At 41.8% G+C, this 288,358-nt stretch overlaps 1 protein-coding gene across 2 annotated transcripts; it reads left to right on the top strand.

The window, feature by feature from the left end:
• Positions 1-50,630: 50,630 nt before the first annotated feature.
• Positions 50,631-271,558, top strand: MAMLD1 (mastermind like domain containing 1). Of its 2 annotated transcripts, none has more exons than XM_056538824.1 (5): positions 50,631-50,858; positions 178,144-179,841; positions 260,377-260,517; positions 265,586-265,667; positions 268,913-271,558. In XM_056538824.1, the coding sequence occupies exons 1-5, from the start codon at positions 50,805-50,807 to the stop codon at positions 269,929-269,931; spliced, it is 2,994 nt and encodes a 997-aa protein (XP_056394799.1). In that variant the 5' UTR covers positions 50,631-50,804; the 3' UTR covers positions 269,932-271,558. The 2 variants fall into 2 exon arrangements, with proteins under 2 accessions (XP_056394799.1, XP_056394800.1); XM_056538825.1 differs by lacking the exon at positions 50,631-50,858 and adding an exon at positions 131,171-131,455.
• The last annotated feature ends 16,800 nt before the right edge of the window (positions 271,559-288,358 follow it).

The raw sequence follows: 288,358 nt of genomic DNA, 5'->3' as shown, positions 1-288,358 counted from the left end.
TATATTTTTTACATTTAAATTGTAAATTTCAAATCGATGAACCTAAAAAGTTTTATTTAATGTGCCAGCAGCATAAGGAGACCACATGGCGGTACAGTGACACAGCCTGGAGGTGGCGGAAGTATAAGGAGACCATATAGTGGCTGAATGACACAGCCTGTAGTTGGGGGAAGCATGAGGAGACCATATAGTGGCTGAATGACACAGCCTGGAGTTGGCAGCAGCCAGAGCAGACCATACAGTGGCTGAATGAAACAGCCTGGAGTTGGCGTCAGCATGAGGAGACCATATAGTGGCTGAATGACACAGCCTGGAGTTGGCGTCAGCAAGAGCAGACCATACAGTGGGTGAATGAAACAGCCTGGAGTTGGCGGCAGCATGAGGAGACCATATAGTGGCTGAATGACACAGCCTGGAGGTGGTGGAAGCATGAGGAGACCATATAGTTGCAGAATGAAACAACCTGGAGGTGGCAGCAGCATGAGGAGAACAAATGGTGGCAGAATGAGACAGCTTGGAGCTGGCATTAGCATAAGGAGAACATATGGTGACAGTATGAGACAGGAGGTGGCATAAGCAGCATCAGGTGGCATAAGCAGCATCAGGAGACCTGAAAGTGACCCGGTGATACAGTGGAGTGGTGGGTGGCAATACCGTACCCAGTGATGAAGGTGGGTGAAAGACATAGAACTTGGCATCAGAAGTGTTGCATCAGGCGGGTGGCAGGATCAGAATAGTAGCTGAGGCAGGTTGGCAGAAGAAAACAGTCTCCTTTGTAAGTGTTAGTGTGCACAAGTAAGTATTAAGGATATGCATTATGTAAAATGTAACTTTTAATAAATTCTTAGGATAAAATATATGCACCTACACCACCAAGTATTGATGTGATGCAAAGACCTCTAAAAGGTGGAAGAGAACAACATATGGTTCATTGTAACGGGTGGAGGTAAAAACTTCCCCTGTAAGGCCCTACTCTCGCATTATTAATTCCCTTCTTGGCAAATGTTATTAGCCCTAAAAAGGGCCACCCCATACAGGAACCTCTCCCTATTTCCACCTGAAAACACTGCCATTTCCCATGGTTTTTAGGGGGAAATAGGTAGAGGTTCCTGTGTGGGTCTGCCATTTTTAGTAAAACTTTCCTCGAAAAGATGCACGGGAACAACATATTGTCCATTGTAGCAGGTGGGGGTAAAAAAATTCCCCTGTAAGGCACTACTTTCGCCCTATTAATTCTCTTCTTGGCAAGTGTTACTCACCCTAAAAAGGGCGGCCCCACACGGGAAACTCTCCCTATTTCCACTTAAAAAACCTGGGAAATGGCAGTGTTTTGTAGGTGGGAATAGGGAGAGGTTCCTGTGTGGGGCCGCCCTTTTTAGGGCGAGTAACACTTGCCAAGAAGGGAATTAATAATGCGAGAGTTGGGTCTTACAGTGGAAGGTTTTACCCAAACCAGTTACAATGGACCATACATTGTCACCTTCCACTATTTAGAGGTCTTTGCATCACATCAATACTTGGTTGTGTAGGTGGCACGTGGTGTTTTTTGCACACCTTTCCTTTTGTTTGATTTCAAAACAAATTTGGATCCATATATTTTATCCTAAGAAAAGTTACATTTTAGCTAATGCATATCCTCAATACTTACTTATGGTCTGATGCAGAGGAATGTCTGTAACTGGGGAGCAGCACCTTAAATATGTTTTGCACTATCCATATTTGTGAAGTGCTGGTGTGGCACCATAGTCAATCTACTCTGATGCATCAGGCATTGGTGGGTGGAAATCCTGGCTGATCCATGCCTGATTCATCTTCACAAAGATCAGTCTCTCCATATTTTTCATGGACAGATGAGTTCCCCTTGGGGTTACTAAACACCCGCTCTGATGGCACACTACAGGCCGGGCCGGACAGCTTTTCCAGGGCAAACTCTGCTAGTTGCGGCCACAAATCAAGTCCAGGTATGCCATCACCTGCTGGTTCAGGTCCTGCTCCAGGTCTACCTGCTGCTGATGAGTTGCTTCACTATGCGGATCAAGAAAGCTACTCATCAGCGACTGTAGACTCAGGCTGCTGCTGATGGAGCTGGTACTGCTCCTGCCACCCCACCCCTCCCCAGCAGCCATGGCAGTGGAAGGTGAGCGCAGAGGGCCCCCCAAGTCAGACCTGCGAGAGGATGGACAATGGAGCAGATAGGCATCGGCCAACTGACTACATAGGATGTCTCTGTAGTAGATCAGTTTGTCCTCCCTCTCAGTGGGTGTAAAAAAGCCCCCCATTTTGTACCGGTAGCAAGGGTCCAATAAGGTGGAGAGCCAGAAGTCATCCCGCTGCCGAATGGTGACAATTCAGCGGTCACTAAACAAGCAAGTGAGGATGTATCGTGCCATTTGTGCAAGTGACTAGGAGGGACTCCCTTCCTCCATCTCCACTGCATACTGCCATGGTGTGTCTGGATCCTCCGTCTTGCCTTTCTCATAACCCTCTAGCTGCTCCTCCTCTCCAGTCAGATTACTAGAAAAAATGCCCATTTGGTGAAACCTAAACTGTACTCCACTGTGCCCTTCCCCCCTTCAGTTCAGCCCCCCCCCCCCCCCCCCACAGGGCTCATGTGGCCGTGAGATGTAGGCACCATGTGGAAGCAGTGGAATGACATTGTTCATCCCGTAATCCTGGAGACTGGCTAATAAGGTGGCTTCCTCAAAGGGCCTGAGCAAACGGGAGGTGTCACGTATGAGCTGCCACTGGTTGACATTGAAGTTACACAAGGGAGTCCCCCTATCCGCTTGGTCCAACAAATGGAGGGTGGAATTTCAATGTGTGGAAATGGTGCAAATCAGACTATGTTGGGGGATACCGTTTTGATGCTGTTTCCTTCCCATTGTTAGGATGTCTTGCAGATGGGGGGCACACTTCAGGAACTGCTTGACAACCTGATTGAACACATCTGCCATGCAGGGCGCATGTCTCAGGCTTCCTTGTCGCAGCGTAGACAAGATGTTCTTCCCGTTATCAGTCACCATGGTTCCCACTTCCAGTTTTCGTGGAGTAAGCCATGATTCGATTTCTTGATGAATGACTTTTAGAAGTTCCTCCCCTGTTTGACTAAGTTCGCCAAGGCAAACCATGTGAAGAACAGCGTGACACCGTCGTGCCCTGCACACATGGTATGCTGGAGGGGCACTGAGACTTGTCCATACCGTAGAGGCTGAGGATACGGTGGAGGATGAGGAGGCGGAGTCACACTGTCACAGAACCAACGGCCTGAGAGCGTGGAGGCGGAAGTGGCGTGACCTGTCCAAGTTGCTGTTGTGGCTGTGCAGGAACCACATTCACCCAGTGGGGCGTAAAGGGCATGTATTGTCCCTGACCGTAGTTACATCTCCACACGTTGGCGCTGCCGTGCACTTTGGTACACACCGACAGGCTCAAGGACTGGCCCACCTTCTGTTCCACAAAATTGTGCAGGGCTGGTACTGCCTGCTTCGAAAAGAAATGACGGCTTGGAACTCTCCACCTCGGATCGGCACAAGCCATCAGTTCTCTTAAAGGTGCAGAGTCCGCCACTTGAAAAGGGAGGGACTGCAGCATCAGCAACTTGGACAGGAGCACATTCAGCTTCTGTGCCGTTGGATGAGTGGGCACATACTTTTGCCTCTTGGACATGGCTTCGCCGATGAATTGCTGGTAGAATGACTCACTCGAAGTAGGAGGAGCAGAAACATCTGGAGCGACAGAAGATGGGTATGACACACAGCTCCCTTCGGCTGAGGTGGTGGAGCCTTGGCTGTCTGAAACAGGGGGCGGCATGCCACTGGGTGATGCAGCAGGCTGGACCACCACATCGGAGCCACGGTTCTCCCAGGCCACTTTATGGTGATGCTGCATATGTTGACGCAGGGCCATGGTGCCAACATTGGGACCCTGGCCACGCTTCACCTTCTGCCGACACATCTTGCATGTGGCCAGGTTAACATCTTCCGGATGCTTGATGAAAAACTGCCACAGCGGCGAGTAGCTGATTTTTCCACCAACAGTCCGCACTGATTGACTGCTACTGTCGTCGACTCCAGAAACCCCTGTCCCACTACTTCCCGGGAAGGTAGGCTGCCGCAAAGCAGATGGTCTACCCTGGGCACGTTTGGCTCCAGACTTTCCACTTCTGCCACTATGCTAACTGGCAACCATGCTACCACCTTGCTGGCTCAGCTGCTCCCTTACGGGCAACCTGCAACCCTCTTCTCCTGATGGTGATGAAGCCCCTTCTGCACCCAGCTCCCAAGTGTGATCGACTTCATCTTTGAGTTGTGTCTGCATGTCACTGATGCCCTCCTCAGGTTCCTCAACAGTGTCTGCCTGAACGCTCGCAACACCACCTTCATGCCACTCTCCTCATCCCTACTTGCCCCCCTAGCAGAGGAAGCAGTGGATGTCTCCTTCACTTCTTGGCTGGGCAGTAGCTGCTCACTGTTCTCTAGTATATCGTTCTCACTAAATAGTGAAGCTGAACCCACAGCATAAGATACTTATGTTGGGGAGGGAACAGCATAGGACAGAGGCAATGGGAGGACAGGGACTGCTCCCGGGCCATGCCAACTGAGGGTTGTGTCTGAGGCTGGCCTTTTACAGTATCTAGGCCCTTAAGACTTTAACAGGAACAAAATGGTACACCACTTAGATGTACGTATGTGGTATGCACTTATGAGGGGAGGACAATGCACTCCAGTACGCTTAAAACAGTTTTTGTCTACAACACCAGCAGGAGTCTACTTATGGCTAGCCTTTCACAGTATCTAGGCCTTTAGGACTTTAACCGGAACAAAATGGTACACTACTAAGTTGTACATATGTGGTATGCACTTATGAGGGGAGGACAATGCTCTATAGTACACTTAAAACAGTATTTGTCTACAACACCAGCAGGTGTGTACTTTTGGATGGCCTTTCACAGTATCTAGGCCCTTAAGACTTTAAAAGGAACAAAATGGTACACCACTTAGATGTACGTATGTGGTATGCACTTATGAGGGGAGGACAATGCACTCCAGTATGATTAAAATAGTATTTGTCTACAACACCAGCAGGTGTGTACTTTTGGCTAGCCTTTCACAGTATCTAGGCCTTTAGGACTTTAACCGGAACAAAATGGTACACTACTAAGATGTAAATATGTGGTATGCATTTATGAGGGGAGGACAATGCGCTCCAGTACACTTAAAACAGTATTTGTCTACAACACCAGCAGGTGTGTACTTTTGGATGGCCTTTCACAGTATCTAGGCCCTTAAGACTTTAACAGGAACAAAATGGTACACCACTTAGATGTACGCACAGGTTACACTTAATAGAGGACAATACGCTTTTAGTGCTCTGCTCAAACTAACTGGCTGGCTACTATTAGCTTTTCAGTTGTTGTACACACCAGTGCTGCAGCACACAGTCTCTCTTTACTACACCCAAAATTGCTCTCTCTCTCTCTCTCTCTCTCTCTCTCTCAATCTCACTCCCTTCTCTATCAGTGCTTCTAGGCTAGGTTTGGGCTTGAGGTGAATCACTGTGGTAAAAAAAAGCCTTTCTGTGCAACACACTGCTCTCTGCCCCCCCTCTCTCTCTCTCTGCAATAGAATGGTGATGTGACTGGGAGGTGAATCGCTGCAGAAAAATGCTTTTCTGTGCAATACACACTGCTCTCAGTCCTTCTCTCTCTGTAATAGAACACTGATGTGACTGGCCGCAAGACGGCTGCCGATTATATAGAGCTGTGACATCACAGGGGTGGCTGGCTGCTGATAGGCTGCATGCTGCATGTGATTCAGGGTCATCCCGCTGGCCCTTGTTTCCGCCTTCCCAGGATTCCTTTCCCCATGTCCTCACATGGTGACATGGCTTAAAAAGTCACCATGAGCTGGTCAAACAATGCCACAATGTACTATAAAGTAAAGCACCAAGGTGTAGCAGTATATAACATCACCATTAACATTACCTTAGACAATAAGAAGAAGGAGAGGAGAAAAAGACTACATAACAAGAGTATTAATGAGGGAAAGATTTGAGTTGTTGATTTATGTTTTAATATCCATAACAAAATGGAACATCCCTATAAAATTCACCCAAACTGCTTTGTGTACTAAGTGCAGAATCCAACATCCATTAAAGGGGAAATCTAGAACTAGAAAAGATAAAAATATAGTTGCTTGCTTTGCAGCTCTGTTCCATTGAAGTAAATAAAGCCGAATTGTAATACCACAGTAAACCTGAGGACTGATGTGGTGCTGTTTTTGGAAGAAAGCAACTATGTTTTTCTAATCCTGGGTTACCCTTTTAATTTATATTATGGACCTATCTTTGGTAGCCCTATACTTCTTCCTATACTTAAATTAGAGGTACAGTTTTGGCCCATAGAAGGCTATAGGAGCCCTGTTAAGAGTTTATATAACAATGGTCCATAAAACTGCTATGTTGAGCGTTTGGCATTTTAATCTGTCAGTGCAGAACAGGGGTTTTCATTTCTACTTGGCTTCAGCTTAAAGTGACTTTTTAAGATGGAACTTCACAGTGCTGTAAATACATTTAATAAATAGAAAAAAAATATACATTTGGTGCAAACATTTGCACTTTGGTGGCTTTTTCATACCCACAGTTCTAGAGTAAACCTGTTCCTTCACTTATTTTTATATACAATATATAACTATGCCCTATATATATCAGCCAAATGTATATTAAAAGTGAAAGCTGTTATGTACAAGAACTTGAACATAAAAATAAAGAATCATTCTTAAACTGACAGAGGGGAGTTGGAGGAAATAACTTTTTAAAGACAGTGTCTATGGAAAGGTATGGGGGAAGGGAGGATGATTTAGGTATCTAAGAAGGAGAGGGTGTGCAGGAGGAATGAGATAATGAAAAGGGCTGTGTAATTGTATGGTTAGGCTTTGTGTATTATTGTTTAATGCGAAATAGCAATCCACACATTTCCACTATTAGGCTATACAGGCTATGCTCAATACAAATCTTATGGCTAATAATGGTGTAAGCCACTTATTTAGTAGTTTTCTGTTTTCTGCTAATTCCTCCAAATGAGATCTAAACAGTGACTAATTGTGGCACCAAGAAGGAGACAACAGGGTCACACAGTATCGTACTCTCTGACCTTCTCCATTCACATGTCTTCATCCTCCAGGAGATGCAGATGACACACTGTGACAGGTACTCTCTATAGTGTACAAAGTGGTTTTATGTAATTAAATCTGTCTCTATTTAAACCAAACAACAGTAGATAAAAATAACTAAAGTAATAGCTTAAATTAAAATCATCAGATTATGAAATGTAATTCTAATATGATCAGCAAGCCAGGTCCACACGATTTCTAGTTAGGATTTAAGATGATTTTCCTTTTCCAATAGAAAATCGCTTATTCATTTAGCAGAATTCTCTTTGGAAGATTTAATTGGTCATGTTCTTTGTCCCCAAGATTTGGTAGGTGACACCAACAATGTCTGACATGTTTGTTGACTCATGGGCATAGCTATATAGGTTTAGGGGGTTATCACATGGGCCCTGTGGTGCTCAAAGATCCAGAAATAAAAAATAGGCACCAGTATTAATAATGGCACATAATAGGTGGGAGGCCATATTGCAGATTTGCATTGGGGTGAAGGAGCCTCAAAATACACCCCTGTATCTTCTTCTGTCACAAAAAGCATAAATACTTGACCGGTGAAGTAACATTTTTATCTGGGTTTACAGCTGTTTACACTACATATATTTTTATTTAACTTTAATGTTTTGTGGTCACTAATTGTGCATTTATTTTAGTTCTGTCCTACTCTAACCTGTAAATTAGCATACGATAAACTAAAACAGGGCAGTTCACTCACACCAGAGAAGTTATAATGGCGGGCGGGGGGGGAAGCCCTGAAGCACGGAGCAGCACTTAAAAGAAAGGACATATTACTTTGAGTATTTCTCCTGCTCCCACTTAAATCGAGCAGGATTTTGGGCAGTGACCCCATTCTGAGAATTCGGCAAGTAGTCCGCCAAGCAATACAGCATGTTTTTAGTATGTGTAAACATACCCTGGTAGGGTTGTCATTGTCAGCTCATTTTCACTGCAGTGGCTGCTGTCCATGTCCAATTACTACATAAAAGGGGTTGTCAAGATGAGATAGCAATTTTAAAGAAACACTTAACTCATAAAATGCACAAAATTATCCCAGCTATTCCAACATGAATCTTCTAGCGAGAAAACCTTCATAGAAGGTATGTAGGTTTTCTCGCAAGTAGAATTTTTATTGTTCGATTCTGTTCGAAAAACTATATGTCATGGTTGATATCATAGTTACATAGTTACATAGTTACATAGTTAGTACGGTCGAAAAAAGACATATGTCCATCAAGTTCAACCAGGGAATTAAGGGGTAGGGGTGTGGCGCGATATTGGGGAAGGGATGAGATTTTATATTTCTTCATAAGCATTAATCTTATTTTGTTCCAGGAATGTATCTAATCCTGTTTTAAAGCTGTTAATTGTTCCTGCTGTGACCAGTTCCTGAGGTAGACCGTTCCATAAGTTCACAGTTCTCATGGTAAAGAAGGCGTGTCGCCCCTTGAGACTAAACTTTTTCTTCTCCAGACGGAGGGAGTGCCCCCTCGTCCTTTGGGGGGGTTTAACCTGGAACAGTTTTTCTCCATATTTTTTGTATGGGCCATTAATATACTTATATACGTTTATCATATCCCCCCTTAAACGTCTCTTCTCAAGACTAAACAATTGTAACTCCTTTAATCGCTCCTCATAGCTAAGATGTCCCATTCCCCATATTAGTTTAGTCGCGCGTCTCTGCACCCTTTCCAACTCCGCAGTGTCCCTTTTATGGACAGGTGCCCAAAACTGAACAGCATATTCCAGGTAAGGCCGTACCAATGATTTATAAAGGGGGAGTATTATGTCCCTGTCCCTTGAGTCCATGCCTCTTTTGATACATGACAATATCCTGCCGGCTTTGGAAGCAGCAGCCTGACATTGCATGCTATTCTGTAGTCTGTGATCTACAAGTACACCCAGATCCTTCTCTACCAGTGACTCTGCCAGTTTAATCCCCCCTAAGACATACGTTGCATGCAGGTTATTAGTACCCAGATGCATAACTTTACATTTATCCACATTGAACCTCATTTGCCAAGTGGATGCCCAGACACTTAGTCTATCCAAGTCATCTTGTAACTTATGCACATCCTCTATAGACTGTACTGTGCTACAAAGCTTGGTGTCATCTGCAAAGATAGAAACAGAGCTGTTAATACCATCCTCTATATCATTAATAAATAAATTAAACAACAGCGGGCCCAGTACAGAACCTTGGGGTACACCACTAATAACCGGGGACCAATCAGAGTACGAATCATTGACCACCACTCTCTGGGTACGATCCATGAGCCAGTGTTCAATCCAGTTACAAACTAAAATTTCCAAACCCAAAGACCTTAACTTACCTGTCAGACGTCTATGAGGGACAGTATCAAATGCTTTAGCAAAATCCAGAAACACTATATCCACAGCCATTCCTCTGTCAAGGCTTCTACTCACCTCTTCATAAAAGCAAATTAGATTGGTTTGACAACTTCTATCCTTAGTAAACCCATGCTGGCTATCACTTATAATACAATTATCCCCTATGTATTCCTGTATGTAATCCCTTATAAGTCCTTCAAACAATTTACCCACAATGCACGTTAAACTTACCGGTCTATAGTTTCCTGGGGAAGACCTAGAGCCCTTTTTGAAGATTGGCACCACATTCGCCTTGCGCCAGTCCCTTGGCACAATACCAGACACCAGAGAATCTCTAAATATCATGAACAGGGGTACAGATATTACTGAACTTACCTCTCTAAGAACTCTTGGGTGTAGTCCATCCGGTCCTGGGGATTTGCTTACATTTATATCACTTAACTTACCTTGTACCATCTCTACATTAAGCCAGTTCAGTACATTACATGATGTGTTACCAGCACTGACCTGGCCAATGTCAGCTCCTTCTTCCATAGTGTATACAGAACTAAAGAACCCATTCAGTAGCTCCGCCTTCTCTTGATCGCCTGTGACAACCTCCCCATTATCATTATTAAGGGGTCCTACATGCTCTGTCCTTGGTTTTTTTGCATTTATATGTCTAAAAAAATATTTAGGATTAGTTTTGCTTTCTTTGGCCACCTGTCTCTCATTTTGAATTTTTGCTGTTTTTATTACATTTTTACAGATTTTATTAAGCTCCTTGTACTGTTTAAATGTTATAGCTGACCCATCAGATTTGTATTTTTTGAAGGCTATTTTTTTGTTGTTTATTGCTCTTTTAACATCATGTGTCAGCCATGTAGGATTTAGTTTTAATCGTTTATATTTGTTCCCCTTTGGTATATATTTAGCTGTATAGTTATTTAGAGTTGATTTAAAGATGTCCCATTTACCTTCTGTATCAGTATTTGACAACACCTCCCCCCAGTCTATGTCCTGTAGTGCAGATCTCAGCCCAGGGAAATTTGCCTTTTTAAAGTTATATGTTTTTGCCTTCCCCGCCTGTCTTTGTTTTCTACATTTTAAGTCAAAAGTAACTATATTGTGGTCGCTATTACCAAGGTTTTCCCGCACAGTTACATTACCAACCAGCTCTGCGTTGTTGGAAATGATCAGATCCAACAAGGCATCACTTCTTGTTGGGTCCTCCACAAACTGGCCCATAAAATTATCCTGCAATAAATTTAGGAATTGTCCCCCCTTTGTAGTTTTAGCCAACCCCGGACCCCAATCTATATCTGGATAGTTAAAATCTCCCATTATTACCACTGTACCTGCCCGGGCGGCCCTCTCTATTTGTTTATGAAGCTGAACTTCTATCTCTTCAGTGATATTAGGGGGTCTGTAGATTACCCCAAATATTATTTTTTCAGTATTTCCCTCCTTTTGTAATTCTACCCACAGTGATTCCACATCCTCAGAATCATCACACACTATGGCATCGTTCACACTGACTTTCATACCACTTCTTACATACAGACAGACTCCACCACCTTTTCTGTTCATTCTATCCTTGCGAAACAATGTAAACCCCTGCAGATTGACAGCCCAGTCATGCGAGGAGTCCAGCCATGTCTCAGTGACCCCAACTATATCAATATGTTCCTCCAGTATCAAGGCCTCAAGCTCCCCCATTTTATTTGCTAGGCTTCTGGCATTTGTGAACATACACTTTACATTTCCATCCTTTATGTTATTGGGGTTAATGGGATTCAAGGGTGTAAGTTTTATTTTCCTATGAAGCTTATTCCTATTAACTATTCTAACCCCTCCCTCCGCTCCACCCCCAGGTACATTTATAATTCCCACCTCTCTATCTACACTATCTTCCCCCTCTTTGCTGTAGGTTCCCTCCCCCCAAGTCCCTAGTTTAAACACTCCTCCACCCTTCTAGCCATCTTCTCCCCAAGCAAAGCTGCACCCTCCCCATTGAGGTGCAGCCCGTCCCATGATTTGTAGTGGTGAGATATTTGGGACTCGGATCTTATGGGGTTAATCCCTTAGGTGTGGTCATCACACCTGTTCCATTTAGCCCTATATATTTTTCCACCTCCCCACTACCCATCATGCATCTGATGAAGGGTCACATGACCTGAAACGCATCATGCTGGACGTTTCCTGAGATTTATTCCACTGTTATGGTTGTCTGTCGATGTTTTAATCTGGATGAAAATAAAGGTGAAGTTCTTTTTATCGCTGACTTGTGCTGTTCTATATCAGATTTGTAAATTATTCTATCTAAAAATCTTAATCCCTCCAGTACTTATCAGCTGTTGTATACTACAGAACCAGTCTGACCACAGTGCACTCTGCTGACACCTCTGTCCATGTCAGGAACCATCAAGAGCAGAGAACACTGTGGTCAGACAGAAAAAAATTCAAAAAGAAAAGAACTTCTTCTGTAGTATACAGCAGCTGATAAGTACTGGAAGGATTACGATTTTTAAATAGAAGCAATTTATAAATATGTTTAACTTTCTGGCACCAGTTGATTTAAAAAAAAATGTTTTCCAATGGAGTACCCCTTTAATCCTAATTTGTGTCACATTACAATGAAACTTGAGAAAAATATAAAGAAATCTTCTCTATCTGTCCTATAGACCGGCCATGTCTCTTCCATCTCCTCTTCACTGTCTGCTGTCTGGCTTTAAAACAATGGGGCAGATTTACTGTAGCTCTCTAATTCTTAGACAGTGTAAACTCAGACGAGACAGTCTAAGAATGCGCCAGATTCATCACAGTGTATCATGCTGTTTGGTAATTCTGCCAACTATTAGCTGGCCTAAATAGCAACAAAATCTTGCCAAATTCTGGTGCATTCTTTGGCACATAGTGACCCAGATTTATAAATCTGTCTGTTTTTGCCCATAGTGACCAATTACCACTCAACTTTCATTTCTTTTTGAGCTCTGGTAAAATGAAGGCTGATCTGTGATTGATTGTTATGGATCAATCACTCGAGTTTTGTCCCACAGAGGGGGCACACTCCTCTTGACATAATAAACTTAATGAAAACATAACAAATGTGGTGTGAATAACGTAAGACAGTTTTTGGTGAAAATTACGCTAGGATTTTGGCACATTTGTATAATAGTAGTAGATTTGTCGCATTAGGTGCAGGAAGAAAAAAACATTGGTATGATCTGCTCCTTTGGTACCCCCACCCTATTGACTAAGCCCCTCCTATGGTCTGTTGCCCATCTAAACTTGGAACAGATTGGTAGCAAATTCACGATCCATGAAAATTTTGAGAAAATGGTTAAATCTATACATATAATTGTTTGAGGGGGGGGGGTTGTTTTGTTCTTGTTTTTTTCCTTTCTCTTCTATATAAAGCCATCACCCTAATGGGTAAACAAAACATATTTAATTCTCCATGAGTTTCTATGTAACTGCTTGTTTGAAAAGCATTCAGAAAATGCAGACTTGCAAACATTGACCGGAATTTTATTTTTACAATAAAGATCCAGGTAGCACAGACAACAATAAATATATAAATAAATACATAAATAAATATGTGTTGTCCCGGTACAGGACCTTGTCCTGTCCCTGTCTAAAGTACCCTCAGTTAGAGTCCCTCCATTCCACAGGGCAGTACTGCAGGGCTTGCCCCTTGGTCACCTCGCATAAATGTATTTCTGTATAGTGTACAAAAGTATAGGACCTACCTAGGTCATGTGATATATTACAATGGTTGTACAGATATTTAGGACCTTTCTGGGTCATGTGATGTACCCAAAGTTCTCTGGGTTCAGGACCTACAAGCTTTGCAGCCAATGGGATTAGTCCAGCCCCCTAGTATATAAGTATGTAGTCACTAAATTCATTCTCTTATCTCTCCCGAATCCAAAGCAAGCACAATCAGCATATATCAATTCATCTTAACTAGGCCAAAGCCTAAAGAACCAGCAGCCACTAAAACCGTGAGTTATAAAGCTCTTTTTACTAAATCCTTGTGACTACTATTCAACTTAACTCATACAATTAGTAGCACAGTGGCCTGCTTAAAGCTAAAGACTATTAGTCCCTGCAAAGCCTGTGAGGAACCTGCATCCCGGTTACCTCAAGAGAAACTGTATGTTTATAAAGACTGTTTGCATAAGAAATTCTGTAAAAGTTCCAGTTATCTCATAAAATCTGCTGTGGACATTCCGTTTATTATCCTGCTGTTTGTGGACCGGTTGTCGGCAGGGCCTTCTATGCAAAACAACCGCACCCTGGCGTCACGACAAATTAAGGGTTAATACCACCAGACCCTGCTACATCATTACCTCACCAAACTCACCACAAATAGATACATAAATAAATAATTAAATAAATAAATAAATACATAAATAACCACACAAAGCTCCCATATTTAGACTTTCCCTGTACCACATGGGTCAACAGTAAGGCCAGACAAACACTCAGATTGCCTTCATGAAAAATAGTAACCAGTTATTTGTAGAATAAATGCTGGTCAGATGGAATAATGATGGCTTTAATTACTGTTCTCTCAAATATTGTATTTTGTGTCTTTGACTTTCAAGACAGTTTTATTATTCAGCAGATGCAGTTACAATTATTCATCATTATAGCCATGAAAATGCAAGAAGTTTGACCTGCAAGCGTAGACGTCTTGGTAATGGTAACATCAGAATTTACAGAGTTTCTCTTTTTTTGTCAAGTTTCGCTGTGTCTTCAACTTGTTGCCAAATATAATTATTTGGTGATGTGTTGTTGTGTGTGTGTATAGAGACATAATTGAGTAGCGCAACCAGAGTGAGTATATTATTTAGCACAACTTATTGTGATGTTTGCTCTGGGTTTTCCACAGAGCTCCAGTTAAACTCACAGATAGCTTTCACAATACACAAAGACGCAGCCCCCCAACAATTAAAAAGACCAATTCAGCTCTGCTACATCTGTACATAGACATTGTACACATAGATTTAAACACCATGTTTAAAGTATATAGTTTAACAAAAGTATCTCAACCAGACATTTGATGCAAGCAGTCTTGTAAATACTGTAGTACTTTAAAACAAGATTGGATACACAGGGAAAGAACAATAGGCACTTTGAAGGCAACTAGTAACTTGAATAATATCGTGAAACCGTAACTTAGGCTTGCACATTCCTTACTATTCATTGACACTGCGTATTCTCGCCATGGTAACGCCTCAATCACATGATACATTGGCCATTTATGCAGTACAAAAGGCCTACTGAATAGACCATGATCCACCATGTCATGTGAACTTTTAAGTGTTTTACAATACTGAGCCAAACTTATCAATTGGATCAAGTAATCATTGTTAAGACCGGGAGCATAAAATTGTGCTTCTGTACTTACTGTGCCATCTTGTTTCGGGGAATTCATCACGGACATCTGTTTCTTCAATCCATAAAGAGTTCAACTTCTTTTAAAATCAGTTCACATTTTAATGAAATTTACATTTTTGGCTGCCTAACAAGTAGCACCTGCCTTTGGCGATGAAGGAGTTAACGTGGAGTCTCCCTAAGCTTGTGTCTAAAGTGGTAATTGCCGATGGTTAATGCCAACGTTAGTTTTTTTTTCGTTCATATATTTATGGATATGGAAAAAAAATCTCTTAAAAAGCTATGTGATTGACTTCAAAGCACAGACTTCACTGGCAGATGAGAACCACCTGACCCCAGTATACTTTTCAACAATTCTTAAAATTAACTCTAACTTCACAAGCACCCTGTATTCCCCATTGTTATAAACAATAGCTGATAAATGAATATGCTACTATCACAGTATCACAGATTTTAATAGCTGCCTTATCGAAGGCTCCATGCACACAGACATGTTATGGTAATGTCTTGTACAAAGCCATAAAAGTCCCTCATTTATGTCTCTACCCCATATGTCATAGATTTCATACATTGTTTTTTCCGATAGATTCTGTTTAATGCCTTTTTGCATTACTTCTAGAAGAGTAAAGCACCATATGGTACACAATGGAGTCAGTATGCCAGCATACAGCTAAACTAGGAATCCGTATAGCATTTGTGGACTGTAATACCAGTTCTCTGCACATGCATAGGGCCATAGTATTTAAATCAGAAACGTCAAAACTTTTCACATGCCTCTACGACAAGTTTTGATTGGTCATGGTCTAAATGCTGAGACCTCTGCCTATCTTTAGATATAGCCTGGGGAAGTGGGTGCTATGCTCATTCTTTCCCAAATCTGACAGTGTGACCAAGATGAACGTCTATAGAAAGTCTATGGTACCGACCCTTGTCTTACTTACAGAGCAGGGGGACTTTTTGTCCTCTGTTTTACCAAAGAAACCAGTGCCTTGCAGTGACTTCTTGCCAAATGTGTTGTTCACATATATGTCTATAGCGTTCCTGCTATCTCTGCTCACTGAGTCTCTGCTTCGGGCTCTTTTGTTGTGATGCTAGGCTATTATCCTGATTCCTGGGTTTTTTTTCTTACTAGAATTACAAATTTGTCGCACATCTCAGGGAAAAGGTGGTACATCGATGAAAAGTGGCACATTGCTCTCCAATCGAGTTTAAACAGACCCATTAACAGAGACATTTTGATAGAAAATAAAAATGCAATCATTTTCACTACCAACACAATTCTGTAGGATCTTTCTGAACACTTAGATTTGTGTGTGTGTGGGGGGGGGGGGGGGGGGGGCGGACGACTACATTAAAAAACTGTTGTGTAGGTTTCATTGATAAATTTGTAGGGTTTTGAGAAAAACATGTTCACATGCCCACTTTATTGCGTTAAAAGGGCAATTTGTGTGGTATTTAGGGTTTCTTCTTGTAAACTATTGCAAAAATGTCTGCCAAAATAGTGTCAAAGCCGACACTAAACTATCAGGATGGGAATAGTAAATCTGGGTCTTGATGTGTGTATAATAAATATGTCACCCAGAGTCTACTCTGAGGACTTTGACTTTGAAAACTTCTTCCAGCAGGGTCCATTCTGCCTTAGTGTGATGAAAGATGAGGAAACGTAATCCAAGCAATAGAGCCTGCTACTCAATGTACCCAATGTACATGAAATCTACACTTTAGTGTCTGTAGCTATAGCAAATACAAAAATCCTTACCAGGTAGGTACTATCATTCAAATGTGAAATAAATAAATAGAAAAGACAGATGGCACTCACTCGTCCATAGTGTGCAAATCTTCCCCTTATTTAAAGTGCATTTAAAGCTTCCATTCGGGCTGACAGGTTTAACAATTGCATATTGCTGTTTAACATTGCCCAAAACTAAAACCTTAAGGGTATGTTCACACTGCGGAATTCCCACGGAATTCCGAGAGTAGAATTCCACACAGTAAACAGTAGCATTAGTGTGAATGGGTCTTCCGCGAGACCCACTCACACTGCGGAACTTAAGCGGCAGACAATTCCGCTGCTGAAATTGTTCCGCGCAAAGAAAGAACATGTTCATTCTTTGCATGGAATTCCGCGAGTACTGCATAGCCGTCAATGGTGACGGCGCAGTGCCCCACGGTCCTTCCGCTGAAGTATCTTTGGCGGCGGTCTCCTGACGGAATCACTGCTCACGGAATTCTGCATCAGGGATTCCGCAGAGTGAACGTACCCTTAGGGTGCATTCACACATAGAGAGTTCGGTGCAGAAATTATGCTGTGTTCAATCATTTAGTTACATTCAAATCTGCAGCAGCAGATCCTGTATGTGTGTACGAACCCTTATTGTGTGTTCACATGTTCAGGTTTTTAATTGCAATTATTTAATACAAAACCAGGAAAGGATTTGTATTAAATTTTCCTGACTTTGCAATTAATGATTGCCATTAAAAACCTAAACACGTGAACATACCCTAATGGTCCTTTGGATAAACCATCAATGTTTTATTGATTGAGGTCCAACTCAAAGCTTCAACAGAACAAAAAGAAATTATGTTACAGTGTACAACACTAAAAAGAAGTTCTAGCTACATGAACAATAAGAATGATAATACTATTTATAATTTAATGAAAACACAATTTTGTTTATGTGTACAAAACACAAAAACATGTTAGAGCAACCTAATGATAATGGAAATACTATCACTGAAATGTGCAATACACAGTCACTGGCTCCTTACAATAATCTCTCAGGCTCACCAGCCTCTGTGACTGTCTCAGTCTCCCGAGTGACACTCTCTAAGGGCTTCTATCCGCTGGTTGTGTGCTTGCAGATCAACATCCTTACATAAGTATATGACCCAATTAGAATTCTATACCTCCACCTAAGGACTCACTTAATATACTGTATAACCTTATAAGGACAATGTAAAGATCTATTGTCATTAAAGGGGTATTCCCTATCCACACCAATCACAAGGGAGGTCCACTGTCCCTTAAGTGAATGGAGTGGCAGCTCAGAAGTTTGACTGCCACTCCAGTTATTCTCTATAGGACTTCCAAATGCTGCCAAACATTGAACTACTCTTTCACACTACCGCTGAGCACCGCTAAAGGGACTTCTGTTATAAAATGACAGGCGTTTAGCAAGAGAAAAATTACAGCATGTTCGGTATTTTTCTCCCGCTACCTACTCCAAAAAAACGGACACCCAACGGACTCCATACAAAGTCAATGGGATCCATCAGGACCCGTTGGTGCCCGTGGTCCTCCAACCCATTCAGGGTCCATTAAGCACAAGAAAAAGAGCCTAAGAGGATGGAGCATGGCGGTAATGTGAACCCCACTGATCAGCTAGCTATTATCCTGTGGATATGGGGTTACTCTATATCTTGGTATAATCCCTTAAAGATCAAAATCAGTAGGTCATTGTAAAAATTGACATGATAGTGAGTTTAGGGGTCCCGACCTTAAAGGGGTACTCCGGCCCAAGACATCTTATCCCCTATCCAAGGGATAGGGGATAAGATGTCTAATTGGGGGTGTCCCTCTGCTGGGGACCCACGCAATCTCTCCTGCAGCACCCACTTGTCATCAGCCTCAAGGAGCGAAGATCAATCCGTGTCTGATGACTCACGATACAGGGGATGGAGTATAGTGACATCATGGCTCTGCCCCCTCAATGCAAGCCTATGGGAGGGGGCTGACGGCCCGGAGCAGGCACAGAGCGATCTTTGCTCAATGAGGTTGATGACAAGTGGATGCTGCAGGAGAGATTGCGGGGGTCCCCAGCAGTGGGACTCTGCTGCAGTGGAATATTCATGCAGAATATTCTGTGTGGACATTACGCACAAGTTACGCCCCTATGAACATACCCTAACAGACATGAAAGTATTCAGCCACTGTTTGGTCCATGAGGCAATATATACTGTGTAGAACCAATGGCAGCAGAGTTTAGACACACAGTAGTCTATATTACTGATCTATACCACACACATTCATTTTATATCAAAGTATAATATCTTCATAATATCACTAAAAATTTACCGTATATACTCGAGTATAAGCCAAGTTTTTCAGCACGATTTTTCGTGCTGAAAACACCCCCCTCGGCTTATACTCGAGTGAACTCCCCCACCCGCAGTGGTCTTCAACCTACGGACTTCCAGAGGTTTCAAAACTACATCTCCCAGCAAGCCCGGGCAGCCATCGGCTGTCCGGGCTTGCTGGGAGTTGTAGTTTTGAAACCTCCGGAGGTCCGCAGGTTGAAGACCACTGCGGCCTTCAACATCATCCAGCCCCCTCTCACCCCCTTTAGTTCTGAGTACTCACCTCCGCTCGGCGCTGGTCCGGTCCTGCAGGACTGGAGAGGAGGTGGTCCGGTGGGATAGTGGTTCCGGGCTGCTATCTTCACCGGGGAGGCCTCTTCTAAGCGCTTCGGGCACGGCCTCAGAAGAGTCACGTTGCCGTGACAACGACGCAGAGGTGCGTTCATTGCCAACGTACTTCTGCGTCGTTGTCAAGGCAACGCCTCTATTCCGGGCCGGAAGCGCGGAGAAGAGGCGCCCCCGGTGAAGATAGCAGCCCGGACCACCTCCTCACCGGACCACCTCCTCTCCGGACAGCCCTGCAGGACCGGACCAGCGCCGAGCGGAGGTGAGTACTCAGAACTAAAGGGGGTGAGAGGGGGCTGGATGATGTTGAAGGCCGCAGTGGTCTTCAACCTGCGGACCTCCGGAGGTTTCAAAACTACAACTCCCAGCAAGCCCGGACAGCCGATGGCTGCCCGGGCTTGCTGGGAGTTGTAGTTTTGAAACCTCTGGAGGTCCGCAGGTTGAAGACCACTGAGGGCGAATGATGAGAAGAGGATGATGAAGGGGGGGTGTGGGGATGATGAAGGGGGGTGGGGATGATGAAGGGGGGGGGGTGTGGGATGATTACAAGGGGATGATGAAGGGGGGATGTGTGGGATGATAAGGGGATGTGCGGGATGATAAGGGGATGATGAAGGGGGGATGTGTGGGATGATGACAAGGGGATGATGAAGGGGGGATGTGTGGGATGATAAGGGGATGATGAAGGGGGGATGTGTGGGATGATGACAAGGGGATGATGATGAGGATGTTAATGACGGGTCTGGATGATGACAGGGGGGGATGAGGTATTTCCCACCCTAGGCTTATACTCGAGTCAATAACTTTTCCTGGGATTTTGGGTTGAAATTAGGGGTCTCGGCTTATACTCGGGTCGGCTTATACTCGAGTATATACGGTAAATCAAAGAGTCAGATGACAAATAACTTCTTTCCTATAACTCCTGAAAATTTGTAAAAAAAAAAAAAAAACTATAAAAAGTCTTAGATAGAAAGTCCTTCACACATCTATGTATTAATGTCTGGTGGATCTCACAGAACATTTTGTTAGTAGAACATTACTCCAATATTTTTTCAGTGTATCTGACAGAATTATTATCTAACAGAGTCTGACATCCTAAGTCTGAAGATGAGGTAATTAAAAGAAAGCCCAGGATCTCAGCTTACAGTGTTTGTTGGAATTTACCAGGCAGCTTTCAAAAACCATTAAAACGAATGGCGTGTCTAACAATTCTCAGTCATCAATCATTAAGACTGAAGTCAAGAGAATTGTCCATGACACTCATTTATTTTGTTGTTTAAAGAAACGTAGCAGCACACGGTGTCAATATGCCTGTGTGAGATCTGAATAAGAACTGAGCCAAGGTGTCTCACCAGCTGTTGTACTACAACCCCTGAGATTGATGGGTGGAGAATGCTTATGGTCAAATCCACATCTGTGAGGATAGTACACTTCGCAGGATCGGATCAGGTACACTATTGGAATAAAAGGTAATTTCATAAGAATGCCAGTGGCAATTACAATATAAACACTAGGGAAAAGAATTCCAAGCAATCCCGATTGTATTTGTTGTTGATTGATCATAAAGCATATACAACACCCATTCCCATGTTAGGCAGCTATAGTATGGAGTATGTATGGAGTACAGCCCAGAATGTTGTGTCTAATCTGAATATTTTGGGTGTTTTCCTTTCATCTACTCCTCATTTTCTCACAACATGTTTGCTTAGTCAGCAAGCTCTACCTGGTGTGAGCTCCTTTCTCTTTTCAAAAGTGCCTAAACACTTTAGTCAGCAATCATCTGAACCCGCCAGCTTTGGCACGATAGGCCAACTCTCTAATATGCATGTGTAGTTCCCTGGGGCAGACACACTGGTACCTGTAATCCCTTGTGTCTAGGAGCAGTGATGGTTACAGAGGGAAGGAGTGGACAGTTGGACCCCAGTGTTACCAAAAGTTACCATAACAGATTGTAGTGTACAGAGGGTCTATGTCCCTGTTAAAGATGAACTGGATGGTGGTGAGCAGAAGGCCCATGGAGTTATGTGTGCAGTAGAAACCATGACACTGGGATTCAAAGGGTGTTTCAGTATAACAGGTTTTTTACTTAACTACGTCCACATAGTGGGGACACATATCTTGAACATTGCCAACAAAGAACAGTACCTGAGCTAGTAGAAAGCAGAAGGATGATACTGAAGGAGAAAACCCATGATGTAAAAACTTCATGATATGTAAGCTGGAGGTGTTCTAGGTCAGGCTGAAGGCTCGTGAGCTAGTCCAGGGCTGCGAGGTCCTTGTACAACTTCTCCTCACAAAGTACTTCTGCCTGTCCATAAAGACACACACTACCCTCCTCACTCCTCTATCTCCTGAACTCAATGTTAGACTGCCTTTGACTTCCTCCTAAAGAGAGGCTAGAATAAGATTAAGCTGCATTTCCTTCTAATGAGTTCCTATAGTTTGAGTGTAGGTAACCATTTCTCAACCATAGCATTTACCTGAATACTAATTAAAGTGACATTGTTACATTTTAAAGTATAAAACAGAATAAAGCATAAAGGCACATAGAAATCATAGTGGGACACTACACTTCCTTACTTCTCCTGTCTAGTATTTATTGTTTTAGACAATTATTGCTAGACAGATTTTTTTTTAGTTACTGAACACTTAGAGAGAGCCTGCAAGCTGGGAGGAAAGGTAAACTGCGGATGGGAGGTGTGGAGGAAGTCACTTTCCCCTAATAAAATACACCATAATCTTTCATCATTACATGGACTATTAATTTAAAATAAAAAAATTATATTATATTTGTTGGAATTCATTTATAGTAACAACAGTTAATATTTATGATATGAGAGAGAAAAAAAACAGACATCGTCGAAACATGCACCTTGATCTAAGGCTTCTCAGCAAAATTTATTAAACTAACAGGTTGTTAGTGTAGTTTATTATACTGAAGTGCAAGCCCGCTAGCCACTTTACGGCTAGCGGGCTTCCCATAGACATAGACTCCCGAGACTCCCATTAGACATGGCGCCGCAGCAGCAATGTGCACACAGTGCAGCACCAGGGTGAACAGGTCACAAAGATCTCTTACCATGTGCTCCCAGTCAAGGACTGGTGGTGCAGCGCCATTTTTATGCTAGGAATGTTAGAGGCCCGCTACTTACAGGTGGCCGTGACGTGGCTAGCGGGGCTTGCACTTCATAATCATAAAGTACACTAACGACCCGTTAGTTTAAAAAATGTTGCTGAGAAGCCTAGATCCAGGTTCATGTTGTAGATGTGCGACCATGTCTGTTTTTTTTTTCTCTATTTGAATTCACATTGTGTTTTCTATCCCCTTCTTTTTTTGTTTTTACTTGGTCAGCACTCTGCCCCTCCCAATCAGCCCAGGCCTATATAGATTGGTAGGATTCTGCATATGGCTCTATTTTATCTGGCAGTATCCCAGTCTTTGACTGGGAGCACATGGTAAGTGAGCTTTGTGACCTGTTCATTTTGGTGCTGCACCGTGTGGCGTCTATTGCCGCCATGGTGCCATGTCTGTGGGGAGGTGCGGCCCAGGGTCTAGTTCTTGCAGCATTGGGGCTGCTCCTCCAGTGGGCCATTCCCCCTGTGGGCATTGGCGTTGTGGCGGTGGTGGTCGTCGCTTGGTGCAGCACCCTTTTATGCTAGGCATATTAGGGACTTGCTACTTACAAGTGGCTGTGACGTGGCTAGCGGGCTTGCACTTCATGTTCATAAAGTACACTAACGAGCTGTTAGTTTAATAAATTTTGCTGAGAAGCCTTAGATCAAGGTACATGTTGTAGATGTGCGACCATGTCTGTTTTTTTTTCTCTATTTGAATTCTGATAATATGTATGATATACTAGCTGAGTACCCGGCGTTGCCCGGTTTTCCTTCCTAGTCCTTGTTGGGGTGGAAAATAAACAAAGGAGGAAGCTTTTGACTTCATATCCCATCCTCATATACTGTTGTCATATCACAACCCCACATCCTGACCTCCTATCCCGTCCTCCTATCTCGACCTCCTGTCCCGACCTCCTATCCCATCCTATCCCGACCTCCTATGCCGACCTCCTATCCCAATCTCCTATCCCGTCCTCCTATCCAGTCCTCCTATCCCCACCTCCTATCCCCACCTCCTATCCTGTCCTCCAATCTCAAGCTCCTATCCCGACCTCCTTTCACGACCTCCTCCTATCCCGTCCTCCTTTCTCGACCTCCTATCCCGTCCTCCTATTCCATCCTCATAACTCGATCTCCTATCCCGTCCTACTATGCCGTCCTCCTATTCCGACCTCCTATCCTGACCTCCTATCCCAACCTCCTATCCCGTCCTCCTTTCCCGTCCTCCTATCTCGACCTCCTATCTTGACCTCCTATCCCGACCTCCTATCCCGACCTCCTATCCCGTCCTCCTATCCCGTCCTCCTATCCCGACCTCCTATCCCGTCCTCCTATCCCGTACTCCTATCCCGTCCTCCTATCCCGTCCTCCTTTCCCGTCCTCCTTCCCATCCTCCTTTCCCGTCCTCCTTTCCCGTCCTCATATCCAGACCTCCTATCCAGACCTCCTATCCCGTCCTCATATCCCGACCTCCTATCCCGACCTCCTAAGTCGACCTCCTATCCCGACCTCCTATCCTGACCTCCTATCCCGACCTCCCATTCCGTCCTCATATCCCGACCCGAAATATGTGTACCAGGTATTGAAATAGCTCCAGCCGTACGGAAATGATATGGAACATATATTTCCCATTGATTTGCATGAGACAAAAACCCTGACCCTCACAAATGGGGGTAGTTAAGGGTTAAATTAACTATCCTATATTTTAAGTGGACATATAAGTAACATGCGACCAAGTATTATCGAAATATCTCCAGCCGTTTGGAAGTTATGCGGTAACATATATTTCCCCTTGACTTGCAATTTGGGTGAGTAAGGGTTAAATCACCTATACTATGTTTGTTGTTGACATATAAGTAACATGTGTGCCAAGTTTCATGTTAATATCTTCCGTTTGAAAGTTTTTGTGGAACATACACACATACATACATTCACACACACGTTGAGTTTTATATATATAGATTTAACCTGTCCAGGACCAACTGCATACAGGTACGCCCTCGAGTCCTAGTACTTAAGGACCAAGGGCGTACATGTACGCCCTGGTCCCGTTTACGGGATTTAAACCATTCTCACCAGCAGAGAACAGGTTAAACCCAGTGGGTCTCGGTTGCTACGGGCAGCCAGGACCCACCGCTTATGCTGGGCACTGCCGATCGGGACGATGCCTGGCATTAACCCTTTAGAAGTCGCGATCAAAGTTGATCGCAGCATCTAAAATTAAAGCATTTGGAACTATATATCTTTAAGCCAGAGCACCACCGATTCATCTACATTAGCCTTGAGTCTTCACATATCTATCTCACATATCTATCATAGTCCAAAGTGGTCTCAAAATATACCCCGCAGTAGCCGAACCACATTCTTGCTATTGTGTAAAATGAAAGTATAACTATCCCGGCAGCTCAGCAGAGCTGATCGGGACTATCACGACAAAATGGCGATGTCCCGATCAGCTTACTGGACAATGGGAGGGTCTTCATCTGCCTCCTCATCATCCATTCGGCGATCTGCTGCTCCAAGCCCACTCAGCAAGCTAGAGCAGCAGGGTGCCGAGAACACTGATCAATCCTATGCTATGGCATAGCATTGATCGGTGTAAGCAATCAAAATACTGCATGTTGTAGCCCCCCCTCTGGGGGCTAAAAAAATAAATTAAAAAAAGTGTAAAAAAAAAGTCAATAAAAGTGAATTAACCCCTTCCCTATGAAAAGTTAAAATCATCCCCCTTTAACCATTTTTTAAATAAAATAATGTAATAAAAAATAAAAATAATCATATGTCGCACCGCCACGTGCATAAATGTCTGAACTAAAACCGCACTAAACCGCACCATCAATGGTGTACACATAAAAAAATACCAAAGTCCAAGATTGTGCATTTTTGCTCACTTCATATACCATAAAAAACTAATAAAAAGCTATCAAAAAGTCCCATCAAAACAAAAATGGTACCGATAAAACTACAGACGACGGCGCAAAAAAGAGCCCTCATATAGCCCCATATGTGGAAAAATAAAAGAGTTATAGGGGTCAGAGGATGACCAATTTAAACATACACATTTTGGTGCATGTAGTTACAATTTGGTGCAAGTAGTAAAATAAAACAAAACCTACATAAATTGAATATCTTTGTGACCAAATGGACCTACAGAATAAACATATGGGGGGAGATTTATCAAAACCTGTGCAGAGGCAAAGTTGCCCAGCTGCCCATAGCAACCAATCAGCTTTCTTTTTACTTTCTTAACAAGGGTTATGCAAAATCGATCTGATTGGTTGCTATGGGCAACTGGGCAACTTTGCCTCTGCACAGGTTTTGATAAATCTCCCCTATGGTGTCATTTTTACCGAAAATTGCACTGTATAGAAACGGAAGCCCCCAAAAGTTACAAAATGGAGTTCTTTTTTTTATTATTTTTTATTTCACCGCACAAATATATATTTTTTTGTTTTGCAGTAGATTTTGTTATAAATTATTGATGTCATTACCAAGTAAAATTGGTGGCGCAAAAAAAAGCCCTTATATGGGCCTGTAGGTGCGAAAGTGTTATGATTTTTAGAAGGGGAGGAGGAAAAAACGAAAGTGCAAAAAATTGAAAATTGGCCTGATCCTTAAGGTCAAAATGGGCTTGGTCCTTAAGGGGTTAAAGTAAATGAAAGAATATATGTTTACATAAATATTAATTAATAAATATACATGTGTGCTTTTTTTTCTAGAATTGTTTCCATATTTCCATATACAGTATAGATAAGTAATTCATGAGCACAGCAGTTTGTGAATAAATCCAATAGAAATGTGAAGTCTCAACAGACAATAAATCAATTATGACATATTCTAATGTTATTATCTGTGTTGCTGTGTACTAACAGTATGACTGCCAGACTACTGTTTTATGCCACAACTTAAGTAGAAAAACACAAGAAAATAGATGTTACTTACGTTATGGTTCTAATACCCTTGTAAAACAAATTGACATTACAAAAGGAATCATAGGACCTTCATTATAAATTGAAGAATTACCGAAGGGTATGTCCAAAAGTATAGGATTTCATAGGATAGGTGTCAAGGGACCCAATTGTGCCACCTTCTCAACATTATAGTCAATGTTATTTGCTGGCAAAGAGTGCATCACATATGCAGCTGTTATGATCTGCCACACATGCTGTCAGTGAGCACATGGCCCCGTCTCCTTCTGCTGCCAGCAAGGCTGGGATTCGCATCGCGGGACGCACCCGCATGCGAATCCCAGCCCGTCACTCCCCTCCTGCTCCTCCTACCTCCTCCTCTGCCTCTCTGCCGGAGCTCTGAGATTTAAAGGGCCAGTGTACCCCTTAACCTCTTAAGGACCAATGACGTTGTGGAACGTCATGGCACCCTGGGCTTTAAGGACCAATGACGTTCCACAACGTCATGGCGTTTTCCGGTCCCTGCCGCTCGCCGGGCAGAGATCGGAACCGGATGCCTGCTGAAATGCTTCAGCAGGTATCCAGGGCAAACGCCAAGGGGGGCCATGTAGGCCCCCCATGTCGGCGATCGCCACAAATCGCAAGGGAAATCGCCCTTGCGATCTGCGACGATACCGGGCTAATCGGGTCTCTGGGACCCGACCGCCCGGTAATTTTGCATGATCCCGGCTGTCACAGACAGCCAGGACCATGCTAATGTATAGGAGCGAGGTGGCTAACCAATCGCAGGGGGGGGGGGGCGGTTACTTCCTCCCGCCCTGCCCGGCCCCTGGAAGTCCGGAGAGGACGGGAGGAAGACCGGAGGATGCGGCGGGGGACGGGGGAGTGCTGGGGCCCGGCCCCGGTACTTTCCTCGTCCCTGAAGACCCGGATCCCGGCGATGAAGACGGCGGCGGCGACAGGTGAGTAGATCTTCAGCTGCGGTCGGGCCCTTTACAGCAATGCACGTCACCGTAAAGCGACATGCATTGCTGTATTGGGACCCTGTATACTACAACTCCCAGCATGCCCAGACAGCCCTTGGCATCTGGGCATGCTGGGAGTTGCAGTTTTGCAACATCTGGAGGTCCACAGTTTGGAGACCACTGTGCCCTTCCAGATGTTGCAAAACTACACATCCTCAGCATGCCCTTACTGTCCAGGCATGCTGGGAGTTGTAGTTCTGTAACATCTGGCCCTTCAGATGTTGCAGAACTACAACTCCCAGCATGCCTGGACAGTTTTGGCATACTGGGAGTTGTAATTTTGCAACATCTGGAAGGGCACAGATTGGGAACCACTGTATTAGTGGTCTGCAAACTGTAGTCCTCCAGATGTTGCAAAACTACAACTCCAAGCATGCTGGGAGTTGTAGTTCGGCAACATCTGGCTCTAAAGATGTTGCCGAACTACTACTTCCAGCATGCCTGAAAATGTTTGGGAGTAGTGGTTTTGCAACAACTGGAGGCACACTGGTTGGGAAACATTGTCTGTTTCCTAACTCAGTGTTTCCCAACCCGTGTGCCTCCAGCTGTTGCAAAACTATAACTACCAGCATGCACTGATAGACTGTGCATGCTGGGAGTTGTAGTTTTGCAACAGCTGGAGGTTCCCCCCCTGTGAATGTACAGGGTACATTCACATGGGCAGGGGGCTTACAGTGAGTATCAGGCTGCAAGTTTGCGATGCAGGGAAACTCGCTGTAACCTCCCGCCCGTGTGACTGTACCCTAAAAACACTACACTACACTAACACAAAATAAAATAAAAAGTAAAAAACACTACATATACACATACCCCTACACAGCCCCCCTCCCCTCCCCAATAAAAATGAAAAACGTCTGGTACGCCACTGTTTTCAAAATGGAGCCTCCAGCTGTTGCAAAACAACAACTCCCAGTATTGCCGGACAGCCGTTGACTATCCAGGCATGCTCAGAGTTTTGCAACAGCTGGAGGCACCCTGTTTGGGAATCACTGGCATAGAATACCCCTATGTCCACCCCTATGCAAATCCCTAATTCAGGCCTCAAATGCGCATGGCGCTCTCACTTTGGAGCCCTGTCGTATTTCAAGGCAACAGTTTAGGGCCACATATGGGGTATCGCCGTACTCGGGAGAAATTGCCTAACAAATTTTGGGGGGCATTTTCTCCTTTCACCCCTTATGAAAAGGTGAAGTTGGGGTCTACACCAGCATGTTAGTGTAAAAAAATAAATTTTTTACATTAACATGCTGGTGTTGCCCCATACTTTTCATTTTGACAAGAGGTAAAAGGGAAAAATGCCCCCCAAAATTTGTAATGCAGTTTCTCCCGACTATGGAGATACCCCATATGTGGGCGCAAAGTGCTCTGGGGCGCACAACAAGGCCCAGAAGGGAGAGTGCACCATGTACATTTGAGGTGATTTGCACAGTGGTGGCTGATTGTTACAGCGGTTTTGACAAACGCAAAAAAAAACACATGTGACCCCATTTCGGAAACTACACCCCTCACGGAATGTAATGAGGGGTGCAGTGAGAATTTACACCCCACTGATGTCTGACAGATCTTTGGAACAGTGGGCTGTGCAAATTAAAAATGTTGTACAGCCCACTGTTCCAAAGATCTGACAGACACCAGTGGGGGGTAAATGCTCACTGTACCCCTTGTTACGTTCCTCAAGGGGTCTAGTTTCCAAAATGGTATGCCATGTGGGGGTTATTTTGCTGTCCTGGCACCATAGGGGCTTCCTAAATGCGACATGCCCCCCGAGCAAAATTTGCTCTCAAAAAGCCAAATATGACTCCTTCTCTTCTGAGCATTGTAGTTCGCCCCTAGTGCGCTTCAGGTCAACTTATGGGGTACCTCCATACTCAGATGAGATAGGGTTACAAATTTTGGGGGGTATTTTCTGCTATTAACTCTTGCAAAAATGTGAAATTTGGGGGGGAAACACACATTTTAGTGAAAAAATTATTTTTTTTACGTATGCAAAAGTCGTGAAACCCCTGTGGGGTATTAAGGCTCACTTTATTCCTTGTTACGTTCCTCAAGGGGTCTAGTTTCCAAAATGGTATGCCATGTGGGTATTTTTTGCTGTCCTGGCACCATAGGGGCTTCCTAAATGCGACATGCCCCCGAGCAAAATTTGCTCTCAAAAAGCCAAATATGACTCCTTCTCTTCTGAGCATTGTAGTTCGCCCGTAGTGCACTTCAGGTCAACTTATGGGGTACCTCCATACTCAGAAGAGATGGGGTTAGAAATTTTGGGGGGTATTTTCTGCTATTAACCCTTGCATAAATGTGAAATTTGGGGGGAAACACACATTTTAGTGAAATTTTTATTTTATTTTTTTACATATGCAAAAGTCGTGAAACACCTGTGGGGTATTAAGGCTCACTTCATTCCTTGTTACATTCCTCAAGGGGTCTAGTTTCCAAAATGGTATGCCATGTGGTTTTTTTTTCCTGTTCTGGCACCATAGGGGCTTCCTAAATGCAACATGCCCCCCAAAAACCATTTAAGAAAAACGTACTCTCCAAAATCCCCTTGTCGCCCCTTCGCTTCTGAGCCCTCTACTGCGCCCGTCGAACAGGCTGCTATTCCTGTGAAACAACTAAAGGGTTTAAATTCTGACTGAATGTCATTTTGAATACTTTGGGGGTGCAGTTTTTATAATGGGGTAATTTGTGGGGTATTTCTAAGATGAAGACCCTTCAAATCAACTTCAAACCTGAACTGGTCCCTGAAAAATGGTGATTTTGGAAATTTTGTGAAAAATTGGAAAATTGCTGCTGAACTTTGAAGCCCTCTGGTGTCTTCCAAAACTAAAAACATGTCAATTTTATGATGCAAACATAAAGTAGACATTATGTATATGTGAATAAAAAAAAATTATTTGGAATATCCATTTTCCTTACAAGCAGATAGCTTCAAAGTTAGAAAAATGCACCATTTTAAATTTTTTCATCAAATTTTGGAATTTTTCACTAAGAAACGATGCAAGTATAGACAAAATTTTACCAATAACATAAAGTAGAATATGTCACGAACAAACTATTTCGGAATCAGAATGAAAGGTAAAAGCATCCCAGAGTTATTAATGCTTAAAGTGACAGTGGTCAGATGTTCAAAAAATGCTCTGGTCCTAAGGTGTAAAATGGCCTGGTCCTTAAGGGGTTAATTAACATCTGTCAGCTCAGTTAATAAATTCCTCCACTTCCCACACTTCCCTGCTGGATCTAGTGCCTGAGAGAAAACGTTTCTGAGTATTGCCTTGCCGTGTATCGTACCCGTTGCACCTTGACCTGACCTTGTTCCTTTGCCGCCTGCCTTCTGACCACCTGCTACGTTCCTGACTACGCTACTATGCCCCTTCCCTGACCTTCTGCTATCCTGACCACGAATTACCGTATCCTACCTGTGCCTCGAATTTCCTCAGCTTCCTGTGTGGTTGAGCCGTGCCAGGGGTAGCGACCTGGGTGTCACCTGCCGTAGCAAGTCCATCCCACTTTGCGGTGGGCTCTGGTGAAAACTTTGCTCCCTGGTACGGTCCTTGTCATCAGCCACACAGGTCCAGCGGATCCACTACCACCAGTGTGTTCCTGTCTACTGAAACATGAGTGTTACAGCAGCCATATTCCTCTGATATCTGGAGCTGCCATATTCCCTCAAATATATCATAGACTTTGGAGTGGCAGTACACATGTTCAACTACCATAGCATTCAAACTCATCATACCTGTGGTCTTGTGGCCTGGGGAAAACATGGATCAGGATAGCAGATTCTTGAGAACATTGGTCCTTCATTGATCTGTCATTTCCTACCTATCCAGTGAAAAGGAGATAATTGCTCACGGTTGGAATACCCCTTTAAAATGCATGCTTGACCACCAGATAACTGCTGCACAGCAATGAAGGCAGGTTGGATGTTTATGTCCATCCAATTTTGAGCAATAAAAGCTAAATAATAAGCTCTTCTGACACATATTAAGTTTTATATAAATCTTTTAAACGCCCATGTCTTATATATGTGCATTATATGGCTGTGGATTAGCTATAGCAGGGGGAAAAGAAAAAAAGCAGTGGTACAGGAGTTCTGGGGTTACTTGCACTAGAGTGGTATTCCTTTAAACATGTTTCTGCTAATACTGCCAACAGATTAGTGGCTTAGGCCTGCTACTGTGACTGTGATCTTTAAACTGGAAAGCGGTCATGTGGTTAACCATTTAGAGTCGTAGGGACTGGTAGCTCATTGCTTTGGATTGAAGTTAATCCTAGGAAGACATGAGAGCCTCTAAGTTCAGTGGCTCTATATAGTATATTAATAGAGGCTGATGCATACAGACTGTTACTGGTTCTAGTAGGATTTTTATTGCTCCTTTTGAAACTTCTGCATCATAGTGTGTGCCCTCTCAAACATATGAAGATTGTGGAAGCAGAGAAGGTCCTCTAGAGCTCCAAGTCAAAAAGATACAGACACATTAGGGCAGATTCATCAAAACCTGTGCTGAGAAAAAGTTGACCAGTTGCCCATAACAACCAATCAGATTGCTTATTAAATTTTTTAGAGGCTGGTTGGTTGCTATCGGCAACTGGTCAACTTTTCCTCTGCACATGTTTTAATGAATCTCCCCCCAATGTGTCTGTATATTTCAGACATTGTGGCAAGGGTCTTTCTTCAGGGGGAAGGCTGCAAACACGAGGGTAATCCTGGACCCCAGGGCACTCTATAGTATAGGTGTTTGGTGAAGGTGTGCCCTTGATGTAAGGTCCGAATAAGTTTGATCCAATGCAGGTGTGAACTGGGACCATAATAATTTAACTGAAGAAAATTTCTCTGTGTAAGCCAATACAGGAAACAGTCTCTTTAGGCACAGAATAATGGCAAATTTTGTGTACAGAAGTAGGTTAAAATCCTTATTGGTAGATTTTAGTAAAAGTAGTTTTTGTCAGTCTCTAAATTTTGTGTTGCTTTAGAGATACAGTCTGAGAATAGATTAAAGGGGTACTCCAGTGAAAAATTATTATTTTTTTATATCAACTGGCTCCAGAAAGTTAAACAGATTTGTAAATTACTTCTATTAAAAAATCTTAATCCACCCAGTACTTATCAGCTGCTGAAGTTGAGTTGATCTTTTTTGTCTGACAAAAGTGCTCTCTGCTGACACCTCTGTCTGTCTCAGGAACTGTCCAGAATAGGAGCAAATGCCCATAGCAAACTTCTCCTTCTCTGGACAGTTCCTGAGACAGTTCCAAAAGAACAACTTAAATTCAGCAGCTGATAAGTACTGGTAGGATTAAGATTTTTTAATAGAAGTAATTTACAAATCTGCTTAACTTTCTGGAGCCAGTAGTTATGAAAAAAAATATATGTTTTTTTTTTCCGGAATACGCGTTTAACTCTACTGAGAGGGGTCTCCACAGGTTTGCTCCCTGTGGTGAATGCATAGAAACCTTTTGTTACTCACAGTTAGTTGTGCTACAATACTTTATACAAGGGCAAAGGATGGTAAGGTCCTGTGAAAGTAGAAGAGCACTTGTTCAGCCTCTTCTGCAGAGTAAGCTGCATCCTTTTTTTGCAAACCCACCTCCAACCATACTGCTGATTTGGCCCAAACTGAAAACCATGATTGGCCAGTATGAGAATCACCCAGTACCAACCTGTGAGTCATTCCAGGCCTGTAAATTGAACTTACCAAATGTCTCTAACAAGTGTAAGGATTCCTCCCTGGAGATAGCTCTGGGATCGTCCTTGGACAGGTTGCAGGATAAATAAACATAAAACAGGAACAAATAAAACCCTAGACTGTCTAGTCATTAACTAAACAAATCATCATGCCCTGACTAACAACTGGTGAGCTTTTCTCAGCCAGTTACATTTATGCCTCCTGCAACCTCTACTCACTCACAGCTCAAGCTGTGTGTTCCTCAGCAGGACCCCTGCCTCTCCACTACAGCCAGCTTGCTGTCTCCTAGGGAGAGCCACAACAATTGTGTCTGTGTTCTTTTTAAAGACACTTCCCCTTTCTGCTTCTTCATTAATTAGGCCACCCTTTTCTTTCCACAGTGTCACACAAGCCAAGTCTTGCCAGAAGGCTCCCAGTGTGAGAAAAAGGCTAGTCCTGTGAGAGATGCAGCCTGGAGAAACCCAAATCTGGTGAAAAATTCCCGGCACCTGGCGCTATGGAGCAGTAGGCACCAGACTAATAGTTAGGGATGCTGTCCTGTATAAATTAGACGGACTGTTGTACAATGGATCCAAATGGCACAAAGAGAAGCCTATTGACTTGCTGTATTCTTTCCATAAAAGCTTAACAGAGCCACCGATGGAAACGATAAATGTAGATTTGAGCATAGCCTAACAATGGAACAATGCAAAATAAGTTATTTATATGAAGATGGCAATATATTGGCCAAATCAAATCCATGTGACTCCATGCTGTTGTGTGTTATAGGGTTATTGCAGCATAGGATATATTTATTTGTCCTCATAATACACATAATACAGTCCAAAAGTTTTTTGAATTAGATGACATTTTAAATAGTTTCCAAGCTTGGAATTCAGAGATTCCCAGCAAGTATTTAGACACGTGAAAAGTTTTGATTGCTTAGGGTCTGGGTGTTCAAACAAAACAAACTGGGAGAAGCACTCAGCTAAGTGCTTCTTTGCCCAGTTCACTGCTCTCCCCATATTTCTCCAGGGGACAGGCTCCATAGATTAACATTAGAACCTAGATTTACTATCGAAGCCTGCCGAGGAGAGAAGCATTTGGCTGAGTATTTTTCCCGATTCATTCTAGTTAAAGGTGGAGGTCAACTGATCAAAACTTTTCATATGTCTGTATGACATCTCAAATGTTTTTTTTTTCAAATGATAATAACCCTTCAAGTTAAATGACACTGGTCACATGGCTGGCAGCTTTAGGAAGTCTGTGTGGGTGTAAATAAAACATTAGAGGGGGGAGGGAAAGAATTGTTCTCCTCAACTTACCTTCTGTTCTGCTTGAACATGCAATATCTGAAGAGAATATAAATTTATCAGGGTATACCAAAAACACAGAAAACAGAAGATCAACATAAACCATTTCCTTAACCTGCAGATTTTATGATGTTGAGATGATTTCTTATATATTACTGAATAGTGATGAGCAGCAGGGGCCCTATTCGAATTCGCCATATTTCATGAATATATTGATGAATATTAGTCCTATGTTCGTGAAATTCGCATATTCGCGATGTTTGTTTTTTCATGTGAAAATTTGTAATGAAATCCACATAGTGTGCATGTGCGATTATATCTTTGACCTAAAAGAAGGGATGGATCAGTGTCTTCTGACTGGAAGTGCTGATATTCGTTAAATTAGCATATTCGCAAATATTTGTATGTTCGCGCATATTTGCATATATTCGAAAAATGAAAAAAACGAATATTCATCATTACGAATATATATATATATCACTATATTCTAAATATTCGCGAAATCACGAAGTGCCGATATTCGTGGTAGAAATTCACATTTTGAATATTCGCGCTCAACACTATTACTGAATCAGCAAATACTGAGTCATCGAACAATTTATGTGTAAATGTCATCACAGGGTGGAAATGCTTAAAAGTAATATATGTCATCCGCAGGACTTTTCTGAAGAGTCACAGCTTTTCCTCCAACCTTCCTATGACTCTTTGTACAAAGCAGAACACTTATTTCCGTACAATAATCCTACCCTGCCACAAATGAGCGTGACTTCATGTACAGCACTTCATTCTTGCTTTCTGAAATACACTTCCTGTTTGTACAAATGATTTAATAGACCTGAAAGTTTCTATCAAACAGGCGAGATCATGTTTCCTTATACCCCAAACTGGACATTTGTAAAAGAGTACATAAAAGTTTTACGGGCTTGACAAAAACATTTATTGATATCATTTTTTTCAGCACGTACTATCATGGTGTTAATCTACTGAGTCAACAGCGTACTTTATAGCTCTACATTTCTACAGCATACTGACAACTAAACTCATTTCGATTGAGCCCAAACCCAACAGTATGTTATCTTTAATAGTTCCAACACTACACGATATTAAGTGTACTGTAACTTTCAAACAGCTTCGGACATGTCTAAGTTGTGATCAATAGAGATCAGGCTGCTGAGACCCCCTACGATCTCTAGAATGAAAGGACAGAATCAATCCCCTGCAAACAGTGTATAGGTACAGTGAAAATCTATGGGACTTTTACTCAGTGAGTACTCTGTGATCTCAGGCTCCATACCCTGGAATTTTACAACTGGACACCATTGGTTACCCAAAATGCTGAATGGTGGGATGACCTATACTGTGGATTCACCCTTATTCAATTTTCCTTAAAAAACCTCTGTAAGCATCACCTACTGAAGAAACATATAAGGTGGAAAAAAAAACTATTGGTTACCCTAAAACAATACCCCAGTCAGCCATAGCATTAAAGGGGTACTCCATTGTTCAGCGTTTGGAACAAACTGTTCCAAATGCTGGAGGCGGCGCCGGGAGCTCGTGACATCCTAGCCCGCCCCCTCAATGCAATGCCGTCATGCCCCCTCCCATACACTTGCATCGAGGTGGTGGGCTATGATGTCACGAGCTCCAGGCGCCGCCTCTAGCGTTTGGAACCGTTTGTTCCAAATGCTGAGCAGCGGAATACCCCGTTAAATTGGTTCTTCCAAAATCAATACTTATCACCTATCCACAGGCTAGATAAGTGCCTATTTTTTGGGGGCCCCCATTGCTAGCACCTCCATTGATCACAAGAATGGGATCCTGTGTTTCCTGCTTGAGTGGAGTGGCAGTCAAGCATGTGTACTACAGCTCCCATTAAAGTCTATGATATAGATAGCTAAGTGCTCTGCTGGCAAGTCTTGCAAAGTGTTCCCAGTATGCAGTGGTTAGTACCTTTGTATCAAAGGTATCAAAAATGGTCAACTAGTGAAAAGGCAAAAGGTTTTTGACACCTAAGGTTCTTGCAATGTGGAGAAGGTTTCAGCTAGCCTATCTGGTCCAATACAATGACAAGTTACTGTAGTAAAAAATGCTAAGATAGTGAATATAAAAGTTGCCAGAAAACAGGGAATCGCAGTTTGCCGCCAAAAATGCCAACAATGGACTTGTGATTAGCACCAGGATATACTCTAGAAAGAAGGCAAGTCTGCAGAAAGAATATGGTAGTCCGGGCAATGTTTTCCTGGAAAGTAAAAGATCTCGCCAGGTTATTTTGAAACATTCTAACAACCTAAACATAGTTGCAGACCAAGTACACGCTTCCAGTGACCTCTTTCAGCAGCATAATATATCCCGGCACACTGCAAAAAGTGTTAAGAAATAATTTGAGAAACATGACTAAGGGTTGTTGACTTAAAGGGGTATTCCGGGCAAAAACATTTTATCCCCTATCCAAAGGATAGGGGATAAGATGTCTGGTCAGAGGGGGCCCGCTGCTGGGACCCCCCACGATCTCCCTGCAGCACTTGCATTCTATGTGGAAGCTTCGTCTCCAGTTCCGGAAACCTCCGGTTTCCGGGAATGGGGATGTGACATCACGCCATGCCCCCTCCATTCATGTCTATGGGAGGGGGCGTGATGGCCATCACACCCCCTCCCATAGACGAATGGGGGGGAATGGGGTGACGTCCCCAGTCCCGGAAAGCCGGAGGTATCCGAAACTGGAGACGCAGCTCCCGCATAGAATGCAGGTGCTGCAGGGAGATCGTGGATGGTCCCAGCAGCGGGCCCCCCACGATCAGACATCTTATCCCCTATCCTTTTTGCCCGGAATACCCCTTTAATCTGAAAATTCTCCAGATCTCTATTTGGTCAAATATCTGTAGAATGAGTTTTAAAAAAAAAAACAAGTCTGATCCTTGTGGCCCTAGCAACTGCTGCTGACATTTTGGTGGCAGATACCACAGGACACCTACCGGGATCTCACAGTCCAGCTCTCAACAAGTTGGGCTTGCAAGACGGCACAAGAGGAATGCACACAATAAAAATGTTACGGTAGATTGGCGTATAATGCCTGCTATGATTTCCATAGTAAGTACTCTTTTGTTGTGATGAGCAGGGATAACTACTTTTTAGACAGTTTAAAGAGAATGTATTATCAAAAATGACCTATTGTTTTAAGAAAGTTTTTATGTTAAAGAAATGTAAAAAAAATGTTGGTGTTTTTTTTTTCTTCAAATTTCGATTTTACTTTTAATTATAGTATAAAGTTTTCTGTCCACTAAGCCTATAATTTAGCTAAGACTTCCTACTCTATCACTTTCCAGCTTTTCCCCTTATCATCACAGCCAGGGGTATGTTGAAAGGTGACACTATCAGATAGCTAAGACACTAGGAGATATTAACACAGCTCAGCCTTCCCTTTGCTCTGCAAAGGTCACAGAGCATGCACAGAAACCTTTCCGCTTCATGTCAATTAGACAGCTCCTATCTATTGTTGTCTAGACCCAAGGGGTTTACTGTACAGGATATTTCTACATGCTGATATGAAGAGTTCAGGCAAGATGGCTGACCCCCAAAAACAATGTAAAAAAATGAATAAAAAATTACAATCAGAAAATAGAAACAGGTTAGACAAAAAATGAACATGTTTCAGTAACTGACTCTAGTCAGTAAAAAAAAAAAAAAAAAAAAAATCTAGGTCATACATTCCCTTTAAGCATAGCCATAAAACATGCCATAAATATTTGATAAATACAGGTCCCACTACTAAGATCAGTGCCTATTTCCTTAACAGTGGTCCCTACTGTGGCTATTTTGCAGAACTAATATAGATGAGAATGAAGAGAGAGGCACAACAGGTACAGACACCTCTCTGTTCATAGCAGCTGCTGCAGCAAGCAAGATGTGGTCACGGAACTCCATCAGGAGATAGGTAGAGGTCCCAGAGGAGGAACCCACATTTATCAGAAAATATGGGATATCCTGTGGCTATGCCATAAATAATGTAGTAGAAAGGAATAAGAATAACTCTTTAAGTATATGAAAATGAAAAAGCGGTTTTAATCATTTTAGCATATTCCAGTTCAATATATGTCAAACACCCAGGCCTTAAAATTAATGTACAAATTTATAGCAGGCTTGTCAAATCACTTTAACCACAAAGAATCAGTCAAATTTGGTGAGCTGCAAGAGAAAATTGTAGCGATGCATAGCACAGGGAGCTGTGGGAGAGCACGTGTTACCTTCTCATGTGATTGTGAAATGTTGTGTGATACTTAAAGGAAAACTGTCACATATTTTCTCCCGCACTATCCACAGGTATTGGTGGATAGTGCGGGAGACGCTGATTAAAATGAGCCCTACCTTGGTCTCATCCGCTCCGCCGTTCGCCCGCAATTGTAGTTTTTGCGGGAGAAAATATGTGACAGTTTTCCTTTAACCTTATTAATTGTACAGGTCCATGGTGCTCCTCTCCCGTAGGGTAAAGTGTGGTGTGAGAAACACGTAAGAAAAGCACAGAATAAAATACCTTAAATAAATATTAATACTGTGTGTATGCCAATGAGAATGTAATTCTCACACTTTCAATGGTTTTATATAATAGGTGGTTTAAAACAATATTTAGAGATTACTTGTCCCATTATGTTATTTATGCACATAGACTTTTGCCAGTCTCAGAAAAGTATTTTTGGCTTTCAGGGCTGTATTTACAGCTGGTTCTGCCCTAGGCACTTCCTATGGATACACCCTAAGTTACTAAGTGTGAGTATGATGTGGATTAGAGAACTTCCAGTAATTCGATTTGTTGCAAACTTCTCAGCTCGGCAGTTGCTGACTTTAGCCTGCATAAATGAGTTCAGCTTTCAGGTGCTCTGGTGGGCTAGAGACTCTCTCCTTGGACTGTATCCATCTTTTCCAGCCCACCGGAGCACCTGAAAGCTGAACTAATTTATGCAGGATAAAGTCAGCAACTGCCGAGCCGAGAAATTTGTAACGAATCGAATCATTGTAACTTCGCTAATCGTTAATGTGGATTCATTATTAGTTAAAGGGAATCTGTCATTGGTATCAGCTTCACTAACCTGTTACAGGGTTATAGTGGGGATGACACTGATACAAATCATACTTACAGATCTTCTGTCCATGGCTCCATTTATTTTTAATCCCCGGTCTTCAAGATATGGTAACAAGCCTGCTTGGTGTTCTGAAGAGGTCCCAGAGGTCTGACCTCCCGCAATCTCTTGAACAGAGCCCCGACTCTTCCTGCCTCATAGAGAAGTTTGTCGCACATGCTCCATTCATTGTCTAGGGGAGTGCCAGTGATACTGGATAAATTTTTTTAGGATGGAATACCCCTTTAAAATTCTAATGCACTTTACTGTCATTACACAGGAACTCTCTTCTATATGAACATACCCCTGAACACCAGCCACTAAATGGTCCATATTAATATCTGGGCTTATGATCTATCAAACCTTGTGGAAAGGAACAGTTGAACAGTTTCCCATAGCAACCACTCAGATTCCAGCTTTCCGAGTTCAAGCTTTAAGGGTATGTTCACACATACAAGATTTGCTGCATAAGTTGCTGCATATTTTCTGCTGCTGATTTTGCTACCCACTGACTTCAATTGGTAGCAAAATCAGCTGCAGAAAATATGCAGCATAATATGCTGCAGATCCTGTATGTGTGAACATACGCTTTAAAATAAAGGAAGATCCACTGTTCCTTTTCACATAGTTTGATAAATCCATAATGTTTACATTGTTATAGAATGTGTTTGCTACATATTTTTGTGATGTTTATGATTCATTTTTGTTTCTCAACCCCTTAAGGATGCAGGGTTTTTCCGTTTTTTCATCATCCCCTTCTAAAATTCATAACGCTTTATATTTTGCACCTACAGACTCATATGTGGCTTTATTTTTTATGCGTCACCAATTCTACTTTGTAAAGACATCAGTCATTTTACTAAAAAATCTACGGCAAAGCAAAAAAAATAATCATTGTGCGACAAAATTGAAAAAAAAACCCCACCATTTTGTAACTTTTGGGGGCTTCCGTTTCTATGCAGTGCATTTTTCGTAAACATGACACCTTATCTTTATTCTGTAGGTCCATACAATTAAAATTATACCCTACTTATACAGGTTTGATTTTGTTCTACTTCTGGAAAAATCATAACCACATGCACGAAAATTTATATGTCTAAAATGTCCACTTCTGACCCCTATACTTTTTTTATTTTTCCACATACAGGGCGGTATGAAGGCTCATTTTTTGCACAGTGATCTGAAGTTTTTATCGGTACGGTGCGGTTTTTGTTTTGATCAGACTTTTTGATCGCTTTTTATTCAATTCTTCATGGTATAAAATGACCAAAAATACGCTATTTTGGACTTTGGAATTTTTTTTACGTGTACGCCATTGACTGTGCAGTTTAATTAATGATATATTTTTATAGTTTGGACATTTACGCATGCGGCGATACCACATATGTTTATATTTATTTTTATTTGCACAGTTTAGCTTTTTTCTTAAATGGGAAAAGGGGGGTGATTTAAACTTTTATTAGGGAAGGGGTTAAATCATCTTTATTAACTTTTTTTTTTTTCAATTTTCTTTTGCCCCATAGGGGACTATAACATGCAATACACTGATTGCCAGCACTGATTGATGCAATGTTTTCGGCGCTCGACTGCTCCTGCCTGGATCTCAGGCACGGAGCAGTTATTCGGTGATCGGACAACGAGGAGGCAGGTAGGGACCCTCCTCTGTACAGCTGATCGGGACACTGTGGCTTCACCATGGTGGTCCTGATCAGCCCAACTGAGCTGCCGAAATGCTTTTTTTTTTACTTTAGACACGACAATCAACTTTGATCGCGACATCTGAAGGGTTATTACTGGGCATCACCGCGATCGGTGATGTCCAGTATTAGCTGCGGGTCCCAGCTGTCGATAGCTCCCGGGACCGCGTGACCCCGCATTATATCGCAGGAGTCGGCGCAGGACTTAAATATATACGTCCTGCATCATTAAGGGGTTAAATTTGTAAAACTTTAGTCTGCCCATGATTTTTGGTAATGGGTTTAAAAAACAACACAAAATAAGGGTGACAGCTCTGTGGACAATCTGAAATAACAATGTTTTCCCAACATTGCAAACTCAAGCTGCACACTCCACCACCAAAACAGCAAGTAATGTCCACAAACCGCCCAAATTTCATCCAAACTCTGCCCCTCTGAGGCTCAGCCTGCCCCCTTTGCAGCTGTTTCCATGGACTGGTGGACTATGTTGGACTGTTGGACTATGCTATCAGAGAATATGGTAGACACTACCAAACAACCACAGTCTTACAGAAAAGTGAAAGTAGAACAATGAATGAATGAATGAATGAATGAATGAATGAATGAATGAAGAGATGATCAACCATGTGCATTGTTGCTACATTCACATGGGAGCTCAGGGGGTCCCGTTCTGAAAATCACTGGAGTCCATATGGTTAGGGTATCAGTGTCCTTTTAACTAATTTTACCTCTAATTTAAATAACTGTCTTTCCTTCCATTATCCACTTGTTCCACTTTACCTATATTTTCTGTACCACAGTCTAGATCCAATAATCAGCTCTATGGGTAGTAGGTGTGGATCTTTACTCCATATATGTATTATATAGAGTAATATGTTTCTTACCAGAGAGGTGGATATTCTAAGTCTGTGTTTGGTGCTATCTAGTCTGGGATTGGAGTTTATGGAACTATGGAGTTCCCGGTTACATTCTCAGGTCATGGTCCCTAAAATTGTCACTAATAAGTAGCAGTGTGCTGCAGAAAACTGTAGTATGGTCAGAAATTATAGTACCACCAGAAGAGCGGTGAGGATGCAATAAGTCAGAGGATGACATGGATATGTAGTCATTTTATGAGCCAAGAATCATAATCAGAAATAGGACAACAAGTGCTTGAAAAATTAAAGGAAGGAGGTAAGTAAGACTACCTAGCTGGAACAGGGAGAAGTGAGTAATGTTTTACTGAGCGTTTATTTAGACACAACCTGTAAAGCTGACTGAGCCTCCTATAATTCTATTTTCTTGAGAGTTTTCTGTCTATGTAGTGCCGTTTCTTTTTGTTTGTTTTTTGTTATAGAAATACCTATTCAACATGAAAAAGTTCTTTAATTTAGCATATACAAAGACCATAAATGTGTTATAATTCTACATTCTATTCCCCATGCCCTTCTGGCTTAATATAGAAAACACAAGATTTGGAAGAAATCTACAAGACAAGTACTATACAGATCACGACTTTAAGCAAATAATTTTATTTCCTTCATGCCTTTGTTTTTATACTCCTGGATTTAATCAAATTTGGAGGCTTTATTCATTTAGCCGTGCAAGATTTCACTTTGTTGTGGATTGCTCTACACCTGGAGGCAGCATCCTTGCACATTGTGAAATAAATTCTGCCCGCATTACGGATGCATTGAAATCGACCAAAGCCTAGCCTCCCTTAAAACCTGAAAACCTAAAATGATCAGCTCCTTCTTCCTTCTGTGCCATACATTCATATCTGAGAAGATAGAATGAGAATAGCTCAGGCTGAGCTAAAAATTGAAAACTGAATACTCACCTGCCCTAATCCCTAGACCAGCTATCCCACAGTGCCCTGTGCCTGTTCAGTCACTTACTGGCCCAGGTAGGCAACAGCAATGGCCATGATTGGTAAAGTGTGTGCACCTTTTGTGTCGGGACAAAACAGGAAGCACTGCTTAGCTGGGGATGGGCACTATGGGATCGGTGCTGCTGGTCAAGACAGGATACACATATTTGATTTTGCCAGACGACTCCTTTAGGCTATGTTTACACACAATCAAAACAACAAAATGGCTGTAAAATAGGTATAAAAATCAAACATTTCATTAATCTAATGTATGTGTTACATTGAAGTCTATGGAAAAACAACTGGAAAGTGCACACATTGTCAAAAAAAATTGCCCTAATTCCAACATTGGAAGTACAAACAGCTGACATTTTTTTAAACCTATTTCACTGCTGTTTTGTTTGGTTTGCTGTGGGAACATAGCCTTAAAGGTAGAATACCTAAAAGTTTTTAGCTTTCAAAATCCATCTACATCCAATATAGAAATTGAAGGCATTTGAAAGATTACTTTGCAAGCCTTATTACAACATGGGCATTTTACATTTCAGAGCTTTTACTGCTGACCTACATAACCTTTACATTTATTTTAAGGCTTTAAGGTTTTGCATAGCAATATAATTTGGCAGGATGTTTATTATGGCTGTAACATCTGGACCCTGCTGCTCTGCTTAGCTGATCTTAGATCACAATAGAACCAAGTGGTTCCCACTTCATCATAGTATCAAGTGAGACACTTCCACTCGGATTTCAATGCTCTGCTGCACCGATTGTTACCTAGATTACTATGTCATGCCATTTACACCTATGCTAGCAAATAACCCGCTTGGGGCTCATGTTAACTTATTATATTAACCCCAACAATCATTAAAGTAACAGGAAATAGGAATATGATTCACCTAATTGATTATCTGTTATTATCTCCTGCTTAAGTAAGGGGGCTTGTTAGAAAGTCAATAAAAGATGTGTAGCCTCGGGCAACGATCTACAGAACTCTGGAAAAATTCATCACTTTGACTGGGTTAGTTCATGAATGGTCAATAAGCTTATACCGTATTGTAGGCTTCCTGCTATAGGCGCACAGGTCACGTGAAAAGCTGTGTTTATATGTTAGTCTTACCTTGTCTTTATGTGACAACTACAGTAAATGACAAAGTGACAGCAAAGATGTCCTAAAAACAGGTGTTTGCTCTGTTGCATGTGAACTATTGTATAGAAACATATTGTAGCATTTTGTAAATAAAGAGTTGAGTAAAATTTACTAGCTCAACAATTATAATTATAATTACAAAAATACATTTTTATACTGTCCGTAAATGACAATAACCTTTATATAGTGTCAACATATACGGCAGCACTTCACAATTCATATATTAGGAGTTAAGGCCCCGCCCACAAGAGCTTACAGTCTACACAAAATCATTGGTATTAATCAACGAAAATCTACAGAAAATGTTCTAACTATGCTTTAACATTTTTCTCAGTTGTAGCACTTGGTTTACTATTATCAATGAAAAATATAGTCTAAATAAAAGATCTGAATTTGCTACATTAGAACTTGAAGTTAATAAAGGTTGTAATAAACATAAAGATATCTTGCATAATAATACTGAGCCCTTGTAATTCTAAATTTATAATAATAATCTCAGCTAAGGTTAAGACAAACTAGCTGAGGTACAAACTAGATGATCCGTGGAAGTCTGACCACTAGGAACCTCAGGGAAAATTGTCCCCTGAATGAACAGAGAGATTCACGTGTGTAAGGCTCATTGAATGGGGCTTCTGAAAATTGCCAAGCTCAGTGCTCAGCAATGTTTGGAAGCCCCATAGAGAATGAATGAAATGCTGGCTGTGCACACATGCTGTGCATACTTTACCTTGGAACAATTCGTTTCCACCAATGGTGGGGATCCACAGTCAGATCAGCAAGTTATCCCCTGTCCTGTGCATAGGTGATAACTTTTGATTTTGGGATAACCTCTTTATTACAATTAATAGAAAAAGATTTTGAACATGTTATAACTGATCTAAATTGTGATTTACAGATGATAAATTACTGCAAGGCATATTTACATACTTGAAGTCACCGAATGGTAGACAATCTGGGTACAGGAGGATCAACTCCATACAAATAGGGGGTCAATAGGCATTAATAACTTGGCAAATCACCGAGCAAAATAACCTCTGATCAGAATAACCAATGTAAAACTTAACTTTTATTAAATAAAGTAAAAAAATGATATACTATAAATGTCCAAGATGGTTGATAAAAAATATACCCCAAAAAGGAAAAGTGTTGCTCGCGAATATTCGCAATTCGAATTTTATTCGCGAATATCGCATATTCGCGAATTCGCGAATATTCACGAATATAGTGCAATATATTCGTAATTACGAATATTCGTTTTTTAGTTTTTTTTTCACAGTACACATCACAGTGATCATCCCTCTCTGCTTCCAGCTTATGTGGTGTAAGAAGGCTGTAATACTACTGTGTGAGACAGGTGTGCGAATTTTCGTATATCCGAAAATTTGCATATGCTAATTTTCACATATGCGAACATTTGCATATGCTAATTTTCGCATATGCGAACATTATACATGTGTTAATTTTCGTGTATGCGAATTTTCGCTTATGCTAATTTCCGCATGCGTGAATATTCGCATATGCGAAAATAAAATATTACGAATATGCGAATATTCGCGAATATTCGCGAATATTACGAATATTCGTCCATATATTCGCGAATATTCGCGAATTCGAATATGGCCTATGCCGCTCAACACTAAAAAGGAACAACAAAAAAGTGTCACCAATGAATAAAAAAAATAGACTCTGGAGTGTTTCCATAGAGATATAGATAGATACAGATAAATGTGTCCCTTGATATAGCTGGGGGAAGATAAATAGATAAATAACTTCCCTTAATATTTCTTTAGGCAGGGATATAGTGGAAAATGAAGGGGGGGGTTTATGTGCTCTCTATTTCTAAAGACACCCAGCCCTCTGACCCTGCCTTTTGAGGGACCCACCTCCTTAACAGGGTGGCCTCAGCCATGGTGCCATTCCCTCTGCTATCCTAAGTGAAGGGTAAAACAACAACAAGTAGGATAGAGACAGTAATATGACTGTAGGAAACACTCCAGTCAGGGCCTATGTGCCTATAGTCCCAAAAACATATAGCAAGTGATCAAACAATTTCCAATTCCATTACAACGCGTTTCACCTGCCTGGTACCTGCAGGCTCATCAGGGAATGCAAAAATAGGAAAGGCAGGAACCAGCAGTGTAGAATCTTCAGATTTATTGGTGGTTAAAACACAGAGCAGGGTAAGAACACATACCGAACATCATTGGTTATTCTGATCAGAGGTCCTTTTGCTCGGTGATTTGCATATTTACATACTTGTCATAGATTTTCTTTTGGTAAGTTAATTCTGATAAATCAGCATGTATATGGACCAATCAGTAAATTTTCATATGTTACTCTATTGTTGTTACTTCAGGATCCTGACTGTACATGATATGGATCCAAAGGCACAATGTTACCATATAATACCTCTATATGACATTGTATGACACAAATATCATCCCCTAGAGGAAAAGCTTCATATGGAGCAAACTTCTGTAGTACAGCATCCAGTGGAGCATGCCATAATGCTTTTCTGTCTGATTCATGCAGAATCCAACCGTAAAATCCTTCATGCGAATAAAACTGGAGGCATATTGAAGTACAGTATGGTCCTGTAGAAAGATCAGTACAAATGTTATTATACAGAAACACAAAATAAGAGTGCACGTGACCCACAAGAATATTAAGAGCAAATATACTATGGTACATGCTTAAAGGGGTTATTCACCATAAGGTGGCAGACAGTAATGGACATGTTTAGGAAGGATCTGCGCTTGTCTTGGGGATAAATGGCTATGTTGTGAGATTACCATAATACTGTGGCTAGCTTTTTGAGAACTGGTATTTCCTGTTAGATTTATCTTTTTTTGACTGCAAATCCACAAATTCCATCTTCCTCCCTCCCACACATCAGCCACCCCACCCATTGAAACATAAATTAGCTGCATCTATTCAAATCAGTGTGGTTTTCAATCAGGGTGCCTACAGCTGTTGCAGATTGATCTCTCTCCCACCAAGCGATCCCTCCACCCACTGAAGCACACAGGCTCCCTGTCATCAGCTGACTAGTGAGTCAGGTCTCTGCCTCATTGCAAGCTGGGAAAAATCAGAGACAACAGTCATTTTGTATGGTGGTAAAAATTTATATTGGGGTCAAAATCACAGAAAAAATTCGGAGAAAACCGTCACACACAGGTAAAAACACTATATTATGAACTACACTAACTTTACAGCCCCTGTAGCATAGCACACTAAAAAAAAAGGGGTACTCCGGTGGAAACCTTTTTTTTTTTTTAATGAACTGGTGCCAGAAAGTTAAACAGATTTGTAAATTACTCCTATTAATAAATCTTAATCCTTTTAGTACTTTTTAGCAGCTGTATGCTTCAGAGGAAATTCTTTACTTTTTGAATTTCTTTTTTGTGTTGTCCACAGTGCTCTCTGCTGACACCTCTGTCCATGGCAGCAGTTTCTGACATGGACAGAGAGAGCACTGTGGACAACACAAAAAATAAATAAAAAAAAATAAAGATTTTTCCTCTGCAGCAAACAGCTGCTAAAAAGTACTGAAAGGATTAAGATTTTTTTTATAGAAGTAATTTACAAATCTGTTTAACTTTCTGGCACCAGTTCATTTAAAAAATAGTTTTCCACCAGAGTACCCTTTTAAGATGGCTGGAATACATATGTTTTTTACACCTGTATTACAGCCACCAGATCCGGACTTTCTGTGGTCATTCCAAACCAGAGTTAGAACACTATAGAAGCAAAATAAATGCCTGGAGGTCAGGATGTTGTGTCTGTAATAAAGATACTAAAACCCACCTTAGTTACAGTGGTCTATATGCAGCTACAAGTGTGCGGCATTGAGATGGTTGCAATACCGGTGTTTTTGCACCTTTATTAGATACACAAAGGGGGAGATTTATCAAAACCTGTCCAGAGGAAAAGTTGCCCAGTTGCCCATAGCAACCAATCAGATCGCTTCTTTCATTATTAACAAGGCCTGTGCAAAATGAAAGAAGCAAGCTGATTGGTTGCTATGGGCAACTGGGCAACTTTTCCTTTGCACAGGTTTTGATAAATCTCCCCCAAAGTCCAGATTCCATGTGGTCTATCTGAACCAGAGTTAGAACACCATAGAAAAAAATAAATGAATGGAGGTCCAGGATGTTGTGTTAATAATACAGACACTAAAACACACCCGAATTAGCTACAAGTGTGCCCTTTGGATGGCCATAATATGGGTGTTTTTTTGCACCTTTATTAGAGACACAAGTTTCAGACTTAGAGGTTAGAGCTAGAGATGAGTGAAGTTACAGTGATTCGATTCATCACGAACTTCTCGGCTCGGTAGTTGATGACTTCAGCCTGCATAAATCAGCTTTGTGGTGCTCCGGTGTACTGGAAAAGGTGGATACAGTCCTAGGAGAGAGTTTCCTAGGATTGTATCCCCCTTTTCCAGCCCACGGGAGCACCTGAAAGCTGAACTCATTTATGCAGGCAAAAGTCAGCAACTGCCGAGCCGAGAAGTTTGTGACGAATCGAATCACTGTAACTTCGCTCATCTCTAGTTAGAGCACCACAGAAGCACCACAAATGACTGGAGGTCCAGTTGCTATGTCTGTAAGGCTGGGTTCACTTATGTCCGGCATCTGGCATAGGTGAACTCAGCCAAAATCTAGACAAGTTGTCATGAGTTGTATGGCAGCCAGCGTCCATTGTTTCTGGATGGTGGAGAGGTGCTGATGTGCTGTCAGGTGCCCTCCAGTGTGTCCAACCATTCGCCATCAAAATTGACGCTGGATGATTGTGAACTGTCCTATTGAAATAAATGGGATCAGTTCTAACATCAGTTTCCCTCCGGTGCACACCGGGGACGCCTGATATATGTGAACCCAGCTTTATACTGTCACTAAACCTCACCTTTTTAATGGTGGTCCAAAAGAAGCTATAAGCAAATAAAAGGACCACTTATGCTGCATATTTGTGTACGAATTACTCTATACACTGGTCCCTCAACATACGATGGTAATCCGTTCCAAACGAACCATCGTTTGTTGAAACCATCGTATGTTGAGGGATCCGTGCAATGTAAAGTATAGGACAGTGGTCTACAACCAGCGGACCTTCAGATGTTGCAAAACTACAACACCCAGCATGCCCGGACAGCCGTTGGCTGTCCGGGCATGCTGAGTGTTGTAGTTTTGCAACATCTGGAGGTCCGCAGGTTGTAGACCACTGTTAGAGGAAGTTGTACTCACCTGTTCCCGCCGCTCCGGACCTTTACCGCTCGTCACCGCTGCCCGGGATGTCGCCGTCCATCTCTGTCGCCGCGTCCCCGAGGTGTCCCCGACGCTCCGGCAAGGCCTCTGCTTCCCATGCTTCTCCGTCCTTGCCATCACGTCGCTACGCACGTCGCTCCTTTTGGATGACCGGACGGCGTGCGCAGCGACGTGATGACGACGATGGAGAGCGCCGACAATGCAGGGGATCCCGAAGAGGACGTGCCGGAGCCCGGAGGACAGGTAAGTGATCGTCACCGGAGCATACGGGCACCGTAAACGGCTATCCGGTGGCAGCTGAAGCAGTCAGCGCTGTCCGATAGCCATTTATGCGATGGTCCCGACATAAAAAAGCATCGTATGTTGATGCTGCCTTCAACATGCGATGGCCTCTCAGAGGCCATCGCATGTTGAAGGCAGCATCAACATACAATGCTTTTTTATGTCGGGACCATCGCATAAACGGCTATCGGGCAGCGCTGACTGCTTGAAATGATCGGGCAGCGCTGACATGTTGAAATGATCGTATGTCGGGGCCATCGTAGGTCGGGGGTCACTGTATTCTAATGCATCTACAGGATAGTCCTGTCTGGAGCTTTTTGGAAAGTTGTGTTGTTCCTTCACACAGAACATTACGTATGTATCATTACCCTGGAAAACACATGAGCAACAGGCTGTATCTGTCATAGCTGATTCACACGAGAAAGCGTCTCCTCGTCTGAGCTGTATTGTGGCTCGTGTGACGTTGCAGCATATAGACCTATCGGAGACAAGACAAGTAGACAATATAGTAAGGTTACTGTAAAGAAAAGCCTAAAATATTTATGTGCGTCTTCACTTGCCTATTGTGTATTTAATGGTATTGTTATCACTAGTGTTAGTGGCGCTGATACAATGTCATTAGGATTGTACATACTCCAGTGGGAACATCATGCTTCAACAACAGCGGAGGGGAGGGGGAGGAGGGCTGGCTTTTTGCAAATGCTCCCCATCCAATACTTTCCCACACTGGGATGTAATTGTCAGGAATGAGCAGTGTAAAGTGAACGCTTGTTTCCCCTTTAAGATTGAGTGACTCCAGGCTGTCTCCTCCTCCCTCGGTGACACAACAGTTGTAAATGTCCTATCAGTAATTTAAAGCCCAGAGACTCCTCCTTGAAGTGAGAACTGTGGGCTGATGGAAATGTAGTGAGCAGTCTGAGACAGGCACTGGGTGAATCATTAGCCAACTGCCTCACTGGGATGCTTTTGTCTGGAGTCTAAAAGGAAAATATATACATTTACATAGACACTGCAATCTCTACTTTCTTCCTGACTGTACCTTTTATTTTTGGGGTTTTACCAATAAACCAAAGTGGATGTAATATCTGGTGGATCTCCCGTCCAAAATGCTGCTGGTTTCCCAGCGCACAGAAGCACCACGCATGGAGCCCTATATACCAGTAAGTAGCATGCAGTGCCTATAGCTAGAAACCTCTCCCTGAAGTGTCATTGTAACTGATCCAAGTGTCATTGTATTCGATCATCCCATATGACAACCGCCAGGCTTCTGAAATGGACCCTGAAGTGTCAGTCAATCCAAAGTGCTGTATAGATCTGATAGGTTACAGTGGTGAATCCATCAGTAAAGTGCGCTGGGTAAAAGGGTACGATGTGATTACAGGGCTTGTCATTATATATAATGAGCATTACCAGACAAAACAATTGTCAAAGCGTGACTGATCAGATTGGAAGAGCAGCTATTATGGCCAAGCGGTACAGATTCTCTTATATAATGTGTAGCAGGGAACAAGGACAAGCTGCCCAGTGCCTGGATTATTGATAGTGTGTTACCATCGGTGAGCGGCGGTGTTTTATATTACAGTTCCAGGGTTACTGAAATAATGCCTGAATTATCCTAGATTAATGCTGCTGACTGCACAGGGGACTAATAGGATTAAAATTTGCCAATAAACTCCGGCTGGAAAGCTGGAATATCCCTGTGTAAACAGAAGGGTCTACCTTATGCCCTAATGATTTTGGTGCTATAAGAAAACATCCTTCTTTGCGCTACAATGGGCAGTATTTAGCGTCTCGGCCATGGAGGGGTTAAACCACACAGACTACATATGGGGCAGCACCGCACTGCTCAGTGGTACCAAGTCTCTCATTCAAAGTGTCTTGAATGGGCTGGGAGTGTTCCATGCAGCCTATTAATCTGGAAGCGACGATTACACTGTAATAACCTGAAAGTCTTCATTTGATGCCATTCTACGCAGGTCACAGGTCATCGCGGTGTCACCATGAATTAATAGACACAAGGCTTTTAACTGCAGTGCAGATCTGTGTTCGCTTCCGATTTTATTATTCATTACAGCAGCAATACTGTGCATTATCCCAAGCTCCCCCCCCCCTCTCTGTTTGCTCTTTCATAGGATGAGTAGAATCAATGAAGCATGTGTTAATGCATCAGGTAAACCCCTCCATAGCCAGTTATTGTTATCTTTTGTAAGCTAAAGACTTTGATAAATGCGCCGCCTCCTCTCCTTTGGTAAAGTGACACCTGCCTAGCAGACTTGTATTGTCAACCAGTGGCAAGGCTTGAGCTGATGTGCTTGAGCCCTGTCCAGCAGGGGGTGAATGTCTGTTTGCTGTGCTATCTGGGATTACTTCATGATCATTGTGTGCCTTGTACATGCGGATGTGACAGTGCTGAGTTGGTAAGGCGTAGCGGAGCTGAGTTTGCATTCTGGGGCCAATCAGTTACCAATATGTTCTCTGTGGTTTAACCTAAAATTGTAGGTAAATCAATGACCGAGTTATCGCTGTGCACAAGCGGATCGATCCAGCTCTGCTACATGCATGCAGTCTATAAACACAGTATATATAAACAGAGCTGTTGATATCCTTCATAAATGTGTCTAAAGACTAGACATAGTTGAGATGTATTAGTGATTAGGCAGGCAGACATATTTCCAGACATGTTACCTGTTCAGATCACTACAGTCGACCTCTGGTTGCTTACAGGGAACAATAGATTGCAACCGCTGACACAGTAAATAGTGATACCCTAGACCAGTGGTTTCCAACCTGCGGACCTCCAGATGTTGCAAAACTACAACTCCCAGCATGCCCGGACAGCCAACGGCTGTCCGGGCATGCTGGGAGTTGTAGTTTTGCAACATCTGGAGGTCCGCAGGTTGAAGGCCACTGCCATAGACTTTTCATTTAGTGTCCCTTTATTCCTGTGCATCGATCTGGCATGGGAGAGGTTAATAGTTGGCGTTTCTGCAGCACATTGAACCGCCAGGAGAAATAGATTTTGTTGCAAGGAAAACACCCTCTGAGCCTCCCAGACACAGTGTGGGAGCTTGGAGCTGGCTCATGTTTTTTAAAACGGGTTTATTTTTCCCCCACCCACTCATTGATTAACCCCTGCACCGCTGCAATGCACTGTGAGGCGGAACTCTGCACAGGAAGGGCTGCATGGGAAATAGCCTAGAGGGGGTTAACGCTGTGATTCCCTTGTCGCCTGTCCTCTAGAAGTCAGTGGCAGTTCATGTCAATCTATTGTGTACATTATACCCGCACATGGCAGCAGGTTGTGATGCAGTATTAATAAGCATTTCCTTTCTCTCAGCTATATGTTCTGTTGAAGGAGCCTCTTAATTCTGTTCTGCTGAATGCCCGCATCCTCCACGGAAGTGTCATAACCTGCTGCTGTTCCTAAGAGCTGGCAATCTAACACCTTACCTGTTGACTTTAGCAAAGTGCAACATTTTATGCAGTATTCATCCTTCAATTCAATATTATTCAACCTTCTTTGTAAACACAACGAAAGAGAAAGTTAACACAATACTTGACATTAGCTTCCGGAAAAATCATATTTTTCTTTTCGCTTGCCGTCAGCATCAGTCAAATAGATCTTCATAGTTTCACCGCTTTGTATTGACAGTAAATGTAGAAGAAAATACTAAACCCAATACCAAAAAACATAAACCAGACTATAACTTCTTTACTGCGACCACTATAACAAAGTAGAGTTTGTTATTATGTACAACCAGTGGTGAAATCACTATGTGTGATTTGTAGCTTTATGTAGAACTGCTGGCAAACTTTAGACAGTTATTACATTGTGTAAACAACAACAAGGCAGGGGAAAAGAGTGAAAGAACAGGTTTGACTCTAATATATGCTGCTGAACTACAGCACCCAGCATAGCACAGAAGATTACTGGGTGAAAGTTGTGGGAGGTAACTGGAGAGTTATGGGTCTGTCAGGTGAACAGATGAATTATGTTTTTCAGTGATCTCCAGACATTTCAAGGAAAGTTTTGTTAGGTTAGCGATGGAAGTGTTGATAACTCACTTTTACTTGTCTGGTGCCAGCAGAGCAATTAAAGTGCTTGTAGAAATGACCTCAATGGTTTGTCAAGAAGGGTCAAGTAAGTTTTGTGTGTGTATGTAACAGCATACCCGCTTTTCCCTCCCACCCCCAAGTCCCAGCGGTGCCAGGCCCTTGGATCACAGTCTTAGCTTTTGTTAGTATGGCATCCTGCAGCTAATCCCTCTTGTCTATATCTGGAAAGCAAAGCCAATTCTTATTTACACTCCCATGGAAAATAGGCAGGTAGTCATGGAAATGAAAAAAAAAATTAATAAAAAAAAATAATATATATATATATATATATATATATATATATATATATAATTTTTTTTTCTTTCCTTTTATTGCTGATAACCTCCTGACAGGGTATCACAAAGCCATTTCTTGTTTTATTAGGCTATTATTGAAAAAAACACACAATAAAGGATGCTAATACTGGTTAGCTAGTTTAATCCATGATTGTTTTTATTGTTATTGTGGCTCCAGCAGTCATTGCCTGCACGCCTAATATATTTCCAATGGAGTCCCAATCCCCACCATAGTAGTGAGGACTGTAAACACGTTATGGTAACCTTGTAGTTCAGTGCAATGTCAACGCCTCATAGTCAACACTGTCATGAATTCTGGATCTGCCCAAAAAACCTTTAAGGGTCCCAAACACAAGTGTGTTACATCTTTATTTTTGCGTTCGTATTATGGCCACAAGCTCCAGCCTGACCACAGGACTGATGACCTAAACTGACAGCTGTCATTTCGGGCATCAGACCCATGGTCAAGCTAGGGCAGATGTAATATGGAAATGGGCAGATGTAATATGGAAAGTGCGGGGAAGTGGGCAAATCTATGACAGACATTGGCACTTTATTGGTCTTAAAGTCTGTACCTTTAGAGCTAGTTTGTTATAAATGTTGCTTAAAGAGGTTGTCCCTAGAGGCATAACCTAAACCTTCTTAATGCAAAATTCATAATAAGCCCCCCCCCCCCCCCTTTCCCCACATGTATTATTTAAAATTATTTTGGGCCCACTAGGACCTGAATGATACTGCAACCTTTGCAGCCCCTTTAGCTACACCCCTCTGTTGTTCCTCGAGACAATAGCTTCTCATGTGCCCTACGGCATGTGGGTGAAATATATGGGGTCCACCACTTCATATCCCATCTAAGAGCCAGAATGGAGAGAGACTATCATGACTGTGTCTTGCTCTGGAGGTCTTATATCTAAATGGAAGCCATGTCATAGTGCCTGTCCCCATCCTTCTTTGGAGCCAGAATAAGCTGATGGTGCCATATACTGATGTGACCATGGCAGCCAATCCCTGGCCTTAGCAGTATACAGCATGAGACTACTGAGGTAAATTATTGCGTGTAGTGGTCACGTGGTTATGGTCCCAGAACAATGGGGAGAGCTAAAGTGGTGAAGATTTGTCAGATAAGTAATGTTATTTTATAGCATTCACATTTCAGATAATTGTTTCAAACCAATTGTTTATAATGAGAAAAATACATTAAATATCAATTTGTTAATAACATTATTGCTCAAGCAACCAAAACTACTAACCTGTCCCCAAAGGCTAGTTCAAATATGGAATTCCCAGGCAGACAAGCCATTGTTTCCTTACCTGTATCTGTAAGGAAGGAATACATACCGTATTTTTCGCCGTATAACTTTTTCTTCCCTAAAACTGGGGGGGAAAAGTTGGTGGGTCTCATACGGCGAATACACACCTATCGCGGCAGTCCCTGCGGCCATCAACGGCCGGGTCCCGCGGCTAATACAGGACATCACTGATGCCCTGTATTAACCCTTCAGACGCGGTGATCAAAGCTGACCACCGCGTCTGAAGGGAAAGTGACACTAACCCGGCTGCTCAGTTGGGCTGTTCGGGACCGCCGCGGTGAAATCGCGGCATCCCGAACAGCTTACAGGACACCGGGAGGGACCTTACCTGCCTCCTCAGTGTCTGCCGGGATCCCCTTCATGGCCGGCGCTCTCCTTCGACGTCATCACGTCATCCAATAGGAGCGGCATGCGTAGCGACTTGATGACGGTGACGGAGAGCGTGGATCCCGGGGAAGAAGACGTCGGGAGCGTCGGGGACACCACAGGGACGCGGCGACAGCGATGGAGCGACATCTAGGGCAACGGTGACGGGTCCGGAGCGGCGTGGACACGTGAGTACTATCTCCTATCCAGTGGTCTTCAACCTGCGGACCTCCAGATGTTGCAAAACTACAACTCCCAGCATGCTGGGAGTTGTAGTTTTGCAACATCTGGAGGTCCGCAGGTTGAAGATCACTGTTGGGTTCAGAACTTTTTTTTTTTTTTTGCACCTTTAAAATTGGGTGCGTTTTATATGCCGGTGCGTCATATAGGGCGAAAAATACGGCACCTAGATCCCTGTGGATATGTTATGTGTCCACACTATCCCACCACATTATTCCTGAGATCTCTGTCTAGGAACCAAATTTAATAATATAGTATAACAGGAAATTAGAAAAAAAAACAATTATTCCTCTTATCTGATATACGCTTGAATAGAAGGAAATTGATCTTTATGGCCTCAGCTCTGGGATTATACCTCGATAACCTTCAAAGGGAAACAATAGAAATGCATTTGCATAAAGGAGTTTATTCTGTAAAAGGATATCAGCTCAAATGATCAATGCAATGTAATAAAATAGCTACAGCCCATTTAATACAGTCATTTATGTTATTCTGTTCCTTTCCCTTATGTAAAAAGGAACTGCACATCACATTTACTTGTAGGTATCAATGATACCGTGGCCCCTCAAGTTACAATATTAATTGGTTCCAGGACGACCATTGTATGTTGAAACCATCGTATGTTGAGACAAGAGATGAGCGAACTTACAGTAAATTTGATTCGTCACGAACTTCTCGGCTCGGCAGTTGATGACTTTTCCTGCATAAATTAGTTCAGCTTTCAGGTGCCCCCGTGGGCTGGAAAAGGTGAATACAGTCCTAGGAGACTCTTTCCTAGGACTGTATCCACCTTTTCCAGCCCACCGGAGCACCGGAAAGCTGAACTAATTTATGCAGGAAAAGTCAGCAACCGCCGAGCTGAGAAGTTCGTGACGAATCGAATTTACTGTAAGTTCGCTCATCTCTAGTTGAGACCATGGGGGAGATTTATCAAAACCTGTCAGGAGGAAAAGTTGCTGAGTTGTCCATAGCAACCAATCAGATCGCTACTTTCATTTTTGAAAAGGCCTCTGAGAAATGAAAGTAGCGATCTGATTGGTTGCTATGGGCAACTCAGCAACTTTTCCTCTGGACAGGTTTTGATAAATCTCCCCCATAACTCTATGGAAACCTGGTAATTGGTTCTGAAGCCACCAAAATGTCATCCAAAAATAGGAAAAAGTGAGGATTAAAGAAAACTAAGTAGATAACTAATATAGATGAAGCAAATCCTTACATATAAAAGTAATAAAGATCTGCTGGGAGCTGTAAATCACTGTCTATTTCACTGTTTCCCAACCAGAGTGCCTCCAGGTGTTGCAAAACTACAACTCCCAGCATGCCCGGACAGCCTTCGGCTGTCCGGGCATGCTGGGAGTTGTAGTTTTGCAACAGCTGGAGGCACCCTCGTTGGGAAACACTGGTCTATGTAGAGGACAGAAGCTTCTTCGGGGTCCTGTACAGAACACACAATGTCCTAAAAAAAAGGAAAATGGAGCCGCCCCCACCTGGTGTCCAAAGGAGCAGCTAATCCTGGCAGAGGTAAAGTGTACAGAACATGTAATACCTCCCTGTACTGTAGGGGGCGCTACCAGACACCAGTCAGTGCATACACTTTAGGAATACACAGGTTTTACCAGTGAAATATCCATTCTGATTGGTCGGTTCTTCCAACTCATTGACACGTTTGGCAGATTCCATAGCATTGTATGTTGAGTCTGGTTTCAAGTTACAATGGTCCCGAAAATACCATTGTATGTTGAAACTATTGTATGTTGAGGCCATTGTAAGTTGAGGGATCACTGTACTGTCTGAAACAGTGACAGAATATATGATGGGGGACGGAAGGCTTGGGCAGCAGAGTCTAAAGAGACACTCTTCTCTTACAAAGCAAATATGCCAGTCTTTTATATAGGAAACTCCGGCCGCATTTGACTAAAGTTTGAAGAAGAGTAAATTCATTTAAGGTACCGAATGCAAATTCAAGTTTTTTTTATATACTTTTACTGCAGGGCCCAGTAGAATATAGGTAGAATAAGAGATGTGGGTACTGTAGGCATTTTTATACCAAGAGATAGGATTTTGGGAGTACTTACCTCTCATTGCGCACCTTATACCATTCTGCACCTTCCTAGGGCAAGAAGGAAGAACTTGCTGAACTATCTGGCCAGAAGTAATGAAACTGTGACCATGATCATGCTAAAAATGTACTATGTAAAAGTGGTCTAAAAAATAACTTGTCACATTGGCAGACCTTTTAAAATAATTGGTATTATACCCTAAAAATGATACCCGCTAAACAACCCACCAAATAGGGGCACTGTCCGCACGTCATATAACACTGTCATATCATACGACCTCTCTATGCTATTCTGCAAGTCTAATTATGATCATGTGACATCAGCTTCTTGACTCTTTAAAAACAGGAGTCAAAGGTCACAAAATATAACCGCTTTCAGAGCGGCTGGTTGGCATCCTGACATTCCAAAGAACTATAAAAGAGAAAGAAAACAGAGCGCTCCAATGTGAAGGACGATATAAGTCTGTGGGGGGCCCCCAATGTTGGAGAGGACTCCCCAGATTCTGTTGTGCTATGGATAGAGGCACAACACTCATGAGCGTATATTCCTTTCGGAGGTAATAATACGATCCACCGTGGACTGCAGCTTATCCCGCCCAGGCTGTACAGCGTGGGAATATAGTGCGAGTGGTCACACCACTTGGTGCAAGCAGAAGGGGGATATTCCTCAGCACGATCCACGAGCCAGGTAAAAGTGGTAACTTTTTATTAGTTTTCAATACATGTAACGCGTTTCGTCCTTGAAACGCGTTACATGTATTGAAAACTAATAAAAAGTTACCACTATTACCTGGCTCGTGGATAACGCTGAGGAATATCCCCCTTCTGCTTGCACCAAGTGGTGTGACCACTCGCAATTCCAAAGAACTAGGAGCTGTTTTTTGACCAGTGCTATTGAGCACCATAGGGCGTTGTTTAGTGGATGTAATATTCCCCTCTAGTATAACTATTGTTATGGTAGAATATTCTTGATAGGCCTGATATAGTGTCAATAAATGCCCTTCTTCAAGGTCAGACTGATCCACCAGACAAGCAGAGTATTTTCAGTGTGCCCAGGTTTTTATATGATAACCGCGCCTATGACAGAATTGCTCAGCAGGTGACAACCCCATCTGTTAGAGACAACCCCCTTTGCCTTTAGAAATTGGCTTTCTGTTTTGGTTCATAGAGGGGGTTCCACAGGGGGTCAAGTCCTGGGAAAAAAAAGTGCAGGAGCTCACTCAAGGTTTCCACTCAAGGGCCGATACGGCAGAACTACTACTAATGGGAACTGTGTTCCTGCAGTGGAAAAAGTGCAGGAACTCCGTTCCTATGCGTTCCTGCAGGACTTGAGCCCTGGGGTTCCAAGTATACCTACAGTATGTTGTCCATAGGCACCAATACCACTTCAAAGACACTGTCTAAGTATCAAGACCTAAAGTGAATGTGTAAATGGGCTGTAGGGTGCACCCTCTTGTCATTTCCCATGGTGGGCCCAAAATACCCCACTTTGACCAACACCTGAACAGGTGACTCCTTTAAAACCTTTCTAGTGGCTTCCCATTATTCTTTGCCATTTCCTTATATAATCATGATGATGGCTCCATGAGCACAGCCTCAACTAAAAGTTCATAGAATAGAAAATAGACATAAATGGCACCAGTAAAGAATCACCAACAAGAGTCCACTGCCTTAGTTCCGCCCTCCCAAAGGGAGTCTGTCTACTCTTTTTAGCATGATGAACTACAGGTAGTGTCAGATAGATGTTGGAAAAAAGGATTTTAGACATACTTCTGTTGCTAAAGAGGGGCATCAGATCAACTTTTAGTCAAGGTCGCAGGAGTCCAGGAGGTGTGGCCAAGCCAGCCAAGTACCCCAACATCAATCACCTTTTCCCCATCCCTCCTTTTATGGCTTTATGGCAAACTGGAGCCTACGTTTAGTTTTAAAGGTGTACTCCACAGGAAAACATTTTCTTTTAAATCAACTGATGCCAGAAAGTTAAACAGATTTGTAAATTATGTTAAATTATTTCTATTAAAAACATCTTAATCCTTCCAGTACTTATCAGCTGCTGTATACTTCAGAGAAAGTTCTTTTATTTTTGAATTTTCTTTTCTGTCTGAACACAGTGCTCTCTGCTGACATCTCTGTCCATGTCAGGAACTGCCTAGAACAGGATAGGTTTGCTATGGGGATTTGCTTCTACCCTGGACAGTTCCGAAAATGGACATAGGTGTCAGCAGAGAGCACTGTGATCAGACAGAAAGAAAATTCAAAAGGAAAAAAACTTCCTCTGTAGTATACAGCAGCTGATAAGTACTGGAAGAATTAAGATTTTTAAATAGAAGAAATTTACAAATCTGTTTAACTTTCTGGCACCATTTGATTTAAAAAAAAAAAAACATTTTTTAGTGGAGCACCCCTTTAAAACATGCTCCATTCTAAAAGTATCCTATGTGTGGGTTTTGGAGACTGAGCTCAGTGCTGTGACTGAATGTGAGACATCAATCAAGTCTAAAGGAGAGAGTAGGGAAAGTGAAGAGGCGCGCAACAATGTGGCACTAGAACAGTCTGGCCACACCTCTGGGACACTTGGGGCCATGAATACATCTTGACTTTGCACTACCCTAAAGCAGTGGTCTCAAACAGTGGCCCTCCAGATGTTGCAAAACTTCAACTCCCAGCATGCCCGGACAGCCGTTGGCTGTCCGGGCATGCTGGGAGTTGAAGTTTTGCAACATCTGGAGGGCCACCATTTGAGACCACTGCCCTAAAGCAACAGGAGTATAGTTAAAATACATTTGCCAGCATCTATCTGACACAGAGTGAAGCGTAGCATGCTAAAATGAGCTGACACACTCCCTTTAAGCCAGCCATTATGTCTGTGTTAAATGGGCGCCCAAGCTGTATGAGTGGCCAGGAGTTCCACTCTGTCAGCTAATTTCCTGCATGTCATTGAATAAACCTGAAAAGGCGGCTGGATCCTCCTCTCACGCCGTCCTACAATCCAGAAGGGAGTAGTTGCAGAAGACAAATGCCAAAATGATATTCCTGTTCGCAAAGTCGTACGACATTATAGGGATTAGAAGAGACCTGTTTCACGTTCCGAAGATCTAACCCCTCTGTAGGCTAGACATGATGACGCTGCGTTTGGTTTGATGTTAAGTTGCGAACTGTTTTAGTCAGCAGTTAGCCGAATTTCTCCGGTTAACCCTTTGTTGCTCCCCGCCCTCGCTTTCTACACCGAGGTTTTAACTTGGATAAAGGTTGATTCATATGGCTTGCCCCCTCTCCACCCCCCCTCTCTCCGTTGATCTCTAATGTTTGCATACATATACAGTTATCCCTCAACTTATAATGGCCTCAACATACAATAGTTTCAACATACAATGATCTTTTCTGGACCATTGTAACTTGAAACCAGACTCAACATACAATACTACGGACAGTCCAGATCTGTGAAACGTGTCAATGACTGGAAGAACCGACCAATCAGAATGGGCATTCACTTGTAAAATACCTGTATTACTGAAGTGTATGCACTGACTGGTGTCTGGTAGTGCCCCCTAAAGTACAGGGAGGTATTACAGGTTCTGTACTCTTTACCTGTACCAGGGTTAGCTGCTCCTTTGGACACCAGGTGGGGGCGGCTCCATGTTACTTTTTAGGACACTGTATACTGTACAGGACCCTGAAGAAGCTCCTGTCCTCTACATAGACCAGCGTTTCCCAACCAGGGTGCCTCCAGCTGTTGCAAAACTACAACTCCCAGCATGCCCGGACAGCCTTCGGCTGTCCGGGCATGCTGGGAGTTGTAGTTTTGCCACAGCTGGAGGCTCCCTGCTTGGGAAACACTGACAAAGACAGTGATTACAGCTCCCAGCAGATCTTTCTTACTTTTATATGTAAGGACTTGTTTTATCTGTATTAGTTATCTACTTATTTATCTTTAATCCTCACTTTTTCCTATTTTTAGATGACATTTTGGGGCTTCAGAACCAATTACCAGAGTTGGTCTCAACATACAATGGTCTTCCTGGAACTAATTAATATTGTAACTTGAGGGACCACTGTATATGTATATATATATATATATATATATATATATATATATATACACATATTCCTATTTAAATGAAAGCTGCGATCATCTTTGTTTCCATGACACTGGAGAAGTCTTTTGAGATTCCTTCCCATAATTCTGCCCTCCTGCCTGTGTCTGCATCAGTCAAGGCACCAGCTAAGAATCTGGATTTGCATGAGAAATTGTGCAGACGGGGAGGGGTAGTTTAGGGGGAGTGACATCCGCCTGTGTGAGTGTGTCTATGGACATGTGTGTGTGTGTGTTCTGTACTTACACAACAGCACGAGAGGTTAAACAGCTCGGGAAAAAACATGTTTCTCCGAAAAAGGAGTACAGGAACTTATTAATACTGAGAAGTTCTAAAAGCGTAGCACTTTATAGGCACTGTACTATACACAGAATAACACAAGAATTTCCAGAAAGTACAAGCCCTCACTTTGTCCAGCTTGTTACATATCCTACAAAAGTCAATAATTTTGGAAGCAAATCTAACACCAAAAAAAAAAAACTAAGAAAGAGTGATTGTCACTTCACTGTATTGTGGAATAAACATATGTATTAACCATTTAGCAGCCAAGTGAGGTCTCATTGGCTTATCCGGCTCCAGGCAGAGAAGAGTTAAACACTAAGCTGTTGAGACATGAGCAACCGCATAGGATAGGCTCTTGCCATAAATAGGCTTATTTCCCTACCCGTTTCCTGTTGCTGTGGTCATGTTGCCTTCGTGTGTCCTTTTCATGGCAAATCTCCATATCCGTTACATAAGACTTCTATTGAGAATGCAGGGAGGTGTCACTACAGTCCTGCTTGCAACATATGAGTTTAGCACATATCAGTTGTAATACATTCGTACTCGCACTGTTGACCTTTACGGCATTACACTGTGTTCGCTCTACAAGGATGAGAGAATGTTATATAGGCTATAGACGTTACGTTCTTAGACATTTACATCTGTGTTGGATAAATAGAGTTAGTGTTTTTGTTTTTGTTTCATGCATCTAAAAACTTGAGCTCTTTGCTTGTATACATGAAACTGCTTGAAATGTATCCATGGAAAAAAATAAGGTACAATTCATGTATACAAGCCCATCAGTAGATCACATGGGTCTGTAGGTAACCTGGTTTCCCAATGTCAATGTTCATGTGATAATGTTAAATAAGGACTTTGTGGAAATGTCTAGGATTCTATCATAAAGACAGCCTTTGTGCATATGGACATCATAGATGAAGTCCACCATTCAGAACTCCCCTCTATATGCCAAAACAAGGAGATGCTCAGTAAAATTGGCTCCCGTTTTGGCGGACCCAATGCATTTATGCAATACATGGATGGACACACATGTGAATGACAGACATATAATACTACACATCTGCCCCAGTGGGAATGTGTGGCAGCCATAGGTCCCCTCACCAATGACAGAAGGCCTCCTTTTTTGTGTTTTTTTTTTTTTAGAAGGATGTTGTGTTCATGAGACAACAAGTAAAACTCTTAAAGGGGTACTCCGGTGCTCCAGCGTTCTAGACATTTTGTTCAGAACGCTCGGAGCCAGAGGCTGTGATCGTGACGTCACGACCACGCCCCCTCATGCCGTCACACCACACCCGACACGCCCCCTCCCATAGACATGAGTGGTATGACATCACGAGGGGGCATGGCGAGGGGGCATGGCTGTGATGTCACAACCACTGCCCCAGGAACCCGGCATTTGTTTAGCTATGGGAGATCGGGGGGGGCCCCAGCAGCGGGAATCCCACGATCAGACGTCTTATTCCCTATTCTTTGTATAGGGGATAAAATGTCTAGCAGCAAAGTACCCCTTTAAGGAGATTTTCAGCTTCAAGGTAATTTATGATCCAATTTATTCAGAATTGCTCAGTTACACAACCCATTGGAGGTTTGTTTGTTTGTTTTCTCCACAACCTAAATATTTTTTGAAGTAACTATTTGTGCAGCCCAAAACCCAATATCCTTGGATAAAATAACTCACAATGACTAAGAATATTTTATGAGCGATGGTCTAAATCCACTGTTCTAAAATGAAGATTCTTGTGTCCACCAGATTACGGGGGAATTGATTATATGATTTTCGTGTTCATTTGAATCTACAAGAAACTATTTGAATTGTTATGGAGTAAAGATGTCTTGATGGTGAAGATGTCAATGTTCATCATGTTTATTGATCTTCCTGTGATGCTAGTTACAAAATAACTAAGACTAGAATTCTCAGTACAAAACGCCAGCTGGTTGACTATTCTATACACCTCTAGTTCTGGCCCAGCTAGGAAAGACACTGAAGAGTATATAGGGAATATAAAATGTAAGAGACTACAGGTCACGCCTCATCCTTTATCTGACCGTTTCTCACTTAATGGGTTAGGATTGATGGTTTACCATTGACTTGAAGCAAAAAGGATACCTTGTAGTTTGTAAGTTGTCACCTTTTACTTCTTCTTCACTTTCCATATTACATCAGATTTACACAGAGTGGTGTTTGTGGTATTTTCATGTATTTCATGTATTTTTCTTTTATTTGTAGGAACTTAAGGCAACCACATGTTATTTGTGTATGTGAATGGAAAAAATATATACCGGTATATATTTCCACTCACAAGTTATAAAGGTGACACCATCCAACCTAAATGAGAATATTAATGCAGTTTGCATTCTTGCTTTCACACCCAATCTACATAGAGGGATTAACAAGGGTGCCTGAACTGTATATTATGCAGAACCCAAGCTACAAAACCACCCCCACCCACTCCCACCCCCCGCTCTTTGCGCAATTCACATCCTTCCATTCTGTACTTCTCTGGAGTGAGATTATCAAAAAGCAAAGCTGCTGATGTGAGAGTTTTAACATATGGTGCCTCCATGAAAGGGGACTCGTGTTGGCCTTGAACCTGTCGGACTGCCCAGCTGCTTTTTGCCAGCAAGAACAGCTAATCAGCTTTTTTGCTTAACAAAAAAAAAAAAGAGCCATCTCCTTGGAAGATTGACTCATTTTTTTTCAGGCACATTATATTTTTCTGTACTTCTGGTAGGAGAAGGCTTGAACTTGCATACTGGTGACTATTAACGCTGTGGGAAACCTGACTAATACTCCATCTATAACAGAGTATTGTGATCTATACTAATGTGAATGTTGGAAATTACATTTGCATCTTGCAATAAAGGTTTGCTCGTATTTACATCTAACATCTAAGGTTTACTCGTATTTACATCTAACCTATTTACATCTTACCTGTATGCATAAGAAACAAATGTAACTTATTGTTCACCAAGTTGTAGCTGCACGGATGGTGCATCAAATTATTACAATTTCTTAAAGAGATTTTAGGGTTGTGCCCAGTATGTGTATCAGCATCCCAATTATCTTGCCTATCCTGATAGTTTTCTATAATGCTTTAGGGGTTGATAAAATGTATCATTCAGCATCCAGCAATGTGAACAAGATGTTTATTGTCTTTTAGTCTCTGGATATCGTTCAGAATGCTCCCATTTACTGACTAGAACCAGAGATCTTAAGGTGTTCATATGCGTTAGTCAAAAGTCAGTTCAGTGGGACTGGCCGACTGTCTAAAGTATGAGGAGACCTCCCGACTGTCCCTTAAAAGATGTCAAGATTTAGATTCATTTTGGATTTCAGCTGCCTGAACCCCTTGTTGTCAAAAAGATAAGACACCAACAGAGCTGTCTGGTAGCGGCATACCCCTTTTCTCTCATTAAGAAAATATAAACATTCTGCCATCCTGAATGTTCATGTCTATGGAGAGATTGGAAGAGATATCTGTTGGCCTAAATAAACTTTTTACATCTATTAAGGGTTTATATTAAAGGTATTTTTAGGCTGGGTTTATAGCTGGTATAGACTGGGATCCGGACAAAAAAAGGATACTGATGTATAAAACATACAGAGACTATATTTAGTCTATTTCCCAAATGTATACTTTTCTTTTGCAGGAGATCATGCTTTTGCAAAGTAAAAGTAGACATTCAGAAAATAGACCAAAAGTTTTCACTACTCTATTAAAGTGAATAAGCCGGCAATAGGTAACATACCTTTTAGCTGATATCACGTACCGACCACATAGAGGCCGATTTTGGTGTGATCCTTAAATCATACCCGTCAGATCCAACAATTTTTTTTTTATATATCACTCAGTACCTAATCCTGACTATGTACATACATTTTTTATGTGTCCAGCACCTTTATTTACTTTTTTTATTACACTTTAAATTAAGCTCACTAGTCTGAATTCCTCTCAAAGGGAAGGGGCGTGGCCTCAATGTGCAGGTCTCCGCCCCCTTCCTCAGTATGCCGTCTGCTCACATCTACCCTAGCATTAGCAAAACTATAACTCCCAGCTTGTCCTCACTGACAGTAGTGGGACACAAGCTGACAGTGGGAGGATTTTTCCTCCAGCTGTGAGCCCTGTGCTTAGAGCTGTCAATCAAGGAAGTGTGTCCATGACATAGGTGATGACGCATGGACACAGCAGGATTAGTATGTGTCCAAGCAGGCGGGAGGGCAGTGGTTTGACTGGCTTTTTCAGTATGAATTACTGAAAATGTTCTAATGAAAGCAATTGCAAAACCTATTGGTTATACATGCTTTACAACATATCAAAAGTTTTTGTATCTGACAGTGCCCATTTAACTTGTACATGGAAAAGAAACTGAAAAAAGGGTATATTACAAAGATGCAGAAATTTTCAGCATACATTTTTCAACATTATTTAAAAAAAAAGAAGAAAACCCCTGTAATACATTTACCTAGTCCTAACATGTCACTTTACATATATGGAGATTAGTGTTGCTCGCGAATATTCGCAATTCAAATTTTATTCACGAATATCGCATATTCGCGAATTCGCGAGTATTCGCGAATATAGCGCTATATATTCGTAATAACGAATATTCGTTTTTTTTTTTTTTTTTTTCACAGTACACATCACAGTGATCATCCCTCTCTGCTTCCAGCTTATGTGGTGTAAGAAGGCTCTAATACTACTGTGTGAGACTGGTGTGCACATTTTCGCATATGCGAAAATCTACATATGCAAATCTTTGCATATGCGAATTTTCGCTTATGTTAATGTGTTGTATATGCAAATTTCCGCATATGTTAATTTTTGCACACGAGAATATTCGCATATGCGAAAATAAAGCGAGAATATTACGACTATGCGAATATTCGTCCATATATTTGCGAATATTCGCGAATTCGAATATGGCCTATGCCGCTCAACACTAATGGAGATATGTGTGACATATGATATGTATGAATTATAAGAATAGCAACAGTTAAAAGCTCTGTTTTCATATAGTGCTCAAGACTCCCAGGAGACGCCTTCTAATATTCTTAAAATTTACTATGGTGGACTAGCATGTGCACTTCAGATGCTTTAAAAACTTCTCCCAGGCAAGCTATAGAGAGCCTTATGTCAAACATTAGTTGCTTGCCATGAAGCTATAGAAATTCTACCATACTGCATCATCTTTAGGGGCACTTGTGCGTCGAGCTGCAAAATTGAATGGAAATGTAACATAAACATTGCGTTAGGATGCACATATCAATTAGAATTTACCGAGCTAAAATTAGTGATGAGCGGCAGGGGCCATATTCAAATTCATGATATTTCACGAATATTCATCCTATGTTCTTTTTTTCCATGCGAAAATTCATACTGAAATGCACATGCGCAATTATATCTTTCACCTAAAGGGAGGGATCAGTGTCCAGTCTGGAAGTGCCGATATTCGCATAAATATTCACGTGAATTCGCATAAAAAGAAATATATCAAATATTTGTCATTACAACAATATATCACTATATTCTAAATATTCGCAAAATTGCGAAGTGACGATATTCACAGTAAAAATTTGCATTTTGAATATTCGTGCTCGACACTAGCTAAAATAACAGAATTAGTAAAACTGAGAAAAAGAGAGGCACAAAAAGTTGAACCAAAATACAAATGTGAGGTATGCTGGCTTATTGTGACATATATACAGATATATATTACACATTTGCGCTTGGTAATGAATCGCCCCAGTGAATTTGTGCGGTGATTCTGCTCATGTGGAAACATGTTCAGACCAATAATAGATTTATCCAAAATTCATGACTTTAGCTGGACACACACAAGCTGTAGGCCAAACAAACATCTCTCTCCCCCTAACCCCCAACCAAATTCCTGTGGCACAGACTTGGTTATCCCTCCTGTAAAAACTATTGGCCTATCTTCCACGCCTCTTTACAGATTCTTGCCATTACATCGCCTTCCGATTTGCAATGGCAATGCTAGGAACCACAACACTGTCCCGTACAGGTGAACAGGGCATCACTGCACTAGCAATACAATGTAAGAATGAGTGTAAGTAAATATTGAAAATCCCTTCAAACAGCAGATTGGCAGAGGGGTTTTGAGAGTCAGACCTCATCGATCTTATATTAAAAGGGTACTCCACCACTAGACATCTTATCCCCTATCCAAAGGATAGGGAATAAAATGTCTGATCGCTGGGGTCCTGCCGCTGCGATCTTGGCTGCGGCACCCCAGTCATCCGGTGCACGGTGTAAACTTCACTGTGTGCCGGATGACTGGTGATGTGGGGCTGAGGCTCGTGATGTCACAGCCATGCCCCCTCAATGCAAGTCTATGGGAGGGGGCGGGTCAACCACCACACCCCCTCCCATAGACTTGCATTGAGGGGGCGTGACCTTGACATCAGGAGGGGCGTGACTGTGACGTCACGAGCCTCCGGGGCTGCACCCGATGATACAAACGTAGCAGGGTGATCGCGGGGGAGGGGGGGAGGTCCAGCAGCCGTACCCCCACGATCAGACATCTTATCCCTTATGTCTAGGGGTGCAGTACCCCTTTAATGGCCTATGCGGAGGACAGCTTCTACCATCAGGTTTTGTCAACACCATTGTGGCGAGTGATTGACTAAACAGAGATGAGAAAGATTAAAATTTGGTTGCCAGAGCACTCAGTGGAAAGAGTTGGGCCCCATTCTGAAGATCACGGGGTCCCGGCAGTCAGATTCCCTGCACTCAGACACTTTTCCCCTATGCTGTGGATAGGGGATACATTTTATTTTAATTTTTTTTTAAAGCTGAATAACCCCTTTAAACTAAAATATGATTTTTTTTTTTAGCTATATGGCTGGATCACCATGCTTGTGCCTTTTAATTTGGGTTTTCCATCAATATGTCAAATGTGACTTGTATAGATACTGCATTTTCTATCTGCACAGATCCTAAATACAGGAATGCTGTCATGTCCCTGCTAGAATTGCAGCCATTGAGTAGTTATAAAGAAGGCATGCCTGAGACAGTGCTTTTTCCTTGTGTCTACAAGCCTCAAACAGCAGGATACCAAGAGACAGATGTGGTCAGAGATTAGCAGAGTCAGCCACAGGGAATAGTCTTTTTCTCTGCCAACCATAGCAAACATTGATCCACATGGTGGCATAGGGTGGTATTCTACTCACATTGCTTATTTTATTTTATTTAGATACGAAATGGTAACGCATCAGAATCCTAGAGAACTTGTGTTGATGCTTCCTATTTAGTAGTGTCAATCACAGCTTGTTAGACTCTTATCCTTGATATCATATTGATGGGAATTATCTTACAAATGCTGAGCACATTCATTCATTTCTCTACTGTTAACACTTCATGTGCTTGTTTTACCTGTAAGAATTGACTTCTCTATCATTCTTCCCTTATCCGCTGTTTGATGTACTGAGCTAGAAGCTACCGGGGAAGTGTTTCTGTGCACGCTGACTGTGTGGAACATTAACCTTTCTCTGGTTGATGATGCATTACAAAGCAGCTCTTGTGGAAAAACATTTACTGATACATACACAAGCTAAATTTTACCGTATTTTTCGCCCTATAGGACGCACCGGCGTATAAGACGCACCCAATTTTAAAGGTGCAAAATCTAGAAAAAAAAAGATTCTGAACCCAACAGTGATCTTCAACCTGCGGACCTCCAGATGTTGCAAAACTACAACTCCCAGCATGCCCGGACAGCCGTTGGCTGTCCGGGCATGCTGGGAGTTGTAGTTTTGCAACATCTGGAGGTCTGCAGGTTGAAGACCACTGGTATAGGAGGTAATACTCACATGTCCCCACCGCTCCAGACCCGTCACCGCTCGTCACCGCTGCCCTGGATGTCGCTCCATCGCTGTCGCCGCGTCCCCGTGGTGTCCCCGACGCTCTGGACGTCTTTTTCCCCGGGATCCACGCTCTTCGTCACCGTCATCACGTCGCTACTCAGGCAGCTCCTATTGGATGACGGGACGGCGTGCGCGACGATGTGATGACGTCGAAGGAGAGCGCCGGCCATGCAGGGGATCCCGGCATGGGGCAGACACCGAGGAGGCAGGTAAGGTCCCTCCCGGTGTCCCTCCCGATTTCACCGCGGCGGTCCCGAACAGCCCGACTGAGCAGCCGGGTTAGTGTCACTTTCATTCAGACGCGGTGGTCAGCTTTGATCGCCGCGTCTGAAGGGTTAATACAGGGCATCACCGCGATCGGTGATGTCCTGTATTAGCCGCGTGTCCCGGCCGTTGATGGCCGCAGGTACCGCCGCGATTGGTGTGTAATCGCCGTATAAGACACACCAACTTTCCCCCCCCCCCAGTTTTGGGGAAGAAAAAGTGCGTCTTATACGGCAAAAAATACGGTAATCCTGTTAAAGGAATATTATCCTACATCTCCACTTTGGGATACTTTTTTTTCTGAAATAAAAAAAGTCATAAATCATAGACCACTAGGGGTACTATTTCATAGAATTCTGTTCTTCTTTAATTTTTTTTTTTTACATTTAGAAAGTTGGGCAGCAACTGACCTTTACATATTATGCAAATCTAATGTGTAAGGGGACAACCTGAGTGATCCCAATGTCTTCTGTGGTGAAAACAGGTTTGACGGGTTGTCTCCTGTCTGATACTTTTTCCCTTTCAAGATAAGTGCTACATAGTTTTCTAATAGCTATAGGGGATACAATACTGTTCAGATTCTCTTAAAGGGGTTCTCCACTTTGGGCAACCTTTACTTTCTAGATTTATTTTATGACATTGAGTAGATCACAAGCATTCTCCTGCTAAGGCCTGAAGGAAAATCTAACAGGAAGTGTTCAGTTTTCTTGCAGTGCCACCACAGGTAATATTAAGCATTACACGGTGCCCATTCTACTCAATGTACCGTTTGTGTAATGCAGGTCAGGAAATGCCCTCTAGAGATAGATTAAGGAGTGAAGCAGCTTCAAGAGAGACGCCGGCTCAGTGTGGCGCTGGACACAGACCAACCAGGTAGGTAAGAGACAAGGTGTTTATTTACCCAGCATGCAACGCGTTTCACTGCCTAAGCAGCTTCATCAGATGCCTGATGAAGCTGCTTATGCAGTGAAACGCGTTGCATTCTGAGTAAATAAACACCTTGTCTCTTACCTACCTGGTTGGTCTGTGTCCAGCGCCTCGCTGAGCCGGCGTCTCTCTTGAAGCTGCTTCACTCCTTAACTTATCTTTGGGCCGGAGGGCTGCGGACACCTCAATATTATGTGCTCACCATTGTTGCGTGTGTGCTTACACAACTACACCAGGTGAGCAGCTCACATGCCGTTTTATACATTCTACTGTCCTCTTTTAATACACCACGGAGCGCTGTTTTTATTTACTCAGATTTCTCTAATAGGGTAATTTATAATAGTTTTTCTAAACCAGACAACCCCTTCTAATTTAATACAAAATATTATGAGTATTTTAAAGGGGTATAAAGAAAAAAAAAGTATGCATTCCCTACTCACTCCCTAGCAGCACCCACTATTGGAGGACAGTCATCGAGTGACCCAGACACAAGGAAATGCAGGGCAGGCAGGGCAGAGGACCAACATAGAAATAGCAGGTGTGGGAGGGGGGTAAGTATAGGCTTTTTTTCTATATAAATGCACCCTGTGCACTGTTAAATAGAATGCAAAATTCTCCAGAATACCCCCTTTTTTTTTTTTTTTTTTTTTTTTAAATGAACTGGTGCCAGAAAGTTAAACAGATTTGTAAATTACTATAGATTTATAGATTTGTAAGAAACTTTTAGTTTCTTTTTTGTGTTGTCCACAGTACTCTCTGCTGACACCTCTGTCCGTCTCAGGAACTGTCCAGAGTAGCATAGGTTTGCTATGGGGATTTTCTCCTGCTTTGGACAGTTCCTGATATGGGCATCAGGTGTCAGCAAAGAGCACTGTGGACAATACAAAAAATTAATTTAAAAAATAAAGATTTTCCTCTGTAGCAAAAAGCTGCTAAAAAGTACTGAAAGGATTAAGTTTTTTTAATAGAAATAATTTACAAATCTGTTTAACTTTCTGGCACCAGTTCATTTAAAAAAAAAAAGTTTTCCACCGGAGTACCCCTTTAAGTAGTTGAAATCTATAATAAATCATAAGACATCACAGCACATGTACCTGTTCCATGCTGTGACCCTGTAATTACTGTACGGGTATATGGAGTACAGACTATACTATGACTATTGTAGAAACTATGTCAGGAGGAATATCCTACATGCATTCATACATTACTGTGGATGGAGTGCTGCTATCAGTATAATGACCATGGATATAGTGTTATTTTTAGTCCCCTAAGCACATGGTCAGCAAAGTTTGATTGTGGTTTCACCACGTGGTTAGAGGAAGCTCCAGGGTGCAATACTAGCTAATGAGAAGATACCAACAGGGAAACCCACTAAACCCATGTGATGCCCCAAGTGTTTGATTGGATAACCTTTTAAATGATCAAAACTGAACATCTGAATGTCCAGTTTCAATGACCCTCCTGCACTAAGCACCTACCACTAGGTAACATTGTAACATGGAATGTGTCGAACCATTTGGCCCATCTAGTCTGCCCAATATTCTATATACTATGAATAGTTCCTGGCCCTATCTTGTATGAAGGATAGCCTTATGCTTATCCCATGGATGCTTAAACTCATTCACTGTATTTGTAGCGACCACTTCTGCAGGAAGGCTATTCCATGCATCCACTACTCTCTCAGTAATACTTCATTATATTACTGCATAAACCTTTGCCCCTCTAATATAAAACTATGTCCTCTTGTGGTAGTTTTTCTTTTTTTAAATATACTTAAAGGGGTACTCCGCTGCTCAGCGTTTGAGGGTCCCAGCGCTGGGAGCTCGTGACATCATAGCCCCTCCCCCTCGTGACATCATGCCCCACCCCCTCAATGCAAGTCTATGGGAGGGGGCGTGACGAGCTCCCGGCACTGGCTCCAGCATTTGGAACAGTTTGTTCCAAACGCTTAGCAGTGGAGTACCCCTTTAAGAGCAAAGGCCCATAAAAAGATCCTCTGGTCATATGGTGGGTCAGTCTGACTATACATGTCCCTATGCCCTTTTAGGGGTAGCTACACTTGTATGGACACCTAAAAGGGTCAACTAGGGATAAAAAAGATATGCTTGTGGTCAGACCAGGACTCACATCAGTCGAAAAACAGAGCTGATATGTTCTAAAAACAGCACCTCTCCTCAGGCTGTGTGTGGTATTGCAGCTTAGTCTCATTAAAGTGAATGGAGCCAGGTTGTAATACCACATACAACCTGAGGACCGGTGTGCTGCTGTTTCCGGAATTAGCTCTGCTTTTAAAATTCCTGGATAACCTCTTTTAAATGCTATGCAGTATAATCAAGCATAAGTACAAACCCCACTAATGCTATATCAATAGACTGTGAAACTTCCATTCACTGACAGCAGGCAGAGATAATGAAAACAGTGAGGAATTGATATGCAAAGTATATTACAAGGTTTGAAATTCCTCGCAGCTTATCTGAAGCCAGACGCAGCTAGTTCACACAGGGTTTGAGGTAAGGCTTGTTCACTCTCTATATAGGGGGAGATTTATCAAAACCTGTCCTGAGGAAAAAGTTGCTAAGTTGCCCGTAACAACCAATCAAATTGCTTCTTTCATTTTTCAGAGGCCTTTTCAAAAATGAAAGAAGCGATCTGATTGGTTGCTTTGGGCAACTCAGCAATTTTTTCTCTAGACAGGTTTTGATAAATCTGCCCATATATCATTGTTTCCCAAGCAGGGTGCCTCCAGCTGTGGCAAACCAATATCTCCCAGCATGCCCGGACATGCTGGGAGTTGTAGTTTTGCAACAACTGGAGGCACCCTGCTTGGGAAACACTGCTCTATGGTTTGCATCCCTGTTCTCTGAGTCAGGGTAAGTGTTAATAATCAAAAAAAGTCCTGAAAAGCACAGCACAGCAGAGTCAGACACAGCCGATGTGGAGTCCTGTTTTCCTGTTGCTGACGTCGGACATGACAAAGATGTGCTGTGTGGGTTGAGACCAGGACGTCACCGAGTTTGAGCTCAACCAGGAAATGGCCTGTTGCTGAGAGGTGGAAAACAAACAAGGCATCATAAAATACACCATGTCTCGCAGCTTGGAGCTTTATCCCCGGCACATATCATTGAATTACCTTAGTTTTATCCCACTGCCCAAACTTTAAGTCAAGCTAACTTAAAAAAAAAAATAATAATAATATATATATTATATATATATATATATATATATATACATACAGTGACCCCCCGACCTACGATGGCCCAGACATATGATAATTTCAACATGCGATGGCCTCTTAGAGGCCATCGCATGTTGAAGGCAGCTTCAACATACGATGCTTTTGTATGTCGGGGCCATCGCATAAACGGCTATCCGGCAGCGCTGACTGCTTCAGCTGCTGCCGGATAGCCGTTTACGGTGCCCCGTGTGGTCCGCTGACGATCACTTACCTGTCCTCGGGGCTCCGACGCGTCCTCTTCGGGATCCCCTGCATCGTCGGCGCTCTCCATCGGCGTCATCACGTCGCTGCGCACGCCGTCCCGTCATCCAATAGGAGCGGCGTGCGTAGCGACGTGATGGCGGCAACGGAGAGTGAGGATGCCGGGGTAGCAGAGGCCTAGCCGGAGCGTCGGGGACACCCCAGGGACGCGATGACAGAGATGGACGGCAACATCCTGGGCAGCGGTGACGAGCGGTGATGGTCCGGAGTGGCGGGGACAGGTGAGTATAACTTCCTATACCAGTGGTCTTCAACCTGCGGACCTCCAGATGTTGCAAAACTACAACTCCCAGCATGCCCGGACAGCCAACGGCTGTCCGGGCATGCTGGGTGTTGTAGTTTTGCAACATCTGGAGGTCCGCAGGTTGTAGACCACTGTCCTATACTTTACATTGCACGGATCCCTCAACATGCGATGGTTTCAACAAACGATGGTCCATTTGGAACGGATTACCATCGTATGTTGAGGGACCACTGTATATGTAAAATAAAGAAAAGGTATTAATTTATTCCTTTGTATCCTTTGAAATCTTTGCTCTTTGAAGTACAAGATGTCCATCCGGGGTGTAGAAGCTAGAAGTTATCCCTAAGTCCTGGTTATTGAAAAACCTTTTGCCACATAAGGTCTGGCTCACATGGGGGAATTTGTGCGGAATGTGATATTCCGCACATTTACCCAATCTGGCGGGCGCTAGGAGCGATCGGAAATGTGCCGTCTCATAGACAGCAATGCATAAGGGAATAAGTGAATGCATGGTGAGTGAGGGCGGGCTCAGTGCTTGCCTGAGACATGCCCCTAACTGAGCAGGGGATGTCGTAATAAGTGAGTAGCGGAACGGAAGGATTTTGTGAGCCAAATACAAAAGCTAGACACATAAAAAATATACATCTAAAGAATTTGTATGACCTAGTGAGTAACATATATAAGCATTATATTTTTTTCTGTCGTAGGACAGGTACGCTTTAAGTTGCTTTTGTAGACTAGGAATACAAGGTGACTGGTTTGCACAACAGCCAATTGCAACGAAGTCGAGAAACAAAAATGTTTGTGATATGTTTGTGATTTGTCTGCGACTTGCTGTCAGGTGACTATCATACAGACATTCATCAGATACAATGTCGCAATGCGATCTTCATGTCACCGTGCAGCCCTACCCTTAGTGATGCCTCTTTTCTGGAGTCTAGACGCTGTTATACATAGCACATGGTAGGTGCACAGGATACTGATCTATTCTTATTTCAAATTAGGATTTGGGGTTTCCACTGTGTATAAATGCAGCCAACGTTACTGCCCATAAGACCCAACATAGTTTTCTGACATCTTATGCACTACGCAATAAATATACAGGAACTGAGTGCTGACTGACTGCAGGACTGTAGGTACAGGTAGGTAGGATTGTTAGTTTACCATTATCTAGTCCCTAGACCTCTATGACTGAATGGTAATATAGAGCATAGTAAGAAATTACAGCCAGTCATGTCTGGTAATTGAGCTATATTTACGCCTTCCTAGAGAGCACCTTTAATTTCTCTAGAGATGTATACAGATAAATGTCTGTTCCATCATCTACAAGTCGGGTAGAATAGGGCTTATATTCTGATGTAAGATGGGAATTGGGTCTTGTGGTCGCTGTATTGCTGTCTGGAAGCTTTAGTAGTCTGGCTTATTGCATCTGCTACATTTCAAAGGTATTCTAGGATATATACAATAAAATAATATATGTCAATCAATAATAAGGATCCCTTCTGCCTTCCTGAAGTGATCACTGACTGCAATGTATATATGGACACTTTCCCAATATCCCGTATAGTCTCAGCTCAGTAATGCTCCACATTGGTAACGAACAAGATATTTAATTATTTATTTACAGAGTTTGTTTAACATTAGGAAATATAGGCAACTGTTCCCAAGGTATACGTCTGTCATTGTAACTCACATTAAAGTCAATGTAATGGAGCTTCAATACCAAACACAATCTTTGGATAAGAGTGGCGCTGTTTCTAAAAGAAAGCCGCCATGTTTTTTCATTTATAAGCCATTTAACCGATCTCCAGAAACATGTGTCCCCCCAGGTCTCCTGCCAGTCTCCAATTCCTGGTCCCTCTTAACACAGGACATGTGATGCCCTACAGCCTGTAAGTTGGTCACACCTATTTGGGACCATATAAGCTGATGCGGTTTACTACACAATGAATTGTAGGAGACACCAATTCACTAATTTAAATGAATAATAAATAAACAAAGAATAAATAAACAAATAACAATAATAATGATAAAATTAATATTATATTCAGTATATATATATATATATATATATATATAGAGAGAGAGAGAGAGAGAGAGAGAGAGAGAGAGAGAGGCTTGAAAATGGTGTCTGGAGGCTGCTGAAAAGTAGCTTGATTTTTGTAACACTGGATATGCAACAAAGCACTTTCTTTTTTTGCACTATTTGCACTTGTGTGCTGTGGATTTTTCTATTTTGTATTGAAGAAAAGCTTCTAACCAGAGATCGGACATTGGCGAGCATCAACAATATTTATTTCCTTGGTTATTTGGAGTAGCTGTGCTGCTCTTCTGGTAAAAAATATAAATATATATTTCCAATGGCGCAGCACTCCAATAAAAAGGTGTAGGTTTATTCACACATATCTCATTCTAGCAACGTTCTGCTCCTATGGAGCCATTTTCAAGCCTTTCAGGCTTGAAAATGGCTCCATAGGAGCAGAAACGTTGCTGGAATGAGATATGTGTGAATAAACCTACACCTTTTAATTGGAGTGCTGCGCCATTGGAATTTTTTATTTAACTGAAGCTCTGATCAGGTTTTTGGATGCTGGCACCATTATTTGTGGAACAGAGCTGTGCTGCAATTTTTTCCAATATTTATATATATATATATATATATATATATATATATATATATATATTGCACTGATCCACGTATAACACAGCAATTCCATAGGAGTATTCTTACTATATATATCGGACTATAGATACACATCCGTGGCATATTGTTCCTGCATTTGTGTTGTGGTGTAGAGAATTTAATATGTAAAAAGACTGCCGTGCATACACAAGATCCCATATCAGATGGCGGCTGAAAAACATTCATTAATATTACTTTTTTGCGCATCTTTAATTTTGGACACTCACATATATTATATTTGTGTGGAATTATTTTTCATTATCTTCACAACCTTTTTAACTGGAATAATAAAAGTGAAGTTTTAAGATTATCCCACTGCTTCATCAGTGCTTGTTTTATATATATATATATATATATATATATATATATATATATATATATATGTATATATATATATATATATATATATATACACACATATATATATATATATATATATATATATATATATAAAAATTTGGAGTGGGAGCATATGTTGCTTAATGCTCCCACACTCACGCTAGGTTACTGTATTACCAAACGCCATGGCGGTTCATTTTATCTGATGTCAGATGGGTGTGGGGATTCTCTTGTATAAGCGAGAACAAGGTTACAAGGACTGTCCTCAATGTCTCACTTAGAGGTGATAGAAGCAAGTCTCTGTCCCTTGGGTGTTAGTGACACAGCTAAATAACCTACAATAAGGCTCCTCTTGTAAACCTCCTCCCCGGGAGCTTGCATTCATGCAAAACCAACATCATAACAAGGGAATTCCTTTGAGCCCTTTAACTAAGCCCATCCCCTTACAAATGATTAGAGCCGCTATATTTTAAGATATAACACAAGCCCATTTTCCTGCGTTACCTTTGTTCTGCCGTGTTTTGTAGCTGTAGCTAAAGCAGCGTTAGGGTTTTTAGAGTAATTCATATTAATATTGATTTTTTTTCTGGGGGCTTATGTTATAAAGGGGGAGCTTTTATTCCCCTGAGCTCTTGGGCAATTATCTTGCTGCCATAAATGTTGATACACACATAATGGATGTAACAAAAAAATCTCCTTATCCAAGCAGAAAAAGGCAGAGTGTTTGTTGGAGCAGACAGAATGCTGAGAGTGTGAATAGACAGACCCATATGTCACTGGCTCAGGAGATAAATGATGGACGAACAGAAGTTGGTTACTATGGATCAGCACAATAAACCAATTCCCATCATACACCTCTCTTAATAATATACCAGATTTAATGCCATTCAAGGGTAACCTAGGTAGCGCCAGTCATCTGTAAGTTTCAAATGTTCCTTTAATCTGTAATATAGAAATCTTCTAGTATACATTCAGCTGGAAAGAAATAAGCAGAACATAAAGAGATGGAAAAACAGGTTGTAACGCATTATATCAATATGGAAATGATGTCAGATTTTTTTTCTTCTTTAAATAAGTACATTTACGATTCCACAATGGTTGGCACGTGCAGCATCATTGCATGCCAGCGCCTGCTTTTCAAATTAGGATGGTTAATGGAAGACCACACTCTCTCCAGATGAAAAGAGGAAATGGTCAGAGCTGATGACAAGTAAAGTGGTTAAAAGTGCAAAGAAATAAAACCTAAAACTGTAATAAAAATCAAGTAAAATTTAGAAAAATAAATTGAATATTAGCCAAGTGTAGTTATAAGAAAAATAAAATTCTTCATCTTCTATTTCTTTTATCCTACAATTCTGTGCTCTGCTGCACTATTTAAAATGCTTGGCTGTTTGACTCAGACTTATAATGCTGTTTCATGAATTAAATGGGAACATTTAGGAGACTTAAAAAAAATTATATATATATATATATATATATATATATTATTTGGGTGGAATACCACCAAACTGCATTGCATTTATGAAGATGACGCACGTCTATGCAGGCAGTTCTACCACCCATTATTTCGGTGGTTCCTACTTTAGACAGAGTCTCTGCCCAATGATCGAGGTGGAAATTCAGCAGTGTGGATGAGGCCTAAAAAACAAGTTTTAGAAGAGCTGCAAGTGTAAAGAACACAGATATATAAGCCATTGAAGGTCAATGTAAATTTGTGTTTTCATACTATAAAGTTTACAATTAGTAGCTGTCACCCAACAACCTGTGAGCCAACATAACTTACACAATATTAAAGCTGTTTCTTTGGCTGGCATGTGTTGCACTCCCACCCCACCAATCCCAATGACTCCCATATTCAGTCTGATCCAATGTCTAAATCAGAGGTATTAGGGCGCTTTTACACAGGGCAATTATGAGTCAAACAGGGCAACATTGTAATAGGGCCAAAGATCATCCAACAAAAGCACAAACCCTCGTTCTTCTGATGATCGGGTCTTTTTTATTACAATATCATAGGCCATTGGCCTCACAACTCCCCGTGTAATAGGGGATGTGCGGCCAATGGCAGATTGATGCAAAGGGTTCCCCATTCATCCAGCGATCTTTTTTGCAGTTCTCCACGCATGACACTCAAGCCATTTTATAGGCTTTGTAAATGTGTGCGGATCTCATAGATTGTTTTACAGGGTGGCCCAGGCCATCTAATACAGTCCTTACTTAAATTTCCTGTCTGGGCAATAATACAAAATCTATTGTGTACCATTTATAATACTGGCGTCTTCTTCTATGAGAGGAACTTTATGGTGGATTTTAGGGCCTGTTTAGGTACCAGGGGCTTAGTGGACATTTATTTCTTCTCTATCACTTTTTCTTTTCCCATGGTTCATACTACATCTATGGAGAACGAAGTGGTGGCCAATAGTAACCACCAATATCACTTTTACCAGGGAAAACTAAACAAAAAGTATCCGATGGGCTGCAAGTCCCCAAACCTAGTGAGAATTATGGGTTCTGCCATCATAAAAAGGACAGCAAATTTATCATTGCAAATATTTATTATGACAGAAATGCTATTTTAAAAAAAAGTAACAAAAAGAACAATAATAAATATAATACTCATTATTAGGGAAATTATTATTTTTTGTAAACAAATTTAAATTGTCACGATGCCGGCTGGCAGGAGGTGGATCCTCTGTGCCAGAGAGGGATTGGCGTGGACCGTGCTAGTGGACCGGTTCTAAGTCACTACTGGTTTTCACCAGAGCCCGCCGCAAAGCGGGATGGTCTTGCTGCGGCGGTAGTGACCAGGTCGTATCCACTAGCAACGGCTCAACCTCTCTGACTGCTGAAGATAGGCGCGGTACAAGGGAGTAGACAGAAGCAAGGTCGGACGTAGCAGAAGGTCGGGGCAGGCAGCAAGGATCGTAGTCAGGGGCAACGGCAGGAGGTCTGGAACACAAGCTAGGAACAAACAAGGGAACGCTTTCACTAGGCACAAGGGCAACAAGATCCGGCAAGGAAGTGCAGGGGAAGTGAGGTATACATAGGGAGTGCACAGGTGAACACACTAATTAGAACCACTTGCGCCAATCAGCGGCGCAGTGGCCCTTTAAATCGCAGAGACCCGGCGCGCGCGCGCCCTAGGGAGCGGGGCCGCGCGTGCCGGGACAGGACCGACGGAGAGCGAGTCAGGTACGGAAGCTGGGGTGCGCATCGCGAGCGGGCGCCACCCGCATCGCGAATCGCATCCCGGCTGGAGGCGGTACCGCAGCGCACCCGGTCAGTGGACCAGACCGGGGCGCTGTAGTAGCGAGGATGAGGCGAGCGCTCCGGGGAGGAACGGGGACCCGGAGCGCTCGGCGTAACAGTACCCCCCCCCCCTTGGGTCTCCCCCTCTTCTTGGGGCCAAAGAACCTGAGGACCAAAAACTCAATTTTTTCGTGATGAGGTCCGATGCACATTAGGAGGGGTTCCGTGCGGTAAGGCACGGCACAGTCCAATCTTTCATTGTTAACACAATTGATGTAGAGGGGTCTGGCGAGACTGGTCACAGGGACGTTGAACCTGTTGATAAGAGAGGCCAAAAAAAAATTTCCTGCAGATCCGGAATCCAAGAAGGCCATAGTAGAGAAGGAGAAGGTAGAGGCAGATATCCGCACAGGCACAGTAAGGCGTGGAGAAGCAGAGTTGACATCAAGAACTGTGTCACCTTTGTGCGGAGTCAGCGTACGTCTTTCCAGGCGGCGAGGACGGATAGGACAATCCTTCAGGAAGTGTTCGGTACCGGCATAGTACAGGCAAAGATTCTCCATGCGGCGTTGTGTCCTCTCTTGAGGTGTCAAGCGAGACCGGTCAACCTGCATAGCCTCCACGGCGGGAGGCACAGGAACGGATTGCAGAGGACCAGAGGAGAGAGGAGCCGGGGGGAAAAAACGCCTCGTGCGAACAAAGTCCATATCCAGGCGGAGCTCCAGACGCCATCCGGAAGAACGCATGTCAATGCGAGTGGCAAGATGAATGAGTTCATGTAGGTTAGCAGGAGTTTCTCGTGCGGCCAGAACATCTTTAATGTTGCTGGATAGGCCTTTTTTAAAGGTCACGCAGAGGGCCTCACTATTCCAGGACAACTCGGAAGCAAGAGCACGGAACTGAATGGCGTACTCGCCAACGGAAGAAACACCCTGGGCCAGGTTCAGCAGGGCAGTCTCGGCAGAAGAAGCTCGGGCAGGCTCCTCAAAGACACTACGGACCTCAACGAAGAAGGACTGGACTGTGACTGTGGCAGGATCATTGTGGTCGCAGAGCGGTGTGGCCCAAGACAAGGCCTTTCCAGAAAGGAGACCACGGCAGAGTCTAGAGTCCCCATCAAATTTGTCCGGCAGGGACAAGCAGGGGTTAGGAGCGGCCGGACGCTGCGGAGGAGTTGCAGGAGCCGGCGGAGGAGATGGTTGTTGTAGTTGCCGCTGCTGTGTCAGTGACAGCATCTGCTGTAACTGTGACTTCAGTTGCTGTGTCACGGAGGACAAGTATGCCAGCTGGTGATTTTGTTGGGTGATCATCGTGGAAATGTTGGCAAGACTTGACAGCGGCACCTCAGCGGAATCCATGGCCGGATCTACTGTCACGATGCCGGCTGGCAGGAGGTGGATCCTCTGTGCCAGAGAGGGATTGGCGTGGACCGTGCTAGTGGACCGGTTCTAAGTCACTACTGGTTTTCACCAGAGCCCGCCGCAAAGCGGAATGGTCTTGCTGCGGCGGTAGTGACCAGGTCGTATCCACTAGCAACGGCTCAACCTCTCTGACTGCTGAAGATAGGCGCGGTACAAGGGAGTAGACAGAAGCAAGGTCGGACGTAGCAGAAGGTCGGGGCAGGCAGCAAGGATCGTAGTCAGGGGCAACGGCAGGAGGTCTGGAACACAGGCTAGGAACAAACAAGGGAACGCTTTCACTAGGCACAAGGGCAACAAGATCCGGCAAGGAAGTGCAGGGGAAGTGAGGTATACATAGGGAGTGCACAGGTGAATACACTAATTAGAACCACTTGCGCCAATCAGCGGCGCAGTGGCCCTTTAAATCGCAGAGACCCGGCGCGCGCGCGCCCTAGGGAGCGGGGCCGCGCGTGCCGGGACAGGACCGACGGAGAGCGAGTCAGGTACGGAAGCCGGGGTGCGCATCGCGAGCGGGCGCCACCCGCATCGCGAATCGCATCCCGGCTGGAGGCGGTACCGCAGCGCACCCGGTCAGTGGACCAGACCGGGGCGCTGTAGTAGCGAGGATGAGGCGAGCGCTCCGGGGAGGAACGGGGACCCGGAGCGCTCGGCGTAACATAAATATCACAGCAATGTAACAGTTGGGCGGCAAAGTGTGTGTTTTGATGCTATTGCACACACAATATGAGTGCATTAATTCTTTTTGTAAGGGAGCAGCATTGTTGCTGAAAATGACTAGTGCTCCTCCGGTATCATAGTGGTTAAACTAATTTGGGACTGTGCTGCACATGTTTGATTGTAAGAGTGCTATAAGCTGACCTATTGAATGTCAGCTGTGACACAATGACTAGAAATGATTGAATGGTGTCAATCATTCCCCGCAGCCTCTCTTTCTCTGTAATAGAGATCTGTGTTGATAACCCTAGCAGTCAGGTATGTTTCTCGGGCAGATTGATCTGATGTGTGGAAAGGGATTGTTCTTTTGAATATAATGCAATATAGGCTTCATGCCTGTAGGAGAAAAAGTATATCAGGCAAACATATGCATATATATATACATATATATATATATATATATATATATATAGGAATATGCAAAGCAGCTCATTACATCACCTTTTCAGGTAATGTTCCCTGGTATCAGCTTAGCTCCTGTTAAGGAATATAAAAAGCTGATCGGGATTTTATGCCAAGCCAGACGACTCCCCAAAAGGGAAGTTTTTACCCATCTGCAGACAGCTGTTTTGTGGTTTTTGCCACTCGTCAGTACAAATCAGGGTGATCTGGCTTGGCTGGGGTAAGAGGCCTGAGAGCAGCTAAAGGGGCTGAGTATTTACCTCAGGGCTAGGCCACCACTCCTGGTGTAACGGAGCTTCAGAAGGCCATTAAGCACTCCGTGGGCATTCTGGGTAGGGGAATATGCAATGCAGCTCATTACATCACCTTTTCAGGTAATGTTCCCTGGTATCAGCTTTGCTCCTGTTAAGGAATATAAACAGCTGAGCAGGATTTATGCCAAGCCAGACGACTCCCCAAAAGGGAAGTTTCTACCCATCTGCAGACAGCTGTTTCGTGGTTTTTGCCACTCGTCAGTACAGAGGCCTCGCCCTGAGGTAAATACTCAGCCCCTTTAGCTGCTCTCAGGCCTCTTACCCCAGCCAAGCCAGATCACCCTGCTCTGTACTGACGAGTGGCAAAAACCTCAAATCGTCGGTGGGGGAATTGAAAGTGAAAGTTAAACGATTTTTACTGTGGCAACCACTAGGAAGGCCAAACTGCAACTCCCAGCATGCCCAGACAGCCACAGTGGTGCCCAAACGGTAGCCCTCCAGATGTTGCCAAACTACAACTCTCAGCATGCCTTGACTGCCCAGGCATGCTGGGAGTTGTAGTTCTGTAACATCTGTCCCTTCAGATTTAGCAATTTTCATGACATTTTTGAAAATTGCTGCTCTACTTTGAAGCCCTCTAATTTTTTCAAAAAGCAAAAATATGTCCATTTTATGATGCCAACATAAAGTGGACATATTGTATTTGTGAAGAAAAATTTAATTTATTGTGAATATCCATTTTCCTTACAAGTAGAGAGCTTCAAAGTTAGAAAAATGCAACATTTTCAAACTTTTCATGAAATTTAGGGATTTTTCACCAAAAAAGGATGCAAGTAACGCCAAAAATTTACCACCAAAATAAAGTAGAATATGTCACGAAAAAACTATCTCAGAATCAGAATATTCAGTAAAAGCCTTTTCGCGTTATTAATTGGTAAAGTGACGGTGGTCAGAATTGTGAAAAAGGGCTCAGTCCTTAAGGTGAAAAAGGGCTGCGTCCTTAAGGGGTTAATGTATATATATAAAGGCCCCTAATAACAAAATTCATCAGCATGTGATATGCGTAGGGTATTTGTAATATTCTACTTCTTTTCATGTTATACATATTAGCAGGCACATATACATGGCTATGTGTCTAAACATCTATACTGGAAGAGATCACCGCATAAAAATTGTGGAGGGAAGGTATAGAGGACCATTATACACACTTCAGCTTGTGTCTTTTGTTACAATTCAACATGGTATATGGATATACTGTATAATAATAGTACTCAAGGCCTTTTCATTCTATACTGTTGTTCACATGGAACATAAGGTATTTATACAGACCACTTTTCAGTGTGGTAGAACATGCATATAGACAAATAGATGATAGATCTTAAAGTCTTTAAGGATATGAGTATGCCTATCTCAGATATGTGAAATATACTAGCTGTGACTATCGACTTGATGCTCTGAATCATTTAGTAGCTCATTAGCAATGCCAGGTCTCAAGTAAAAGGTAAATGAATACTCTAGAAGAGATGCCTGAGAGCTTCCGAGGAGGAAATAGTTATAACTCCACCACCTGTTCTGACTCATGTTCACCATACGGACACAGAAGACTGAAATGACCAGAAGCTGCAATATTGGTTTACTTGATCAATATTTATATTGACTAGTCAAAAGAACTTATCAGTTAGGTCCCATAAAATTACTGACTAGTGATGAGCGGCATAGGCCGTATTCAAATTTGCGATATTTCGCGAATATGTGGACAAATATTCGTCATATATTTGCTAGATTCGTATATTCGTAATATTCACGTTTTATTTTCGCATATGCGAAAATTAACATAAGAGAAAATTCACATATGTGAAAATTCGCATATGCGCAAATTAGTATATGCGGAAATTTGCATATGCGAAAATTCGTACGCCAGTCTCACACAGTAGTATTGGAGCCTTCTTTACACCACACAAGCTGGAAGCAGAGAGGGGTGATCAATGTGATGTGTACTGTGAAGAAAAAAAAAAAGGAATATTCGGAATTACGAATATATATGCGATATGCGATATATGCGATATTCGCAAATAAAATTCGCATTGCGAATATTCGCGAGCAACACTATTACTGACCCCAGTCTGTGTAGGCAGTAGTGGGTTAGTTGGGCCAAACCCTTGTGTTACCTACAGGAATGGTGGGTGTTGTAATGCAGACTAAGAGTTGTAGTCTTGTAGTGAAGCAGATGGTAGTGTCACATGGAAGGTTAGCATAGCTAGGCTGGTGTCCCATGTGAGCTCAACAATCTCTTTGTCGAATTAAAAGTTAACTCCATAGTGCAAACTACAAGAACAAGACCTCTGTACACCAGGATTACATGATAACGTGAACATTTTACTGAATCGTCTGTGCCAATCCAAATGCAATACTTTCTCTTTGGCACAGAGTGAAATGTTTTGGTTTAAAAAAAAAAACATATAAATATTTGGTCACTGTACCTTTAAGAGTTGCTTTTTGGCAGTAATAGTGAGAGAAAAGCCTCTAGTGTGCTTTTTGCATGTGTAAGTGAAGTTACTATTGTAGATATACAGGATACATTCAGGAGGCCTTCAAAGGTTGGCTTACTGTGGGGCAAATACCGGTACTTTTTATTTACAGATTTTTGTGGTGTGATACAGGATTTTAAGGGTGTACACAGTAAATGACTATGTTTGCTGAGGGACCTTTGTTAAGCTTTATTTTCCTCTGGCTAAGACAATATTCATTCTTGAAGCTGAAGCTTGAGTTATTTGCATTTACAGTATGGACTGAAACAGAACAGGGACTTGATTGTCGCAGACTTTATCTTGAACAGGATTAAACCTGGAAGAAACTCTTTTGCCTGTGCATGTCTAGCAGGAAAATAACTAGGAGATTTCATACTGCCAATAGCTAGACCAAGAGTGGTTTAGACGGATCTATCCAGCAGCAGAAAAGCTGGTAGATGCCCACACTTTACTGCTCAAAACCATGCTGGAACTAACTGGTTTGGGTTTACCCCTCCCTGGGAAACAAGTTAGGAAGCATCATGCGACCAAGGCATCATTCATCTGATACGAGGTGTATGCAATTTTTTTAACCCATACACTACTAGTAATGCAATGCCATGTATACAACTTTTTTGCAAGTTAACTCATGGTATCCCTATATACAGATTTATGCAATTCGCAATAGGTTCATATTGGTGGTGGTTGGACAAAAACTTCATATTGATGGTAGTTGGAACACAGGTACTAGAACACTACACACTGGCCATTTGTTGACCCAGTGAATATACAGTCATGTAGCCAGTATTTTACTTGTTTGTACATATATTTGTCTCTATAATTCCTTTATAAAGCATATAATCTTCACATATCTTTAGGTATTAACCCTATCTACATGAAATACAAGTATGTCAGAATGTAGACAGTGGAAGGTAGACAATGTAATGCGTTTTGTATTAGCTCTAAAGACATGTTATGGATTGATTCAGCAGGAAGGCTGATAAAAGCATTAGGAGATTTTTTTTCATCTTCTTTCTGTCAATTGATTATACAGTAGAGATGTTTTCATAAAGAAAAAAAAACTTTCTCCTATACACCAGCTTACCTCTAGGACAGTGTCCTGGAGCAGGGACTCCTGTCATAGCTTCTCTCCCACTTACCCCTCAGTATGTAGCTGATGGCTTTTTTATGTATGTAGTGAGAGACTTAAATTAACCCTTTACATGCAGCTGTCTCTTCCTCTAGCAAGTTAACCTTTTATGTGCAGATGTCTACATTTCTACCTGGACTAAACAATATGCAGGGAACTTTTTTACATGAATTGTTCTTCCGATCTGCATTTTGCAGATTTGCTACCCATTAGGATAAATTCATTTATTATGGTAATGTTTCCATTTTAGAGACTATTCCTGATTTTCATGGGTGCCTCATTTTTTAACGGGTAGAAAAAGGTTGTTCTATTGTAATTTTTTTTCTTTTACTTTTTTTTAGGCATACATAGGTAATCTTTAACAGTCTTATTTTTTTTTTTCAATTTTAATCCCTTAATGTGGTTCAGTGAGCCAATTTTTGCTGTTCCGTTCAAGAGAAACATGTTATGGATTAAGGATTACTAGGCATGGGGGTGAATGTCAGCTGTAGAACGAGAGACCACTAGGGGCTCTTGTTTGGTCTTCCTACTTCGGTAAATAGACCGTGAGCTCTAGAAAGACTTAAGAAACATATTTTATACAATATATAATAACACACCTGTGAAACACACACCTAGACATGACTATTAATACACTTAAAAAGCCTCTATACTATATAATTGGTTAGTCAGCAATGTGTCATCTCTCTTCTTGTGCATTGTGCGTACCTTAAAGACTCTTAAGCCTTCATAAACTTTTTATATTGCTGGCACCTTCATTAATCTGTATACATAAGATAATGGTTTCAAATTATACAAGTTTAGATCAATGTTTTCCAAATGACATCAAGCATGCTAATGGTTTCTCAGCAGTATGACTGTAGAGGATGAAATGCCCTATTGTTTCTTGGTAAATATGTGGCCAAAGTTTGGATTCTTGTTCCATGTAAATGTTAAAGCTATTTAAAAGCAGCTGTTCATGTTTTTTTTATGCTTTTGGAAAGCTGGCTTGCTGAAGACGTTCCATGAAATGGTCAAGCAACGCCCCTTGTATTAGGACTGGCAGCCAGAATAAACAGAGCCGAATATTTGTAGGGTAATATAAAAAGCAAATCTGTGGAATGATAGTGCGCTTATTTGTGGCGGCCGCAGCTGCACTTTCTGTAGATAAGGGAGTAATTGTAGCAGGTTTAAAGCACCTGTGGCTTAGATCTGCAGCTTCATGCAGGTTTCATAGGAACAAGAACGGTAATATTTAAAGTATATTAAATAAATCATATTGCCAGTCTTTTCTTCACGGGAGCCTGTCTGTACTTTTTAGCTGACAAAATCTCTCATGATGCTTTACTGGTCACATAAAAACAAGTCTTTACATGTTGCTGTTCATCCATGTAGCATAACAGAAAGAACAAGCCTTAAATTCCATCTTGGGTCATGCTGGTAAGTGCCCACTGGGTGTTGTTTTATCAGGGAAGGGAATTTTTTCCACTAACGCCACTTATAGGCGAGGAAGGCACCAGCATAGAGCACCCTGGAGATGAGGACACCACCCAGATAACCTGGACTCACATCTTGGATGCCCCAAGCACATGCCACTTTAAACTTGTGTGTACCTTTAAAGGGGTACTTTGGTGGAAAGCAATTTTTTTAATATCAACAGGTGCCAATAAGTTACATGGACAGAGGTGTCAGCAGAGAGCACTGTGGTAAGACTGAAAAGAAATTCAGAAATAAAAGAACTTCCTTTGAAGCATACAGCAGCTGATAAGTACTGGAAGGATTGATAATTTTAAATAGAAGTAATTTACATACCTTCTTTCTGGCACCAGTTGATATAAAAAAAATGTTTTCCGTTGGAGTACCCCTTTAAGATGCACACAGAGGTCAAAGCACACACCGTTCTGTCACTGCTGACTAGGCTTCCACTGTTGGGAAATGTAAGAGTGGGAGTAGTTGAGGAAGCTTTGGTGAGGAGATGCCAAGACACTTCCCTGGTGAGGAACTGCCCAGCGGACACTTACCAGCATGGCAAAGAGATAGCAGGAAACAGCCTTGCACACATATGTTATAGATTACATATCTCTCCATAGCCTGCCCCCAAATACTGCTCCCATCAACATTAGGAGGAGCAACTCCATAGAATAACATCTACTCCAAAAGACACATAAGCTTTTTCTGGGTAAAGATGTGTTTTTTTTTCACAGTGAAATAATCTATAAAGGTTGATTTTATTTATTGCATAGAAGTGTGAAATTTAGTAGCAAATATAATATGTAATACGATGTCAATAGAACTTACTAATTACATTTTTGACACAAGCTGTAAAGTATCTGATCCTCTGATAACTAAGAGCAATGTGATCAAATCCAATGGATAATAATCCACACATTCGGAAGCCAGAATTCACTCTGAATCAATCAAGTTGTTTTAGTATTATTCACATTAAAGAGATTGGAGTATTTTGGATGCTTCAAGCATTATCTGTGAAATTCAGCTGGTTGAGCCGTACATCTGGCTTGTATTTTGCAGTCAGTATGTAATGCATTTGCTGATTGGATTAATGTAGAGGTAGAAGGTAAATTGATGTAATTTATTACATTTGGACTATAATTATAAATTGAAAGCAAGTACAAATTGTTCTGCTTTTGCAGATTGAGACAATCTAACCCATTAACAGAAGAAACGGATACTCGCACTCACAGTCCATTGACTTTCTGTGCAGTACTGGAAGAATCTGTCCAGCCATGCAGTGTGGAAAAGTAGCCATAGAGCTTCATGATTTAAAGTGATCCCAGAGTAACCTTGTTGACCCTATCACCCAACCGAAGCCTATGTTACATTTTCTTAATCTTATTTGGAAAAAGAAAAGGGGTCTCAAATTGGTCAATTTGGCCACATTTGCTGGTGGATGGCCCACTTGCTATCAATTGGAAAAAGCTGATAAATCATATAACTGTAAACTTACGTGTCCCAAAAGAAGAAAGGTTGGCACTACTGTAATATTCCAAACTGGATAAGCAGCCAAGTGGGACAAGTCCTGGTATAGAGTCCGGAGGTGCTAGAAACAACTAAGGATAATATTCAGCAAACTATCATAGTAAGATACTAAACGGTAGCCCGCACCCACCGCTAGACTTGCGACTCAAAGCTCCTAGATGGAGTGATCGGCGGACCTGGCTCCTGGAGCCAGGTCAACTGGTCACTCCATCTAGATGCGTTGAGTCACAAGTCTAGCGGTGAGTGCGGGCTACCGTTTAGTATCTTTCTATGCTAGTATAACTGTAAACTATTTGTCCACATTGCTTACGCATTAGTAAAGATCATGAACTGTTTTCTATAAAGGAAATCAGAGAAAAGACATGGGGGGGGGGGGGGGTCTAAACTGAGCGCTGCTCCCCAAGCCACCACAGGTACACGGGGCTGATCAATTTATTTAGAAAGTTACAGAAATGGACAACGCGTTTCAGCACATTTCTGCGCCTTCCTCGGGTCCAATAACACAATTAAGTATGCCATCCTGAGTGAGCTTCCCCATGTCGTGGTCCATATGGCCCACGACTTGGGGAAGCTCACTCAGGACGGCATACATAATTGTGCTATTGGACCTGAGAAAGACACAGGAATGTGCTGAAATGCGTTTTTCATTTATGTAACTTTCACAGAAATGGACACCCGCACATCTTATCGGGTACGCGGACAAGGGTCCTTGAGCTGCATACTGCATATGTGTAATCCCTACGTGCCTGTCATAGAGTTGTGAATATTACTTTGCACAACTCATCAAGGTTGGTACAGCACCGTAGGTGAGGTCATGGGTTCTAACCTGATTCAGAACATACTACACTAGGGAGCCTCTTTGCGTTTTTTCTCTGTTCTCTCGTTTTCTATAGAGCTCGCTCTGTAATAAATGAAGTTTGCCATTTAACAGAAATCATGTGTTGGCTACAAAATCAACAGTGCGCGGCGCAGAGAAACTATGAGCATAACATCTGAATTCCTGGCTAATTGCAAAGTCTGACTATCGGAATAGGAATTTGACCTGCCCTTTTTATAAGTGTTCTTTATTTCTGCCATAACTTTTGCATGATGATGTAAGCTGCCTCATAAGCGTCTTTGTTCAGTCCTATATTTGCTTATATTAAAAATAAGGCACTCCATTCCACTATGTAAAGGGAATTCTGCTAAAAAAAAACATGGAAGCTACGTCTTTGGTCTGACATCTAAAGAGGTTCTCCATACAACAGCTTGTGTTGTTCAAGTTCTTAAAGGAAATGTGTCATCAGAAAATCATCTATTGTTTAAATCAAGTTTTTATGTTCCATATATTTTTGAAAACTTTTTTTTATTGTTCATTTTGCTATCTGTATTATAAAATACTTCTGGAATCTTGCAGTTTTCAATCTTGCCACTAGGCCTAATATTAAAGGAATGCTACAGGGGAGATAAAAAAAAAAAAGCCACCACACTACATGGATATGTTCCCTGTAAATGATCCTGCCTGATATGCATGGCTCCTGTGGCCCCTGTTGTTTAACTGCTTGATATTTTTTGCCATCCTTCCCTCCTCTTCAGAATTAATACTACAATATCCAGCACCCATTGCAGCTCTGCTTACACTTCTGTCCAGCTCCTCACATCTCCCTCTCTGAGAGAAGCCCCCACCCGCCTGCTCTGTGAGCAGGGAGATACAGTGTATGATTGGTTAAGGCTGCACACACCTCCAAGTTAAACAAAGCATCAGTGCATGGCAGAAACCATGTGGTCTGTGTATCTCAGGAGGGAGACACAGTGGATAGCTGGATAAAAACATTTTCCGCACTCCCTGCATGTAAATGACAACTGAAAGAGGGAATATTGCTCTATTTAGCTAATGAATGATACTTAGACAATTAAATTGGATGGTGAGAGGGGAAGCATGGGCTATGTGTTTGTTACAGTATAGTGAAAGGTGACACCAGTAGATAGGGAAAACAATAGCTGAAGCTCACAGCTCAGCCTACCCCTCCCCTGTAAAATGTCCTCTGCTCAGGTTATAGAGCATGCTCAGAAACCTTTCTCATTCATGTCAATTAAACAGTTCTTGTCTATGCCTACGCTTGCTTTAAAGCATATCTCTAAATGCTGTTAAAAACATCTATGGTTGGCCCATAATGTACTAAAAATGAAATAAAACAAATAACATCTTCATATAAAATATAAGATCAGTATATGTCTTTATTATCAGTAAAAAAAAATCTAATTTATTCTATTACCTTTAAGTGGAATGTCTGCATTTATTGTGTTTTCCGTGATTCTCATCATTCTAGTAGTCTTTGTTTATTTAACTGAGCTAAAAGACACATTCCTGTAAAACTGTAATGCTGTGCTGACATTTTATGTATTTGTTACATCTTCCTAAAAGAAACATTAGACCCTTTCTATAATACTAGATTACGATGCAGTGTTGGGAGGGGCTGGCAGTCGCCCAGCTGGGTGTGAACGAAATGCATTTGGATTGGTTGCATGTGTTGAAAGCTATAATATCTGGCTGACAGTTATATTCTGAGTGAAAATAGCTGCAAATCAAAAAGCTACGGCCAATTGGAGTCAGGTTATTGAGATGACTAGATCCCAATGTGACGGATTTATAGAAACCATAAAACCTGCTTATTGTCATCGAGTTTAGTCTTATGATAGGTTGTTCTCACAAAGGGATTACCTATTTATCCAGCACATACCATGCCTCATTGTATGTATCTTACAGTACCTTGGTGCATGATTCATCTGTACATGTCTGTTGTAATCTGATTTACCATATTTATTACAGAATCCTATCCAACAAATATAGTCTAATAGCCGTTGCACTTTGACTGCCCCCTGATCACATAGATGTATTGTGATCTGTACACATTGGACTATTCATCATTGGTCAGACGCCTCATTTTCCTCTAAGATCCATGCTATGAAACTGTTTCTTGTGTGAGAAGCAACTGCAATAGATTTAGCGTGATGCTACAGTATCCATTATTCATACATGGCCCTTTCTAATAAAAAACATGTCAGAGCCATCTGTAAGTGTCTCAGAAAATGGCGTAATCCTATTTCACATGGCACACATTACAAGCAGCACACTCACCATTCTTTACTATATACATTGATGCATCATCTCTACTTTCTTTGGTCTCTTTCTTGACCAACATACAAAATAACAAATAAGACTGAGATAAAGACATTTCTGAGGAACTGATTTACCTTAGGTTAAAGTAAATGTGTCACCTAGATTTTTTCTTAACTCATTATAACCAGATCCTTTTGGTTGTAACTCTGCTCTGTTTACAGGATTTAGAGATATGCATTACAGCAGCCACGTAGACATAAGAGACAATAGACTGGAGGGGACTCATTGACTTCTATGGAAATGTTTTCTAGGGATACTCTGTGACCTGTGCTAAGATCAGTGTGTAGGGAGAGGGAGAAGGAGAGCTATGGCAAGCACCAATTGTGAATGACTTGATCCAATCTTATATATCTACTGATGTCAACTCTTGTTGTAATCCTGTCTGTGACAATGAGGAGTAGACTCCTAAAATGTTTTCTATACATAACAGGAAGTGTCATATTATTATTAGGCTTAGTGGCTAGAGTGAAACCTGCAAGAAATACTTTATAATAAAAATGAAAAGGTAAAATGAAAACGAGAAAATGAAAAAATTCTTAAAAAATATATTTAACATAAAACCTTAAGAAACAGATCATTTTCTAATAAAACATTTAATTAAAAAGTTTTTTTTGTTTTTTTTTTGTGCACAAATGATTAAACATTATATTAATGATTAAATGATTAAACATTAAACGTTATATTCCCTGTCAAAATTCTATTGTCCCTTTTAACTAAATAGTTTTTGGTTGGTAACATTTCTTCTTTTTTTTTTTTCCACAATAGTGGACTCTATCATGAAGCCATCATAGGAGACCATATGTACAGTACTTACCATATCCTCTCTTAATGCATACTGTGTACCTGGATAATTGGACATTGATCTGTAGAAACTAAATGGAACCTCATAGACACACCATTCAAAGCGGATAGGAGATATAATGCCTAGCGATGCCCCAAAGCTCTCCTTACACAAGCTGTCAGCTGGTGTAGAGTGATTTCATTACTCTGTAGTGTTAAACTTAGAGAATAAATCTCTGTATCTTGGGAACAGGGAAGCAATCCAGCAGTCAGAGGACAAAGCTTGAAAGATGTGAAGTGCCAGTGTCACTAATAATGAAATGCCATTATTACACAGCTTCCAAAGCCATTGCCAGTCTTCACACTGGAATTCCCTCTGCGCTTTCATATACATGTTGACACTTGTGCTTTTAGTGGGATATATATATATATATATATATATATATATATAATAATATTATATAATATAATAGGTAATTTTATAGATATATATGCATATTTTTAAAGATGTCCTGTAGATATTCTAATCAAAATGTAATATCTGTTAAAGGTTTTTGTTTGTTTTTTTGTATAAAAGTGGGTTAATAAAAATACTATTTGCATAATACTTTATAAAAATAAAAGTCAGTACACAGTGGCACAGACAGAAAGATTGCATGACACAGATGGCTGATTGATTTAAATGGCCACTGTCAGATTACTGATGAAAATTACAGACCTTCTGTAATATGGTTGTTTAATATTTTTTGAATATTTAATAAAGAAAACCGCTCCTGAAAATCCCACCACTAGGGGTCCCCATACCTACTGGGACATTAACCAGTCCTGCAGCAGCATCAGGCATGTCCATGAGTTATGGACAAGAGATGACTCATGGACAAGGCTGCATGAGCAGACACACCAATCCCCTCCCACCATCCCGAGAGGATTTCTAACACTGTGAGCAAATTAAAAGAGGTATTTTTATAATTAATATAGGTGATAGAGGCATAAAAATGGTCATGATTAGGCACTGAGTAACATCTAGATGTCCGCAAGGAGAGATATGAGAAGAATACAGCAACAGCAGTGCTGTCAGTTACATATAGAGTCCAACTATGAGGAAAGGCGGGACAGTGGCCAGAACTATCTTTATATAGCAGAAGTGCGGGTGTTCATATCCAAAGAAAGGTAAATTAAATCAATACACATGAAAAGCAATCGAACAGGAGAGCACTCACCGTAACTTTGTGGCATCGGATGGACTTGCAGGGAGGCATTTGTAGATGCACTAGGGGTGCTCACAGGCAACTCTGAGCACCCCTAGCATGTGTACAAACACTTCCATGTAAGTCCATCCAAGGTGACAAAGTTACGAAGAAGCCACCAGCGGTGAGTGCTTTCCTGTTTAGTTGTCCTTCATGTTTATTAAACACTGATCTAGAGCTTTTTTTTATCCTAAGTGTACTTGCCCAAATAGAAAGAGACCATTGCCACATAAGAACAACATTACATAGTAAGGCTACTCTCACCTTGCTGTTATGTCCCGGCAGTACACTGGCCGTTGCACTGTTTTCCGTTATACTCCTCTAAAACAATGGATCCCATTATAATCAATGGAAATCAATGGGCATAAATGGGATTCCGCATTGTGACCCATTACGGGCGGGTCACAATGGCAGTGTGAAAGTAGCCTCACATCCCCACTGTGTCCCTACTGTGTTGATCCAGAAGAAGACAAAAAAATTTATAAAAGGGAATTCACACCCGGTTCTGCATTTTCAGGAAGTATTGGTTCAGAGAATCATCTCTAAAGGCAGGAATATTATTAAAACATCCAATGGTCCAGAAAATCCAGAAACAGCCACTTAATTGTACCTGTGTGTGCCAAACATCCGAGTCTTATCATGAGTAAATGAAAAAAAAATCCTCCTCTAATCCAAATTTTGTCTTTCGCCTGTTCAGGAAATAGTCAAAAGCCAGAACAGCTGTTAAATATTGAAATAATTTTCTGTGGAACAACTCAATTTTAGGTTTTAAATTCATTGTAAATGACAAATTACTGCATAAATGAATTTAATCATAGAAAGCTGTTACCAGAGCAGATAATCTTTTTAGAGGCATTTGCTTTCATATTTAACTTCTTTTTTTAATAAAAAAAAAAGTCCTTTTGATATGTAAAATTGTGCGCAACCTGACGCAGTACATGACAGACCATAGATTACCCTTCGTACACCGTCTAGGCCCAAGAAAATTCTGTGCATGATCCAAGCCAGTTGACTACAATGCAAGAATTGTTTGCACCGCCATTGTGTCGGAGTCTACCTCTTAAGTGCTGATTGCAGATGACTTTTTCTTTTCCAATTTATCTAGTAGCTTAAGAAACAATGCAGTTTTTGTGTTTGGTGTATACTGTGCTATTGAGAACTCCGAGATTAATTTCCCTGTTTTAGAAGGAGAATTTGCTGTGTTTTGAGGCAGAAAAGCCTTCTTTTTTTCACCTGGCTATTACAATTCCTAGTAGACAGCCTGAGGTCTGTAACTGAGAGGTGTTCAATTACAAGAACGGGGACAGGGAGGGGGGAGCCTGCTTAATGGATAGCAGAACTATGCACTTAAGCTAATTTACAACAGTAGACAGGTTTGCCTAGCACTGAATCCTAGGGTAAAATTGTAAGTGTGAACACATCATTCTGACTTATCTCCGACAGCTTGTGAACATAAAAAGGTTTTATATACAACATGGTTCTCCTTAACCCTGAATTGCCTACAATGGCTGACTTGCACCAAATGCACTACTTGTTTTTTAGAACCCTTTTATTTTAATGAATATTCTCCTAGTGTTCCAAAGGACCTTTTGCCAACAAGTATTGCCCCAAGAAACAGTTCTTTAATGTGCAGACACAAATGCATCTAATTTCCTATTGTGAATGAAAATGACTCAATTGTAGTCAGTACAGGTTCAACTTTTCAAGAACTTGTCTGGCACTTTGGACTCCGCCCATCAAATAGGCCAGTCATGAAAGAGAATGTATCCTCTACTTTATTTTTACTAATTAAATCCAGATATTGTTATTTTCTTTTTTCCTGTGTATGATTATTGAGGGAGCCACCTTGCCTGAGCTACTTTCAAGGCCAGGTTTACACTTCCGAATTTCCGGCCGTACAAAATCTGTCCAGAGATTCCGATTGTGCCCAGCTTGGACATTGCTGTCCCAGTAGATGACAATGTCTGCAGTGCAGATTCCGCCAGATGATTGAGTAAGTTAAATGTTCTGACAGATTTTATAGATCAGAATTTTCAGATGGAAATTTGGCCCAGAAAATTCCACAGAGTGCATGGGTAAACGGAAAATCCATTCATTAGGATTTCACCCTCTGGCGGCGGATTTCTAACAAATTCAGAAGCGGAATTGATTCCGTAGTGTGAACCCGGCCTTACAGCATTTAGAGTTATGCTTTACTGCAGCCAAATGGACCATGGGAGCCGATAGTGCTCTAGCTGACTCACTGAAGTTGAGTTGTAATTATTAATTATTGTGAATGGTATAGACCTATCTTATCTACAAATAGGTGTTAATTATAATCCTGCCCGTGCTTATAAAAAGTATTTAATTTTAACCACTAGTGCCATATTGAGTGTTATAGAATGTGCAAAAAGTTACGTATACACACACACACACACACACATATATATATATATATATATATGACATTTTTAATATACAGACATATAGGAAAACTCTAAATGTCCTCCAGAGGTAGCAGTCTCTACCAACATATTATATTAATCTCTTTGCCATGGTCTTTACTACACTACACTAACTCTCCAATAAACTGTTTTAAATCTGTAAAAATAATATTCCGCTTGGTCAAAGTCCATCGGAGATTGGATATAAAATAAATGTGAATCCACTTAAAAAATTGAAAACTTGATGGAGCAGATCCAATCTTGTATACCAAACATTTATTTAAACCGCTATACATAAAATATTAAGTAAACCAATTTCATTTCCATTAGCCAATAAAACTTAGGAGAAAATACACAGAGACGCCCAAATGTTCAGCAGGGCCCATGCAGGAGATTTGCTCAAGCATGTTAACAGCAAATAAGAAGACGTCAATGTAATTAATTACAATAAAACAACATGGAAAAGATTATTAAAAGTAGTAACTTTTTATAGTTTAATACGCATAAGGATTTCTGCAATATCCCGGCTTCCTAAGCCTGTCGGCAGTTAATTTGCCTTTCTAGTGTTCTGCCATATGCTAATTGCATAGATTTTTATGACAAAATATAAATAAATCAAATTTACATATTGGCGCTATGAAAGCTTAACTGGGTCTAAACTTGTATTCTGTTAAGTTTATAATATACGAGATAATAATCCTTCTATTGCACTTTATAATGAGATTTAAAGATAAACTCTGCATATTGCATTAGCATACTAAATGGTGCATAGTCCGGTATAAAATGTACCTATCTGAAAGGTTCTATTGTGTATGAGTTTACCATTCATAAGATATATTTGGGGGGATACTGTATTTTGGGTAGGGTGGCAGGATATACTGTATATAGATATGATTGTATGGATGTTGGACTATAAAGCTAAGAACTTTACTGGATGTGGCAAGACCACAAGCAAACTCTTCAAAAACAATTTCCACCGGGGATGGTTCATTGATCTCAGTGGGGTCTTGTCATATTTCATTTACTAGCATTAATGTTGTGGTTCTAGTGCTGCAAACAAAGAGGCTTCCATAGAAAATCTTCTGGTGAAAGGATAAGCAAGATGATATTATATTAACCAAACCAGATCTATATTGTAGGCCAATGGTACCCAACCAGTGGCTTAGAAGCCCAAAATAGCTTGCCATCTGAGTTCTGAGTTATGACCATATGTTTTAGCAACTGACAGACATATCCGAATCCACATTCTGTGACAATTCGAGTTGCATAACATGAGTTTCACAAATTGCACACTGAAATATTTATCAGCAAATGTTTGCAATTTCACGATTTCTTGTTTCCTTACATATTAGAATTCTAATGTGGCTCCCAACTATTCATAAAAGTTTCATAAGGCCTTTTACACCAGCAGCTTTATTGGCTGAAAAAGTATCTGTAGGAAGACACGTTGCCAGTTTAAAAGGGTCAGCAACTAGTCAAAGAACGAGAAAATACTCGATTGCTGGCTCATCGTATCTATTGTGTGGCCATTTAAATCATCATTCTCAGCCCCACATCACCGTGTGATGTGCACCCAACAATAATGACATTAAAGGATGGAATGAACAATTCGGCGATCATTCATGCTGTCTGGCCCTCAATCGATTGGGTCATGCATAGACTCACTGAGTGCCGATCATCGGGATTGGTCCTCATAATTCTGCATCAGTCTAATAGGGCTTGAAGAAGGTACAAAAGTTGGGGATCTGTGCTGTAAGTCAAATATACCTAACTATTTTACCATCATGAAGCCTTGATGGTTTTCGTCACTTCCAGGACCACTTACTCCAATTCCTACCTTACAGAAGATTGGTGTGGGGTAAGGTAAACAATTATATAATTCTCACTCAACAGCATGAAATAAATCCCTCCCTACTGTAAAAGTAACTGGTCTTTCTTACCAGGTTCAAAGGAATGCAGGTTAGAAGACACCTCTGTAGAAGATTGTTGGTTTGAAGAGAAATCCTACTTTATGTTTATTTACACACCTTCCCTGTACACTCTCCTAAATTTGAGGAGTAAAATGCAATTTGGCAATGCTCCACATTCAAACATCTCCTAGTTTGAGCCAACAAGTAAGGACATTTATACAGTCAATTTTGCAAACTTTTTGCAGTAATTTGGCAAGTACGTCATCGAGATTAGGGACTTTTACAGTTTCTAATACTCACATAGATTATATACAGAGTATGAGAAGCTATCATGTTCTTTAATTCTGTTAATGGCTTACTGCACCTCTTTAAAGGGCTTCCCACTTGTCTTTATGACATAGTAATCTGCGGTCTGATTGTTCTTTACTGCAACATAATTCCATCATTCACTTCAACAAACCCATTACTTTCACATAATAATACTGATACATTGGTAAACAGAATGTGTATCTGCCAGCAGGATTTGTGGGCAAAATGAAAATTGGCTGCAATAAAATGATTGAGTTTAATTTCTACATGATATCATTACATGTGTAGCTCGCTCAATCTGAACCCGCAATCAAAATGTCATGTTATCACGTTGTTCATATTAGCTAAAGATGATATATAAGAATCCTTGTCTTCAATACATTGTCTTCATGTATAATCAACTTATAGATGTCAGCTTTGCATAAAGGGATGTTATTAACAAGTAGGCCAGCCTGACACATGCTGGGAGCCAATGGAAAGTTGTGCTGCTATAACAGAACATTCATCAGTCACAATTTACATTGACTTTTATTATGTCACATATCATGTCAATATCCTGTTTTCAGCCTGCCTTTTTCTAGAAGATGGATAAATCCTTTCCGACAGTTTGTCTTTAATGGAGTAGTCACATGGATAAAAACGTATCCCCTATCTGCAGGAAAACCCCTACGAATAAACCCATGTAACAACCATAAAAAGGCCATCAAACACTTAAAACGTACCTGTCAAAAAAACTTTTTTTTTAAATATATCACTCAGTACCTAATCCAGACCATGTACATTACATTTTTATCTGTCTAGCACCTTTTTTTTTTTTTTGATTACATTTTTAATTTAGCTCACTAGGGGGCGTGGCCTCACTGTTCAGGTATCTGCCCCCTTCCTACCATTTAAAGGGGTACTCCGGTGGAAAACATTTTTTTTAAATCAACTGGTGCCAGAAAGTTGAACAGATTTGTAAATTCTTCTATTTAAAAATCTTAATCCTTCCTGTACATATCCGTTGCTGACACCTCTGTCCATGTCAGGAACTGTCCAGAGCAGGAACAATTCCCCATAGCAAACCTCTCCTGCTCTGGACAGGTCCTGACATGGATAGAGGTGTCAGCAGAGAGCACTGTGGACAGACAGAAAAGAAATGAAAAAAGAAAAGAACTTCCTCTGTATTATACAGCAACTAATAAGTACTGGAAGGATTAAGAATTTTAAATAGAAGTAATTTACAAATCTGTTTATCTTTCTGGCACCAGCTGATTTTGTGCCCCCTCTAAATATTGCCACTTTATTTTTATGCCAGGCTTGCACAATAAATCCACTCATAAGAAATTTTCCAAGCCATTCTCAAAAACTGAGTTTTGCTCAGGGTAGAGCCATTAACCCCACAGCTAGGCTAACCAGCTCCAGTGACCCTTTTTCTAAGCTGCGGTACCTTGTGACCTGACCCCATGGCACTTGCTGTAAACAGAGCTTTTACTATCATAGTACATCATTCTTGTGAACCATGAGAAACACTGTGTGAATATCGAAGATATGCAGCTTTAGGTTTTTATGTATCCAAAGTCTAAAAGCTATCAGTCCATGTAAATCTGGTAAAAGTGACTTTAAAACCCTGCAATGTGCTTTTTTTTTTGGCTTTAGTATATGTCATGTGAATTGGAACTAAGAGGTTGAGTGCTTGGACCTCTACTATTTTTATACATGTGACAGTAGAAGGAGGATCCTGACGCTCCTTATTTCTATATGTTGTTTTAATACAGTGGTTGTGTTTGACACAACCTGGCCAGGCAAGCACTCAAATAGGGAGATTTTGGTAAATGATTATATTACATTAATTTATATAGAGGGTACTACTCTATGAGGGGCTTTGCTGTTTTCCTGCTTCTAAAGTCCAAATTGCTCAGGAAAAATTGCATTTCATTTCAATGAGTTTATCTAGGCCCAATAGGGAAACATTGGCCAAACTGTGTCACCCAAAAGTCACATTATATACTCAAACCATGACAGTCAAAGCATGGCAATTTTTTCTTGTAGTTGAGGCCTTATTATCACATTTACAAGTAGAACTCAAGTCTGGTATCTCATTGGACATAAATACAGTATCAGTTTTAGGATGGAAAATGTGGTGCTGTTCTTGGCTCTTGGTTATGATCAATTCTGCACATGATAGGCTTAGTAGTAAAGGATACCTTTATATTATATTACTGTTTTGGCAAACATGAGCATGAAGTAACATTACAAAATTACTCAGTATAGGAAAGGCTTAAAGGGGTACTCCATCCCTGGACATCTTATCCCTTATCCAAAGAATACAGGATAAGATTGTCTGATTGTGGGGATCCCGCCGCTGGGGTCCAGATCACGGGGGTCCCCTGTGTTCTCCCTGCTGCACCCGGCATTCATTTAGAGTGTAGGGTTCAGTGCCGGAGGCGTCACACCCCGTCCCATAGACTTGCACTGAGGGGGCATGGCCGTGGCAACACAAGCAGGACATGCCATGATGTCACGAGCCTCTGCCCCGCATTGCCAGTCATCCAGCCATAGCCAAGATCGCGGCGGTCCCCAGCGGCGGACCCCCCCCCCCCCCCCCCCCCCCGATCACACATCTTGTCCCCTATCCTTTGGATAGGGGATAAGATGTCTAGGGGTGGAGTACCCCTTTAAGTATTTGGACTATTGAGCAGTTACTAATCACATGTCCTTATGATGATGTGGTACAACTCACTTGAAGCAATGAATAGGTTACTTTCCCAATGTAATGTGTTTGATGATCAGGCAATGGTTTGAGTGACATTACCAGTTAGCGGTTTACCCCTCTGTGATGCCCATTATTATTGTTGATATAAAATATGCATTGTTTCTATACTTTTACCATTAACTTTACAATGGCTTCTTATTGTGAAATAAAGCCGTACATCCTACAGGTCAGACATTGACACTGTCATTGTGCTCTTGAGGATCCGGTCATTATTACATTGAGCTGAGCTGCATCGTGCTCTCTAGTGAGGAGTTGCCATGAAAACTGCCAGGGTATACAGAGAAGTGAACAGTCTGAACATTTGCTGCAATTAAATAGCTTATTAACATGAAACAGTCTCCGCTTCACACAAACACAGCACTATTTGTTTAAAGGGATAACAATCTGCTACCGTCAGCTAAATGGTTTCTCTGTGATAAATCTTGTGGTTTATTGTATTAAGCTGCAAGACTTTTGTAAACTGGTTGCAGTTTTATGGCAAAAGCTTTGCATCTAGTACATAACCCCTAATCATCATAGCAATACTGTGGGAGGCAGAGACATAACTTAAAGGGGCACTACGCCCCTAGACATCTTATTCCCTATCCAAAGGGCTGCGGCACCCAGGACAACCGGTGCACGGAGCGAACTTCGCTCTGTGCCGGATAACTGGCGATGCGGGGCGGAGGCTCATGACGTGACGGTCACGCCCTCCTCATGACGTCATGGCCATGCCCCCTCAATGCAAGTCTATGGGAGGGGGCATGGTTGCTGTCACTCCCCCTCCCATAGACTTGCATTGAGGGGCGTGGCCATGACATCACGAGCGGGTGCAGCCATGACGTCACGAGCCTCCGTCGCTGTACCCGGCGCTCTAAACGATCGCCAGGTGCAGCAGGGAGATCGTGGGGTCCCCAGCAGCGGGACCCCAGCAATCAGACATCTTATCCCCTATCCTTTGGATAAGGGATAAAATGTCTAGGGGCGGAGTACCCCTTTAAGGCTCCTGGTGCAAATAGTATTCCAGGGCCCGTATCTGCTGTGTGCCATTTTATGTGGCTCTTCAGGCATTCCAATCTGGATGCAACTGCTACCTCGGCACCCTTTAAGTTATGCCCCTGCTGGTAGGTTCAGGGCATCTGAGCCACTAAGTGAGCCGCTTTATAATAATCATGTCTGGAGAGTTAAATGGACTGTATGGAAGAAAGTGGAGTAATCCTAGTTTTTATGGTCTATTGTGGCTTGAGATATCACTCTTAATCTGTAAAAGTCTATTGAATGAGGGTTAAGGGGTTGTCTGGTCATAGAACTTTTTTTTATATATTTTCCTGATCTCTGCTCATTCCTGCTACTTCCTAGTATCTGGTGACTGGGGGATTGGGGTAGGTGAATAATGCATGTTATTATGTTTCTGCCTTGGGAAAAAAAAGTATTTAGTCAGCCACCAATTGCGCAAGTTCTCCCTCTTAAAAAGAGTTCTCCCTCTTAAAAAATACACTTCAACTATGAGAGAAAGAATGGGGAGAAAGAATACAGGAGATCCCATTGTAGGATTTCTAGTGAATTAATTGGTAGATTCCTCGGTAAAATAAGTATTTGGGAACCTACAAACAACCAAGATTACTAGTTATCAGTATAAAAAACACCTGTCCACAACCTCAAACAGTCTCACTCTAAACTCCACTATGGTCAAGACCAAAGAGCTGTCGAAGGACACTAGAAACAAAATTGTAGACCGGCATCAGGCTTGGGAGACTGAATCTGCAATAGGCAAGCAGCTTGGTGTGAAGAAATCAACAGTGGGATCAATTATTATAAAATGGAAGACATACAAGACCACTTATAATCTACCTTGATCTGGGCCTCCATGCAAGATCTCACCCTGTGGTGTCAAAAGGATCACAAGAACGGTGAGCAAAAATACCAGAACCACATGGGGGGAGGGGGGTTGGTGAATGACCTACAGAGAGCTGGGACCAAAGTAACAAAGGCTACCACCAGTAGCACACTACGCTGCCAGGGACTCAAATCATGCAGTGCCAGGCGTATCCCCCTGCTTAAGTCAATACATGTCTGGGCCCATCTGAAGTTTGCTAGAGAGCATTTAGATGATCCAGAAGAGGATTGGGAGAATGTCATATGGTCAGATGAAATCAAATTAGAACTTTTTGGTAAAAACTCAACTCGTCGTGAGTTGCATCCAAAGAACACCATACCTGCTGTGAAGCCTGGGGGCGGGAACCTCATGCTTTGGGGCTGTCTTTCTGCCAAGGGACCAGTTCGACTTATCTGTATAAAGGAAAGAATGTACGGGGGAATGTATTGTGAGATTTTGAGGGAAAACCTCCTTCAATCAGCAAGGGCATTGAAGATGAAACGTGGCTAGGTCTTTCAGCATAACAATGAACCCAAACACACCGCCCGGGCAACTAAGGAGCAGCTTTGTAAGAAGCATTTCAAGGTCCTGGATTGACCTAGCCAGTCTCCAGATCGAAACCCCATAGAAAACCTTTGGAGGGAGTTGAAAGTCCGTCTTGCCCAGCCGTCCGACAGCCCCAAAACATCTCTGTTCTAAAGGAGATCTGCATTGAGGTATTGGCCAAAATACCAGCAACAGTGTGTGAAAACCTTGTGAATACTCACAGAAAAAGTTTGACCTCTGTTATTGCCAACAAAGGGTATATAACAAAGTATTGATATAAACTTTTGTTATCGACCAAATACTTATTTTCCACCATAATTTAAAAATAAATTCTTTAAAAATCAGACAATGCGATTTTGCAGATTTTATTTTTCTCATTATGGAACAAGAAAAAGCAAAGTTGGGCCGTTGATGGCGCTGGTCCTGATGGAAAGAAAGCTCTATAGACCCTTCTCAGTGTTCTAAAAAGTGGTTCATTAGCACAGAAAGCAACGCGTTTCTGGTCCGAACTGGACCCTTCGTCCAGTTCGGACCAGAAACGCGTTGCTTTCTGTGCTAATAAACCACGTTTTAGACACTGAGAAGGGTCTATAGAGCTTTCTTTCCATCAGGACCAGCGCCATCAACGGCCCAACTTTGCTTTTTCTTGTTACTTACACTGCTGGGACATCGCTTTTGCTCCAGAGGAGCAGACCTGAGATCTCATCTAAGGCTATCATAGGTGTTGTGCTCTCAGCACAACGAAAATCGGTGAGTGCAACAATTTAACCTGTCTCCATCTCACCTTTAAAACATCCTTCACTAGGGGCGCATATCCCTGTTTTTTTCTTTTACATTTTCTATATTTTTCTCATTATGTCTCTCATAGTTAAGGGTATACCTATGATGAAAATTACAGGCCTCTCTCTTCTTTATAAGTGGGAGAACTTGTACAATTGGCGACTGACTAAATACTTTTTCCCCACTGTAGATAGATAAATATAGGCATATAGATTGATAGATAGACAGATAGAGAGGTATATAGATTGATAGATAGAGAGAGAGATAAAGACGCATATAGATCATAGATAATTAGCTGTAATTGCTCTTAATAATCCACTTGCAGTTTTTGCAATTTCTGTATTTTTTTAAGCTAAGAAATGACTCTCCTTTGCCGTGCTATTCTGGCGGTGTACTATTTCTGCATTATTCCCAAAGTGCCAGCGACTTCATATTACTTGCAGTGTGAAACCAGCAATTCTAGAGCCTTGTGAGTAAGACCTGTTAGAGATTAATTGTGCAGGATGCTTTGTTGTGGCAATAAAACCTTACCCTATTGAATAATGACAGATGTTCACGGCCCTGAGAGATTGCAGGAGATTTTTTTTCTTAGAGGCGAATGGTAATTTATTATTAACCCTTTTAAGGATTTGGGTTATTTTTCTATCTTTACGCCATTGTTCGAAAAAAAAAAAACAGAAGTCTACAATAATACTTTATTATTTTATAACACATTTTTATGGAATTTCCTCTTTTCCTTTGTACGTGATGTTTAGTTCATACTGTAACACCTCTTTTTAAAGGAATAGAATGACCTGTATTCCAAGAAATTATCTCATCCTCATTATATGCAGCTAATTGCTTCCTCTACATTATGAACCTTATGTCACACACAGGATAGCCCGCCCCCCCCCCCCCCAATAATTACAGAAAAGAAGGTTTGCTTTATTTCCAGAATCAGCGCCACTACTGTCTAAAGGCTAGTTCTATTATTGCAGTTCATCACTATTTAAAAGGGTACTCCGCCCCTAGACATCTTATCCCCTATCCAAAATATAGGGGATAATATGACTGACCGGGGGGGTCCCGTCACTGGGGACCCCTGCGATCTTGACTGCGGCACCCTAGACATCTGGTGCACGGAGCGAACTTGATGACTGGCAATGCGGGGTGGAGGCCTGTGATGTCACGGCCACACCTGCTCGTGACGTCACGGCCATGCCCCCTCAATGCAAGTCTATGGGAGGGAGCGTGACTGCCATCACGCCCTCTCCCATAGACTTGCATTGAGGGGGCATGGCCGTGATGTCACGAGCCTCCGGCACTGCACCAGACGTTCTAAAAGAACGCCGGGTGCCGCAGAGAGATCATGGAGGTCCCCAGCAGCGGGACCTCCATGATCAGACATTTTTTCCCCTGTCCTTTGGATAGGGGATAAAATGTCTAGGGGTGGAGTACCTCTTTAAGGTTCAAATTAACTCCAGACATATATATTTTCAAAGAGTCGCCAAAGTTTAGAGGAAACAGTAAATTTTTTTTCTTTTTCAGAAATTGTGCCACTGTAGGCTATATGTGGTACTGCAGCTCATCTCCATTCAAGTTAAATTTAACCCTGCCAGCTTCAGGCTCCGACCTAGCTTATACTTCTACATCCCACCATGCCTACTCTAACACTTTGCATTTTTCTTTTGTTCAGACTAAAGGCTTTGATATAAAGAATGTAGCCCATCAATATAATGGCCTGAAAATGACATAAGGGAGACATGGAGGGAAAAGTGTTCTGTAGATTACACTAACAATACAATATTTATTCAATATTACAACATCTGTCGCGGAACACCATGCATATAAACATCTTTTGCTCCGAACGAAACAGTTTTCCTGTGGAATATCAACAGAGTCATAGATACAATCATAACATTAAATTTTTTTAGTAAGCCCATGTAGGAAAATTTTATGATTTTCCTTAGATACTACTATTGTGTTGATAGCAACAAGCTAGGAAAATGTGTTGTCTGGGATGAGAAAAGAGGGTCTGATGATTTTCCTTCTAAAACAGCGCCACTCTTGTCGTTATGCTGTATCAGGTATTGCGACTCAGCACTATTGACGGAATAGCTTATGTTATTGACCAGTAGTCCTTCCTTTATTAGGGTCATCAGAGATGATACAAGTAAATCCTCATTCTGTATTGCAGTGCTCAATGCTTAACAAAGAAAACTGTAGAACACAGAGATTGTATCATCGGACTGTACAGTAAGTGCCTACCTGGCACAGTAGGGAAAAAAACAGTTTTGCTGAAGTAGGCAGAGAATATTGCTGGATAAGGGCAATCGGTAGATTAAAGTACAGTTTGCATGTCCTGTGGCTTTACATATTTTCTGCAACGTGCGAGGCCATCTTTTGATAGGATGCTGTCTGGATAGAGTTTGTACAATGAATCGCAGGCTGTTTAAGCTATATGTGGGATCATTATAACACACAGAGGATAAATATACTGGTTTTGCTGGAGGCAGTCCTCAGGCTGTTTGTTATGTGCATCTTATACTGTCACTACATCACAGACTCGCTATTGCCCTACAAGCCTGTCTAATGGGATCCTCCGCTGCTGATTCCAGCTTACCCTGACCTACTTCTTTTCTTGTGTCCCAGCAAGCTGTCACGAGCTATCAGAGCACTGGGAGCTGAAATAAACACTTGCAGAGGAGAAAAAGCAAGTGCGTCTACTGAACATAATTAGCTATAACTAGCTTGTCTACCTCTCCCGATCTGCGGCCTTTTTTTTTTTTTTTTGTATAACAGAGATGTCGTCGATATAACTAAATCATTCAAACTATGTGCGAAACCGACTAGTGTCATTACATAGTTTTCATCCGATACATTGGATTCCATGACAATTGATACAGTCTATTGACCATAAATGAATGTCTATTAACTTCATGGATTTAAATATGTCTGAGCGTTATAGCAGGGATATGCCCAGTATACCCCTCCAATCGCTTAGCTACAGAATGATATCTATGATCTGATCTATAATTGGTTAAATGACATAGAGAACAGTGTTGGTTCTCCCTTTCCTTCAGTGCCATAGTTACTGCAGAGGCGGCTGTTATTACACATACATCCTTGTAGTGATATATATATATATATATATATATATATATATGTCTGCTGTTTCATTTCTGTGTGAAGGAAAATGAAATTAGATCACAAGTCTGCTAATACATTGTGTCTTGGAGTGCTTTATGCATTCAAGGCTTTCAGTTTACAGGGGAAAAAAATCACAAAGTTGATTTACAATTTGAATTGTGGTGTAGATTTTAAAGGGGTACTCCGGGGGAAAACTTTTTTTTTTTTTTTAAATCAACTGGTGCCAGAAAGTTAAACAGATTTGTAAGGAAATTATTTTCTTTTTTGAACACAGAGCTCTCTGCTGACATCACAAGCACAGTGCTCTCTGATGACATCTCTGTCCATTTTAGGAACTGTCCAGAGTAGCGTATGTTTGCTATGGGGATTTTCTCCTACTCTGGACAGTTCTTAAAATGGACAGAGATGTCAGCAGAGAGCACTGTGCTCGTGATTCAGCAGAGAGCTTTGTATTCCAAAAAGAAAATTATTTCCTCTGTAGTATTCAGCAGCTAATAAGTACTGGAAGGATTAAGATTTTTTAATAGAAGTAATTTACAAATCTTTTTGACTTTCTGACACCAGTTGATTTAAAAAAAAAAAAAGTTTTCCACCGGAGTACCCCTTTAAATCTGGAGTATTTCAACATTGACGTTGTAAATGCTTTGCATTTATTGCAGATAGTTTCCATAGATTTCACTCAGGAAGCAAAATCTGCAATTTATAAACACACGGGGAGATTTATGAAGCGGTCTTCACTTTGTTGCCCTTAGCAACCACTCACAGCTCAGCTTTCATTTTACCAGAGCAATAGAAGAATTGAACATTTAGCTCTGATTGGTTGCTAATCTTACTGAAAAGGGTCATTCAGGAGGAAAGTCAGACAGTACAGACAGACAGACAGTAAGTGATGTAGACAGCAAGTGCTGCCCCGTTTAGTGCAGAGTAGTGCCGGAACTTCTCAGTCGGAATCCAATTTTACTACAAAAGTTTTGTTATGGAATTTCCATAGTGTGTACTGATCAGCGTAATCCCATAGAGATCAATATGATTTTGCTGCAAGCTGAATCCTTGTGGAAGTGTGAGCGGTTCCTAAGACAGCTTGATATGCTTGTGCAAATTTTGGTGTAAAAATGCTGCAGCTTTTCTACTTTGGGAAAATCCCACATTCACACTACATGTGACCCCATTCTTAAGGTAAATTTCTGCAGCTGAACAACAATTCCTGTAATTAAATAATCACAACCTATGGTCTCTTAATAAAATAGGTAACTGAAAAAAGCAGTAATAACCGACAATATTACTTAAACAACTGCTACCTCATAAATTACACAGCTAATCTAGTACCGATTGATTTTTATAAAATTCCATCAATACAAAAATACATAACTTCCCACCAGTCCCCCCCCCCATATAATACAGTGGTCCCTCAACATACAATGGTAATCCGTTCCAAATGGACCATCGTTTGTTGAAACCTTGAGGGATCCGTGCCATGTTAAGTATAGGACAGTGGTCTCCAACCTGCGGATCCCCAGATGTTGCAAAACTACAACACCCAGCATGCCCGGACAGCCGTTGGCTGTCCGGGCATGCTGGGAGTTGTAGTTTTGCAACATCTGGAGGTCCGCAGGTTGAAGACCACTGGTATTGGAGGTTGTACTCACTTGTCCCCGCCACTCCGGACCGTCACCGCTCGTCACCACTGCCCTGGATGTCACCTTCCATCGCTGTCGCCGCGTCCCCGGGGTGTCCCTGACCCTCCGGCAAGGCCTCTGCTTCCCCAGCATCCTTGCTCTCCATTGCCACCATCACGTCGCAACACACGCCGCTCCTATTGGATGACGGGACGGCATGCGCAGCGACGTGATGACGACGATGGAGAGCGCAGACGATGCAGGGGATTCCGAAGAGGATGCGCCGGAGCCCCGAGGACAGGTAAGTGATCGTCAGCGGACCACATGGGGCACCGTAAACGGCTATCCGGTGGAAGCTGAAGCAGTCTGCACTGCCGGATAGCCGTTTATGCGATGGCCCCGACATACAAAAGCATCGTATGTTGATGCTGCCTTCAACATGCGATGGCCTCTGAGAGGCCCTCGCATGTTGAAATGATCGTATGTCGGGGCCATCGTAGGTCGGGGGGTCACTGTATATACAATCCGAAAGAAAACAGTTCACCCACAAATAAATAATCTACAGATGGTTGTTTAGAGATGTCCAGCTGCAATATACCAAATGTAACACACCTTCCTGATAACCTCTAAATCTATTGTATCACCCAGTTGTTACACATAGCCCTTATGAGCCCCGATATGTCGCCACTATACCAGCACTATTTTGCTCATTAGCCACAAATACTTGTCCACCATTGAATCATGTAATATAGCAGCCATGAAATATTCAGAATCTATTACCTGGAGCAGACCTGTCGGGATCCCCGCAGTTACCTCAATTTGCATTTTGTCTCTTTGTCAGAAAGGAACGGTAAGGGAAGGGACTCCTTTGGGACTCCTAAGAGTACTGCAGACTCTTCACTGTTTACTTTAATTATCAGTTGTGCAAAGTACAGGCACCATGGCCCCATCAAACATGTAATTGATGGGATGCCAGGAGTCAGACACCGAGGACAGCCATCCATTTTAGAAGGCTGAAGAACCCCTTTAACTAATCATTGTCTAGAGATGGAGAGAGGATCTGGGGTAAACGGACTAAGTATGGCTTCACAGAGGAGAAAACCAATGCATTTCTTTCTCTTTGTATGCTCGTGTAAATTATCTTAGAGCGAATCTCCAATTACAGAAAGAGTCATTTTTGGTGTAGAATTTTATCCGTTTTTATATATAGGGGTATAAGCTCTGAGCTCAAGATGGCAGTTCAGGAAGCCAAGATAGGGGGAGTTAATAACAATGTTATAACTCTGTAGAGCCAATATTTTATTAAGAAATTCCTTTTCTTGGTTCTTGTGATCCATCTGACAAACTACTGCACAGCTAATCACCAGCTGTAAGGTTATCCTTATATAGCCCGTAATAGGCTGATGGGCCCCGGCACCAGGAAGAAGACCAGGGCAGGGCTCAATACATTACACTGCCGCTCAGCCAATCACTGGCTGAGGTGGGATAGCGTTATGGCAAGCGATTAGCTGAGCTGCAAAGAATGGATACACCACAATAACCAGGAGGAGGATCACAGTGTAGGCAGGTAGCAGGAGGTACCATGGCAGAGGCGGGAGGAAAGTCCATGTTTTTGGTTGTTTGTTTTTAATGCTGGCAATCTGCGAAAGGTTAAAAAATAAAAAGTCAAATCCTGGAGTACCCCTTTAACTGCAGCTGGACTTAAATTTGATATGGATGGATTAAAATGTATATTCAATATTACTAATCAATAAAAAGAGAAAACTCCTAATAGATATAACAACTATATATATCTTATATACAAATTGTGTATATCTATCTATATATATATATATATATATATATATATATATATCTCAATTATGTGTGTGTGTATATATATATATATATATATATATATATATATATATATGTAAATTACTATTTTATATCTATGTATATTATTAATATAATCACTACTTTAATGTTATGAAGTAGTTGAGTACTGCTACTTGATATTACTATGATGTGACTTATTACAATAATTAGCATTATTCATTATTGTTATGTTAATATTACTAGATGATTGAATGCAAGTTATTATTATCATTACTACTATTAATATTATTATTATTGTCTTTATTATTCTTATTGTTAATATTATTTTTTATACTATCATTTTAATATTACTAGATGGTTAAATGCTAGATATTCAACTAGAGTTTGGCTTTGATATGCCTAATTTAAGATCTAATGGAAAAACTATATCCTGCATCCTTCACCGTAGCTTCATGGGTTCTATTAGGTTATCTCAGGCAACCTTCCTGAACCAGTTTCCTCCACTCTGCTTGGTATAACATTAAACGCATGATCTGTTGACGGGAATGCCTCAGTGCTCGCTCATTCATGTATAAATATATAAAGGAACACAGAGGAACTTTCCTTGATTATCATATAGAAATTTTCATTGTCTCCCTACAAAGACATCATCTTCTCCCGCTTTAGTACAGTGTGCTGACTGTTGTGCTGCTGATAAATATAGACACTGAGAAATCTGCTGTTCACATCTTCCCTCTTTGTGCTATCATACAGACTGTAAGAGTCGATTTATTCCTATACACAGAAGTGAAATGTTTTCAGATTGAGTGTTCAGTATTAGTTCACTCAGAAGTCTACTGTCATTTCACCATCACATTACGGCCCATTGATACCTGCGATATTGTAAAGACGGGCATACTGTAGATGTGGACTTTCCTCTGATCACACAGTTATGACCTTTTAGTAAGAATCCATAATCTAGATCATGGAATCAATAACTGAATTACAAAACATACCACTAAGATTATTGATTTCACAGAAGAAAGCTGGATCCAAAATTGGTATGGGATTGAAGAAGGGTTCGCTGCTTGTCATAAAACGCTCCCACTATTGACCATGGCTTGTGTCTGGTATTGCAATTCGTTGCTTGGCACAGCGGTTAACGCTATTTATTTGCAGCTCTGGGGTCTGAGACTCCAGGAAATAAATTATACGTAAGTGAATCCACTCCATCATTTATACATTTTGCCACTTTACAAGGTTTTTCGGAGAACATGAAGGAGATAAGCAAAAAGGGGGCATACATGTTGTACATTGAGGCACTTGTATGCCTAATTCACACTCATTGACTGTATAATCCCACCCATTTACTGATATTTATTCCCAGTATTAAAATTCATGTCCACCTGACTATTTCTCTGAATTGTCAGACAAAATATAAACCCACGTATCACAGGAACTGAGTGTATCAAGAAACTGTAAAATAAAAAAATGTGTGATTGGGGCATCCTATGTAACGATCCTGCAATCTCATTTTTGGGGGGGTTGCCCACAGGTCCTCTTTAACTAGCCAGTACCACAATTTTCGCCTTATTTTCAGGATAGGTGGTGCCATTGAGGCTGTGTAAAATGTTGTAACTATCCCATCTAATTTAACACATCTATCAATATTAGCTCTTCTGAATTACCAACCTCCATATGGTAAAAAGTTATCTCCCATAATCAGAGGCCTTCTGGAACCATGGATGAACCCAGGTCTGGAACCTCACAATTACAACATTTACTATAGTGAATTTATTTTTTAGCTCTATCTGACTTTTTCTTTATATGTGCCTCTTTGCATTTCCATAATGTAATATTTGCACCTGTATAATATATGCTCGGCCGAGTCACTATGTGGCTAATACTCATACCGTATATACTCGAGTATTAGCCGTTCCGAAAATAAGCTGAGGACCCTAATTTCACCCCCAAAAACCTAGGAAAAGTTATTGACTCAACTATAAGCCTAGGGTGTGAAATACATCATCCCCCATGTCATCATCCCCCCCTGTCATCATCCAGACCCCCGTCATTAACACCCCCGTCATCATCACCCTCATCATCATCACCCTGTCATTATCACCCCAGTCATCATCATCCTCGTCATCATCCCCCTCATCATCATCCCCCTCATCATCATCGCCCTCGTCATCATCCCCCTCGTCATCATCCCCCCCCTTCATCATCACCACTTGTCGATCCCTTCGTCAGTGGTCTTCAACCTGCGGACCTCCAGATGTTGCAAAACTACAACTCCCAGCATGCCCGTACAGCCATCGGCTGTCCGGGCATGCTGGGAGTTGTAGTTTTGAAACATCTGGAGGTCCCCAGGTTGAAGACCACTGCCCATTCGTCATCATCCAGACCCCCCTTTTGTTTTCTACTCACCTCCCCAGTTGTTGCTTTCTCGGTGGGAAGGAAGGGTGAGCTGGTCTGGGCTGTCCATCTTCAGTAATCTATGCTGCAGGGACCGTCCGGTGGGGAGGGTTAGTCATTCCGGGCTGTCCATCTTCACCGGGAGGCCCTCTTTTCCACTCAAGGCCGGCCATGGACTAGTGATGTTGCGTTGACGACGACACGCAGGAACGTCCGTGTGCAGCAGACGTCCGTGACCTCCCTGTGCATGAATGTCCCTGCGCGGTGGCGTCAATGCAGCGTCACTAGTTCGGGGCCAGCCCGGAGTGGAGAGGAGGGCCTCCCGGTGAAGATGGACAGCCCGGAACGACTAAGCTTTTTATAGCTGTTCTTTAGGAAATAATTTCAATCTTGATTGCAACAAATTTGTTATAGTTTTGTAGGTCTTATTCAGACAAAAAGCAGTTAACATATTGGTGGTACTTTTATATGGCTAGGTTTCCACACAGGTTTTTTTCTGGCATTTTTTGGAAAACTGCCACTGCAGTTCCTGAGCCAAAGCCAGATGTGCATTCAAAAGGAATGAAAACTATAAAGGAAGGACTTATACTTCTCCTTCCTTCTGGATCCACTTCTGGCTTTGGCTCAAAAAGTGCAGTGGCAGTTTTTCAAAACACACCAGAGAAAAACCTGTGTGGAAACCTAGCCTGTTAAGGTTTCTGTAGATTTTATCCCCTCCTGCCACAAATGCCATAGTAATGTGTGACACCTCTCAATATTATGAAGGCATTGAAATCTATCTGTAGTAGAGGTTTGGTAAAACTTCTGGTTATAACCTGGGTTACCTTAGTTGTAGCTATATGGTAGGCTCGCAGTTAGAAACTTTCACAACTATTATACCAAATTTTCAGATGGGGCAGTACGTGGCACATAAGCACTTCACAAAATTGGCCATGCAACTTACAGATAAAACAAGTTTTTAACATATTTTACCTGTATGAACCATGTACCTGTAGTCAGCGGTCAAGTTTTGGAAAAAAAAAAAGTGAGGGAACTCATCTAAGATTTCCACTCAAGGGCTGGTCCAGTAGGACTCTTGCTAATGGGAATGGTGTTCCTGCTCGGATAAAAGTGCAGGAACTCAGTTCCCATACATTCCTGCAGGACTTAAGCCCTGCCTGTAGTTCATAATCATGGCAATTTTTAGGAAAATTCAAGCCCTTGATTTTTAGCAACCTGGCATTCTACCGCCCCGTATACATAAAACACTAAGGGAAAAGAATGCAAGTTTGTTGCTGCAGTTTCCAGGGTGTTTTGTTTTATTTTATTCCAAAAAGTTGTCTGAGAGCAGAGCAAAGGTTTTCCTATTTTTGGTTACAATGTCCTTAATTAAATATGCCTAATGTGCCAGACTTTTAGCTACACACATTCATGCACAGCAATGGAGACACATTTATTATGCTGTGTGTGCCAAGAACAGGTAAATGCATCTTGCCTGACAAGGCGTTGTAGCCTGCCAAGAAAGGGTGTGGTATGGGTGAAAATGGGAGTGGCTTAATATGCCATACATCAAAATAATGCACCAAAAAATAGTCGGTGTAAACTAAAACTCAATAGTGAAAACTTAGACTAGACAGTCGACAGATGTGCCAGATCTATTAATCAGCCTAAGTATCTAAGAATGCACAAAAAATTAGGCATGTTTTAGGTTTTAGTAAATTCCCCCAATGTCACACTTGTCTAGTAGCTCTGCCCCATTCACTTGTACTGCGTGTGTTTTCTGAATTGGAAGTGTGTGACAAGCCACTGCCAGCTCAGGAATATTGGGAGACACTCATCAAGTTGCACCAGTAGTTAAAATCCTCTAAATTCAAAACATGTTTGCGCAGAGGATTTATGTCACTTGTGCAAAGGGGACATAAAGGAGGCATGAAGGAGGCTAGAAGTGGCTCAGACTCACATGGAGGTGGCGTGTCAGGGGTGCACCCTCCTCACAAATGACTTTAGGGCTGACTTGCGGCACATAAAGGCATTAAAAATATACACTACATATACACAAGTAGGTGGTGCAGATTTTACACTGGGCACAACGGCAGCCATGGAGCCGCTTGATTTACTAAGTGGTGTGTGCCTCTAAGTAAATCCAGCGTATCAAAAATAGGCAGTTTCACTTAAACGCCTCACCTAGGAAAAATCCCCCTTTATGTCTAGTTTACTTACTATACATTTTGCCAAACATGTTGCTGTTTTGTCTACATCTAATGCACATTACAGTATTATTTATCTGTGTTGCACATAAGTATTGTAATACAGCACCCATAGTCATTCCATGCTGTGCCGCCATACGTCTCTGAAAAAAAGGTGTTTTCTGTATTACACGGGCCTTTTTTTCTAGAAGGATTTCCCACCCTAAAGGGGTACTCCGTCCCTAGACATCTTATCCCCTATCCAAAGGACTGGGAATAAGATGTCTAATTGCGGGGGTCCCACCACTGGGGACCCCAGCGATCTCCATGCTGCACCCGGCATTATTTTAGAGCATTGGGTGCAACTCCGGAGGCTAGGAACGTCACGGCTGAACCCCGCTCAAGACGTCACGGCCAAGCCCCCTCAATGCAAGTCTATAGGAGAGGCATGACGCCCCCTCCCATAGACTTGCATTAAGGGGGCATGACCGTGACGTCACGAGCAAGGCATGACTGTGACGTCACGAGCCTCCGCCCTGCATCGCCAGTCATCCGGCACAGAGCGAAGTTCACTCTGTGCACCAGATGTCTGGGGTGTTGCAGCCGAGATCGCAGGGGTCCTTTGGATAAGATGTCTAGGGGCAGAGTACCTCTTTAGATTGCCTATAGGTCTGTAATACGGACTCTATGTGCCTTTGTACAGGGCCTATGCACTTTGCCATATCCATAACTTAGGGTTAATAAATAAGTGAGGGATGTATCAAAGTACACCGTAGATACTGTATGTCCTTCTCCGGAGGCTGAGAAATGCATCGATAAATGATACCATTAAATACATTTCTGCAAGAATATTCGGGCACTAGCTGTCACCAAACTTTCTGAGACAAAAACTAAAAGTCTAAATAGAATTGAAAATAAGAATGAGAAAGAAGAGGACGAGTCATGGTGATATACGGTATCATTCTGGGTGCAGTGCACATACAGGGAGAGATTTATCAAAACCTGTCCTGAGGAAAAGTAGCTGAGTTGCCCATAGAAACCAATCAGATTGTTTCTTTCATTTTTAAAAAGCCCTCTGAAAAATGAAAGATGCGATCTGATTGGTTGCTATGGGCCACTCAGTAACTTTTCCTCAGGACAGGTTTTGATAAATCCCCCCACAGGCTCTGCTGACACTGACAGAATGTGATTCCACAGCGTTTTGTTCTATACCCTGGCATACGTATTTGTGGCATCTGCTTCATGTACAGTGATGCCGGTGCAGATACTCTGCTGTTCTATACCCTGGCATACGTATTTGTGGCATCTGCTTCATGTACAGTGATGCCGGTGCAGATACTCTGCTGTTCTATACCCTGGCATACGTATTTGTGGCATCTGCTTCATGTACAGTGATGCCGGTGCAGATACTCTGCTGTTCTATACCCTGGCATACGTATTTGTGGCATCTGCTTCATGTACAGTGATGCCGGTGCAGATACTCTGCTGTTCTATACCCTGGCATACGTATTTGTGGCATCTGCTTCATGTACAGTGATGCCGGTGCAGATACTCTGCTGTTCTATGAATTTCATATACCCGTGAACGCTCCTATTATCTATTGTAGAGGTAATTACTATCCTGCCATTTTCTAAGCATATCAGATATTATATTTTAATGATGTTTCCAGGTTTATAACCAGAGGCTACCAAATCATCACATGCTGTAGATCTCTGCGAAAATGTTAATCTCATTTAACAAGGAAAATATGTAATATTAAACTGTTATATCAAATTCTATTGCGCCATATATTCAGATGGTGTCACATATGCCATCTGTTTGCTTGCAGTGCAATTTGTTGCTCGTTCTGCAGCTCGCTTGGTTAAAGTCTGCATCTGCATACTATCTGCTGAAATATTTAAGGGCCCAATGAGTCATGCCTAATTGCACAAGTACTACATCTTGACTCAGATAGCAGCCAATAGGAGCGGCCCTCAGTGCAATTCACTAGGAGGACTGTTCAGCCTGCAAGGACATCTATTAACAGTAATGTTCCTATTTGGGCTTTAATCAGATGAGGTTTGACTTTCAACTTCTAGGTCAAGTGAGTTGATGCGGTACGTTCTATACAGAGGTTTATGAGACATTGTTAAATAGCCATTGGCGATAGCTGGCCAAACGTCCGCTAAAAATACATACGGTATATTGATTCCTATATAAGTCTAAGTATAGATAGTGTTTACATGATCCTTGCACACTTGTAGTACTTTATTGTTAGCGATACACACTATTATGTTCCAAGCACAACATTTGTCTGTTAGACAGGTTTTATTGTTTGGCAGTCATGTTCTCTGGTTATTGAGTGGTTATTGTCAATGGGATTAAGGCCTCAGACATCTTACGTAGTTTATTGTGGCTTTTGTGGCTTGTAAAAAATTAGATACATTTTATATGTATTTTTACCAGTGTCTTTGGCATGCACTTTTTTTTAAATAAAAAAATATTGTGTTTTTGTAGGCCTATAGAGGAGCCAAAGTTAGACTAGGCAGTTTAAGAAAGCACCAGATTTCTAACAGTAACTCAGGCATCTTTAGACTTTAGACCAGGGATCTCAAACTCCCAGCACAAATTTTTGCAGCCTGGGCATTGGGCTGGTGATTTCTTCAGGCATTTTGCTCTGCTTCGGGCTAGCAGCGCTAAATGCCAGAAGTCTTTACACTCATCAGCACACACTGCTGTTCTACCTCTATCTCCCTGTTGCAGCCTATAACAAGCATCCCTGGAGGGATGTGCACGATTGGTGATGTCATCGCATCTGCAGCGCAGGACGCCGGGACGCTGACGGCCTGCGCGGCGCATGTGATGACATCACCTAACGTGCGCATTTCCGCAAAGAAGGCTCGTTTTAGGCTGCAGCAGGGAGATGTAAGTACTGTAGCTGTGAAACTTAACTTAACTTGCCTGATTACTTGCCTAATAAGGGAGGACCTGCTTATCACCAGGGGCTAACCTATCTTGCTAGGGGGCATAATTGTTTAAATAGGAGCCCTACCTGCCGGGGGCAGTATCCATCTGGGGGCCTGTACACCTATTGGGAACCCCTACCTGATCATCAGGTAGGGCTCCCCAGCAGGTAGACAGGCCCCCAGATAGATATTGCCCCCATCAGTGATGGGGATCATATCTATCTGGGACCTCAATACCTACTTGGGAGCCCTACCTGATAGGGGTCATATCTATCTGGGGGCCTGTGTACCTACTGGGGAGCCCTACCAGATGGGGGTCATATCTATATGGGGCCAATATACCTACTGGGGAACCCTACCAGATGGGGGTCATATCTATACGGGGGCCTGTGTACCTTCTGGGGAGCCCTATCTGATGGGGGTCATATCTATCTGGGGGCCTGTCTGGGGGAATAATGGGGGCATTATATGTGAGGAGTGCATGATGGGGGCATCATATTTGAGGGGCGCATGATGGGGGCATCATAATTGAGGGGACCGCATGAGGGGGGCATTATATGTGAGGGACGCATAATGGGAGCATTATATGTGAGGGGCGCATGAGGGGGTATTATATGTGAGGGGCGCATGGTGGAGGCATTGTATGTGAGGGGCGCATGATGGGGCATTGTATGTAAGGGGCACATGATGGGGGCATTATATGTGAGGGGCATATGATGGGGACATTATATGAGAGGGGCGCATGCAGCCCAGCCACACCCAGCCTCTACCTCCAGTGGCCCCCAGATAATTTGAGTTTGAGACCCCTGCTTTAGACTGTCTAGATTTAGTTTGGACCATCTTATAGTTAGATTTGTTTTATGCCACGTTGATCAATCAAAGAGCAATTAAGCCACACCCACTTATACCCCAACCCCGCCCACTTTTCAGTAAGCCACACTCGTGTCGAAAGAGTGTCTAAAAGGCATTGAAAGTGTGGTGCAAGTCAGATTGGGGCACAATTTGCACTAGATTTTTATTGCAGGTAGTTTTGATTATTTCCCCCAAAGTTTGTAGTATGTATTTCACTATTGGCATTTGGCAGATGCCAGATGGCATTACATCTGGCTAGAGTATTATTTATTATAAAACACAAACAATGGAGAAAATGCCAGGAAAATGCTGCACACTCCTTTCTCTTAGCTGATAACTGCAAAGTTTTAAGTTATGTTTTACTTTAAGCTTAAGAGTCATAGAGGCCCTGCTGAGCTGCAACATGCATGCCTCCTCCCTCCCCCACCCCTTCCTTCTTGGTTTCCAGCATTGTGCAACAGTTCAGCACTGAACTGATGTAATTTGTTTTATCTCAGCTATCAGAGCTGTCTGCCACTCTGAGCATGATCTAAAGCTGACAGTTTCACTTTAAGATTTCATGCATACAGCAGCTCAATATGTGAGAGGCTGTCCAGAGGCAAACTGAGTTCTGTGGGGACTCCCTTTTTTGTCATACAATGTTCCATCAGATGTTTCATTGGAAATTTCATTATAAGGGACCCAAGGGAACATGCCAAAGGTTTTTATTTGGATATAGAATAAAAACTGGAATCGGTGGCATAAGGAGGTACATTAGGGCTCTATAAGAGTTTAAATATGTTGCTTGTATGCGTATGGGCTCTAAACTATCCACTATGGTGCCAGTATAATTTCACAAAGATAGTCATTTTATTAATCTAGATTCACCGTCTACTACCTCCCTATAACCTTCTGACATTCTAGTACTCAAAACAATACCCCAGTATTCAAAATGCAGCCTTACTAGAACTATGTTGTGTATATATATATATATATATATATATATATATATATATATATATATATACTAAAATCACAGGTTCCTCTGTAGATCAATAAAACACTTTATGGCTGGGATGCATTGGATTTGCGTTCCTATATTTCCCTCTATATTGATATTTATAATAGTTCAGTGCTGAAGTGTAAAATTATGCTTATGTAATCCTCTCCTACAAGACGTAAGAAGCATTTGAAGTTTCTCATCTGAAATGGGCAACGTTAGACAAATGTCCTGCTCCTGCCCCTTAGAATTAGCACCCACACAGCTAGGTGATCCTATGGTAGATTGTGGTGAGCCGGTCCTGGCTCAATGACCCCATTATCCATCACACAACAAAGATAAGCAGATCCCTATTAAATTACAGTCGGGTTAATACCTGTTTGGATTGTTTATGCTAAATGGCTCTTCCAAGAGAAAATGATTCCTGAAATCTTTTCAAATCTGCGGAGCGATTCTCTCATTATTCTCCTAACAAACAGCTCTCTCATTGTTAGCAACTGTCAGGCAGCACAAATACCTTGTAAATTAGAACTCTTCTGCTGTAAAGGGAAGACTTGGAGATGTTTCAGCACTTACTGGGTAATTCCTTTATTTTTACTTATTTTTCTACTTATCCGATCTGAACTGAAAATAAAAATAATAAAGAAGAAATCATAAAATTACAAGAAAACATGGAATTTAAATAGAAACCTAGAAATCAAATGAGAAAAAAACTAATTTTTCTTCATTAATAGATATTTTTTATTATTGCTTTGTTCAAATGGTGCCAAAAAAATGCATAGGTCTTCATAATTTTACTAACTTTTGCTTCTACAGTCTCTGCAATGTACTGTACGAGCTCTGTTTTCTCACCACGCTTGTGCCTGGAATCTACTCTTCACTTTCTCCAGACTGTGTGAGTTGTCCTCCAAGGAGTCTCTTCCCCCTGTCCCCACATTAGGCTAGTATGTGATTCCCTCCCCTCCCTGTTGCTATCTCAAACACTGAGAGAGCAGAAAGACAACCTGACGGACTTATTTTATCTAAATGGTAGGACATTTCTAATGAGGACTATTTAGAAAGTTACGGTACTTCCTTTTATGTTCAGGAAAGAAATCAACAATAAAGAGGTGTTCATAAACTTAAAGTTTTTAAAAGCTATAGTTGGAATTCTGCTGATTCCCTTTCTAAATAGAGCAGTGCATTTGTAGAAGCTTATATCTCATAGTCTATGGCGGATCATACAGTCCCCAGTGGGTTTCCTAATTTTTAGATAACTAAATGTCCTTTACATTTGATGATTATAGGTTGAGTAACATGTGCCGATAGTTGGTCTGTGTAACATGGTCAGTGAACGCTTGCTCTTCAGCTGATGTATGATTTGTGCAGACGATGAAATTATATTTATTGGCCACGCATCGCCATATGTAAAATGTTGATATACAACCAATGAGGATTTTTGAAGGGCATCAAGATGCAGGACTGATCAAGCCATATGAAGGCTCTGTAAAAGAGAGCTGATCGCAGAGATTGGCGCAAATGGTCCCTGCACACTGCTGAATTTCCACACTGAATTTCCTCTATTTCTCTATGCAGAAACTATGGCACACATAATTTCAAGCAGATTCAGGCCATGTTCACACAACAGTGGAATTCAATGGAATTCTGCTGCACTGTGTACATAGCAGAAATCTCGATTTCGGTCTAGCATGTCAATTTTTTTGTCGGAATCAATTCGAAAATGCATTGCCGTCTATACAGATGGCACATTTCTAAGCGGTTCGAGAGTCGGCATGTTCTACCAGTGCTTGCTATTTGTGGAATGTCTGCCCGTTTTTTTTTTTTTATAGGGAAGACATTGTGCAAATATTCTGCCAGGTGAACATAGCCTCAAGCTGAATTTCCACATTAAATTTTTGTGGAATCAAAGCCCCATTGATGTCAATGGAAGTTCCTGATGAGGATTATTTTCTGCTTCAAGAATTGACATGTCATTTGAATCTGCTTCAAATGTATTGTGTGTCTTGGTTTTTGCATGGAGAAGTAACGGAAATTCAACAAGGAAATTTAATGAAAAAGTAGCAGCTGCAGTGTGCATAGGCCCGTATTGCCTCATCCATGACATGAGCATTCCATGGTCCTGCATAGATAAAAGCTGCATATTCCAAATATGAATTGTGCTGAAATATATTCTGGAATCATATGTCTTTTTCATCTGTAAAACGCGGGCATGTATTAACTTAACAGAAATGTGTTATTATATAATATACCTGATTCCTAGAACATTGGGAATGCTCAAAAATTTTTTCTCAGAATGGTATATTGCAGGGCTGAACTGTAGTCCTGAAAATTTAAATGGGCACTGTCAGATTCAAAAACTTTATATATGTTGTACATCTTGGCAAAACATTAAACTTTCTAATATACTTCATGAGAAAATGTTATTTCCTTTTCATAGAAATCCCGGCTTATAAAATCATGGCTTTGTCCAAGTTGAAGCACAGGCATGGACAAAGGCCAGTAAGTGAGCGTGGGCTAGCACTTCTCTGTGCTCTCTCCTGTCTGATAAAACTCCTCTGTGCTCTCTCCTGTCTGATAGTACTACTCTGTGCTCTCTCCTGTCTGATAGTAATCCTCTGTGCTCTCTCCTGTCTGGTAGCACTCCTCTGTGCTCTCTCCTGTCTGATAGTACTCCTCTGTGCTCTCTCCTGTCTGATAGTACTACTCTGTGCTCTCTCCTGTCTGATAGTACTCCTCTGTGCTCTCTCCTGTCTGATAGTACTCCTCTGTGCTCTCTCCTGTCTGATAGTACTCCTCTGTGCTCTCTCCTGTCTGATAGTACTACTCTGTGCTCTCTCCTGTCTGATAGGACTCCTCTGTGCTCTCTCCTGTCTGGTAGTACTCCTCTGTGCTCTCTCCTGTCTGATATGGCTCCTCTGTGCTCACTCCTGACTCATCAGCAGTACACAACAATGCTGGAGCACACAGTCACTGTGTACTAAACCCAAAATTGCAAAAAGACTCTCTCTCAAATACTATTAGGAATGGGCTGCTGGGTATGAATTATACCGTCTATAGACTAGTATAACCAACAGACCAGTTGTTGTGGGCAAAGACACAGATTTGCCCTAAAAAATTATTTCTCCCTCCTGTGAAAATATTTCTGCAGCTGAGTAACACATCTCTCTGCCCCTCTCTGAAATACATTGCTGTTCACAGTGACTGAGGGGATAATCGCTGCAGTAAGAATTCATTTCTGTGCAAATACACTGTGCTCTGTGTCCTACAGAAGGCTGAGGTGATTAAGAGGTGAAACGCTGCTGCAACAAGCTTTTCTGTGTAACGCACACACACAGCGATGTCTGTCCTATCTCTCTGCAGTGTAATGAATGAAATGGCGAGCAGGAAAATCGCTGCCGAATATATAGGGCTGTGACATCACAGGGGTGACTGGCTGCTGATAGGCTGTATCCTGCATGTGATTCAGGGTCATCCCGCCTACTTCCCTTCCCACCTTGCCTTCCCACCTTCCCAGCGTTCCTTGCCCCATGTACTGACATGTGGATCTGCCATTTTAGATGCCCTGGAGCCTGGACCGCAGTAAATGGAGTTTAATGAAGCGATTCACGCAATAGAATCGTGGCGATATTCGCATTTGTTGCGAATTGAATTTTTCATGAAATTCGTACTGAATTTCATGTACAGTTTCTGACACGGGCAGAGGTGTCAGCAGAGAGCACTGTGGTCAGACAGAAAAGAAATTCCTCTGTAGTATACAGCATCTGATAAGTACCGGAAGAATTTTAAATTTCTGGCACCTGTTGAGTTAAAAAAAATATAGTTTCACCGGAGTACCCCTTTAAAACATTTACCAGACTTGCCAGATATTCTGGAACATCTAAACAGTGGGTGTAGCATATACTGGTCTGTCGCACAATATATACTTTGTCTACAATGTATAGCATATAACTTGTTGATCCTCTGTAAAACTATTGTTACCTTTTCATGGTAAAAATACCGCTTCTTAGTTTACTGTAGTTCTTTTCATTTGCTGGAAAGTCAAGTTTTATGCTACTTGTTTACAAAGTGTTATAAAGAGAATCTCTCACTATAAGCGACTTTCTAAATGAAAACATTGAAGCTTGGCCATTGATTGCTCAGGCTTTTATTGTGTTTCTGGATGGCAAGCAAGTCTGCTCTGTAATGTCTATATAGTGAAGTGACAATGTCGGCTTTGTATGTCTCAGTTCTGTGCTGTGAAAGTGGTTTTGCTGTTTGGCAATGCACCAGATCCCTTAAGCTGCCCCACAGCTGTAAATGATCATGTGACCAAACTTCCGGTCACAGCCGTGACCCCAGTGATTGCCGGAATACAGTGATGTTTTCTGACTCACAAGCTCCTCTGTGAGATTCTGGAACAAGAGCAGCTTTTGACACTTTTAGCCTTAGCAACTGTTTTGTTAGACTTTTCCTTGGTGTATTGCATTGCTGGTGTTCTCGGTTTCAGGATGGATTAAAGACTTTCGAGAAAAGAAAAAAAAAGATGATTTCTGATATTCCAAGGACATCAGTCACTGATCATAGGCAAAAGTTTCAAAAGGAAAGAAAAAGTTTAGCTTGGAAGTTTGCAAGTACAAGGCACGAAACTAGTGGTATTGGTACTGTCACCGGTGAGGACTGTGGATCTTACTGTAACATCAGACACATCATAGGGATCAAATTATAATCTCAACTTTCATTCTAAATGTTCAGCATCTGGAACCTTCTGGCCCGAAAACAGTGCTATAGTTATAAGCTATCTTATAGTTATTATGTTATCTGTTTGTACTATATGTCTCGATTTGGCTTTTATGACCTGATACCATCCTTAACAGCATTATTAGGAATTTTCTATACTACAGTGTGTTTGATATAAATTCACCAAAACCTAAATTTAAGCAGGCTATTTATTATAAATCATGTTTATTAGAGATCTTTGACTTCAAAACTAGTCCAAGCACAATGAATGCTTAGCCTCATCAAGATCAGAAAGATACAGAAGGCTATACTTGCTATGCTATGTTTTTATAGGTTTTTATAGATCTTAGCACTCAAACCCCCACTGAGATGGCCCATAAGACATCTGAATTTGATGGTTTTAAGTGATGATATACTTCTGTAATGTAATGATATTATGATAAAGTTACTCACCTTTAGCTATGGCACTGTTCCAAAAAAAATGGGGGGGGGGGGTACCTAGGAAAAAACTTTTCCCGGTTGCTAACCTGGCGGCTATTGATCTTACAATAATCAGTTTTACATTATCAGGCTATGTTCACACTTAACATAGTCATAGTCATTTTAAACCATTTTTGCATGAGGCTATTGGTCTTGTTTTTAGCCATTCACAAATCAAAAATCATCTCAAAAAGCAGGATGGGAATAAGGTCTCATTTTTGTGTCCTATACAGATTATGGGTTGCAGTAAACAGTATTCTGCAGTCTATTGATAATCCCTTGCACACTACAGCATTAGAATCTGACTATAACACTTATTAAATGAGCTAGGACCATTCTTAAAGCACACATCTAGCAATGCTCTGATAGCTGGATATCTTTTCAAAATTCCTGGCCAACTTCAGAGCTCATGTCTTTCCCCTGAGACTATGATCATCTGGATACATATTTGTCGGAGGTCACATAGACTTGAGTCTCGGGTTCAATCTTAGGCCCTGAAGTTACCCAGGAACCTTGAAAAAATATCCCGTCACTGAAGCATCGCGGGATGTACCCTTAATGTACCCTAGCAAGTCCCTAGAACATGCACCCTAGCCAGTCCCGAGAACATGCACCCCAGCCAGTCCCAAGAACATGCACCCCAGCCAGTCCCAAGAACATGCACCCCAGCCAGTCCCGAGAACATGCACCCCAGCCAGTCCCGAGAACATGCACCCCAGCCAGTCCCGAGAACATGCACCCCAGCCAGTCCCGAGAACATGCACCCCAGCCAGTCCCGAGAACATGCACCCCAGCCAGTCCCGAGAACATGCACCCCAGCCAGTCCCGAGAACATGCACCGATCTTGTTGATCAGTGCTCTTTTTTACTGAGCCTTTACATGACCCAGTTATGGGGTTTTCTCTTTCATGGGCTGATCATTGGCCTTTTTACACCACAACAAATGCTTAAATGCAAGCTTATTCAGGCCAATAACCAGGCCTTGTAAAAGGTCCTTTAAGAGTGTGCATCCTGTGAAGAAACAAAAAGTTTGAAGGGGACATCGCAGATGGCCACAAACTTTAGCATTAACTGTATAGAAGGGTCTGTTTGAATATGTAGCTGTTTTTGTCAATGGTTGTTTTTCGGCACAGTATGATCGCTCTTACTTGTACGCTGTATAGTATCTTACCATAATAGCATAATAGGCAACTGTACAAAAGCATTATACATAAAACATATAGTATAACACTATCATGGATATTTGTATGTTTGCAGGAGAAACCTGCAAAATATATTACACATTGTAACTTCCAACTTGAGGAGGATAGATACATATAGGACCCTTATGTGAAGGGGTTCCAAGCTAATCTGCATTGTAATAGTAGCTGCAACTAGACAATCACTGACAGATGCACTTTACGTATCCCATGGACAATAAAGCCGGCTTGTTAAAGGACATTGGTTAAATAGAAGCCCTTTTCTATGCCTGTCTATAGAGACACTGGGAAAGAGGATTGTTGTGAGCAGATCAATCATTGTCACTAGTTAAAGTGTTGTTACAAGGCACTACACCAGATTCATTGTGCGTATCCTGCCATAAATTGGTTATACAACACTTCAATAATGTCAGGTGTTTGCTCAGTAGTAGCATCTAAATGAAATGAGTTCTGCAGAATACAAAACTCAACAGGGATTGTCACCTTAACATGAAGTGCGGCAGCAATCTGACTTGACTGGGAGAATTATCCTTGCAAATTGTGTTTTTCCACTCTCCTTGACCGGTGTAATCAGAACTCTTTTACATTACACTTTCCTGGAGAAAGAAGCAATTGCGCTTAAAGGTTATTGAATTGTCTGTGCCAGAAAATGATTTATTGTTTCTTAAGCCCTGATATCATTAAATAATTTTGAGAGGCGTTACATTAATTTTATGCGTTGCGGTGTGTGATTGGAAGAAAATGTCCTTTTTTTAAGCTTGGGTTGCCGGAATAAGTGTCTGCGGTTTCAGGCTTTATTCATTACTTGGGCAATTTGCAGAGGTTAGTGTAACCTAGACCATTAAATATGGACTGTATATACAATAGACTCGGGATCATTTACATTAAAACCATTTACTGTAGCTGTTCTGCTGCTTATAGAAGGTACATTAGGGCTCCTTTATACACAGGTTATTAATGGCGATAGTGGAGGCACCCTATTATCACACAAAATCCACAACTAAAAACTGCATGTGTGAACTGTATACTGCAATTATTAGTAGTAAAGCCAATGAAGAAAAATGCCTTAATTACCACATTGGTCGGGGGTCATACCCCCTCGTTACCACATTGATCTGACATTATATCCCCTACTAATGATATCTTCTGAAGTGTCTCAATGGCATGTTTAAAGATATTTAAAGAGAACCTGCCACATTGAACATGGTGTTTTATATGCAGGCATCCAGTTATAATGCTAAAAAAAAAACTGAGCAGATCCACATGTAGTTTTGTTGAAAAGATTTAGTGGAGCTTGTATTTTATTTATTTACAATTCTACTTTGCATCGGGAGTCCAGTGGGTGGCCCTAATCATTCTTTTGTATATGACTGAATGAAGTTAACCGCCCACTGGACTCCTCTCTACACTTAGGAATCCAGTGGGTGGTCTTATTGGGGATTAACATCTATCTCTTCATGGAAACTCATAAGGAAGAGGCTGTCAATTATTGATTGGTACCACCCACTGGACTCCTAAGAATAAAAGGAATAGAGGTGTAAATAAAATGTAAAAAAAAAATACAAGTTATACTAAATCTATCCCAACCAAACTATATATCAATCTGCTCAGCTCCTCCTGCTCTATAATATGATGTCCACATAAAATTGACATGTGCAATGTGACAGGTTCCCTTTAAAGTCCACACTTCTTAGGAACCCCATCTACTGGAAAATAGAATTATATAAAACACAATTCCCTAGTATATATCAGTTACCCAAATGATTTAAAACTTCAACAATAAAAGAGGAAAGTCATAAGATACTTCTGCAAGTGAACGCAGAGATAGGGGATCCAGGCCAAGATGCCTAAATGGTTACTAAGGCCCTTCTGCTGTATAGAATATAATATAATGAACACAAGGTGAACAATGGGCCAAATGTTGTATAAGGACCCAGAAACTTTCACCGCAGCTTTCATCAGCAGGTCCAGGCAGCTCCACAGTAGAAGGTTTGAAAGGCAACAGATGGGGATTTTTATTCCCTTCAGCCATGCAAGTTTATCATTGAATCGTTCTTGCTTTTAAAGGAAACTATTCCAAGAATAAGAATACATTAAGGTATTGCTTTTAATGCAGTAAAAGTAAACCTCCAATTTACAAATGTGCATAGGATTTATTGTATGAATTGATTTATGCTTTTTATGCATATTACTATACATTGAATGGACTTTTTTCTTGCATATTAAGCATCCATAAATATTTATGTTGGATTAGGATGCCACCTTTCACCCACTCTGAAGTTGGTAAAGACTCCATTTCCCCATCGGCAGTGATCAGAGTACATTGCATGGCGATTGTGTAATCCGCTGGTTGTTCCAGTTGGTTAGAAAGTCAGCTTCTTGACTGTGTCAGCAACTCCACTCACAGGAAAGGCATTCTGAGGTCAGGCAGTAAAGAATTACAGGTAATGTAAAGCAGGCCTTTATTTACTCAATGAGGTCATAAAGGGTCAGCAATTCCTATATATCTGTGAAGTCCGTGATTTATAGGGATTTTTGAAATTGAAAATCTACATGATCTGTATCTCAAATAGCTATACTGTACTGCACACTTCCTGCCATTGTATCTGCATGTGGATATAGTCTTATAGTCATTGTGTGGATAGAGTATTATAGTCATTGTGTGGATAGAGTATTATAGTCATTGTGTGGATAGAGTATTATAGTCATTGTGTGGATAGAGTATTATAGTCATTGGCCCTCATTTACTATTCTAAACCCGACCTCTTTTGTCGTTTTTTTTTGTCGCATCTTTGTCTACGCCATGTCGCAGACATCGTGCGCCAGTCTGCGACACCATGCGACATTTTTTCCCGACAGACCCGATGTGGATTCTCCCAAACCCGAAAAAGGGGCGTAACCCAACATTTCTGAGCTTTCTCACGTATTTATTAAGGTTTCCAACCCGAATTTGTTGAATTGTTGTGGATTTTTTCCCGACAGCTCAGAGGAGTTGGAAACCAAAACCAACAAAACCCACGTGCGACAAACAGGATGCGACATAATAATAAATACCAGGGGAAAAAAGCAGTCGGGTAAGAAAGCAACATAGACTTACAACCCGATTTTCTTAGTAAATGAGGGCCATTGTGTGGATTGAGTCAGGGTTTGTGAATAAAATGTCTGATAGAAGCAGGACCACAGCTATGGGAAAATCCTGGACCCCAGGCATTTCTAGCATGGCAGGTGACAAAGCTGAGAAAATGTGCTTATATTTTGTCATTCTCTGTGCATGGCTCTCTGTGGGACCCACATCTACTCAACATTAATGGCATACAGTTTTTAAGGAGATGCAGCATTTTTGCATCCCTGCCTCTCCCATAGAGCTGTATGGAGGGGATGTGTCGTCAACCTCAGTGAGGTCAACTACACACGCATTGACCATGCAGAGCCATGGAAATGCCAGGTCCCCATACGGGAGATCGCGGGGGCTCTGAGCAGTCAGACTTCCCACGATCAGACACTTATCCCCTATCCTGCAGATATGGTATAAGTGTCTAAGACTGCAGTGCTATTTTAAAATGGTTATCCAAAACAGGGTGATTTTAGTACTTACTTGACAGACAGTAATGGATATGTTCAGGAAGGATCCATGCTTGTATTGGGCTAAATGGCTTTGTCGTGAGTCCACCATGATGCTGCTGATTTCTTTTTGTGAAATTTCCTGTTGAGGTTCCGTTCCTCCAACTACATGTCCCAGTAACCCTTGTTTGTAAGTGTGAGGTCATTTTTCTCCCACCCACACATCAGCCACCCCACCATTGCAGAACAGCTGCAGCCCTGTGGAGAAGGAATATACCCCACCCAGCAGTCTCTTCACTCATTGAAGCAGACAGGCTCCCTTTCAACACCAGACTAGTGATGTAATGTCTTGGGGTGCACTGCAACCTGGGAAAATTTGAACGGGGAAAACATCCCATAAGAAATAAGAAAGACAAGCAATCAAACACAGGTATAGACACTATATTATGAACTAGACTAACTTAACAGCCTCTGTAGCACAGTCAAATAAAATCCTGGAACACCCCTTTAAAGGCCCATGGTATTTCTACTTTGAAGTGAGCAGTATAGTAACCTTTTAAGGACGCAGAGCGTGCCTGTACACCCTGCACCCAGTCCCGATCTATAACGCATGGTCACGCTATGACCCTGCATCATAGTGGGTCGGTCCCGGCTGCTAATGAAAGCTGGGACCCTGGGCTAATAGCGTGCGGCACAGATCGTTGTGACGCGCGCTATTAACCCTTTGGATGCAGCATTCAAAGTTGATTGCCGTGTCTTAAGTAACAAAAAATACACTCCCGGCAGCTCAGTCGGGCTGATCGGTCTCATCGTGGTGAAATAGCGATGTCCCGATCAGCTAGAACGCAGCAGAAGGGTCCCTTATCTGCCTCCTGTGCGTCCGATTGGCGATTGATTGCTCCAAGCCTTAAATCCAGGCAATGATCTGTGTAGCAGATCAGTATGTGCAGTGCTATAGCCACTAGAGAGGGCTATAACACTGCAAAAAAAGTGTGAAAAAAAGTTAAGATCATTTAAGATCATTTAATCCCTTCCCTAATAAAAGTAAGACTCACCCCCCTTTTCCTATAAAAAAAAAAAAAAACTGTGTAAATAAAAATAAACATATGTGGTACCGACGCGTGTGGAAATGTCCGAACTATAAAATTATATAATTAATTAAACCGCATGGTAGATGGCGTATGCGCCAAAAAAATGTTGAAGTCAAAAATAGCTTATTTTTGGTCCCTTTTTACATCATGAAAAAAAGGAATAAAAAGCAATCAAAAAGTCAGATCAATACAAACCTGGTAGACTAAAAACCAATGTTATTTTTCCGTTTTGCTGTGGATTCTTTGGTAAAATGACCAATGTCACTGCAAAGTAGAATTGGAGGCACAAAAAATAAGCCATAATATGGAATTTTAGGAGCAAAATTGAAAGGGTTAGGATTTTTAAAAAGTAAGGAGAAAAAAAACAAAAGTGCAAAAACGGAAAAACCCTGAGTCCTTAAGGGGTTAAAAAGCTAAATATGCTATAAAATAAAATCCATAGTGTCTTGTCCACAATAGCTCAAAATTTTCTGTTTCTCCCACTGACCTCCCTGTTTCATACTTTCGCGCCATTTCTTGTGTTTTTAATGGGACAGATGGTATTTATAAATAACATAAGCATGCAAATATTTTTACACATTAATATGGTGTTTATGCAGCTCATATGCTGTAAAGTGGTAAAGGATATATTTTTCCTCTAAATATTATTCATATGTTAAATAAAGTGTTAGATTTCCCAGCTTCCATAGAATGCTATAGTATAACAATTTTTTTTCGTACCAAAGGAAGCAATGGAATTTGAAAGAATTTAATGTACATGAAATCTCTGAATCAGATACTCAGTGGGATTACTAGTAAATCAGCATTGTGTGTGACAATGGTGTTAACTGCTGGCTGACATTTAATCAGCTTTGTAGCACAATCTGTAAAGCCATCTCTTTTGTTTTCAGTGTGTACATTTGGGTCTTGTTTTGAATGCCCGGTGGGCAAAGCATGAAAGGCTGCCCTCCGAATGGCATTTATTTTTATATACTCACAAGACTACCCCTGCTGCAGTTTGTTTACAGAAGCATTTTAGGTTACATATAGTCTGTATTACTGTATCCCAAATAACTGTTCTGTATGGGCATGCTTTGTTACCATTGGATAATATATATTCAAATTTCTTACCAATAAGAATGACATTTTAAGGTGTTGCCATAGATTTATCTGGCATGGTGTTAATACCTTCCAACTGTTTAGTTTTTGCAAGATTGTCCAGAAGCCTCACTGTTACCTCACGCCAACACTACACAGAGTAGCCGTCCTCCCGAAAGAAAAGAGCTTGCTCTCTAGTGCCACCTATTGGAGGTAGCTTCCCTGTAAGTTAATGCTCAACACATTAAAGAGCCAAGAAACTAGACTAGAAAGACCTCTCTGAAACCATCCGTACTGATGAGGGACAAGTACCCCGAAACAGCTGTCTACAGATGGGTGTTCTTTCTTTTGGAGGATATTCTGACTTGGCTTATAATCCCTAGTCATATTTCAAGAGTCTGCAAAAGGTTGACCATCAACTACTTCCAATAGGTGGCAGCAGAGAACAAGCTCCTTTTCTTTTAAAGAAGAGCTACTTTACATATATTTTTCCCAGATAGCATTGCATGGCGACTCCCTATGACAGCAAGGAGGTCTCCCCAAGAAGACACATTACTCCTCAGTTGCAAAACAAAATTGCATATGAGTTTGTCATGACCACATTGCTGTTTTATGTTTGTTTATGTTTAATGTTATAAGAAATCTTTCTAGAAACATTTCTTAAGAGTATCTATTGGAAACAATAACCAGCTTCATCTGGATAACCATGACTGATGAAGCTGGTTATCCAGCGAAACGCGTTGCATGCCGGGTAAAATAAATCAGTTTTTACCTTTGAAATCTTGTGTGCCAGCTCTATCCTGTGCTGTCCTTTGAGGGATCTGTCTTTGCTTCACTTTGTGTTGCCAAGAGCGGCTGCTGAGTCTCGCCCGTCGAGGGTTTTATGCCTACACCATAGTTGTACTTGGTCGCAGTACAACCAACATCGGTGAGCAATATTGCTTTAGATTTACCTTCTATCCTTACGGTATTACACTAGGAGCGCTGTCTCCCTTTGTCTATAGTTATTGGAAACAATGGCAGAACCGATAAGGCATGCAACAGTTAAAAATGGCATCTGTATGGGGTTCAAGTGTATTGCATAAATAAAATACATACACAAACCTTGTAAATACAGTGTAATATCTGGTGGAATGAAGGTGTTTCAGAACCTATAACTCCAATCCCTCTAGTCCTTGCCTGAAATGTAATGTATCCTAGAAATGGCAGGTATACCAGGTACTGCTATGTATGCCTGCTATGCAATTTTACCTAACTTGGCATTTATCATCCTGCAACCCAAGTGGTAATGTTTCTAGAAACCAACAAGATATTGTACGTACTTGGCTATTCAGTGACTTACCACAGGAATGTGGTGTCTGTGAATCTGAGAGCTTTGTATTCCGGAGAATCAGCCCTTTGTCTATAAGAGAGCAGTCATTTTGTCTGCATTCCACAGGAGGTTCATGAGAACTTTTCTTGTTTGTGCTTGTGCTGTCTATAGTGGATACTGCTCAGGTTCTGTTTCTTAGGACACAAACCGTTGAAGAGCATTTCCACCTTAAATCCAGGATATCCCCAGTAAATATGAGTCCTTTCTAGGACTACTTCATCTGTCTAGTTATGTAGCACTATGACATTGTGTAAGGGTAAGGACTCTAGAAACCCTATACGACTTTAGACGGCAGTCATATTATCTGTCACCCGGCCTTCCCAGAAACACAGAAATATGAATCATCGAAATGAAAGTTTTAGCAAGAAGACAACTCAATGACTTGCATTTAAGGCAGAAATGATCTTTATCAAATACTAAACACTTGTTACATGGAGAGCTCTGATTCATCTTGTTACTTACCTAGTCCTAGCGCTGGAGTCATATAGCTTCTGGCATCTGGCATATCTGTCTCTGGTTTATATCGTCTATACATGAGGCTAGTTCATATGTTCTATTTCATACAAAGCGGGATGTGTCAGAAGCTTGGATGCACTGTGGTAAAGGCCATTACCTTATTAAAGGTCATTGCATATTTGTTATAGACTGCAGGGAATTTGTTTGACAAAGAAAGGGAAAAGAATAATGGATGGGAGCAATACAATGTATTTGTAGATGACAGGTCAGACAATCTCTGCCTTCTTAATGCAATTGTTGCAGACTAAAGATTTACACAGTATGCACTGTAAGCCTAGAATTTAAGGTTTGTTTTTAGTATTGGAATCATTATGCAAGGACCCCATCTATAAGGTGTTGCTTGAATTAGAAAATGATTATACAGTGGTCCCTCAACATACGATGGTAATCCATTCCAAATGGACCATCGTTTGTTGAAACCATCGTATGTTGAGGGATCCGTGCAATGTAAAGTATAGGACAGTGGTCTACAACCTGCGGACCTCCAGATGTTGCCAAACTACAACACCCAGCATGCCCGGAGAGCCAACGGCTGTCCGGGCATGCTGGGAGTTGTAGTTTTGCAACATCTGGAGGTCCGCAGGTTGAAGACCACTGGTATTGGAGGTTATACTCACGTGTCCCCGCCGCTCCGAACCGTCACCGCTGCCCTGGATGTCACCTTCCATCGCTGTCATGCGTCCCCGGGGTGTCCCCACCGCTCAGGCAAGGCCTCTGCTTCCCCGGCATCCTCACTCTCCGTCACCGCCATCAGGTCGTTACGCACGCCGCTCCTATTGGATGACAAGACGACGTGATGACGACGATGGAGAGCGCCGACGATGCAGGGGATCCCGAAGAGTATGCGCCGGAGCCCTGAGGACAGGTAAGGGATCATCAGCGGACCACACAGGGCACCGTAAACGGCTATCCGGGGGCAGCTGAAGCAGTCTGCGCTGCCGGATAGCCGTTTATGCGATGGCCCCGACATACAAAAGCATTGTATGTCGATGCTGCCTTCAACATGCGATGGCCTCATGATCGTATGTCGGGGCCATCGTAGGTCGGGGGGTCACTGTATAGGGTTTTACAAGATGCAGAGTTCAGTCTTCAGATCTTACATCTATTAGCCTGAGCAGAGAGAAGCTACAGTGAGCATTCCTCCCTCTGGTAGACATGTCAGTACATTCAGTGGGCAACATGTAATGCTCTATTTAGCCTGTGGGAGTGCTGTGGTGCAACTGAAAAACTGCTGGCAGAGTCCGATTTTAGCCAATCACTGAGAGGGTGGGGGTCTTACGATTGGAATTAAACAGATGTATTGTATTACTAATCTAATGTATTGTATTACATCATATAATTAGCTTCTAAGGGGCCATTCACACCTCAGTTTGTCCACACATTGCAGGTACAGTATATGTCAGTAATCTGTCCAAACAGTTCGCTGACTTACACCACAACTTCTTCCCGGCAAGCCCATTGACTAATAATAACTACTTTTGGTCCACTCAATGTATACTATATACATGTTTTAAAAGCATGGTCTGCTGCTCATGTTTGGACCCTGAAAGTCAATGGACCCAAATTGAACAGGTCAAGGTATATATCAGCAAACTTTGGTTGCCAATGTATAGCTACGATGTGTACAAAACATGTTGTGAATGGCACCAAAGCAGCCAGGATGTTATCTTTTAAATCAGTGTCTATCCAAGAAAGTAGGGCTCTGTATCACAAAAACAGAGCCCACATGTGGTGGTCGCTTCCTAAAGAGTCAACCATGTGGTCACAGACCAAATATCTGAATTGAAAGGATTCTGAATGGTCCTTTTCAAGAACTAGAAGTATTCTGTACTGGCCCATAGGAAGTTTCTAAAACTGGAAATTTTCCCAATATGTGTACCATTAACTCATAGACACCACAAGCCTAAAATTCAGAAGAAAAACACACAACATTGTTAGAAAATGTGGCCATCTAGCCCAAAAGCCACAGCTTACCCAATATAATAAAAAAAGGAGATATTTCTGACCTAACCATTCTTGAATAGAGGAGCTTAGATGGCTATCCTTCCCAATTTCCTAACCTGAACATCTTAACATACAAATACCATAACGTCACATTATACCTCATTATAAGCCAAACAATGTTTACTCTTTATAATACACTCCATGGGGGAGATTTATCAAAACCTGTCCAGAGAAAAAGGTGCTGAGTTGCCCATAGCAACCAATCAGATTGCTTCTTTTATTTTTTTAAAGGCTTCTGAAAAATGAAAGAAGCAATCTGATTGGTTGCTATGGGCAACTCAGCAACTTTTTCTCTGGACAGGTTTTGATAAATCTCCTCCAATAAGTTGAATTTTATCTTGTTGCAATGTTAAATATACTGGTTAATTTGGGATGCTGATAACTACGATGTCTATTTATCTCTTCTAGATCATTTATATATGTTAGTATGTTCTACATTAAGAATTAACTTTGTGATATTCATTGTATATGCTATAAAACCACAAAAATAAATGACAGTTATAAAAATGCATAGCTCTATCTACTATACAGATATATTTAAAAGGGTACTCCACTGGAAAACATTTATTTTTATTTTTTTTTATCAACTGGTGCCAAAAAGTTAAACAGCTTTGTTAATTAATTCTATTAAACAATCTTAATCCTTCCAGTACTTTTCAGCTGCTGAATACTACAGAGGAAGTTCTTTTCTTTTTGAACTTCCTTTCTGTCTGACCACAAGTGCTCTCTGCTGACACGTCTGTCCATGTCAGGAACTGTCCAGAGTAGGAGCAAATCAAATCCCCATAGCAAATCTTTCCTGCTCTGGATAGTTCCTGACATGGACAGAGGTGTCAGCAGAGAGAACTGTGGTCAGACAGAAAGGAAGTTAAAAAAGAAAACAACTTCCTCTATAGTATTCAGCAGCTCATAAGTACTGGAATGATTAAGATTTTTAAATAGAAGTCATTTACAAACCTGTTTAACTTTCTGGCATCAGTTGATTAAACTAAATGTTTTCCAGTGGAATACCCCTTTAAGCAATGAATCACCAGAGAATATTGGACCAATTTAGAAAAAACTTATGTTACCCTTGAGTGCAGATTCACATTAAGGTATTGCCACTTAATGCAGTTTATTTTCTTGCATAAAACTGAAAAACTTCTACAGCAAAAAAAAAAAAAAAAGCAAAGAAACCATCTAAATATAATTAATAACATTATGAGTAAAGATTAATTATCTGGTATATATGCATTATGCTTCCCAGCTCTATGGCTCCCTTAATAAAAGCTCAGCTATCAGCCTTTTAATATTGAAATTGCCAAAATGCTCAATGGTTTCAATTTACTCGGAGACGGTATGTTAATAAGTACTTTACGGGAAAGTGCAACGTTGCAGTGTGGATTTTTTTTGAGCTAACCCCGGCTTAGAGAACCTAACAGGTAATGACTAATGACAAGAGAAAGGAAAATTTACTTGAACATCAAACAGTTCCTCAAAATGCACCTTTTATCTAGTGCTTTCGTTTTCATAGACACAAAGAGCTCACAGCAAGTCTCTCTCTGATTCCATCACACTCCGCACAGTCAAGAACTTGCAGCTAATTACAGTAACACGGTTTGTTATATTAACACTTTCTGAACTGCTCACTGGAGGATAGCCATGCCCGAGATAGCATGTCTTCACAACCAACTACATTTCACCATAGCCAGCCTAGGGAGTCCCAGCAGAAGCATGCTGCTAAAATGGTAGGGTGGTCTGAGACTATTGGTTCCATAACAAGTAAAGACTCTTTTAATCAAATAAGGCTTAAACAGAGCACTTTCTAGAGCTAGCCGTAGACACGTCAATATTAATCAAAGTAGTAAACAACTAATTTGTGCACAGAGCCTTACTGGGGTAGACATAGACCCTACAGCAGTGTAGGCATACCTAGTGAGGTTCCATAGACTTCAGCTAGAGGTTGTATGGAGCCATTATATGGCCATGTGCATTAAAGGGAGTTTTGACTATTACTACTTCCAGGCATATGGCCATGAGAAAATACTAAACATAATCAAATGTTCTGAAATTTCAAACTTTCGGGAGGCCATCAAACTTGTTTCGGATTCCACAGCCAATTAAGATTCTCCCCTACACCAGATGGGCCAGGTGCAAAGTGCCCAGCTCTGCAAGTGTAAAGAGTTATATAGTGATCTACAGCATTACTACTACTTACCTTCTTGGGTTATTATACTGTACAGAAGCAGGGGAAAAATAGATCTCAACACTAGGGCACTAGGGAAACGATGTACTATGCAGGAGGCATACGTTGTTTGCCTGCTGCTAAGTGTACATTTACTGAACCCAGTGAGTGTCAGGGTGTGAGCGGCAATGCATACAGAATCACCACTCTGGATGGCACACACTTACTGAACTGAGCACTCTCTGCCCAGCCCAGTGTATATAAACTGAGCAGCAGGCATACAATGTATGCCTTGCTGCTCAGTTAGTAGAGAAGCATGGACTCCTGCCTTTTTACATGGCTCCCTGTTCTTGTAGTGCATTTGTAAAAAACAAATCCCAACAAACCCAGATTTGGACAAAGCTGATATTTTAGAGTAATTTTAGAGCAAAATGTATTCTAAACATCTCTAGTAAACACAAAACTTCATTACACACAACTCCTAACCCTTTAGTTCATTTTAATATTAGATAACAGTTCTGTGACTGACCCATCTATTTGAAAGGGTCTTGAAGCCAAAATAACCCAATTGAGATGAATAAAATGGATTTTTAGGCACAAAATTTAGTGACATGTAAATTATCCCACAAGCTATGCAATGAGAGGAAATGCAACTCTCTAAGTTTTCTATGGAGCGATATACATTCCAAGGTTTCTTCAGAACAGGAAATACTGTATCTGTAGGGACACGCACTGTAAGTGTTCATTTAGCAGAAGTTGTGTAAAATGCATGAATACATTTGAACAATCTGATATCAAAGGTCAGAGCATAATATGTAGCAGCCATTGGTACAGCAGGCAAAATGTTAGTCCTTGAAATAAAGGTGTTTAACACTAGCTGTAGACTGTAAAAACTGTGTGCCGCTTACAACTCCCAGCATGCCCAAACAGTGTTTGTCTGGAGACATACTGTACTGGTTGAGAAACACTGCTTTAGGCTTTCCTACCCGGTGGTCTATATTGTCTATGACTAAGAGTGTTGCTATACTCTAGAAACATGTCGGGAGAAGTGTAGTCTGAGTCTATGCCTTGCTATGTTTTTATGCAATACATGAAAATAAAAAGAATATGAGTTTACTTCAGACCAAAGCTGGATTTTTTTCTTCTTGTAGTTCATATTGTGCTTATGGCCACCAGGGGTTTCCGATTCCTTTAGCTACCTTGTTATACTTTTTATTGCTATTTCTGCTTTTAGAACCTACTTCATTATAAACAATAGATTAGGGAATGACTGTTTAGGTAGTTCTCTAGTGCACCATAAAATGTTTCTTTGGCTTCGTTCATACTGTGTTAATGCAATACTTCTTAGCCCAGCCAAACTGGGATGCCATACTTTTGTGTGGTGAAGAGGACCAAAGAGTAGCTAGCTAGTGATTATCTTCAGGCCACTTCCCAGTTATTTTAGGGGGACTCACTAATTGAGGACCACTAGGTGAATGAAGCCCACCGCAGTGCACCACAGTATTTGTCGGCGCCCAATTTTTGACAGGAGGATTTTTGTATAGCTAGAATGTATTGCATTAATGCAATGAGAACCCAGCCTTTTATATATTTCTAGCATTTTTCTGGTTTCTTTGACTTTGCACTGTCCATTTTCCCTGTTAGTACCATGGACAGGGGCATGTCAGACAGGTGTGGCATGTGGAGCAGGTATAAACTGAAGGGTATCTTTTGCAGAGAATAAAGTAATGTTGACTGAGAACACCCAGTTTTATTTAAAAATAATTTTTAAGGAACATGCATTTGTATTGAGAGCTCTGCCCTGAGACACCTAAAGCTATGAACCCTCGTGCAAGCACACTATTGCAGACTAAAAGTGGTGGTGTTACCCATAGGAACCATCCAGATTTCATTTCTCTACAGTAAAAGAAGGGACCTGACTGCTTATACTAGATAACAGCTCGGCTTGTTATATAGAATTGTCCGGATACATTGGCAGTGCGTTGACCACTATAAGAAAAAGGACTGTAACCTCTACAGTATCGATAAGTTTCAATTGTTTGGGGGTAATGTAGACATTCGGTTTGTAAGAGAAACAAAGAAACTGTTCACAGCCGGACATGATGATTGTTTCATGAGGTGGAAAACCAGTCCTGGCTGTGCCTGTCCATATCTATTCGGATAAGCTGGCAGGATTTCAAGGCTTTCCACAGAGCTGTGTGTGCATGTATGTTTGCCTCTCTGAATCCATCTCAACTCAGCCAGAGGCAACAACAAAAAGTCAACATATATTTATCTTTTCTTAGTATATGGGGCACTGTTCTGGCATTTCTTTTTTTTTCTACTATTCCTCTTGGTAACTACTGGACACAGAATTAGAAAATATCTCTTATTTTGTTTGCAGAATTTTAGAATACTGCAAGCCTTCTAGGCACCTAAGAACAACTATACACTAATAATATTATAGAAATATGAATGGTCTATAGCCATGGGAAAGAAAAGAACAATGGATTTACACAAAATGCATAATTTGTTCTGCAAACTGTAAGCAGTAGTGATTCTAGTTAAGGCATAACCTCAGGATCTCAAAGGCATTAAGTAAACCCTTACACAAAGTATGCCCTCCCCATGACATATAGAAATGGATTATAAAATATCTCTCAGGAATATGTATCACTTTATACTTAATAATGGGAATGAGGTATAATACCTCCAGTACTGCCATAGGTCCACAGAAAATGCCATATGTAATGTGCTCTGTGTACTGTAGGCTAGGGCTACTATGCAGCTTTCCTTCATTCTAACAAATCGGGACAGACAGAGTCTATGGAAAGTCATAACATTGTTTGTCAACAAAAAAAAATTATCCTTATTCTGAAAACTTTCTTAAAACTTAAAAAAAAATTCCATCTGATTAATCCCTCTTTGCAGCAACACATTGCACATTAAAGAGGTTTACAACCTGACACCTGGGAAACCCCTGACTATCAAAAGGTTGCCAGAGCCACAGTGTTGGCATAGACTGAGATCAGAGTCAGAAGCAGGTAGCACTGCATATTGCATAGCGGCCACGCTGAGTTACTGCAGCTTGGCTCCTATTCACTTCAATGAGAGCTGCAGTTACCTAGCATGGCCACTACACAATGTATGGAGCTATATTTATTTACTGTGTAGTCCAGTGCCATTGCTCTTGCAAGCAGCTGATTGTCGGAGGCGCCATCTGTCAGAAATTCACTGATCTGATTTTGATGGCCCATTCTGAGGATAAATCACGAATAATTTTGCCTGAAAAACTATTCTTCATAGATAAACTTGTTTACTGCAAGTCAATACAGCCGTAAATCAAAGTCCATGGTGTCACATGGTCCTTTAAAAAAAAAAAGGCTATTTGTATTGTTTTGGAAGTTCCAATAAACATAGGCTCATACAAGGAGTATTTTTGTACATAAAAACTTATCCCCTATGCTTAGGATAGGGGATAAGTGTCAGATTGTGGGGGATCCGACCACTGCCCCCCCCCCCCCCGCAATCTACTGTACGGGGATCTGGCAGTCCGCAGGAAATAGGTGTGTTGACCACTGCACGAAGCAGCAGCTGACACACACCCTCAATACAACTCTATGGGAGAGCTGGAGTGCTGCATTCGGCAATTTCTGGCTCTGCCATAGCGCTGCATTGAGGGGGCGTGTCAGATGCCGATTTGTGCAGTGGTCTAGACACGCTATTTGGCCAGAGAACCGAGGCCCCATATGGGAGAGCGCGGTGGGTCCAACCGCTGGGACTCCCCAGCAATCTTCCATATGGGGCCCAGGCTCTCTGGCCAAATAGCGCATCTCAAATAAGTTTTCATATCCTGAAGTACTCCTTTAATAGAAAGAGTCCCAAAAGGGATCATGGAAATATCTTGATTTGTGTTTTTTTTTCTATGTTCTAGCGAAGGTTTAAATGTGGATAGAAAAGTTATGTAACTGTTTATTAGACTTTGTGTATCAATCTTTCATGGTTGTGTTATTCACTGGATGTCTTCAGGCTTTACTATAAGAAGCTGAAAATCTGTCTTGGTTACGTGTTGATCACAATGGAGCATGGCTGGTTACAGGATATTCAGAACTATTTCTTGGAATGAGCTTAGCACCTGTGACTACATGACCTGGACAGCGTTTTAACCACATAAATTAAACCTCCCTGGGCTTTGCCTCCTGATTTGGCCATTGATGCCCACCCCCCTCTGCTGTTGACCTCTGTCTTGCTACTGATCTTCCCTTGGTAGCTGACTGTGCTCCTGACATTACTTTCTGGCTTGGACCTTGGCTCTGACTTTTGACTCTGATATGCCCTTCTGATTCTAGCTTGGTTAGTTTTCTCCTTCCTGTTACTCCTTCTGGCTACACTTAGTCAGAAAAGGACTGTCGTCCAGTTAGGGCCACCACTTCTTAGGGCGTGAACTACAATTAGGTGGGGACAATGGTGCTGGTAAAGATTAGGGCTCCTCATTCTTGTCCCCATCCATTGCAGTATATTAGAAGACTGTGTACATTTTATTTAGAAATGTTTCAATTGTTGAAACAAGTATAACCGTTTAAGACAACCAAGGCATTAGATTGCTGGCATATCCCATCAAATTCCCATGTATCTCATGCCTTTAGCTAGCTTTTTTTTAGAAGGTTCTCAGAACTTTTTTTTTTATATATCTGGGATGTGAGCCAAGCACCTATCTCGTAACCAGTTCTCTTCCAAGAAGCTTGGCTTTGTTGGATCCCTTTGAGAGTTGGAATGGAATAAAGGTGTTTCCCTACATCCTGGCAATCTGTGAGAAGTACGAAAAGTACTGGGAACCCACTTAGGAGCTATTACAAGTGGGATGGTGGGGTTACAGAATAAAAATTAGTTTTGATGCCACCTTCTTCACTGGCTTAAAAGTAATCTTATCTGAAGTACTGGTTGAGCTGAAAATTTCAAGAAGTATTTTGTTATTTTTGTTTTTTCTAGCTGCCGTTTCTTTTCCTAGAGCAAGTACAACAGAGAATTAATTGCCTAAAATACAAGCGCATTGATATTACTAGGAAACGATACAGCAATTAGTTCTTTAATCTCCATTTGCAAGAAAAAACACTCATGGAGAAACATTTTAAATAGTCTAAATACAATTTCTATTGGAACATTATCCTGCAGTCAAGGGCCTAACATCAAATTTAGTATTCTGCTTTGTCTCTTATCATTTGTAACCTACATTGCTAAAAGGATTTTGATTGTAGCAGCAGCGGTTTTATCAGGCAAATGTGTTCTATCCAATCTAAGAGCTTGTTAAGATTGTACTATCCTTATTAAATCCTTGGCATCTGCAGTGCTAGAGGGACCACTGAATTGTGAGGCAGATTAATAGATTAATCTTTACTATATTACTTTATTACATTGATGTTTTTGTAATATTTCTGTCCATTCGCTATATTCTCTTTCAAACAGAGAAAGGATGAAGATAAATTTGCTTTTTTATTGTTTGATGATTTCCAGCTACTCGACATTGCTCTCCATATTATATTAACAATAGCTTCTGTTTTAATCATAATGTTATATTTATGGCGTCTATTTATTGTCCCCTAAGCAGCTCATCTATCAGACAAGATTTGTCATCTGGACAGCCCCTTTAACAGAGAGCATTTGTAATGCTGCTATATTTTCACCAATATGACGAACATGACTCCGTTAAAGAGAGCACTAGTGTAATGGAAAATGAGACAGAATGAAGTAAAAAAAATGAGAACAGGTAAGGGCCATCAAGTAACTTGAAGGGAGGCTTGTACCAAGGCATTACGCCAAAGGATAGGGGATAAGTTGTCTGATCGTGGTGGTCGCGCTGCTGGGGACCTCTGTGATCTCGGCTGAGGCACCCCAGACATTGGTGCACGGAGCGAACTTCACTATGTGTCGGATGACTGGCGATGCAGGGAGGAGGTTCGTGACAATCACAGTCACACCCTGCTGGTGATGCCACAGCCATGCTCCCTCAATGCAAGTCTATGGGAGGGGGCATGGCTGCCGTACCATAGACTTGCATTGAGGGGGCGTGACCATGACATCACAAGCGGAGCATGACGTGACATTACAAACCTCGGGTGCTGTACCTGATGCGCTTAACGAATGCCGGGTGCAGCAGGGAGATTGCAGGGGACCCCAGCGGAGGGACCCCCACGATCAGACATCTTATCCTTTGGATAGGGGATAAGATGTCTAGGGGCGGAGTACCCCTTTAACAAGCCACTTTTGGGGGCATCAAGAAGACTCTCTTAGGGGCATCAACAGGACACTCTAGGTGGCATTGACAGGAAACTCTGCCATGGTCAAAGGACCTTGATACAGTGAACTGGATTTTGTTGCAGGTAAAGAAAAACATAGTTCTAACTATCTGTGTAGTGGCTTTGTCCTCCTTAGTGCTTCCTGTCAGCCAATTGAAAATGTTTTTAACTATTTTTTTTTTTTTTGCAAAGATTCTGAAGCCACATGTGCTGCAAGTTAAAAGTGAATAGTTTTTTGTTTGTTGCATTTTTTGTTATGTTTCGTTAAGTTTAGTTAAGTTCAACTTACTCTAGGTGTGGCATTTTTTTCTGATGTTTTTTCATTGGCTTCTCTATAGAACACGTAAATGTGAAATACTGTCTGATTAAAGTGCTTTACAAAGGGGAAGTAAATTATGGCAAAAAAGGACTAAAAGCATTTCACATTTGGAAGAAGCAAACTTTGTTACATGCATTACAATGAGGGAGCCCATTTAACTTGTTTCTATTGTTTGTTCATGTTCCAAAAAAAAATTGATAATAGCAAGCGCATTCATAAATATAGGATCTATTCGTCAGCATCAAGATATTCTTCTCACTTCAACTGAACATTTATTTGAGCAGGTCTGGGCTGTAATACCAGACACAGACATTGTGTGGAGCTGTTTATAAAAATACAATTTTTTGATCCCCAGACAATCCATTCAATTGAACCAGACAGAGCAATTGGGGGCATTGAGGAGATTTTCAAATACAAATGCCTTTTCCATTTGGCATTCTGGATGGAGAAAATTTAGAGATCCAACAACTGAAACATAGTACATAGTGTTCTATCATTTTATTTTATGGTATTCCCCTGTTTATGATAGGTTACCTGTGAAATACGCCAAAAGTTCTTGGGCAATTCCAAGAAACTTGAGCCTGTCAGTGACAGCCCAATTATAAGCCTTGTGATGGGCAGAGGACAGTGCTGCCAATGTTTGGACAGCACACGGAGTTATAACATATTAGATTATACTATGGCAGAACAGTGTGCAAACAGGAAGAATCATAGAACAAGTAGTAAAAGAACGACTGTAGTCACAATTGGCAATAACATTAGTGGCTCCCATAAACATGCTTAAATGAAATGCAACAACTTGTTGGAAAAAAAACATACTTTTCCTAGAAGAATGGGACATGATGTAAACCTGTAGACCACATTTGTAAAAAAAAAAAAATCTTGCCACCATCTTTCGCACATTTTTCTCATGTAAGCCTTTTTCATTTTGGGGATGTGACTTAAAATGGAAATATCATATATTATATTCTAGTGGATCAGGTCAGACCAGTTGTATTTTAGGTTTATTATTTACCCCTGCTATGTGCTATATAATCGAGCTTATGTACCTGGCCTAAAGAGTAGGTGTCACGATCACAAACTATCGGTCCAGCCAAGAAGCTAGAGAGAGTGTGATGGTGCAAGGGTTAAACCCATGTGGCCTCTCGGTATCCACTACTAGTCCCAGCAAGTCACCAAATTAACCCTTTGATAAACATGTTTCACCAGAGCTTCCTTCAGAAAGGTGAGCTCCTATATTTAGAGGTCAAAGACCAGAGCTGATTAATTAAACATTTAATCCAAAAAAAAGGTATCACAGTGCTATGTATAAAATAAACAAATTACATAGAGGTACAAAAATATATAAAAGAGTTCGGCAAGACAAGTTCAGAAAACAAAAAGAAAAGTCCTTACAGCATAATGGTATAGCAGTCCTTGTGAGTGAGAGTCCAGCTGTATCTTAAGATGTCTTGTCAGCTTTTTCCACAGGCCTGAACAAAGGTTTGTCCAGCATCTCAGTTTTATAGTGGCTTTTTAGGAGGGAAAAGGGAATTCATCTGACCCAACAAGGTTGGGGGGGGGGGGTGACTGAAGCTTCTTTCTGGTCCCTTATCTTAATTTGTTTTATGATGGGACCAGAGTGCCTGACTACAAAGGAGGTATAACTAACACAGACAGACAGACCCCCCAATAAAACTGGAATACACAAAAACAAATACACAGTCTGAATGAACCCTCACCCATGCCTTAGATTATACATTATACACAAATACAATTATAATACACATGTATGATTCCATAATCATGCCTTGGGCCTGACAGAAGGCAAGATGAGTGGCAAATGTTCTGGTTCTGCAGAAGAGATAGAGGATATTGCATTCTATAAAAATAAACATTGTTTGTCCTGGTACAATATGATTGTTGCATTACTGAAGTTGTTAAAAAAAACATAAGCAATTTGTGTATGTGTTTCTACATTTACTTAGCTAATTTATATTTACACTTTATAACAAATTTGTCATCACCCATTTAATTTTCTCCTATCTAATAGTTTGTATTATCTCCCCATGCTGCACTCAGGGTTCATTAGAATAGAAGTTTCTGATTTGTTAGCCTCCCTTTAAACAACCATGACTTTGGCAGTGTGGTGAGGATTATAACATATGCTTGTGCATACCAGTATTCCTTGAATTACCTCAGTACCATGTTTTTACTAAGTTTTGTTCCTAGTCAGTCAAATTTGTTCTTGGTCCATTCTTGTATTGTCTTTATATATGTGTCTTGTAGTTGAGAATATTCTTCCAGTTTTAGGCTACTTTCACACTGCCGCTGGCCACCGCCACAAATGGCCATTAAGGCTCTCTTTTTTTTGTTTTTCTATACCGGCCGTTAGTGTGACAGAGCCCAACGGGAGGCATAATGGGCACAGAGGATCCTATTCCCCTGAATAGTTATTCCGCCGGAAGATAGTGGGAGAAAAAGATGTTGCAAGCACACATTTTTCTTCTGCTATCTTCCAACAGCCGTCACACTGCCAGGCACAAACAGCGGTGTGAAAGGGGCCTTATCTTGTTGCATTTGTTTCTTATTTATTAAACTGATCATACATGTGGGACTTTGATCAGCCACTGAAGCTGATCATTTGTCTCTGGGATTGGGATTTGGCAACATGCCAAACTAAACTTGTAAATTACTGAGATTTAAGAAAGTGAGGGTGCGTATATTAGGTTAATGGTTTGCCAAGTTCCATCACTTTTTTTTAGTAGTCCTTGGCATTTTTTCATAGATATACGTCTCTATTAAAGTCCTCTCATTACTCAGTAAAACATTGCTATCAATAATGGACTCTACATTAAAGGGTTATTACAGATTTTCAACTTATCCCCTATACCCTGCATAGGGGATAAATGTCTGATCGTGAGGGGTCTGACTGCTGTTACTTAACTTTTTCCCTATCTACAGGATGGAAGATAAGTTTCTGATTGGAGCGCTCTGGCCCCAACTCTCGGAGATAAGTAGGAGTGACGGGCTGCTCAGCCAATCACTGATTAAGACAGGCCCTTGTCTCAGCTAGTGATTGGCTGTGCGGGACTTCACTTCTGCTCGTCTTGGGAAGTGGAGGACGGAGTGTTCTGATCAGAACTCAACTTATTATATTAACTCAACTAGGTTATATGGAGTCTTAAGACCCCAGTTTTTAGGTTAATTCAAGAGCCATTTTACAGGGACCTATCCATATATATTTATCCTTTTATAGCCACCAAGTGCTTGACACTGGCCTCAGTCCAGAAACCCAGATGTTGATGACAAAAAAAGTAATTAGTAAATAACCAATGCCTTCTGATTATTTAGCACTCCTGATATATCCTACTGACTTAAAACCACTTAGATATTTCCATAACCAGCACACTCTGATAGAGCTTAGTCAGCGACAATACTCATTATACAAATTTTAACCCAGTGGAACATTTCCCATTTGTATTCCCTTTTTGTGATTGTTCAGCCAAATGATAGGATGAGTTTTAGAGTAATTCTAGTTGTGTGTTATGTTCTGTCTCGCTCCAAAAGTGCTTATCATGTGGTTTAATCATAGAATGAATTCTGGGTCAATCCAGATGTTGATATAATTTCTTTGTTTTGATGAATTAATTGAAATAAGCACATTCACTAAGGTCATAGAGGTTTCAGCTGCTGCGCTTTGGAGCTGGGAGCAGACGGCCGTCCAGCACTTTGGGATGTGGCAGGAAATCTACATGACAATAGCTATATCCTGTGCCGTGGGATTTATACTGAGCACAGTAAACTACAGGTGAATTTAAGATCTTCTAAAAAACCAAGCCTGTCCGGGCCCTTTGTTACAACCAGTTTACTCCTCTATAATAGATTTATTGTACATGTAAATTCTAATTATTTAAACTGTATTATTGAAGTTAATTTAATGCTTTAATGGAAAAGACTCATATTGTCTTTCAATCCTGCTTCCTCACACCTTGCAATTTGCGTTCCGCCATTACCTCTCTTTCCAGTGAGTCTTGTCATTGTGTAATTAGTCATACAGGTACAATGGTAAATCCCTAAGGACAAGAGAGCTGCTGGCAAAGCGATTTCATTGTAGCTTGTAACAGATGGGCATGTCCTGGGGCCTCAGAATCAAAAACACTTCAAGCGTAATGCTATAGAGCTTAATGTATACTGCTACATTCATGCGAACAGTGTTGCTGGAATTCACAAGTACCAATTAGGTTGTTATACTTAATAGACTAAAGAAGGGTTTATGATTACTTATGGATTCCAATGTAAAATATTATCTCTAACAGATTTCAGCATACTGCGTACTAGGCAGATCAATAGTGTGTGTGCGCAATGGGAATATTTCTGAATTTAATTTGGCTAGACTACCATACTCCAAACTAAAGTTAGATATGGGATATATATACAGTGGGGCAAAAAAGTATCTAGTCAGCTCCCAATTGTGCAAGTTCTCCCACTTAAAAAGATGAGAGAGGCCTGTAATTTTCATCATAGGTATACCTCAACTATGAGAGACACAATGAGAAAAAAAAATCCATAAAATCACATTGTCTGATTTTTAACACATTTCTTTGAAAATTATGGTGGAAAATAATTATTTGGTCAATAACAAAAGTTCATCTCAATACTTTGTTATATACCCTTTGTTGGCAATGACAGAGGTCAAACGTTTTCTGTAAGTCTTCACAAGGTTTTCACACACTGTTGCTGGTATCTTGGCCCATTCCTCCATGGAGATCTCCTCTAGAGCAGTGATGTTTTGGGGCTATCGCTGGGCAACACAGAGTTTCAACTCACTCCAAAGGTTTTCTATGGAGTTGAGATCTGGAGACTGGCTAGGCCACTCCAGGACCTTGAATTGATTCTTATAAAGCCACTTCTTCGTTTCCCGGGCTGTGTGTTTGGCATCATTGTCATGCTGAAAGACCCAGCCACATTTCATCTTCAATGCCCTTGCTGATGGAAGGAGGTTTTCACTCAAAATCTCACGATACATGGCCCCATTCTTTCTTTCCTTTACACTGATCAGTTGCCTTGGTCCCTTGGCAGAAAAACAGCCAAAAAGCATGATGTTTCCACCTTCATGCTTCACAGTAGGTATGGTGTTCTTTGCATGCAACTCAGCATTCTTTCTCCTCCAAACATGACGAGTTGAGTTTTTACTAAAAAGTTCTACATTGGTTTTATCTGACCATATGACATTCTCTCAATCCTCTTCTGGATCATCCAAATGCTCTCTAGCAAACTTCAGATGGGCCAGGACATGTACTGTCTTAAGCAGGGGTTCACGTCTGGCACTGCATGATTCGAGTCCCTCGTGGTGTAGTGTGTTACTGATGGTAGCCTTTGTTACCTTTTTCCGAGCTCTCTGCAGGTCATTCATTAGGTCCTCCCCCCCCCCCCCCCGTGTGGTTCTGGGATTTTTGCTCACCACTCTTGTGATCATTTTTAAATCGTGGGGGGGGGGGGGGGGGTCTTGCATGGAGCCCCAGATCATTTAGATTATTAGTGGTCTTGTATGTCTTCCATTTTCTCATAATTGCTCCCACAGTTGATTTCTTCACACCAAGCTGCTTGCATATTGCAGATTTAGTCTTCCCAGCCAGTTGCAGGTCTAAAAAAAAATTCTGGTGTCCTTCGAAAGCTCTTTGGTCTTGGCCATAGTGGAGTTTGGAGTGTGACTGTTTGAGGTTGTGGACAAGTGACTTTTATACTGATAACAAGTTCAACCAGGTTCCATTAATACAGGTAATGAGTGAAGGACAGAGGAGACTCTTAATGAAATTACAGGTCTGTGAAAGACAGAAATCTTGTTTGTTTGTAGGCGACCAAATACTTATTTTCCACCATAATTTGCAAATAAATTCTTTAAAAATCAGAAAATTTGATTTTATGGATTTTTTTTCTCATTATGTCTCTCATAGTTAAGGTATACCTATGATGAAAATTACAGGCCTCTCTCATCTTTTTAAGTGGGAGAACTTGCACAATTGGTGGCTGACTAAATGCTTCAGGATACTATGGAATGTTAAACTAACAGGATAATACAAATACACACACAGCATACAATACTAATAGATATTCTGTGCTCAGCATTATCAGTTTGACTCTTCAGCTGCTAACAAAAAGGCTCTTTATAACTTTATATACAGTCATCAGAAAAAATTCAATATAAGGCCCTCTACATGCAGTCTTAAAGACTTAAAAATAAAGGAAGTCAATTCTGAGATATACTACCATTAAGTGTTAAAAACCCATACCAATGTTATATTGCTACTCAGCAACAACAAAACCTCATTTATTTGCAAAATACTCTTAAAGGGATCATCCAGGGTTAGAAGGGAAAAAAAGGACTTCCTTTCTCCAGAAACCGGTTCCCCTTGTCCACAGGCTATGTCTGGTATTGCAGTTTAGCCCATTTACTCCAGTAGAACAGTGCTGCTCAACAAGATCTGCACCCTGCCCAGTAAAGGAGCAAGAAGTTTAAAACAGTTGTCTGGAAAAGACATTTGGCTAATAATCCTTAGTCATGATTTAAAGCGTCAGATCCCACAAAAAAAAACTAATAATAATAATAATATTTTACTCAGAACCTAATCCTGACCATGTACATATCATTTTTATGACTTTATCACCTATATTTATTATAAAATCCCTCTTTTCATTAGCTCACAGTGTTAGAAATCCTCTCAGGGGAAGGGGTGTTTCCCTCCCTTATGACGATTGGAGGTGATTGGTATGTCTGCTCATGCAGCCTTGTCCATGAGTCTTATCTTGTCTATGACTTATGGACAAGCATGATACTGCTGCAGGACTGGTTAGTGTCCAAGTAGGTATGGGGACCCCTGGCGGTGGGATTTTCAGAAGCCATTTTCTTTATTAAATAATTGTAAAAAAAATTAAACAGCCATATTACAAAAGGTCTATAATTTTCATTAGTAACGACATGTAAAAAGTTTTTAGAACTGACAGTATCCATTTAAGGCTCATTTATATGGTATAGACTTATAGGGTAGCTACCAGCAATAGCTACCACCAATAGGTTTTTGTTTTCCTTTTGAATGAGAGCTCATTTGCATATCATTTCCCCATGGAGCATTGCATAACCTGGAATACCCCTTATTGGCATCTTGGTGGTTTGCACCTGACCCCTTAAGACTCTGCTTATGGACAAACATAGTGCTAGGACCTTTTTTCTACTCTAGGACAATTTCTTTAAATTAATAAAGATGATATGCAGTTTACCTGGTGTGAATATTCACTGACAAGACATGGCATCAGCACTAGATCCTTAACCGACCTGTCATTTGACACCACTAATTGCTTATAATTATTTATGTTACTTTTTGAATGACTGCATTATTAGTTGTTGCTGACATTTACATCTCTGAATTTCGTACCTAAAACAAGTCAGAACTCTACTCATCACTGACTATACAAGTCCCCAGCAACTCTTGTTGGACACTTCGTATCAGTTTATTTCCATGCATCATCTTTCCTCATCTTCTAATATCATCTTCTAATATTTATAAATGCCATACAATAATAATATTCTGTGTACAAAATATGGATAAACTAGGACTTTCCACTCAATTGACACAAATCCTCATAAGCCACTGTTGCACTACAGAGATAAAGGGGAGTCTTGTGACATGACTGTGCAACAAACCCTTTAATAGTGTGTCTATGGCGGCCTGTACAGTGTGAATGAGCGGTGATTAGAAGATAAAGGGTGCCTTTTATCACAACCACTTTGTGAGCTAAGAAAATCCTTACTATATATCATTGGATCCTTGTGTTATGTCTGGAAAGGGAAGTTGAGCACTTTGATGTAAATAAAGACGTTTAGATCAAATAACTTCCCTTGTATAACATAGAGCGCATTTGCCGCTACTAGTTATTTGACAAAGACAACCAAAAACATTTTGGTTTATTTTTTATGTCGGTAAACGAGAACCTTTTAGCATAAGAAAATCCTTTTCTTCTATTAAGAAACATTGTGCATTTGGCTAAAGGACTCAACATTTATCTAATGACAATGGGGGGTCATTAAAGGGGTACTCCACTGGCCAGCATTCGGAACTAAATGTTCGGAATGCTGTTTTCGCGCTGCCGGGGTCAACCACGCCTCCTGTGATGTCATGACCACGCCCCCTCGATTTAAGTCTATGGGACGGGGCGTGACGGATGTCACACCCCCTCCCATAGACTTACATTGAGGGGGCGTGGTCATGACATCACGGGAGGCGTGGCTGACCCCGGCAGCGCAAAAAACATTCTGGCCAGTGGAGCACCCCTTTAACTAATGTGATCATCACAGTTTTTTCTCGGGTTTTGCACGCAAATTGTCTCGCATGCTTCGTGTGGCAGAATTTGCGCCAAAAAACCCGACCAAATTCCATGGAAAAATACCTGTCGGGAAAAAAAAACTATGCTCCATTGAGTGCTATAGTTTTACAGGAGTTGACATTAAAGTTGTATTTCTCTTTGAATTACTTTATACAAATACAGGAGGAATTTATGAACGCACTACGATCAGGGTCACACATTTCTGCGCAAGTGTATTGGTGGCTCCAAAATTCTTGCTCGAAATTCTGACCAATTCTCCAGAATTCCTTATCACAACATTTACAAAAATGTTTATTAAAACAAGTCTGGTCAATTAACTAATATTACTACAAAACGAAAAATTTCAATTTCTCCAGCATGTGTGCATGTGTGTTATCATTTAATTTATTATCATTTATGGGCTACAACCAGACTGAACAAAGGGTGAGGAACATAAGGTCAAATGTGTTCATGGGAAATGATTAGATTGGGTTAATTATAGTGGTAAAAAAAATGCCTTTTGGAGAAAAGGAAGTGGCCTATGACAGATATTCATTACATTCATTAAATTCCATTTCTGCTGTACGACATAACCAAAGGGGCTTTTTGATAGTAGTAGACTGCAGGCCAAATTTATAATAAAAGCATATACTGTACCTATTTTCTGTGTTAATTTGTATCAGTAAATATTTATGTTTATATTCCTAAATGACTATTCTTGATATTGTGCAATTGGTTAGACCAGTGGAATATTAGTGCTCTGGCCTAGAGGTCATATTGATCTCTGAGCCTCGATGATCTTTGCCCTTTGATGCTCACTCTGATGTATTGTTGGATGACAATGGATGATATCATTGTGAATTAGTTCAATTTAAGGCATACCAATCATAACAATCATTCTTTAGGCATCTGTAGATTGATCTTAGAAGTGTTAGATGTAATGGAGACAAAAATGTTACATGTAACCTGTATATTTTTGGATTTTTGTCATCTGTAAATGTTGATTTGTAATCTGTGCCTGCTCAGTGTTAAAACTGTGACAGCTGCAGCTGCATTCCCCTCCTCCCCCTCCTTGTTAAATATTTATTGTTTCACACTAGATAACCTGGAATAATATACATTATTTTTCAAGATTTGACATTTATAGCTATATAGCAAGCTCTAAGGGGTACTCCAGTGGAATTTTTTTTTTTTTTAAATCAACTGGTACCAGAAAGTTAAACAGATGTGTAAATTACTTCCATTTAAAAATCTTAATCCTTCCAGTACTTATCAGCTGCTGTATATTACAGAGGAAGTTCATTTATTTTTGAATTTCTTTTCTGTCTGTCCACGGTGCTCTCTGCTGACACCTCTGTCCATGTCAGGAACTGTCCAGAGCAGGAACAATTCCCCATAGCAAATCTCTCCTGCTGTGGACAGTTCCTGACATGGACAGAGGTGTCAGCAGGGAGCACCGTGGACAGACAGAAAAGAAATTTAAAAAGAAATGAACTTCCTCTGTAATATACAGCAGCTGATTAGTACTGGAAGGATTAAGATTTTTTAATAGAAGTAATTCACAAATCTGTTTAACTTTCTGACACCAGTTTATTTAAAAAAAAATGTTTTCCACCGGAGTACCCCTTTAAAAGGCTGCTACCATTAGATTGCCTTTTGTGTCATTACAAGGAATTGATACTTCAGATATATTAACCAGGCCCGATGTTAATGGGTTACTTCGTTAGGCATCTAGTTTGGTTCAGACTAGCAAATGATAAGAGCTGGGTATTTGTTCCCATTTTTTAGAGAAAAGTTGTTAAAGGGGTACTCCGCTACTCAGCGTTTGGAACAAACTGTTCTGAATGCTGGAGCTGGTGCCGGGAGCTCATGCCGTCATATCCCTGCCCCTTCATGACGTCACGCCCCGCCCCCTCAATGCAAGTCCATGGGAGGAGGCGTGAAAGCAGGGCGGGGCTATGACATCACGAGCTCCCGGCTCCAGCGTTCGGAACAGTTTGTTCCAAATGCTGAGCAGCAGAGTACCTCTTTAAGGAAAAACACCCTGTGACCCTGTGGTAGTGGTCCACAACTAGTGTCTCCCCAGTTGTCATGTAATTACAATTCCCATAAAGGCTTGATAACACTTGGCTGGGGAGATCCTGGGAGTTGTATTGATGTTATAGAGCTAGAGATCCACTTTATTGTAAAACAATAAAATGACAATTATCATATTTAGTAATTGCTATTATCAAAAAATATCTTATATAAGTGCCAGCAATTCCAAGCTTTATCTTTTTTTTTTTTGCTGAATAACGATTTCATTTTCCGTTTTGTAAGATGTATCTGTTTACCAATTCTGCAAAGAAAATCGAGTGATAAATCGAAATAAACCACTTAAAGATACAAATCTACAGTATAAATTGTGCTGTGAAATACACTGTATAGACCATATGTGTTTACACAAAAGATTATTAGATTTTTCAGAGTCAGACGAGATGAACATGTTAGAATCAGTTAATCCTCTTCCTGGAACATTTCTACACAATAGATACTAGTCGAGTAAATAGATCCATGGACTGATTGTTCTTGTGGGGCTCAAATAACATTATAAACCAGTCACTGAAGATGAGAAAAAAATTATTGTTTTCTCCAAAACAGGGCCGCCATGGTTCACAGGTTATACGTGGAATTGCAGTTCAACCTTTTTACTTCAATGTAGTTGAGATTTACACACCAGACATAGGTAATGGACAGGATTGGCACTGATTCTGGAGGAAATTAGCCATGTTTTTTAATTCTATACAACCCCTTCAAGTAACCATGAGGCCATAGCAAAAAAAAACATGACTATCATCAGCAAATAATGCATTCCAGACAAAATGTTACAGTTAGGCTATGTTTAAACCATAATGGCTTTCGTTGCAATGGAAGGCAGCCATGGATGCGTTAAACGACAGGACCAACTGTGCCTAATGGAACCGATTTACTTAAAATGGGATCTATCAGGTTTTGGCATGGTGTCTGTCATTTCAATAGGAAGAATTTTACAGCATGATGCCCTTTTTCTTCCCCATGTGGTTGAGCTACCAATTGAGGCTACAAACATAAAGTAGTGTGGACAGAGCTTTATTTAAGTGTATGTGTGGAGTGGAGGTGGCCCCCTGGGCTGCTGGCCCTCCTTAACAGCTGCTATGCTTGCTTCCCTAGTAGGTACACCCATGCACTTAAGAATCAAGTATCAAAAATAAATATTTGATATATGAGCATGAATGCATAGTGACTGATCCAATGGTCAGTTGCTGGTATTCCTTTGTACATGGCATCAGTGGTTATATACATGTCACGATGCCGGCTGGCAGGAGGTGGATCCTCTGTGCCAGAGAGGGATTGGCGTGGACCGTGCTAGTGGACCGGTTCTAAGTCACTACTGGTGTTCACCAGAGCCCGCCGCAAAGCGGGATGGTCTTGCTGCGGCGGTAGTGACCAGGTCGTATCCACTAGCAACGGCTCAACCTCTCTGACTGCTGAAGATAGGCGCGGTACAAGGGAGTAGACAGAAGCAAGGTCGGACGTAGCAGAAGGTCGGGGCAGGCAGCAAGGATCGTAGTCAGGGGCAACGGCAGGAGGTCTGGAACACAGGCTAGGAACACACAAGGAAACGCTTTCACTGGCATGATGGCAACAAGATCCGGCGAGGGAGTGCAGGGGAAGTGAGGTATACATAGGGAGTGCACAGGTGAACACACTAATTAGAACCACTGCGCCAATCAGCGGCGCAGTGGCCCTTTAAATCGCAGAGACCCGGCGCGCGCGCGCCCTAGGGAGCGGGGCCGCGCGCGCCGGGACAGGACCGACGGAGAGCGAGTCAGGTACGGGAGCCGGGGTGCGCATCGCGAGCGGGCGCCACCCGCATCGCGAATCGCATCCCGGCTGGAGGCGGTATCGCAGCGCACCGGGTCAGTGGATCTGACCGGGGCGCTGCAGTAGCGAGAGTGTAGCGAGCGCTCCGGGGAGGAGCGGGGACCCGGAGCGCTCGGCGTAACAATACATACCACAGTTTGCTATGAATTTATGTATACCATGCATGCTGATATGAGTTTAGATTTCTCTCTCTATATATTATTACTGCCTGTGTTTAAGCATACTATTATACAGGCATTTATAGACTCAAGACAAGGATACAGTCATTGGTCATTTCACATTGTAAAACAAATAATTATCTGTATCCTATAGACAGTATAGAAAATACATTTTATTAATAAATAGCTGTTTTTATACTGTAAGATGAGATTTCATCTTGGTAAACGTTTTCATAATGATTTTGCTGGCATTATACAATATAGTCTGCTTGTACTACTGATACCTCCATTATACTCCCTATAACCAACCTTGCTCAAATTGCCTGTTTAGACATCCAATTATTGTAGCCTGTAAGCAGCTTCTAATACTGACCCAGAAGGAATAGATTTGTAGAAAGGAACAAACAAGTTGTGAACAATCTGAACAGAAAAGAGGTAACATTAGGTCACCAAAACGAAATGGAGAAAGTTCTTAAGAAATAGGCCAGGCTGTGTCGCCACATTATTCTTTCCGTTCCTTCATTGTAGTGCGCAGGGAGCATCAAACCAATGAATATTTTCTACAATGACATAACTCCAAATGTCATGGTACATAAGATCAGGATAAAAAGTCAATACATTTGCTGAATGTTCCACTTTACAGCAGCTATCACTTTACATCCCGTCTTCAATAAGTTGATTTTGTTGGTCACAAAGACTGTCTGATAACAACTTTTCCCTTAAAGGAGTACTATCATGCAGGAAAATGTATCCCTTATCCAAAGGACCCTCCACGATCTCCTGCACGGCACCCCAGCACTCCACGGGAACCGGGCGTTTCGACCCCCGCATGAAGCAACGATAGTACTTCTTTAATTCCTCTAATGAACCATTGGTGTACAGAAAAATGTATGCAATGCAGGTATAGAAGCTAATTTATATAGGGCAGATAAAAAAGGAGACAGAGGGGGAAAAAGTAGTATTAGAGATGTAGCAGAACTGAGTGAGTAGTAGAATTGCAAATTTCTGCATACCGGAAAACAAAACTTGTGAAGAGTGCCAGTGGTCTCCATATGGTGGACCTTTAGCTGTTGCAAAACTACAACTCCAAGCATGGAACTTCTGGAGTTCCACAGTTTGGAGGCCACTGGCCTATGCCCATGGTAAATGTAGATTTCTGACACTAGCAGTCACCTTTAAAGACTATTACAAGCCTCATGGTGAAAAGGACGAATGAAATCATTTATTCAGTACTGGCGCTTCTCCAACTTCAGAACATTATTCATAAAATGGTACATGAAATTACAAGCAGGTATTGACACTTTTAACGCATTTCGAGTTCGTACTGAGCTCTTTCTCAAGTACGGGCATATGGCAAGGAATTCAAACGAATGGTTCAAACTCGAAACGCGTTGAAAGTGCCACTACTTGCTACTTTGGAAAGCGCAACTGCTTATTACCTTTTCTCCCCCCAAATTTTGGTAATGCACTAGAAGCATGCTCCAGTCTTTTTGTTTTCTCTTCCATACTTTAACTATTACAAGGCAGGGAGGTCCATATGGACAATCGCTGGATCATTTGTGCCAGCACAAGCCCTATCACATGGGGTTACTGTGGGGCTGGTGAACAATGTGTTTTGGCAGGTAAAAACAATACAGCTGATCGCTGGCAGTATTACACAGGGCAATAACAGCCTATTTGACCCATTAGCACACCATGTAATAAGGCCCTTAAGCTGGTCATTAACACTGAAAAATGTTGGCCAGGAGCACTGGCTGACCAACAAATAATGGCCTCCTAACTCTCACCAATGAAGATATCCGGGGAGATATGGAGTGAACAATTTAATTTTTACTGCCCATTCCTTTTGTTCTAGGGGTGATAAGCCAACACCAGAGGAGTCTAGTAGTGGCCAACCCTCCTCATTCCATTAAAAACAGAGACACGCTTGGTTGTGTTAAGCATGCAGTGCATGGGGGTATTGGGAAAAAGTTCTTGTTCAGCTAACAGCTATCTAATGTGTGTGGGCAGCTATACACATTGTAGAATCTCCAACACACAATATCAAGTTGTATACTATCCAACAACTACTTGGATAAAATATGATTGTATAGGAAATAGTAGCCTTTTGGACTGAGAGGACTTATGAAGTCCATTGAGAATAATCATTTCAGTATAGATAAAGCTTCCAGTTGTCATAAAGGTCTTTTTGGAAACATATTTTTACAATTGAGTATTATATGTTGACCGGTATTACCCTTGTTAACATCACAAGTGTACAAAGCTTACTAGCATTCAATATCTGATGTTGTTATACATGGAAGGACTGCTGCAAAAAGGACATGTTTAAGACAGCATAATCCTCCGTGAGAATCTCTATTGGAAAGTGCTTGGGAGCAAACCTAATAAAACAAAAGGATAAAACCAATTTCATACAAAGGTGACATATACCTCAATTACATGTATTACCTGTGGATTCTAGTATTTACTTATGGTTGTGTTGGAATAACTTTTACATAGCTATCTTTGGATCAATGATATATAGTCATGCCCATATAGTACAAGCTTTCCCATTTTCTCTGTCCATCTGAGTTAGGTTGCATTCACATCACGTTTTTGCAATACAGTTCCCGTAAATGTTTTTAATGTGTAAACCGTATGGAACCGTATTGAAAACTGTATCCATTGACTTTCCATTGAAAACCGTATGCCAAACGATGCATCCGGTTGCATCCGTTTTGCATCTTGTACGGTTTTATCCGTTTTCTTCCCATACCCAAAACCGTAGCCTACCACAGTTTTTGGTCTGGGTGAAAAACTGTATTAAACCGTATACAGTTTTTATTTTAACATGGGAGTCAATGGGAAACATACAGAACTGTATGTGCGTACGGTTCCATCCAGTTTGCACCATACGGTTTTTGACACAGTTTTTTTTTCTTGGAATTTCAATCAAGTGAAACTTTATTCATAATGGAGTGAAAAGTAAAACATTTATACTTTTTTCTTAAAAAACAGATGCAACCGGACATCATTTTTCAAACCGTTTATGGATTTAAACCATATACGGGTTAAAATTTGTACACACGTTTTGATACAGTTTAGTCCGGTTTTGAGGAATCCATTTTTCATCAAAACCTGATACAAGAACTTTATTGCAAAAATGTGGTGTGAATGCACCCTTACAGGGTAAAGCTAATTTGGTAACGTCAGATGTATAGATGTCTATCCATTTAACCTATCCTAATGGCTTTGTTGACTGTGACACTTGTACTTTTAGATACAGCCAGCAACCAGCAGTACTAAAGCTGAGAAATACAATCCTAGAAGAGAATGAACTAGCATTTTACACCACCACTTATACGGCTATCTTAGTAAAAACTATAATCCCTAGTGTATATATCCTTTCATATCCTAGCTCTGCTAAATGTCGAGAAGCCACAAGTCTGTTGATCTTTGTACTTAAACTTTCCTTTGACTGTTTGAACAGCCTGTTTTCAGTTTCTTCTGGTGTTTTTTGTCTTATATTGGGTTGTTTGAAGCATGTTTGCTTCGGTAAACTTTTTAAAGCCAAAGGATTGTGCCCCATTTTGGTGAGAAGCTCATTTGTTAAAGGCTAAATCCATAACTAAAGGTTATATTTTACTCCATATACCAAGCAGTGATAAGACTTGAGACATGCAAAAACAAATAGCTAAATACGGGTTATCATAATTTTTCTTCAGATGCTCAACTTAAAAAAGTTGTCTAACCCCAATATCCCAATCTGACATGCTTTTGGGGGCATATAGATATTATAGATAGGGACCTTTCTCTATTTGCCAGGGTTAAAGGAATACACTAGGGCCAACTATTTCTCCTCCGTTGTGCCCGGGCTGAAAGAAAAATTATAACAAACTTTCACTCTCCTTCCTGCGTTCCCCCGGAGTGCTGCTACAGTTGATCGGTCCTCCGGTCCCGTCTTCTGCCTTCTTCAGTGTGCACAGATCGTCACACGGCCCTTAGCCTATCACTGTCCGAGGACTGAACATCGTTGTGGACTGTGATAGGCTGAACACCATGTGACGACCTGAGCACACTGAAGAAGGCAGAAGACGGGACCAGAGGACCGATCAACTGTAGTAGCACTCCGGGGCAATGCAGGAAGGTGAGTGAAAGTTTGTTCTAATTTTTTTTTCAGCCAGGGCACAACAGAGGAGAAATAGTTGGCGCTAGAGTACTTCTTTAAGAAATACTTTAAAAAATGAAGCTCCTTCTGTGGTTGTCCAATCATGACCATGTATACTGTAGTCTGCATTTTTATGCTGGGGAAATGTATAGCCATAGGGTTTTATGTTGATCTAAGTAGAACTGCAGTAGGGATAGGACTTAGCCACAAAGAACCCTAAAATAAGACCATCCATGTAAAAATTGTCCAGTGCTTAAGTTTGAAACAGTTTTTTTTTTGGGGGGGGGGGTGAAAATGCTTTATACACATGTCCCACATTATATGGCACAGACAACCAATGCTTTATTTGATTATTATCCTTTTTCTTAAAATGGCATCATTTGCATTTCACGCTTCTTTTTGAATAGCTTAATAACAAGGTTTTCTGCTTTATTTTAATTTATGTCTATGGAGTAATTCAAACTGAAGAGCACTAAACCAAGTATTCTTTCATTTTCCATTTATTATGTGTTGTATTGTGCTCTTTAGGATATTACAATGATATGCATTTCTAAGTGTTTTGTTTTGAAGAGATAAGAAAATTAAAAGTCTTTTCATGTTTTGTTCCTTGGATTTCTCTTACATTTTGGTGTTTGTTTTGGAAACTATTAAGCGAATGATTTTGAGAAACAGCAGGACAAAGTATTTGGCACGTTGAACACTATGGATGCTTCAAAAGCATTTGTCAGTGGTGTAATTTGAAGCTCTTAGGCCCCAATGCAGAATTTGTAACAGGGGCCCCCACGTACAATTGACCAGTAATAATACTCATTCTGAATTATTTAGTTATATGTATATATGCATCTTATCTTATTTTGTATATACAGTGAAACCTTTCCAAAAGACCACCTTTTTCTGAAGACCACCTCTTTACCTAAATCATGTTTAGCATTTACTATTATGCTAGCCACTTTTTTTTAAAGAATCACCCCAATAGAAGAATTCTCAGTGGTTATCTCACAGAGGTTTTACCAAGTTACCCTAAAGTTAACTGTTCGGGGATACTACATTCCTTTAAAATTTACAATAGACAACATTGCATGGCCTACAAGATATGTGGATATTTTTCCAGAATAACCTATTTATATATTTCAATCATTATAAACAATTTAAAGTAGGAATGATGTCAGGTTTATAACAAGGTCATAATAATAACTTGTTACCCGGATTTGGTAAGATTAAGGTTTTTTTCTCCTACTTTTCTTGTTTGAAAGTCAGATGTTTCCCTTTTTTTAAGATAGACGAAGCATTGTTTTTTTTTATAATTATTTATTCATAAACTGCCCCACCTTTCTGTCTGCTTCTCGCTTTTAAAAAGTCCACCAAAAAGGTCCTTTTAGCCTCAGTCAACAGGGAACCTCACCATCGCTGCTTATGAGCTATTCAATATTCTTAAAACCCCCTTTAGGGAAAAGAGCAATGGGATGAAATGTTGAAAGCTCTCGGTTTGCATTCTTAAAATAATGAGAGGAACAATTGATCTGATTTTTTTTTTTTTTTTGTATTTGAAGATGAAAGATACAATATGAGTATTACATTCCCTTACTAGTTAAACCATGTGTTGCTGCGTTTGAACTCTTAATTCAAGCATAGTTTTTGGCACATGTTGTAATGTTTCAGCAAGACTATTTCACAGCTTATAAACTGCTTGATAAACATCTCTGCAAACAAATTAATGTAGCTAGGACTCAAGCTTTTAACACCATAAATATATTTATACACCTCCTTATCTAGCTACAATGGCAGTCACATAGACAACAAGAATGGAGGGACACTTCCTCAGTTAGATGACCTATTAGTGGGGTATTTATATAACAATCACAGTAGGGATATCAAAGTATAGTTGCCCGTTTAGCATTCATAACACACTGGATGGCGCGTGCAGTGGAGAAGCTTACTGCCCTCTAAAATATAAATAAGTGACTAAAATAGAAGGACTATTAATGAATTGCATTCCCATTTAGGAATTACATGTATGTGATCTGAGGCTGGTGCTGATGGCAGATTTAAATGCAAATTATCCTTATGTTTGGACACCAAAAACTTCAAGTGCAGCCTGGCAAATAGATAAAATTGTATGTCATTAAATAGCATAACAGAATACATAGATCACTATGATTTATTTTAAAGCTCCATTAATTCCCAGGCACTGTATACATGAAAAGGGGGTTTAAATTCATAATGTAAGAAAAAGATAAACACAACAAACTAAACTAAATGAGTTACAGAATGGTATAAAGCAAAAGATGACCATGCCTGCGAGAGCATATAATCTACAAGAAAAGGGGAGACAGCGGATGAGGGCAGAAGCTGATCATTTGGTAGTGTAGCAGCAGGATTATTGTAAGCTTTTCTGAAGTGACTGAGGTTCTCGCTTGCTTTTAAAGGTTTCAAAACTGACCAGCTGGGGTAGTGAGATCCAGAGTTTGGGATGACAGAAATCTTGGAGACATGATCAAAAAGAGGAGGGTACAGAAGGAGGCCTTGTAAGGATCGGAGACGATGTGTGGCTGGCCATACACATGAGATAATGGACATCCGAAATAGAAAATTCTGCCCATTTAGGCAGACCATCTTCTATAAATTTTACACAAACAACTATTCTGCCATGCTGAATTTGACAGTGGCTGGAAAAAAAGACAGGGTGTGGCATGGTCAGCAAAAAAAAAAAAAAAAACTTCCGGTTTAGTCTGGCATGGTTTTGACATGAGTTTTCATACAAATGGTCCCATAATACTTTGATTGGCCATGTTGTGGCAAAGTCCTATATGTTCGGTCAGCCCAACGTAAGCTAGTGGGAGAAGAAATCAGACAGAAGAGGACAGAGTTTTGGACAGCCTTGAAGTGACTTGTCTGAGCAATGGGTTCTAAGTGAAGGGATTTGCAGAAGGGAGAGGCAGAAGCATAAGGGGGGAAATTAACCATATGCTGCATATATTATTATTTTCAATTGTCTTACAATTTAGTGCAATTTTTACATTTGTTGTACTCGAAAATCTAATTAAAAGTTTGAACAGAATTAACCAAATGGTATAGCTATGAAACAACAGTGCAGGTTATTTCAAACAGCCTGGGTTATTATACGCAGATCCTTTGTATTGTCTTCACATTTCAATGTTTAAGTCACTTTTTACATATTCAACAGCGGTAATGGTGAGGTAATTTCTTGTTGATAGAAAAAACAGATTAATGTCAATCTAACACTGTAAACATGTCTGGTTTTATTACTGTACACCTGTCTCTGTATATTTTCTATATCACATTTAAGTACTGTAGCTTTTGATTCCTATAGACAAACCTTGCCTTTATGTCCTATTAGGGCATATGTACATCATAGAGGAGGCTTCCTTTCATTGGAATTAAGTGAAAGTGGTTATTACTCTATGGTGGACAGAGTCCTTCCATATATTAGATAGTTAGAGATCCATTAAAATTGACTGTATTAAATTAAACAAAATTCCCTGTAGCAGCCTCTATTATGTCTAGGATCCATTTCTGTATTTACGTGTCGAGCAGCTGACCATTAGGGCCACATTGGGGCTTTTAATGAAGAGGTTGTCATGAGATACATAATAATGTACATAATAATCATATGTCTCATCTTCTTACCATTCATTGACCTCTGATGGCCAGAAGTCAGTATTCAGATAGTTTAAACTTTAAATTCATATGTACACAAATCTAATTCCTGTTGCATTAAAAATATAGAAGTAGTGTGAGTACTGCAAAGTTTCTTTGCCTCTTCTTTTCCTTTATTTCTATCATTTGAAGCCTGGAATAACCAGAGACAATGCTGTTGCTAGGGATCCACTGCCTCACAACCAAATGTAATGGTCAGACAGTGTTCCCCTAACAACCGGTCTGCCTAGGCCCTAAAGACAATAAGCTGGAGTGACCTGAGACAGACCGGTTGCTATGGATCCACTGCTTAACAATCTAAAGTAATGGTTACACAGTGTTTTCCCAACAACTGGCCTTGCCAGACCCTAAAGAATGCAGAAAGTTTGGCTACAGTGATACCATGTGGATCCATCTCAGTTTTACTATGGTAATAAATATATAGAAGTCAGACAGGCATGGGTAAATTACGTGGAAAGAAGGAAAGAGAGAGAAGGGATGAGTCTATGTGTATTTGTAGGCAGGGTGTAGACTGTGTCTACTGAGCAGCTCTAAATCAGAAACATTTAGAAGCAGGTGTAAGTTTTATTATACAAGTAGATTTAGTGCTTTATTGTTGTATAAAGTGACTCTTTTAGGGCAAGTTAACAATTAGAAGTGTATATTTTTGTATTGAATTCTAATGCAAATATCTCTTTTACTGCTACTTTTGAGAATAGTATACATTATTTTATTTTAAAATTACTATTTTAATTCCAAATTATATTCTTGGTCACTAGGAACACATCAGGGCACACTAGGCATGTAAGGATTCAACCTTGAAATGATCTTGAGTTTCTTTGACTGTGATACAATATATGTTTATTCTGCCATATGCATAGCTGTTATATTTTCATACCCTGCTGTTAGAAAAGAAGGCTTACCAAGATTAATGCTCTCTGCTGATATTAGCCACAAACAAAGGTCAGAAACTCGGCATGTTTCTGGAATAAATCAGTGGAAATAAAACTCCTCTTCCTTACTCACTAAAAGAATATTTGGTTCAAAGAAGGGCACATTAAATCTTCAGATATGTAGCAATTAATGTTCTACAGACAATGCGCACAATGCTCTGTAACTTATCATTTGATAACGTTTTGTGTCAAAAAAAAGATGCAAGGAAAAAAATATCCTCAAGTATCTTTTGTGATAATATAGCTGGTGCAGAGTTGCAATTGCAACTGGGCCCATAAGCCTAGAAATCTAATAGGCTCAGTTTTATAAGTAGATGCATACAGAGTTGGATTTTAATTTCTATAATTTAGAAAGATAAGTCATTCAATGATACAATGTAGCATCATATACAGAATAGAAGGTTACGTGGTAGTTCAGGAGTTTAGCTGTTGCACTAGAACGTAAGAGCCTTAAAGTGGTACTCCGGTGGAAAACCTTTTTTTTTTATTAACTGTTGCCAGAAAGTTAAACAGATTTGTTAGTTACTTCTATTAAAAAATCTTAATCCTTCCAGTACTTATTAGCTGCTGAATACTACAGAGGAAATTCTTTACTTTTTGGAACGCAGAGCTCTCTGCTGACATCACGAGCACAGTGCTCTCTGCTGACATCTCTGTCCATTTTAAGAACTGTCCAGAGTAGGAGAAAATCCCAATGGCAAACATATGCTGCTCTGGACAGTTCCTAGAATGGACAGAGGTGTCAGCAGAAGTAATTTACCAATCTGTTTAACTTTCTGGCACCAGTTGATTTAAAAAAAATAAATAAAGTTTTCCCCCGGAGCACCCCTTTAATCTGACCTCTAGTGATAAAACAATGACTTGTCAAGCCTGGATATACATTTTAGTTTCAAGAAGCATAAGGTTTATCTCCATGACCAAATTAGATTATCTTCAATATATTACAATAAAAAGTAACCAGACCACTCATCACACTAGTGAAAACATGCCTCCAAACAAACGTACTTAAAGGGATTGTCTCTTCAAAATGTATTACTAAACAGAAGGTGGCCGACCAGGCCATCATTGCAGTGCGGGCATCAGAACCCCCTGGCGATCAGCTGTTATCACCAGGGAAAGTTGAGGCTGATCATACAATATAATACTATATGAAAGGCCAACCCAGTATAACATGAACAAGCTGGAGCAACAAGGACTGTTCTTTGTAAGTGGATCGTCATTCTGGCTAGCTGAGGAGGTCCTGAGTGGGGACCATCTTCTATGATGTCCATATGTCTTAAAGGGGTTATCCACCATAAGGTGATTTTAGTACGTACCTAGCAGGCAGTAATGGACATGCTTAGGCAGGATCTGTCCTTGTCTTAGGGCTAAATGGCTATGTCATGAGATTACCATAACACTGTGGCTAGCTTTTTGTTAAACATGTATTTCCTGTTTGACTACAAATCCCACAATTCCATTTTCCTCCCTCCCACACATCAGCCCACCCCACCCATTGAAACAAAAGACCTGTGGTTTTCAATCAGGGTGCCTACATCTGTTGCATTAGTTGCAGTTGATCTCTCCCACCAAGCGATCCCTCCACCCACTGAAGCAGACAGGCTCGCTGTCATCAGCTGACTAGTGAGTCAGGTCTCGGCCGCATTGCAAGCTGGGAAAAATCTGAGACAACAGTCATTGTATGCTGGTAAAAATAAATATTGGGGTGAAAAATACCAGAAGAATTGGGAGAAAACCGTCACACACAGGTACAGACACTATATTATGAACTACACTAACTTTACAGCCCCTGTAGCATAGTCAAATAAAAAAAAAATACTGGAATACCCCTTTAATAGGGCATTCATGAGGAAAACTTGGTAGAAGAAATGGTAACAAATCTCATGAAAAATAAGACTGGGTTTACACAGTATTTTTGCAGTTATTTTTAGTTAAATTCAGCAGTGGAACTAACACAGACAAAAACTATAAAAGGAAAGATATACAGCTTTTTCTGTGTTTTGAACCCCACGTATTGCATGTTCCAATGTGCCTTGGGAAAAAAAAGGCTGGTTGTTATGGGCAACACCTTATAGGCTTTAAATCAGGAATCTTGTTTAATCTAAAAAAAAATATGTAAGACGACAAGGGGCAATGACTATTTGAGTTATTTTTCCATTTTTTACTGGCTGTTATCACATGACGTGACCTAAATTTTTGGGAGGTTATCATCTGGAGTTCATTACAATATTATTTGTATTTCTTTTAATCTATTATTTTAAATGAGTAAAACATAGGTTGTAATATGTTATCTTTAGACAGGTGATTATTGCTGTTGGTTTAAAGCAAACATATAAGAGAACTTATACTAATTGTTGCTTCCAATGACTATTTTTCCTAATTAATTGCATACTAAACCCTACTGTTCCTTATTTTACAATGCTTTTATCAAGACCACAGTGTGTTATCCACGCAATGTTCTCTACACAAAAGCTCTGTTATGAATAAGTAATTCCGATGCCTGGGTGTTTCCTATGAAATTATGCTTTTTGTTATGTTTTGTTACTGGCTGTTCCTTTTTTTAGATTTCACAGCATGAGTTCATGGTTTTATTTAGTAAAGAGCAAATAAACTCTGCTTTGTGTTCTACAACAGACTTTTAATACCCCTGAAGGCGTATGGCTTCTGTCATGTGCCCTGCACAGTTACTAACCGGGTGATTTGTAAAGTCACAAGTTAATAAATATTAGGATTAAGCAAATTCAATATTTCTGATTCATATTTGAAGTGAATTTATGAAAGAAATGCAATACTTCAGTGATTCAGACTTTTTTGATCATCTGAATGTATTAATGTAGTTGTTGGGGCTTACACTATGAGTGCAGAGTCCTATGGCAAAGTTGAAATGGAAGTCCTCTCCCTTTTTAAAGCCTTAGTCCATCCAACCAGCAGCCCTAGGTTTTTAGATAGGATGATCACTAGTCCTATTACACAGGAGTATATTGGTCTGTTTGGTCAATAATCACACTGTGTCATAGGGCAATTAGTCAGTACTTTCTGTTGAGGCACCCCACTCAATGTTTATAGTTTATTAAATAGTGTCCCAATAATACAGTCATTCAGTTCCCAAATAACATTGCCAATGAACTTCCTTAGTCAATAAACTAGGGAATGTAGATGCATCCAGTCAAGTTGCCTTTCCATAGTTTTAGACACAAAGGCCCTGATTTACTAAGAATGGAGTGTAGTTTTCTATGTGGGTTTTAACTACCCTCAAATTTTTCCACTGCATTTACTTAGGTTTCCCTACATTTTGCTTTTTTACACATGTTCTGATCTGTCTGGTTTTCCTCAGCTCAAATCCACTACATTTTCTGTGGAAACCTTAGTTAATATGGTGTTTTCGTTGACCACGCCCACTTTCCCAGATGACCACGCCAATTTTTTTTGGTTTTCTCAGTAAAATGGATAATTAGTCAGTCTTTTTTTCAATTCTGGCGCACATTCTGGTACAAATTCTGGTGCAGACAGAATATCTGGCGCACAACCCGACAGAACATGTCGGGTTTACAATAGTAAATCAGGGCCAAAGTGTGGGACTAAGGGTGCAAGCTCTGGGTGTCAAGGCCACCAGAGCTAATATGTGCTGTACAAATAAAAATATTTGTGCATTATAAATGAAGATTATTATTATTAGTAGTAGTAGTATTAATAGCATAAGTTAACTACAGCCCCTTTTGTCTTTTGCAGTAGGCAATCCAAGGGGAGGGTTGTGGATCTGCTGTTAACCCCTTAATGGTGATATATTTCTGGCCCTGTTAGGCTGGGTTCACACTATGATTTTCAAGTACGGTTTTCCGCAAAAAAACGTATACGACCGTATCCGAAACCGTATGCATAGAGAATGCATTGTAAACTGTATTCCAAATGTTGTGTACGGTGGCATCCATTTTGCCTCGGATACGGTTTTGCCAATTTTTCAACCGTAGGCAACTGTCGACCACGTTTTTGCCTCCGGTTGGAAAACCATATGCGAACCTTATGCGGTTCTTTTAACATTGTTGTCTATGAGAACCGTACACAGAATTTTAGAATACGGTTGCACACGGTTTTTCTAATCCGTTTTTGGAGTTGACACATGCGCAGAAGGAATTTCAATAGAACAATAGTAACTTTATTAAATTGCTTGAAAACTAATTCCAACAAAATAGCAAAACCGTTGGCAAAAACGGATGCAAACGGATAGAACCGTACATACGTTTTGGAACCGTATACGGGGAAAAAACATATTTGGAGTCATACAGTTGTATATGGTTGCATACGGTTTTTGCCATACATTTTTTTAGCGGAAAACCGTATACGGTTACCGTATTTGAAAATCGTAGTGTGAACCCAGCCTTACTTGAACTTTTTGGCTGTTTTTCTCTATTTAAGATAACACCCAGTTTTCAGGTAACCTTTCAGCACCAGTGCACAGATGCAAATACTGGGAAATTATCTCCTAGGTGAGCAAAAGAACCAGTGACACCCCATCAGTAGTGACAGTAGACCACAGAAGTCGCATACATGAGGCCAGCCTCAAGACCAAATAGCGATGACGTTTGGGGGGATTCTTCTAGCCACATTGGCCAATTGAGCCTCCTGAAAGACGTTTTAAAGCAATGACTTTTTTTATAACAGTAAAAGAGCCTCCAGCAATGTGGTTGTTTCAAGCGTAGATGCATATAAAAAATTGCACAGGTACATCCCTTAAAGTTAGGAAAAAATTGCCAATTATTTGTTAAATGGTAAAATGCCATGTCCTAGGTAAAACAAGCATAATGCAATAGGGCACAAACATTGAATCTATATTTGAACATTACATCGTTGTGCATCATTCTTTCCAGCCTTCGTTTGTCTTAGCCTAGAACAGATGTTATAAAGTATCACTTAGAAGCAAGTTAAAAACATCAGCCATCTTTTGAAGCAAGTCTAGTAGTACAAGTCACTATGATCTTATTTTATTATTTTAGCTTCCTTTATCTCGGTAGTCAATGATGCTGTGTTTAACTCACATTATAGGTTATGTAGCAAGATATTTAACTAGATGCAGGTAAAACATGAAGTCTGTAATTCATTTGTGTGACTAAAAATGATGTTGATTAAAATTCATTATGAACAAATAAGCATATGTGGCCCTGGTGGTATGACAGGTCAACAGGTGTGAAAATTGTGCCATGGATTTAGTCATGGTGGGGTATTTGTAACCCATGAACAAAAGATTGAGACCTGTGTGCTGTGCTGGCATGGCACCAGCCAACCACAGACTACTTATGACACTGTGACTCTATAAGAAATATTTACACATCCCGCCTAAACTAAATGTTTATTATGACATTAAAATGAAGTCCAAAAATGTTGAAAGACATGTCTGGTTTATTTCCAAGAAAGTGCCAAATCTGTCCACACATTGCGTCTGGTTATTGCAACTGAGCTCAAATTGTGTATTGTGCTGAGCAGCAATACCACTAACAACCTGAGGACACCTGTGGCACTGTTGTTGTTGCCCCTCTTCATTTTCCATACTTTAAAGGGGCATACAAAGATCAAAACTTATCACCTATCCACAGGAGAGTTGACAACTATCTGAGAGTTTGACCGCTGGTACTCCCACCAAACATGATAATGGGGATGGATCCCTTTTCCTCCCATGTGAACAGATCAGCGATCGAGCATACATATTACTGCTCTATTGTTTCTCTATAGGAATTCCCAATGACCTTTTAATGGTGAAAGAATGTCTTCTTTCTGATCTAGTCAGAAGTAGTGCAGAGAGGCAGGAGTAACCCTCATTCTTCCAATCGGTGTGGGTTACAGTGATCAGACCACCACTGTGGATAAGTGATACGTTTTAATCATGGGATACCTCTTTAAGTTGCCCATATATTTTAATTCCTCCATAAACATGCACCCCCAGGTTGTCTGTTCACATTTATTGCCACAGGGAGAAAAGATAAGTTGAGAAACAAGGCATGTTAGCATGTTAGCATGTTGACATGTTAACATTCTTGTTTCCCATGACTGTAGATGTTGAGGTAAACCAAACTCTTCCCATTCGCTTTAGATTGTACAAATCTTTGACCTATAGAATATGCTATTGGAGGAGTGGTGAGCTCAATAATACTTAATGGGTATGCATGCTTCTCTAAAATGTTGTATTAAAAGACAAATGGATCCATAAAGTATTTCTAAGAAAATATCAATTTGCAATGCACCGATACGGGGGGAAAACTGAAACTAGAGACCACCACAGTAAAAATTGCCAACCTTTACTCTTTGTGAATCGAAGGCATATGGAAAATCCTGTAAAGAAGACGATAAGCCATGTAATGCTAAAATAGAGTGTCTGCTGAGAATAGACAAAGGATAACTGCAGGGGGGCTATTAAAATGGATGAGTACCTCATCTTTCCTGAGAATCGCTGGCTCTGTGACAGAGAAAAGGGGCTTAGGTATCAGTGAGACCATGCTTAAATTCTCCTGCCGTAGGCATATAGCATGTATATTTACCAAAAAATTGCAAACTCCACAGGACTTTAGCATTCAGAGTGTACACTTTGTACAGCTCGAGTACTTGCATAAAGCTGTAGAGATTTACTGAGCCTCAGGGAATATTACCATCATCTTGGAAACAAAATATGAAGGCAATACGACATATTATTTTGTAGCAGCGTGTAAAGTCAGGCAAACCCTTAGTGAATACATTGTATTTTATTGTGTCTTGTTTCTAGCCTCAGCATATATACCATGTAAGGTTTATAAACTACTTGTTTCTCAGACACTAAAGGCCATAATCTGGTTATTCAGTAAGTAATAATTCTAAAGACTGGTGATATTTTATGTCTATGGAAGGAATTAATATTGTTATTTCATCATTTTCCTTTCAAAAGGGATTAAACACTTATTCTTGGTGTGCAGCAAATCCATGCACAAGTCCGCGTATTCTGCTTGGGTCAGAACCCAAGAGGTCCCATGCTGAATACTCCTGTTCAATTAAGAAACCTTATGCAAGCCTAAGGGTTATTCAAATCAAAAAGTTAAGAGGAGGAAAATGCTTGCTGCGAAATTCATGTGTATTTACATGCAGATTTTGATGCTTAATTTAAAGCTTTCAATTACTTCAGCGGTAGAATCCATGAAAACATCTAGATTTTTCTGCATGGTATGGTATTTCCTATTGAAGTAAGAGAGAGATGATTTCTAAAGCAAAACCGCTCTATTTTTGATGCGCAAATCGGTGCAGATTCTACCAATATGTGCATGCCCTTACACAGAGGAGGTCCCATAGCACAAACTAACTGCTGAACAATGTCTGTCATCTACCCTAACCATAACTATCGTTATGTTTGTAAAAATGTGCACAAATGACCAACTTTATCATTAACCATACAGAACTTAGACCAATTTTATTCTTACAAACCCGTCACTGAAATGTTAAACTAGTAAAATTGGTATGATGTTTTTAATAGACTCATTACCAAGATCTACTTTTCAGCAGATTGCCTGACCCACAAGTAGATGACAGGGAGATACATACATACTGTTTATACAGAAAATAACCTATTGTTTAAATCAAAACAGCCTTATAAATACAGGCAGGAACACAGTGGAAGCTAACATCAGTGTATAGATAACAGAGGTATATACAATAACGTTCAATCACAGATCAGCCTCCCCTTCCTCTAGATTGACCTCTGCAAAGATAACTGAGCAAGCTTAAAGGGGTACTCCGCCCCTAGACATCTTATCCCCTATCCAAAGGATAGATGTCTTCTATTGGGGTGAATTTCCACCACCTGTTTTTTGCAGGTACTTTGGATTACTTGTCAAATTATGTACACCATGTTGTTTTTACAGCTTTTGTCCTGTTGGAGTCTTGTTAACACCTTGATGATTTGGTGTCTTTGTTTGTTGTGCTTCTTATGGGCTATAAAGATTTTTCCTCATTACATGAGGCAGCGGTGTTAATGATAGATTAATCAAGTTGACACATAGGTCATAGCTATTAAACCAATGGCTGCGTGAACTATAGTAACACTCAGATTGGAATGCTTTGCTGTTATTTATGTACTTGGTGGATTTTTTATATTATTATTTTAAAGGGGAGCTATTGATTTTCACATTTATCTTTCTTATTTTAAGAGCATTCACATTAGCAAGTATTTAAAAAACGTAACAAATAAATATTTCAATAAAGAAACAAATATCTTTTTCTTGAAGTAGGCGCATAGGAACTTTTACATGGAAGATAGTCAAACCCACTTACAAACTACATACATCCCAGGTGGGACCCACTCCCCTATATCATACTAGATAACAGGAAGTTGGGGTCAGGGGAATTTTTTGTGGGGTCCCTAAACTGGTCTCCAAACCCAGATAGTCAAACCCACTTAATAACTACATACATCCCAGGTGGGACCCACTCCCCTATATCATACTAGATAACAGGAAGTTGGGGTCAGGGGAATTTTTTGTGGGGTCCCTAAACTGGTTTGCCTACCATTTGCCAGCCGGTCATATGAAGAGGAGCATCTTTTTTTGTATAATGAACCCTGCAAAGTCACTATTTCTAGCAACAAAAGAAAAATAGAGAACCCATGAAGCACCACATATCTAAACTTCAAGGACTCCCATGAGTGGATTCTTAGGGATAACAGTAGTTACACTTGGATGTTTTTCACTATATTGTTAATCTGGTAAAGCTAAAGTTGGCCATTCTTTGGAGACGGACAATAAAGGAACATTTGTTTGGCTGACAGTTCTCTCTCCTAGCTGCCCCATAAACAGACACACTTGGATCAGCAAAGTCATATGGGTAGAATAAGTGACTGTATAACAACCCTGCCACCTCTTTCTAAATGGAACAAAAGATTAGATGTTGAAATAAGATATTGGGGGACAGTCAGGTGCTTCTAACCAATTACATTATATGTGATGCCACATTACTATGTTCAGGATTTACAATTACTATATAATGGATTTGTGTTTAAGAATGCATGTCCTAAACACTAAAAAGAAGCTATACTTACCTACACAGATCCCCTGCAGCTCCAGTCTGACATTGTTCGGTCCTCACTTGTCATGATCATCTCCTGGTTCCTGTTGACACATAATTTTACTGAGTTAACAGATTTTGCTAAGACAAGAACCAAGAAGTATGGGTGGCGAGTGGGAATCGAAGATGTCAGACTGGGAGCTGCAGGGATTGGGATAGCAACTTTATTTTTAACACACTCCCAGGAAAACATTCCTTTACCCAGACAACCCTTTTAATGCTTGAAAATTATTATATTTAAGGAGCTTAGTTCATTATAAAATAGAGGACTTTCTTGTAAAAGATAATATATTGTGTTATGCAGTGATCCAGTAGTGCTTATTGGCCATGTTTCTTGCCATCTTCTAAAGAAGCGAATGTAAAACAGTGTAAGCTAGTGACAGTATTAATCATTATGACAATGACATTTTTCTAAGAAGATTTGCAAAACCTTTAATGCTATCTTTTTATGTTGGTTATCTGTGTAATGTGACTGTAATGCTGTGATTAACAAATAGAGATAATATTGTCTGTTCTTATCTTTCAGCTACAAGGATCCATAAAGAGAAAGCTGGAAGATGACAGTTCCCCTGTGTCCTCTGGCATAAATGATATTATATTTTCAAGTGACAACAAACGACTCTGTCTCGACGATGTTACACTTCCTATGGGCCAATCGCAAAGCACCGCCTCAAGTGTACCATGCTCTGATCTGCAACATTCTCCTTTCTCTACCAATCACAGCACTTCATCCATGGGAGTTGGTGGACACCAAGTTTTACTTGAAAATAACCATATGAATGGAGGAGGCATGGCTTCCCCATTCTCTAATGCGGATATGAGTCAGAAAGTGTCATATGAAGAAAAGAATACCAATCTACAATCTGTGGACCAAGAACTGCAGGACCTCTTGGAAGAGTTAACCAAAATGCCTGATCCATCTCCAAATGACTTGGATCTTGAGAAAATCTTGGCAGGTAAGCCAGATGATCCGCTTGTCATGACTCATTCTCAACCAAACTTAAGTACAACTCCCAAGCTCTCCCCAGCACAATCATCTCATTTGGATAACCATATCTCTAGCAAGGATTTCTCTGGTGCTTGTAGTTCAACAAATGCAGGTTCTCCTCAAATCAGACCCTCATCTGCTGGAACCAGTTATCCAATTTCTTCATCAAGCAAGCCTGCTCAGTCACCTATTCCTGCAACTCAGAGTAAAAGTCAATCACAGACTATGTTACCTGCATCAATGGCAAATATGCCTGGGACAAACTGGCATGCGCAACAGCTAAAACAACTGGCTGCTAGTAAACAAGTACCTCCAGGCAAGCAGCAAGTGCCAACACCAAACTGGCCAACAATATCACCTACAGGTCTTTCTCCACCATATAGACCTGGATCTTCTCCTCAGCAGCCTTTCAGCCCACAAAATGTCATGGTACCTAATATGAGCACAGGAAACTTACAGGGAAATCCTATACAAAGCTCACAAAATGCAATGCTGTCAAGCATGCCTTCATCCAGCAACCCAAGCAACAGGCCTTCTCCACCTTACGTGTCAGAAAAGATTGCAAGTCCAGCTCTTAACCAGCAACCTTTCAGCCCTCAGAACTCATTGTTGCAGAATATTACTACGAGTAACATCCCTGCAAATACTATGAAAAGTCCTCAAAACAATATGGTGCCGAATATGGCCCCTACCAATGCTGGACCTTCACCACCCTATCAACAAGAGAAGCTCTCAAGCCCAGCTTTGCACCAACAGCCATTTAGTCCCCAAAACACATTGATGTCAAGTCTTACCCCTACAGGTAGCCAGTCAAGCCTACAGAATTCTCTCTTCAAGTCAATGACCACAAACCAGCCAAAAAATATGAACATGATTATGCAACAGCCATCCAATGGCTTGCAGTCTGGGATAGTCAATGACAATTCAGGTGGTCACGACCAGTTTTCCTTTACCAACACCAAGCCACTGACTCATTTTGCGCCTGATTCTGCTAACCAGAAAATGAACTTAACATCAAATCCCGGATCATTAATTCATTACCTTCAGCAGCAACAACAGCAGCAGCAGCAACAACAGCAGCAGCAGCAGCAGCAACCCCATCAACCTGCACCGGGGCAGCAGAGCCAGCAAGTCAGCAACAATCAGTTTCTCCAACAACAGATAAGGCAATTGATGCAGCCTTCAAGGATGCAGAGACAAATGCAGCCCAGTGGTTTGCCTCCTCAGTCTAGACAGGTAAGAACTCTTTATGAACAGATCTGTACTCAAGTCAATGGGCATCCTGTAAACTTAACATTACAGCATAAGGTTTTGTTGCATTTACCACTTTCTATACAATTCTTGGTGCTACCTTACTATACAAATGTATGTACATTACAAAGAAGACTTTTTCTGTTTTCCAAGCCTTTATATCTGGGCTTTATTAAATGTTTTTTTCATTTTCAGAATATACTGCATAAACAGAGAACTCTACTTGTCCTGTATAGTTTTTCCGTTCTTGACGGCATTTGCACTTTTCCTATGTCTGCTGTTGTGGAGAACAAATCCTCCTAGATGAATATTTAGAAGTCAGAGAAGTTCTTCCCATTTTTCCTAGTATATAGCTCATTCTGGATGTAACAAAGGTCAGGAAGGAAGCATATTTTAAAGATAGATAAGAACAAGAATAGCTGTGAAACAGGAGGATCATAGGCTAACAGGAAATGCTAGGAAATTCTAGGATAAAGAAATGGCAATAAAACCAGAATGATCTAAAATGAATGTGTATTGTACCTCTAGTGTAGATGGATCTTGGTTCAAGTATTAGGGAATTGTAATATAAGAAAGAAGAAATATAATCAACTCATCAATATGTCTATATTTAGTTATAGTTATATTTTATTTGAAAAGTGATATATCAATGAAATTTTCTGTTATTCGTCCTAAATTATATATATATATATATATATATATATATATATATATATAAAAAAAAAGAAGGGAATGAAGCAGCACGCTCAGAGGCAAAACAATCTGTGGGTGCAGGCAGTCTCAGGGACCCCGGTCCTGGGTCCAAAAATTTGCAAAAACAAAGAAGTGGCTCCAGCACACCGGAGTATCAAAGAATGAAAAAGTGTGAAACACTTTTTCATTGTTTGATACTCCGGTGTGCTGCAGCCACTTCTTTGTTTTTATATATATATATATATATATATATATATATATATATATATATATATTAAAAACAAAATCTAAATAGCCTAAGCATAGCAAAATGGAAAGCAAAATATGCTAAGCAGCTCTCTGATGTCAGCTTTTCCTCCAGTGTTCAACTCCTTAAGGAAACCTCCATACGGAGAGCACCTTAAAGACATCTGGAGACTTTTGGGCCATTTATACTCCACTGGGGATTCTGGTGAAGGGGATATGCAAATCGGCTCTCTAATGCTACCTTGGCTATGGCTAACACTGACTCTATGGCACTCTCCTTATAGAGAAACATTACCCATTTTGCCCAGGAGTAATAAGGAAATGATATATGGGGCTATCAGAACCATAGATATTATCACACACAAGTAGTGTAAGATCAACTTTTTTCTAAATACTTACAATATATTCACTTAGTAGTATGTAAATACCAAGTATATAAGGATAGGTCCTAAATCGCTTCTGCCAAAACCTTCATCAAGCAGGGAAATATAGAGGCACCTTAACACAATTCAGGAATGTGCCCTGTGCCCTGTGTCATTTGTTGCTTAACCTGAGGTACTCCTATGTTTAAACCCTATAGATGATGAAATATTGGCCAATTGCCTTTCAAGACAGCAGCATTATAATTTAAATATGGGGATTAATAATGTAGCAGAGGAGACACTACTAGTCAATATTCCTCGTTTCTGCCACTGGGACATTTGAGTCATCTTAGCCCCAGTGAATGAGCACTATATATGAATTATAATGTTATCTGTTATCTTTGTCCCACATTATGGAAAGTCATTTAGTGTATCTCTAACATGGGGTTTAGATCGTCTCTGAAGGATCCTGCAAAAAAGGTAGGAGGAAACACGTATGGAGCTAAGGGCTTCCTAGAGATATACCGTAAAGATATAACTTTTTGAGAGGGCTGTCCTTTTTACTACCTAAAGGGATATGTCAGAGGGAATGTTAGGGAAAGGACTAGAGGATACAATATACATTCCCATAGAGAAGGTGCCTATATATTTTCTTGTTTTTTAAGACATTGGTAAAAGCTAGAAGTTTTGTTGGTCGGGACATATTAGGCAGTAGGTAAACAATAAGTAGTTGATGTGTTGGAAATTTGGAAAAATGAGCGACTTTGACATGGATCCAATTCTGAGGGTTGGACAACGGAGTCAGAACACCAAATGGCAAGTGCCGTAGGGTGTTCCCATTATGCAGTGGTTATTACCTAACTAAAGGGAGCCAAATAGTAAAATGGCAACAGGGTTTAGGAAAGCCCAATTCTTATTTATACACAGGAGAAGTGAAGGCTACCCTGTCTGAGGGTAATCCACTGTCCAGCTTGGAACGAAGTGTTCCGAATGCTGTTTTCGCGCTGCGGGGGGTCGTCCACGCCCCTTTGTGATGTCCAGGACATGCCCCCTCTATGCAAGTCTATTTGAGGGGGCGTGACTGCCATCACGCCCCCTCCAATAGACTTGCATTAAGGGGGCGTGACTGTGACATCATGAAGGGTCATGACCTACCCCCGCAGCGCGAAAACAGCGAACACTTAGTTCCACGCTGGACAGTGGAGTACCCCTTTAAGACATGTAGCTTTAAAGTTATCTCTGATCAGTGCACTTTCACTAAACTAATTAAGATATCTAGAGAAAGAAAACTCTATAGTTAGTATTCCCTCTCTGCTTTGCTGCATATATGAATTACCTTTAACCCTATTGTAATTGTACACTACATGCCACTCCACTGCCTAACGATGAAAGATAAAACTTTGACCTTCAGTATACTTATTTGGGGACTATTTCTTGGATCATGACAATGCTCCAGGCCCCTAGCTAGCTGGCTCCTGTTTCTTATTCTCTTGGTCAAATTGGATTTTATTTATTAAACTGCCCAAATTAGTGAAACGGTTCATTATTTTACAATAAAGAGATCTAGTACAATTTAAGACTGGAACTAAAGCTGCAAAGCACTTTTTTCCCATATAATGGAAAGAGGTGCAGCTTGTGTACTGAGGAGGAATGTGGATGGCTGCCAGTTGGAGTAGGAACACAAAGACATGAAATTTGATCCTTGTAACAAACAGGGGAGCAGAGGGAAAGGCACAGCTGTTGTGACATAAACCCACAAGAACAGCCTTTTAGGTACTTTGTATTTCAAGAAAAGACTCCTAGAGATATTAAACTATTCATAATCTGAGCAATGCACCCCTAGCATTGCATGCTTCAAAGGGAAATAGGGCACAATTGTTTTTAATGTATTTTTTGTTTTACCTAAAACCCCAAGTGTTTGTCAACTATTAGACTAAAAAGCATATGTGTCACTATATTAGAGCCCCAGAGGGAGCATTAAACAGAGAACCAGAAAACAGATTTGGGACTACAAATGTTTGCAGGTTGTACATTTCTTAAAGTGTTAACCTAACATTAGTATATTTAGGAATTATAGTACTAGCAGCTTTCAGGTTTTGCGGCTATCAGGTTGACTTGAGAAGTTTTTGGGCCTTAAAGGGGTACTCCGCTCTAGACATCTTATCCCCTATCCATACGATAGGGGATTAGATGTCAGATCGCGGGGGTCACGGCGCTGGGGACCCCCGCGATCTCCCTGAGCCGGAGGCTTGTGAGGTCATGGCTGCACCCTGCTCATGACTTCATGGCCATGCCCCCTCCCATAGACTTGCATTTAGGGGGCATGGCCGTGACATCAAAAGCAGGGCGTGGCCGTGACATCACGAGCCTCCGCCCCGCATCGCCAGTCATCCGGCACAGAGCGAAGTTCGCTCCATGCACCAGATGTCTGGGGTGCCGCAGCCAAGATCGCAAGGGTCCCCAGCGACAGGACCCTCGCGATCAGACATCTTGTCCCCTATCCTTTGGATATGGGATAAGATGTCTAGAGGCGGAGTACCCCTTTAATGATGTAGTATTGAAATCCTATTTAATTGGAATTTATAGCTAATAAGATTCACATTAAGATAAAAACATTCATGGAAGATTGTATACAATGTCCGACCCAATCCCAAAGACAAGCAGATGTTGGGAGAACCAGCTGAACTTCTCTAATGGGTTATCCTGTCTTTTTTTGTTTCTGCTTTTTAATTGATGGTCCCTAAATATTACAATAGAGTGACTCTGCTTCTTGGCGCCCCTGCTGGCCAACTGTTTCCAAGATGCTTCGGCAAGAACAATGTCCCTTTATTGTTTACACTATTTTATACTACATTGCACCATCACATTCATAGTGATTGTTAATGGTATTGGAGCTCTGTTTTTATTGTGCTATATGAAGTGGCTTAAACAGCACAAGGGCACTTGCCTATGAGACCACACGCCTTTCATGTTGGTCATTGTGGGTCTTAAGAGACACATCCACATTGATGTAAAGGTATCTAAAGATGGAATGAATATGCAATCTCCACCACAGCACAAATAATCAGAGGTCCAGGATCAAGTGGAAAGGCTTCCAAGTTTATTCACACCATAAATGTGATAGCGGTGCAACGTTTCGGCAAACTGCCTTTGTCAAGCATGGAATGAGACATAGATTATTAATAAAAAACTGATGAACCAAAATATTAGGAAGTATAACAAAAACAATTTGACTACATGTGTGTTTGGTAGATTTTTGCATCTGAGCAACAAATAAATATACAGTAGGCAATAGACAACAGGTAAATGATACTGAATAGAGTGAGTCTATATGGTGAACATACTGGACAAAATCAATGTATCAAAATTTTGCCTCTGACACTATTTATGGATTACCATGGGTAAGGACAAAGGCAGAGAGCGATGATATACTGTCTACCGCCTTGGTGACAGAGTTTGGGTAGAATAAGAGAAGGTTCATTTTCTGCATATCTTTACAATCTTCCATGTCCATGCTGAGGACACTGAAGCTTCACAGATGTGGCTACACAGAGTCTCAGCTTCAGCCTCACTCCTCACATCAATAGTTGCGTTTTGGCAAATTTTTTAACACTAGCACATTATATATTGACAACCACTCAAATACAATTATTTTCAGATCGAGATATTGATTACTGTTGTGAAAAATGTCAGATTGTGGTTTCTAGGTTTGACCATAAGAAACCATTCTGGGGGACCACCCTGCATCTATGCAGAACTTACAGATGTCTAGTTTTGATTAGTTCCTATGATAAGTCCAAATTATGGTGTGTTCTGTTGGACTTTTGAAAGTCAGGGTAATTGTTTAAAGGGGTACTCTGCCCCCTCCCACAGACTTGCATTGAGGGGGAGTGGCTGTGACATCACGAGCCTCCGCCCCACATCGCCAGTCATCCGGCACGGAGCGAAGTTCGCTCCATGCACTGGATGTCAGGGGTGCCGCAGCCGAGATCCCGGGGGATCAGACATCTTATGGCGGAGTACCTCTTTAAGCTAACCCTATTCTTGTATTGCAGTTGAAGAATCAGGCGGGGAGCTAGAGTTGGACGATTTTTATACCAAGCTAAGTTGGGGAGATGTAACCTAAATATTTGCTAGTTTTGCTGTTTTGAAAGTTAAATGAAAGCACATATATCCATATATATATAGTGACCCTTTAAAATGTTATTTTGTTGATATTCTTATTTCAATATGTTAATCACAAGATTTGACCCATAGAAACTAAGTATTCAAGTGTAAAAATAAAACCACGAGGAAATACAATTGGCCACAGCTTTTCTCATGCCTTTCTAAATGTTTTTTTAATCAAGTGCACAAAATGATTTAATTTCCATCAAATATGAAAAGCAGCTGCTATGGAAATGTGCATGACTGAAATGAAGATGATTAAACAGTGTTTGTCGTAGAAGATGTAGCAAGCAAAATCCTAAAATAACACTAGACGCTATATATACAATAAAATTATTTTAATGTTGCATCAATGGAGCTTGATGGATGCCAGCTCATCAGATATTGTGGATTATCAGACAGCCTTAGAAAAGTATATACACATATATATTAACTTTTTTAACTAATGCTTCTTTTTTGGGCTTTTACATTACATTTTCGAGTTGGAAACAAGTGCCCCAGTGTTAAAGTGTCAAGATTATCGAATGGCGGATTAAAGACATTTCTAGTATAGATATATATATATATATATATATATATATATATATATATATATAGTCATTTGGTTATAAATGATGTTGTGAGACTTAAATGAAACTTTTCGTGGAAACATAAGCCTCAAAAGGCACTAATTCTACTCACTGCACCTGCTCCAGATGAATCCTCTATGGGGTAATGTCTGGTTGCCTGAGCGATTGGCAACTATGGATTTCAATTTGTGCCTTCTTCCGCTGTGTGCCAGAGAGCTGGTGCTCTTTGCCCATCTTTAATCTGTTCATGGACTTTAAGTCCCATTTTCTAGGGCTGGCACCTCTATATATCACATAAATGCCATACTAGCTGGCAGGGTCAAGCACACAGCCCACAAGGTATATTTGGCATTCCAAATACCATACATTGAAATTCCCAGTACTTTAGTGACTGGACAATGACAGAATAACTGCACCCAGTCAATGACATATTTTGTGACGGCCACCATTATGTCCACTTAGGCTATAGGTCTAAAGAGAGGTTTGTGGCCTGCATAATAACAGGTAAAGCTATCAGCCAAGGGCTCTCTTATATCCACCAAAAGGAATAAAATAAAATAAAATAAAAACTACTCATACCTAGGGGTCCTAAAGGCTTAGGGTTTCTTTTATTAATGCAGACTCTTGGGTACGGCTCTGGCAGATCAATAATCGTTTTATGAGCCTTTTACATGACCCAAAAAAATTGTGCCCCAAACCAGTACAAATGATCACTGGATTGTTCACGCAGCCCTTTTTTTGATTTTTTTTAAATCAACTGGTGCCAGAAAGTTAAACAGATTTGTAAATCTTAATCCTTCCAGTATTCATCAGCTGCTGTATGATCCACAGGAAGTTCTTTCCTTTTCGAATTTCTTTTCTGCCTGACCACAGTGCCCCCTCCATTCATGTCTATGGGAGGGGGCGTGACGACCTTCACGCCCCCTCCCATAGACATGAATGAAGGGGGCGTGATGTCACGTCCCCAGTCCCGGAAACCCGGAGGTTTCCGAAACTGGAGACTCAGCACCCGCATAGAATGCGGGTGCTGCAGGGAGATCGCGGGGGGTCTCAGCAGCGGGCTCCCCGCGATCAGACATCTTATCCCCTATCCTTTGGATAGGAGATAAAATGTTTTTGCCTGGAATACCCCTTTAAAGTCAGTTTAGCCTGCACCAATGTGATCATGACTGGTGCCATAACCAAGAGGCATATTTGCTTGGTGTTTCTACCTGGTGAACATTAAACATTATCAGCCTCAACAGGGCGGTTCCTAAGATGAGGGAAAGGTTCTTAGGGGCCTAATATGGTTCTGTACACAATACCTTCATCAGGACTTTTCCATGCCCTAAGATATAGATTTCTTTACATACCCTTGCTAGTTTATTCTACACAAGGTCCATTTTGCATTCACTATAATACCTTAACTATACTGTTCTAAAATTGTCTCCTATCATTTTTGACTGCATGAAACAGCTTGTCAAAAATATCCGAAGACTGTTCCAGCCTTATGGGGCTCATCAGTATGAGGCTCTTGTTTGACTCAATGGAATGCAAAAAAAAACAAAAAAAACTATCAAATAGCCATTATTATTTTCTCACACAGATTTTTTTTAACATAAATATCAAAGCTTAATGTTTCCCTTCCAGTGCCAGATGCTAATGTAGGGACAATGGAAAAGACATCTGTACTACAGTGCTGTCAGATCAAGAAAGCTTACCCACAATCCCTCAGGCATCAGTGTGGGCTTTCCCTTGTGGATTCCTGTTCTTAAAGTGTAGATGGATTTGGGACGGCAAACCTAATATCTGCTTCATATCCCGGTCTTTAATCTCAAATCTATTTCTTGTGGTCTGAGATGCTATTAATCATTACTGCTGCTTGGCACACATAAGTAATCCTGAATGTCAATACATCTTTAGTGTGCCACCATAAAGCAACTGTAGGAGGAATTCTAGACAATTAAAGGGCATAGCTTGTGTAATATATTACTAGTGTTCATGGCTGTGGTAATATCAGATGCTTTCTATAATACTCTATTCATATTTAAAATGAGCGGCACAGAAAATAAATCAGCCTGTTTGTCCAAAGTAATATTAGTCTCCTCTCCTGCAAAGGACAATAGCATAAAAGACAAAATAGATTTGAAGATTTCTACATAATAAAACACTTATGAGGCTAACACAAGTTCAGATGAAAGGATTTACGTGCTTAGGACTCCCTGTCTGGGACAAATTATAGTACAGTTTATTATGCTGCATTTCCACATATTGTGGAGAAAGATTAGCATTATGTAAATGGAAGGATGAATTTAACAATCCATTAACCTCTTAAGGATGCAGGGCATACCTGTACGCCCTGCACCCGGTCCCAGTATATAAAGTGGGGTCAAGCCGTGACCCCGCCTCATACCGGGTCGGTCCCTGCGACTAATGACAGCTGGGACCTTGGGCTAATAGTGTGCGGCACTAATTGATGTGCCTATTAACCCTTTAGATCACCTCGTCTAAAATGAAAGTAAAAGCTTCCCATCAGCTCAGTAGGGCTGATCAGGACCATCGCAATGTCCCCATCAGTAAGAACACGAGCGGAGGTCCCCTTACCTGCCTCCGTCGCGTCCAATCAGCGATTGATTGCTTCAAGCCTGAAATCCAGGCTTGAACAATCGACCGCTGATAACACTGATCTTTGCCGTGTCAATGCACGGCAATGATCTGTGTATGAGATCAGTATGTGCAGTGTAATAGCCACTAGGGGGGGCTATAACACTGCAAAAAAAAGTGTGAAAAAAGTTAATAAAGATTATTTAACTCCTTCCCGAATAAAAGTAAGAATCACCCCCCTTTTCCCATAAAAAAAATAAAATAAACATTATTGCCACGTGCAGAAATGTCCAAACTATAAAAAATATATTGTTAAAAATCCAGGCTTTGTCTTTTCTCTCTGGATTACACATTCAACAGAACAACAGAACAAAACTAATGTCTATGGTCCTTCCTAAAACGCTGCACCCCCCATTTATTACTACACGCTATCATAAGCTTGATGTGTCTCATACCAAACATCCCAAAGTAAGCATCTCCCTTAAGTAGATATTTTACCTGTATCTGTATTATACTGTCCAACTGTGAGAAATTGTGGAGTCTGCTGTTTCCGTTATATAGATATGCATCCTTAGGCTGGGTTCACGCTGCATAAAATGTGGGGCATATTTTATATGCGAAAATGCGGTCATAATCTGAAAAATGCAGCCACAAAATACAATATAATCATTTTTTGATTAGAAAGTGACCAAATTTGCATTGGCAGCTCCTTGTTGTGAATGGAAAACTATATCCATTAGTCAATATATCTGTGTGGGCTTAGACAGTGGAATCCCCCACTAGCCACACTTCATGATATGACTAATTCATAAGTCATAAAAGTATTTTACTGTACCTATAACTATAGCTTGGTACTAAACTTAAAGAGTAACTCCAATGGTCCAGCAGCAGGATATCTGCTTAAAACTCCTGGGAGATTTAAATGGGCAGTGTCAGATCCATAAACTTTTCATATGTTGTTACTTTTGTAATATGGTCGTTTAAAATATTTTTAATATTTAATAAAGAAAACAGCTCCTGAAAATCCCACCACTAGAGGTCCCTAGCCAGTCCTGCAGCAGCATCAGGCTTGTCCATGAGTCATGGACATGAGACATGAGATGACTCCTGGACAAGGCTGCATCATCTCAATCACCTCCCACCACCACAAGGGAGGGACACACCTTCTTCCCCTGAGAAGATTTCTAACACTGTGAGCTAATGAAAAGTGGTATTTTTACAATAAATATAGGTGATGGAGGCATAAAATTAGATATACCGTATTTATCGGCGTATAACACGCACTTTTTAGGCAAAAATTTTTAGCCTAAAGTCTACCTGCGTGTTATACGCCGATAAGCCGCTGCAGTTCAATGATTTAAAGCGGGCGCTTTAAATCAATGAACTGCAGCGGCTTTGCAGGTGCAGAGACCTGCCGTCGCTGCCGGCTTCTCTGCCCCTGCCTGTCCTGGGGTCTAGACCCCTGCTGCCGGCCCTTCTCTCCCCCTGGCTATCGGTGTCGCTGCCCGCTCTCTCCCCCTGGCTATCGGTGCCGCTGCCCCATTGCCGGCGCCGATAGCCAGGGGGAGAGAATCGGCGCCGGCAATGGGGCAGCGGCGCCGACAGACAGGGGGAGAGAAGGGGCATCGGCACCCTAAGGGTGCCCCGTTGCCTCCTCCATCCCTGGTTGTATAATTACCTGTTGCCGGGGTCGGATCCGTGCTGCTTCAGGCCTCCGGTGTGCGTCCCATGCGTCTTTGCTATGCACTGCACAGCACGGCGCAATGACGTCACTCGTCATTGCGCCATGCCGTGCAGTGTATAGCAGTGACGCCGGCACGATAGTCAGGGGGAGAGAACGGGCAGCGGCACAGACAGCCAGCGGGAGAGAAGCGTCGGCAGTAGGGCTCTAGACCCCAGGAAAGGCAGGGGGAGAGAAGCGGGCAGCGACGGCCTCTCTCCCCCTGCCTTTCCTGGCGGTGTATCGGGGTATACGCATGCACACACACGCACCCTCATTTTACCAAGGATATTTGGGTAAAAAACTTTTTTTACCCAAATATCCTTGGTAAAATGAGGGTGCGTGTTATAGGCTGGTGCGTGGTATACCCCGATAAATACAGGTACATGGTCTGGAGTAGGTACTGAGTAACATATCAATTTATTTTTCTTTTTGTGGGATCTGACAGGTATCCTGCCACCAGACTATCATCAGAGTTACGCTTTAACATACTGCTTAGATATACAGTGTATTTTTTATTCATATTAGATTTCTAATTGTTTGATACTCTATAAAGAACACATGTCTATACAAGGTTTTATCCTTTTAATAACCAGTTATTGGAAGGTTAGTCTGTTAAAAAATGAGCTGAGTTGACCAAGCTTTACCAAGTAATGAAATACGTGGCTGCCAGTGACAAGGTTAAATATTGTTAAATAAATGGCAGAACATACGTACGCAAGGAAAGTGGATTAGATTTCAATGAGAGATAAAAGATCTTATATCAGAATACAACAACCTTGAGTGACTCCACCAATGTGCTGCAAAACAGTGAAAAGGTTTGCTCAGCAATTAGCATTCTCTCCCAGATATGTGCTTCAAACCTTGTTAAGCTTCTTCTACTAAGAAAGCAGCTTTTGACGTTTTTGAAGTGCATAATCTGAGATGTGTAGACCTACTTAAAGCTTCAGGAAGAATCTGCGGGAGATCCTTTCCCTACCGAGTAGTCATTTTTTTCAAATACTGGAAGGCTTACTCTTAAGGTGGCCATGCATGGTATGAGAAAAAATAAGACTGCATATAAGGCGATATCAACTGTGACTGACTATTAGGATCTGCTATAGGTTGCAACATGAGTAGCAGAAAATTATTGGACCCCCCCCCATCTTTAAAGGGGGTATTTCGGCTTTATACATCTTATCTCCTATAGAAAGGATAAGGGATAAGATGTATGATCCCAGGGGTCCCACCGCGATCTCTGTGCAGCCCCGAGTGCTGCCTCCAAGACGGGGACATGATGTCACGGCCCTGCCCCCTCATTCATGTCTATGGGATTGGGCATGATGGGTGTCACGCCCCTCCCATAGACATGAATTGAGGGGAGTGACGTCACTAGGGTGTGTGCCTGTGACATCACGTCCCTGTCCCTTTGGAAAGGGGATAAGATGTATAATGCCGGAATACCCCTTTAAGCTGTGAAAGAAGTTCTAATCACTATAAGTAGTACCGTAGTTGTGGCTTGCAGTAAATATGGACAGCTATAGTGTTCATTGTATCATAGAGAAATTGGTGCAAAATTTGTGCAAATTGTTAACATCAAAGACACAACACCTGTTGTTATACATGCCGTGGCTATTATATTATCTTCAATGGCCCCATTGGGACTTCGGCATGTGCCGCAAAACGTGTGCATGTCTATGCAGCTTTGCTGTGTGCATGGACTTTATGTTATTTTCCTATGTGTTAGATTTTATGAATGTGCAATAAGCTTAGGGGAATTATTTCGGCATTCCCTGATCTAAAATTTTAAGCTTTATAACATTCTCACTAGCGAGACTGAAAACTATCTGTATTAAAAGGTTAAATGCTTTATGATGCTTTGCTCTATATACTCATTCATTAAATATGATCATCATACAAGCAACAGTGTTATTATCATAACATGAATTATAAATGGGATATTAGCAAGAATCTAAGCTGGATCATACAGACACTTAGTATTACTTGATAGTTATTATTGTCTAGTAATAATAAGCTACGTTAATGTACTTCAGATTAGAGATGACATTATATATGCATTCTGAAAGTATACAGGCCCTTTCACTTTTGTTCACGCTTTTGTTATGTTGCAGCCTAAATTAAATTGTTGCTAAAATAGCTTTCCCCCATCATTCTGCACCCAATAAACTATAATGAGACAGAATGAAACACAATGAAAACAGAATTTAGGAAAAACATAGATTTTACATGGACATACAGAAAGTATTTAGACCCATTGCTATGACAATGGTCCTACAGGTATGAAAGAGCCGGACAGCCGTTAGCTGTTGCAACAGCTGGAGGCACCTTGGTTGGGACGGCCTTACAAAGTGTAATGAGAGATTTTGGAAAAACTTTCATTGCCTGTGTGGGGAAATAGACTGAGCTGTAAACAGGAAGTGATATGTCAGGTGCTGACAGATAGAAGTCATGTTTCTTTTGCTGCAGTATATAAACCACAGAGTGGAAAGCTTAGGTTCAAAGGGGTTCTCCATCCAAATGTATATGTAAAAAATAAACGGATTGCTATCAAACAGCCAAACTTAAGTCAGATGCTTTCTGAGCATCCTAAATTGTGCCAGCTATAAGAAGCAAATAATGCATGTTGCCATATACAATGCCAGCCATACACTACCCAAACATACAAAGTGCCAACCACATGCCGTACCATACAAAGTGCCAGCCACATGCCGTACCATACAAAGTGTCAGCCACATGCCGTACCATACAAAGTGCAAGCCACATGCCGTATCATACAAAGTGACGGCCACATGCCGTAACATGCAAAGTGCCAGCCACATGCCGTAACATACAAAGTGCCAGCCACATGCCGTACAATACAAAGTGCCAGCCACATGTCGTACCATACAAAGTGCAAGCCACATGCCGTACCATACAAAGTGCCAGCCACATGCCGTAACATACAAAGTGCCAGCCACATGCCGTAACATACAAAGTGCCAGCCACATGCCGTACCATACAAATTGCCAGCCACATGCCGTACCATTCAAAGTGCCAGCCACATGCATACCATACAAAGTGTAAGCCACATGCCATACCATACAAATCACAAGACATACACTACCCAAACATACAAAGTGCCAGCCACATGCCGTACCATACAAAGTGTCCGCCACATGCCGTACCATACAAAGTGCAAGCCACATGCCATACCATACAATGTGCAAGACATACACTACACAAACATACAAAGTGTCGGCCACATGCCATACCATACAAAGTGTCAGCCACATGCCGTACTATACAAAGTGTCGGCCACATGCCATACCATACAACGTGTCAGCCACATGCCATACCATACAAAGTGTCAGCCACATGCCATACCATACAAAGTGTCAGCCACATGCCGTACCATACAAAGTGTCAGCAACATGCCGTAGCATACAAAGTGTCAGCCACATGCCGTACTATTCAAAGTGCCAGCCACATGCTATACCATGCAAAGTGCCGGCCACATGCCATACCATACAAATCGCAAGACATACACTACCCAAACATACAAAGTGCCAGCTACATGCCGTACCATGCAAAGTGTCTGCCACATGCCGTACCATACAAAGTGCAAGCCACATGCCGTACCATACAAAGTGCCAGCCACATGCTATACCATACAAAGTGCAAGACATACACTACACAAGCATACAAAGTGTCAGCCACATGCCGTAACATACACAGTGTCAGCCACATGCCGTACCATACAAAGTGTCAACCACATGCCATATCATACAAAGTGTCAGCCACATGCCGTACCATACAAAGTGCAAGCTACATGCCATACCATACAAATCACAAGACATACACTACCCAAACATACAAAGTGCCAGCCACATGCCGTAGCATACAACGTGTCCGCCACATGCCGTACCATACAAAGTGTCAGCCACATGCCGTATCATACAAAGTGCAAGCCACATGCCGTACCATACAAAGTGCAAGCCATATGCCACACCATACAAAGTGCAAGACATACACTACACAAACATACAAAGTGTCAGCCACATGCCGTACCATACAAAGTGTCAGCCACATGCCGTACCATACAAAGTGTCAGCCATATGCCGAACCATACAAAGTGTCAGACACATGCCGTACCATACAAAGTGTCAGCCACATGCCGTACCATACAAAGTGTCAGCCACATGCCATACCATACAAAGTATCAGCCACATGCCGTACCATACAAAGTGTCAGCCACATGCCGTACCATACAAAGTGTCAGCCACATGTCATACCATACAAAGTGTCAGCCACATGCCATAGCCATACAAAGTGCCAGCCACATGCCGTACCATACAAAGTGCCGGCCACATGCCATACCATACAAATCGCAAGACATACACTACCCAAACATACAAAGTGCCAGCCACATGCCGTACCATACAAAGTGTCCGCCACATGCCGTACCATACAAAGTGTTCGCCACATGCCGTACCATACAAAGTGTCAGCCACATGCTGTACCATACAAAGTGCAAGCCACATGCCATACCATACAAATTGCAAGACAAACACTACCCAAACATACAAAGTGCCAGCCACATGCCGTAGCATACAAAGTGTCCGCCACATGCCGTACCATACAAAGTGTCAGCCACATGCCGTACCATGCAAAGTGCAAGCCACATACCGTACCATACAAAGTGCAAGACATACACTACACAAACATACAAAGTGTCAGCCACATGCTGTACCATACAAAGTGTCAGCCACATGTCGTACCATACAAAGTGTCAGCCACATGCCATACCATACAAAGTGTCAGCCCCATGCCGTACCATACAAAGTGTCAGACACATGCCGTACCATACAAAGTGCCAGCTACATGCTGTACCATACAAAGTGGCCGCCACATGTCGTATAATACAAAGTGCCAGCCTCATGCCATACCATACAAAGTGCAAGCCACATGCCTTACCATACAAAGTGCCAGCCACATGCCGTAGCATACAAAGTGCAAGCCACATGCCATACCATACAAAGTGCAAGCCACATGCTGTACCATACAAAATGCAAGCCACATGCCATACCATACAAAGTGCAAGACATACACTACACAAACATACACAGTGTCAGCCACATGCTGTACCATATAAAGTGCAAGACACATGCCGTACCATACAAAGTGCAAGCCACATGTCATACCATACAAAGTGCAAGACATACACTACACAAAAATACAAAGTGTCAGCCACATGCCGTACCATACAAAGTGTCAGCCACATGCCATACCATACAAAGTGTCAGCCACATGCCGTACCATACAAAGTGTCAGACACATGCCGTACCATACAAAGTGCCAGCTACATGCTGTACCATACAAAGTGGCAGCCACATGCCGTAAAATACAAAGTGCCAGCCTCATGCCATACCATACAAAGTGCAAGCCACATGCCTTACCCTACAAAGTGCCAGCCACATGCCGTAGCATACAAAGTGCAAGACATACACTACCCAAACATACAAAGTGCCGGCCACATGCCATACCATACAAATCGCAAGACATACACTACCCAAACATACAAAGTGCCAGCCACATGCCGTACCATACAAAGTGTCCGCCACATGCCGTACCATACAAAGTGTCCGCCACATGCCGTACCATACAAAGTGTCAGCCACATGCCGTACCATACAAAGTGCAAGCCACATGCCATACCATACAAATTGCAAGACAAACACTACCCAAACATACAAAGTGCCAGCCACATGCCGTAGCATACAAAGTGTCCGCCACATGCCGTACCATGCAAAGTGTCAGCCACATGCCGTAGCATGCAAAGTGCAAGCCACATGCCGTACCATACAAAGTGCAAGACATACACTACACAAACATACAAAGTGTCAGCCACATGCTGTACCATACAAAGTGTCAGCCACATGTCGTACCATACAAAGTGTCAGCCACATGCCATACCATACAAAGTGTCAGCCCCATGCCGTACCATACAAAGTGTCAGACACATGCCGTACCATACAAAGTGCCAGCTACATGCTGTACCATACAAAGTGGCCGCCACATGTCGTAAAATACAAAGTGCCAGCCTCATGCCATACCATACAAAGTGCAAGCCACATGCCTTACCATACAAAGTGCCAGCCACATGCCGTAGCATACAAAGTGCAAGCCACATGCCATACCATACAAAGTGCAAGCCACATGCTGTACCATACAAAATGCAAGCCACATGCCATACCATACAAAGTGCAAGACATACACTACACAAACATACACAGTGTCAGCCACATGCTGTACCATATAAAGTGCAAGACACATGCCGTACCATACAAAGTGCAAGCCACATGTCATACCATACAAAGTGCAAGACATACACTACACAAAAATACAAAGTGTCAGCCACATGCCGTACCATACAAAGTGTCAGCCACATGCCATACCATACAAAGTGTCAGCCACATGCCGTACCATACAAAGTGTCAGACACATGCCGTACCATACAAAGTGCCAGCTACATGCTGTACCATACAAAGTGGCAGCCACATGCCGTAAAATACAAAGTGCCAGCCTCATGCCATACCATACAAAGTGCAAGCCACATGCCTTACCATACAAAGTGCCAGCCACATGCCGTAGCATACAAAGTGCAAGACATACACTACCCAAACATACAAAGTGCCAGCCACATGCCGTACCATACAAAGTGCAAGCCACATGCCATACCATACAAAGTGCAAGCCACATGTCGTACCATACAAAATGCAAGCCACATGCCATACCACACAAAGTGCAAGACATACACTACACAAACATACAAAGTGTCAGCCACATGCTGTACCATACAAAGTGCAAGACACATGCCGTACCATACAAAGTGCAAGCCACATGCCATACCATACTAAGTGCAAGACATACACTACACAAAAATACAAAGTGTCAGCCACATGCTGTACCATACAAAGTGTCAGCCACATGCCGTACCATACAAAGTGTCAGCCACATGCCATACCATTGAAAGTGTCAGCTACATGCCGTACCATACAAAGTGTCAGACACATGCTGTACCATACAAAGTGCCAGCTACGTGCTGTACCATACAAAGTGGCAACCACATGCCGTAAAATACAAAGTGCCAGCCTCATGCCATACCATACAAAGTGCCAGCCACATGCCTTACCATACAAAGTGCCAGCCACATGCTGTAGCATACAAAGTGCAAGACATACACTACCCAAACATACAAAGTGCCAGCCACATGCCGTACCATACAAAGTGCAAGCCACATGCCATACCATACAAAGTGCAAGCCACGTGCCGTACCATACAAAATGCAAGTTACATGCCGTACCATACAAAGTGCAAGCCACATGCCGTAGCATACAAAGTGCAAGACATACACTACCCAAACATACAAAGTGCCAGCCACATGCCGTACCATACAAAGTGCAAGCCACATGCCATACCATACAAAGTGCAAGACATACACGACCCAAACATACAAAGTGCCAGCCACATGCCGTACCATACAAAGTGCAAGCCACATGCCATACCATACAAAGTGCAAGCCACATGCCTTACCATACAAAGTGCAAGACATACACTACCCAAACATACAAAGTGCCAGCCACATGCTGTACCATACAAAGTGCAAGCAACATGCCATACCATACAAAGTTCAAGCCACATGCCGTATCACACAAAGTGCAAGCCACATGCCGTACCATACAAAGGGCAAGCCACATGCCATACCATACAAAGTGCAAGACATACACTACCCAAACATACAAAGTTTCAGCCACATGCCGTAACATACAAAGCACCAGCCACGTTATACTATAGAAAGTGCCAGCCACATGCCGTACCATACAAAGTGACAGCCACATGCTGTACCATACTAAGTGGCAGCTTTATGCCGTAAAATACAAAGTGCTAGCCACAGGCCATACCATACAAAGTGTCAGCCACATGCCGTACCATACAAAGTGCCAGTCATATGCCATACCATACAAAGTGCCAGCCACATGCCGTAACATACAAAGTGGCAGCCACATGCCATAAAATACAAAGTGCCAGTCCCAGGCCATACTATACAAAGTGTCAGCCACATGCCGTAAAATACAAAGTGCCAGCCACAGGCCATACCATACAAAGTGTCAGCCACATGCCGTACCATACAAAGTGCCAGCCACATGCCGTACCATACAAAGTGCCAGCCACATGCCGTACCATACAAAGTGCCAGCCACACGCCATAAAATACAAAGTACCAGCCACAGGCCATACCATACAAAGTGTCAGCAACATGCCGTACCATACAAAGTGTAAGCCACATGCCATGCCATACAAAGTGCAAGGCATACACTACCCAAGCATACAAAGTGGCAGCCACAAGCCGTAACATACAAAGCACCAGCCAAATGTTATACTATACAAAGTGGCAGCCACATGCAGTAAAATACAAAGTGCCAGCCACTTGCCTCACCATTTGAACTGCCCACATGCCCCACAATATAAAGAGATTTATTATTACCTGTCATTTGCAAAAACCTTTTATATAATATAGATAATAACATTATGGAACACATTTACTATTGCAAACCCGACATGTTTTGTCGGGTTGTGCGCCAGATTCTGCCGCATTGCGCCAGTGTACAGAGCCCTGCTTGTCCTCAGTGTACAGAGCCCTGCTTGTCCTCAGTGTACAGAGCCCTGCTTGTCCTCAGTGTACAGAGCCCTGCTTGTCCTCAGTGTACAGAGCCCTGCTTGTCCTCAGTGTAAAGAGCCCTGCTTGTCCTCAGTGTACAGAGCCCTGCTTGTCCTCGGTGTACAGAGCCCTGCTTGTCCTCGGTGTACAGAGCCCTGCTTGTCCTCAGTGTACAGAGCCCTGCTTGTCCTCAGTGTACAGAGCCCTGCTTGTCCTCAGTGTACAGAGCCCTGCTTGTCCTCAGTGTACAGAGCCCTGCTTGTCCTCAGTGTACAGAGCCCTGCTTGTCCTCAGTGTACAGAGCCCTGCTTGTCCTCAGTGTACAGAGCCCTGCTTGTCCTCAGTGTACAGAGCCCTGCTTGTCCTCAGTGTACAGAGATTAATCAACTGTAGAATAGAATGTAGAATAATCAACTGCTACAGGTTCTAATCTAATTACTTGGTAATACTGTCTAGTACGGGAGAGACATGTACTACATTTTGAGTCCTGATGGATATCTGCCTCCCGATCTTTTAAGAACTGATATACAAATATTATACTGTAATAGTAGGATTCCTGTCATAACTGATCATAAATGTATTTGGCACAGTGCATGGGGCATGTATGTGTAACAGCTATGTACTGTAGGTTGTCATGTCTACAAATACAAAATGCACATATATTAATAGGAATGCTTCGGGCTATGAATGGGCTGAGCAGCAGCCTAGGATAGACTAGCAACATTCGAATAGAAAAAGAAAATAGAAAACTAGAAGAGCTTTTCATGATTTCATAGTAACCTTTCTTTTTAAACAATTTTATTAAACCTTCAATGCATATTTGTAGCTTTGGCTGGTAAATAAGCAGTTATATAGAGAGAACGTCTACAGCCTAATATACAAAAATCTACCCAATGAATCTAAAGCCAACAGCTAAGAGCTAATACATTTGAAACTGAACAAAACACCATGAAGTTGTCATCCCTGCTCTATTGGCATGACTCTACAAAAGTGTTAGCAAAAAGGTATTTTGCATAAATAAAATTTCTTTATGTATAGCATCAAAGGCACAACCCTAGATCTTAATGCACAAAAGTAAAACCATGGGAGTCTGGGCAGTCATTCCTCACCCACCAAAAGTTTCTTCTCATTTCACTTTCAACATCGTATGCAAGAAAAAGTAGAACAAGGCTGCTGCTAACAATACATGGATGGGTTGTGTGAACGAGAACAGGGTCCACTTTTTGCAGTACTCTCTACTCTGGTTTCCTGAGAAAGGTCCAACATGAAAGAGCTCCATTTTATAACATCCATATTTTCTAATAGCCTAGGAATATGCTATCACCTACCAAGTAAACTAAAAATTAAAATGCTCACCGATTCAATGTGAAATGTTCCTTGTATGCCACATATATATGGAATGCATGGAGTGAACCACTAGCTTTGGGGTGAACATAAACCTACATCCTTAAAGGGGTACTCTGCCTCTAGATATCTTATCCCCTATCCAAAGGATAGGGGATAAGATGTCTGATCGCAGGGGTCCCACCACTGGGGACCCCCGCGATTTCATCTGTGGCACCTCAGACATCCGGTACACGGAGCGAACTTCGTTCCATGCCGGATGACTGGGAATGCCGGGCGAAGGCTCAAAACACCATGCCCCCTCAATGCAAGTCTATGGAACTTGCATTGAGGGGGTGTGGATGTGATGTCATGAGTGGGGAGTGACTACAATGCCACGAGCCTCCAGAGCTGCACCCGATGCTCTAAACGAACGCCGGGTGCAGCAGGGAGATCGCGGGTGTTCCCGGCGGCGGGACCCCTGCGATCAGACATCTTATTCTCTGTCTTTTGGATAGGGGATAAGATGTCTAGGGGTGGAGTACCCCTTTAAAGAAATGAAGTCACTTATTGAAGATCCATAAAAACATGGCATACAACTGAACTTGAACCCTTGTTCATAGCATAAGCTTGGCATTTTTGTTCTAGTTACATATGAATTTTGTTGTGTGACATGATTCTATGCATCTTCAGCTGAGCTCCAACTTTGGTTCCAGCTGCATTTCTCCGAGATAGCAAGTTTAAATAGGCTACGTGAAAGAATATGCACTACTATGCTTGCTGCTGTCCTGTTCTCATACTAATACAACTTTCATATTTCCCACTCGTGGACTAACTCATACAGTTATGAACAAGATCATTCCCCCTCTAGATCTTGTATAAAAGATACATCCTATTTCACGTCCCTCTTCGGCAATAGTCTTTGAACGTAGGCCCTTAAATCTTCAAGCTCTGCAAATACAATACACAGAGGGGTCATGTTACATTACAAGTCATATTTCTCCTGACTGCAGAGATTGTACTTATACCTCCTGCAAAGGTCACATTAGAGTGCTAGTAGACTGAGTGGAGAGCTGACATATCAAGATCAACTAGACTCCAAACACAGGGAGATACCGACACTATTTACTGTGTTGTCCCAAACTGCTGCAAATCATAGATACCGAGACTGGATCTAAACTAACTAAAACATTGCCATTCCCTTACCCCATAAGTCCCAGCCACGGTTCCTTACTGACATTTTCCATTAGTCTTCTTGTACTTTACTATGTTCTTGTATTCTAATTACTGCATGACTAATCAGGAAATATACTGGACCACTATTCAGAGGTGACTAAACCTTAGTATCATCTACTGGAGAATCAGATCTAAGTAATGGCAGCAGCGTGGTAGTGTGTTACATCTCTCTAGTGACATTCTATAGTGTATCAAATCTTAGCAGTGAAATCTAAAGGTGTATAAGGTCATAGCAGTGACATCCAGTGGTTTACACCATCTCAGGAGGAACATATGGTCCTGTAATGTTTCCCAGAAGAGACTATCTCAATAGTGACTTCCAGTGGTGAATGTGATCTCAATAGTGGCATCCAGTGGTTTATGTGATCTCAATTGTGATATCCTGTGGTGAATGTGATCTCAATTGTGACATCCAGTGGTTTATGTGAACTCAATAGTGACATCCAGTGGTGAATGTGATCTCAATAGTGACATCCAGTGGTTTATGTGAACTCAATAGTGACATCCAGTGGTGAATGTGATCTCAATAGTGACATCCAGTGGTTTATGTGATCTCAATTGTGATATCCAGTGGTGAATGTGATCTCAATAGTGACATTCAGTGGTTTATGTGATCTCAATTGTGATATCCAGTGGTGAATGTGATCTCAATTGTGATATCCTGTGGTGAATGTGATCTCAATTATGATATCCAGTGGTGAATGTGATCTCAATAGTGACATCCAGTGGTTTATGTGATCTCAATTGTGATATCCAGTGGTGAATGTGATCTCAATTGTGACATCCAGTGGTTTATGTGAACTCAATAGTGACAACCAGTAGTGTATGTGATCTTAATAATGACAACCAGTGGTGTGTGATCTTAAAGGGGTTATCCTCCATAAGGTGATTTTAGTATGTACCTGGCAGACTGTAATGGACATGCTTAGGAAGGATCTGCGTTTGTCTTGGAGCTAAATGGCTATGTTGTGAGATTATCATAACACTGTGGCTAGCTTTTTGTGAACTGGTATTTCCTGTTTCAGTTTTCTTTCTTTCCCTACAAATCCCATAATTCCATTTTCCTCCCTCCCACACATCAGCCACACCACCCATTGAAATATAAATGATCTGCATCCATTCAAAAGACCTGTGGTTTTCAATCAGGGTTGCATTAGTTGTACATGTAGATTGATCTCTCTCCCACCAAGCGATCGCTCCACCCATTGAAGCAGACAGGCTCCCTGTCATCAGCTGACTAGTGAGTCAGGTCTCGGCCGCATTGCAACTTGGGAAAAATCTGTGACAACAGTCATTTTGTATGCTGTTACAAATAAATGTTGGGGTGAAAATCACATAAGAATTGTGAGAAAACCGTCACACACAGGTACAGACACTATATTATTAACTACACTAACTTTACAGCCTCTGTAACATGGTCAAATAAAAAATTACTGGAATACCCCTTTAACCCCTTAACGACAATGGACGTAAATGTACATCATGGTACCGTGGTACTTAACGCACCATGACGTACATCTATGCGCCACTATGACCGCGAGCACCAGACCAGTGCGGATGTCTGCCATTAAACCCTCAGATTCCATGATCAATACAGATCACGGCATCTGCGGCAGTGTGGTACTTTGAATGGATGATCGGATCGCCCGCAGTGCTGCCGCGGGGATCCGGCTGCGGGGATCCAGTCATCCAGCATGGCAGCCGGAGGTCCCCTCAACGGCTCCGGCTGTCTCCCGGGGTCTGCTGCTCCCCTCCACCAATAAAAAAAGTAAAACGTCAGTTTTTCACATTTTACCCCATAAAAAGTGTAAAAAAAATAATTAATACACATATTTGGTATTGCCGCGTGCGTAAAAGTCTGAACTATTAAAATATATTGTTAATTATCCCGTACTGCCCAGGGTGGGCAATACTGTACAGCGTAAATGTGAAAAAAAAAAAATTTTTAAATCCAAAATTGCTGCTTTTTTTGTCACATTTTATTCCAAAAAAAATGTATAAAAAATTTATAAAATTTAGAACCTAAGCAAAAGTGGTACTGATAAAAACTACAGATCATGGCGCAAAAATGAGCCCTCATATCGCTCCATTTACAGAAAAATTAGAAAGTTATAGGTGGTCAAAATAGGGCAATTTCAAACATACTAATTTTGTTAAAATGGTTTGAGATTTTTTTTAAGTGGTACAATTATAGAAAAGCATATAACATGGGTATCATTTTAATCGTATTGACCCACAGAATAAAGAAAACATGTCGTTTTTACCGGAAAGTGTACAGCGTGAAAACGAAACTTTTCAGAATTTGCTAAATTGTGGTTTTCTTTTCAATTTTCTCACATAAATAATATTTGTTTAGTTGCGCCGTACATTATATGGTAAAATAAGTGATGTAATTACAAAGTACAATTGGTGACGCAAAAAACAAGCCCTCATATGGGTCTGTGCATGGAAATATAAAAGAGTTATGATTTTTAGAAGGCGAGGAGGAAAAAACAAAAATACAAAAATAAAATTGGTATGGTCCTTAAGGCCAAAATGGGCCTGGTCCTTAAGGGGATAATAGTGAAAACCCAACCAGTAGTGTATGTGATCTTAATTATGGAAACCAGTGGTGTGTGATCTTAATAGTGAAATTAAGTAGTGTATGTGATCTCAATGGTGACAATAAACAGTAGTGTATGTGATCTTGATAGTGACAACCAGTAGTGTATGTGATTTCAATGGTAACATCTAGTCACAGTGTAAAGATGCAGTAAGAGGAATGCTCTAAAGTAAAGAGAAGTCCATATTTTGTTTAAAATTGTAACTAGTGCTGGTACTTGAATGTTTGTAAAAGAAAAAAAAATTAAAAACCCTGTAGAAAGTCACAGTTTTTCTGATCTCTTTTGCAATGTTTGGGCTACAGTCCTCCCACTTTCATTACAAGGTTTTGCTTGACCAAATAAGACCATATGACAGTGCAAATTTACTATAACACAATAGACAAGTGTGGATAGAAGAAGAGCCAAGCTGCAGTCATTTCTAGGACGGAATATGTCTAAAGGCCACTACACACATGTATCGGCAGCCATGATAGTAGTGTAGTTGTGCTGCTAGTTGTCATAGTCAGAAAAGATAAAGAAAGATTAATGGTAAACTAATGCCAGGCTATCGGCCAGACAGGAAAGAGACTGGCTGGCATGCCTGAGCAATCAAATCAGCAAATATTTCATATGTTCCTATAAAAAAATAAGCCTGGAAAATGTAGGAGATGACACTTAGAGAAGCAACATACAAAGTAAACTAAATGTGTGGGTACAAGAATTTCATATGCGTCTAAACCTATTTCTTCCTATGTGCATTAGCCATATGGTTATACGCTTACTGTAATATAGAGGGCCAAGTGGTCATTTACCAGGACTTGTAGCTATATCTTATGCCTCTGTTTCATTTTATGTCATATGTTTATTTTTGCCATGTACAGTTTGTGTTCACTTCTTTCTACAAGTTCATATTAACACCTTTGGCTTCATTCTAATGTCCCAACTCCCCACCTGAGATCCATATGTGCCTTCCTTGTGTGTAATTATCGGGGACATTTATCATTGTTGCTTTGGTAAGCACACACACGTCGAGTTTTATATATATAGATAAGCAAAAACCAATAAATGACTTCAGAACATCAATTTGCAGCTTTGAAAAAAAATGTGTGCTATCTTTGTGTGTTTATTACATTTTTTTTAACCACTTTTTTTCCCTAAATGTACTAACTCATTTTTGTTTTCTTCTCATTTCAGTGGATTACTTTAGATTCGGAGGAGTACAGTGACCAGCGTTTTTTCCCTGTTTAATGTTAACGAGGGCATTTGGGGGAGTGTTTTTTTGGGGGGAATTATATATTTTTTTTAAACGTGTTGTTTTTTTTTTTTCATTTACTTGACAGGCTTAGTAGTGGAAGCCATCTTATAGACAGAGTCCATTATTAAGCATTAGCCACAAAAACAGCTAGCGCTAACCCCCAATTATCACCCCGGTACTCACCACCACAGGGGTGCCAGGAGGAGCCGGTACCAACAGGCTTGGAGCATCAAATATGGCGCTCCTGGGCCTAGGCGATAACAAGCTGGCATTATTTAGACTGGAGAGGGCCAGTAACAATGGTCCTCGCCCACCCTGGTAACATCAGGCTGTTGCTGCTTGGTTGGTATTTGGCTGAGAATAAAAATAGGGGGAACCTTATGCTTTTTAAATTAATTATTTAAAAAAAAACGCATAGGGTTCCCCCTATTTTTATTCTCAGCCAAATACCAACCAAGCAGCAACAGCCTGATGTTACCAGGGTGGGCAAGAACCATTGGTACTGGCCCTCCCCAGCCTAAATAACGCCAGCCTGTTACACCCTAGGCCCAAGAGCACCATTTTTGACACACAGGGCCTGTTGATACTGGCTCTTCCCGGCACCCTTGTGGCGGTGGGTACCAAGGTAATAATTGGGGGTTAGCGCTAGCTGTTTTTGGGGCTGACGCTAATCCCAGGTTTAGTAATGGACTCCGTCTATTAGACAGCTTCCACTACTCAGCCTTTCAAGTAAATTAAAAAAAAACACAACACATTTAAAAAAAAAATTCCAAAAAAACACTCCCTCACAAGCCCTCATTAACCATTTTATTAACATTAAACAGAAGAAAAAAAAATTGTCCACCAATTCCAAAGTAGTCCACAGGATACACGGATCTGACATGAGAAAAAAAAAGACAAGAAAAATAGGTTAATACATTTATTGTCACCCACCCGCGCATCTCCCGTGCCGCATGACTACAACTCCCAGCATGTCCTTACAGTAAGGACATGCAGGGAGTTGTTGTCATGTGGTGCGGGAGATGTGCGGGCGAGTGACAGGCTTGTTACCTACACCCCCCCCCCCCCCCCCCCGTTGCACAACTACAACTCCCAGCATGCCCTTACAGTAAGGACATGCTGGTAGTTGTGTGGCAGGGGGCAGGTGGCAAGCTTGTCACCCGCCCCACAACTCCAACTCCCAGCATGTCTTTACTGTAAGGGCATGCTTGGAGTTGTAGTCATGCAAGCCTTGGAAGCAAGCGGTAATGCGCTCTGCTCCCTGGCCAGCGGGGATCAGAAAATCACTGTTCATTCATATTTCCCACCGGGTCGACCCGGCGGGAAATTTGAAATCATAGTAAAATCCGGCCCGGCTAATGTTCAGGAGCCGTCCCTGCCATCTCTCAGTGTGTACCGCAGTGCTGAGGGATGGCAGGGATGGCTCCTACACATCTCCCCGACCGGCTGCGGGAGTCTGCAGAGTTATGTCAGCCTGGGCTCCTTTTAAAATATAACGGAACCGTATATATATATATACATATATACTGTAATATCAAATTTCCCCCTGGGTCCTGTGATTGGCTGCTCGGGACCCAGTGGGAAATGTGAAATTACAGTAGAAACTGGAAAAACTCAGCGGTGCCGAGGTATGTTAAAAGGAGCCCAGGCTGTCATCACTCTGCAGCCGCCAGGCTCCGTCTGATTCTAACCCGCTACCTTAACTTAATGACGGGGACGGGGACACTGCTTTACATCCCCCCCTTGTCTCCCGCCCGCGCCGCACATCTCCCGCCTGCTACCTGCTACAAGACTACAACTCCCAGCATGCCCTCACTGTAAGGGCATGCTGGGAGTTTTAGTCTTGCAACAGGTAGCAGACAGATGGGAGTTGTGCAGCGTGGGCAGGTGGGAGACAAGCGGGGGGGGGATGTAAAGCAGTGTCCCCGTTCCCGTCATTAAGTTAGGGTAGCGGGTTGGAATCAGACGGAGCCCGGTGGCTGCAGAGTGAGGGCAGCCCGGGCTCCTTTGTACAGTTGTTATATCATATTTCCCGCTGGAGCCATGGGAAATATAAAATCTGTTCTCCAAAGCCGTTTTGTAAGTCCGCCCCGGCTGGCTTATATTTACGCTATTTTGGAGGGCTTGCGACTTTTTGTGCGACTTTTGCACTTGATAAATCCCTGACCACAGCAAAGTAGAAAAAAAATATTTACTTTTGTAAATTCTTTTGTAGCTTTTTGCTTACAGCAAAAATCACACAAAAATAGCTTAGGTGCTAATGCGACTTTTTGTGCGACTTTTGTACGCAAAAAAAGAGCTCTTAATCCCTTGATAAATCTCCCCCTATGTGTTTTGCCTGTTTATTTGTAGGGTTGTGGGATTATGTGAATAATAATAAATAACAACAATAATAATAATAATAACATTTAACATGTTATTTTATCCCTATTATTTCTAAAAATAAATTTGCATCTGTAACTTCACATTCTGCATTATCTGCATCATGATGAGTCCATTTCTACTAAGGAAAAGTAGCTTCTAAATCTGGCCAATAGACTTCAGATAACTGCCAGCTGAAAACTGCCCCCCAGGAGGAAGGGTAAGTGACTGCCAGACCCCTCTGGCGCCATTCATCCCCCATCCTCAGAAATGATGAAAGGATGGCTGGCATGGACTGCTGGCACCCAAACACATTAGATTGCGTACAGATCCCACTGAAAATGTGTGTACATACTACTTAATAGTGGAGACAATCATAAGCTTGCTGTTCATTGGTACAGCTTGTGTTCATACAAAATTATTATTAAAAAATTATAAATAATTGTTATTGTGTCTCATAGTTTTCTATTTCATGATAACAGATATTGGTAAAATCTTGTAATCACAGAAATATGACTACCGTATTTTTCGCCATATAAGACGCTCCGGCATATAAGACGCACCCAATTTTAAAGGATGAAAATCTAAAAAAAAAAAGATTCTGAACCTTCAACCTACGGACCTCCAGATGTTGCAAAACTACAACTCCCAGCCAACGGCTGTCCGGGCATGCCAGGAGTTGTAGTTTTTCAACATCTGGAGGTCCGCAGCTTGAAGACCACTGGTATAGGAGGTAGTACTCACGTGTCCCCGCTGCTCCGGACCATCACTGCTGCCCTGGATGTCGCCCTCCATCGCTGTCGCCGCGTCCCCGGGGTGTCCCCATCACTGCGGAACGTCTCTGCTGCCCGGTATCCTCGCTCTCCATCGCCGCCATCACGTCGATACGCACGCCGATCCTATTGGATGAGGGGACGGCGTGCGCGACGACGTGATGACGACGAAGGAGAGCACCGGCCATGCAGGGGATCCCGGCACGGAGCAGACACCGAGGAGGCAGATAGGGTCCCTCCCGGTGTCCTGTAAGCTGTTCAAGATGCTGCGATTTCACCGCGGTGGTCCGGAACAGCCCGACTGCGCAGCCAGGTTAGTGTCAGTTTTGCTTCAGATGCGGCGGTCAGCTTTGATTACTGCGTCTGAAGGGTTAATACAGGGCATCAACGCGATCGGTGATTTCCTGTATTAGACGCGGTTCCCGGCCGTTGATGGCCACAGGGACCGCAGCGATAGGACAGGTTGTAATGTGTATTTGCTGTATAAGACACACCGACTTTCCCCCCCCCCAGTTTTGGGGAAGAAAAAGTGCATGTTATACTGCGAAAAATACGGTATATATCTGTCATGAGAGGAACAGCTAGAGTGTGTTAACCCAAGTTTTTTTTTTTCACGAGGATTCCGATGCCAATTCTCTGTCACAATTTGTGTGCAAACCACATAGAACCCGAATTTCATTCTTTTCCATGAGAATCTGTGCCATAGTTCACACCGCAAATATTTTTCCCATGTGAATTTGAAACATGTCACTTTTTTATGTTGAATTTATGTGTCAGTTGAGCTATTCCATAGGACATGGAATCTGAAAATAAGTGGTAGAAATTGGAGGATATCCCTTAGATTTCTGGGGCAGATTCCTTCATGGATTTTCTAATGCAACAATCTGTTAAGTAAATAATAGCCTTACAATTCTAGGGCTATCCTGGTCTCTCCACAATAAAAGAAGCAAAAGTAGTGGCACCGGTACCTGTATAACTTCAGCTCCGCGAGATGGACAGTATAACACCCGGGCGCAAACCAGATCAAGTCAGCTGACGGCGGTGCTAGGACAATAGGAGACCCAGTCAATACAAGTATAGGATAAGAGAAAAACAGGCATCCTGCACTCACCGTCAGAATTCGGAGGCCGGAGGAAGCGCACCTGTGTGCGTGAAACCGCCGGAAGTCGCCTCTGAGCGCCCCACACTATCTTTGCTTGGCATGCCGGACTGACCAGCCCGAGATGGGAGCTGTTTAATCAAAATTCTGACGGTGAGTGCAGGACACCTGTTTTTCTCTTATCCTATACTATTCTGGTCTCTGCCTTATATCACAGGTGACTTGCGGCCCTTTTAGATTGGCCAACTAGCTGGAGGAAACAAGTGCAGATCTTAGCGATTGTCCTTTATATACAGAGGCTTCAAAAGGCGCGATCAATTGTATGGCCTTTTAAAAGGGTACTCCGGTGGTCAACGTGTTTTTCCGTTTTTGACTTACCCTATTTGTTTTGTTTCATTTCTATTCTTGTTGTTTAGGCGACTCTATTTACGTTCTTTGTTGTCTTTTTATCCCCCACTTTGTTTTCCTATCTTTGCTTCTATTTCCTGTTTCTTGCTGTGCTGAAAACAAATCCCAGCATGCCACATGCCTTGCTGGTTTGGGGCGACTCCTTTTTTTTGTTTTTTTGTTCCGCCCTTTACCCATCCTACTATTTTCCCGGGTCAGCCCCCTTATACACAGCACACTAATATAATCAGTCCTGGTTGGGATACACACACAAAAGGGACTACAACTCCCAGCATGTGTCATTCAGGAGTCTTCAGTCTGTGGTATAACACCAGCATGCTGTCTCTGTAGTCTCCTGGGGGTTGTAGTTCACCACACCTCTGTAGGGCATACCCCAGTGTTTCCCAACCATGGTGCCTCCAGGTGTTGCAAAACTACAGCTGCCAGCATGCCCTGACAGCCTTTGGGCATGCTAGGAGTTGTAGTTTTGCAACAGCTGGAGGCACACTGGTTGGGAAACACTGGTGTAACATGATGTGTATGCTGAATAGGCTAGAACAGTGTTTCCCAACCAGTGTACCTCCAGCTGTTGCAAATCTACAACTCCCAGCATGCCCAAAGTCTGTCAGGGCATGCTGGGAGTTGTAGTTTTGCAACAGCTGGAGGCACACTGGTTTGTAAACAGTAGCATACACACACATAACAGGGACTACAACTCCCAGCATGTGTCATTCAGGAGTCCCCCTCCCCCTTCACATATAGAGATCAATCCCAGTATGAGATTTCTTCCCCTGCAGTCCATACATCCCCAGCCCGTGCACCTTGTCATCCTCCCCTTCAGATAACACTTATCTTCTCTGTGAGGTCCTTCTCCTGTGCAGACCTGCGTCCTTAGAATACAGAGCAGGGGGGAGGTGAGGAGCTGTGTACTCAGCTGGATGAGATGAGGGGGCGTGGCTTATTCCTCTCATGCAGACAGAGAGAAAAAAAAAGCTGTGACATCTTGTCCACAACAGACACAGAACTGTGGACAACAGTAAAAGAAAACCCTCTGAACTACAGAACTTCCTGCCCAACAAACAGGTAAGAAAAACATACACATGCTGCCAAAACATAGAACACATGTATATTGCAAAAAAACAAAACTTACAAAGAAGATGCCATATAGTCAAAAAAATTAACCACCGGAGTACCCCTTTAAGTTCATTTCTGTTGGAGCATATCCCTCATTTAAATGGTTACATACAACATCCAACATGCCATCGACGAACGCTTTCCCATTCAACAGCTGACACCCTTTTTTTTAATCTTTTTTATTTCATCCCATAGACAATAACATAGAATAAAGGAGACATTTGTTTCAACAATAAATACAGTACATATCCATTAATATACAAAATTATAAAATCTTAGAACATTATCAAAAATACCCTCCCCCCCCCCAACACGAGAGAGAAGGGAAAAAAAACGCACTTTTACATGGCACGATTACTCATTTTCCAAGTAAGCAACCTGTGTAAAAAAAAGGGTCTTTATGCATAACTTGAGCCAACCTTTCATTACGGGTCTCTATATGAGGACATTAGACTCCTTACTGTAAATAACCCAGTTCCCGTTTGAGGGGGGTGCCAGCTATTGCATTGGGGAAATGCCACACACCTAAAAGGAAACTTAAAACAAGACTGTTGTGTGCCATAAAAAATAAGATAGTTGGCTTTACCCAGCAGCTTTCAATCTAAGCATGGCCTTATAAGAGAATGGGGAGTGCGATCATTTACTTCTGCCCAGGAACTCATAGAAAGCAAAAGAAAACACTTTGACACCTCAATTATTATTTAAATGAATGAATGCCTTTGAAATGTGTCCACTGTAGAACTAGTATTCATAATATGTCTTGAAACATTTCCCAGTACTTAAAGGGGTACTCCCGTGGAAAACTTTTTTTTTAAATCAACTGGTGCCAGAAAGTTAAACAGATTTGTAAATTACTTCTATTAAAAAATCTTAATCCTTCCAGTACTTATTAGCTGCTGAATACTACAGAGGATTTTTGAATTTCTTTTTTGTCTTGTCCACAATGCTCTCTGCTGACACCTCTGTCCATGTCAGGAACTGTTCAGAGCAGCATAGGTTTGCTATGGGGATTTTCTCCTACTCTGGACAGTTCCTGACATGGACAGAGGTGTCAGCAGAGAGTACTGTGGTCGTGACAGAAAAGAAATCCCAAAAGAAAAGAATTTCCTCTGTAGCATACAGCCGCTAATAAGTACTGGAAGGATTAAGATTTTTTTTAATAGAAGTCATTTACAAATCTGTTTAACTTTCTGGCACCAGTTGGTATTAAAAAAGATATATAAAATAAAAAGTTTTCCACCGGATAAAGTATGAACACACATATTACAATGTTATCAAACACTGCCGTATATTCATTCATTTACCTGTATTGTTATATTGCTTCCTAAACATATGCAGAAAATTCAGATGTGGATTCTGGGTTCAACAGAGTTTTTGGTTGGAAATTTCAAATATTCAGTGTACTGAGACTGGAAGCATTTACTGTTCCCACAATAGTGATTCCCATAGCAGTAGTTTTTATATTATTTATTATTTATATTCCTTTTATTTTAAGGCATTTTGTCTTTTCTTATGTTTCAGATTTTGCTTTTTTTTTAAGATCAGGCTAAATCTGGAAAAAGAGAATGATTGATGAATGTTTTTTTATGCATGATGGGAACGGTACACTTTATTAATATTACATATGATAATGTTATGTTTAGACTTTGGTACATTACTTGTGCCTTAAATAGATTCTAAAAGTGTAATAATAGCACAATAGCAGCCAAGGACAGCCTATGGGCGTGTTACAGATATATGTCGGGAGAATATCCCATCTTATATGCCAATCATGACGTATATCACAGCTTGCTATTACTAGACCAGTGGAAGTTTGTATATTTTTTAAGCTTTTCTTTACCTACCATGCAAATTTGTCCTTATGTTGGTAATGACTTCATTATACAGTACAGTGGTCCCTCAACATACGATGGTAATCCGTTCCAAATGGACCATCGTTTGTTGAAACCATCGTATGTTGAGGGATCCGTGCAATGTAAAGTATAGGACAGTGGTCTACAACCTGCGGACCTCCGGATATTGCAAAATTACAACACCCAGCATGCCCGGACAGCCAACGGCTGTCCGGGCATGCTGGGTGTTGTAGTTTTGCAACATCTGGAGGTCCGCAGGTTGAAGACCACTGGTAGAGGACGTTATACTCACCTGTCCCCGCCGCTCCGGACCGTCACCGCTCGTCACCGCTGCCCTGGATGTCGCCCTCCATCGCTGTCGCCGTGTCCCTGAGGTGTCCCTGACGCTCCGGTAAGGCCTCTGCTTCCCCGGCATCTTCTCTCTCCGTCGCCGCCATCACGTCGCTACGCACGCCGCTCCTATTGGATGACAGGACGGCATGCGCAGTGACGTGATGACGATGATGGAGAGTGCCGACAATGCAGGGGATCCTGAAGAGGACGCGCCGAAGCCCCGAGGACAGGTAAGTGATCGTCAGCGGACCACACGGGGCACCGTAAACGGCTATCCGGTGGCAGCTGAAGCAGTCTGCGCTGCCGGATAGCCGTTTATGCGATGGCCCCAACATAAAAAAGCATTGTATGGGGATGCTGCCTTCAACATGCGATGGCCTCTGAGAGTGATCGTATGCTGAAATGATCGTATGTCGGGGCCATCATAGGTCGAGGGGTCACTGTAATTCCATAGACTCATACAGACCTGCTGTAAACAGGGTGTTTGTATATCTGTCTGGGGGGGTCGATTACACATGTACATACTGCACAAGACAAGATATCCTCCTAAAATCAATAAATAAATATAAACAATAATAACGTTTCACGTCCAATTCTTTATTTGTCAGCTTGTTTTTTTCTGCCATTGTGCTCGTTTTTTTCTTCTATTGAATACAATGGTAAAAAAGCAAAGAACAAACAAAAAGGACAAAGAAAACACATAAACCTATTGCACTTTATACTATTTCTTTTTGTAGTACAGGGATCGCCTTAGTTACATGTTTTGCACTCATTTAGCTCTCATATAGATCATATTAGGAATTCAGATGGCTCCATTTGTTCTGTTACTTTGGCCATATTAATGTGAAACATAAACCCTTAGAATCATAGCAAGTGATTTGCTCTCCTAATAAGGCTTTACCTTCTAATTAAACTAGTTATAAATAAATAAGACTCCTAGAAACTTGGAAGGAAAGTAAGAAACTCTGTATGGCGGTTGTTTACAAGAACACGAGGAAAACACATTTACAACTCATTTAACCGGTTCAGTAATGCGATTGGTAGTGGGAACGATGAATAAAGACATCACTCCCAGCCAGACTACTAAAAGGCTGTGGTGCTCGTATCCATATCTTCAGCCAAGTCCTCTTTTCCTTGGAAGCACTGACTGGGAAGGGCCTACTTGGCTGCTGAGATGAAGTAGACAGACAGCCCCTTTCCTGAGTCCCGGGCAGGCACCAGACGGCTGAAGGAAGAACGGCACCAAGCTGATTTAAGTTGACTGCTCTGGACACCGAGAGGGAGTCACATCTAATTGGATTGCAGCTGTTGTTATTGTTCTGTCCTTTTTCATCTCCCAGATCTCCAGATCCAATATTATTACAGCTAAGAGAAACATTGTGAAACGCCAGGATACAAAGTGTGTTCTTAAGCAGTTGTTTATGATATTTCCACTATTCACTATATTGTCAGTAAAATCACTTGATCATATTCAGCCATTACCAATACAAAATGGTCAGATGGCATTCAGTTTTTCTTTTCTGGCACTATACACTTAGAACGTTTTAAGGATGTTCTGTGCATTAGGTAAAGTTTGACAGAACATTTTGCTTACTTAAATGGCTTTATATCATGCACAGAGCTGCAGACATTCCTGATAGCTAATAGGAAGATTTAAAAAAATACCTTTCCCTTAACTGTTGGCTTACAAACTTATAAAAACATATTTTAGTCATAAAGGTCATGTTTAGATGCAGCATCTATGCCACTCTGCCTGCTCTGCATCATTGATGTTCAGGGCTGGAAGCTAAACCCTGTACATAAATCAGATGTACAGGGAGGGGTGGGGGAAGGAGGAGGCATGCATGCTGCAGCTCAACACGGCCTCTACAACTCTGAAGCTTAGAAGTAAAACATGATTTTATAACTTTAGAAACAGCCATCAGATAAGAGAAAGATATAATTTGTTGCCATCACCTTATCAGCTATCTGCACATGTCTGCTGTTCTTAGCATGATTTAGAGCTGATAGAATCCCTTTAACTCGGAAAGAGAAAGTGTTTAGTTTAAGAAAAACTCAACCATTGGGTCCCTCTATTATATAAGGGGATTGCTACAGAAAGTTTCTCATCAAATCAAACTATTTATATGGAAGCTACCTAAGCTGACAGCTTTGTTGAACATCAGGATATCACTAAAGGAAGCTGTGGCCATGCATGGATTGTACACCATCACATGTATTTAATAGAACTGTTTTATCATATGGGGCTTGAGGGGTTTTAATAGCCACTTCAGGAACGAGGGCCACTTTCCTGCAGCAGCAAGCAGAACATACTTACCATTTTATAGTGATAGTGAATAAAGGCTGTATATATGGTGCATGTATTCTGTTGACATATCTTGTAGTGAAGAAGTAGAGAAGCTGATTTCCTCTCACCTTGCATGTTGGAAGACTATAGATGAAGATCATATAGGCATGCACATAATATTCATACAGAAAACTCTTTAAATCTTGTACTGATTGAATTTTTGAGACTTGAGTATTCCTTACATTTTTTGTGTGCGATACAATTTAAAATACGTAAATACCTCTTAGTAGTTAGTTGACCCCTCCAGTGCCGAGATATGTGACATATGCAATTTAAGCTTTGGAGCCCACTGGGCATTCCCCTCGGCGGCTAGAGCCCTGCACAGTTCCTTCCCAATCAGTCACTCCCCTCTGAGTTCTGGTCACCTCTTCTACCCCCCTGACTAGCAACCAGACTGGAGTATACTATAATCCCAATCATTTCCCTGTAATCTAGGAGCTGAGGGAAATGCCCAGTGGGCTCCAAAGCCTAATTTGCATATATTTATAAACTCTGATATCTTGGCCCTGGAGGGGTCAATTAACTAATGAGAGGTATGTATGGATTTAGGATCAAGTGCTCTATACAACCATGCTGCTAAAAAAAAACTGCTGACAGGTCCAATTCAAAGTACCATATTGCAGTACTATATTACTGTATACATATATATATATATATATATATATATATATATATACTGTATATATAATGTCCGTTATATTGTCTATTGGCATTGTAATAAAAGCATTGTGTCCTGGTTTCTGTAAGTAAATAAATAATTACCTTTGTGGACAATGTCCTGGGAATTACAGGAAAGTAAATCAGTCAGACTTTATGCTGTTTTTGGATTATTTAAAAGCAATTTATATGTATACCCTGTAATTAAAACAAAGCCAACAGCGACATGGAGGCACTTCACGTACAATACTTGTCACGATGCCGGCTGGCAGGTAGTGGATCCTCTGTGCCAGAGAGGGATAGCGAGGACCGTGCTAGTGGACCGGTTCTAAGACACTACTGGTTTTCACCAGAGCCCGCCGCAAAGCGGGATGGTCTTGCTGCGGCGGTAGTGACCAGGTCGTATCCACTAGCAACGGCTCACCTCTCTGGCTGCTGAAGATACTGAAGAGGCGAGGTACAAGGGAGTAGGCAGAAGCAAAGTCGGACGTAGCAGAAGGTCGGGGGCAGGCGGCAAGGTTCGTAGTCAGGGGAGATAGCAAAGTTCTGGTACACAGGGTATAAACACACAAAAACGCTTTCACTAGGCTCTAGGGCAACAAGATCCGGCAAGGGAGTGCAAGGGAGGAGACTAGATATAAGGAGGGAACAGGTGGGAACCAATTAAGCTAATTGGGCCAGGCACCAATCATTGGTGCACTGGCCCTTTAAGTCTCAGGGAGCTGGCGCGCGCGCGCCCTAGAGAGCGGAGCCGCGCGCGCCAGCACATGACCGCAGGAGACGGGAACGGGTAAGTGACCTGGGATGCGATTCGCGAGCGGGCGCGTCCCGCTGTGCGAATCGCATCCCCAACGGCCATGAGAGAGCAGCGCTCCCGGTCAGCGGGACTGACCGGGGAGCTGCAGGGAAAGAGACGCCGTGAGCGCTCCGGGGAGGAGCGGGGACCCGGAGCGCTAGGCGTAACAGTACCCCCCCCCTTAGGTCTCCCCTTCTCTTTATCGGGTAACTGCCTCCCCTGGGATGAGGACACCGGGAAAGGATGGAGGGATTCCTCAACGGCAGGCAGAACCGCAGGAGTAGGAATGGGGAGAGAGGGCAGAGGGCGGGACCTGGCACGGGGCAGTGTGACACCAGGAGGAGGGCCATGAGGGGACACAGAAGCTTGCCTGATGGAACTGGGAGGGGGGGAGGGGCATTTCCTGTGGCAGGCAGAGTCCTTAATGACCTTAGGGGGACCAGATACAGGAGGAACCACAGAGTTACGGCAAGGGTTACTGGGAACCGGTTTTAGACAGTTCTTGGAACAAGAGGACCCCCAACTCTTGATCTCCCCAGTGGACCAATCCAGGGTTGGGGAATGAAGTTGAAGCCAGGGAAGTCCAAGGAGAATTTCCGAGGTGCAATTGGGGAGGACCAAAAGTTCAATCCTCTCGTGGTGAGATCCGATGCTCATAAGAAGGGGCTCCGTGCGGAAACGTATGGTACAGTCCAACCTGGCTCCGTTGACCGCGGAGATGCGGAGTGGCTTGACAAGACGGGTTACCGGAATATGGAATTTATTCACAAAGGACTCCCGAATAAAATTTCCAGAAGCTCCAGAGTCCAGACAGGCCACGGCTGAGAGGGGAGAGCTGGCTGAAGTGGAAATCCGAACAGGTACCGTGAGACGTGGAGAAGCCGACTTGGCATCAAGAGACGCCACACCCACGAGAGCTGAGTGTGAGCGTGCGTTTCCCAGACGTGGAGGACGGATTGGGCAATCCACCAGAAAATGTTCAGTACTGGCACAGTACAAACAAAGATTCTCTTCCTTACGGCGATTCCTCTCTTCCAGGGTCAGGCGAGACCGATCCACTTGCATGGCCTCCTCGGCGGGAGGCCTAGGCGCAGATTGCAGTGGAGACTGTGGGAGAGGTGGCCAGAGATCTAAGTCTTTTTCCTGGCGGAGCTCTTGATGCCTCTCAGAAAAACGCATGTCAATGCGAGTGGCTAGATGAATGAGTTCATGCAGGCTAGCAGGAGTCTCTCGTGCGGCCAGAACATCTTTAATGTTGCTGGATAGGCCTTTTTTAAAGGTCGCGCAGAGAGCCTCATTATTCCAGGAAAGTTCAGAAGCAAGAGTACGGAATTGTATGGCGTACTCGCCAACGGAGGAATTACCCTGGACCAGGTTCAGCAGGGCAGTCTCAGCAGAAGAGGCTCGGGCAGGTTCCTCAAAGACACTTCGAATTTCCGAGAAGAAGGAGTGTACAGAGGCAGTGACGGGGTCATCACGGTCCCAGAGCGGTGTGGCCCATGACAGGGCTTTTCCAGACAGAAGGCTGACTACGAAAGCCACCTTAGACCTTTCAGTAGGAAACTGATCCGACATCATCTCCAGATGCAGGGAACATTGGGAAAGAAAGCCACGGCAAAACTTAGAGTCCCCATTAAATTTGTCCGGCAAAGACAGGCGGAGGCTAGGAGTGGCCACTCGCTGCGGAAGAGGTGCAGGAGCTGGCGGAGGAGATGGTTGCTGCTGCTGTAGCTGAGACTGAATCTGCTGTAGCTGCGACTGGAGTTGCTGAGTCATGGTGGTCAAGTACGACAGCTGGTGATCTTGTTGGGCAATCTGTCGGGCTTGCTGGGCGACCAGTGTGGGGAGGTCGGCGACAACAGGCAGAGGAACTTCAGCGGGATCCATGGCCGGATCTACTGTCACGATGCCGGCTGGCAGGTAGTGGATCCTCTGTGCCAGAGAGGGATAGCGAGGACCGTGCTAGTGGACCGGTTCTAAGACACTACTGGTTTTCACCAGAGCCCGCCGCAAAGCGGGATGGTCTTGCTGCGGCGGTAGTGACCAGGTCGTATCCACTAGCAACGGCTCACCTCTCTGGCTGCTGAAGATACTGAAGAGGCGAGGTACAAGGGAGTAGGCAGAAGCAAAGTCGGACGTAGCAGAAGGTCGGGGGCAGGCGGCAAGGTTCGTAGTCAGGGGAGATAGCAAAGTTCTGGTACACAGGGTATAAACACACAAAAACGCTTTCACTAGGCTCTAGGGCAACAAGATCCGGCAAGGGAGTGCAAGGGAGGAGACTAGATATAAGGAGGGAACAGGTGGGAACCAATTAAGCTAATTGGGCCAGGCACCAATCATTGGTGCACTGGCCCTTTAAGTCTCAGGGAGCTGGCGCGCGCGCGCCCTAGAGAGCGGAGCCGCGCGCGCCAGCACATGACCGCAGGAGACGGGAACGGGTAAGTGACCTGGGATGCGATTCGCGAGCGGGCGCGTCCCGCTGTGCGAATCGCATCCCCAACGGCCATGAGAGAGCAGCGCTCCCGGTCAGCGGGACTGACCGGGGAGCTGCAGGGAAAGAGACGCCGTGAGCGCTCCGGGGAGGAGCGGGGACCCGGAGCGCTAGGCGTAACAATACTGCTATGCAAGCGATCTATATCCTCCCGTCAATAGTATCTTATACCTTAAAAACAGAACTGTTTTGTCCTTTCTCGATGTAATATGTAGATTACTTTCTGATGAATTCATAAAAGTTAAGTGATCTTTTATAAGCAAACACCTAGCCTTGCTGTATGAAGGTGTAAACCAAAACCAAACATATAGCCATACTTTGGTTTTACGATGAGTGTATTTTATGTATGGCCCTGACAACAATTTGATATCTATAGAGTCACCAAACAATTCTTAGTGTGTACAAGCAGTCTGTATATATACATACTATCAGCTTCCTTGGAACCCTACCAAAAGTGCTCTGAGAAAAACTGGACAACTGGTGATCTGAAGGCTCACTGATGCATGTGGGGAGCAAAGACTAGAAGGCATTCTGTAGCACAACTTGCTGATAAAATGAATCATAGATATGAATGGAGAGATGTCAGAACACACAGTCAATTGCAGCTTACTGTGTATAGGGCTATGTAGCTTCAAACCAGTCAGAGCCCCATGCTGATCACTGTCTGTTGTCAAAAGTGCCTACAATGGGCATGTGAGCATCAGAACTGGATCATGGAGCAATGGAGCTGGCCTAGTTTGATGAATCTTTCCTTCATATCGTGTGGACAACCTTGTGTGTGTCACTGACAGAGGGAGGGAATGGCACCAGGTTGCATTATGGGAAGAAAGCAGTGTGAAACTCTCTGGAATGTTCTGGTGATGGTAATATTATTATCTTATTTCAATGACCTCTTATAGTATGATAATGTGATCCGCCAAAATAGTTTAGGAATGTTTTCCTTTTGCAATGTGTGAACTTAGCCTTAGTCACAATGAAACTAGAGCTACTATACTGTTTCTTAAAGAAAAACTTAATAAGACAAAACAATGGAATTTTCCATCCTATTTCTGAAAATACCAAAAAGTCACCTTCTATATTTGGTGCCAGTGGCCATCTTCCCTAGCAAAATGCAGAATACAGTGGTTATTGGTGGCTTATTATTAATTTATACCACCAGCACTTGTACACATAGTTACGTCCTTACTGGCTCAATAGCAAGGTATTTCAGTATTGTCACACTTTTTTCGTGCTACACTTGTAGGTAGACAATTGTGTAACATGCCTATGCAAATATATTCAGGTGCTTCATAAAAACTGCCTTTAAAAAAGTCTCCAAAGAATAATTACAAAGAGAATTTTTGTCATGTTCTTTTTCACCCTATTATTATTATTATGGCACCATGCATGGTTCATTACAGTATATGCTAGCTTTACCTTCACAGAATCACATAAAAATTATCAGAGGCATTTATATTTCCAAAAAAAGACATAACACATTGTAAATAGACATGACACATTGTAAATAGTTAATGGTACAATATGATAGGCCCTTAATAAGTAATATTGTACTGTATCCATACAGTATCATTAAAACCTTTCCACAGGAAGATGAATTATTTATTTGTGGACTTCTGTCTCTCACTATTTCTCTCAGAATACCATTTACAAAAAGCCATAGGAACATGACCTTTACTAAGGTGAAAGGCAAAAAGCCACATCCATTGGCAGCTAGTCTTTAAATGTTAGCACATCAATATACTTTTTAGACTTTTATTCATTACATAAAACCTTCCTGGGTTTTCTGTCATCAGATTATAGACAGCTCAGGCACTACATGAAGTCATGATAATAGAGGATCTAAGAAGAGTATTGTTTTTTTTGAACAAGCAAGGGCTCTCTGAAACCACAAAGGGCCAAAATAGCAGCCGATATCCTTAATAACAGACTAGGTTCTGGCACTTCCACCCCACATCATCTTATCAGTAAAAGTATTAAAAAATTTACTATTTTATTATTCATGGTACAAGGCTACACAGGAGGAGATAATGGCACACAATTCAGGTGTAGCACTGGTGGTCCACTCTTATGGAGAACCACTCATCCTATCAGACATGGCTGCCAGGTTACCTTCGCCTCTAGTGACACAGTCCATGCTACTTCTCATGCCTGTGCTCATCTGCTGCCTACTGTTCCTGGTTCTTCCTGTAGGTTTCATATATGATCCTTTTCTGCCTCTTAAAGAGCCAACACAATTACCCAAACCTGTCCCCAACCAACCACTATCCTGCACCACCTACATCAGACAGTACCCCTATTATCTTGTTCCTGCAAAGATGCTTCTGAACCTGTGCTGTCTTGACCTGTTTGTTTGTCCTTGACAAAGAAAGAATTCTGCTAGTCCCGACCTTGGCTTCTACCCAGACTACTCTCCTGCCTGTTCAGTAGTTCTGTCTTATACTACCTGTCTGATGTTCTTGTGCTGAGCACATAAACCTTGTAACACTTACAAGTACCTGAATGAGTTAATCATATTTTTCATTGCCTCTCAATAGTGAAGCAACTGTTTACAGGCAGAGGAATCCTCTTCCAAGATTTCCAGACATAAGCAGGATTAAATTCCTAAAATAGTTTCCAAGTCCACCCTGTGAAAGAGACTTGCACATTTCTCGTAGCCTATGTTCATAGCTGTGTCTTCCCATAAGTATGTGGCAGTGTTTTGTGAAGAATTACTGGTCTTCTTCCTAGACACCCATCTGTTAGAAGTTGGAGGTTTCTCGGTGATATGCTGCTCATAGTCATGGATATGCTTTGAACTGAGTCATCACTACGTGGAATGTTTTATACTATCTAAACATCAAAAAAATACTGTAACATCACATGAAAGTAGTAGTATTAGCATATGAGAATGTACATTTAAAGGGGTAATATAATAAGCCATTCCAAGCCATATGGTTTATTTGGGTAAACAGACAGGGGGATCCCACTCAAGACCTCCTCAACCATTAGGCAGAATGCGGAGATACTGGCAAAGAGTGATCTCACTCTGACAGTCACTGCCTAGCTATGTATAACAGGGTCAGTTGTGGTGTCAGCGGAGTGCAATGCAGGGTAGATGTTATAACCCAAGGGGCAGATGTTATTAACCCCTTCTTGTCGTGACGCCAGGGCGTGGTTTAGCCTTAACCACCCAAAGGTAATATCGCTGGTCCTGGGCTAGGCACGGGGGCAATGAAGACACTGTCACCAAGTTACGGACAACGGTAGCCTTACTGAGGGTAGACAGATGACACCGTCTATGCAGTACAGACAACATCCCAAGGAGGTGACCAGTGACACAGGGGGGCCTTGCAGACTTGCTGGGACTTGCAGTATGTAGAGACACTTTAGTGCAGGGCACGATAACTGTATAGAAGACTTGACTTGACTGACTTGACAATGGACATGAATTTGAGCTTACTTGAGCTGCCCCTCTCCTGGTTTTATAGGGAGGCTGTGCAAGGAGCCCAAAGGTCACTTGGGGGATACCTGGTCACTAGTTCCGTCTGGGTAACAATCGTATGGTAACAGCTATTAAAGAAACAGTACATTTTATTATACAACTTATGGACATAGGGGAGATCACATAAAGGAAGGCCCTGGGGACATGGAGAGACTCTGCCTGACAGGGCAGGAGAAGTAAGAAGGACACACCATCCCGTACTGGGCCACCACTCAGTCATTTATTCCATTAGCCAGCATGTCATCCTATATGTCCCCTGTAAACTCTACATAATGTCCCCTTTAACCCCTTTCCGCATATGGACGTTTATAAACGTCCATAAGCGGCTCCCGAGGTATGACGCGCGCTCAGCAGGTGAGCACGCATCATACTTGGTAGATCCCGATTGCTGTAAGCAACCAGGATCCACGGCTAATGCCGGACATCACCGATCGGGCTGATGTCCGGCATTAACTCTTTAGATGCGGCGATCTTTAGATGCCATAGCATAGCATTGATCAGTGTTATCGGCACTCCACTGCTCCTGCCTGGATCTCAGGGATGGAGCAGTGAATCGATGATCGTCAAGGCAGAGGCAGGTAGGGACCCTCCTCGTGTCCTAACCGCTGATTGGGACACTGCGGTTTCACTGCGGTGGTCCCGATCAGCCCGACTGAGCTGCCGGGAATGCTTTTTTTTTTTACTTTAGACGTGGGAATCGACTTTGATCGCCGCATCTGAAGGGTTAATTACAAGCATCACCGCGATTGAGGATGTCCGTTATTAGCCACGGGTCCCGGCTATCGTTAGCCGCATTATATTGTGGGAGCAGGAACAGGAGGTACAGGTACGCCCTGCTTCCTTAAGAGGTTAAGTAACAGAGGCCCAAGGTAGACCACTGTATGGTGGAAATAATATAAGCTATCCTATCCTGGAAGCAAGGAATCAAAAACAAAGCAGCTACAGAGACTTCAAGTTTTTTTGTTGTTGCCTCTAAAGCCCATCTGCAAGGTATATACTTCAGTATACAGTTTGCCTATAAAAAGTAGGCTATACCATTGTCTAATGCTCTCAGCAGACCGATATATACCAATGTTCTATATTAGAAATCACACATAATGTAGACCATTTTCTGGAAACATGCCCAAAGTCAGTAACCTATGGAGATTTCTGCCAAAGAAATCCAGACAACATGCCAGCTGGTTGTAAATTGTGACTGAGTTTTCATTGCAGAAATCTTGTGAAAACAAAATACTAGGATTTGTTCAATACCTGTTTTTGTAAAATTTCCCATGCTTGCCTTGCCAGAATATCCAGACCATGAAAATAACAAATATTAACTATTAATATTAACTAATGATGCACATAATTACAATTCTCAAGATACGAAAATGTTATGATGGATCAATGAAGTAGTAGACCTAACTGGGTTGATAGTAGAAGTATCAGTAGAACAGTAGAACTAACTGGGTTGGTAGTAAAAATATCAGCAGAACCACTGATACAGTGAAAACATGGAAAAAGCATTGATAAAATTGTTTGATATTGCTAAGAGTCCACTGCTTTAAAAGAGTTGTTCCAGCTTAAAGGGGTTATCCATCTTAGAAAAATGTATTCCCTATCCACAGGATAGGGAATTAGTGTCAGGTTGTGGGAAGTGTGACCACTGTGCCCACCCCTACCCCACCCTCGATCCCCTGATCGGTGCACCAGCTCTCTTGTCTATGACATCCATATGATCTAAAAAAGCATTTGGACAGTGGTTGTCCTGATGGGAGATCCCTTTACGTAGATTCCAATGATAACTCAAGAACCATGCTCAACGAAACAGAAGGTTTGCTGCATGCCCTAATACTGCAGATTTAAAAGGGCAAACCAAGTCAAGACTCTTTAAAACTAATATTCGTATTAGTGTAGTAGCATCAGTTGCTTTCCCAAAGGACTTTACAATTTCCTTAGAACATGTGTATTAATATACTGTGAGCAGAAATCTAAAATTTGCATATATTCCTAATAGGCACATTAAGTGATTAAATGGAAAAAAAAGTAGCCTAGAAGCTAAGACTCTGTGACATTTAAGCAAAGGAACATAATTAATTTCATCCAGCAAAGCTAGAAACCCATGTGATTCTAGATTACCAGTCTGCAAAAAGAAGACAAAAAAGAGAAAACAAACAAACAACCCGTACCATTTAACTTTTGGCAAATCCTCAACATTCCATGTCACACATGCCAAGTGTATCAGACCTTCCAGTCAAACAAGCGCTTACCTAATCATAAGAGCATGTAGCAAATGTTACTTACTTCTCTCAACCCTACTGCTTTGTTTTATAAGCTTATTATAAAACACATAGCTCAGACAACGATGGTTGTCACATTAAATACAGTATTCTTTCTACAGATCCACAGGCTTAAGAATGGAAATTCTGTTTGCATAGGAAAGCTCTGTAATCTGGCATGTATGAACCAATGAGGTGTATCATCATAGGTCATTCCTATTGCTTGTCCTTATAAATACACATACTTGTCCCCTGCACTCACTGCTGGCTGCCATTTATTACCAGGCACTCCCATCATTTATAAGTTTACGTCATTACAATTTTATAATTCTAAGTTATTACCTGTCATCAATCACTCTCATTAAAGATTATAGTTCCCATTACGCTCTTGTCTTGCCTTACTCCTGCGTACAACCTTCATCATCACTTTTCCTCCTTATTTGTAGCTACGGAATGTTTAGGCGCATCCATGGTAACACATCTAGTTCAGCTTAAATAGTTCTCAATGTTTAAAGATGTTCTCCAGTCCTTTGGATTTACTGGTTGTTAGTGAAGGAGCTCTAGTCTTCCACAATTCCTTGCTTGTTTAGACGTACATAGCGGGTGATTTCCAGTCTTAGAAGTGTAGTCTTTATATCAGACACACATCAGTAATTTGATGTAAGCAATCCTAACTTTTACACAGTTCAATAGAGAGCATTTTACTGTAGACGCTCGGTTAAGCAAAGAAGCTAGCTTATAGTGTTACTGTCTTTAAAAAAAAAAAAGACACAATTTTTTACGTCAGAAAGTCATGTGAAAAGTTTTGACTGGTTGGGTCGGGGTGCTGAGACCCCCACCAATCGGTAGGACAAGCTCTGAGAAATGGTCAGCTAAAAACCTTTTGTCTCTATGACATGTCTCTGTAACATGTCTCTAGAGCTGCAAAACTACAACCCACCATACCCAACCTAAATCAATGTTCCCCAACCCGTGAATATTTAGCTGTTGAAGCAATAACATGACAATATTTAAATCGGTGCCCCCCCCCCCAAACACACACCAACCTGTTGGAATACGGTTTATGGAACATGGCCTGCACTAAATGCTTAGGTGATGTCACTTTTGTCTCCTAGCGTGGTGATTGCTTGATGGCCAATATTAATTAAGCAAGCAAAATGGCGGCCTTCCCCATCTGTAAGACGCAGGTAACACCCTCTAATCCAACAGTGTGAAAATGATCATCTCCAGCTCAGATTTAATTAGTTAATGCATTAGAAATGCTTGCTAAATGAACTGCATGCAATGGAAGCATAGGTCATTGGATTACATTTTACATAAACTGCTTTGTAGCAGGAACGAAAATAGAATGCGGTCTGGAGGCTTAATAATAGTTGCTATGCCTGGCTATACAAAGGGAACATATTGTTGATAGAATGCTAGGTATTTGTTTGCATGGAACGGATTGGCTAATGGGAATGGGAAGTGCAATTTTGAGGTGGCTGGAGAAGGGGAGGTGAGCTCATCTAGAAAGTGTTTGCTTAGATTATATTCTCATATGAATGTTTAATAATGCTATGGATCACATTGGTGGTTGGCGATAAGCCTATGACAGTGAGGGGCTTGGCGAGGCTTAAAATCAAGACGAGCTTGATGACCTAATTTATTTTTTTCTCTCTCCAGTTATCAAGCTTACTCATTCTCCTTTCCCCAGAGAAAACCTATTTAAATGCACAGTTCAGCTACCTTTTAAACTGGAAGATTAATTGGATTTCATGTTTCACAGAGAAGAAAAATGGATCAGACAGTATGCCAGGTCCTTGGCTCTATGTAACATATGTGCAGGCGTTATCGCTTCTCCCCTTTTATTCTTCTATTCATCGTTGTAGCGCCGTGTCATTACCATATACAAACATGTTCTTTCATTCACCGCAACATAAATTTAAACCCCTATTGCTGTTGCCATGTGTAATGCGCCTGCACGCAGCGGATACGGCCATCTTCTGGGCTCAGGCGAGTTTCATAACATTGCAGCCTTAATCATTTGCTATGTAGCATCATTACTAAGGCATAAGGCATTAGTGAATTATGTCTTCCAGTTGTCAGCATGAAATTTATAGCTGTGTTACTTTGTCGGATAGGTACACTTAAAGTGCAATTCCCCTTTAAATGAAATTCTCACACATAAACACATCTTTTTATCAGATTATAATAAATCATACTTGGCTATTTCTCATTTTATCTGTTCCTGGGAGTGTAGTAATAAGGGGTGCAGATGTAATAGCTGTACCCAGGCCCTGGTGCCTGAGGGATCCAATTAGTCTCTCGGCATTCTAAGCTGCCCATTCGTTGTTGAGGGTCCTGCTATGGATTTCGCATTGGGGTCAGAAGCTTTTTTATGTCTTGGAAAAGCTGGATTACAATATTGACTACAACATATCTTAAAGGGGTTATCCAGGAAAAAACTTTTGAAGTTAAGGTTGTTCTTTTCTGTCTAAGTGCTCTCTGATGACACGTGTCTCGGGAACCACCCAGTTTAGAAGCAAATCCCCATAGCAAACCTCTTCTAAACTGGGCGGTTCCCGAGACACGTGTCATCAGAGAATCCTTAGGCAGAAAAGAACAACCTAAACTTCAGAAGCTCATAAGTACTGAAAGAATTAAGATTTTTTAATAGAAGTAATTTACAAATCTGTTTAACTTTCTGGAGCCAGTTGATATATATATATATATATATATATATATATATATATATATATATATATATAAAGTTTTTTCCTGGATAACCCCTTTAAACTTTACCTATCATTTAAACAAACTTAGGACATGTCAGAAGTTTTCATCTGTGGGGGTCCAGGTTATAAGAAGAAAACGTATCCCCTAGCCCAGTGGTTTTCAACCTGTGGACCTCCAGATGTTACAAAACTACAACTCCCAGCTGGGAGTCATAGTTTTGTAACATTTGAAGGACCACAGTTTGGAGACCACTGCCGTATCCAAAGGATAGGGGATAAGTTTTAGATTGCGGCGGGTCTGAGCGCTGGGGCCCCCCACAATCTCCTGTTTAGAGCCCCTCCTCTCCTATACAGCAGTGCATCACAACCCCGGCACAAAGCGGGGGCTGCCACGCCCCCTCTATATAGTTCTATGGAAGAGCCGAAGATGGCTCTCCCATAGAGCTATATAGAGGGGCGTGGTGGCCCCCGCTTCAGGCAGAGGTCGTGATTCACCCACTGTATAGGAGAGGCGGGGCTCTAAACAGGAGATCGTTGGAGGCCCCAGTCTATAGGACCATTCTGCTCACATAGCGGGAGATTTATTAAAAATTGTGTACAGGAATAGTGGTGCAGTTGTCCATAGCAACTAATCAGATTTCTTCTTTCATTTTTAAAAAGTCCTCTAAAAAGTGATCTGATTGGTTACAACTGCTGCACTCTAAACACCTAGGCACCGATAGAGAAAAAATTATTATTCAATGAATAATTATTTTATCATGTGTTTTGCCGTACTTCCCATCAACATTATTATCATTTTCATTAATATTATTAATTCACACATTGAACAGGGGGTTGAACAGCACAGCAGTTTACACAAGCCTGGGAAATATTTATTATTAAATATTATGTTTCAGAGAAATTGTTTAGCGGAGCTCTAAGATCCCACTTTGCTCATTTACTGTCTGTGTAGCTTTGCTGCTTGTAGTTTATTATTATTCCGTCTTTGCTGTACAGAAAATCAAATCTCGATGCACCGACTGTGTGAATTCTGAGGCTACATACAGCATCCGATATAAACAGGCAGAGCTGCAGTGTATAGCATGGGGGGCAGATAAGCAGCCTAAGGCCTGAGCCTAAGAACCGAATGCCAAGTGGTAGAGTACTTCTATACCGATGTGCAAATGAATATGGAATTTTTTTTATTAGTTTTTTTTATTAGTAGTATTCTACTTCTTGTCTGAAAAAATAACACATATTCTTGTCTTCTCAAACCAAGGGCTTGGTATTAATTTATATACATTATTTGCAAAGGTATCGGACTGGCTTATAAATGTTTACAACAGGTTTCCAGTGGAGGTCCCCTATAAAGAGGACTTGTGATCATTGTAAAAAAAAGTTTTCATTTTATAGCCTTGTGTGCTCTGATTCCATTACTGTTTTTATTTTGTTGCCATTCCTGAGATAGAGATTTTACTATTAAGTTGAGGAAGAATGAGTTGATAAAGGTGGGGAATTTTGTAGAGCGCTCCTGCTGTCAAAGGACGGACTCAAAACACCACAGTTGCACAGGACAATTTATTGGAATATTTTTGCACAATGCGTTTCGGTGCTCACATGTCCCTTCATCAGGTCCACACCTCAGGACGCAGTGATTTCACCCTTTTGTGGACCTGATGAAGGCACATGTGAGGGCCGAAATGCGTTGTCCAATAAATTGTCCTGTGCAACCGTGGCGTTTTGAGTCCGTCCTTTGACAGCAGGAGCGCTCCACAAAATTCCCCACCTTTATCAACCCATTCTTCCTCTATTATTCTGTACCCTAAGGGACACAGATAGGGGAGATAGAGCTACACACTGCATCCACTGATCTCTACCCACACCTCCCAACATTGCTGGGCTTACACTGTTGCATCCCCTCAGCCGGTCGGCACAGCACATTAGGTGAGGTGGTGGGTCCCCCTTTACCACCAAACGACAGAATATGAGAGAGCGCCCCGTTTTTTTTTGTCTTTCTTCTGTTTACTATTTAGTTGACTATCTGCACTTTATTTTCAATAGTCAGATGGGCGGGAACTTTCAAAATGGGAATACTAGGCTCATGGGGGTGTGACTATGGGGCTGATGGGGCGTGAATCAGGCTCAGATCTCTGTCAATATGAAGCTAAGGGAGTGTGAATCAGACTTAGGGGATGTAAATATGAGGCATCAGTCGGGCTTACAACCCCCTTATTTTAGCATTCACACAGTTTTGTAAATGTCTCGCCTATCTGACTATTCAGGAGAGAATGTGGATAGTCAACCAATTAGGAAAAATCCTTATATCTAGAGAATCAGGAGGGAAGCATTGCAAACAAAAAGGTTGAAATTAGGGCACATGAGGCTACAAAATTATTAAATAATGTAAATAAGTTCTAACACAATAGACGCTGATCCAGCGAATACCTGATCACCACCGGTCAGGTTCCAGAGACCCCTATATGATTACCTGTAATAAGCAGTGAATCTGCTGTACAGATGTCTTATTATATCAGAGTGAAACACACTGTCTGTTGGCCACTCTGGCTCCTAGAGGGGGTTCTTGAATAGGCAACCCCCCTCTATGACACCCATATGTACTATTAGGGCATATGGAAATGGTTTGTCGTTGTGCTGCAGCCCCTTAAGGAGTTGTATTTGCTTTGAAAAATAAATCTCGAAAAGTGACAATACCTTCTCTGTGTATTAGTTACATCTTGGAAAAAGATAAATATTTTTCCCCAGGTCCTAGCCTCAGAAATGTTCCAGTGCTGTCTTATTTAATACAACGTTGCTTTTGAAGGTCTTTTATCTGGGCCTGTAAAAATCAATTGCCCCTGACAACCTAGATAGAAGTCAGCAAGGTCCTGCAGAAATGGAGCTCAAACTCCCAGTAACCACTATAAAGTGGAGACATTAGCAAACAGCATTCCAGGAGCCAGACTGCAATGCAGATTAGAGTCAGGAAGCCTGTGCTAGCCCTTCTTTCATCAGACCACCCACTTCTTAGCATTGTTACATATGTACATCCATACTTTGTGCACTGACTGCAGTTATTGTCATGCTTGATGGAATACAGAGGACCCCCTGAGCATATGTTAATGTGGAAATGGGGTCCTGTTCTATGACCCATGGCTAATAACCAACCAGTCCTATGAAACTACACAAGATTCCAAAGCTAAGACTGGAAATGTCTCAGATATCTACAAATAAACACCATTAATTCCTCCTGCCTAAATACTTCTGCTCCTTGTTATTGTGGCTCTGCCTGTAATTTCCAAAAAAGAATGTGAAAGGGTGAAAGGAATCTGAAATAAGCAAGCAGATTTACAGGAAGACATAAAGAATTGCCAGTAGTGAGGAGCTTCAGTTTATGTGCATGTCCCAAATGACCTTGCTCCAAGGATAAAAAGGGAGGCTGATGAAATGAGTCTACAGATGGCGAGTGATCTCAACTCTGCAATAATGAAATGACACAAGGAAAAAAAACGGCCAAATACAGTTTGTAAATACAACAAGGACAAGGGACTTCCAGCATCTCGACACTTCAGCAGGGTTATTTAAATGGAGAAACAAGTCAGCAGGACCGGCGGGACTCGACCTGTTCTATACTGTTCTGTAGTCAGCGCAAAGTGGTTTGGGGCTTATTGACCATGTACAAATGACGGAGGAATTCGCAACATAGCTGTGAAACAAGTATATATTATTATAATAGAAAATCTGTATAGTGACTCTTATGTCCTTACTTACCATCAGGCTCCCAGGATCGCTGGTTTGCTTACCTTATGCAATGTATTATTGTATAACACAGCTGAAAATTAAAGGGGTTCTCTGGAAATAATAGTTCATGTTATTAAACGTGTTGTTAAAATTATTTCAATAGCAATTGTCATTTGCAAAAACTTTTGACATTTTTGGAGTGGGTAGTTATGTTTGTTCCCTGTTCAGTGTCCAGCGTGAACTGTGTTCTATGTTTCCTGACCTGATTAGTATTTTACATTCAGTTCATCTGTTCATCCCCTGCATCTCCTGATTTCTGCTGTATACTTATTCCATATCTAGTCTTGTTTGTTTATTCATATCTGCCTTTTATCTTGATTCTGGTTTCTGAACTGTATGTTAGTATGCTATATCCTGCCCTGTTTGTATATTTATATTCTGTTTGGTTTATCGGGTTGTTTGCTTGTTTTCTCATTATGTTTCTGACCTGTCCCTGATTCCAAGTTGTCGATCCGCTGTTTAGGGCGTATGGGCAAGTGTTTCTAGGGACAGCTTAGGGCCCACTTTCCCTGTCCACCTCTGATCATGACAGCAGCACTAGGCCACGCGCTTCTTCCAGCTTGTTCTAATAATCTGAACACCCAGGCCTAAAATACTTTTCACAGGCCAAGGACTTTTCTTTTAAATGTCTTTTAAAATTTAAGATAATCACTTGCCTCCAGAGACTCAAAACACTAACACAGTTACACATTGCACACAGTGCCTTTTCTATTCACATACTGAAAGCAGAGATCCTGAAAATGGCTTGCAATTGAAATGCAAGGTATGTTTTTTTTTTTTTTAAATAAAGTCATCATTTTATATAGGATTTGCTTAATTTATGGAAAACTGTAAATCTTGTAATAACCTCTCGAACCTAAAGCGGTACTCCGGTGGAAAACTTTTTATTTTATAATTATTTTTTTTTTTTAAATCAACTGGTGCCAGAAAGTTAGACAGATTTGTAAATGACTTCTATTAAAAAAACGTAATCCTTCCAGTACTTATTAGCTGCTGAATACTGCAGATGAAATTCTTTTTTTTTTTTTGGAACAGAAAGCTCTCTGCTGACATCACGAGCACAGTGCTCTCTGCTAACACTTCTGTCCATTTCAGGAACTGTCCAGAGTAGGAGAAAATCCCCATAGCAAACATATGCTGCTCTTGACAGTTCCTAAAATGGACAGAGATGTCAGCAGAGAGCACTGTGGTCATGATGTCAGCAAAGAGCACTGTGTTCCAAAAAGAAAACAATTTCCTCTGTAGTATTCAGCAGCTAATATCTACTGGAAGGATTAAGATTTTTTTAATAGAAGTCATTTACAAATCTGTTTATTTTTCTGGCACCAGTTGATTTAAAAAAAAAAAAAAAATGTTTTCCACCAGAGTACCCCTTTAAGAGGGGAACTTCAGAGAAAAAAGGCTTGTTTTTGAAAAAAAAATCTCTGAAATACCAATGTACAGATTTTTTTTCTCTTTAAAAAAAAACCTTTGTGGACAAGGATAGTTTAAAAAAAAATAAAACTAATGCCACAACCTACCACACCTCTAGAACCACTGCCACTGCTTAGGTTTTTTTCTGCAAAAACATACCAAGCCATACATTGTGCGTGCAATGCTGCAGCCAATCAGCAGTCAGGGGCAGTACATCCTGGAAGGGACCATCGAGGCCAGTGACCGGCTCCTGCATCACATGCTAAGTGTACTGAGATATCATGCCAGGTTTACTGGTTGTAAATCGATAGAGGCGATGGAGCTGGATTGGCAGCAAGCGCTGAGGATTAAGCAATTTTTTTTTTTTTTTTTTACCATATTACCTGCCCACAGCAAATTAAGGAAAACATAAAAAATCTAAACATACAAAAAAACAAAAAACATAAATCCCCCTTAGCCCAATGGGGCCAATAGTAAATCTACCTTTGATAAAGTGCACTGCATCTTAAGAGCTGCAGCAGGAGTTTACAAATGCACAATGCACTACTCTATTATGTTAATAGGAGTTTGTAAATTGCCACTTATATGTAACATCTGGCTTCTGTGTTATGATGGATGTATCTAACAATTCAGTAATAATGATACATTGTTGTTACTGTTATTACTATTAGGCTTCTGCTACCTCTAGCCCTTCCCTCCAGGCAGCAGATCATGCAGTAATACAACCCAGAAAACCTTTCATTGTTAGGCTTTGTCCTGGCCATAACATTGAGGTCAACTGGCCAAAAAAATGGGCCTCGATGACCCCATGACCAGTGTGTTCAATTCAATGCACTTCCACAGGCTATAATATTGCTCTGCAACCGCAGTCACCGAAACATGTGTTACCTAAGTATTTTTCTCAGCCTGACTTTACAAGCATCGTTGTTGTCATACATCACTGCTCAAGCAGAGTTTGTAATATTTAGAAACACTATTTTTTACAAGCATAGAAATATATATATACATTTTTTGCATAATAGAAGACTATAGTCAAAACCACTTTAATTAAATAACATGAATAACACTGCCTCCAGACAATAGATTTTCGCATTGTTTGCATATTACCACTGGCCCCTATTCCCTGTTCTACAAATCTCTTTACCTGATGAAGGTAAGACAGACAGTTTTTATATAGAGATCTTCCAGCATGGAAAGCTGCCGTACATTCAGCAATTCATTGTTTTAGATCAAACCGATATAAATCACTACACTCAGGAGCCTAAAATGACAGGCAATTCATTCAAGAGCTGGTCGAGGAAAACAGATGCAGTCTGAGAGTGTACATGGCTGTCAGATGACCTCATATGAAAGGTCTTTATAAGAAACATGGGGGAAATTTACTACAGGAAAAAAAAGTCATTGGGAAAAAATGTTTTTGCAACATTGTTAGAAGCCTGTGCTTCATTTACATAGAACACAATCCTGATTTATTGCTTAAATATGTCCGTGGCTTTTTGACTGAATGAGCTGTAATGTGTTTATGGTAATGTTACATTAGTAAGATCTTTGTTGTTCCTAATATAACATGCTGACAGACGGCTTATTCTAGTCACATGCCAAATCCGACTAATCCTTTGTACAGGACACCGGGGCCTATTCACAAAAACACAGTGCTGGTTTGAATAGATATAGCAAAAGGTTCCCTTCGTTTTTTGCAAAACATCATAAATACAGTCATGGCCGTAAATGTTGACACCCCTGACATTTTTCAAGAAAATGAAGTATTTCTCACAGAAAAGGATTGCAGTAACATGTTTTGCTATACACATGTTTCTTCCCTTTGTGTGTATTGGAACAAAACCAAGAAAGGGAGGAAAAAAAGCAAATTGGACATTATGTCACACCAAACTCCAGAAATGGGTAGGACAAAATTATTGGCACCCTTAAATTAATATTTGGTTGCACACCCTTTGGAAAAAATAACTGAAATCAGTCGCTTCCTATAACCATCAATAAGCTTCTTACACCTCTCAGCCGGAATGTTGGACCACCCTTCCTTTGCAAACTGCTCCAGGTCTCTCTTATTGGAAGGGCGCCTTTTTCCCAACAGCAATTTTAAGATCTCTCTACAAGTGTTCCATAGGATTTAGATCTGGACTCATTGTTGGCCACTTCAGAACACTCCAGCGCTTTGTTGCCATCCATTTCTGGGTGCTTTTTAACGTATGTTTGGGGTCATTGTCCTGCTGAAAGACCCAAGATCTCGGACACAAACCCAGCTTTCTGACACTGGGCTGTACAGTGTAACCCAAAATCTGTTGGTAATCCTCAGATTTCATGATGCCTAGTACACATTCAAGGCACCCAATGCCAGAGGCAGCAAAACAACCCCAAAACATCACTGAACCTCCACCATATTTCACTGTAAGTACTGTGTTTTTTTCTTTGTAGGCCTCATTCCATTTTTGATACACAGTAGAATGATGTGATTCACCAAAAAGCTCTATCTTGGTCTTATCTGTCCACAAGACTTTTTCCCAAAAGAATTTTGGCTTACTCAAGATCATTTTGGCAAAATGTCTTGCTTTTTTATGTCTCTGTGTCAGCAGTGGGGTCCCCCTGGGTCTCCTACCATACCATTTCATTTCATTTAAATGTCAACGGATAGTTTGTGCTGACACTGGTGCTCCCTGAGCCTGCAGGACAGCTTGAATATCTTTGGAACTTGTTTGGGGCTGCTTATCCACCATCCGTACTATCCTGCGTTGAAACCTTTCATCAATTTTTCTCTTCCTTCCACGCCCAGGGAGATTAGCTACAGTGCCATGGGTTGCAAACTTCTTGATAATGTTGCGCACTGTGGGCAAATGCAAATCTAGATCTCTGGAGATGGACTTGTAACCTTAAGATTGTTGATATTTTTCCACAATCTTGGTTCTCTTGTCCTCTTTCTGTTGTCCATGCTTAGTGTGGCACACACAAAGACACAATGCAAAGGCTAAGTGAACGTCTCTCCTTTTTATCTGTTTTCAGGTGTGATTTTTATATTGATCACACCTGTTACTTATCCCAGGTGAGTTTAAAGGAGCATCACATGCTTTAAACAATCTTATTTTCCACAATTTTGAAAGGGTGCCAATAATTTTGTCCAGACCAGTTTGTTGTGACATTATGTCCAATTTGCTTTTTTTCCTCCCTTTTTTGGTTTAGTTCCAATACACACAAAGAGAATAAACATAAGTATAGCAAACCATGTTACTGCAGTCCTTTTCTGTGAGAAATCCTTCATTTTGTAGAAAAATTTCAGGGGTGCCCAGATTTATGGCCATGACTGTAGATGAGAGCAGGCCTCTTATTCAAAACACAGACCACCTCTTATACTTGTTTGCCCTATAGCTTTCCTATTACTTACAGAAGAGTAGAGTGATCTAGGGTGTAGATAGGGATTTAGGGCTCCATTCTACAATGAATCAAGCATGGTTATTGCTCTGTCCCTAGAATGCATTCCTTCCCTTGGTGGGCCTTGTTATGCTATGCATTATTATTTATTGTCTCCCCTTAACTTTCTTTCTATGTGCCTAAATTCTAAGGCTTTATTTAGACTAGGCTCATACTTAAAAGTGGACTATGTTTGAAGTATACATTAGCAGAAGAATATTCCAATGTATATGACCATTCAGTTCAGTTAAACAAATGTAGTGCACTAGCCACTATATTTGGTCCATTTTCAAGCACATACTATAATCTTATAGGACTCAATAGCATGGTTTTTATATGTATAAAAACATGCCACAGTGATATGTCGGGATCTGGATGATCTGGCCTCCACTGATCACCGTTTTCTCCATCTTGATACAAGAGAAGAATTCTACAGTAAGTCTATGAAGCCCCTCTCCTGCACCCAGACCCTGACTGAACAATACTTTTAACTGGTCTCTATGAAATGTCAAAATTTTTTGAAATTATAGTACCGTAACCCTTTAAATGGGCACTGTCATTAAAACTAATTTTTGCTATTGCACTTCTTATGGTAAATAAAAAATATTTCTAATATACTCTGTTAAAAAAATGAAGTTTTCTATGTTTTATTTGTGCTTAAAAAAGCTCAAGAGCACATTTTCCCCCAACTCATACACAGACTTAGGACCGAAGTCCAAACACAGGAAGTGCAGCTTTGAGTGCTGAGGGTGTGTGTCCAGCCAACAGCATATGGCAGTAAATGAGAGGAGCTATGACTGGATGAGGCTGGACACACCCCCTCAGCACTCCAGGCTGCACTTCCTGTGTTAAGGCTTCGGTCCAAAGTCTGGGGATGAGATGGGGGAAAATGTGCTCTTGAGCTTTTTTAAGCACAAATAAAACATAGAAAACTTCATTTTTTTTATTAAACAAAGTATATTAGAAATATTTTTTGTTTACCATAAGGAGTGCAATAGCAAAAATTATTTTAATGAGAGTTACCCTTTAAGGAGAATAACTACCACTGATACCATACCAGCTTCCTATTTTATAGTATATTGATCCTTGTAATTGAAAACACCAACTGCATGGGCTGACTTTATATACATTGGTCCTTGCAACTTTTTTTTTTTGTGTAAATCTCCCTGAGACTAAAAGTTGGCCGTACACATTAGACATATCTCAGCCAAACCTAGCCATAATGTCCAAATCTCCCCTGATGACTGATGTCGTGAAAGACAAGGACTGGGCAGTTGGATTTTAATAAGCGTTTAGCCAACAGTTATCTACTGCATATGGCTGGCTTTAGGTCTGGGTATTCAGAAGTGGATTCTGTCATGTAGCAGTATGATAAATATAAGAACTAACAGAATTGGAGAAAAAAAAGCCTATTGTTCAGATGTTTAAAACAGAATGAGTTAGTTTAGCACATATTCTGCTGTAGATAACCTATTTTATTCTTATATTTCCTTTCACATTGACTGCTATAAGGATTTTTTTGGCTACACCCTGTTAAAAAATCTTGCCAGTTCAAGCCAAGTTGAATCACTTTTCTTCCCATGAACCTTCATATTAGCTACTCTTTTCATTGTTACCGAGATGTAATAGAGGAATAAAATGTTTTACAGAGGACACACTAAATCAACTTGTGTAGGAGGCAAAATTGCCTCACATCACAGATTCTAGCTGTGGCAAGGTCATGGAGGCTAGATAGCAATGTTCAGACAAGACACTATAAAGCCTTTATTTCATTTAGTGATGGAATTAAGTGATTGAGTTGGTGGCTTCTACTTCCAGGGCTGCAGAATGTTCAGTTTTCCTTTGAAAGAGCTACAAGGTTTTTATTTTCACCTGATCTGAGAAATGTCAGTAAGGAATCACTCATGTGCACTTTATAGCCTGATGCTCCATTCGCTTTCATATATAGCAGTGAGAGGGCTGATAGAAATCTATATAGAGGCTTTACAGCCACAAGTTATGGCTACAATAATAATATTGTTATGTGATATAATATCGATAAAGTATATAGGTGACGTTGTGGGCATACACAGGCAAGGACTTGGAGAGGCAGAAAAAATTTAGCTATTTCAAGTTATTGCTTCTTACCACCAAATCCTCCCATCGGGAGACAGAAAGACAGCGTGTAATGGCATAGGTCTGCTCCTATGAGTGTTCTACTTTTCCCAGCTTGCACATCCACCAGATTACCTCTAATCCATGCGCCTTTCTCCATCTGCTTTCATCATCTGTTCTGTCAGGCAGCCAGAACCATTGGACCTTGCCTAAGCAAAAGGACCTAGCCTCTCCAGTGTATGGCCTGGACTATTAATCACAAACTTGTGTTTCCTGCCCTGACCAGTTTGCCCATCTTTGACCACATCTGTATATGGCCTGGCCATGACCCTGGCCTGTACCTGGATATGTCTCTGCCTATCCCCTTGTTGCCCTGCACAGATGTCTCCTGGTTGCTGCCTTGCTGCCCCAGCCACCACTCAGACCACTATCTGCAGAGAAGTCTAGATCTCTGTATGGGAATTAAAGGGTGAAAACCAGGTGGACTACGTAAACATCCCTTCAGAGTGGCCCAAAGCCAAACCAGTTTGGTGGCACAGCAGGTCCACACCTGTAGCCCATTACAATTGTCCACATTTTACCTATGAGGCAAGTCCTGAAAAGGTAGATCTTAAGCCTCCTGCTCTTGCTTATAGCAGGCACAAATATGGCTTCTATGGCATTGGCACACAGTAGTGTAGGGGACCTGTTGGGCACCTCACCTTTAGAGTAAAATAGAATAGCTTCTTATTGTTTGATAGACTGCATGCATAGGGCTATGATAATGTTTGGTTATTATTTAAACAAATTGCCACATTGGTAAAGAAATATGCAAGATAGCAATGGGGTGAGTCTCTATGCCTTAGCAATTATAGCTGGTAAACAATGAGGTGTCCACATTTTTGCTGTCCTTGTCCGACAGTGCTATATGGTATGTGATTCTTGTATTTCTACAATAAGGGTCAGCCACAGTTGACTGTAGCGGTTTTCTCTATGTTGTAGCTTTTAAGTGATGTCTTGTAAATACCACCAATAAGAACAGTATTTAGGGGCTATTGAAGGGCTCCCTGATAGATAATGACAATGAAAATAATGCTTTAACCAGAGCTACTCCATAATAATGAGTTACAGTATTCAAGGTGAGAAATAATTGGTAGCCCTTAACCCTACTTATAGATCATAGGCTGGATGGCTCATGTTCTCCATGAAGCCTGCATTGAAGCTACAGTGGTTTAATGATCCCACAAAGGACTCTCCTCATGTATGCAGTAGTTTGCATCTGTATCAAAGGGATCTATATACGCTATCAATGGTCGAGTAATAGGGGTTGAATGAAGAATGCAATGGTAGCAAGATTGCCCACTCTCATTTATAGGATGATTAATATGCTGACTATATGTGTTATTTGACCAAGAAGATTACAGTAATGGTTTATTTGGTAGCACTGCATGTCAATGCAAACTCTATAAGAATTCCTTACACAAGCATGGCTATTTTATGTGAAATGTAAGCCTTTTATATGAAATGTAATTTTCACAGAGTTAGGATGGCCCACTCAGGGATCCTCCAGTATGCCCAGGCTCAGACATGATAATGGGGCCAACTCGACAGAGCCCAAAAGGTTTGTCAGGAGGTGGGCTGCCTCAGTTCGGCTCCATCACCTTTTAAAAAAAAAACGTATTAATAAAAAATAAAAAAACGCTCACTTGTTATCTATGAAGTTTAGGCTTGCTTATCTGGTAAATCCAACATACCCCAGATACAGTAGCAAATTAAGAGGTAAAGAGTCCCCAATACCAAACATTGTAATGGGCCACTTGGCATCTTACTGTGCCCCCAGGACAGAAAAATCTGGTGTTTATTTCCCCTTTCTTTATATTACCTTAAACCCTAATAATTTCTATCTCCAGCCAAAATGGCTCTGCTTCTGTGGCTTCCATTTGTAACTATTATTACCAGTCCACAGTGAAGGCAGGTAGGCGTGAACAAGGTTCTAAGTCATTAGTCTTTACATATTCTTAGTTCACAACAGTTCAAGGCAAAACAAAGCCACTTCCATCTCAAACGCCACCCGTCTTGGCTCCTTTTTGCTGTAGCTATCTGACAAACTGCACAGTTTTGTTGAATGCCTAGAACTTTCCCTGCCAGGTGTGAGAATCTTCTCATGGCTCCCATCAAAGACATTTCGCTTTGTTATGTGCAGTTGGATGTGCCAAGTGCCACAAGGACAGAATAAAGACAAACTTAAAAGAACTTCTTCACAATAGCATCTACTCATGGATCACTTACAGCCTTCAAACAAAGCCTCCTGTAACTGACAGCCCCTGAGATATACTCAGAAACCTGAGCTTGATGCTATTTTCACGTGGCTGTACATCAAGACAGAAAAGAGAGATGGAAGAAATCTAAGTCTACATTATACTTCTTTTATCAGCGTTCATATACCAGGATTAGAATTAAAGGAAAACACAGGATGAACGGATTCAAAACTCAAATAAATTGATTTAGAAGTGGTTTTCTGGGAATTTGGTATTGATGACCGGGGGTGCAACTCATGGTACCACTGCCAATTAACTGATCGAAGAGGCTGAGGTACATGGATTGTGAGTAGAGATGAGCGAACTTTTAAAAAATTTGATTCGGCCGATTCGCCGTATTCTCCCAAAAAATTGTATCGGTCCAAATATATTTGTGGCAAATCGCTATTAAAAACGGCTATTTCTGGCTTACAGAGAGCCTCAATAGGGGTGTAGAACACTTTGCCTTGCTGTAACACGCATATGGAGTGTGCTAGGTTAGTGAAATAATACTGTTATTCAGTATGACATGCAGATTAAAGGCGTCACTATTAGAATCACTGCCGCAGAGAGGCACAATGACAGAGCCTGGAGGTGGCATCAGTATGAGGAAACCATATAGTGGCTGAATGACACCGCATGGAGGTGGCAGCAGCATGAGGAAACCATATAGTGGCTGAATGACCCAGCCTGGAGGTGGCAACAGCCTGACGAGACCATAGGGCCTAACAAATGAAAAGATTAAAGATATTTTTTACCATTTAAATTGAATATTTCAAATAGATCAAAATAAAAAGGTTTATTCAATGTGCCAGCAGCATGAGGAGACCACATGGTGGTACAGTGACACAGCCTGGAGGTGGCAGCAGCAAGAGGAGACCATATAGATGCTGAATGACACAGCCTTGAGTTGGAGGCAGCAAGAGGAGACCATATAGTGGCTGAATGACACAGCCTGGAGGTGGCGGAAGCATGAGTAGACCATATAGTGGCTGAATGACACAGCATGGAGTTGGCAGCAGCAAGAGGAGACCATATAGTGGCTGAATGACAAAGCTTGGAGCTGGCATCAGCATGAGGAGAACATATGGTGGCAGTATGAGACAGCCTGGAGCTGGCATCAGCATGAGGAGAACATATGGTGGCAGTATGAGACAGCCTGGAGCTGGCATCAGCATGAGTACAACATATGGTGGCAGAATGAGACAGCCTGGGGCTGGCATCAGCATGAAGAGAACATATGGTGGCAGAATGAGACAGCCTGGAGTTGGCATCAGCATGAGGAGAACATATGGTGGCAGAATGAGACAGCCTGGAGCTGGCATCAGCATGAGGAGAGCATATGGTGGCAGAATGAGACAGCCTAGAGCTGGCATCAGCATGAGGAGAACATATGGTGGCAGTATGAGACAGCCTCTACAGTATTTGTCTAGAACAGCAGCAGGTGTGTACTTTTGCCTGACCTTTCACAGTAACTAGGCCCTTAAGACTTTAACTGGAAAAAAATGGTACACCACGTAGATGTACCTATGCGGTATGCAATTAAGAGGGGAGTACAATGCGCTCCAGTACGCTTAAACAGTATTTGTCTACAACAACAGCAGGTGTGTACTTTTGCCTGGCCTTTCACAGTAACTAGGCCCTTAAGACTTTAACAGGAACAAAATGGTACACCACTTAGATGTACGCACAGGTTACACTTAATAGAGGACAATACGCTTTTAGTGCTCTGCTCATCATAACTGGCTGGCTACTATTAGCTTTTCAGTTGTTGTACACACCAGTGCTGCAGTACACAGTCGCTGTGTACTACACCCAAAATTGCACTCTCTCTCTCTCTCAATCTCACTCCCTTCCCTATCAGTGCTTCTAGGCTTGATTTGGGCTTGAGGTGAATCACTGCTGTAATACACCCAAAATTGCACTCTCTCTCAATCTAACTCCCTTCCCTGTCAGTGCTTCTAGGCTGGATGTGGGCTTGAGGTGAATCACTGCTGTAATACACCCACAATTTCACTTTCTCTCTCAATCTCTCTCCCTTCCCCATCAGTGCTTCTAGGCTGTAAAAAAGCTTTCCTTTCCACACTGCTCTCTGTCCCTTTCTCTGCAATAGAAGGCTGATGTGAGTGACCGCAAGATGGCTGCCAATTATATAGGGCTGTGCCTGCTGATAGGCTGCATGCTGCATGTGATTCAGGTCATCCCGCCTACCCTTGTTCCCGCCCCATTTCCTCACATGCAGGTCCACCCATTTTAGATGCCCTGGAGCCTGGACCGCACTAAATGGAGTTTAATGAAGCGATTCGTGCGATCGAATCGCAACAATATTCACATTTATTGCAAGTAAAATTTTTCCTGAAATTCGTAATGAATTTGGATTCGTCAGATTCGATTCGCTCATCCCTAGTTGTGACGCAACCTTATTCTTGTTAACACTGTGCATTTTGTCCGTGGCTCATTGAATGGAACTGAGCTACATGTAGTACTAGACACAGCTACTACAAAAAATATATAGAGCTGTGCTACAACCCGTCAATCAAGTGATCATGGGGGTGTTAAGATAGGCCATTAATATTAAAGTTATGGAAACCCCCTTTAAAGGAGAACTACGGGATTGAAAAATGTATCCCCTATCCTAAGGATAGGGGATAAGTTTCAGATCACGGGGGGTCCGACCGTTGGGGCCCCTCGCAATCTCCTGTACGGGGCCCCGGCTCTCTGGTTAGAGAGGGCGTGTTGACCACCGCACGAAGCAGCGGCCGACACGCCCCCTCCATACATTGTTATGGGAGAGCCGGAAATTGCCGAAGGCAGCGCTTCGGCTCTCCCATAGCAGTAAATGGAGGGCGCGTGTCAGCCGCCGCCTCGTGCAGTGGTCGGCACGCGCTCTCTATGCAGGGAGATCGTGAGGGACCCCAGCGGTCGGACCCCCCCGATCTGAAAATTTCCAATCCCGTAGTTCTCCTTTAAAATTACTGACTTAGTAGACAGGGTTCATATCTGTTTAATGTTATCTTCAACTATAATAGTTCTCCATATCTGAAAGTTCAATAGGTCAAATAATTTTCTAATTCAATGAATCTGATCATTTTGCCCATAAAAAGGGCCATATTTATTAATACAATTAATCATAACAATTCATAACAATTATCAGAAAAAGAGTGTATGACTTAAAAGTCATTTACTAAAAATATTGCACATCCTGTGATATCTTAAAGGGGTTCTCCACCATAAGGTGATTTTAGTATGTACCTGGCAGACAGTAATGGAAATGCTTAGGAAGGATCTGCACTTGTCTTGTGGCTAAATGGCTATGCTGTGAGATTACCATAACACTGTGGCTAGCTTTTTGTGAACTGGTATTTCCTGTTTGACTTTTTTCTTTTTACTACAAATCCCACAGTTCAATTTTTTTTCCTCCCACACATCAGCGACCACACCCATTGAAACATAAATGAGCTGCATCCATTCAAAAGACCTGTGTTTTTGAATCAGGGTGCCTACAGCTCTTGCATTAGTTGCATATTGATCTCTCTCCCACCAAGCGATCGCTCCACCCATTGAAGCAGACAGGCTCCTTGTCATCAGCTGACTAGTGAGTCAGGTCTCGGCCGCATTGCAACCTGGGAAAAATCTGAGACAACAGTCATTTTGTATGCTGGTAAAAATAAATATTGGGGTGAAAATCATGTAAGAATTATGAGAAAACCATCACACACAGGTACAGACACTATATTATGAACTACACTAACTTTACAGCCCCTGTAGCATAGTCAAATAAAAAAAAAATTCCTGGAATAACCCTTTAATAGCTGCCTGTTATTCATCAATTGGCTAAACTGAAATTTAAAGATGTTTATTACTGGGTGATACACCAGTATCGGTAAAAATACCTGTGTTGTCATTGCTAGATTTTCCCATTTCTGCTTAGATAGTAAGGAAAGTGACTTTGCATTATTCTAGCCTTAGGCCATATTCAAATTAAATTTTTTTGTTTCTTTAAGTTAATCAAATACATGTTTCTTTTTTTTCTCAAATAGTATATGTTCATATAAGAAAACACTTTTATGTCATACATTAAAACAACTGATGAATACAAAATTGGTATTCTATTTTTTTCATCCTTTAAAAAAATTTAAAAAAAAAAGCATACAGACATAAAGCTAACCAAAAAGCTAGCCTCTGATACATTATCAGAGGCACTTTTTGCATAGGTTTGCTCAGTGGAAGTCTATGTTGGGCTACACATTTGCACTTTTGGGTGCACAAATATATACAGTGGTCCCTCAACATACGATGGTAATCCGTTCCAAACGGACCATCGTTTGTTGAAACCATCATATGTTGAGGGATCCGTGCAATGTAAAGTATAGGACAGTGGTCTACAACCTGCGGACCTCCAGATGTTGCAAAACTACAACACCCAGCATGCCCGGACAGCCGTTGGCTGTCCGGGCATGCTGGGTGTTGTAGTTTTGCAACATCTGGAGGTCCGCAGGTTGTAGGCCACTGTTAGAGAAAGTTGTACTCACCTGTCCCCGCCGCTCCGGACCGTCACCGCTGCCCGGGATGTCGCCGTCCATCGCTGTCGCCGCGTCCCCGGGGTGTCCCCAACGCTCCGGCAAGGCATCTGCTTCCTCGGCAACCGCGCTCTCCGTCGCCGCCATCACGTCGCTATGCACGCTGCTCCTATTGGATGGCGGGATAGCGTGCGCAGCGACGTGATGACGACGATGGAGAGCGCCGACAATGCAGGGGATCCCAAAGAGGACGCGCCGGAGCCCGGAGGACAGGTGAGTGACCATCACCGGAGCTCACGGGGCATCATAAACGGCTATCCGGTGGCAGCTGAAGCAGTCAGCGCTGCCGGATAGCCGTTTATGCGATGGCCCCGACATACAAAAGCATTGTATGTTGATGCTGCCTTCAACATGCGATGACCTCTGAGAGGCCATCGCATGTTGAAATGATCGTATGTCGGGGCCATCGTAGGTCGAGGGGTCACTGTACATCTGGCCTAGTGAAAAAAATATAAGCACATAGGGAAAAGCAAAGATGAAATTGCTTTACCTCCAAGGCACCGGAGTGATCCACTATAGTAACACCCCTTGCTGAAATATCACTGTGGTGCTCTATCCTATAACATGTGATGACTGTAGCTTCTAAGTGCCGCTGTTGGTATTCATTTTCTTTTGTGCCACCACCCACTGGGAAAACAATGCATAACAGTTCTTCCATAGCAAATCCTTAACTCTACGGGTAATTTTATTTAGCAATGGATGGTTTCCAGTCTGAACAAGTTGTCCAAAGTTCTTAAATAGAACAAATTACCGTAAATACACATTTTTATGAAGTAGACACATTCATCAAAGTACCGCAAGATGTCATATGTCTAATGTTCTCCTATTAAATGGCTATGCTTAAAGGGGTATTCTGGGAATTTATGTTTTCTAATTAATTATGCTTAGTGCACAGTTAAACTGGAAAAAAAAACTATACTTACTACCCTTGCTCCCTTGCTGCACCCACTATTTCGATGTTGGCAACCGCCAAGCTTCACTTCACTTCACTTCTTTACCATCTCACTCAGGTACAGGGTGGGAAGATTCTTGTATGACACAGACACAAGGAAATGCAGAGCGGCAGGGATAGACACAGAGGGGCCAGGTGGAGCAGGGGAGGGAGGAGGTAAGTATAGTTTTGTTTTTTTTTTCTTCAATTTAACTGCCTCCTGATAATAGTTAAATAGAGTAAATATACTCCAGAATACCCCTTTAAATCTTTAAGCAATTTTCCTGTGTCTGGATAATAAGAGGATACTTAGAGAATATGTGGACACAGGACAACACAAATTACTAGTGGTTATTATAACATTGGTTTACAATCATTTTAATGGAATTTTTAATTTTACTTTAGTAGCATCCATTTTCTAGTGTTTATCAAGTCTATAGAAGAGAATAAGAAGTAAAATGCCAGACAATACATTGTCCTCACATCTTTATGCTTTTTTGGAACAAATGCTCCTGACCCAAAAGACATGAGGCATGATGCCGTAATTATTTATAGTCTATAATTATATAGTAATGATATATTCAAAGATTAGGAACCTGATGTAGGAGCTTAGCATGGTGTTTCCCAACCAGTGTGCCTCCAGCTGTTTCAAAACTACAACTCTCAGCATGGAAAAAACACAGGCTTAGGTTATACATAGGAAAAATCCTTTAAAGATTTGCATGAGGATCTGTGTCAGAAATCAGATCTCTGCTGCAGATTTGCGGTCTGATGTGCAGCCCAAACCTGTGTGGCTCCTTGATGCCAAATCCTTGTGGATTCCGCATCAAGAAGTGACTTGTCACTTACCTTTTTTTCAGCATGTTGTTTTCAAATACAGTGACCCCTCGACATACGATGGCCCCGACATACGATCATTTCAACATGCGATGAACTCTCAGAGGCCATCGCATGTTGAAGGCAGCATCAACATACGATGCTTTTGTATGTCGGGGCCATCGCATAAACGGCTATCCGACAGCGCAGACTGCTTCAGCTGCCACCGGATAGCTGTTTACGGTGCCCCGTGAGCTCCGATGATGTCTCTTACCTGTCCTCGGGGCTCCGGCGCATCCTCTTTGGGATCCCCTGCATCGTCGACGCTCTCCATCGTCGTCATCACGTCGCTGCGCACGCCGTCCCGTCATCCAATAGGAGCAACATGCGTAGCGACGTGATGACGGTGACGGAGAGCGAGGATGCCGGGGAAGCAGAGGCCTTGCCAGAGCGTCGGGGACACCTCGAGGACGCGGCGACAGTGATGGATGGCGACATCCAGGGCAGCGGTGACGAGCAGTGACGGTCCGGAGCGGCGGGGACAGGTGAGTACAACTGTCTCTAACAGTGGTCTACAACCTGCGGACCTCCAGATGTTGCAAAACTACAACACCCAGCATGCCCGGACAGCCAATGGCTGTCCGAGCATGCTGGGTGTTGTAGTTTTGCAACATCTGGAGGTCCGCAGGTTGTAGACCACTGTCCTATACTTTACATTGCACGGATTCATCAACATACGATGGTTTCAACAAACGATGGTCCATTTGGAACGGATTACCATTGTATGTTGAGGGACCACTGTACTCAATGCAAAAATTTGCACCATATAAACTACGGGGCCTATTCCAATTGAACTTCATGAAGGCGGATTTCACTCAACCAACAAAATCTCCACATAAACAAGACAAAATGGGGTTGCGACGGTGGAGTAAGCGTGTGCACCCGTGTGTAATATTTGTTCGGCGTATTATTTTGCCTTTAATAACCAAGCCCCGGGGCACACTCATACCTGGGAACATTTGCTATGCTAATTGTCTACAGATTAACTGGAAACATGTTATGATTAGGATCGGCATACATATAAAATCGTCATCCGATACTTCCTCCAATGGAAAGAACTTCATCTTTCTGTGTCATACCGAATTGCTGTGAAACCCTTACAAATCACTGACCACCCAAGGAGCTCATGTTAAAGATCAGAATGCCTGTAAATAATCTATACATGAAAAGCTGGCTGCTCGGATGGGTGGCATGGGAGGCATATGTACTGTTGCTTTAAGAGGGAATGCAATTGATTCTTTGAAAAGACGAGGAAGGAACATATTTCAATATGCGCAAACATCTGAGTAGGAGATAACAAAAGCTGCACTTCCAGCTTTAACTGAAGTATAAGAAATACTGCACTTCCCACTAGTGGTGATGACCCAGCTACACAATTCTGCTTCTCACATACAGTGGAACGGTTATGGAAAAGCTGAATGACAAGCTGTATGGCCAATAACGTTAGGGGTTGTCACCCAGCGTTGCTGGTCCTGATCAGAGTATATTCCCAGCAATGCAATGATTTTGGCAAGATGTTTCCAGTATAGTGGCATAACTAAGCAGCTTTTTGTTTAGGACGCCAAGAAATCTGACAGCCAATTTGGGGTTAAATGGGTACTCCGGTGGAAAACCTTTTTTTTTTTTTTATCAACTGGTGCCAGAAATGTAAACAGATTTGTAAATTACTTCTATTAAAAAATCTTAATCCTTACAGTACTTCTTAGCGGCTGTATACTACAGAGGAAATTCTTTACTTTTTGGATCTCTTTTTGTCTGTCCACAGTGCTCTCTGCTGACACCTCTGTCCATGTCAGGAACTGTCCAGAGCAGGAGAAAATCCCCATAGCAAACATATGCTCCCCTGGACAGTTCCTGACCTGGACAGAGGTGTCAGCAGAGAGCACTGTGGACAGACAGAAAAGAAATTCAAAAAGAAAATCATTTTCTCTGGAGCAAAAAGTACTAAAAAGTACTGGAAGGGTTAAGATTTTTTATTAGAAGTAATTTACAAATCTGTTTAACTTTTTGGCATCAGTTGATAAAAAAAAAAAAAATGTTTTCCACCTGAGTACCCCTTTAACCCCTTTACTGTAGTGGTAACACATATTATTGCTTTTAACTGTTTGTAATCAGTTATTTTTTGCTTTTACGTGTCTTTGCTTACACTTGCACTGATGAAACATGTTACTTTTAACATGATATAGGTATGCCGGGAAAATTTCAGGACATACATTCTCCATAGACTCAAATTGGGTAAATTTGGGGTAAATTTCAACTTTTTAATTAAATGAAAAAAAAACACCTGGACACTTTTCAGAAGTAAATGTATAATTCAGCATGTATAAACTCAACATGTGCATAGTCTACAAACATAGCTCTGCTTTCTTACTTTCTACAAGCACATTTCTTGAATTGGGGTAAGCATAGTATATAGAGTGTCTTATATTCCTTCAGCCTTCAGTCTTATATTCCTTCATGTAATGATTTGTAATGGCAGCTTTATTAGTTATCACCCTGCATTCCTAGTAGCAGCTATATGAAATCTGACACTCACAATGTAAGTGGTGGACAGCAAGATTCGAGTGGCGCTGACGGAGACAGAGCAGACACAACGGGAACCATAAAAGGATTTATTGACAAAGATGCAACGCGTTTCGCTGCACATGCGCAGCTTCCTCAGGCCTGAGGCCTGAGGAAGCTGCGCATGTGCAGCGAAACGCATTGCATCTTTTCAATAAATCCTTTTATGGTTCCTGTTGTGTCTTCTCTGGCTCCTTCAGCACCACTAGAATCTTGCTGTCCACTACTTAGAAGCCTGCACCATTCTACTACTGAATTGAAAAGCTTCACCGCTGCAGACAGTTCCCTATTTGATATATCTACATACGCTCATCATTGTTGTGTATGATCTACACAACTATACTGGGTAAGCGGCTGTGATTCATTATATCCATACCCGACTTTCTGTGCTGTTTTACGCTATGGAGCGCTCCTCCCTTTTTAGATTAATCACAATGTAAGGACTTATATATTTATTGTTTTATAGAAAAAGAGCTAAAAAAAATACCTAAAGTTGCAAAGAAGAGGGGCGGTGCTCTTAAAGGGTCATTCAGGATTAGAAAAACATAGCTGCTTGTTTCAGAAAACAGTGCTACTCTTGTCCTCAGTTTGTGTGTGGTATTGCAGCATAATTTCATTCAAGTGGATGGAAGTCGTGATACCACTTACAACTCGTGGACAGGTGTGGCGCTGTTTCTGAAATAATGCAGCCATGACCTTCTAATCTTGGAAACCCCTATGTTTACAGGCTGCAGATTTGTTGCAGGTTTGACCTCCTTATTGAAGTGAATTAAGAAAATCTGCAGCAAAACTGAGAACATACCCTTAAACAGGTTTTTCTCGACATACAGTTCACAATTCCAGATGTCATCTAATGGGGGCCCCATACTGGGATCTATATAAGCTAGTGGTAAAGGTTTATGGGAGCGATAAAGGACCCACTCAATTGTGCCAATGAAGGAACAGAATGCAGACTGTCTGGGTTCGCTGCCTCTACATCAGGGGTGAAGGCAATGACTGCTATGTTGCCTGATGTTGTGACTGGTAATAGCCATAAGCAAAACATCAAAAAGAATCTTCGTATGTTAAACTTGTATCCTTCAATAAAAGCAGGCTGTCCGCACGCAACAAGCCATGCTAGGGGGGGGGGGGGGAGAAAACAAGACAGCAGTAAGGATTGTGGTGTTAGAAGCATTGCGGCCTCTTTCATGTACAGAGTATACAAACCGGATCCGTCCTCTTTCAAATATTCCCCCAGAGGCGATCCGTATTATTCAAAGCTTAACAGTAACTGCAGAATAATAGATAACTTGTGACACAAAGGCAGCCAGCCAGCTGGATATAGGCTATGCTACAGTGTTTGCATTAAGTGTCTTATATTTTAAGGTGCCATGTTAAACAAGGCAGGAGGGGTGACGGAATTCACCTAGTGACACATTGATAAATAAGGAAAGTGATTTTAGCAGCTCCAAGTACCTGGCGGGGAATTCTGTCTTTCTAAGGTACATATAAAACTGTGATTTTTCAATGGTGGAGTTTGAATAGCTCTGAAAAGCATTGCGCTGAGGTTGTTATACTTAGTAGATTGTGAAAGGCGGCATTACGTGGATAGATTTCGGTTTTTAAGAACATTACTTAGGATGAAATATGTCACCATTGCAGAGAGATTTCATTCACAGGGTTTTCTAACTAAACATTCCACTAACGGGGAAAAAAAGCGCCATTTCTGGCATAGTAAGCGAGGCTGCACTTTAATGCGAATGAGGTAAAATAAACGTAACTTATAGAGGGATGTCAATTCTATACATTCAGATTTCTAAGGTTAAAGGGGTATTCCAGGAAAAAACTTTTTTTTTATAGATCAACTGGCTCCAGAAAGTTAAACAGATTTGTAAGTGACTTAATGATTAAAAAATCTTAATCCTTCCAATAATTATCAGCTGTTGAAGTTGAGTTGTTCTTATCTGTCTGTCAACAGTGCTCTCTGCTGACATCTCTGCTTGTCTCGGGAACTGCACAGAGTAGAAGAGGTTTGCTATGGGGATTTGCTTCTACTCTGGACAGTTCCTGAGACACGTGTCATCAGAGAGCACTTAGAAAAGAACAGCTCAACTTCAGCAGCTCATAAGTACTGGAAGGATTAATATATTTTTTTTATAGAGGTAATTTACAAATCTGTTTAACTTTCTGGAGACAGTTGATATATAAAAAATAAGTTTTTCCCTCGATAACCCCTTTAAGTTTCTGCAGGACTGTCCACACCTGCTCTGTAGGATATATAGGATGCATCAGAGGCCGACATATGTCCTCACAGTTTGGTGGGAAAATGTTGGAAGATGACCATGTTTTATTATAATATATATTATTGTAGTTAGGTAATAGACATTCTCTGTTATTCTAGATCTAAAATTTTAGAAAAGTCACCTACATGAAGTGAAGAGATTTCTTTATAACACGTTTAATCATCATTTTTTATTGACAGTTCCTATAAAATGATGGCAAACCCAAACCTCTATAGGGTTTTTAACAAGGAGTTATTGTCATATGACATAATGGAATTCGGTCATGTAATCTTTTAGTAAGTTCCAATGTTCACTTTATTTTATAGATGTCCATAAATAACTTTTAAGATCAAGTTACTGATGTATATAATCCACTTAAATGGGCACTGTTACCAACTTTATTTTTTGATATGTTGTAGTACTTATGTACTACAACATATCTCTAATATACTTTTATTATAATTTTTTTTTCATTAAAAAGGTTTAATTTACATTTAAAAACCGGCCACTGAAAAAGGACTGATTTTGGAGTGGCAATCAGCCCTTTTTCAGTTAGGCTGCACTCGCTCCCTGCCTGTCAATCAGACAGGCGGGAGCGAGCGCATTGGCTCCCCAACCACTGGCTGGGAGGCCACTCCTCCCGCACATCGCCGCCTCATTGCCGCCGCTGTCCCTGCACGCCCGCTGCCAGACTCTGCAGTAACTGCAAGTGTAATGAGGGAACGGGGTATGAGGGGCGGGAGGGGGGGGGAGGAGGGAACGGGCTAGTGCCGTAGCGGGGGGGGGGGGGGAACGGGCTAGCAAAAAAAAATAGGATGGTGGGAGCTACCCTTTAAGATTGGAGTGACACATAGTATTTTGGTCAGTATTTTTATTCAGCAATTTTAGCTAAAACAAAGAGTAGGCTCAACAAATATAAAGTTGCAGATCTTTCTAGTATAGTTGTTCCTCTGTGTTGGTTCCACTTCAGTTTTTTCGTTAGAAATACTGATCAAAATGCTATGTGTGAACCCAGCCTAAAACATGTAAAGTTACATAGCACACTACCGGTTATGACCACAAGGTGTCATCCCATTTTAGTTACATTTAATAGGACATAGGGGGTAGTGTGTGTGTTCTTGGTGAGACCACCAAACCATTGGATAAAGTCTTATAAGCCATGTAATGCTTCATAGTAAAAAAAAAAATATATATATATATATATATATGCAAAGAAATTTCTCTCCAGGAAGAAAAGAACTTGTTCTACAGAGCCATCTACTTGAGGTATCTTCACTTTAACTCTTACCAAGCTACCCAGCACCCCGCTCTGTACTGATGGGGGGGGGGGGAAGAATCCTGAAACAGGAAAGATTCTGGCTTGGCATATCATCCTCAATCATGATTCTTATGAGGTAGAAAATATTTTCGGAGCACTCACCTCGGACACCAATGATCATTCAGAATATTTCTTTATTCATGATGCAGAGACACGTGCACAGCAGGGAGATGACGGGATGGTGTAGGAGCGGGTGGGTTCAGCCGGTGGGCGACGGTCCGTACGGACCGTCGCCCACCGGCTGAACCCACCCGCTCCTGCACCATCCCATCATCTCCCTGCTGTGCACGTGTCTCTGCATCATGAATAAAGAAATATTCTGAATGATCATTGGTGTCCGAGGTGATATTTTCTACCTCATATGAATTATGTCAGAACTGCTTTGCTGATATCGAGTAGCACCACACGGAGAGACACACAGAGGCATCGGCTGCTTTGCTCCCTGTTTGCCGACAGGTGAGCATTTTTTCAGCGAACATTACTGGGATCAGTGCCAGGTCAATGTCTTTTGACACACATATTCATCCTCAATCATGTTTTAAGGCCTTTTAAGGTTCAACCATTCATTTGAAGGGAAGCTGCCTCCAGTAAGTGCTGGTATAGGCACTGTACAGCGATAGATAGATAGATAGATAGATAGATAGATAGATAGATAGATAGATGTTCCTGATGTTGGGTCAATAAATCTTATTCACCTTGTACCCTGGAGTGCTGCGGCTTCTTGTTTTTTGGAGTAGATAGATAGATAGATAATAAACGAAAGGCAACCACACTCCCATAAGATGCAAAAAGGTTAGGTCTTTATTCACACAAGCGTGAAGGTGGCGACGTTTCGGCTAGCTCACCTAGCCATTGTCAGGATCCGGATACTGTGAGGATACTGGTGGTGGATCCTCTGTGTCAGTGGGGTGATGACATGGGCCGTACCAGGGGAACGGAGTCTAAGGGGTTACTGGTTTTCATCAGAGCCCGCCGCAAAGCGGGATGGACTTGCAGCGGCAGGCAACCCCCAGGTCGTTCCACCCGATAGCGACTCAAACCCAACTGACGGCTGAGATAGGTGCGGTACAAGGGATTAGGCAAGAGCAAGGTCGGACGTAGCAGAAGGTCAGGCAGCAAGGATCGTAGTCAGGGGCAATGGCAGAGGGTCTGGAACACTGGTTTGGGACATACAAGGAACGCTTTCACTGGCACAAGGGCAACTAGATCCGGCAATGCTGGGAAGGGGAAGTGAGGTTTTATAATGAGGGCACAGGTGTGAGCACTGATTGAGCCAGGCGCCAATCAGTGGCGCACTGGCCCTTTAAATCGCAGAGAGCCGGCGCGCGCCCTAGGGAGCGGGGCAGCGCGCGCTGGGACTGAGCCGACGGGGGACAAAACAGGTGAGGTCGCATCCCCGCCGGTAACCATGATGCAGCGCTCCCGGTCAGCGGGTCTGACCGGGGCGCTGCAAGAAGGTGAACGCCGCAAGCGCTCCGGGGAGGAGCGGGGATCCGGAGCGCTCGGCGTAACAGCCATTATCAAAGGCTAGCTCACCTAGCCTTTGATAATGGCTAGGTGAGCTAGCCGAAACGTCGCCACCTTCACGCTTGTGTGAATAAAGACCTAACCTTTTTGAATCTTATGGGAGTGCGGTTGCCTTTCGTTTATTACTTGGGGAGATTCGTGACCGGGATCTGTAGCAACTGAACGCACCCTATCACCATTGCACCTATCCTGTGAGTGCTGCTCTCTTGGACTTTTTTCTAGATAGATAGATAGATAGATAGACAATAACACAGAGCAGAGCACTCTAGGTAAGGTAGAGTTGCAAGTTAGTTCAGTGAGTAGGTGCAGGCAAAGAAAGGGATAAAATCCACTTACTCCCAGTAGTACAAAAAAAAAAGGAATTCAATGCAGCATTTTCATAAGGTGAAAAATGTTAAAAATGTATTTCATTATAACGTGAACAGCAGCTGCCTGTCTTTGTGTAAAAAAAAAAAAAAAGAATACATTACAATAATCTCGATACATTTAAGGAGTTTATAAAAATTCTCTAATTCCAAATCTAAACTAGCGTTCTCTCTATCCCCGTGCCCTACAGACTTCCTTTTTGTCTCTCAAGTCTTGCGCGGCTTCCTGTTTTCTGTACTGTAGCCCAGTTAGTTATAGCACACACTGCCTAGGTTTTTTATCTGTTGATAACATTGAAGTTGAAACAAAGGATGCTAGGCCTAGATTTATACAGAGGGGAAATCATTGTTTTGCTGACACATCACCTCATCTCACTAGATAGGATTTAAAGGGGAATTCCAGCAAATTCAGCAGTATACCAACCTCTTTAGAATATGATTCACAAGACAAATTTTTCTGACTTTTTTCCATAGAATCAGGGGAAGAAATCTGAAGTAGACCCTCAGATTTCTGACTCAGATATGTTGCAGCCCCATTCAATGGCTGATTCCCAGTGCGAGGAAAATTTTGTGGAGATTTCACAAAAATTTTTGCATAAAATATGTGTTAATTCTGAGTGAACTATAACCCTTATGATGAAGTCACCCACTGAAGGGCTAGTAATGATTTACATTATCATGGCTTCTACATTGGTGGCCATTCTTCTTTATGGAGAACTAAATTCTCCAACACCAGGGGCATAACTATAGGGGGAGCAGAGGAACCAGTCACATCAGGGCCCTAACGCATCTTTGCCCATAAGAAGACACTAGTAGTAAAAATAGTATTCGGCACTTATTTGCTAAGCCTTCGCAAAGCTCAACCACAAAAGCTTGCCCTTCACTTCATCATTGTTGGCCGCATATCCCCTGTTGACACAGGTGGATGTGCAGCTGATAAGGATTTTATTGGACAAAGGATGAAATTAGCTGATGAGAAAGCATCTTCTTGTTCACTGATCACTGGCCCTAAGACAAGCCAATTATCGTTAAAAAACTTTCTGACGAACACTCTTTCAACCGATAATTGGACCATGTAAAAGGATCTTTAGGATCATCCATATTAAACGATAATGATCATCTATCATAAGGTCTCATTCACATCAACATTAGAGCTCTATTGTAGTGATGTTGCGAACTTCCGCAAATGTTCACAAACCGGGCGAACCGCCATTGACTTCAATGGGCAGGTGAATTTTCAAACCCACAGGGACTCTTTCTGGCCAATATAGTGATTTAAAAGTTGTTTCAAGGGGACTAACACCTGGACTGTGGCGTGCTGGAGGGGGATCCATGGCAAAACTCCCATGGAAAATTACATAGTTGATGCAGAGTCTGGTTTTAATCCATAAAGGGCATAAATCACCTGTTATTCCTAAATGGTTTGGAATAACATGCTTTAGCCCCCTTTAGACAGCACATAAAGCCCCCCTTTAGGCATCACATAGGTAGATCCCCCCTTTAGGCAGCACATAGATTCCCCCATATTGGGCAGCACATAGTTAGAGCCCCCCTTTAGGCAGCACATAGGTAGAGCCTCCCTTTAGGCAGCACATAGTTAGATCCCACCTTTAGGCATCACATAGTTAGATCCCCCCTTTAGGCAGCACATAGATTCCCCCATGTTAGGCAGCACATAGTTAGAGCCCCCCTTTAGGCAGCAAATAGAGCCCCTTTAGGCAGCACATAGATTCCCCCATATTAGGCAGCACATAGTTAGAGCCTCCCTTTAGGCAGCACATAGAGCCCCCTTTAGGCAGCACATATTTAGATCCCCCTTTAGGCAGCACATAGATTCCCCCATATTAGGCAGCACATATTTAGATCCCCCCTTTAGGCAGCACATAGACTCCCCCATATTAGGCAGCACATAGTTAGAGCCCCCCTTTAGGCAGCACTGGTTTTATTTCACAGCCAAAAAAGGTATTTTTTTATTTTTATTTGAACAACCAAATGTGATTTGCACTAGTGTGACAATGAGAAAAAAAGGTTGCCAGCGGAGTTCCCTTTTTAAGCAGAGGTCCCCAACCAGGATGCTTCCAGCAGTTGCAAGACACACGGACTGAACTTATAGCCCTTTTAATACTGTAGTTAGTTGCTTGAAGGAAATTAAGTTTTACACCGGAGTACCCCTTTTAACCAGCGGTCCCCTCCCAACCAGGGTGCCTCCAGCTGTTGCAAGACACACAGACTGAACTTATAGCCCTTTTAATACTGTAGTTAGTTGCTTGAAGGAACTTAAGTTTTACACTGGAGTACCCCTTTTAACCAGCGGTTCCCTCTTAACCAGGGTGCCTCCAGCTGTTGCAAGACACACGGACTGATATTTGAGCCCTAAAAAGGGCTTTTTTGGGTGCTGTCCTTAAAGCAGATGTTACACTAGTGCTTTAGGAGTAAAGTGGACCCTGAATACACCACCTAGCAGCAACCTAGCTATCGCTTTCCCATTACAGCAGGAGCAGCTTCTCTGTCCCTCCACTTTCTAAGCCTGCAGCATGCCGAATGAAGGTAAAATGGCGTCCGTGCAGGAGGTAGGAGGGTCTGGAAGGCAGGGACTGCTGCTGATTGGCTGTAATGTGTCTGCTGACTCTGACTCACAGGGTCAAAGTTAACCGCAATGTTAAAGTATAGGGGGCAAATCGAACTTCACATATGTTCACCCGGCGATGCGAATGCGGACATGCTAAGTTCGCCGGGAACTGTTCGCCAGCGAACAATTCGCTACATCTCTACTCTATTGAGGGATGGTTAAATGATCGCACATGAGTCGGGGAAAAATTCTGCAGGTCAGTTTTATATTTCTGCTCAACACCTGCAAAACAATGGACACCAGGCAGAAATCAGATGGACCCCATTGGAAGTAAGAGTGGGACGTGAGGGGACCTGTTGGTGTGCCTTGTGCAGAGGACCATCCAGTTCTGTTGTTTGTGTCTGGAACGGACTCTGTGATGAGGCTTCCAAATGGAGCTCTAACGCAGATGTGAACTCAGCCTTAGCCAGCTCAGGTTAAAGAGGTTATCCAGTAATAGAAAAACAGAGCTACTTTCTTTCAAAAACAGCTCCCCGTCTGTCTCCAGGTTGGGTGTGGTTCTGCAGCTCAGTTCCATTGAAGTGAATGGAGCCAAGTTGTAAAACCACACCCAACCGGGAGAAGATGTGGAGCTGTTTTTAAAAGAAATTAGGGGATAACCCCTTTAACCCCTTAAGGACCGGGGGTTTTTCAGTTTTTGCATTTTCGTTTTTTGCTCCTTGACTTTAAAAATCATAACTCTTTCAATTTTGCACCTAAAAATCCATATGATGGCTTATTTTTTGCGCCACCAATTCTACTTTGTAATGACGTCAGTCATTTTGCCCAAAAATCTACGGTGAAACGGGAAAAAAAATCATTGTGCGACAAAATTGAAAAAAAAAACGCTGTTTTGTAACTTTTGGGGGCTTCCGTTTCTACGTAGTACATTTTTCGGTAAAAATGACACCTGATATTTATTCTGTAGGTCCATACGATTAAAATGATACCCTACTTATATAGGTTTGATTTTGTCGGACTTCTGGAAAAAATCATAACTACATGCAGGAAAATTAATACGTTTAAAATTGTCATCTTCTGACCCCTATAACTTTTTTATTTTTCCGTGTATGGGGCGGTATGGGGGCTTATTTTTTGCGCCGTGATCTGAAGTTTTTAACGGTACCATTTTTGCATTGATAGGACTTATTGAATTTTTTTGCGCGCACGCCATTGACCGAGCGGTTTAATTAATGATATATTTTTATAATTCAGACATTTCCGCACGCGGTGATACCATATATGTTTATTTTTATTTACACTGTGTTTTTTTTTTATTGGAAAAGGGGGGTGATTCAAACTTTTAATAGGGGAGGAGTTAAATGATCTTTATTCCCTTTTTTTTTCACTTTTTTTTTTGCAGTGTTATAGGTCCCATAGGGACCTATAACACTGCACACACTGATCTCCTATGCTGATCACTGGTTTCTCATAAGAAACCAGTGATCAACGATTCTGCCGCATGACTGCTCAGGCCTGGATCTCAGGCACTGAGCAGTCATTCGGCGATCGGACAGCGAGGAGGCAGGTAGGGGCCCTCCCGCTGTCCTGTCAGCTGTTCGGGATACCGCGATTAGCCACGGCTATCCCGAACAGCCCGACTGAGCTAGCCGGGAACTTTCACTTTCACTTTTAGCCGCGCGGATCAGCTCTGAGCGCGCGGCTAAAAGGTTAATAGTGCGCGGCGCCGCAATCGGCGCTGCACGCTATTAGAGGCGGGTCCCGGCTTCACTATGACGCCGGGCCCGCCGTGATATGACGCGGGGTTACTGTGTAACCCCGCGTTATATCAGAAGAGCAGGACCAAGGACGTACCGGTACGTCCTTGGTCCTTAAGGGGTTAAAGGGGCCGTAGGGTATATGTCCAATGACATATATGTCTAATTCTAAACTAGTAAGCACTATTGCATCCACTAAAAACCCTCACAGCATTAGAGCAAAGTCCTGTCCCCTGATTTGCACATAAGTATCATGTGATCCCCTTTCAGCTCTTTTGATTGGTTGTAAATGCTCACAGGAAGGAGGTGAATATGTTCCGAACTTGTTTCAAGGTCTATTACTAGGAGGAAGCTCAGTAGACAGAAGAGCACCAGTTTAGTATTATGAGGCCAACTTGTAGTTCCAGTAAATGCACCTGTCCCTTTAAGTAATAAGCTAAATTAAGCTTTAGAAAATACTGCCAAAATTGAACCCTTATTATAATCTCTTCATGTTCTGAGAAATTCATTAATATATTGTTCTTTAAAACAAAATAAGGAAATCTGTGAGAAATTTTGCCTGAAAGGACATTAAATGATATGAATGCTGCAAAATATGGTGAAATTTTAGTTTAGTAATCATTCCCATCTGATTTATTGTTTTTTTTTATTTATTTTTTTGCTCCTCTATTTTGGCAGGATCCGAATGCTGGAATTGTTCCCAGAATGCAAGAACCAGGCTCCATACCAAGTGCAGGCCCTGGGCCTACTCCTCTGACGGCTAATGGCTACATACGCAATGCAATCTTAAAGGAGCAAATAATGAGGCGGCAGCAGCAGGTTTGTAAAGATCGTCTCTTAACTTCTCACCTGGATAAAGCTGGTTTAGAAAATGTTTTGGGAAATGTGACTTACAGCCTAAGGCCGGTGCACAGGTTGCATCTTAGCATGGAAATGATCACAAAACGCTAAATTAGGGAGAATAATCAAAGATAGGAGAAAGAGCAGCAGGCCTGGGTTTACTAGGAATGTGGATATTAATGGTAATTGAGATTAAGCTTTTCAAATAATAGGATATATTTTCTACTGATTTGTATGAGATGTTAAGCAGTAAAAGGCAAGACATTAGGCTGTGATAGTGAGTGCAGGTGCAGCGTAGCAGTTAGCAGTAAATAAAGAGCACATGGCCTCCAACATACGTGTATGAGCATCCTAAGGCCGGGTTCACACGGCCAAAAATCCACCCGAAAAACACGAGGGGACATTCCACACATTTGCACAATTCCACTAGGACCACTTGAAAATTAGCTGTCTCATAGACGGCAATGCATGTCTGAGCAGAACTCTCAGAAACAATAGACAAGTCTATTCTTTCTGCAGAGGCCGGAATTGGGTTTTTCGCAGCAGAAACATCTCTGCACAGGGCAGCAGAATCCCTTTGAAATTAATGGGAATCTGTCACAGGAAATTACAACCCAGTCCAGGAAAAGCTGAGCAGTGACTGACATCTATTTTAGTATGTAGGTTTATACGGGGAAGGTTGTCATTAACTGATTAGGACCGCCCACTGGACTCCTAATCCCCGAATTAATAGGAATTTTAATAAATAAGTTACAAATTACACTAAATCTATGCCCACATAAATCTACTCAGCTTCTACCGCACTATAATATGTTCCCAGCAGATGAGATTTCATGTTCAGAGATATTTATCACATATCCATAGGATACACCATAAACATGGGTCTAGCTATAGAGGGTACAAAGCTAGCAGGTCATTTCAGGACCCTGGTGCCTTAAAGGGCCCAAAGGACTCTTTCTCACATAGAAAGGCACCAGTATTACAATAAAAGGTGGGGACAGTTATAGGAACAGTTATATGGACTATTCCCTTATAGATTTTAATTATAATTATTATTATTATTATTATTATTGCTGCTTTTCCAGGCAGGATAAATGTGGTCATAAGATGATGAGGCAGAAGCACTGCCCTGGTTATCTACAGTATTAGAAGAATATTGTCTATTGTTTTTTTTAATCTATCCTGCCTGTGATCTGCTTTCATATAAATATCCATTAAGTTGCTAGATTTTGTGTTCTTGGGGCAGTCCCAGAGCCATATACAGTTTCTGAATCCCACTGAAAATCAGAAACAGGGACCCCCCACCCAACCATGTACCATTTACCAGTGTCGTCTTATGTGGCTTTTGAGTTTCCTCAGACACTAGGTGCAAATGTTGCCTCTGCACTCCTCACAGCTATACCCCTGGACAAATGCAAATCCAAAACTAAGGAGGATATTTTAAGAAACTGCAGTATGCATAATGGAGCAACATTTCGACCTACACGTTACACAATTACCTTCTTGTTATACACACAAATTATGTACAGTATATGAATAATATATAATAGAGACCAATTCACACATGTGGGGCCTTCATCATTAGGTGTTCCTGCCCCCTCCCCCCCCCCCCCCCCCCCCCATGCACAGTGATAGGGAAAAATCTGCCAATCATCAGCGGGTGGGAGGGCTGTGACACCTAAGAAATAGTGATGACTCTTCTCTGGCAGTGCTGGGAACATGCTGCATGGTTTTGAATATAAGTGCTTGTGAAGTTTACACTAAGGTGTAAGCACCAGACCATGAAAAACAGTGGGCCTCATTTACTAAGCTGAAGCCGACCAGTTTTTGTCAGTTTTTCTGGGCGCAGAGTGTCTGAGACATGTCTGCGCCAGTCTGCGCCAGTGTGCACCAGTGTGCGACAGTGTGCGCCTGGAAAATCCGACAAACCCGGCATTGCACTGTGAAAAGCCGAAAAGGGGTGTGGTCTGTCACAAAGGGGGCGTGGTCTATTTACTAATGAATTCACACAAAATCCTGTAACTAAATGACTGGAAATATCCACCTAGAAAAAGCTGGTGAGAAAATGTTCCCGACTTTTCCCAATTATAAATAGAGAGGAATCCTACAAGTCTGAAACCAACTTTTCACACTAGTAAAAACCCGACAATCTTAGTAAATGAGGCCCAATGTGTCTTTACTTTATTATGTATATTTATTTAGTAAGGGCAGCATAACCATCCTGACAGGTTCCCTTTAAAGTAAAACTGTAGTGGAACATAACTTATCCCCTATCCTTTGAATAGGGGATAAGTTATAAATTGTGGGGGGACCGACCGCTGAGACCCCCCGCGATCTCCTTTACGGACCCGTGGCAGTCTGGAGGAAGCACCATGCTGTCCCCCGCAGGAAGTCCTGGCAGACACGCCCCCTCCATGTATCTCTACAGGATACATGGAGGGGGCGTGTCGGCTGCCGCATCATGCTGTGGGCGGAACGCCTTCTTCCTGCTAACTGCGGCTGCCCCTTCGCCTGGGGACTCCCAGCGGTCGAACCCCCCCCCCCCCCCCCCATGATCTATAACTTATCCCCTGTCCTTCGGATAGGGAATAAGATATATTCCACTACAGTTTTCCTTTAAGTCTGTCACTCCTTCTCTTTGGTTATAGTGTAAAATAATAACATTAGCCTCCTGGTTATACTCGAAGCAAGATAATGAAAGGATATCTGTCTAATAACAATGGATATCTCCTTGAAAAAACACGAGTTAACAAATGACCTTCTTATGGTGTCTGCTGTATCAGAGATGTCATTCAGTTTTGCTGACCACACAAGGCTACAGTGACCTTCTATGGGGAAGCAATTGAAATGCATTCAGGATGTATCTAGGGTAGACTAGTACATGCCACTTCCAGATTCACATAAATGACCTAGTGATCGGCTGCTAAAGTGCTAATATTGCATGTTTTGTTATTGCCCTAATACGTATACCCTGAGATCCTAATTTAGTACAATATGAATACACTTTCCTTATTATGCGATAATTTACCATTCAACATATCAGTTTAAAACAGTGATCTCAAACTGTGGCCCTCCAGATGTTGCAAAACTTCAACTATCTGCATGCCCGGACAGCCAACGGCTGTCCGGGCATGCAGGGAGTTGAAGTTTTGCAACATCTGGAGGGTCACAATTTGAGACCACTGGCTTAGAATATCTATTCCTGCTTATGGCTGACAGAGGAGATGAGAAATGTCCACAGAGTGGTGTATACACCTACAGGAATCACTATCTACCTTATAGTATACAACATTGGATTGAACCGTCATAAACCATGTAAAACAAGAAAAGGCCTTATATGAATTCTTTTTATCCAAATGTGACAATTTCAATGAGATGGAATAATATAGAGACCATCTGGTGGCCTGAACCAATGGCCTGAACCATCTGGTGGCCTGAACCATTCAATATTGAGGATGAGCAAGAAAGAAAATCTATTCACAATTGAACAACTTTTCTTTACTGGTACAGGAAAAGGCAAGGATAAGAATCCAGTGTGATCGTATGCCAATGAATGGGTTAAAGGGGTATTCCAGTCGTAACAAGTGATGGCATATGGCTAGGATCAGCAAGTTAGGGCATATTTTAATGATAGTAGTTGCTACACTGAAATATCCCTTTAAGTGTTAATTAAAAAAAATACATAATTCTAAATATCTTGAAATATACATTCACCCTTGGTGAGGCCAACATTTGGTTATCTGGGAATAATGAAAATGTATGTGTGGCTGTGGGTACGGTCCAAATAAAAAGAAGTGATACTCACCTACCCTGATACACCCACAGCTTTTCCGACAGCCCTCCTGGTCTCTGATCCTCTCAGCTACTTCCTGGTTGCTGTTGACATGTTGTCCCCAAAGAAACTAAGCCCAACTCAGCCAGTCACTGACTGAGGCAGGACATCACTGCAGCCAATGACAGGACATCACTGCAGCCAATGACAGGACATCACTGCAGCCAATGACAGGACATCACTGCAGCCAATGACAGGACATCACTGCAGCCAATGACAGGACATCACTGCAGCCAATGACAGGACATCACTGCAGCCAATGACAGGACATCACTGCAGCCAATGACAGGACATCACCGCCTGCCAATGACAGGACATCACTGCAGCCAATGACAGGACATCACTGCAGCCAATGACAGGACATCACTGCAGCCAATGACAGGACATCACTGCAGCCAATGATTGGCAGAGCAGACAGTGATGTGTTATCAGCAACCAGGAAGTAGCCAGAAGGACTGGGGACCAGGAGGGTCGGCCCAGCTGCTGTGGGGGATCAGGGTAGGTGAGTATCACTTTTTTTTTTAATTTCACCTCCCCCACAGCCACATATCATTTTTATTCCTGTATAACCCCTTTAAAAGTGTACCCTGAATGTAAAAAAAAAATAATAATAATAATGCAAATCAACTGGTGACCATTTGAAATTTATTTGAAAATTATGTCTGTGTAAAAATCTTCAGCCTTCTAGTACCTAAAAACTGCTGTATGCTCCAGAGGAAGTTGTGTAGATCTTTTTGGTCTGATCAGAGTGCTCTCTGCTGATACCTCTGTCTGTGTAAAGAACTATCCAGATCAGGAGAGGTTTGCTATGGGGATTTGTTCATGCTCTGGACAATTCCTGACATGGACAGAGGTGTCAGCAGAGAGCACTGTGATCAGACTGGAAAGCACTACACAACTTCCTCAGCAGTATACAGCAGCTGATAAATACTGGAAGTATTAAGATTTTTAAATAGACATAATTTATAGATCTTTATAACTTTCTGGCACCAGTTAATTAAAAAAAAAAAAACATTTTTATTCCTCCCGAGTACCCCTTTAATGTATATATTAGGGAAATATATGCTGTATGTAGTAGTTCCCTAATAAAAATGATATTTCAGACATTTTCTCTTTATAAGGTTGACCAAGCTCATCTTCTGACTGTATGCAGGGATTGTAATACGATCTGTGATGTTACGTTATTTTACAATATATATATTTTTTTTCTTTTAGGTAAAACCTAGGCAAAATATGATGAGCATGACCCCTGAACAGCGCAGTGCTTTTGTAGCTCAGCAGATGAACCAATTTCAAAGTAAGAAAAAAAAACAAATGTATTTACTTACAACCAAACACCTGTCTCCAGTATCACGTTTCGTAGTCTGAATCACGTCTCCAAATGTGACTGTTATTGTAATCTTATTGTGTAAGTCATTAGGACACAGGGCCTATTCCTGTTATCCAGGAAATCTCATGAAGATATTTTTTTTGTACTTTTTTTTGCCTATAAATGGATACATAGCAATGGTAATGGTATTAACAGAGTGTCCCTAAAATTCAGGACTTGCTAGTTTCAAATGGTTTGCCAGGTTTAGGATGGGTTCACACTGCATTTTTGTTTCTTTTTTAACATATATGTTTTATACCCATGAAAAGGAAAAAAAACTTTAATTACCATATTTTTCACCGTATATGACGCACTTTTTCTTCCCCAAAACTGGGGGGGGGGAAAGTCGGTGCGTCTTATACGGCGAATACACCCCTATCGCGGCGGTCCCTGCGGCCATCAACGGCCGGGACCCGCGGCTAATACAGGACATCACCGATCGCGGTGATGCCCTGTATTAACCCTTCAGACGCGGCGATCAAAGCTGACCGCCACGTCTGAAGGGAAAGTGACACTAACCCGGCTGTTCAGTCGGGCTGTTCGGGACCGCCGCGGTGACCGCCGCGGCGGTCCTGAACAGCCCGACTGAATAGCCGGGTTAGTGCTTACAGGACACCGGGAGGGACCTTACCTGCCTCCTCGGTGTCTTCTCCGTTCAGGGATCCCCTGTATGCCGGCGCTCTCCTTCCTCGTCATCACGTCGTCGCGTACGTGCGTCGGCGTGCGTAACGACGTGATGGCGGCGACGGAGAGCGAGGATACCCGGCCGGCAGCAGAGACGTTCCGGAGCGACGGGGACACGGCGACAGCGATGGAGAGTGACATCCAGGGCAGCGGTGACGGGTCCGGAGTGGCGGGGACACGTGAGTATTAAATCCTATGCAGTGGTCTTCAATCTGCGGACCTCCCGATGTTGCAAAACTGCAACTCCCAGCATGCCCGGACAGCCAACGGCTGTCCGGGGATGTTGGGAGTTGTAGTTTTGCAACATCTGGAGGTCCGCAGGTTGAAGACCACTATTGGGTTCAAAATCTTTATTTTTTTAGATTTTGCCCCTAAAAAATTGGGTGCGTCTTATATGCCGGTGCGTCCTATAGGACGAAAAATACGGTATGTTAATGGATGCTAGAAATACATGCTGCAATATACCATACAGCCGAATTCCTTTCCCCTTGATTTACATTCTAAAATAAAAAAATATAAAAAATCACAACATATACATTTGTATCCTATTGCATTGATGGGGTTTGGCCGTGATGTCACAAGGGGCATGGCCAGCCCCGAAGCGCAAAAACAGCGTTCAGAACATTTAGTTCCAAACGCTGGCCAGTGGAGTACCCCTTTAAGGGGTTAAACAGTGAAACGGAAAAAAATGCTGTGTCAACCCACCTTTAACAACACATGGTTGTTTTTGCCATGGGTTGTGTCTGGTATTGCACATCAGTTGTATTGATGTAAATGGCGCTCAGCTGCAATACCACACACAACCTATGGATAGGGTTGGCACTGCTTAACACAAAACAGCCATGTTTTTCTCATACAGTAAAAAATACATTTAACAGCCATTTACAAATATGTAAAATCCTAGTTCGGGTTCACACACCAGGAGTGGAACCAAAACAGAGGAAAAACAATCATGGAAAGATTTGCACCCGTTTCTGTGTTTTGGCCCTACTCCTGGTTTTGGTTAAAAATTACTGAAAAATGTGAATTCAGCTTTAGACTGCACAGTGGCTGTTTACAAGATCCTTCATGATTCAATTATAAAGTAATAAACAGATTTTAAAGTGAGCTTATAAACAGATTTTTAGGGAATAAAGTGTGGTCATGGCTGTATAGGGCTGTTGACCTAAATCCATACATACCTCTCCACAAATTAGGCTTTAGAGCCCACTGGGTGTTCCCCTCAGCTACTAGAGTGGACAACTTTTTATCCCCCTGATTGACAGACACTAGGCTGTATTGTAATCCCTGCCTCTCTCCTGTAATCTAGCAGCCGAGGGGAACGTACAATGGGCTTTAAAGCCTAATTTGCATATTTTTATACATTCTGAATGCTGAAGGGGTCAGTTAACTAATGGGAGGTATGTACAGATTCATGGTAAAAAGCCCTATACAGCTTTCCCCATACTTTATACCCGAAAACCTGCTGACATATCCACTTTAACATCTATTCACCATTAAGATTAAGCAAGTTCCATTGAAGTAAACATCTTACACACTTGAAGGAGTATCATTTCCATCTACTAACAAATATAGTAATACTCTTTAGACCCCCTATTACCTGGACAGGAGGGACTTCCACGGATTGGTGAGGGATATCGGCGCTGACCAAGATCGGACACGTCCGGTGAGTAGAAGAATTTTTATTAAAATGCAACGCGTTTCACCGCACAAGCGCGGTGAAACGCGTTGTATTTTAATAAAAATTCTTCTACTCACCGGACGTGTCCGATCTTGGTCAGCGCCAATATCCCCCACCACTCTGTGGAAGTCCTTTCTCCTGTCGTGTTACGTCCAGGTCGGGGTGGCTGCAGACCAGACTTATCCACTCACCCACGCAGACCATTATTGTGTGTGAGCTCACACAACCGCCTTCGGTAAGAGTCTCTCAATATTTTAAAACCCCACAGTGGCGATTTTACGCTATGGAGCGCTCTTCCTTCTTGTTTTACCCTATTACCTGGGGCAGTTTACCTCATTACTGAGCTCCATTAGTAAAGGCCCATACACCTTATACTAACATAGTCTGACTTTCTAGGGTGTAAGACAGTATCCTGACTCCATCAACAGATAATGTCAGCGGAAAGAAATTTTGGGCATGTTGGATTTTCACTGTCCAACCCTCTTGTTCTTGAAGTGATAATCTGGCGCCAAAGTGGTCTGGCTGCTGCTTATCACTCCCCTTCTCCCTAAACAACACACAAATGTTCGGCCATGTTTATAGGGGGAGTTGGGAGACAGACATTATATATGTATGGCGCCCTTAAGACTGTGTCAAAGCAGTTCAGTTGCATTGATCTATCGATCAATGTTTCCCATTGATCTTATGTAATTTCCGTATTTACAGTAATATTTTGATATCCCTATTATGCTATAAATGAGTTGTAGTAGTGCAGAAAAGTGTTGGTTTTCTGACTAAATTTTATAACCTGCTTTATTTTATTTTTTAGATATTCCCCAGGCTCTCCGTACAGACTGCGTCCAGCCTATGCCGACGCCTCCCCAAGGCCATCGAATAATCACATCGACACAAGGGATGATTCAGACAAACATGGGTGCTGGTATAACACCAACAACAATGAATCAGAATAGTGGCTCAATGGTTATGATGAATGCTGGAAAGCAGCAAGGAATATTTCCAGCATCTTCAGATTTCAGCATGCCACTAAGACAAAACCAGAATGCACTAAGTATGACTCCTGGCTATCAAACCGTCCATAGCCAGTCCAATGTCCGACCTGGAATGACATTGACCGGACATACCGCCAGTTCATTAATAAATCACTCTGCAGCTCAGCAACATTTACGGCAGTCTAACATATCAAGAATTCCTAATGTCTACGCCAGCCCTTCTACTCAGATGTGGACTCAAAGTGGAGTTTCAAGAATAGCAGGTCAAAGCCAAATGGATCCCAGTTTGCAGCAATTTTCTAACAACCCGCTGTTCACCAAACAAAATGTTAGACCAAATATGGCAAGCCAGCAATTTCCTCATCAGGGAGTGGTTCCTCCAAACCAGATAGCTCCGGGGGTTCAGATAAGACAAATGCAAAAACTTGGTCTGTCCCAGACAAGTCAAGGTGTAGGGTCCTTAAACAACCCTAATATTGTGAACAGTTTATCCAGAGGACAGCTAGCAGCCCTTAATGCTATGAAAGCAATGCCTCAAGGTGTTTCCACCTTTAACCAAATAAACCCTGGTCAACTTGGTGCACCTTCTTATGGTCCGACATCAGTCCAAACACCTGAAACTTTTGATAGGTTAAACTCTGGGGCTGAGATCCATCAGTATGATTTTGTTGCAACACAGAACAGCTCAGTCCTGTCAGCGAACTGTAATGAAGCAGACTTTATTGACTGTCTCATGAAAGGTGGCGGTGGAAGCAGTAATGATGAAGACTGGCTAAACAACTTGACAATTCTTGATGATATATTGGGGCAACACAATCAAAGCTCTGGTCCCGTGTAGCTCCCAGCAAACAGATGTATGCGGAATTCATCAAAAGGACTTGAAATCAGTTGTTTAACAAGTGGTTAATATCGGCAATTGTTTTCTGATACTTGTAAATATTTAAATATTTTTTAAATTATGTTTTTTTTCCAACAATAAATAGAAGTATTGGTACTTCTGTGAGTGACTGTATATAACATTATAGCATAATGTTTTGTTACATTATAGAGTTTTCATTTCTAACACCTTGTTTTAAATATGCAATTATCATTAGTTTCAGTAATACTATGTATTACAGTATGAAAAATTGTTATGTTTTTTGACATAACAAAATGTAGGGGGTGACTAAAGCAAACTGAATGCAATGCATGCCCACATATTATAATGTTCTAATAGTAGTGCAAGTTCATGAAAATATGGCCTAAAAGATTGCAAAAATCTACAAATTGGCAGGAATTGACTGTTTCAGCATACACGGTTGCCAACGGACAAGGGTATTTAAAGGGGACCCCTTCCCTTATGCCCTATTAGTGCAAGTTAAGCTAATAGAGGGAGGCGCTCATTTGGGACTTGCCTCGAAAAGCTGTAGTTCAGAGCTGGGTCAGATGGTCATCATCCATTGAGATCAGTTGATTTCAATGGGCTCCATGTAATGCTTTTCATCAGGGAACCCACGGCATGAAATGTGTATTGTCCCTTTCACTACATTAACCCATGGGTAAAACACAGCACCTTCCAATATTACCATTGTAACAACCAAGGGTTTAAAGGTGGTCGGTGAACCCATTTTAATCCTACTTTTCTTTGGAAAAAATAAGGTGCAAAAGTAAATGTGGCTGTAAATGTGATATCCTAAATATAAAATGGGTCTAAATGGTAATTGTATCTTTATGAAGAATATGACCCATATGTGCCAGAAGACAGATGCAACATAAAGCCCATTGGGTTCTGTGAAAATTTGTAATAGGGCCTCCCAACGATCTTGTGCCATGTATTGTACTGGTGTCTTCTTATATGGCAGAGGGGCTTTAGAGCCCCCTAAGGCACCAGAGCCCAGATGTCTGCTATCTCTACACCCCTTGGGCAGACCCTTTAGTTACCTATTTTATGAATAGATTTTTACCATGAAAGTGACATAATTTACCAAAATACAGTTGAATGCACTTACAGTTAAATAGGAATTGACCAAATTCAGCTCAATGATCCATCTGTGTAAAATGTATCAAGGAAAACACATTGTTGGTTTGCATACCTCTGTATATATTTGTAGTATAAAAATGACTGGTTTCTGGGTTTAAGGCTTTTTTCCAGTTAGGTTTTACTGAAGAAAAAAAAAATGAAAAAAACTGTTTCAACGAAAAAAGCCCAGACATGGATTTTGTCAATTTTGTCTATGATGTTTTCTGTCAGCTAATATTGTCTGATGTATATTTAAGAGTCTGTTTATAAAAAAAAATCCACTGTACTGTAAACCTATAAATTTCATACTTTTTGTGTAATCATATTTTAATAGTCACACCATATTTCTGTAATACATTTGTAATATAATGTCTGCATCAAGCACAGAATCAATGATGTTTTTCTTCATACCATAATAAAGAGCCAGGGAAATAAATTGCTTTCTGTATTTATCGTTGTAAATATCTCAGGAGGTCAACTAATAGAAGCAGATATAAAGAGCTGATCTGGAGGCCCCTGTAGAATTCAACCAATGTTACATCATTGTTTGCCGATTAAAATCTTAGGCATCTAAAAATATGTCCTTTTTTACCATTTAATTTTGTTTCGTTTGGCCTTCCCTTCCAATGACACTGCTTCTCTATCTAGGAGATTCCTACAGTTCTATTCTTTAATTTGAGAAGCAGTAAAGGCTAACACAGAGCTATATATATATATATATATATATATATATATATATATATATATATATAGAAGAAAAGACAAGGTCCGGCACTAAGTTGCAGGTAAAAACTTCTTATTCCTTTATTTCAAGATTCTGCAGTACAGGGTAGAAAGGCTGACGCGTTTCGCTAAAGAGCTTAATTGTAGACTCAGTCTACGATTAAGCTCTTTAGCGAAATGCGTCAGACTTTCTACCCTGTACTGCAGAATCTTGAAATAAAGGAATAAGAAGTTTTTACCTGCAACCTAATGCCGGACCTTGTCTTTTCTTCTACAAGTGAGTAGCCGGAGGCGGTACCGGCCGGTCTACGGCACAGGTGGCGAGGTGGGCGTGCACGGGGTGAGCGACTCACAAATCAGCCTTGATATATATATATATATTTATATAATCCAACCTGTGATGGCGCAGCACTCCAAAGTTGAAAAAAACGTGAATTTATTCACCACATGTAACAGACAGCAACGTTTCAGCTCAACATTAGAGCCTTTTTCAAGCATAGTGACAATTATCAAATGGAGGGAATATATACCCAATCACTCCTCTGAGACACATGGCATATTTTTTATAAGATACATGTGATATTAATTATTTTGCAGACTCAATTATGTATGAGTATCTTATTTCAAGCCTTGCTTTTAATATTTTGTAACTATTTAACACTGGACGCTATATGTACTTATGAGTACTCTTAATTATGTATATGGATTTGCACTATGTTTTGCACTTTTATATTTTTTTGACTATATTACACTTTATTAATATGAATTGATTTTATTGGATGTATTGTGTGATTGGGTATATATTCCCTCCATTTGATAATTGTCACTATGCTTGAAAAAGGCTGTAGTGTTGAGCTGAAACGTTGCTGTCCGTTACATGTGGTGAATAAATTCACGTTTTTTTCAACTTTGGAGTGCTGCGCCATCACTGGTTGGATTATCTAAACGGGTCAAGATCAGACCCAGGACGCTGGGCACCCGCATGCTTCATTTGGTGGTGCTGCAACTATTTTGGTATATATATATATATATATATATATATATATATATGTATACAGTATGTGTGTTTATATATTTATCTATACAGTCAGTGACCCCCCGACCTACAATGGCCCCGACATACGATCATTTCAACATACAATGGTCTCTCAGAGGCCATCACATGTTGAAGGCAGCATCAACAGACGATGCTTTTGTATGTCGGGGCCATCACATAAACGCCCATCCGGCAGCGTAGACTGTTTCAGCTGCCACCGGATAGCCGTTTACAGTGCCCCGTGTGGTCCGCTGACGATTACTTACCTGTCCTCTGGGCTCTGGTGCGTCCTCGCATCTCCATCGTCGTCATCATGTCGCTGCGCACGCCGTCCCGTCATCCAATAGGAGCGGTGTGAGTAGCGACGTGATGGCGGCGACGGAGAGCGAGGATGCCGGGGAAGGAGTGGCCTTGCTGGAGTGTCGGGGACACCCCGGGAACGCGGCGACAGCGATGGAGGGCGACATCCAGGGCAGCGGGGACATGTGAGTATAACCTCCAATACCAGTGGTCTTCAACCTGTGGACCTCCAGATTTTGCAAAACTACAACTCCCAGCATGCCCGGGCATGCTGGGTGTTGTAGATTTGCAACATCTGGAGGTCCGCAGGTTGTAGACCACTGTCCTATACTTTACATTGTACGGATCCCTCAACATACGATGGTTTCAACAAACGATGGTCCATTTGGAACGGATTACCATAGTTTGTTGAGGGACCACTGTAGATATATAGATCAAAGGAAAGCAGCACTCCAGTGGATAAAAGATGATGGGGTGCAGATAGTTGCTAGATCCTGGTTACAGATCCTTCCATGTAGACAAAACGAAGAGGCAACAGCACTCCCATAAGGTTCAAAAAAGGTAGGTCTTTATTCACACAAACGTGAAGGTGACGTTTCGGCTAGCTGTACGGGTCGGCAGATGTACAATATCCATGAGCGTGGTAACAAAGTCGCTGATCCACGCGGTGCACGGCATGGGAACCAGAAGTGACATCACACATGAACAAAGGTTCGCTAGTTGCCAGGTTGCAAGCACACTTCTGTAAGCGCAGGCGCACTGGAACTCTGCATTGCTCCATGGCCATCATGGTGAAGGGCAACAGGTACACAGCAATCCCCCTGCAGCACTAGGGCATACGGAAGAACTGCGGAAACCGCAGCACATCCCGTTAACCCTTCCTCAGCCGCTACGAACCTATACTGAACAGCGGGTGTTCGTGGCCCCAAGGGTATGCCAAAAGATGCATCAGGTTGAGTCCGTTTTGCATCCTGTACGGTTTTGTCAGTTTTTTTTCCCGTACCCAAAACCGTAGCCTACCACGGCTTTTGGTCCGGATGAAAAACCGTATTAAACCATATACATTTTTTTTTTTTAACATGGGAGTCAATGGGAACCGTACAGAACCGTATGTGCGTACGCTTCCATCCAGTTTGCACCATACGGTTTTTGACTTTGAGTTTTTTTTCTTGGAATTTCAATCAAACAACTGAAACTTTATTCATAATGGAGTGAAAAGTTAAAAACATATAAATTTTTTTCTTATAAAACTGATGCAACCAGATATACAGGTTAAAATTTGTACTCACGTTTTGATACAGTTTAGTCCGGTTTTGAGGAATCCGGTTTTCATCAAAAACCTGATACAGGAACTGTATTGCAAAAACGTGGTGAGAATGCAGCCTAAGGCTAGGTTTCCATACAGGTTTTTTCTGTCATTTTTTGGAAAACAGCCACTGTAGTTTTCTAGTCAAAGCCAGAAGTATATTCAAAAGGAATGAAAAATATAAAGGAAGAACTTATACTTCTCCTTCCTGCTGGATTCACTTCTTGCTTTGGCTCAAAAATTGCAGTGGCAGTTAAAAAATAAATAAAAACCTGTGTGGAAATGTACTAGCCCCATAGAAGTGAATAACACCCATCATCTGTTACCTAGGTAAGGAGACCAGGATAAACAAATCCATATAGGGTAAGACTTTCTTACATTAAACCTGGCCATACAAATTTTCATGTATGTTTTCAGTAGGACCAGTTGACCATGTAATGTGTATAGAGGCCTTATGGATCTCTTTTGATGACAAGTGTAAGGCTATGTTCATACGGCAGAATCTCTGTGCAGAATTCCACTGGTTTAATTAAGCTTGGAAATTTACTGCACATTGAATTGAATAGGGATTATGCTGTCCCATTCACACTGCAGAATTTCCGCTGTCTTTAAATTTTGCAGAATACTGGGTAGAATCCTATTGAACTTAATGGGGATTTGAATTATTGGTGCACTGGCCCTTTAAATTTAGAAAAGCCAGCATGCTCGCGGCCTAGAAGGCGGGGACGTGCGCCGGCAGAGACGGGCAGGAGGAGAGGAACAGAGCGGGGGTCGCAAGCGAGCGCGCCCCGCAACGTGAGAAGAAGGTCCAGCAGGGACAGAAGAGGATGGGGTGGAAGGTAAGCGGCAGTCGGGGTTCGCATGCGGCACGTCCCACAATGCGAACTGCGGCACTGCCGGGAGCAGAGGGCGGAGCGCTAACAATACCCCCCCCCCCCCTTGGGTCTCCCCCTCTTTTTGGGTCTTAAAGAGTTCCAAAGTAAGTCACGGTCCAGTATATTTTCCTCTGGCTCCCAAGATCTCTCCTCCGGACCGAAACCTCTCCAGTCCACCAAAAAATAACATCTCCCTCTTACAGTTTTTGTAGCTAAGATTTCTTTGACCTCAGGAATGGAAACAACAGACTTTTGCAAGAATTTTTTCACGTACAGGGTGGTATGAGGGCTAATTTTTTGTGCCGTGATCTGAAGTTTTTACCGGTACCATTCTTGTTTTGATCGGACTTTTTGATCACTTTTTATTCATTTTTTAATGGTATAAAAAGTGACCAAAAATAAGCTTTTTTGGATTTTTTTACGTGTACACCATTGACTGTGCGGTTTAATTAACGATATATTTTTATAGTTCAGACATTTACGCATGCGGCGATACCACATATGTTTATTTTTATTTTTATTTACATTGTTTTATTTTTTTATGGGAAAAGGGGGGGTGATTCAAACTTTTATTAGGGAAGGGGTTAAATGATCTTTATTAACACTCTTTTTAACTTTTTTTTTGCAATGTTATAGCTCCCATAGGGGCCTATGACATTACATACACTAATCTTTTACACAGATCACTGGCATGTATTAACACGCCTGTGATCAGTGTTATCGGCTCTTGACTGCTCCTGCCTGGATCTCAGGCACGGAGCAGTAATTCGCCGATCGGACACCGAGGAGGCAGATAGGGTCCCTCCCGGTCCCGAGCAGCCCCACTGAGCAGCCGGGATAGTGTCACTTTTGCTTCAGACGTGGCGGTCAGCTTGGATCGCCGTGTCTGAAGGGTTAATACAGAGCATCACCGAGATCGGTGATGTCCTGTATTAGCCGCGGGTCCTGGCCGTTAATGGCCGCCGAGACTGACCCAATATGTCGTGGGGTCACCGCGTGACGCCGCGGCATATTGCGGGAGCCGGCGGAGGATGTAAATATACGTCCTTCGTCGTTAAGGAGTTAAACCCTGATAGTCAATACAGGGACAAGGGGATCCATCTTTTTTTCCTACAAAGAAGAATCCAGCACGGCTGGAGAGGTAGACTCCCGGATGAAACCCTTTTGTAGGTTTTCTTGGATATATTTAGCCATGGCTTGCGTCTCAGGTACTGACAGTGGGTAAATTCTTCCCCGGGGAGGAGTAGAGCCAGGTTGAAGATCAATGGGGCAATCATAGGGATGATGTGGTGGAAGAGTCTCTGCCTGCTTCTCGCAGAACACATCAGAATAATTTTGATAAGGGAGAGGTAGGCCCGACTTAATAGAAGAAGATGGGGCCGTCTTAGGCTGGGTGGACTCCAGACAATGTCCATGACAGAAAGTTCCTCAACGAGAAACCTCTCCAGTGTTAAAGTCAAGTTGTGGAGAGTGACGCTGAAGCCAAGGAAGTCCTAGAAGAAGTTCAGAGGTACAATGAGGAAGCACAAAGAACTCTATCTTCTCCTTATGTAACACTCCTACCTGCATGATGAGAGGTTCAGTGCGAAACAGGACCGAACCATTCAGGTTCTCTCCATTGACTGAAGAAATAAATAGGCTTGACAAGCCGAGACACAGGGAGATGATGCTCTTGGACCAAGGAAGCATCAATAAAATTTCCCACGGAATCGGAATCCAAGAAGGCAGAAGCAGAGAAAGAAGTCTTTGTGGAAGTATAGACTTGAACAGGCATGGTCAAACGTGGAAAGATACTATTCACACCCAGGGACGCCTCTCCTACGTGCCCTAGGTGCGAGCGTTTCCCGAATGCTACGGACGTATTTGACAATCCTTAAGGAAGTGCTCCAAACTGGCACAGTAGAGACAAAAATTCTCCTCACGACGACGAGACCTCTCCTGTGAAGGCAATCTAGTCTGATCCACTTGCATAGGCTCCTCCACTGGTATCATTGGAGAAATATGAAGTGGACGCTGGAACACTGGTGCCAGGCGTGTTTGGACAGGTTCTGTTTTGCGACGAAGCTCTTCCTGTCTCTCAGAAAAGCAGACATCAATTCGAATGGCCAAGTTGATTAGGTCACTCAGGGAAGTCGGAAAATCTTGTGCAGCAAGGGCATCCTTGATTCTACTAGTAAGTCATTTTTTGAAGGTAGCGCACAAGGCCTCATCATTCCAAGCCAGTGCGGATGCCAGGATGCGGAATTGTACCGCGTAATCCCCAACAGAAGTGTTCCCTTGACAGAGATTCTACAGAGCTGTCTCAGCTGAGGAAGCCCATTCCGGTTCTTCAAAGACATTGCAGAATTCTGCGAGGAAGGACTGGAGGTTAGCAGACACCGGATCATTACGATCCCAAAGAGGAGTAGCCCAGGCCAGAGCTTTTCCAGACAGAAGACTGATGACGAATGCCACTTTTGCACGTTCTGTAGGGAACTGGTCAGCCAAGAATTCCAGATGCATAGAGAACTGAGTGAAAAAAACCTCTTCACAACTTGGGATCTCCGTCATACTTGGAAGGCAAAGATAAATGAATCTTGGAGCCTCCGGAAGCCACAGGAGCAGATGACACTGAAGGTTCCGCTGAAGCCGGTTGTAGCTGTTGTCAGGTGAGAAACTGCTGCATCAGTGCGGCAAGCTGAGACAACTGCTGTGCTTGCTGCTCAATCTGCACGGACTGCTGTGCGACAATTGCCAAGAGATCAGAGACACTGGGTAGAGGAACCATGGTGAGATCCATGGCCGGATCTTACTGTAACTGTTGTGGTTAGATGGATCCACTGACCTGTGAGGAAGATGGCTTGGGCGCAGGGAGCAGAGTCTAAGGTGTCGCTGGTTTTAACCAGAGCCCGCCGCAAAGCGGGATGGACTTTCTGTGGCAGGCAGCACCCAGTTCACTACCCCTGATACCACTCGTCCCCACAGGCAGGCGAGGTATAACGAGGCACAGGAAAGATGAGGCACAGACTTTGCCAGGACAGGCGGCAATGAGGCAAGGTCAGGTCACGTAGCAGGAGTTCAGAAGGCAGGCAGCACAGGAGCAAGGTCAGTATATGTAGCAAGGGATCAGATGCAAGGCAAGACACCGCAGCACAGCCGGGGGCAGAGGGCAGAGCCCTAACAAGCAGCTTCTTTTACCAGGAGATGGAAAGTGATTGGGGGAGGAAGGATACGGGTGTGTGCACTACTCCTTTAAGGGTAAGAGAGAGAGAGTGCATATAACCTATAGGCCACAAAAACAACAGTCTAAGCAACAGCAGCATAGGAGACATGAAGGCTGGAGGAAGCTCAGTGGAGCACCGAAAAGAAGTGTTACTGGTGTTACAGTATGGTCAGCCTTGAAACTGATTTACAATACTTACAGGTAATTGCAGATGCAAGGTAAAATATCTCTTATGTGTTAGAAGCCACAGTGTATCCTGGCACACTGGCTTATGAAAGAAGATTCTAAATAGGGGATCCTACTCTATTAATTCACTATTTCCCAACAGAATATTTAAGAATAGTAAGGCATGTAAAGAGAATAAAGAACTGAGCACTAAGCGGTATGTCATAAGTCAGGAACACCTTTATTCCACTTGCGGGTACATCAATAATGGGGAAGCGGACTTGCAGGAGGTACTGCGGGCAACGGCCGAAGTACCTCCTGCAAGTCCGCTCCCCCATTATTGATGTACCCGCAACTGGAATAAAGGTGTTCCTGACTTATGACATACCGCTTATTGCTCAGTTCTTTATTCTCTTTAAGTGCCTTGTGATTTAATATCTACTAATGTTGAATCACTCTTACCTATAGCACTGCAGCTGCACACTTACCTATAGCATTGTAATTTGCCATTGACAGTGGTGCTGAGACCTACTGACCTTGATGGGATATATTTAAGAATAGGTTATCTAAAGCAGACAACCTATATAAGGTGACGCTTCTCCATTTGAGCTACAGTAAGCAATGTATGATTGGTTTTCCTAAAAGCAATATTCTAATAATATCCTTAGAGTTGCTACTTTTATGTTCAGTAGATTTCATGTCGGTAAAAACTAGAATGCAGAATTAATAACATAACATTAGAGAACTCTTATTTCTGTACCTTTTTAATATATTATGCAGAGTGACTTCCAGGTGGGGATACCTTATTACCAAAGCAGGGATTAATCTTTAGAAATGATTCTGTTTTTTGGATATAATGGAAAAGGTTCTAAAGATTTTAGAGGTTGTTGTTGAATAGCTACAGGCAGGAGAAGGGGGAGGGCGGAAACAGCTCAACACTCCCACTCTTGAAGTAACTTTTTGCCCAAGTGGGTGCAATGTCTCACTGTCTCACATTAAACACAGTTAGTAGTGTCAGGAACACAGTCATTTTTTTGGCCAGGATATGTTTTAGCTGTCATATTTATAGTTCAGATACACCTTTTAAAGAGAACATGTCATGTTGAAATTACTATCCAATCTACCACCATCAACAAAATAGAGTAGCAAGAGCTGGGCAGATTGGTATATAGTTGTGTGGGAAAATATTTAGTAGATCATATAATGTATTCCTTTAATTCTGTTAAATGTGGACTAAGGCATCCAGTGGGCGGTCATAAATAATGACTGACAGCCTTTTCAGTATAAAGAAGCTGTCAATCACTGTTTAGGACTTCTCACTGGGCTCAAACAACAGAGATTTAAATAAATAAATGATTTATTTACTTTCTACTGAATCTTCTACCACAAAACTATAACTACCGTATTTATCGGGGTATACCACGCACCGGCATATAACACGCACCCTCATTTTACCAAGGATATTTGGGTAAAAAAAGTTTTTTACCCAAATATCCATGGTAAAATGAGGGTGCGTGTGTGCGCGTGTATACCCCGATATACCCCCAGGAAAGGCAGGGGGAGAGAGGCCGTTGCTGCCCGCTTCTCTCCCCCTGCCTTTCCTGGGGTCTAGAGCCCTGCTGCCGGCCCTTCTCTCCCCCTGGCTATCGGCGCCGCTGCCCGTTCTGTCCCCCTGACTATCGGTGCCGGCGCCCCATTGCCGGCGCCGATAGCCAGGGGGAGAGAAGCGGCGCCGACAACCAGGGGGAGAGAAGGGGCAGCGGCACCCATTGCCGGTGCCGCTGCCCCGTTGCCTCCCCCCATCCCCGGTGGCATAATTACCTGGGTCGGGTCCGCGCTGCTGCAGGCCTCCGGCGTGCGTCCCCTGCGTCGTTGCTATGCGCTGCACGGCACGGCGCATGACGTCAGTGCGCCGCGCCGTGCATAGCAACGACGCAGGGGACGCACGCCGGAGGGCTGCAGCAGCGCGGACCCGACCCAGGTAATTATGCCACCGGGGATGGGGGAGGCAACGGGGCAGCGGCGCCGGCAATGGGTGCCGCTGCCCCTTCTCTCCCCCTGGCTATCGGCGCCGGCAGTGGGGCGCCGGCACCGATAGTCAGGGGGACAGAACGGGCAGCGGCGCCGATAGCTAGGGGGAGAGAAGGGCCGGCAGCAGCGCTCTAGACCCCAGGAAAGGCAGGGGGAGAGAAGCGGGCAGCGACGGCCTCTCTCCCCCTGCCTTTCCTGGGGGTGTATCGGCGTATAACACGCACATAGACTTTAGGCTAAAAATTTTAGCCTAAAAAGTGCGTGTTATACGCCGATAAATACGGTATATAAATTGTCTCAGCTGATTTGCAGCTTTTGCTGTGTTTTAAACCCACTCCTGATTTTGTCTTAAATATAGTGGAAACTGCTGAACTCTGCCTTAAATAGGCACTGTCATTAAAAAAATGTTTTGCTATTGCACTCCTTATGGTTTATAAAAAAAAAAATCTTTCTAATGTACTTTGTTTACATTTTTTTTTCGTTTTCTATGTTTTATTTGTCACGACTGCTGGGGAACGCCCATTTCCCAGTCTGGGAATCTGACTGAGACTGAGCAGAAAATATAGAGCAATATCAAGGTAGAAAACTAAAAGATAATAAAAATATAGGCAGGGGGTGGTTTATCATGATGGGGGCAGTGAACTGGAAGGATTATAAAATTTAACAAGATCATGAGAGGTACTCTTTAACCCCTTAAGGACTCAGGGTGTACTCTTTAACCCGCCCAATGTCGGCGATCGTTGCAAATCGCCGGTCAATACAGACTGGCGATCTGCGGCGATACCGGGTCATACGGGTCTCAGGTGACCCGGTGACCCAGGAAAATAAGGGGGATCGGGAGTGTTCAAGACACCCACCCCCTGAAGGGATAGGAGTGAGGTGGCAGGGGTGCCACCCCTCCTATCCCTGCTATTGGTCGGTCAGAAGCGACCGACCAATAGCAGATCAGGGGCGGTGGCGTTAAAGTTCGGTTCCCCCATTCTGCCCAACCACAGTAGTGCGGGCAGAATGGGGGAACTGTCCTGTGACTGGCGGGTGGCAATGATGTGCGGCTGGCTCCCTGGTGCGGCGTGCTGCAGACTACGAAAGTCGGGGAGTTGCCTAGCAACATCTGGGGGGCTATAGTTTGGAGACCACTATACAGTGGTCTCTAAACTGTAACCCTCAAGATGTTGCAAAACTACAACTCTCAGCATGCCCAGACAGCTGTTTGCTGTCTGGGCATGCTGGGATTTGTAGTTTTGCAACAGCTGGAGGACTACAGTTTGGAGATCACTGTGCAGTGTTCTCTAAACTGGGGCCCTCTAGATCTTGCAAAACTACAACTACCAGCATGCCCACACAGCAGTTTGCTGTCTGTGCATGCTGGGATTTGTAGTTTTGCAACATCTGCAGGGCCACAGTTTGGAGATCACTGTGCAGTGGTTTCAAAACTGTGGCCCTCTAAATTTTGCAAAACTTCAACTCCCAGCATGCACGAACAGCAAACGCCATGCTGGGAGTTGTATTTGCGTACCTCCAGTTGTTGCATAACTACATCTCACAGCATACCCTTCGGTGATCAGTACTTGCTGGGAGTTGTAGTTTTGCAACAGATGGAGGCACACTGGTTGGAAAATACTGAGTTAGATAACAGAACTTAACTGAAGGTTTTCCAACCAGTGTGCCTCCAGCTGTTGCAAAAGTACAACTCCCAGCATGCATGGCCTGTCAGTGCATGCTGGGAGTTGTAGTTTTGCAACAGCTGGAGGTTTTTCCCCCATGTGAATGTACAGGGTGCATTCACACGGGCGGGTTTACAGTGAGTTTCCTGCTTCAAGTTTGAGCTGCGGCAAATTTTCCACCACAGTGCAAACTCCTAGCAGGAAACTCACCGTAAACCCGCCAGTGTGAATGTACCCTAAAAACACTACACTACGCTAACACATAATAAAGAGTAAAACACTACGTATACACACCCTTACACTGTCCACCCCAATAAAAATGAAAAATGTATTGTACGGCAGGGTTTCCAAAACAGAGCCTCCAGCTGTTGCAAAACAACAACTCCCAGCATTTCCGGACAGCCACTGTCTGTCCAGGCATGCTGGGAGTTTAGCAACAGCTGGAGGCACCCTGTTTGGAAATCACTGGCGTAGAATACTCCTATGTCCACCCCTATGCAATCCCTAATTTAGTCCTCAAATGCTCATGGTGCTCTCTCACTTTGGAGCCCTGTCGTATTTCAAGGGAACAGTCTAGGGCCAGATATGGGGTATTTCTGTACTCGAGAGAAATTGCGATACATATTTTGGGGGGCTTTTTCTCCTTTTACCCCTTATGAAAAGGAAAATTTGGGGTCTACACCAGCCTTTTAGTGTAAAAAAAAATTTTTTACACAAACATGCTGGTGTTGCCCCATACTTTTATTTTCACAAGAGGTAAAAGGAAAAAAAGACCCCCGAAATTTGTAACGCAATTTCTCCTGAGTACGGAAATGCCCCATATGTGGGCGTAAAATGCTCTGTGGATGCACAGCAAGGCTCAGGAGTGATAGTGCACCATGTACATTTGAGGCCTAAATTGGTTATTTGCACAGGGGTGACTGATTTTACAGCAGTTCTGTCATAAACGCAAAAAAAATAAATACTCACATGTGACCCCATTTTGGAAACACCCCTTACGGAACGTGACAAGAGGTATAGTGGGCCTTAACACAACACAGGTGTTTGACAAATTTTCGTTAAAGTTGGATGGGAAAATGAAAAAAAGAATTTAAAATAAAATGCTGGTGTTACCCTAAATTTTTCATTTTCACAAGGGAAAATAGGGAAAAAAGCCTCCCAAAATTTGTAACCTCATTTCTTCTGAGTACGAACATACCCCATATGTGGATGTAAAGTGCTCTGCGGGCAAACTACAATGTTGAGAAGAGAAGGAGCGTCATTGGGCTTTTGGCGAGAAAATCTGTCCGGAATTGAAGGCCACATGTGTTTGCAAAGCCCCCATAGTGCCAGAACAATGGACCCCCCACATGTGACCCCACTTTGGAAACTACACCCCTCATGGAATGTTATAAGGGGTACAGTGAGCATTTACGCCCCACAAGTGTCTGACAGATTTTTGCAAGAGTGGTCCGTGAAAATGAAAAATAAAATTTTTCATTTGCTCAGCCCACTGTTCCAAAGACCTGTCAAACCCCAGTGGGGTGTAATTGCTCACTGTATCCCTTATTAAATTTTGTGAGGGGTGTAGTTTCTAAAATGGGGTCACATGTGGGGGGTCCACTGTTTTAGCACCACGGGGGGCTTTGTAAACGCACAAGGCCCCCGACTTCTATTCCAACCAAATTCTCTCCCCAAAAGATCAATGGAGATATGATATGAAAAAGAAGCAGAGATACAAGGCGCAGCAATATGCCGTTACCTATGGCAACAAAAAATAGCAGAAAGAAAATAGCAATTCTGCTCACCTTGTAGTGTTGCACTGTGAGTACAACACCATGTACCGTTTTACGCCAAGGCAGTAGGCAAATATCCACGTGTGGGGACCTAGGAGTGCTGCCGGCACCACTCCGTCCTGGGGAGAATCCTGGACAGTTCGGGCAATAGTAAGCAAGATGCCGCAAGCTGCGGTTTCAAAATCGGTGTGCCCAGCGCTCGTCCTCAGTCACTTGGTAATCCCTCTTAGTCACAGAGGGAAAGAGTCCAGAAGGTATTTGAAAAAACACTTTTTTTATTCCATTAAAACAGCAGAAACAAATAACGACAGGTACCAAAGGACCTGTCGTTATTTGTTTCTGCTGTTTTAATGGAATAAAAGAAGTGTTTTTTCAAATACCAAGTGACCGAGGACGAGCGCTGGGCACACTGATTTTGAAACCGCAGCTTGCGGCATCTTGCTTTCTATTGCCCAAAAGATCAATGGCGCTCCTTCTCTTCTGAGCATTGTAGTGCGCCAGCAGAGCACTTGATGTCCACACATGGTGTATTTCCATACTTAGAAGAAATGGGGTTACAAATTTTGGGGCGATCTTCTCCTATTACCCCTTGTAAAAATGTAAATTTTGGGGGGAAAAACAGCATTTTAGTGAAAAAACTTTTTTTTTCATTTACACATTAAACTTTAACAAAAAGTCATCAAACGCCTGTGGGGTGTTAAGGCTCACTGGAGCCCTTAGTACGTTCCCTGAGGGGTGTAGTTTCCAAAATAGTATGCCATGTGGTTTTTTTTTTTTTTGTTTTGTTTTTTTTTGCTGTTCTGGCATCATAGGGGCTTCCTAAATGTGAAATGCCCCCCAAAAACCATTTCAGCAAAACTTACTCTCCAAAATCCCATTGTCGCTCCTTCCCTTTTGAGCCCTCTAGTGCACCCACAGAGCACCTGACGTATACATATGAGGTATTTCCTTACTCGAGAGAAATTGGGTTACACATTTTAGGGTGATTTCACTCCTTTTACCCCTTGTAAAAATTCAAAAACTGGCCTACAAGAACATGTGTGTGTAAAAAATGAAGATTTTGAATTTTCGCCTTCACTTTGCTGCTATTCCTGTGCAACACCTAAAGGTTTAACAAACTTTCTGAATGCTCATTTTAAATACTTTAAGGGGTGCAGTTTTTATAATGGGGTCATTCATGGGGTATTTCTAATATGAAGGCCCCTCAAATCCACTTCAAAACTGAACTGGTCCCTGAAAAATTCAGATTTTGAAAATTGTGTGAAAAACTGGAAAATTGCTGCTGAACTTTGAAGCCCTCTGATGTCTTCCAAAAGTAAAAACACGTCAACTTTATGATACAAATATAAAGTAGACATATTGTATATGTGAATCAATATATAATTTATTTGGGATGTCCATTTTCTTTATAAGCAGAGAGTGTTAAAGTAAAAAAAAAATGCAACAAATTTTTCATCAAATTTTGGAATTTTTCACCAAGAAATGATGCAGGTATCGACAAAATTTTACCACTAACATAAAGTAGAATATGTCACAAAAAAAATTATTGGAATCAGAATGAAAAGTAAAAGCATTCCAGAGTTATTAATGCTTAAAGTGACAGTGGTCAGATGTGCAAAAAAATGGCCAGGTCCTTTAGGTGAAAATGGGCTGGGTCCTTAAGGGGTTAAACTTTGTAAACTGTTGATTTTGTCACAGTACCACAAAAATTGTGTGGCCTGGTTCTGGGGTTTTAAGCAAGACTTATAAAGCTTACAGGTCACATAGGATCAAGCATGCTTGAATCCAACATACCTCTTCTTTGTTTTCCTGGACAATGGATATCAGGGTACAGTCATGCTGTCCCTACAGATATTAGATTGTTGATGAATCCTGCCAACAGTATCCAAATCCTCCAAACATTTAGGGCTCGTTCACACTATAAATATTAGTAACACCCTCACTGAATTTGGTTTGGGACCTGCACCCTTCTGCTTCTTGGTAAATGAGACAAAAATTATGCAGAATTTCTGCTGCAAAAAGATGAAGTGACGTTCTTCTTAGGCAATAAATGGCTAGCTGTATTATAAAGGAGTACTCCAGGATACAAAAACATATCCCCTCAGATTGTGGGGAGTCTCACCGCTGACCAGAGAGCACTGTGCTCGTGATGTCAGCAGAGAGCTCTGTGTTCCAAAAAGAAAATAATTTCCTCTGTAGTATTCAGCAGCTAATAAGTACTGGAAGGATTAAGATTTTTTAATAGAAGTAATATGCAAATCTGTTTAACTTTCTGGCACCAGTTGATGTAAAAAAAAAAAAAGTTTTCCTCCGGAGTATCCCTTTAAGCTCTGCTTCCCTCATATCAGCTGCATGGCTGCTATTCTGTGTGGCGACCAAATGTGCAATGGTTCTCTGGGGTGGGAAGGCATGTTGTCTAGCACCAATGTGGTCTTCCAGGACATCCTCAGAAAAGAAACACACCCGAAGAGGCTCTCAGAGGTGCACAAGCTGAGGTTATGAAGTTCAACTCAACTCAACTGTAATCATTTCGGCTCTTTGTTAGATCTTTATTTGCGGATTCTGCTGGAAAATTAAACATACTGAATCTTCCGGCGGAATCCAGTCACTCGTGGGAAGTTCTGCTGCAGAACTTCCAACGTGTGATCTAAGCAGCAGAATTGCACTTTATTGAGTTTATTGAGAGATTGCTTCAAGCTAAATTTCGTAGTGTGAATGGGGCCTTAGAGGTAAATTTATCAATGCTTAACACCAGAAAGCCAGCTTAAAAAAGGTCAATATTATTTGTGCAACGCTTAGAATATAGAGTCGCAATTTTAAGTGCAGAATTAAGACTTGCAGAAAAATTTGTGAAATTTTTAGGCTAGTTTTCTGGTGTCAAGCATTGATAAATTCCCCCTTTATGTGTATTGTCAGCAAAAAGGACCTGTTAGGGACAAATATGGTTATAGAAGATTGATCACAATTTAGAAAAGTGAAAGTAGCATTCCTAGAACAGCGTCCTTTACTTTAGGTGACCTACATTTTCCCTGTAAAATAATGGGTGTCCTTCAAGTTAAAATGAATTGCTGCGATTACAGCGCACTGATCTTCCCCCATGGGATTCCAGGAAGCCCCGAGTTTCAGACCACAGGTGTAAATTAGCCATCCATTTAATAATATTACTGGTATGGAGAGGACCAAAGCAGTGATATGGTTAAAATTCACTGTTATTAATGTCACTTTAATTCCTAGTATCAGTTACATTGTGTTATTTTTGCACCTGCAATAAAGCTCTGCCTCCTAACCTCTGGGGCTGTGGCGTTGGCAGCTATATAAAAGCATGATTTAATCTTACTGATAATGCTCCTTTGTTGCTGTACGCAAGTAAAACTTCACTGTAATTCCAATAAGGGCTTTTTGTTAAAAGTTATTACAAGAAAGTTTAAAGGACTACTACACCAAAATGCTCCTGTTCTGCTGTATGAAACAACCATTTTTTTACTTGAGAATTACTGAGAGACATTTACTGTGTAGATAAGACTATACCTTATATTCCCATATTGCACATATAGTTATTGTTATAGGGATACACACAAACTAAACAATACAGCCACTATAGTAGAGCCACTAAGATTTAGAGAACATACCCTTCCTTGTGTCTTGTATATGATAATATTTACAGGTATTTCTACGTTTGCTGGCAAACTCGTGCGCTGCCGCATTCCGGTGTGTTTTCACCCAAAACCTAAGTTAATGAATATCTCTATTCCATGATCAAATATAGTGAATAAATAATATGCACACACCATGTGCAAGTACTACAGCTATATTATGACTGAAGAGCAGCATCGAATTGCAATCAAATATAACTATCTCATAATGATTATATAAAGTCCATTGCTATGTCGGTCCAGGGCAGCTCAGGAACTGGCAAAGGATGTAATAGACCAGCAGGCTTGGCATGAGGGGTCTTGTCCTGGGCACAGACTGAACAGGATGTCAATGACATCTTGTTTTAGAGTTGGCCACCAAAACTGTCGGGAGATGAGTTGCAAGGACTTCCGTATACCGGCATGACCGGCCAACAGAGAAGAATGACTTCATTTCAAGATTCGGAGTCTTAGGCAGGGAGTAATGTAGGTCTTCGCAGGAGGCAGGTGCTGAAGACTTGCTGGTGCTGCGGAAATGAGACAATTAGGAGGTACAA

Source organism: Hyla sarda, chromosome 9 (assembly GCF_029499605.1).
Source record: "Hyla sarda isolate aHylSar1 chromosome 9, aHylSar1.hap1, whole genome shotgun sequence".
Classification (NCBI taxonomy): Eukaryota; Metazoa; Chordata; class Amphibia; order Anura; family Hylidae; genus Hyla; species Hyla sarda.
The sequence above is the reverse complement of the archived record's forward strand: the minus strand, read 5'-3'. Positions and strand labels throughout refer to the sequence as shown.

Coding starts and splice junctions, on each gene's coding strand:
- MAMLD1 (XM_056538824.1), top strand. CDS start 50,805: ATGCTGCTGGTTTCCCAGCGCACAGAAGCACCACGCATGGAGCCCTAT. Junction 50,859..178,143: donor GCATGGAGCCCTATATACCA/GTAAGTAGCATG, acceptor CTTATCTTTCAG/CTACAAGGATCCATAAAGAG. Junction 265,668..268,912: donor GCAGATGAACCAATTTCAAA/GTAAGAAAAAAA, acceptor TTTATTTTTTAG/ATATTCCCCAGGCTCTCCGT.